This window comes from Furipterus horrens, unplaced genomic scaffold (genome assembly GCF_987537825.1).
Source record: "Furipterus horrens unplaced genomic scaffold, mFurHor1.1.pri manual_scaffold_1, whole genome shotgun sequence".
Taxonomy (NCBI): Eukaryota; Metazoa; Chordata; class Mammalia; order Chiroptera; family Furipteridae; genus Furipterus; species Furipterus horrens.
The window spans coordinates 196,077,001-196,363,657 of record NW_028327171.1 but is presented as its reverse complement, the minus strand read 5'-3'; the positions used below and the strand labels follow the sequence as shown (position 1 = coordinate 196,363,657).

General features: G+C 42.0%; 3 protein-coding genes and 1 pseudogene across 3 annotated transcripts in view; all 4 read left to right on the top strand.

The window, feature by feature from the left end:
* The first annotated feature begins 4,803 nt into the window (after positions 1–4,803).
* Positions 4,804–16,496, top strand: LOC150022584 (gamma-crystallin F-like). The gene is made up of 4 exons (XM_090288196.1): positions 4,804–4,863; positions 5,245–5,280; positions 5,840–6,157; positions 16,224–16,496. The coding sequence occupies exons 1-4, from the start codon at positions 4,804–4,806 to the stop codon at positions 16,494–16,496; spliced, it is 687 nt and encodes a 228-aa protein (XP_090144322.1).
* Positions 16,497–25,966: 9,470 nt separating this feature from the next.
* On the top strand, positions 25,967–58,181 carry LOC150022583 (uncharacterized; annotated as a pseudogene).
* A 5,918-nt stretch (positions 58,182–64,099) lies between these two features.
* On the top strand, positions 64,100–234,489 carry PLEKHM3 (pleckstrin homology domain containing M3). The gene is made up of 8 exons (XM_090282988.1): positions 64,100–64,388; positions 82,685–83,608; positions 98,797–99,732; positions 128,196–128,341; positions 138,292–138,485; positions 155,084–155,147; positions 208,087–208,244; positions 233,118–234,489. Exons 2-8 carry the CDS (start codon positions 83,002–83,004, stop codon positions 233,293–233,295), a joined length of 2,283 nt encoding a protein of 760 aa, XP_090139114.1. The 5' UTR covers positions 64,100–64,388; positions 82,685–83,001; the 3' UTR covers positions 233,296–234,489.
* A 49,891-nt stretch (positions 234,490–284,380) lies between these two features.
* FZD5 (frizzled class receptor 5) overlaps positions 284,381–286,657 on the top strand; it is a 7,258-nt gene continuing 4,981 nt past the window's right edge. Inside the window, exons 1-3 of the mRNA XM_090282980.1 lie at positions 284,381–284,490; positions 284,733–285,061; positions 285,335–286,657. The exon at positions 285,335–286,657 is cut by the window's right edge and continues 4,981 nt beyond it. Coding sequence (XP_090139106.1) covers positions 285,584–286,657 — 1,074 coding nt within the window. The 5' untranslated portion in view covers positions 284,381–284,490; positions 284,733–285,061; positions 285,335–285,583. The remainder of the gene's footprint in view (positions 284,491–284,732; positions 285,062–285,334) is intronic.

The window sequence follows — 286,657 nt, the reverse complement described above, 5'->3', positions numbered from 1 at the left end:
AATAAATTCCTCCCTCCTCCACATTCTTGTCCTATCCAGGCCCTCAACAGATTTGATGATGCTTTGGTAAGGGCAATGTTCTTGACTCAGTCTAAGGATCCACATGCTAATCCCTCCAGAAAACATCCTCACAGACACACCTCAAAATAATCTTTACCAGCTATCTGGGCATCCCTTAGCCAAGTCAAGCTGACACACATAATTAACCAACACACAATGCCAGTCATCTTCTGTCTTAATACTTTTTGTAATGGGAGTAAAATACACCCACATGTGTTTGTGCCGCTGTAACTGCATGGTTTAATATGTGTAGTTCAACACATGTTTCTAGATGATACAGAGTAGATGTGAATTTTTCTGGTGACTTTTTAGAACTTTATTCAGAGTCTCAAGGAAATTCCTAATGAAAAATGCCAAAAAAGAAAGAAAGAGAGAAAGAAGAAAGGGAAGGAGGAAATGGATGAAAAATGAATTAAGAAAGAAAGTCACTATGAAGTTATATGATGTTTAACATGTTTTAGACCTGGAGATCATCTAACCTAGATAACTCATTTTAGGTAAGGGAAAATTCTATGTAGAATTTTACATAAAATTCTAATTTCAAACAGTTAGTAATAGAAGCGGCATCAGAACGCAGAACTCACAACTCAAAGATCAGTAATTTTTCTGTTACGGAACCAGGAAGATTCTTGTCAGAGTAATGACAGCATTTGCTTGCAGATCCTTACTTTGAGATCATTGTAAACAACTATCCAGGAATTGAATTAAGAATATAAGATAATTCAAAGCTGCATTCTCTCTCTGTATATATGCACACATTCACACATTCATATAACTGTCTACATATACTATGCATGTGTGTTAGTATACCATATATATATACACATACGTATATATACAAAAGTTGACAATATATTCACTTACATTGGCCCCCTCCTCCTGCCTCTTGTTTGTCTTATTTGTGCTCCCATTGCTAGACTTCTAGAAAGGAAGAGTGGGGACAAAGTATGTGCTCAGAGATTGATCTGGTCATGTCATGTCCCTGATTAAACCTTTAGTGTTTCTCCACTGCTCATGGAAAAATATTCTACTTCCTTCAAGAACCAGGTCCCATCTTATCTACTTCATCTCCAATTACCTAATTTCAGTTGTCTGTACTCCCACCTCACTTGAGTCCTCCAACACACCAAGCACACATTACATACATGTGCCTTTGCCCACACTTTTTCCTCACCTGGGCTACTCTTCCCCACTTTCTCCCTGGTGAGCAGCTCATCCTCCAAAGCTTGACCAAAATTTATCCCAATCCTTCACTAAAAATGGGTCTCAATCAGTTACGACACATTGGACTGAGCATTGCAGAAAGACCCTATCAAATAGACAAACAGCATGGAAATCTATTAGCTCACATGACAGGAAGTCCTAGGATGCACAGGATTTAGGGATGGTTGATTCAGCAACTCAGCAACATCATTAGGGCCCCAGGTTTGGTCTGTCTCCCCCTTTATTTAGCATCTGCATTGTCCAGAGCTGATGTCCCTGGTAACCATCGGATAGCTTCTAGCTGCAACTAGAACAATATACAATTGTGCCCAAATCACAAGTTCCCAAGATTAAGGAGGACCTTGAAATATGAGGTTCTTGAGTGTAAGCTTTGGAGATATAAAGAAATTAGAATGACATAAATAAAGGGAGAAAGAGTGAGGAAGCCCACAAAAGAAAAGGTACTAATAGAAAAAAAAAAAAAAGAATTTAATGTTAATTGTTATTCTTTTAATCCTCATTCTAAAGTAAGAGGACTGTAAGAAATTTAAAACACTCTGTTTTAAATGACTTTTAATTTCTTAGTCCCTAGGATTCACCTCATTTTAACAGTTTCTTTCAAACACAGTATAATGATCAAAATCAAGAAATAATATTGATAAAATTAGTACTGATTTTTCTTGTTGCTCATGAAATATGTTTTAAGTTGTGGGAAAATATACAAAACATAAAATATACTGTTATAACTATTAGTAAGTGTACAATTTGGTGGCATAAAGAACATTGACATTGTTGGGTAGCCATTAACCCTATCCACCTCCAGAGTTTTTTCATAATCCCAAACTCTGTACTCATTAATTAATAACTCCCCATTCTCACTTCCCTCCATCTCCTGGTAACCACCACCCTACGTTTAGTTTTCATGAACCTGACTATTCTAAAGAACTCAAATAGATGGAATCGGACAATATTTGTTTTCCTGTGTCTGGCTTATGTCATTTAACATAATATTTTTAAGGGTTGTCTATATTGTGACATTTATCAGAATTTCCTTCCTTTTTAAGGCCAGATAATCTTCTATTCCATGCATATATCACATTTTGTTTATATATTTATCCTTCAATTAGTATTTGAGTTATTTCCACCTTTTGGCTATTATAAATAATGCTACCATAAACATTGGTGTACAAATATCTGTTCAAGTCCTTGCTTTCAATTCCCTTGAGCATATGCCTAGAATTCGAGTTGCTGGATCATATGGTAATTAGATATTTAATTTTTTGAAGAACTATCATACTGTCTTCCAAAGTGCTTGTACAAGTTTATATTCCCACCAGCAATGAGAAATTGAGAAAGGTTTCCAATTGTTTCACATCCTCACTAACATTTGTTATTTTCTGTTTTGTTTTTGTTTGTTTTTATAATAGCCATTCTAATGGTGTGAAGTAGTATCTCATAATAGTATTGATTGCATTTCCCTAATAACTAGTGATATTGAATATCTTTTCATGTGCTTACTGGCCATTTGAGAAATCCTCTATTCAAGTTATTTTTTAATTGTTTTAAATTTGTGTTCTGTTGTTAGTTGTAAGAGTTCTTTATATATTTGGAAATCAACCTCTTATCAGATATATGATTTGCAAATATTTTCTACCATTCCACGGGATGCCTTTTCACTCTGTTAATAGTCTCCTTTGATGCACAAAAGGTTTTATAGGATGGGGCTTAAAGTTGTTTGTATGGAAAATAATAACTAATAATACATGATTAAACTCTGTGTTTCTCATTCTCACAACTGTAAAGTAAGCATCCAATATTTCATTCTTTTGCATGTTGATAACCAGTTTCCTGAGTACCATTTCTTGAAAAAACTGTCCTTTCTCCATTGAATGGTCCTGGCAACCATCAAAAACCATTTGACCATATATGTGAGGGTTTGTTTCTGGGATCTCTATTCTATTCCATTGGTCAATATGTCTATCTTTATGCTAGTAACACACTGTTTTTATTACTGTAACATTGAAGTACATTTTGAAATTTAGAAGTGTAAATTCCCGAGCTTTATTCTTCTTTTTCAAGATTGTTTCAGATATTCAGGTTTCTTGAGATCTTATGTGAATTTTAGGATGGGTTTTATATTCTTTCATAAACATCATTGGATTTTGATAGGGATTGCATTGAATCTGCAGATCACCTTGGGTAGTATTCTTATCTGAGCAATATTAAGTCTTCTAACCCATGAAACCAGATGTATTTTCATTCATTTATATCTTCTTTCTTTCAGCAATGTTTTATAGTTTTCAGTATATAATATACTTGCTTAATATATATATATATACATATATATATATGTGTGTGTGTGTGTGTGTGTGTGTGTGTGTGTGTGTGTGTATGGTGCCCTGGCTGCTGTGGCTAAGTGCATTGAGCGTTGGCCTGCGAGCCAAGTGTCTCTGGTTCAATTCCCAGTCAGGGCACATGACTAGGTTGCACATCAGGTCCCCAGTTGGGGGCACGAGTGAGAGGCAACCATACAGTGATGTTTCTCTCCCTCTCTTTCTCCTTTCCCCTCTCTCTAAAAATAAAATAAATAAACAAACAAATAAATTATTTTTAAAAGAACCTTATTTAAAATATATATATATATATATATATATATATATATATATATATATATATATGGTGAGCATTTCCATATCCTTAATAAATTCTTGAGAACATAGTTTTGGGTAGCTACATAGCATCTCATCAAACAGATGTTCTATGTTTTATCTAGTTAATACTCTATTTAGGACCAATTATTTGTATCTAATTTTTTATTGTTATAAACAAGGTTCTGATAAAAATACCCCTAGACATAATGTTTGCATGTATGTTTAATTATTTCCTTTGGACAAATATTTAGAGATGAAAGTATTTGATCAAAGAAGTGAAAATTAAGAGAGGATAGGGAGGAGGATGTCTTTTATGTGGGAAAAACAAATAACATGAAATTTGCCATCGTAACCATTTTTAACCACATGGTACAATAGTGTTAACTATATATGCATTGTTGTGCAACACATCTCTAGAACTCTTTCTTTCTGAAGAACTAAAAGGTTTTTAAATACAGAATCAACAGTGCTTTTTAAATGCAGTACTATGGTTTTAATCTTTTCCTCCTTTCTCCTTCTCTATAGTTTCCAATTTTTCTCTTAAGTTAGAATTTTTAAAAGAAAGAATGTGAATAAGGCTTATTAAATTTGTGTGGGTCAAGTGAAATTAGTTCTTCATTAGATTTTGGTAGCAAGAATCTAAACTAAGGCATGAGACAGGGAGTATTGAGGTCTTATCTCGTTGAGGACTTGCTCCTTCTAAAGCAGTGATTTTCAACCAGAGTTGACTTTGCTCCCCTGGAGGGCATTTGGTAATGTCTGAAGACATCTTCAGTTGGCACAACCTTGGGAGTAATGCTATTAATATCTGGTGGGCTGAGACCAAGGATGCTGCTAAACATCCTAAAATGCACAGGACAAACTCCAGCAACAATTTTTCTCACCCAAAATGTCAAAACAGGATGAGATTGAGAAATCTTGCTCTCAAGAGAGTGGGGCACTAGGAGCCGTTAGAGGAAGGGGGGAGGAATTGGGGGAAGGAAGGAAGACTCCAGTCCCTGGAACCAGAACCTTAGCTAGAGAGCAATCAGGGCTGGGAAAGGCAGAGAAGGCAAACTTGTAGGATTTTAAATCTGTTGTGTTTGTATGTTATCTTGTAGTTGTCAGCAGCGAGAACTAAGCTTAGCACTTAGTTTGCAAAATTATTAGTTAACTAGATAGTTACAGTGTGACTAATAACCAGCAGGTCTGTGGGGTGGGAGGCACAGGCTGAGGCCGTGGAGAAGTGTCTGGAGATGTCCCTGGTCCTGCACAGTCTCCAGGGAGCAGAGCTGAGGCCAAGTGCCCAAAGAGGCCTGCTCAGGGTCTAACCCCTGTCATCTTTCCTCAGGTGTTAGTAATCGCTGCTACACCCACTCAGCAGCAGGTAAGATCATAGAGACTTTCTCTTGGAGGAAAACCCCATCCTACTTGAACCGTTCTGTGGGGAAGGCAAGTACATACCCACTTTCCACATTTTGTCACCAAGAAAATGTGCTCTAATCTAAACGCCTCACACTGTAGCCCGTTCTGACTTCGGACCTCGTCGCCATCCTACGTTGTTACTCAAAAAGAGATCAATTTGAAATGCAAAAAGGCAAAATATTTGATTATAGTAATAACTCGATTAAGCGCCTTTCCTCAGTTTCAATTTCCTGAATAGGTTCCATTTAAAAGCCCGAGGGGCACCCAAGTGACTTTTAACCCTGGTCATCATTTCGAAAGGTCTGGAGAGTCTAAGAGAAAACATACAATAAGCACCCTCAATCCCCCCCCACCCCCGTCGTTATACAGAAAAGAGAGGCAATCCCCTCCTCACCCCGGGCCCCTTTTGTGTTGTTCCTGCCGACGCAGCAGCCGGCCTGCTATATGGACCCGCCGCGCTGCCGGCCCAGCCACTGAACTCGCACCGTCCTGTCCACCAGCCATGGGCAAGGTGAGCCCAGAGTCCCGGCCGGCAGGGCTCCCGGCGGACGCGGGCGGGGCCCAGGCCTCTGAGCCTCTCGTTCCCCTCTTTGCAGATCACCTTCTACGAGGACCGCGGCTTCCAGGGCCGCCGCTACGAGTGCAGCAGCGACCACCCCAACCTGCAGCCCTACTTGAGCCGCTGCAACTCCATCCGCGTGGACAGCGGCTGCTGGATGCTCTACGAGCGCCCCAACTACCAGGGCCAGCAGTACTTCCTGCGGCGCGGCGACTACCCCGACTACCAGCAGTGGATGGGCCTCAGCGACGCGGTCCGCTCCTGCCGCCTCGTCCCCCACGTGAGTTCAAGCCCTCTGGTCCCTCTGTGCCTTCCAGTCGCACGGGTGGGTGCTCCTTCGTACTGTAGGACGGTAGTCTTTGTTTTTTTCCTGTCTCTAATTGTTCTCTTTTCCTCCCTTAGTGTCTTTAAGGTTTCTTCCACTGAGAAAGTGTATGCTGGAATGCGTTTAATTTGATATTTTATTTTACTTTGTTAAAATTAAACTCACCTCTGTTGGGAAAAAGTAGTGCATAATATTGTTCATAGTGTCAACGCCATGGTGATGACTATCCAGCTCTTATCAGGTTACTGGGACTGTTTCTGTCTTTACTCATCTGTAAAATGAATAAGCATAGTAAGAACAGCTAATTCCTAGAATTGTGATGAGGATGAAAGCAACTTACCTGGAACATGGCAAGCCATTTCTCCCCCAAATATAAATTATTATTTTAAACATCAAGGGTCTCTCAAGTCCTGCCTTTTGGTTAGGCAAAACAAGTAACCAACAACACAATTCCAATAGCTTCTGTAAAATTCACTCTTACCCAAGTGACATCCCAGCAGCCTGGAATGTCGCCATTAGGGATTCTCTGATTTGACTATGACAGTCCTGAGGAAGATGTACCACTTTTTGTGCAGTTTGAAACCCTCTCAGAGGGTTTAATGCCTTGATAAGACCCAGACTGGCATTAGGAGCCTGAAAATCTGGGCTTCCCCTTTCCAGTCCTTACTCTTCTAATTACGGATTGCAAGCTCTGTCCTTAGTGCCTCATAAAAAAGGGAAAGTCTGATAATAGTGCTATGCATGTGTCAGGCTCCACATGTGAAGGTCAAACTAGAAAACGTATGTGTGAGTCCTTTACAAATCATGGAAGACACATTATCAGCAGTCTTTTATGCCACAGAATGAATTTCTTATGAGAACCTTCCCTAAGAGGATTTAATGGTGGGAGAAGGAAGATATTGAATGGATACCTGCTGGGAAGGAACAAGCAGATGAAAGAACAAGTCCTCAAGGACAGACAGACAGGATTTGCCCAGAACTAACAGATTACCTTTCCATTTTCCTAAAGCTTTTATAATCTATTGATCTGTAAAGGCCTCTTTCATGATCTTGAGCTTCCATTATTATTAATTACCTAAAACTATTTAGCCCGAACATATAGTAGAGCTAAGAACTGAAAGCTTATCTTTACGATGGCACCTACTTTTCAAAATTTTGGAGTAATAGGACTTAGAGCAGAAAGAAAGATGTGGGGAACTAAAATGTTCCTCGGCTAAAGTCTTGCTGACCCGCATCCTAAAGTTCTGCTTGGCATGGCCTCATTATCCCATAACAGTTGTCTGCTCCTAATTAAGGGCAACTTCCCTCTTTCTTTTCTTGGGAGTTGCTGTCCTTCATCTTAACTCTTATCTGTTAGATAACGCCCCAGCTGCAGCTGCGCTCCTCCCTAGTGAAAAATTCCTCCTCTCCTGAGCTATAAGAATGCTGTTTTTACTAAGAATAAACGAGACTTGATCAGAGCACTGTCTTGTCTCCATTCTTTGTGCCTCTTGCCCCTTTCTCATCCTCACTCCCCCTCTAGGGTCCTCGTTGCTCGACCTGCGGGACGGGTCAAGTGGCGCCCAACGTGGGGCCCAAGAACGGGGGACTCAGTGAAGGACGCCGTTCGAGGAGCCAGCCAAGTAGAGAAGAGGAAAAGGCTACGCGGGAACCTGCCGCGCTGACCTCACCTTGGTAAGTGAATGGCGATCATGGGGCAAGAAATGAGCCGACATGAGCTTTTTGTTGAACAGCTCGGACAGGCATTAAAGGCATGAGGAGTAAAGGTTAAATTAAAACAGTTGCTGAAATATTTTGATTATATCAAAGACTTATGTCCCTGGTTTCCCACTGAAGGGAACATTGATCCACAATGGTGGAAAAGAGTAGGGGATGCCTTAAAAGACTTTTATGATACGTTTGGTCTGGAGAAGGTTCCTGTAACCGCCTTCTCTTATTGGAATCTAATAGATGAACTCTTATCTCAAAGACATAGTGATCTGGTAGTAGCTAATGTAGTAAAAAAGGGTCAAAATATCTTAAAGACAGATCATAAGGAGGAGAGTAGAAAAAATAAAGGAAATGACAGCCGAGAGGAGGATAATTTAATATCTCTTGAAAATGACGGTGAGGACGAAGTAGTTAAACCGAAAGAAAAATAGGACAGTCCGAAGTGTAAGCCGTCAGAGTTTCAGATTACAGAAGGGGGAGCTGCAGCACCTAAAGAAGTGTCGGTGAAATCAAAAAAGAAGTCATATCCAGACCTATCAGAATATACTGCAAATCATTCTGACGAGGGAGAGGTTAATTGGGATCGCTTGGCAGAAGAGGCAGCCAAATACCATAACCCTGAACGGCCGCCTCTGAAAACAAGGCCACCGCCCTATATCTCACCCTCCGCTCCCCCTTCTGCATACCCTGTTATTAATCCTCGAGAAGAACTGAGGAATAAAATTGAATATTTAAAAGAACAAATACAATTAGAAAAGGAGCATCAGGAATTAATAAGACAATTAGAGGAGCTAAAAATAGGAAAGCAAAGAAGAAAAGAACTTGAACCCTCTGTAGAGGGCCCCCAAAGCCAGAGACCCCCAGTCAGAGGAGCGGCCCCCAAACTTCCCCTTCAGTCAGGACTAATACCAGGCTTGGAGGAAATAGAGGCATTTCCAGTGTCGGAAACAGTAGATGCCCAGGGACAGGCCTGGCGACACCACACTGGATTTGATTTCAAAGTCATAAAGGAATTAAAAACTGCAGTAGCTCAATACAGAGCCACGGCTCCTTACACTATGGCCATTTTAGAATCGGTCACAGATCAGTGGCTCACTCCAAGTGATTGGCAAACATTGGCTCCAGCGACTCTAGCTGGAGGGGACTATCTCCTATGGAAATCAGAATATGTAGAAATCTGTAAGGATACTGCTAGACACAATATGCAGGCAAATAATGGGTGGAATTTTGATATGTTAATTGGAGAAGGCAACTATGGAATTAGTGACAATCAAATGCAATATGATCCAGGACTTTTTGCTCAAATTCAAGCAGCAGGTACAAGAGCATGGAGGAAGCTCCCCACTAAGGGTGATATGAGCTCCTCTCTCACCAACATTAAACAAGGACCAGATGAGCCTTTTGCAGATTTTGTCCATAGACTCATTACTGCAGCTGGTAGGATTTTTGGTAGCGCTGACGCTGGCACAGACTTTGTTAAACAATTAGCTTTCGAAAATGCGAATGCTGCCTGCCAGGCAGCTATTAGGCCATACAAAAAGAAAACTGATTTAAGCGGATATATACGCTTGTGCTCTGACATTGGAGCGGCCTACCAACAAGGCCTCGCCATGGCTGCAGCAATGCAGGGTTTTACTGTTAAGCAGTTTCTAGCTCAACAAGGGAAGAAAAAATGCTTTAGTTGTGGAGAAACTGGTCATTTTGCAAGAAATTGCAAAGGGAAAAAGGAATCTAATAATAAAACTCCAGCTCCAGGGTTATGTCCCAGATGCAAAAGGGGAAATCATTGGGCAAATGAATGCAAATCTAAAATGGATGCCCAGGGCAACAGTTTGCCACCTATACAGGGAAACGGGAAAAGGGGCCAGCCCCAGGCCCCCAAACCCAAACAAATCTATGGGGCAGTAAGCTTTGTTCCATCAACCAGCAATCCGTTTCAAGCCTCCTCAGAGCCACAGCAGGAAGCACAAGATTGGACCTCAGTTCCTCCACCCATACAGTATTAACCCCGGAAATGGGGGTTCAGGCTCTTCCCACGGGAATATTTGGCCCTCTTCCCGATAATACCTTTGGTTTAATAATAGGCCACAGTAGTTCGACCATGAACGGTCTGCAGGTCCTCCCAGGAGTCATAGATAATGATTTTGCCGGAGAAATCAAGGTCATGGTTTCCTCCCCTAAACATATTAACACCATTGCTTCAGGCCAAAGATTTGCACAATTACTGCTCCTGCCTTTACTCTCTACTGCCAATACTGCCATCTCGCAGTACAGAGGTGATCGTGGATTTGGGTCCTCTGACGTTTTTTGGACTAAAATTATTTCAGCACAAAAGCCCACTATGCTACTATGGCTAGATGGCAAGGAGTTCTCTGGCCTAATAGACACTGGGGCAGATGTTACAATTATAAAAAGAGAAGATTGGCCTGAAGCCTGGCCCTTAGACACAACCATGACTCATTTAAAGGGAATAGGACAAAGTCAGAACCCTGAGAGAAGCTCTAAATTATTAACTTGGAAAGATCAGGAGGGAAATCAAGGTACCATCCAACCATATGTTATAGCCGGTCTACCTATAAATCTTTGGGGAAGGGACCTCCTATCTCAAATAGGGCTAATAATAGGAAGTCCCAACACCACGGTCACCGCCCAAATGTTAAGAGCAGGATACATACCAGGTCAGGGACTAGGAAAGAATAGCACAGGTATAACGGCACCTATAAACACTCCTCCAAAAGATGACAGAGCAGGTTTAGGCCACTTTTCTTAGGGGCCATTGACACTCCTGTGGCCCATGCTGAAAAAATTACTTGGCTCTCCGATGAGCCGGTATGGGTCGATCAATGGCCTCTTACTAGTAAAAAATTGCTAGCCGCACAACAGTTGGTACAGGAGCAACTCGAGGCTGGCCATATTGTCCCCAGTAACTCTCCATGGAACACCCCTATTTTTTGTTATCAAAAAGAAATCAGGCAAGTGGCGATTACTACAAGATCTAAGAGTAGTGAATCGGACTATGGTACTCATGGGAGCCCTACAGCCAGGGCTTCCTTCACCCGTCGCCATACCATTAGGCTATTTCAAAATAGTCATAGATTTAAAAGACTGTTTTTTCACCATTCCCTTGCATCCGGAAGATCAAAAGCGCTTTGCGTTCAGCCTGCCAGAAACAAATTTTAGGGCACCCATGAAAAGATTTCAGTGGCGTGTCCTGCCCCAAGGGATGGCAAATAGTCCTACTTTGTGTCAATCTTTTGTAGCCACAGCTCTACAATCTATAAGAAACCGCTGGCCTGACATGTATATAATACATTATATGGATGATATATTAATTGCAGGCAAGGCAGGAACTGAAGTTTTAAAATGCTATGATGAAATGCGCATTGCTCTGCAAAACAATGGTTTAGAAATAGCTCCTGACAAGGTACAACTCACTGACCCGTACAATTATCTAGGTTTCCAATTAAGGGGGTCCCAAGTTTCTTCTCAAAAATTAGAATTAAGATTAGACAAATTTAAGACACTGAATGACTTCCAAAAACTTCTAGGTGACATCAATTGGCTAATGCCCTATTTGAAAATCAGCAAAGGGGAACTTAAGCCACTATATGATATCCTTCACGGGGACGCTAATCCCACATCCCCCCGTGAACTCTCCCCTGAAGGGAGACAGGCTATACACAAGGTTGAACATGCTATTCATTCCCAGGCTACTACTTTTATAAATTATGACAAACCTCTAAAATTTATTATATGTAAAACAACACTCTCCCCTACAGCTGTATTTTGGCAAACAGCACCTCTTATGTGGATCCATCTACCGGCCACTCCTAAAAAGGTCATTGAACCATATTATCAATCTGTAGCTGAGCTCATTATAAAAGGCCGTGATCAGGGTAAATGCTATTTTGGCAAGGAGCCAGACATAATAATCCAACCCTATAACCTTGATCAAATTAATTGGCTCATGCAATCTACTGATTCTTGGCCCATTTCCCTGGCTTCCTTTAAGGGGACGTTAGATAATCACTATCCTCCAGACAAACTCCTTAATTTTGCTAACAGGCATGAGTTTGTTTTTCCCCTACGCACAGCATCACAGCCGATAGCAAATGCCTTATTAGTATTCACTGATGGGTCGTCCACTGGCAAAGCAGCTTATACATATCTAGATAAAGAGGTATCATTTATGACCAAAAGCACCTCTGCTCAAATAACAGAGCTGCAAGCAGTACTGGCGGTTTTTTCTGCTTTCCCCGACCGTTCGCTTAACATATACACTGATAGTGCTTACATTGCACACTCTGTACCCTTACTAGAGACGGCTGGCCAAATAAAGAGCACCTCCAATGCTGGAGAACTGTTTAGACAATTACAAAGATTAATCATTCAAAGGTTACATTCATTTTACATTGGACACTTATGTGCTCATTCCGGATTACCGGGTCCCCTAGCTGAAGGGAACCAAAAAGCTGATCTTGCCACCCGAACTCCCCAGGTCTCTAATTATTTGTGGCCAATAACAGCATTCAGGACAAACTCGCTGCTGCACAAAATAGCCATCAACTACATCACCTTAATGCAAAAACATTACGTCTTATGCATCACATCACAAAAGAACAAGCTAGGCAAATAGTAAAGAATTGCCCATCATGTGCTATCCATTTACCAACCCCTCATCTAGGAGTAAATCCTAGAGGGCTAATTCCTAACGCTCTATGGCAAATGAATGTTACCCATTTTTCTGACTTTGGCAATCTTAAATACATACATGTTACTATAGATACCTATAGTGGATTCATTTTTGCTTCCCTTCAAACGGGCGAAGCCACCAAACATGTCATTAGCCATATGCTGGCCACCTTTGCAGTATTAGGATGTCCCCAACAACTAAAAACAGATAATGGGCCAGGATACATTAGCTCTAATTTCTCTCAGTTTTGCAAACGTCTCAACATCCAACACATTACAGGTATCCCTTATAATCCACAAGGGCAAGGAATAGTAGAAAGGGCAAATCAAACTCTTAAAATTACTTTAAATAAAATAAAAAAGGGGGAATGGTATCCCACGAGGGGGTCACCAAGAAACATCCTTTCCCATGCCCTCTTTATACTCAATTTTTTAAATTTAGATGCTAGTGGCCAGTCTGCAGCCACTCGCTTTTGGCAAACCGAAACTGAAAAGCAATTCGCTTCGGTCTTGTGGAAAGATCCACTAACTAATTCCTGGCATGGCCCAGACCCAGTACTTATCTGGGGCCGAGGATCAGTGTGCATCTACTCTAAAGAAATGAAGTCCGCCAGATGGCTACCGGAACGTCTGGTTAAACAAATAAATAGCAAGTCTGACACAATAAATAACCACAACTAAACCCAGGGATAAGGATTTACCCTGAGGAAAATTTTCTTATTTTCTATTTCAGGACATGTTCAAGAAGAACGTAATCCTGCTGCTCGGGGTACTACTGCATTTTTGCCCGGACATAGAAGGTGGCCTTGGGGGGCCGCAAAATGGAGATCCCTACCTTGCATTATTCGGGCCCCCCTGCAGCTGTGGGGGAGGTATTGCCACCAATTACGCCACACCCAGTCACTATACCAAAATTGTAGATTGTGGCACAAAAAAGGCCTATCTCATATATGACATGACCTTTGCAGGGGTCTCTGAACAGAGGTGGTATTGTGTAAATAAGCCTCCTGTCATACCCGCTACCAATGACAAACCAGGAGCATGTCCCAAGGAATGCACCACCATCTATAATCAGATGCATTCTACCTGTTATGAGTCAGTACAGGAATGTACCTCCTCTAATGTCATTTATTTTACTGCCATACTGCAAAAAGTGCAAAATGCTATTGACCAAGGAGATTGGGGGTCCAACCCTTCACCAATTGGGTCTACTAAGTATCTACAGGCCTCTTGCCAAGGCACTGTTGGAAAGCCAGTATGCTGGCATAAGAAGGCCCCTGTACATGTTTCTGATGGTGGTGGTCCTCAAGATAGAATAAGAGAAATTGAAGTGCAAAAACAAATAGAACACCTCATAACAAGCCTGCATCCAAAAATCAATTACCACCCTCTGGCGTTACCTAAACCAAGGGGTATAGATCTAGATACCCAGACCACTGACATCTTGACGGCCACCCACAGAGCCCTTATCATCTCCAACCCCCAACTAGCTGCAGACTGCTGGCTATGCATGACTTTAGGCACGCCTATGCCTCTAGCCATTCCTGCAGATATCATCACCTTTAATAAGTCTCATCAAAATTGTAGCCCCAGCTTGCCCTTTAGAGTACAGCCCATGTATTTTCCTGCTTCCCTCTGCCTCCAAGGTAAGTCTCAAAATAATAGCTTTGATATTCATGTTGGATTTGTTGAATTTGCTAACTGTAGTAGCATAGTGAACCATAGCAACTCCCTCTGCTCAGGCAAAGGGCAGGTGTTTGTTTGTGGAGGAAATTTAGCATTTTCATCCTTGCCCAACAATTGGACAGGAATATGTGTCCTAGCTACCTTATTACCAGACATAGATATAGTTTCCGGAGATGACCCTGTTCCCATTCCCAGTTTTGACTACATTGCAGGTCGCCACAAAAGAGCCGTATCTTTCATCCCCCTATTAGTAGGGTTAGGCGTTTCAGGGGCATTGGCCACAGGGACAATGGCAACGGGGTTAGGAATTGCAGTTCATTCCTACACAAAGCTCTCTAATCAGCTAATTGACGATGTTCAAGCTTTGTCCAGCACCATTAATGACATCCAAGATCAATTAGACTCCCTAGCTGAAGTAGTTCTCCAAAATAGGCGAGGACTAGACCTACTTACAGCAGAACAGGGAGGAATATGCTTGGCTTTGCAGGAACGTTGCTGCTTCTACGCCAACAAATCAGGCATCGTCCGAGACAAAATAAAGAAGCTACAGGAAGACCTAGTGAGAAGAAGAAAAGAACTCTTCGAAAATCCCCTGTGGAGCGGACTTAATGGAGTCCTTCCCTATCTCCTTCCACTGTTAGGACCTCTCATAGGGCTACTCCTGCTTCTATCCTTAGGACCTTTCCTTTTCAATAAGGTGATGGCCTTTATCAAGCAACAAATAGATGCCATAAAAATGCAGCCAATACAGGTCCATTATCACAAATTGGAACAGGCTGAGACTGCAACTTACTATGATGCTCATACACGTAACTAATGCCTTGGTGAGCTGGACTGGACAGTCAATGACGGGCAACCGGAGACCACACGCATTGCCAGCCGCCACCTAAGACAGGTATCTGGCCAAAAAATGAAGCTGCCCTAGATAACCAATAACGGGTAAGGCAAGGTTAGCTCCGTGTGGCGATCTCCCGACCTAAGACAGGCGCAGTCCCCGCAAGGCTCTCAGCTTAAATAAAATAAAAAAGGGGGACCTGTGGGGAACTAAAATGTTCCTCGGCTAAAGTCTTGCTGACCCGCATCCTAAAGTTCTGCTTGGCATGGCCTCATTATCCCATAACAGTTGTCTGCTCCTAATTAAGGGCAACTTCCCTCTTTCTCTTCTTGGGAGTTGCTGTCCTTCATCTTAACTCTTATCTGTTAGATAACGCCCCAGCTGCAGCTGCGCTCCTCCCTAGTGAAAAATTCCTCCTCTCCTGAGCTATAAGAATGCTGTTTTTTACTAAGAATAAACGAGACTTGATCAGAGCACTGTCTTGTCTCCATTCTTTGTGCCTCTTGCCCCTTTCTCATCCTCACTCCCCCTCTAGGGTCCTCGTTGCTCGACCTGCGGGACGGGTCAGAAAGATATTAAGGAGCTGCCTCTGCTTGGTTGCCACCAATCTGTGCCTTACTTCAGGAAAAGCAACTTGACTTTCTCCCTCACCTCTTTTAAAACTGTTGAGAGTCATAATAATGCCTTCTGGCAATGATATATTTGTCTTTTTATTTTCATATTGTATTATTTTATATCATCTAATATTGAGAGCCCCAGACTGCCGTAAGTCCATGAAGGAGAGAGCAAAACAAACATATAAAATTGTTACTTAAGAAAGGTAGTAAATAGAGCCAACATGGTTGATATAGGTTGGGACTCAAAAAACTCTAGGGGGCACCATTTATATCACGGTCTATATGCCTTCTTGAGTTTTACAGTGTACAACCTATTCACGTGTACACAGCAGCCCTGGTGTTGCAACTCTCTTTCTTTAACTTAGTCACGTTTGCTATAGAAAAGACAAAGAAATGTCCATCCCCCTTGGACTGTGTATGATTAGTTCCTAAAGGCTGGGTTTTCTGACTTTTCCTCATCTGCTGATGGCTGAATTCACAGACCAGCTCCCACAGGATCAGACTCTACGAGAGGGAAGATTACAGAGGCCAGACAGTGGAGGTCACTGAGGACTGCTCCTCGCTTTCCGACCGCTTCCACTTCAGTGCGATCCGCTCCTTCAATGTGCTGGAGGGCTACTGGGTCCTCTATGAGATGCCCGACTACCGGGGGTGGCAGTACCTACTGAGGCCAGGGAACTACAGGTACTGCCGTGACTGGGGGGCCACAGATGCCAGAGTGGGCTCATTGAGGAGGGCCGTGGACTTCTATTGAAATGTTTTTATTCTGCCCTTTTCTCCATCTGGGAGCTAATATTCCCTGTGTGTTTCATGCAGTCATGTTTTCCCTTCATGCTCCTTGGAAGGGTTCAGCAGGAATCAAGGTGGGAATAATGTACACTTTCTTACACGCATCAGTGGAAAGGCTGGCGTGGGGCGGGGCATGGGGTGGGGTGGGTGGGCACTGAAGAGCACAGCCACTGGAGCCTGAATGCTGGGTGCAGATCCACTTCCTAGCTATAGGTGGCGGGGCAGGTGACATAGCACTTCTGTGCCTCAGTTTCCTCATTTGTAAAATTTGAGGTAACAACACTCATCTCTTAAGGTTGTAATGAAGATCATTATTCATTGTTATTAGATGTTATTTTTAATTCTTTTACAATGATTTTAGGCACGAAGTAAATGCTATATAATAAGTATTTAAAACAAATATTCCTGGATTATTGAGTCTTTGGACCTCAGAAATCAGTGTTTTGTCAGGGTAGCAATAATGAGTTGAAGATTACCTGCATCAGAATCACCTGGGACACTTGTTAAAATGCAGATTCCTAAACCCCACCCCCAGGTGAGGTTTATGCAAATGACTTAACTTAGTTACTTTCTCCTAGGTCCTTCCAGTTTTTTTTTAAACATTTTTTAAAATTTATTTTTGAGAGAGAGGAAAAGGAGAAAGCGAGACCTTGCTTTGTTTTTCCACTTATTCATGCACTCATTGCTTGCTTCTTGTACATGCCCTGACCAGAGATCAAACCTGCAACCTTGGCATGTTGGGATGATGCTCTAATCAACTGAGTTACCCGGCAGGTCCTTCCAGCTTTCTTTAAAAAACAAAATATTTTCTTTAAAAACTAAATTGGAATATTGAATACACGATTTTGGTATTGGGTTGTTTTTGTTACTATTAACTGCTAATGTTATTTGAAGAAACTTTATAAGCCAAAAGAGAGAGGAAGAGGTGAGGAAGAAAACAGGGAGACACCAGCTATGAGGCCGCGGCAGGCACTCCGAGGAGGTTTTTCATGTGCCTCCAAATCTGAGCAGCCCTGGGCTAACGGGTGCCGGTATCCCCTAAATCCAGTGCAGTGTGATCACAGGTTCTCACGACTGGTTCGGCATTCAAAACATTCACGGAGCTTTTAAAAATGCTAATGCCTGGGCCACACTCTCAAAGCTTCTGGATTAATTACATAATTTTTTAATAATTTCTTTCTTCTGATTTAAAATGTATTGACCTACCTGTGCTGTTTTATTTTTTGGTCTAGATATTCAAATATCCTTAACATTTTAATAATGAAAAAGCTTGATTGATAAACAGGATTTGAATCCAGGGCCCAGATGGGACTTGGAATTTCTCTTCAAATCACACTAACCACCAGGCACGGGCAGAACAGCTAGGGATTTCAGGTGCCCCTTCCAAGGACAGGCCTACCCTGGTGGCAGAGTTAGGCACAGCAGGGAGTGTGCCGGAGGACCTGGGCAGACAGCCCCCACAGGGAAAGCCACAAAGAGACCCTGGGAGCAACGGCCTTTTCCAATTTGGATTTTTTGTTACCAGGCTAGCTGGGCCATCTGAAGGCCAAAGAGACATTTACCTTGCTTAAGAACAGGAGTTTTAAAAGATGAAGAAGGATTTAGACCCCAGCTATGCTTAAATTCACTATCAGCTGAATTTGTTACTAACAAGACAGCTTCCCATTCACCAATCCTCGCCTCTTCTCTTTGTATCCTGCTTCTCACATCTTTCTTTATTACTGATTTATGGTTGCTGTAATTCTTTTCTTACTCTTTTTTTTTAAGTGAAAAGTTGGATGACTTTTGTACCAGAGAGAGACTAAATGGATAAAAATTCCATAAATGCACTTCAAAGTAGCTTCCTTTTCTTCCTAGACACTTTTACTTAATCTAGATAAGAGCGCCACCTAGTGCTCACTAGACGGAAGGCAAGTATGGCTTAAAAGCCTCTCAAATGGTAAGAGATTATTTTGCACCTTTTAAATACACTCTTCTTTGCAATGAATTCAGAGTATACTTATAACTTAGCCAATTTGCTTATTAAGCAAGTGTAAATATTATTTTGAGAGCTTTGTGACACATCATAAGCATTTCATAAAAGAAGCTGAAGAAGGGCGTGGCAGTGGACCTGTGCTCAGCGGCAGTGTGGCCCTTCTGAGTGGGAAACCCAGCATTTGCACTGTGCCTTAAACACAGCCCCTTGTCTCCTTCCTCCGTCTCTCAGCACCTGACAGACCCACTTCTAACTTATGGACATTTGAGGTCATAATAAAGATCCCATTCTTGCACAAATATTTCCTCCACTTTGCTTTCAAGCTTGACTCCTGTTTATTTATGATTTCTCAACCCTTTTTTTTATAGCCTTTACATTTTTCCTTACCATTGCATGTATATGAAATGTTTTTTTACAGATGTCTTCATTAATATCCTGTAGAAAAAAAAAAGGGGATACCTAGTTCAAATCTCATTGGCTAACTTCCTGTGTTCTTCTCTCCCTCTCTCACTGTCTTCAGACATAAAAGTATATTCTCATCCCACTGGTCTTAAAATATCGCAAATCAATCTAAGTGTCTACAGAGATAATAAACAGTATGCAGTGTGGCTCCTCTGCCGCCCATGCTTGCATTCAAAAGCCACAACCTTGGTTCTTTAGAACAACACCCAAGCTGTGTGCCTTGAGGCTGCTTTGAATAGTATCCCCCAAATGATGTTTGCCTTTCTGCCTGAACTCTCCTACTCCCAGCTTACTCTGCTCTGAAAGGCAAGAACTGGGAACTGTTGCTGTAACTCACCAGTATAGTTCTCGTCATCATATCCTCGGGGCTTTGTCAAACATTGCAGAAAACTTCCACTGGGTGAACCACCTGGAAGGGGAAGGCTGCAAATCAGTGCAGATCCCAGAGCCCTACAAGGACCTACCAGACTCCAGCCTTGAAAGGTACTCTCTCCCTCTGACTTGGTAGCCACCTGCCTCACCCTCCCAGGGTCCTGTCTTAACCTCAACATCTTTTCTTTTTCTTTTTTTTTTTTTTACTTTATTTGTTTATTTTTCTTTATTTATTTTAGAGAAAGGGGAAAGGAGAAAGAGAGGGAGAGAAACATCACTGTGTGGTTGCCTCTCACTCGCGCCCCCAATTGGGGACCTGACGTGCAACCTAGTCATGTGCCCTGACTGGGAATCGAACCAGCGACACTTGGCTCGCAGGCCGACGCTCAATCCACTGAGCCACAGCAGCCAGGGAACATCTTTTCTTTACATGAAATCAAACTAGTCTGTTCTAAACTCTCTCACCAACAGACTCTCCATGGACCACCACTCCACTGCCCACATTTCAGATTCTTCATCGTGGTCTCTACGGCTCACATTCCCACCTACTTTGTAATCCCTTTTTCTTCACAATGCTTCCTCTGTAACATTAATTTAATCAGGCTTTATTTAAGATTTTTCTCTTCCTCCCCCAAGGAATAGAGGATCATTCAAGGATTCACAGAACACAATTTTGCTTGTTTGATTCCCCACCCCCCGGTTTATTGATATATAATTGACCTATAATACTGTGTAAGTCTAAGGTATATATACAATGGGATGATTTGATATATGAATATATTGCAAAATGCTGACCATAATTGGGTTAGTTAACACAGCCTTTACCTCACGTCATTAGCATGTTGTTATGCTGAGAACATTAAAGCTTTCCTCTCACGGCAATTTTCAAGTATACAATAACTCTAGTCACCATTTTGTGTACTAGACCCTTGCAACTTACCCTTCTTATAACAAACTCTGTGCTCTGAGCAGTACACAATTTTGCATTTAAGAAGCAGCGGCAACTTAATTAATTAAAACTGGAAGTAACAACGATAACAATCTCCCATAATCATCATAACTTTTAAAATACTTTGTTTGTCACAGTTACAGATTACCATAACTACTCAGCTAATTTTCTGTTGGAAACATTGCTCCTGAATTCTTAAGTGTTTAGAGAATAAAGGACCACATTTTTTGAGTTATACTTAGATACTAACTTTACCATGAACTAGTTGTGAGACATCAGGGAAGCTAGTTAACCCCTCTAGGCTGCAGTTGTTTTCGTCTGCCTAATGTGGATCAAGAGAACCCACCTGTGGAGTTTTGTGAGACATAATATATAATGTTGTAAAATGCCTAACATATAGTAACTCATTAAATGTTAGCTATTAACATTACATTTTATTTAACTTTTTCATTTTGTACCTGTGGATTTTTTTAAATTATCATGGAGCCCAAAGCTTAATGAAGTGTCCTGGGTATGAGGCAATTTGTCTAGAAATAATGTAATTAATGTAACTATAAGTGTATTTAACTATGGAGCTATAGCACCTAGAATTCAGGAAATAATAGATCTCCTGTTCTCTGAACTAGTCAAACAAATTGATCAATTTTAGGCAATACTTGGTAAAGGGATTATTACTATCATGCTGCATTTTCTAGAGAGGCCACCACAATTATAAAGGATCTAAAAACTACCTCCTATGAGTAAAGAAACTGGGACTATTGGGACGGGAGAAGAAAAAGTTTATATTTTCAGATAGTTAAAGACTCATATGTGAAAAAGAGCTTAGAATAATTCTCTGCGAGTCCAGTACAGAATTAATGCCAATAGGTGTAATTTATGGGGAGGCTGTTGTTGGTTCAACATAAAAAAAAAAAAAAAAAAAAAAAAAGGCTTTAAAATAGCTCGAAGTGTTGGGCAATGCAATAGACACCTTACACAGTAGTGGCCGTCCTGTTCAACAAGGTACCCAGGTAGTCACTGAATAACAGAGAGGGTTTCTGTACAGGTGGGAATTGAACTGAACTCGAAGGTTTCTTCTTACTCATGGGAGTTTGTTTTTCTGGTTCTAGGTGTGTTGGACACCTTTCGTGATCAGTGACAGATGCTTAACTGAAGAGAGTTTAAAGTGAAACATTAGAACCAGGTTATCACAGTTGCTGTTATGCGGAGCTGGAGTCCAGGATTCGAACAGTGCTCTGCATTCCTCCGTGTGGGCTTCATCCCTGCACAGGCTGTGCCCATGAGATGGTCCACAGACACTCCAGCGCCATCTGGATCAGGTCTCTTAAAAGACTCCTGTTGGTCTTGCAGGGCTGAGCTGCCATCCCTGAACCATGAGGACTTCCCAGAAGGTGGCATGCTCTAGTTGGCCAGCCTTGGTCATACACTCGCCACTGTGTTGGGGAGATGGGACCTTTGGAGGGCTAGCAGTTCCCAGAGAGAAGAAATGTTGAGCACACAAAAACGAACTACCCGCTACAAGAAGACTCCCGAATAGGCCGATAAAACCACTGTGCCTCCAAATTCGCTGCATGACCTCAAGAAAGACTTTCTATAAATTATTGTCCGTTGTGTACAGATGTAAAATATGGACAAACCTTATTTCCCCTTCCATAGACATTTTCCTTTATAGGTCTACATATTCTTTCTGTAAGAGGTGTATAAGGATAGATGAGTATAATTACCAAAGTAATCTAGATATGATTTCTTTCTGGGAATAATAATCATCAGAAAGTAGGAGCCAGTTGGGTTCAATCAGGTACAACTGGACCACAAATGGAAAGATTAATGTCTATGGGCTTAATTTGCAGAGGACCTAGATGTCTGCCACTCCCCCTATAGGGTATCTTGTGTCTTAAATAAAATAGCTTTCCAAGAATTTCAGAAATGCCTTTTAAATAGGAAGGTTTTGTGTCCAAAGAACACCACTTCACAGAAACACCTGCTTAAAGTATCAAAAGTACCTAAATTTGAATTCATTTGTGGGTATGCCGTCCCAAACCAAAATAAAAGCTTATGCCCTGCCTTCTACCTCTGTGGCATTAATCAACATTTACTAAGTACCCACAGCATCAGTGATGTTGATGTTAATAATATCAGCAGAGTAATGAAAAGTTTAAGGTTTGATAGTTTCAGGAAAACTGTTAACATCTTTAAATTCCCACAGTAGTCATTTTAAAATTAATATGTACAAATTGGCTATCACTTTCTGTGAAAGAAAATGGCTTGACAGCCATGGTCTGATTACCTACTGCTTTTAGCGAAGTCTTTTCTTTAAACCACTGCCTACAATCTTTAAACAAATAAATAAAAACTAAAACTACAGCCTCTTAAAAATCTCTTTATGAAAAATCCTTTTATAACGATAAACCTGTAACCTAGTAAATAAACTTTTTCTGACTGCTGCAAGCCTCTCTAGCATATTAATCAAACTCTAGGGGAGAGAGAGAATCGTAGGAACTTCTGACCTATAGGCAGTGGGTCAGTAGCACGAGGAAAAATCTGAACTTGTGATTGGGGTCTGAAGTGTGGGGGGAGGCAGTCTTGTAGAACTAAGCCCTTAACCTGTAGGATCTAACACCATCTCCAGGTGGATCGTGTCAGAATTGAATTAAATTGTAGGACGCCCAGCTGGTGACATAGAATTGCTTGAGCTGTAGAAAAACCTCCACGCGTTTGGTCTCCAGAATACAGAAGTGTTCGGATTATTGTGTGTAATGTCAAGGAAAACAATAATGAGTTTTTTCTTTACACCTAAGCACCGTTCTCCAATAAAAGAAACCAGGGCTCCTAAGGAGAAGTGGTTCATTCCAGGGCAGGAGCAGAGAAAACACAAATGAGTCTGGAACATTCTGCGGTACCAGAAAGTAAGAAAACGCCAAAAGAAAAAAGGGGGGTATAAAGCGGGGAGAGACACGGGAGCCAAGCTGATGGCGCTCCTAATGACAAAAGCTGGGACAATTTAAACTGCTCTCTCTCAGCTTGTCCCAGGGCTAATGAGGATTCAATGTAACTGCCACCCCACAGGGAGCTTTTTAAAATGGTGACACAGTGGGAAGGGACTGCTTTCCTGCCCCTTCCTCATTGGAGCGATCAATTTTAACATTTCTGTTGGCTCAGAGGCAAACAAAAAATTCCCCATGGGGTATAATACACATTATTATTATTTTAGAGATAAAACCTAATTGGCACTGTTGAGATGATTCTCCACTGAGGTTTTATTGCACGGGAAACTATTGCAATTCTTTAAGCATCTGAAAGATATTTTTCAGACAGGGAAAGCCGACTTGTTGGCACACTGCATCCTGTAACCCACACATCAGTCAGTGAGGACTGAGCATCTGCTAAACGCACAGCAGTTTCAGAAGGCTGGCCTGCTGCTTCCACAATGTTGCTTTCTGCCCCTGAAGCCAGTAATAATAATTGACACCATTTACAGTGTTTCCAGTGCCTTAGGCATGGTGCCAATCAATGCACATCCATTTACTTGTTCAGTCCTTTCGCAACAGCTGCATGAGGTAGGTCCTGGTAGTGTAGTATCTGCATTTAGCAAGGATGCAAATTCAGAACAGTGAAAGGAATACTCCAGGGCCACATACAGGTGGAAGAAGCTGAGCCCCAATTTAAAGCTGAATTTCTCTGACTTCAGAATCCTCACGTTTCACCATTAAGTTACATTACCTCTGTGTGAGATATGGACACACTTTGACACAGGAAGACAGGAGTGGGAGGACAGAAACGTGTATATTTCCTCGACGTGGCATTTCTAGCAGTAATTTACCCAAAGGAAAGGGGTGGAGGGAGAGGCAGAGAAAGTGCCCCACCTGGAGGACTGGAAATGGAAGGAAGGGGTCTTTGAAACAGGAAACAGAACTGTTTGCGGAGATTTTCAGGTCTGTAAGACTCAGAAATCAGACTGGATGTTGTTGTTTCTGTCCTTTTGGAGGAGATCATCAGTAAGATAACAAAAGGTGTGACTGGCCGGGTTCCCTGTAACACAGTTGCAGGCCTGGACTGGTAGCAATGAGCCCTCCCATGACAATCCAGCCTTCAGCTGGGGAGGAATGGGTTTCATAAACCGTCACTCACGTTTTCAGGGCAGGAGATCACAAGGCATTGGCTGGATCTTCTCACACAGATCACCTGTACCATTGAACAAGGAAAGAGAATGAAGAGGTGTTGCAATTTCCCAGTAAGTTGCTCTTCGTCAGGAAACATTAAGGATGCTTTTGAATGAACAGGAAACCTGTGTCTCTGCACTCTGATGAGAAAAGGACAGTTAGTGCAGGATGCAACCACAACCAACTGTCTTGTTAATAAGGAGGCAGCTGGGTCACTTTACCCCTTTAGAAGGAGGGACTAACTTGACTTTAAGAGAACAGGCTATAGACCCCTTCTAGGCCATTGACATTCAGAAATGGAGATGGTCTCCATGTTGAATTTTTTTTGTACATTTTTAAAAACTTTAATTTTTCAATTACATTTTACATTCTATATTATTTTGTGTTAGTTTCAGGTGCATAGCATAGTGGTTAGGCAATCACATACTTTACAGAGTGTTGCCCCTGATATTTCCAGTGCCCACCTGATACCTAAGGCTGTCTTGCCTCCAATGCCCCAGCTTGGTTGGAAACTCCCTGTGCAGCAGAGGTTTCAGGACCATGGAAGAACAAATTCATCCAGGACACTGTGTTTTGTCTGGGGGGATGGGTGGCGGCTAATCTCTCTAGTGGAGAAGAGCACAGAATTCCCGTGTCCCATGCCTTTTATTGAGGAGGGGATTCCGGAGATACAAGGTGAAGACTTATGAATCATCAATAAGCTTTTAGACACTGGGTTATAGTTGACAGTTACTGATTACAGATATCAATATAGAGAACACAGTGACCAGTCTGTGTTAGGGTCTATCAAACATCTTGACACCACACTGGCATTAGGTGTAAGGCTTTATGCATTTTTAGCTACACACTGTTTATAGTTAACTAAGAGATAAGAAAAGTGAACCAAGCTCTGAAGCATAATAAGCATTCTTTAAATCCAATTCCCATGGGAACCCTCTGAGTGGCCTTCAGTCCTGTCTGCCTCTTAGCCTTCTGGCTTTCCATTGAGACTTAAAAGCCTCCCGGCAGGGGGAAGGGGGCCTGGCTCACAGTTTAGGCTACAATTCCCAAAACCACAAGGAGCAGTCCCCTACAGACACCACACAGAGTTATTACAATATTGCTGACTGTGTTTCCTATGCGGTACTTTACATCCCTGTGACTATTCTGTAACACCAGTTTGTACTTCTCAGTCCCTTCCCCTTTTTCATACAGTCCCCCAACCAGCCTTCATCCCCTGCAGCCATCAGTTTGTTCTCATATCCCTGTTGATTTTCTTTTTTTTAAGAAAAAAAAAATTGTGTCAGCCAAGAGCTGAAAACCCACATGGGTATCACATGATTATTATTATCTTGACTTGAAAATATTAGGGACTTTTTTGTTTGTTTTTTTTTGTAAAAGGGCAAGTTTACATAGATAGCTACTGGGAGGACTAGGAAGCCTGAGATCTGTCTTTAGCAGACAAAACAAAGAGAAAACTTCAACTTGGAAGCAGAGGCTGGGAAGAGCCAGGAAGAAGTAAACGCTTTTCCGGAGATATGCCGGGGTTCCTGGCAGCAACCCGCAGCTTGGAGCTTGTAGTCGTGCCCGGAGCGGGAGTAGAGAAGGGCTCCCCACCTCCATTCCTAACCCCACCCCCCACCTCCGCTCCAGCAGATCATTTACCTTGTAAACCTCCCAGTTCCAGAGAAGCACACATGCTAGCTAGTTGAGTCCTCATCAGTATTCAAGACCAGGCCAGACGTGGTGGCGGAACTCGTGTAGCAGCGACCAATGCTGAGTCAATCAAAGGGATAACAGGAGCGGTGAGGACGATGTGGACGACCTGGCCCGGTTCCAGCAACCGACACCTGCTGGTCTAGAAGGGAACTCAGCCGAGAAGGGGAGGCCAGTCAAACGTCACTCCCACTAGATGGACGGGAGGTTGGTGGGTAGAAGGAGCTTGATGCCCAGCAAAAATCTGGGCGTTTGTTCACCTCCATTGCTTCTGAGTTGTAATCTATGTTGGTTCTTGAGGAGCCAAACTTCTTAATGTTCTTGGCAAATCGACTCCCTCATTGGCTTAATAATTAGAAGCGCAGAGCCTGCCGGCAACAAGTATTGCTGGCAGCTGGGACACCTGAGCAAGTAGGAACAGAGAAGAGTGCCGGGAAGGCCCAACTCAATGTGGGCTCAGACAACATTGAAGACCTGCTATGCCAGCCACACATTCATTCAATCAATAGGTCAACACATTTTAATTGAACACCTATTATGTCCCAGGTTCCAGTGCTGCTGAATTAAGCAGAGGGAGTTCAGAGATGGTGAGATACTCACTGCCTTAAGGGATGGGGGAAGGACTGACGTCCATCCAGCCCTTTGTCTGTGCCAATCACCATGGTAGATTCTGGAAATGTAAAGAGGAGTAAGACAGGGCCTTTCCCCTTCAGGAATTCAGAGTCCAACAGGAGAGGCAACCCCACAGTTAACTCGAGGTAAACTGTGGTTAACTGGGGAGGAGCTGAGGAGGAGCTGAGGATGTGAAGGGCTTCAGAAGCACAGAAGAAGAAACATGTGGATTCTTCCTGGGTAAGTAAGGAGAATCCCTTTTGGTGGCAGGGGAGGAGTTCTATTTCCCAAGGTACTGACGTTGGAGACGGATTTTAAAGTATGAGTAAGAACTCTGACTGCTGTGCCTCAGTGGTTTGGGCACCATCCCTCAAACCAAAATGTAACCAGTTTGATTCCCAGTCAGGCCACATGCCTGTATTGTGGGCCAGGTCCCCTGTTGGGGGTGTTGTGAGAGGCAACTGACTGATGTTTCTCTCCCTCTCTTCCTCTCTCCCTTCCTTCTCCTCTCTCTAAAAATAAATACATAAAATCTTTTTAAAAATAAAGTATGAGTAAGAATTTAATGATTGAGAAAGAGCAGAAGGATGCTGAGAGCATCAGAAGGGCATGGAAAAGGCATGAGTGCTGAGCTGTGCTCAGACATGATGCCACAGGCGGACAGTGAGGAGGCTAGCAGGGCTGGAGAGCAGGCTAGCAGGAGTGGGGCAGGCGAGAGGTGGGGTGGAGCAGGGCATGAGGTACTTTCAGGTAACGGGACCACAGAAGGCATTCAGCAGGCTTGATGCAGTTGGACCTGTGTTTCCTTAAAGACGAAGGACAGACAGATGGGAGGAGGGACACCTGCAGGGAACCCAGGGAACCATAAGAGCACTTGCAGAGAACTGGGCCAACTACATGTGGACCTGCCCCATCAAGTGGGGCAGCTGGACAAACCCCTGACTCCCTGGGGAAGGGAGGGACAGGGTGTCTTGATCTGCCAACTTTTTATGAAAATCTAGAACTGCACATTCTGACATTAACTATCCTTCCACCACTCTGACATTTAATACAGGCTAAAACTTTTAAAAATCATCACATAGGGCAAGCAAAACATCCTCAGTCAAATTTCTGTATACTTAGGAACAAAGGAGAGATTGAAATTCAGAGAGTATCATTTGGTAAGTAAGCTGTGAAAACAGACAGACCTGGGTTTGAATTCTGGTTTTTCCAGCTAAGCAACCAGGAGGCCAGGGGTAAGTTAGGTAGCCTCTCTGAGCCTCAAGATGATTGGCAGGATTGTTGTGAGGGATAAATTAAACAGTGCGCATTGAGCATTCAGCACAGGACCTGGCATATAATCAGTTTTACTCTATGTAAGCTTTGATTGTTGGTATAGCTATTGTAGTATCATTATTGGGCATTGTATCATATATTGTGTTATTGTGCAGTCGATGCATTATTTTCCTTTTCATAAGTTACAATTGAGGTTTTCCTTCCTTTCTTTTTTAAGATTTAAAGCACCACAAATAACACTACAACCTTCAACACAAGTACACACACACACACACACACACACACACAAAATAACCTCATCTTTCCCTAGTTTCGGTATCCATAGGAGTAAGAAAAGAAAATAATGTAACTGGCATTATTTACCCTTTTTTCTCCTCCTTCTGGAAAACAAATCAGAAAATACAAACCTGAAATTCATTGAGTCTTTCTCCCAAGAATATGTGCTGATTACATTGTTCAGTGAGCCTCATTCTTTTTCTCCTTTTTTTTTTCGAAATCTTTGCAAATGAGTTTTTAACTCAGAAGAAATTTTCCAGCTTACCTTTTCAACAATAATGGAGTTTGATAGACATTTCTAATAGCCTAACCTAATTTTAAAATTAAAGGCAAAATTGACTGCTTAAGGAACCCCAAGTGAACAGATATCTCACTTGCTAGAGCTACATGTTCAATGCTTTACATTTAATTCCTCAAATGTTTGGGGACTAACTTTGCTCAGAGAGCACTCAGTAGATTAGCAGTACTTACTAGGTTTGACCTGTACTGGGGTTTCATTTCTGTCTTCTAGCAAAATAGGAAAGGTAAGGTCAACCTACATGGGGGTCAGAATGCAGAAACTATAAACTGAGACCACTGTTATATTGTACTGGGCAGGACTCTTCCGATTGCAGGTGACTGGAAACTAACTCACACAAGTTTAAACAGAAGGAGAATGTATTGGTCCACGTAATCTAAAAGCTTCAGGCACACCTGAATGCAGGGTTCAAGTGAGACTATCAAGAGTCATTCCCTGGAGCCCTGGGTCCTCCTCAGCTCTGCTTATCGCTGTATTGGCTTTGCTGTCCAATAGCTCCAAGTGTACAGCGTCCTCTATCCCAGAATCCCAGTGGAGAGTTCTAATGAAGTCTTGGCATTGAGTCTCATTGGCCTCACTTAAGTTAATTTCCCTTTTCCCCAAGCCAGTCACTGTGGCCAGTGCAATAGGATAATCTAAAGGGCTATGATGAGGTTTGGGCTAAGCGTTGGAGTTGGCGGATAGAGTCAGTGAGACCTAAGCCACATGGAATGAGAATGAGGAAGAGGTGTGAACCTAAGGGTTACAAGGATGTAAGAAAATGGAGTAGATTCCAAGCAGGGAGAACAACTCACTGCCAACCACAAAATCCAAGGAAAACTGATCCTTGTTTTGTACATGTAGCATGTAGCAAACACCTCTGCTAATCAATAGGCAAATTAGCTCTCAGTTCCATCAGCACTAGAAACACAGAAGCCGAGAGTATGTGGTCTATGGATAGATAGCACCTTAATTTCTCAGGTCAGCACCCTTTCAACTTCAAAGCAGAACATGATTTCTTCTTCCTTGGAGTTAAAATGTTTTTTGTTTTTGTTTATAATTTATTTGTTTGTTTTTGTTTATTTTATTTTATTTTTAGAGAGAGGGGAAAGGAGAATGAGAGGGAGAGAAACATCACTGTGTGGTTGCCTCTCACTCATGCCCCTAAGTGGGCACCTGACATGCAACCTAGTAATGTGCCCTGACCGGGAATCGAACCAGCGACACTTGGCTCACAGGCCGACGCTCAATCCACTGAACCACAGCAACCAGTTTGTTTTGTTTTTTAAATCATGCTACTGGAAAGATTTAGGGTTTGGCAAAAAGTTCCCATTGATAAAAGTGAGTAAACCGTGGGATGAAATTACTGTGCAAAGTTGTGGGATTTTTCTACCATGAGCTGTCTAAAGAAATAGGGCCTGTCTCTGGTTCGATTCCCAGTCAGGGCACATGAATAGGTTGCACGTCAGGCCCCCAGTTGGGGGCGCGAGTGAGAGGCAATCACACAGTGATGTTTCTCTCCCTCTCTCCTTTCCCCTCTCTCTAAAAATAAAAATAAATAAACAAAAAAACAAGCAAAGTTATTTAAAAAAAAAAGAAATAGGGCCAATGAACTTGATGCTCTCTTCAAGGCAAGCCTCGGAGTGACCTACAAAATGATCTCATTTCTTTGAATGGCCAAATCTTCCTACAACCATATAACTAATTTGATCCTTTAATCTATTATCTATCTCATTTTGAAAACCAGACCTTTAACTTCCAACAAGTTCTGAAACCATTTGTAAAGCTCCCACTTATAACTCGCAACAGGATTTTGCAGCAAGAAGAGGTTTAGATTTGGGGTCACAAGCTTTGAAGTCAAGGCTCCAATGTCCTTCATTTTTATTTCTAATTTGTGCTTTTTATTTTTACTGATCTAGAATTGACATATAACATTGTTAGCTTCAAGTGTACAATATAATGATTCAATATTTGCATATATCAGAAATGATTGCCACGATAAATCTAGTTAACATTCATCATCACACAGTCACAATCTTTTAGCGACTTTTGAATATACCCTACAGTATTATTAACCACAGTCACCAGGCTGTACATTACATCCCTATCCAATGTGCTTCTTGTTAGTTCCATGGCTTTATGCAACTCTCTGAGCCCCACTTTCCTTTCCTCTCAAACACCAAATTCCTGCCTTATCTACCTCACTGGATTTTTGAAAGAAGCAAATTTAATAATATTCTGGAAGCCAGTATTTAAACTAGAAAATGTTCTACTTATTTGTAAGGTAGACACGTGAAGTTATTCTATAGGGAAATTGCTGTTCAGAGAGCCGCTCAGCTTCCAACACATTCCTAGACTCTTCCCCAAGTGGGCAGCTATTTATATCTGAATATTTAATAAATGTGAATAGAAATCCATTTAAAGCTTAGCCTTCTTTCTCTTTCTTTCTTCCTTCCTTTCTTTCTTTCTTTCTTTCTTTCTTTCTTTCTTTCTTTCTTTCTTTCTTTCTTTCTTTCTTTCATTGTTTATGCTATTATAGTTATCCCAGTATTCCTCCCTTTGCCCCCCTCCACCAAGCCCACCCCCCGACTTCCATAGTCAATCCCCACACCATTGCCCAGGTCCATGGGTCTTTCATATATGTTCTTTGACTAATCCCTTCACCTTCTTTCAACCAATTCCATCTTCCTCCTCCAGCCTGCCTTCCTTTTAGGGAAACTTTTTTTTTCTCATTTAATAAAGATAGTTACAAATTATTTAGTGTATTTTAATTCCTTTCTTTGTAATTAATCTATTTTTTTACCTTCAGAGTATAGAAGTGTTTCTGGTGACAGTGTTTTTTTCATCTGTGTGTTATTTCCCGCTGCAGTTTTCCATCTTGGATCCTTTCCCACTTCTTTCACTCATACATGACACACTCAACTTCACACTCCCTACCTCAATCCCCCACCCACCTTCAGGTAATAAAAAAAAGCGCGCGCGCGCACACACACACACACACACAGAAGCATACAGTTAAAAGACAAGAAGAAAATCAGAGAAAAGACAAAATTTCGGGGACCCAGAGAAGGGTGTGGAGAATTGGGTAGAATGCCAAGCATTTGGATAAAGATAGAAATTACCTAACAGTTTGGAATAAAGTGAACTGAGGGGAGGGTCGTGGAGGGGGTTGTGAGTCCTTCTCTAAGAAGCCTAGAGCTAGACTTTGCAGCTTGTTTCTTTGGCTGCCTGAGAGACTGTGCTCAGTTTAAGGGACACTGTTGAGTCATCACTTTGGATAACTTAAGCAGCCTTCCGTAGTTTTATGTAAATGTAGTTTTTGGCCTTTTGAATCAATTTCCAAAAATAGTAATGTACACAACAACATGGATGGAACTCATAAATGTAATATTTGCAAAAGATGCCAGATATAAAAGAGAACATGCTGTATTGATTCCATTTTATAAAATATAAAATCAGGCCAAGTGAATCTATGCTGTTAACAGTCAGGGTAGTGGTTACCTTGGGGTAGGGTAGGGGCACAGGTGGGTTTCTGGGTTTTTGGTTATGTTCTATTTCTTGATCTGGGGCCTGGTTATATATATATGATTGTGAAAAATCATTGAACTATACATTCACAGCATGTATATTTTTCTGTAATGTTACACTTTAGTTTAAAAAATTTAAGTAGCCTTCGTTTCTTTAAGCAAATTTTGAGTGCAGTTGCCTTGACATATTTTTTCCTACTTGCTGGAGTGAAGAAATATGACAAGTTGACATTCAAGCCCTTCATTGCTCAACCATTCATTCATTTAACACGTTTATTGAAGAATTGTGTCAGGGGTCCCTGCCCTCACAGAATACAATCAAGAGAAGTTAGAAATGGATGTCAATCAAATCATCACACAAATCAATATGTAAGAGATGGTGAGGAGTGAAGGGAATGCTGGGAAAGGCCTTTCAGAGACCTGAAGGACAGATGAGAATATTAGAACAGAGCGGTTGTCAGGTGATCTTTAAATGCGGTTCTTTTTTTTTTTTTTTATTGTTGTTCTATTACAGTTGTTCCAAATTTTCCCCCATTGCTCTCCACTTCCCCTGCTCACAGACAATCCCCACCCTGTTGTCCATGTCCATGGGTCATTTATACTAGTTCATGTAAATGCTATTCTTAACTAGTCCACTAGAGGGCGACCACAGATAGGCATTTGTGGCGATTCCTAAACCACTCAAGAAACTGGAGGCTGGAAGGTCCCTTAGCTTTGACTTCAACTCCTGTTGACAGTGTTAAAGGAGCACAAAATACCCAGGAGACACTAAAAATCAAGTGTAAATTTACATGTAAATGTTGCTTTATAGTCTTGCCCAATAGTATAATACAGATTCCCACATGTCTAATGACCTTAAAAAGAAAAAAGATAAAAAGTTGAAAAGGAGTGATTAAAAGAATCTTTCTTGGCTTTTACACATCCTGAAAGAGCTGACCACACATCACAGATACGCCATTACTATTTCTGATTTATTAATCCCCCCCCATTGCCCAAGTTCCTCATATCTGCTACACCTCATACCCCTACAGAAAGTGTTCCAATGTGGCTCTGCCACATGATATTATGTTTCTCACTGAAGCAGCTAATGAGAAAATATAATTTTACAAGTTGCTTACAGACAAACAAAAGCAGAACAATCAATAATTTATCACATCCTATTAAGTGATCAAGGATGAAATCAGGATAAAAACCAAGACATGTCCAGTGTATTCAAGAGTAGATTTCTTTAGCATCTACTCCAGCCAAGCAATAAAGGCATGGCATTCCCCTCTTTAAACCTAATTCCCAATGAATTAAATTTTTAAAATATTAAAGCAAAGCTTTCACAGTGACAGGTAAAAGCCTGTGTGATCTAACCATTACCAATCTCCAAACTCTTCCTTCTCCTCGTTCCTTCCTTCCCCACTACTTTTCAGTCTCATTGATCTTATTTCCATGAAACCACCAGACATTTTGCATTTTCCACGACGAAATTTTACATTTGCTGTTTCCCATGCCTGAAATAGTCTGCTCCATCACCTAACAAGAGTCCTCTTGTCATTCAACTTCCAAATTAATTGTCACTGCCAAGGAAAAGACTTCCTGAACCACCCATCCCATCTGCCCTTCAGAACAGGACACTGACCTTGAGCTGGACGCTTCGCTGCCCCTGTTTCCCAGCCTCGCTAGCAGCTGGATGGGACCGTGGTTTTGGTTAATGGGACGTAAGTGGAGGTGTTGAGCAGGACTGTGGAAAGCCTCTCCTGACAGGGAAGCATCTTGGACCCTGAAGTGGCTGTGAGGATGGGGCAAAGGGCAGATAGAAGCCCAGAGAGCTAATGACACCGTGAGATCGGGGCAGAGTATGCCATGCCAGCCTCCAGCTGTCTTCTATGTCGGTGTGAAATAAACAACTCATTTAAGCCACAGCCACTAGGAGCTTGACCACTACATGTCACCACAGCTCAGTAGTAACTAAGTACACCACAGCCTTCCCCGGGCACACCGCCCTACCTGAAATAGCTCCTTCATTTGTCTACGTAAAAGCAGGGAGCTGGTCTGTCTAGTTCACGGTGATATCCAACACCCCCACCCCCACCACCACACCCCCACCCCCACCACCGCTGCAACAGGGTAGTGTTCCCATAGGGGAATTCCCAGAATTTCTTGAAAAATTTTGACATTTTTCTGAATTCCATGAAGAATCAGTTGAGAAATCAGAAGTAAGTATTATAATTCTTCCTGCCAGAAATTCTTTTTAACGATCCTCAAGGAGATGGTACTGGCTGGAAAGAATCCACCGATGTCAGCGACTGGTGATGGCGCCGCAGTCCCGGAAGAATTTGGAAGGTTTTCAGCAGTTACGCTCCTTCACTTTGCTGGAACAAAGAAGTTTTACTCAAAAACTTAGAAAATAAAGCATCAAAAAACAGCTGGCAGGGGAGGCAAATACCATGCAGATTCTGCACACGAGAAAGGTAAGAGCAATGGCTTCAGACTCAGGTGATGAGGCTGGAACCCATCAGTATGATCCGCAAGATGATGTCGTTCTGGCAAGTGTTAGAATTAAAAGTTGTAAAGCTGTTTCAATTTTCTTCAGTGAGAAATTCTCTTTTGCAACAGGAATGGGGGCAGGGGGGAAACAACCCGTAGAAGTCACTTTGGACTTTAAAACACTCCAAAACACACTAGAAAAATGATCAGTTGTTTTTTTAAATCTCCTAAATCTGATAAAAATGAGTCTGTGCCCACTGAAGCTAGCACATTTATGGGAAGAGGAATGTTATGAAATTGTGTGAGAGAGATCACATTGCTTAAAACTGGTTACCATGATGCATATCTTCTAAGCAAAAACAGACTTCTGCTTTGAGCAGCATACTTTTATTCCTTACAAAAATATTTTTATTTATGTACTTTTAGAAAGAGGGAAAGGAGGGAGAAAGAAAAGGAGAGAAACGTCAATACGTCCTGACCGTGTCTGCAACCCAGACGGGAGATCAAAATGGTGATCTTTGCTTTGCGGGGATGACTCCCAATCAACTGTGCCACACCACTCAGGGTGAGCAATGTGCTTTTAAAAGAAGTAGCATCAAATGGCTTTTGCAGAAAAAAAAAATGAATATCCTACATTAAATATTTAAGCAATGTTAGTAGTTTTTATGAGCTAGAAAGATTTTTTGCTTTGACAAAAAAGAATGAAGTACCTCAATTAGCAATATTATTATTGGAAAGACTTTTGTGAAGGAAAACATGCTTCATCAGAAAAAATACAAGAGGAGTAAATGTTGCTATGGACTATTCATCATCAAGTCCAAAGTTTTGATCTAAAGTATGAATTAGCAAAAATAATATGGACTTCAAGGGCAAAATTAAAATCAGAGAAATAAGTCAATATTTTGATCATTAAAAAAAAGTAATAAGTTTATAACAAGCAATATGCACCTTAGTGACCAACCTGAAGATGCTTCTGTCGATGTAAGAAATGTCCAAACCTGTAGAAAATTTTTTTTTTAGTTTTTTTTTTTAATCAAACTGAAGTGGAGATTGAATTATATAGAGCAGTTAACAAGATAATGCACTTTCTTGAGGGTGCTTATTTCAAAGATGTGTTAACTTAGATGCACGCATACACATACACACACACACACACACACTCACGCTCACGCTCACACAAAATGGACAGGACTTGCTTGTGGCAAAGATAACCTTTTACTAAAGACACAGTACACCTGGGGTGTGACAGCCCACCGTAACCTGCCCAGTTAGGAATTTATGATCAGATCACCCTGTGAGGTCACGACTTGTCAGATTTATTATAGAGCCCCCTTTCTATTCACACTTCTAGACACACTCTCAACAATTCAACTAATGTCAGTGCAAAATGAAAAAACATTCTATATCTGGAATATTTGTCATAAAACAGAGATCAAGACTATAAGATAAGTCCATTGATGTTTTATGTGTTTTTAAATCTCATTTTAAGAATTGTAATTTTTAAAATTTAAATGTGGTATTATTATTTAATTAAAAAATCACTTCATTTGGTATTATTTTGTGTTACTATTTCTTTTAATATTTTCTATTATCAAATGTCTATGTTAGGTAGCAATCATTTTTACATGTCACTGAAATGTAGTATAATCTTGTACCAATAGATATGTTCATGATAATAATAAACCATGCATTTATTATTACCTTTTTCTTTTTCACAGTAAATTTCAGAAACTTCTAGTATAACTCTATTAGAGGAAAATGGTTCACTCTTTACTGTTATGGTCAGTCACTGTTTAAAAACATGTAAAGAAGGTATTACGGAAACATACAGAATAACTTACTTTTTTGTTCCAGAATCCTAAAGATTAACTTCTATCAGGAAATTGCAAGCACCAGTACAGTGTCTGGCAAAGAGCAGGTATGCAGCATAGATTTAAAATGAATGGATGTTACTTTGTTTAGTAGCCCCAGAAGTCCTGGGAAATGGGTGTGAATGTGCCCATTTTACACATTAGAAATTCTGAGCCTCCTTGGCCTATGAGGCATGCCCTTAAGATTCTTAGAAGTACTAGTAGGCCTTTTTAAAATTCTTCTGACAAAGCATCTCACAGCCACACCCTGGATCTGATCGTAGCCCTGAAGCTAATTCTTGTCTGGCAATCTTTTCCTGGGAGAGACTGGATGAGCAAGTTTTACTTTAGAACCTGGTAAATCCCAGTTCTTTCCAATTCTGCGAAAAACTCAAACAATTTCTTGTAAGATCATCTCTCCAGTCTCATATTTTATCATTGGCAACTAGAAAAAGCCAGTTGGTGCCTTCTGTCTTCTCCTGTTTGGACATCTCCACAGCCACCCCCACAGTTATGAAGTGGCCTTTCTATTTCCCACATTATTTACAGATGACAGTGTTGCCACACTTCCTGCCACTGCATAAAAAGGGTCCTGTTTTCCAGACTCCAGTAACATTTTTCTCATTGTCCTTCACACCCCCGCCAACAGTCTCCTCGTGGCCCTTTCTGCTTCTCCCTGCCACCCTGTCCCGAAGTCAATGTCACATGGTTTAGGTATTTGTTAGGGCAGCACCCGACTGCCAACTGCCAAATTCTGTTCAAGTTATCTATCACTGGGTAATAAACTTAGTGGCTTTGAACAACTTATTACTGCATTTGGACAGGGCACAGCATGGGACAGCTCGTCTATGCTGCAGAATGCCTGGGGCCTCACCTCCAATGAGTTGAATGCCTGGTAGGCCAGAGCAGTTGGAGTTACCTGAACATCTCTTTCTTTCTCTCTTTTGCCCCCCGCCCACCTCCATATGGTTTCTTCATGTGGCTGGCCTAGGTGTCCTTACGTGATGGCAACCTCTGGATAGTTTGCCTTCTAACATGGCAGCTCAAGGTTCCAGCCAGTGTTTAAAAAGACAGAAATGGAAGCTGCCAGTCTCTTAAGGCCAAACCTGGAAATTGCCATTTCCACCATATTCTGCTAATCAAAACAGAACCCACCCAGAAAGAATCAAGGGAAGGAAACCTAGGTCCCATTTCTCAATGAGAGTGGGGTCAAAAATCACTAGTTATCTTTCTTCTGCCACACTTTTGTAACTATCATTATAATAATATAGTAAAACTTCCTGATAACAGAAATTCAGGTATAACCCAACTCCTGCCCAGTCCACAGTCATAAAGTGGGGGGTGGGCTCAAGTTTTTACTGTTTACAGAGGGTCATCTTGTGATCATCTGAGAGTCTGTGTTTAAAATAACTAGGGTTTGGAATATTCCCGTTCATCTCTCCAGATAATATCTCTACCTTTTTCTACCTGCTCTATGCCCCAAGAGGCTTCTGAATGAGCCCCACCATGAAGCAGTAGTAAGTTGGAGGTTAATAGCTGGTGGGAGGTGGGTAATGGGTGGTAGTGAGTCAAGTCGCTGTGTTTATTTCTCCAGCTCCCTCCCAGTGGAGTCACTGGGGTTTGGCTCCCTGGCTCCCCAGGCAGGTTCTTCGTTCAGCACACCAGGGTGACAGTGGCTTCCTGGCTCCTGCTAGCTTTAGGGCACTGCACCACGCTTTGTTAGTTCCCTTAACCCTGACTCTTTATTAAATCCTCTTACCAGAATTGTCCATCAATGTATCATTCCCATTTTCCTATCGGGTTTTTGGTCCTTTGTCCTTCCATTTTTAAGAGATAATTACATAATAAAAGAATATTAGTCCTTTATCTGTGATGTAGCTTACAGACATTTTCTTCCAATTTGTTAGTTAAATGGGATTTGTAGCCACGACCAACATTTAAAAAAATTATTCAATGTCATCAAATACATAAATATATTGCTTTTAGATTTTGAGCCTTTCCCCATACCAAGATTTAAAAATTCACTCATGTTGTCTACTAGTCTTTGTGATAGGGGAACTCAGGAGTTAAAGATTTTGGCTGTAGTTATTGTTGATAGGCCTACGTGATTAATGCTTGTGGAAAGCTGTTATTCCAGGAACTAAAAGACAAGACCTACAGTAAGTAACTCCAGGAGGTTGACAAGAAATTCATCCTTTGTGCCCCAGGGGGTTTCCCAGCCCTCCCTCTAGTTGGTATCTGAGCCCTTGTGTTCCAGTGAAGCCAATGAATTGTTGATCAGCTGATAAAGAAATACTAGGAAAATCACTTCTGGACTGCAACTCTTATCTGATTAGCCCTTTTTTCCAAACCCCTTATGTACCCTTTTCTTCTCCTTATAAAAAGATTGGCTTGAGATGAGATGTTAAGACAGATTCTAGAGTATATAACCCCACCATCTTCTCACATCACCAGCATCTGAATTAAGCGCCCATAAAAATTCAATTCTTGTTTCTACCTGTTGGTTCTGGTAGTGACAGGCGGCACAAATGCTGACTTTTCTGGTTTCATATGCAGGATGTAGTTATTTCTCATTTAGGTCCCCGACTATTTTGAATTAATTCTTGACTAGGGTATGAAGTATGGAATTTTATCTTCTTCCTAATGTACCATTGGTCACATTATCATTTATTAAAAAATCCCATTTTTGCCCACTGGTTTGAGATGCCACTTTGTCGTAGATAAATTTCCATATGTTTGTGGCTCTATTTCTGGGCTTTTAATTTTATTCTATTAGTCTATTTGTTTAGCCATGGGCCTGTACCACACTGTGTTAGTTATAAAGATTTTAGATTATGTTTTAATATCTAATAGGGCTTATCCCTCTCTAAATTTAAAAAATTGTTTTCCTCACTATTCTTACATGTCTTTTCCATGTAAACTTTAGTTTTAAGTTGTCTGGCTCCACAAAAAAAAAAAGCTTGTTGTTCTTGTTATTAGGATCATGATCATTAATAAGTTGACTTCGGGACAACTGATATCTCTGAGGTTTAGTCATTCTATCCAAGAATAGACGTTTCAATCACAAAGGCTTTCTAGAATATTATAATATCTGGTAAGGGTAATCCCCACGCAAACTTTCTTTCTTTTTTCCCTGACTGTCCTGGCCTATTTATTTTGTTTCGCATAAGCTTAGTATCAAGTTGTTAGCTGCATAAAATACTCTGTTGGTATTTTTATTGGGATTGTCATAACTAATACATCGAATTAGGGAAAAATAACATGTTTCCCAAACCTGATCATTTCAAAAAAGGTAGTTTTGGTTTGAATACACACACACACACACACACACACACACACACACACACCCTGGAATCTAAAAATTCATGCCAGATGTGAAAAGAACCAGTTTCATTCAATTTGTCAAGTATTTACATGTTACCTACTACTTGCAAGTTATCATAAAATATAGGAGGTGGACAAGGCATGGTCTCTGTCCTCAGGAAGATAACTAACTAAAGAGGGCCATATGCACTTACATAAATGACTACAATGTGCCTTCCCTACCATTTAAAACAATCTATCTGTTGGGTTAGCATGTCTCTGATCCACAGAAACCTACAGCCCAAATATCCATGTAAAATGCTTACATATATCTATGGTGATCCATGGTGTTACTGAGCAAAGGGGGTACGTTGGTGTACCTCCTTTCTTAACAATTAGTGTTAAGAAAAACAGGTCTTTATTTACAATATCCCAACCTGAGGGTGGGAGGCTGGGAGCATTCCTGCTCAGAGCCCTGCTTTCCCCCCAAACCCAGTGCTTCCCTTGCTCCCCCAAAGGCTATAAGCCAACCCAAAACCCAATAATTCCCCATTCCTTATCTGTCAGCTCTCTCCTTCAGGATCTGGGGTATGATGTCATCAGCCCCCATATAATAGTCCAAGAAAGCATGTGCCATGTTACACTGGATCATGGGGAAGTCTAGGTAATGTGTAAGTCCTAAGAGAGTGTCTTCTCTGTATGTCCTGAGTTCCAAGAGTCCAGATAGAATCCAGGTTTGCAAGGTGGAGTCCTTGGTGGCGTCAGAGTCAGCTGGAGCAGGTAGGATCAAAGCAACAGCATGCCTGCTTTCTTATTAGCCCAGGTCGCATGGCTGAATCATCCCTTCGAACTGCCAGCTTTTTGCTGCTTCTTCCTTCTCACTGTGGACTGGTTTCACTACAAACTACATAGCTGCTACATCATGGCTCTCTCCCTACATAGTTTTCAGCTGGCTCAGGCTGATGGTGCATTGAGTACCTGGGGGCAGATGCCTTAAGAGGTGTAATCTCTGAATTGCAGTCTCTTAGTCATGGAACATTTTCTTGGCATTTGTCACATATAAGCCTGAAACTATCACCACGTGTGGTACTGGGCCACTGCTATTGTTAGTCTTGGACACTTCTTTGTTCCTGGAGGATTTCTCGTGATTTCCTAGATGCAATCGATCATTTGGGTTTTGTTTGTGGCACTCTAATAGATCTATAAGACCAAACACATACCTTAATGAGACCATAAATGGGTTAAGGCATGTGAAATACTTCTAGGTGTTCAGGTGTGAAAAGGATGAGGAAGTACCAATTAATATTATATTGATGTTAAAAACAATAAGCAAACTGTGTGTAAAAAAAAAAAAGCCGTGAAAGGATATTGTTTATAAAAATATAAAGTTCTGCAGCCAATTCTTTCCTGGGTGAGCATCCCCGGTATTCTGGGAATGATGAGAAGCCCAGTTAGTCCAGGCCCCAGGTTTGCATCTTAGTAGGGAGAATATCTACAGCTATTGTGAACCATAAGTTACTTTGCATTTTGTGGAAAAAGAACGGTGGGGATTGGTGGTAGCAGAAGAAGACTAGACTTTGGATGGTGAACACACAATATAGTATACAGATGATGTATTACAGAATTGTTCACTTGAAACCTATATGATATTATTAACTGATGTAACTGCAATAAATTTTTTAAAAAAAGAACAATGGGATTGAGCCAAGTATGAATGATTTACATCTTAAGCATCAAATGTATACATTTTTTTCTAAAAGTAAAAGCCTCTTTTTTTTCTTGTAAGAAGGGCAATACAGATTTAATATAGAAACTTAAAATACAGAAAATTATAAAATAGAAAACTGATGTTAACTATAATCACTACTCAGAGATTACCACCATTAATATGTTATTGATATACTACAAATATATTTATGTGTGTATATATAAAAATAATCTTTTAAGGATATTAATTTCTATGAGTATATTCTTTAGTAGAACATGATTGAAAACTGAAATATCAATTTCTAAAAGACTCCAAGTTACAGTGAAAAGTTGCATAGTGTAGATATAATGTTATGTGCACCTTATAGCAATCTGTGCATTAAACCTTTTAATACCACTAATAATAGCTATTACTAATGTCACTAGTAACAGTTAATATTATTAACAATTAATAATAATTGTTATTGAACTATTGGTAACAGAAGAAAGAATAGCTTGCTGGGAGATGTAAGTCCCAGCCCTAAGTTATGATCATCACAAGACAGTTAACTGTATTAAGCCTCAGTTTCCTCAAACATACAATTAAAATCTTGGGCTAGATCAAGTCTGAGGCATTTTTAGTTTTAAAATGCTGTCTAAGCCTTGTTTTGGAATATGGGCACTTACTGAGATGCAAAATTTTACTTTTGAATATTTTATTTAAAATACACCTGTTTTCAAGCAAAGAAAGATGGATCATATTTTTGAAGAATATTCGCATGCTTTGAAGATGGAGCCTATTTACAGAGACCAATTTGTTTCTTGGCATTATTTTAGCATGTGACTATTCCATTCCTGAAACTTCCTAAGTATCTGAGGCTTCGAAAGCGGGGGTGGAGGAAGCTTATTACCATGGAGATAGATGGGAGCAAATGGTCACATCATCAAAAGCAAACTAGAAATGTACAAAGCTTTTGTGATGCTGATCCTTTTTTTTTTTTTAAGTAAGAAGAAGAAGGAAAAAAGGCACAAATAAAAGGACAGATCTCTCTCATTAAATCCAACACTAATTTAGTAATCAGTGAAATAAAGGTACCCTTGAGAGCCTGCTGCTGGAAAAGACAGTACAACAAAGAGGCACAAAAGGTTGCTGGCTGCCAGGTGTAATTTCCAGGTACTCCAAGTGCATTTGGGCTCCCTGTTCTCTTAGCTTTTCTTTTGCTGATTGCCATCTTCATGGTACATTCGAACTATCCATTTAGTCACCCTAGCGTGTTATCCAAATATTTAGGAGGAGAAAAATTGCAGGAAAATAACCTTTAATTTTATGATTCTCCAAAGGAAACTGTTTAAAATTAAGAGGTATGGGGAGCTAAGAATGAGTGCTAACTTATTTTTCTGTTTGTTACCTATCATTTTGGATAATCTGGAAATAATTTTTGACAGTGGGATAAGAGTCAAAGTTGGGATAAGAGTCAAAATTTACATGAAGTAGCTGCTATCAAAATAAAGTCACCATCAATTAGATTGCTCGTGTTTATATAGCTTTTCTATTAACCCTGTTCATTATTTTATTTTACGCTGGCAGAGGCTGCCAAAGCCTAAAGGCAGAAAAGATTTAAATTCAGTTCTTCATAAATACTCAAAAGAAAGAAATCATTTAAGAATAAATATATAAAAGTTAAAAAGAAAAGAACCTGGCCAAGATTCTGCCTTGAGCTTTCAGTCTAAAATTAGAAACAGTAATGTTATTATCTTGGAATGTTTTAGAGATTGAGGTGATGTTTTATAAGTATTTTGTGCTATTCAGAGGGACAATGCAATTCACTTTAAAATGTGAATTATGGCCATGACCAGTATGGCTCATTGGTCAGGTGCCGTCCGACAAACCAAATGTGCCCGGCCAGGGCACATTCCTAGGTTGTGAGTTCAGTCCCTGGTTGGGCCACTTCCAAGAAGCAACTGATCAATGTTTCTCTCCCTCTATTACTCCCTCCCTTCCCCCCTCAAAAAAGTAAGTAGGTAAGTAAATAAATAAGTAAAATACATACATAACTATCTTTTAAAAATGTAAATTATGAAGAAAATTGTCCCCTTCCTTATCTTCCTCCTCCTTTTCTTCTTCTTTCTTTTCCACTTCAGATTTCTCCTCTTTTCTTACATCAGTAAGAGAAAACACTGTTCCCAATTTTAAAGACATTAATTTCCTTAATCTATAGATTCAATGTAGAACTAAATAAAGCAACAAAGAGATTTTTTTAACTTGACAAAATAGTACTAAAGTTCATCAGGAAACAGGAATAAGGAATTAGAAAAATTCTGAAAAAGAGTAATAGGGACATAATTAATAAATCATATATTAAAATATAGTATAAAGTTATTATAATCAAAATATTTTATTCTGGAGAGGAAATAGCTGAACACACTATAATAGAATAGAATGATCAGAAATAAACCCAAATACATATGTGAATTTAATATGTGAATAATGTAGATGGGTCAGATATACGGGAGGTGAAAAGGAGGGAGGATGTATTTACCAATAAATAGTGCTGGGTAAACTGATTAGTAATAAAAAATAGAATGGGTCCTATACCATAAAAATATATATATAATAATATTAGTAGTTCGAAACTTTGGTGAGTTTACTATTTGGTGAATAATTGTGGTGTACAAAAACCAAGATATACAATCCTAAGGTCTTAAAGGAAGAACAAAATATCTTCCCACCTTGGCCCATGTAGCTGTTGGTTGGAGTATTGTCCCATAGACCAGTGCGTGGGTTTGGTCCCTGGTCAGGGCATGTTCAAGGGGCAGCCAAAAGATGTTTTTCCCTCACATCCATGTTTCTCTCTCTCCCTCCTCTTCCCTTCCCTTCTCTCTAAAATTAATGAGCATGTCCTGAGGCAATGATAAAAAAAAAAATCTCTTCCCACTATTATCTCTCACAGCTTTACCCTCCACACTAGCATTAATTTTTTATGTACAAAATGTTTGCCTTATGCCTAGATCACCCAGCACCTTCCTGTCTGCCCACCTCTAGCACAGCCTTCAAGATCTGACTTCACCCCAATGTTTTCTCAAGAGCCTTCCCCGACCACCCCAGACCACTGCAATCATTATAATTACTTTCTCATAAGCTCATCCAACAATTCACGTGGTTGGGTTTATTCTGCAATGGAAGAGAGGCCAACATCTCCCACAGACTCTGGATTTCTACAGAAGTCTCTCTCTGCCTCTCTCCTGCTCTTTAAGCTCTCTCTGTACTGGCTGCTTCCCATCTCCACTTTAAGCTTTTCAAGAATGTCCAATTATAAATGACACAGAAAGTGTGGCACAGAGAAACTTCATGTCCACCTAACTTAACTGCTCAGAAAGGAACAGAGAGGGAAAATGCTGTAGCAGTGAATCCAGAGCTCATAGTTTTCTATGCTCTGCATTAAGCTGAAAGCTTCTGAAAAATCAAGCAGGGGACAGATGAGGTAGAGGAGCCCCAAACTGCAAGCAAGCCAAATGTCCGTCGAGATTAGAGTGAATAAATAAAATATGATTGTATTGTAATACACGTAAGTGTATTATGGTGTTTGTGGAATGGGATACAATGAGCGGTGAAAATGAATGACTGTAGCTACATGTAGTGACATGGATGAATCTCATCAGCATTTGAGCAAGAGAAAAGCAGCCCCTGGTGTTCAGGGACTGGCCTGTACTATCAGTCAGCCACTTGCAGGTCACCCTTGGTGTCCTGTTGAACATAAATAATTTCACGCAATATAACATCAGACAAGGCCACTCTGTGAACACAGCAGATCAAGACAAAAACAAGACTACTCTGTAATCACATCCAACCCCAGACAAAACATGAATATTATTGCCAAGCCACAAAAAAGACCAAATACCCCCTTACCTAACTAATATGAGTGACTGCTGCTTCTTTCCTTATCATGGCTTCAGCCTCAGTCCACCCTTCCTTTTGCGTAAGCTATAGTGTGATACCCAGTCACAGAAACAACCCTCACTTCCTGACCAGGGTATCCAAACCAGAGAAAAGCTCCACTTCTTTAAACTCTCCCCAAGTCACCTAACACCAGCCCGAATCCTGTAATAAATGTGAACACCCTCTTACTGAGACTTCCTCTGGCTCCCCAGATGCTCATTTTCATTCACAAAGCCAGCTTACTCAACTGTAGGATGTGCCTGTTTGACTTGGGGGGCACTGATACATCAAATTGAGTGAAAGAAGCAAGTCCCCCCAAAATATAAACTTCCATGTAAATGAAGATAACCGAAGTCAATACTAATGAAACAGCTTAGGGATGCATTACCACATGGGTGATAAAACTGTAGAACTAAGAGGAAGGAAATGATTATGACAGGTGCTGGTGTAGTGTTAGCTCTTAGGGGAAAGCAGAGATGGGAGGGGTTGAGCCATAACCACGGAGTGGGCACCAGTGACAGGTGCTGCTACAACAACAGCACAGGCTAAAATGAGCAGAAACATGGAAACCGATCTTCCAGCTGTGTGTGTGTGTGTGACCTCTTCTCCAGATGTGCCTGAAAGAGAAGAGGATTCAAGTATTATTCCACTTGACAGGGAATGGATTCAAGAGCATGTCTGGTGATAAAGCTTCAGTCCAGACATAGCTTACTTTATTCAAGGCTGAGTAAGAAAAAACACGGCAGCCTGCGAAAGAACTTTTGCAGAATAGGAGGAAAGAAACAGTCTCCAGGAGTCTCCCGGAGTCTCCAGGAAAGGGCTTGCTCCAGGCATTGATTTACTGTAGGATGCTGAAGAAAACATCAGGGAACCAATAGTCTCAACAGACCCAAGACTCTTTCAAAAGGGAGGTTATGGGCAATTGAAGGAAGGAAATAAAATGAGAAAACATTAGGATAAAATGAAAATGCAATCAATTTTTTTTTTAAAGAAAAAATAATATGATAAGGAAAGATGGGAAAGAAATTAAAACCGAATGCTGGAATTTTTTAAAACCTGCATTGGAGGTGCAGCAAAATTGATGCTGTACTGCTGTCGTCGTCGGCAGCCGTCCGTCTCAAGAGACGATGGTGTAGCTTCTTAAGAGTCTATCTGCACCTCCGAGAACGGCTGTGCAGTCCGACTCGGGAGTGACACGGTATCTGTCTCCTCCCGTGTTGAATCGACATCTTGCGATGACGCTGGAGTGTCCTCTCCAGTGAAGCTACAAAGCCTGGGCAGGGTGATATGGAGGATCTGCTGTTGCCCATGCAGCAGACCCCCCCTCTCTTCGCAGCTGAAGGGTCCAAGGGAAAGACGGAGTCAATACAGCTTGGCTTCAGGTGCGCCGCAGGAGTTGCCGGTGTTGACTACAACGTCAAACCGCCTTAGGGACTCCGGCTCCGGATTTTCTGTCGGGGTTTACTCCCTTAGCCTTTCCCCTGAAGAGGTATGCCGCAAGGCAGCGGAGGTTTTTTGGAGTCAGAGTTTTCCTTCTCTGATGTACCCTGACTGGAAGATCGAACCAGCGACACTTAGCTCGCAGGCCGACGCTCAATCCACTGAGCCAAACCAGCCAGGGGTTGTACTGCTGTAGAGGACAAGTTAAAGAACTCCCAAAACACAGAGAAAAGGACAAAGAGACAAAGAAGTTAACATGATGGAAATGAAGGCTGGAGAGCAAAGAAGAGCAGGTCAACCGTTCCTCAAGAAGAGCCCAGAACTAGTAAGAAGACACACTCACCAGAGATGTGATAGAAGAGTGACTCTCCACTGGAAGGTGAGAATGAGGATGTGTGAGGGTCCTTCTGGGTGCGGACCAAAACTGGCCAGGAAGGAGCGGTGTGCTTTCAATTGGGGTAACTTACTGGTCGGGCTGTATGGACCCTTCAGTTGTACCCCCCCCCAAAATAAGTAAGTCAGCACTGTGGTAGAATAGATCCCAGATAAGATAACAAATGAATCAATAGAAATGTTCAACCAGATAAAAAAATCCTAAACCTGCTAAACCATGTCTCATGTGAAATCAATTAAGAACAACCCACATTTAGACATATTTGGACAAAAATTTTAAACCATAGGATTAAAGGAGGAAAATGCCACCACATCCATTTTCTCCCCTTAAAGAAAAAAACAAACAAAACAAAACCTAAAACAAACAGATACAAAAATAGGACTTGTCACAAGTTTTTCTTTCTTGCCCCACAAAATTCCTAATGACAATGCAGCAATGCCTACAGAATGCTAAGGAACGAGGTTCAAATCTGATAGTACTTAGCTTTTTTTTTCCATGCAGAGAAAGGCAATACAAAGACATCTCCTGTTTGCAAGCACCCAGAAAGGAGTACATTGTGTCACTGACTGTTGACAATTGCTGGCATGTAGTGACAGTAAAGAGCAGACAACTAGTTGGTTTCATTACTGTTCTATTGCCCTGTCCTTGGTCTGCCACAGGTTTTCATAATTCTGACAAATTTATCTGTAAAACTGAATGCCAGACCTGAGGCCTCTCTTTTTCTAATTATCCTCCAAAGAAAGGATTGTGGTTTTAATCAGTTAGGATCAGGCTCTCACTGCCTGTAGCAGGAAAGGGAATATTTTTGTGTGTAACAGGCAGCGCAGGGCTGGTAGAGCATCTCCGTATTGCCATCAGGATGTGTGCTCCCTCTGGTTTTTTTGCATCACCATCCTTCATTTCTGTCTTTTGCCCTTCAGCTCACAAACTAGTTGCTGAAAATCAAGATCTTGTGTTGACATTATAAGCAAGGAGAAGCAGGAAAAGTGGATGCAAAATGCTCAAAGTCAAATCTCTCCTTTTCTATGAGGAAAACAATAGCTTTCCAAGAAGCCGTATCCACCAGATTTTAGCTTACATCACATTGGCCAGAATTTGGTATCTGTCCACTCCAAACTGCAAGTCTTTTTATTTTAGCAGGTGCACTGCCATCCCAAATAAAATGGGGGTTCTTCTGGTATAGAAAGGGATATTGTTTAGGTAAACAACCTGGAAATTACATGCTAGCTATTAAATTCTTTTGCTGCTGAGAAGTCCTATAATAAACAAACTTGGGGCATACTTGAATTTCTCGTAAGGAGAAACTTGTGGTTAAGAATCACTGTCATTTTAATAGTTCCAGTTCTATAGTATGACAAAGATTTGTCCTGAGGTCTGAATTTTTGTGTCCCTGCAAAGTCATATGTTGAAATCCTAACCCCAAAGATCATGATGAAGTGTCTGATCATACAGACATCCAAACTGCTAGGGAGGGGACAGGCTGAGGCTGAAAGTCTCTCCCACCAAGCTGAAGAAACTGCCTCTTGTTGGAGAAAAATTTGTGGAGTTTAGAATGGTCTCCCTTGCAGACTCATAGATACAGAAAACAGACTGACAGCTGTCAGAGAGGAGAGGATTTGGGGGGCTGGGATTAAGGAAAAAACAAACACAGACAACAGCATAGTGATTTCCAGAGGGAAAGGGGGCGGGGAGACGAGATGAAGGGAGACAAATGGTGATGAAAGGAGACTTGACTTTGGGTGGTGAACACACAATACATTATACAGATGATGTATTATGGAACTGTACTCCTGAAACCTGTACCATTTTATTAGCCAATGTCACCCCAGTAGATTCAATAAAATTTTTTTTTAAAAAGACACTTCTTGAAAAGTCTGAGTCAAGGTCTTTCATTTTGCTTTTTTTTTTTTTTTTTAAATATGTTTTATTGATTATGCTGTTACATTTGTCCCAATTTCTTTTCCCTTTGCTCCCCTCCCCCCAGGAACCCCCCTCCCTCCAGGTGCCCACCACCTTAGTCCATGCCCATTGGTTGTGCATATAGTTCTTCTCAAATTCTTCCTGTCTACTCCATTTCCTCCTACTATGTTTCTTAATTCCTGCATCATCTCCCTCCCTTTTCCCCCTTCCCCCTCTCCACTAACCTCCCCCCAATATGTTCCCCATACCTATAATTCTTTTCCCACTCTCGTTGCCTACTTAGTTTGCCTTTGTTTCGATTCCCTAGCTTCTGTTGTTGGCTGTTGTGATACAGTTTTCATTTTACTGTTCATAGTTTTGATCCTCCTTCTTCTAAACAAATCCCTTTAACATCTCATATAACAGTGGTTTGGATCTAATGAACTCCTTCAGTTTTAGTTTGTCCTGGAAGCACTTTCCCTGCCCTTCTATTCTGAATGACAGCTTCGCTGGATAGAGTAATCGTGGCTGTAGGTTTCTGATTTTCATTACTTTGAATATTTCTTGCCTGCAGAGTCTCCTTTGAAAATCAGCTGATAGTCTAATTGGGACCCCTTTGTACATAATTCTTTTCTTCTCTCTTGCTGCTTTTAAGATTCTCTCTTTATCTTTAATTTTTGACATTTTGATTATAATGTGTCTTGGTGTGGTTTTCCCTGTGTCCAGTTGTTTTGGAACTCTCTCTGCCTCCTGGACCTGTACGTCTATTTCCTTCCCCAAGTTAGGGAAGTTCTGCTTCATTATTTTTTCACATAATTTTTCAATTTCTAGTTCTTCTTCACCTTCTGGCAACCCTTTAATTCGGATGTTCATTTGCTTATAGCTGTCCCAGAGGTTTCTGAGCCTCTCCTCATTTTCCTCACTTTTTGTTTCCTCTTTCTGCACTGGTTGCCTGTTTGTTCCTTACCTATATTCCGATTTGTTGATTTGATCCCTGGTTTTCCTTCCCTCACCACTTGTCTCATATGTGTTGTCATTCATTTCAGCATGACTAGCCTTCATTCCTTCCCCATCTTGTTCAATAACTTTTGTTAATTCTGTAAGCTGCCTTATGACTATAGCTCTGAACTGAGCCTCAGAAAGATTATCTATTTGTTCATAGGTTAATTCACGTATTTGCTTTTTGGTCAGCTGCGTGATTGGTATTTCAATCATGATTCCTGTCATCCTGACCATTTTCGTTTATCTTTCCTTCTTGGTTGGGGCTGTCCCACCTCCTATGCTATCGGGGGCAGAGCCCTGTGCATTTGTCACTACTGGGCGACCCTTCTTGCCACATTGTGGCGCTTTGTGTGGGGGCGGGAGTCCAAGATGGATTCCTGCCGTTCACTCTCCGCTGAGGGACCAGGAGCCTCCTCCTCCATCCCCATGCTCTATGGGCCTCATAGTCTAAGGCAATGGGGGTCTGCCTTACTCGGCACTGGAATCACGAGCTGACGGGTGGACTGCAGCCGGGGGTGCTCCCCTGGCGCTTCTCACCTCCCTTTAAATATGGGTGTCTGTGCTTATTGCAGTCCCGCCGCCAATCACTGCAGTTGTCGCCGCCAGCACAACTTGATCTCTCTGCCCCAGTTTTGCCCTTCCTACCCATCTGGATGAGCACCACTTGTTTATAACTTCATACATTGGACTTTCGTGTAGCTTTATTTTCTGGAACTTCTGGTTATTTCTGGTTTTGCGGTAGTTGTAGTGCTTCTTAGTTGTGGAGGGAGACAGAAGGTGTCAGTCTCAGCCACCATCTTGGCTGGAAATCCAGAGCAGGACTTCTTGATGTGTAGGATTTATTGTAGTGTCATCAGTGAGTCTTGCTGTTGTTGCTGTTGTTGGGTGTCTCCAACAGGATCTATAATTGCTTCTTTTGCAGACAACGAGGTTATGAGGTTTCCAGAGAAACCTTCAGTTGCTGCCTGGGTGTCGGGCGAGTATAATAATAATGAAAAAGTTTGACAAATTGCCAGGAATTTCCAAAATGTGACACAGAGACTCAAAGTGAGCAAATTATGTTGGAAAAATGGCACCAATAGACTTGCTTGATGAAGGGTTGTCACAGACTTTCAATTTTTAAGAAATGTAGTATCTGCAATGTTAGAGAAGACTCCGGAGAACACTGGCCTGCCCGTCAAAGAGGTGATGTTGAAATAACTGAGAATGCCCGCACTCGTTACCCTGGCCCCAGGGAAGGGCCCTCGCGTCGGGACCCAGCCAGCTGATGCCTGCACCATAACATCCAGGGCGGCCGCCGCTGCGGCGCCCTCATGGCCGCCAGGGGGCGGGAGCGGTGCTGCCTCATTTTGCTTTTATGTGAGATTTCATGCTAGATTGATATAGGCATGGATCTAGATATACTTATATGTATAGACATACATATACAAACATATACATGTGAAGATAAAGGTAAAAATATACATGGATGTAAGTACACCTTCAGATATAGAGGACTAAGGTTACTACCAGCAAAAGAGCTGGCAGGCCACTTTGAAAACATCTTCTCAAAGTTTGAGCTCACCATATAATACAGCCATCTTCACAACTATATTCTAAGACACTTCTGTCATATTCTTCCCAGCATAAGAACCCACAGTGATACAGAATGGCACTCCATTATACAATGCCTCATTATGCAGTGAAGTGCTGTGGGGCCATTAAAAAGAAAAATAGGGTAGATCTTCAGGGCGAACAGGGAAAGACTGACACAGATGTAGAGAATGTGCTGTGAAGCAAACAAAGGAATTTTCAAAGCTGTACATAAAGGAGACTTCTAGTTGGTGTATTTTGGGGGAGGAGAGGTGATTAGACTATGGCTAGAAAAACATTCTAAGGGAATGCACTGGAAAATGTTACCTTTTTCTTCTTACAGAGGAGATCATGGGAAAAGAGTCTACATTTTTCTGCTATGTGCTTCTCTAATGTTTTGTTTTATACAAAAAAAAAAAATATATATATATACACACACACACACGCACTGCCTTTGAAATGAGAAATGACTAGATGTATGTATATGTGTGTGTGTATGTGTGTATAATATATATATATATATATATATATATTTTTTAATACTCTACGTGTAACGTGTTTCCCCAAACTTACTTTCTTACAAGGTCTGGCTTTGCCTTCATTCCACTCCCAGACTTTCAGCTTCAATCAGTTCCCTGCATGCTTTTACTCCTGTTACTCCTTCTGCCTGGAATCCCTTCCCCTGAGCTCCTCATGATCCTAAATTCTACCCTCCTGACCTTCAGGGACAGCCCAGACTACACTCAATGGTCTCCTTGAAACTCTTTCCCCAGCTCTCAGTTCATTTGGACTCCTACTTCCCTCAACTTTTATAGTAACAGTTTTCAAAGTTCAGTGTGCATCTGAATCCCCTAGAGAGGTTATTACTGCTCCTGTTACCCCACCCCGGGATTCTAATTCACTAGAATGAGCTGGGGCCCCAAAATCTGCATTTCTAACCATACTGCCTAGTGATGTTGATGCTGCAGGATGTGGATTACATTTTTAGAGACATTGATCTACAATTTAACAATGTAGGACTCGTTATATTTTGTTGCTTTATTTTATAAAACACGTATCTCTTTCATTAGATTGTCAGTTCCGTGTGTCTAGGTACCTTGTTTTACACTCTTCTGTGTCCTCTGCAGCTGGAGAGCCATGAGGTGTTCATAGGATACCTGTTAACTGAGGCTGAGAGGGTTGGAGGTTTCCCAGTAATTTAGACCGTGGTAAAGATGATGTAAGAGTTTGCAGCAGTCTCTTCCACTGGTGCCAGCTTCCAAAAACTTTCTGGCCCTGGGTCTGAAATTCAGTGCATCCAGAATCCATGCATGTGACCGTGTGACTTTATATAGGTTAAGGGACAACAAACATGCTGGCCTTGGGAGGATGATTCCTTCTGTTCTCAGATTATCTGAAAATATAACTTTATAATGACACTTATTTTCTTTAATTTCCGGGCTGTTCTCAAATTAGTGGAACCCTGAGGCTGGCTGATGCAACTTGGTTATAACACAGTGGTCTCAATTTACGTGGCCACAGCTAGGTGTAAAAATGCAAACATGCAATTGACTTCTAGCTTTATTTTTAAAAGGAAGGATGGGATATGTGGGCTTGGTCAGCCCACTGTACAAATGCCTCATTCCACTCAGTGCAAGTCAGTGTACACTCAGCTGGCCCCATATAGGCCAGCCAGGTGCCCAACGCTCCAGAACAGCCTAAGCAATAGAATACATACCCAGTCCATGTTGGTCCTCTGCACCTGCCGAGGCCCACCCTTCTTTCTCCAACCAGTAGAGAAAGTCACCAGTTTTCTTGGGAACCACAGACAAGTGGAAAAATCCTACCTACCCATCTCTTTGTCAGTATGTCTAGAGTGCTGAGAATCTCAATCCTTGATTTTTCTCCTCCTCTTGGGCCAAACATCCCATTCTCTTTCCCACCAGGTCTTGAGAAGACAGGCATCATTAGAGATTGTGTGTTTTTATTTGTGCCTTTGAATCTATGTTACTGCATAAAGGTCCACTTGGAGGGGCCCAGTAACTAGAAAATTAGTCTTTAATCCCATAGGAAAGGAGACCTGGCCCTCTAGTCTGATATGGAAAAATATGGGATATAGGTAGGTCCCAAAAATATCAATAGTAGTCATGGGAACCACCCAGGAACAAACTTTGGTTGAAATATTGAAAACAGGCATGAAGAAGCAGGGTACAGTACTTTGATTTACTACCTAAAGCATGACAAATATTTACTAAGGACTCAGGCACAGACATTGTCCTGGGTGCTGAGGATATAATGAAACACAAACACAGACATAGTTATTGCTTATGGAGCTTGTGATTATCCCCTCACTCATGAGAAGGTAATTCTTAATATTAAACCATTCAAACAAATATAAAAGCTTAATTGCAGTAGTGCCATGAAGGAGGTGTATATATATATATATATATGGTGCTATACATGCCTGAAGTAGAAGTTGTCAACCTGCAAAGACTGCAAGAAAAGCTTTCTTGAACATCTCACCACTGAGCTGAGAGCTGAAGGATGAGTAGGGGCTTCCAGTGCCAAGAATGTTCTAGGCAGAAAGATATGCAAAGGCCCTGTGGCAAGAATAAGCATGATGAGCTCATTCACTGAAAAAGGCCCCAGTGCCTGTGCAGACTGTTGGGCGGAGCACGTGCAAGATGTTGCTAAAGAGAAAGAAGGAGACTCACCAGGTAGGAGTGGGGGTGGAGCAATAGTGCTGCTGGGAGACCAGCCAGGGGACTACCACGGTCATCATCCGGAAAAGAGACGATGGAAGCTGATGTAGGTCTGGCGCAGGGAAAATGAGAAATGGACAGCTTAGACCACTTCCCAGGCAAAACTAATAACACGTGAGAGTGTCCCTTGTGAGATGCAAGCCTCCAGAAAAACTGGGTGTGTGGGGCCTTTGTTATAAAGCTGGCTGATAAATTTAAAAATATAGTAGTTTGAATTTAAGTGGCCATCCCAAGTTCAAATGTAAGCGTGGGATTGACTTCTAACTTCAAATTCTAAAAGGGATAATGGGACAGGTGGCTTTTCTAGAGAAACAGACCCCTCGGAAATGAGTAGAAGCAGCAAGCTAAAGGAGAAATTACCAGGGAGTGTCATTCTGGTTTGTTACCACTGAGTGATGCTGTTTTCAATGACAAGTTCCCCAAATACCAAGGGCCAAGGACCAGGAAGAGGAAGTGGGGGGAAATCACCTTGGAATAGAAGAGAGAAAAAGACAAAGGTGTTTCCTAATTTTGAATACCTGAATCCTAATCAGCAGGGGTCCCCACCAAGTTTTTGTGAAGGTCATTTTGCAGTATGGTAACTTCTGGCTTTACTGTCAGCATCTCTAAAGACAGTCCCCAGAAATAAAGGGGCAAGAAGGGGCTTTTTCAGAACCATTAGTGTGCTGCTCCCCCACGGTCCCATTAGTGAACCTTATTAAACCAACTCAGACAAAGAGCAAAGATGCCCTAGTTAATGGAGAGTCTCTGATAATTACTCTGCTCAGCTGCTTCTTTTAGGGTCTCAATGGCTTTTAAATAATGTTTCTCTTGCTGTGGTCGCAGACAATGACCTAGCAGTCTGCTTTAAGCGGTACCAATCCCATTAGCTGAAGAATAGCAAACTGTGTGTGTCTGTGTGCCAATGAGTGTGTGTGTGTTAGTGAGTGTGTATGTGTGTGTGTTGAGAGGCTCAGCTCATAGTAGAGACCACATTTAAATGTTGCTTTCCTTTTTTTTTCCATCCCTTCCTTTATAAACCTATTCCTCCCAGAAATCTGTGGGGGTTCAGAAGGAGCCACCCTAAGATGTGGCTCAGAGGTCTGTAGATTACTTTGAACTAAAGGCAATTTTAGCTTCCTGTTCAAGAGAAACTTCTGCACAACCCCCACCCCACCCCTTTAATTATCTAGAAGAATTTGAATCAGTGGCCTTGCCCATAATAAGAGATTATCAGAGATAACTTCTTTTGACCTAACTATAGGGCAGGACAGACTTCCATCTACTAACGGTCTGCTCTTCTTCTTCTTCATTTTTTGTTTGTTTGTTTGTTTTAAGGAATCGGCACAGGGCCTGGCACATAATAAGTGCTCCGCGCATTTTATTTTTTTATTTTTAAAAATATTTTATTTATTTATTTTTAGAGAGAGGGGAAGTGAGGGAGAAAGAGAGGGAGAGAAACATCAACGAGTGGTTGCCTCTTGTGTGCCCCCAACCAGGAACCTGGCCTGAAACGCAGGCATGTGCCCTGACTGGGAATCAAACCATTTTTGGTTCGCAGGCTGGCACTCAATCCCCTGAGCCACACCAGCCAGGGCAGCTCTGCTCTTCTTATCATCCTGCAATGACCCTTTGCAGCCCCCAAGGCACCTCACCTCATTCCTAGCTCAGGATGTCTTATGCACTTCATTCCCCCTTTTTATCTCTGATCCTCTCCTGCATGTGGGGTCTCTGACTCACTCATATATACGGGGTTCCCATACATATGCATGTATTACTTTTTTTTTTCTTGTTATTCTGTCTCATGTCTATATGATTATTAGACCAGCCAGAAAAACCTTGAGGGTAGAGAAAATTTGTTCCTCTCCCACAAATCAAAGGCATCACTGTGTTGATTGGGTCATCTGTTGGGTGAAAATCTCTTCCTGAAATGGCAGGGGACCCCTCAAATGCTTGTGGAAGATGCCTCGCATTCTCATTTACTAGTCATTTCTCAGCAGGATGTGATTTTAAACTTATGCCTGTCCACTAAGGACTTCAAATCCCAAACCACAATCATGCAAAGAATATAAAGTCACCCCAATGCATGTCTACTGGTCAGAGCTGGAAAAAAATGTGAAAAGCTTTATAAATGTGGGGGGAAAAAGAGTAGGGGACAAAGTAATCAGAGAAAACACAGAAATTCTTGGAATATTTTTCTCTGTGGCCGTCTCTCCTGATGGAACTCTTTTTTTTCTCTCTTTTTGATAATTAGGCTACAGAGTTATATTTAAATCTCATTATATCTTGGACAGAGAATGTAGGAAAAAACCAACCTTAATTTCGGAAGGATCAAATTCTGTAGTATGACAGTATGAAAGTAAGTTTGTAATAAAAATGTGTAAAATAATGTTCAGAAACACTGTAACAAATCAAATCTGGCTGTAACCTGCTCATCTTTGGAGGACTTTTTCAGGGGTCTCAGAATGGACTGATTCACCAGAGTTTGAACAAAAGCAGTGGGATAACAGGCCAGCATAAAGAAGGCGATGAACCCAGGTACAGAAATACATGAGAGAGAGTTGTACACACAGCTCAGTGGGTCTCACAAATCACCCCCAACACACACACACACACACACACACACACACACACACACACACACACACACACACTACACACAATTTGACAACTCTGGGAAGAATAATTATATTGCAGCCAACAGGATAAAGAGAGCCATTTTCTGGTTCTGGTTCTAGAAAGACACTATAGGCAAGGAAATATTCTACTTGGGTTAACTAAGACATGCTCCATTCAGTTCTCACTCCCTTTTTAACTTTGATCTGCTTTCATTTTAGCGACTGTGAACCACTTCTGCATAGGGCTCCTACTGTATGATTTAATTTAAATTTCTAACATTAGTTATTTTCAAAAGCATAAACTTACAATAAGTTACCTGAGACATGTTGGTTTCTTGTCTGTGCACCATTGACAATTTATCTGTAGAGTAACACTTTCATTTGTATAATAATTAGTTCAAATGAGTGAAATAAGGACTCCTCTGCAGGAACAGAAAAACTCAGTGTTTTGCTTATTGAACTCTTTTGTATCAGTGATTCCCATTTCGGAGAAAAAGACTAAATAGTGTGAAAGTTCATTTGGGTGTTTGGGGAGGTGACAGGGAACTTTTAGATTATGTAAGAAAGGAAAAGGGCATCCAGCTCTTAGGGACAGGTTTGGACCTTGGGTTAGATTTACAAAAAAACAAAAACAAAACCCAACATTTTTTAAAAATTACTCTTGAAAACCAACTTGAGTTCTGGAATCTCAGTAGTCTTCGACATTACAAATATGAAGTGTTCATTAGGTCTTACTATGGGCCATCATGATGCTTGGTGCTGTGAGGGGTAAGTCTAAGAAGTATAATTCCTGATCCTAGGCTTTGTGGCTAGGGTCCTAACTCAGACGCCCTGATCCCAACCCACAGCCTGTTCTAGTACAGCAAAGTCTCTCTTATGACATGATTACTTTATCATAATCCTATAAGAACGAAAGATGGAATATTGCATTACAAGAGTTGATCCCCAGTAGAACTTCCAAGTGCTCCCCTTAGATTTGGGCAATTGGGCTGCTGACCTCGGCTCTGTGCTTTAGATTCTCCTCTGGCTGCAGCTCTTACTCGCCGAGAAGGTGGCTACCTGGTGCCGCTTCCTTCTAGACCAGGCACCCCAGGCCTCAGAATTCCTTGCCCCCAAAGTCTATTCCCAGAGCTCCATGGGCTTTCCCCGCAAGGCTTGTCTTTCTGGGGGCTGATCCTGCTGCCACTCTGTCCTCATAGACCTGAGGGGTGACTTCAGCTGGGGAAGTGGTATATGAGGTTAGGACGAGGCAGCTGAGGTGTCTACATGTACATGTGTGTGGCCTTGGGTTCAGGCTGGGACTCAAGCAGGGTTCATTTGTTTTCTTTCCCTTGTAAATATCAAGATGTGCCTGCCCAATTCCAGTGAAATGAAACATTGCACATATATATATATATATATATACATATATATAAAATATGTAGATATATGTACATTTATACACATATACAAGTATGTGTATAGGAGTGATATATACTTATATATACTTATAATATATATATATCAATTTGATACATATACACACACATATATAGATAAGTATAGATAAACACACACACACAACTCTGCAATATAGTATCTTCACATTTAGCTCCTTGCAATAATATTCCAACAACACTTTGAGGTAGATAATATTATTATTATCATTATCACCACCCCCATTTTACTCAAGGAAAAACTGAGGCATAAAGAAGTACAGTCATTTACACATGGCCTGAGAGGTGCTAGAGTCAGGATTCTAACCACAAGGCAATGGAGATTCTATTCAAACTCTATTCAATCTCCTCTGTTTTCTGCCTCAGTTCTATTGTACTTATTCTTCAAGGCAGACTCAAACCCTTGCTTTTTTAATAGAGGCCTATCTGAGCAGCTCCATCTTCCCCCCAGTTTTCTCAACTTCTAGAGGTTTTTTTGCCTTATTACTCTGAATATTGACTGTTTAAGGCAGCTGGAAGTCTTTCCATATGTTTATATATTAGCTGTACCATCTAAAGTTGAAAGATGACTATACTCTTAACTGACAGTTCATTGAGTGGGCAGGTGACTGGTTTTCCAGAACAAGTATGGTGGATTCTGTGATGGGCTGCCCAGACGCCGCCCCCTGGCCCCACCCAAATAAAAAGACTTTGTTGCTGCAGCTACTGGGAGTGCTGTCAGAGGATTGCCTTCAGTGGTCAGCGCCTTTGGAGACTGTATCAAGGGCAGAGAGCTACCCCTAAAGGGAAGTGACTTGCTGCAGCCAATCTTCTTTTTGCTGGTTTAAGTTCCTTGTTCTTGATCCTTCTGCCTATAAAAGACTTTCATATTGTACAGTTCCTCAGAACTCCTGTCTGTCTGCCAGATGGGATGCTGCCCAATTCATGAATCGCTGACTACAGCCAATAAAATCTCTAAAATTTACTCAGGTGAACTTTGTTTCTTAACATAGTGTTGGTGGAGCCTCTTGTTGCTCCCTTTACCCAACTCTGTTCTCATTTTTTCTCACATATACATGCTGATCCCCAAATCTCTCCCTGCGTGCTGAACTCTCTCTAAAAGTCTGCTTCCGCAGGAACTCAGCCTGCAACAACTCTTAATGCTGTTAAAGTTTATCTAAACTTTGCAGATTGCTGAGGAATTTTATCAGGAATGCTAGGATTTTTCCCAGAAAGAAGTTGAGAATATAACATACAAAAAGTTCTCTCCCATATCAAGGATGAAACAATTTTCTTTGTATAAGGTTTTAACTTTCTGGACATTCCCTCAATAGGTATGCTCTTAATGGAGGCCCCTGATTAGTATTAACTGATATACAATCCATCAACCCCATACCTAGAGGACAATAAATTCCTGTAGTACATGCTTGTTGAATGACTAAAATGCACCACAGACAGATTTCCCAATTAAATAAGTTTTTCTACAAGATTCTATCATTTATTATTGATCTTTCTGATTAAGAAAGATACAATATGTAGTGGTAGGGAGGGAAATCATAGAATATTTTGCTTTGCTGAAGGCTTTTCATTCTGTGTAGGAGTGATAGTCAAAAGACTTAAAAGTATGTATGGTCTGACTATCAACTAATCACAAAGAATCCTGGTCCTAATGAAAGGGCAGGGTCCTGTAGGTACTATCCCAGCAAAATAGGGTCGGGTATTAATCCTTTGGGTGCTGCAGATTGGATGGGTGGGAATGGGGGCTCCTTTGGAAGAGAACTAAGACACTTAGGAAGCTTAGGTCAGAAGCTGGTTAGCAAACTGTAGTGAACTATTTTAATATTTTAACAATGGGTATAGCCTTGTGGGTGCCTACAAGCTGAATAGCAGGCCCATTTGTTATTTCAACAAGTGGATCCACTTATGACTTTAGCATTTTCCATCTTAAATGCTTTTAATTTACTCATAGAGACAAACAAATTATGTTATATTGCTCTCAATGGATAGCTGAATCATATTTTCTTGGGCATATTTGGGGAGATGAAGTGAGGCGTACTTGGATTGCAAATATTAAACTCTAAATAGCACCAAAATTCTTCTGATTAAGTTTAAAACATTTTTTGATGAGACTTCTATTTCTTGGAAGACAGCATTGCTTTATTGAATTCTGGCTTGACCATTACTTTAGTAAATGAAGGCTAAAAAAAATTTTGATGAAGGGATATAATAAAATCTCCTTACATGTCATTTGGTGTTTCATTTGGTTGTAATGCACATTTATTGAGATCATTTACCAGGAACCCTGTGGAAAGTACAAAGATGAGTAAGACAAGGGCCCTGCCCTCCTGGGGATGAAGAAAGAGAATAATGGGGGAGCCTAAAGCAGGATAATGAAAAAGGAAGGGTATCTAGGAGCAGTAAAAATTGAATCTGAAGTATAGCGAGGGAGGAAAGGAGTAGTCAGGATATAAGCCTGGAAAGGTGGAATGTTAGTCAAGATGCTTTCACTTGTAAGTGACAGAAAACAACTCAAATTACCTTCCGCAAACAGGGATTTAATTGGTAGTATCAACTGTGAGGTCTAAGAGGTGACAATAGATAGGTCTGTTAGGGATAAAGAAGCAAGCCAGCCAGCAACTCTCAAACCAGTAGGAGATAATTAACAGATGAATCATGGAAAAAGGGCCAGGAAATGACATTCTGAAGCTCCTGACACATATCTCTGGGATCAAAAGGAGGAAGATTGTTGTCACCAAACACAGAGAAATGAGAAGATGTAGCTAGATAACTTTGCAAATTGGTTGGAGTTAGACCTATAACTAGATTACCCTTACTTAATCACATCGTGAATTAAGTAGTTAATCATGTTAGATTGTGAACCCAGTTTAACCAGTAAGGGAGAAACCGGGGAGAAGGAGAGGGCAGGGGGAGCTATTCTGGTTAGTGAGGGGGAGCTAATCGCATTACTATAAAACTAGTTTTCTTTGTCTACTTTGCGCACATATTCTTCTGACTGGTGATGCGCCCGACTCTGCAGACTCGTGAATAAACGCCTCGCTTTGATGTTCAAGTCCTGTGTCCCAGTTTTTATTGTGAGTGTTTCTCATGGGTGGCCCCATGGATTTGGGGTAATAATGATGTGTCAGTGTAAGGTCATCAACTGTAACAAATATACCACCCTGGTGCAGAATGTTGATAATGGGGGAAGGTTGTACATGTATGGGGGCAGGGAGTAAATGGGAACTTGGTGCTTTCTGCTCAATTTTGCTGTGAACTGAAAACTGCTCTACAAAATAAGGTGTATTGAAAACAAACGGTAGGGCTGCTGTTAGTAGTCTTTTGAATGGAGACATGAACTTAAATATTTTAAATTTAGAGGAGCAAAAGGTCTCCTTCTGACCAAATGGAGCCCTGTGAGCCCACAGCTGCCCAGCTGAGACTGTTCTCAGGCTTTACTTTTTATATCTTTTCTGGTGATCCTCCCTTGATTCTGTGCTAGGGATCTGTATTAGGGATAGTGAGTAAATTCAGTCATTCTGCAAATGTGGCTTTTTAATGCATTTTATGTGCCATACCCTGTGCTTAATACAGGGTGTGGAAAAATGTCCAAGCATGAGTGAGCTCTACCCTCAGACTTCATAGACTGGTATAGTTCTTCCCAAAGAAAAGAATTCTGAGATAAGGTGGGAGGAAGAGACAAGGAAAGTTAATCACTTAATAGCCTGGGGCTGAAACTTACAAAACTCTACCTGCATTCCTGAATGTATATTGAAACTTTGAATTAACTTCCAGACAGCTATTTCAGCAATCACGTAGGAAAAATAGCCCACCACCCAATGCCACTTTATTCTGTTTATGCATAAACTTTCCGAAACGTTGCCCACCACCAATCCAGAAACGAAGTTCTTCTTCCTTATGGAGTGCAATTCAGCTATCTCAGAACTTCTCCTGCTTCACTATCTTCTGCCCTCCTGATGCATAGTTGCTATTACTTATTTCAAAACAACTTACATCTTTCTTCCCCAAACTCATTGCATAAAAGAGCCCTGTCAACCCCAGGACAGTGAACATGATTGTGTTCTCCATCTAGCCCTGCTGCTAATGGCTTAAACTACATGCCACAAGAATGGGCTAGCATATGGCTCAGTAAACCTTTTTTTATTTTTTTCAGTGCAAGTTGTGGTCTCAACATTTTTGGTTTAACACTACCTATATTGGAAGCACTTTAAGACATCTGATAAAATCACAGAATTCTATACCCTATCCATTGTAGACGTACAGAATAAAAAGCTGTGATGCGTATGATCCAGGAATTTGTATTTTTAATAAGCATCCAAGGGCCTTGGCATTCAACATATGGTATCACCTGTTTGTTCATTGGAGGTGCAGAAGGCCCATCACAGACCTCCTGAATTATAATCTGCATTTAACAGGAGCCCTATACATTAAAATTGGAGAAGCACTGTTCTAGAGATACTGCTACATACTGACATTTGAGCATCACTAGTCTAGGAAGACTGATGAGCATATAGATAAATTTGGTATAATGCAATGAATGCTTTTAAAGAGGAACAAGGGAGCTCCTCTGGACAAGCATCAAAGGAACAGGTTCCTCTGCAGAGGTTTCCAGGAGAGGTGTGATGTCATCACTTGTTTCTTAAAAAGAGACAAAAAGTTGGCCAGACTAAAGGGATGAAGAGGGAGTGAGAGCTCTCACCAGAGAAAGTCATATATACCAAAAAGGCCTGAGGCAAAAGAGGACACTATGTTTAGGGAACAGGAAATGCATCTCATATTGCAGTGTCAGTTTTTGTTTTAAATGTATTTAAACTCTGAACATTAACTAAAGAAGATGTTTTTTTCAAAAATTCAATGGTTAAAAATTTTCTTATTAATCTTTACGGGGAAGAGGAAATAGATTTTTCAGTTGCTATCACACTGCTCTCTGGCCTCCTTTGACAATTTTTTTGCATTCATTTCTTCACTCATTCATTCATTCATTCAGACATATAGATTGGGTATTGTGCTTTGCGCCTATTATGTGGTGGTGAGTGGAACCGAAATAGTTCCTGCCTTCAGGGAGTTTATAAATAAGGCTAGAGTGGAGGTGGAAAAACCAATAAAACAGATAAATAAATAAACGTATAATTATAAACTGAGACAATGGCTAAGAAGTGTGTTATATTGTTGAAAAAGGCAGGCAACTTCAAGTAACGACTTCCAGAACTATCACTATATCACTTTTGTAAGGTGGCCAAACTCACTATGGGTGGGGAACGGTGGAGTCCTCACTAGGGAGCACTCAGGTCACCCACCGCTGTTTCTGGTTAGCTGAGAATCCAAATGGGGGCTGAAGACCTCCCCTCGAAACCACCCCCTTTCAACCTGCTGGCTGCATGAACGGGTGGTAAAAATAGATTTTCATTGCAGCTCCAAACCTGAAAGGAGAAACAAGCTACAGATTCTAATAGGCCTATTTTTAGAAAACTTATTTGAGTAATTCCCTTAGACAAGGGAGGTGCTAAAAACGGGTCCGCGTCTTGCTATGTTCCAAATGAAATTTTGCAACTGCAAGCATTTGGGCGTTGGGCGGGGCAATAGAGGAGACTGGGCTGCACACGCCACTGTTTTCAAAACGTGTGCTGTGAAAACTGTGTAAGAAAACAAGGAGGTCGAAGGCCTGGCAAGTGCAGCTGGGGGCCCTGCCTGCCCTTCGGTCTTCCGGCAAGGAAGACTCGCCCTCGCCGCCTGGAACCTTGCGTGTGCGGGTCTCGCTTCCCCGCCTGCTGAGGGGACGCGTTTAAGAGTGGGACCGTGAGAAACGCTTGTAAACAGGGAGCCGGGCGGGGATGGTCGGCGGCCGGAGCGGCTGTCACCGCGAGGCGGGCGGGTTCTCGAAGCCCAGCCCCAGCCAGGAATAGATCGCAGGCCCAGCAGGTGAAGGGCAAGAAGCAGCCAGGGGCCAGGTGAGCATCTGCCTGCTTCTGCGCTGCCCGGCTGACCATTGGGGGAAGGGTGTGGGGATGACAGGATTGTAAATATCTGAGAAGCGCTCAGGGGGGGCGGTGATTTTGCTGTTTCTTCCACGCTCTTTTTATTTCATTCTGGAGACTGCAGTACCTTGCCGTGGATAATGGGTGAGGGGAAATGACACGAGGACATGTCTGCTGATTTTTATGAATTAGGCATATAAGTAGAAAGTAGTGTTCTTTCTGTGCGTCGTCCTTAGTGCCCCCAGCCCCCTTCTCGCTTCCTCCCCTGGGTCCAAGAAGCCAGACCTCCGCAGAGCTCTGAACTCACATCAATCTGGGGATCTCAGAAAAACAACTATTGTGCCTTCTGTTGGCTCCGCTCATTTTAAATGTATAGTAAATAACACTATGTAACCGCTGACAGGCATGATGTGGTCTTCTATCAGAGAATTACTAAGCTAAAAATTTCAGGATAAGGAAATCTCACACCCACTCCTCAAATGAAATAAGCTACTACTGAGATATACAAATGAATGACAAACTCAGACTGATCTAGATTTGTGACTTGTAAAGCAGGACATATTTGATTTTCCCATATTAAAGTGAGACTGAGCTTATGTGCTGTTGTAAACTTATGCGGAAGTTTTTTTCCCCCTCTTTTTTTCTCCTTGGAAAAGAGAAACACCTGGGTTTTATTCTGTAATATTTTAATTTCAGTCACAGTGAGTTGTGATTAGTATTCATTCATAAGCTATTTTATTATCAAATACCACATATAAGTTATAAGTGGAGTACCTAAAATAAATACAAGGCAGTTTTGTTTCATTAACTTCATGAAAATGCCTTAACCATAATTGGGCTAAAAGGTCTATAGACATGTGGCACTTTGGTCATGTAATCTTAATTTTAGTTAGTAGAAGAATATTAAGCTAAACTGCCCAAATGTTTTTAAATTGTGTACATTAAGGAAATACCATTAATGCTCGATGAGTTTGTCTTTACAACGAATATTTTCACAATGTAGTGGTTAATAGCAAGAGCTATAAGGCCAGACTGGGTTTGAATTCCTTCTTGGCCACTTCCTATTTTGTAACCTTGGACAGTTTACTTATTATGTTTCTTAATCTGTAGAATGAGGATCGTAACAGTACTGATTGCATAGGATTGTTATGAGGATTAAATGTGTTAATGTTTTTAAAGTGCTTAGACAGTGCATGTAGTAATTGCTGTATGCATGACTGTTAATAAATACATAAAGTAAAAATATACCAGTATTGAAAGTAAAATGGTCGTTGCTGGGAGCTGGGGGGAGGAGCAAAATGGAGAATTGTTAAATGACTATAGAGTTTCAGTTTTGCAGGATGAAGAGTTCTAGAGATTGGCTGCACAACAGTGTCAATGTACTCAAAGGCACTGAACTGTACACCTAAAAATGGTTAAGATGGCAAATTTTATGTAATGTGTATCATAAACTTTTCCCACAATTAAAAAAAAATTTAAAGTATAGTATTAGTAAAGTTATATATTCAGAATCTTTATTAGCACACAGCAGCCCCATCCACAGTTGCCTTTGCCATTGTAAAAATGCGACTCTGGCAATCATCCGTAAGATTCATTTATTTGGTAAATTCTTGCAATTAAGACATCAAAAAGAGCACAAACAAATTATTAAAAATAATACCTAAGAGTGTATGGCAGGCACAATTCTAAAAATGCTCCTTTATGGAGATAGCATGCCCTAATCCCTGGAACCTGTAATATGATGAAATATCCCTTGATTTATGTGTTATATGGCACAGTTAAATTTAGGAGGGGAAAGTTTTCTGGGTTAGCCTAATGTAATCACAGGCGCCCGTAGAAATGGGGAGTTTTCTCTGGATGGGGAAATGAGAAATTTGAAGCCTGAGAAGGACTGAACATGCTCTGGCTGTTTTAAAGATGGAGAGGACACCTGAGAAGGAACAGGGGCTACCTTGAGAAATGCGGGAAGTCTAGAGTTGCTGAGGGTAGCCCAGCGTGGAAACTGGAGCTTCAGGTAACTGGAGTCTGCCAACAAACTGAATGAGCTTAGAACTGGATTCTGTTGCGGAGCCTGTTATTAAGAGGCCCTCCTGGCCAACACCTGGATTTCAGCCTTGTGAAAGAGACCCTGAGTCCACCTAGACTCAGACCTCCAGAATTATGAAATACCAAATGGGTGTTGTTTTAAGTTATTAAGTTTGTGGAAATGTGTTATGTAGCAATAGAAAAATGGGCAAAAGACAGGAACAGACTATCCATGGAAGAGAAAATGAAATGACTAATGGACAAATGAAAATGCATTTCCTTACCATTAATCAAAGAAATGGAATTGAAGCAATAGTAAGGTATATTTTTCCAACTTTCAAATTTACAGAGATTTTTAAAAATTACAACTCTCCACCTGAGTCAGTATGCAGACATTCTCAGATGCTCTGAGAGCTGTGCAAATGTTATAACTTTTCTGAAAAACTTGTTGGCTAAATATATGAAAAACCTCACTAATTCTCCTACCTCTTGATCCAGTAATTTCACTTCTAGCAATTTATTGGAAGGACTTATGATAAATATTTAAAAAATCAACACATAGACTGTAACACTAGAAAAAAAATAGTTTTCCCTGGAGCCACAGTGTTTTATTATGAAAATAGAATAAAAACATTGAAAACAAAATATTTCTTTATGATTTGAGGAACCATCTGCAGGGCTTTATCCATGAGGCCACTCTTCACATAATATGTATGTTATAGCATGGTAGCGTGAGTGTACACCATGAGGCACCCAAGGTAAAGTGACATGTGAGTTGTGTACGCTTCACAAGGCTCCGGGCTTAAAACTAGGGTGAGTTAAATATAACTCACATGGCAGTTAATGTGTTAATGTGCACAAATGTTTTAAATGGTTTTGGTTAGAAAAGTCAGATATTGGCAATACTCTAAACTTTTCCCAACAAGAGGGGAACAGTTTAAAATAAATTATAGTATCATCCAAAGATATGGTGTTATATAAATATTTAAAAAGGATATTTATGAAGAGTTTTAACTATGGAAAAAGGTATTTATCGATTATTGTTTAAATGGGGGACAGATAGGGTAGGGAACTATATTTACAGTATGCTCTCCACTATCTGTTTAAAAAACACAGATCTACCTATGTAGGAAAGGGGCCAAAAGGGCCAAACGTGGCAGTGCTTTTTCCCGTTGAAGGGTGAATAGGCATTGTTTATTTTATCTTTTTTACTTTCTTGTATTTTCAAAGTGTTGAACAATGAACAAACATGTAGTAGTTGTTTATAATCACAATAGTCCATAAACATTATTTTGAAAGCTGCGAAGTCTCTGTGCTGTGGGGAATACAATGAATCTAAAACATTGTCCAGGCAAATATTGAGAAAATAAAAATTCATTAAGTAACTTAAATATGTGGCAAAAAAAGTGATATTTTTCTTTTTAAGGAAAAGTATGAGACCAGAAATGATACAAGGTCTGTCCAGAAGGTATCCAGCCATATAGTATGAAAAATAGAGACATTTATTGAAGAAGATACAAGAAACATTGTACATAGGACAACGATACCTCTGTCGCCTTCAAAGTAGGCACCTTGGAACCTCACACAATTCTCCCAGTCGCCATCAGTTTCCCCATCATATTTCCCTGAATCTCATTGATGGTTTGAAATCTCTTCCCTTTCAAAGGTGATTTTAGTTTTGGAAAAAGCTGGAAGTCACAGGGTGCCAAATCTGGGCTATAGGGGGACTAAGTCACCTGGGTGATTTGACGTTTCACAAAAAAACTCTTCGCAAGACATGCATGAGCAAGTATGTTGTCATGGTGAAGCGGCCAGGGACCAGTTGCCCAGAGCAGAAGCCTCTGAATCATCAGAATAGTTTCCGCAGAGGAATGTTCAAGCCTAATGCAAAGTTTGGTGCAGATTTGTTGCCCTGCTCACTCAGTCATTTTGAATGCAATGGCCACACAGTGCACATGCTCACTCAATGGCGTCTACCACCCCCACTGACTAGTGAAGTCGTCATTGTTGACACATGTGTAATCCAGTCCACTCTGCTTGGCTTCCAGGTTACATCAATGTCACACAAACCATTCTCGTTACATTAACAATGGCTGGACTTTTTCTCGACAGAGCTCGTAAATATTGTTGGAAAGGTTGAAAATAAAGTTGGATGACTTATTTCTCAACAGGAAAATCAATGAAAGCTTTATGGTAGGAAAAATATCACTGAATAGCATACTAAAATAATAGGAAAAGAAGGTGTATGGTTGAATTTTTATTAAAAGTCTTTTTTTGCATAGATTGATGGATTTTAGGTTTGGGGCTATGGACCTCGGTTACCTCTACAAGTGGAAAATAAAGAACTATGATGGATATGTAACCATTTGTAAAAAAAGAAAACAAAAACCCCTGCATGTTAAGACTAGGAAATCCTAGCTGGACCTAGACTAGTTAACATCTGCATTAAAAAACATTTTATCAGATGCTTGATACACTCTATTCCTGTTTAATCATGTGTGTAGCCTAATACTTGAAGTCAAACCATGTATTTACATATTGAGAATCAGGCAGGTAGATTGGTGCTATTTTAATTCCTAGCCTTAGGAGACCTGATTTTAACAGAAACCTTGGGCAGATTTTTTATGATACTCATCTCTAGACAGTTGCCAGGAGCACCAGGCCACAGCTACTCCTTCATTTTTTCTCATTGGCTCCCTTTCCTATTTTCACTTTACCCTAACCTCTCACACCTGTAGAGAAGTACAGAAAATGTGTTGCCCATTGGCTGCTAGCCAAACGCTGATTTTCTGCATAGGGAACATTAACTCTTTAGAAGAAACCACTTGGAAGGATATTTAGCAAGGAATTTCTTTTTTTCTTTTAGAGTGGATTTTATATTTGGTTCATAAGCTTGGAGCTAAATAATTCAGAGGACTGAGTGAAAATGTGATAAAAATGACCACTAGCAGTAAATTCCACGCAACATGTTTGCTCTATTTCATTAACTACTGTAGATATTACCAGACAGGCAATAAAAAGCCCACATAATTTACCTTCATACTGACAATAAGGTAAGAACTGTATTTGGTCCATGAGTGTAATTAATCTTGATGGCAACATGAGTAATGAGCAGAAACCGGAGTCAAAATATAGAGGCTATTGCATTGAGATGTCAGGCTTGCTATTTTCATTAACATTTTGTTTGTTTTTCAAATACTCATTAACTGTTAATTTGAGTTATGTGTTTCAAATTGGATTCCCTGGTTATATGCCACATTTATGAGTGTGGTAGAGATTTATTTGTTCAGTTATCTTGATTAGTGTGACCAATTTATAATTCAGTATAAACTAAAGCTGCCCTGTTCTGCCTTATCTAGTTTACTTTTGGACATTTATCTAACTCGGAATTTGCTAAATATCCACTTCACCTTGTGGTCTGTAGATGTGATTGTAAATATAGATTTTCAGTTACAGAACAGGAATATATATTATAGGTTAGGGAACATCAGAAATGTAACCAGCAGTTTTTGTGCTCCAGGAACTTAGCTAAATGATCTCCTCCCATGTGTCCTTGATCCATTTTTATCGGCACTTTAACTTTTCCAGAATGATTTCTCTTTCACCCTTAAGGATTCATTGATTTGCTGATTAAACAAGAAAGAATTGAGCACTTGTTTTGTGCTGTGGCACAGAGCTCTTGTACTTGGAGCTGGGAATACAATCTTGAACAAAATAGGCACACTCTTACCTTAATGAAGCTTATAGTCTAGTTGGGGAGACAGACAAGTAACCAGGCCATTTTACACAGAGTGCGAAGTATTATAATTGAGGAAATCAGGGTGCTACAGGAACACATAAGAGGGATGTCCAAAATAAAATGGATGTGGGAGGTCAGGGAAGAAATGATACCTCAGCAAAAACCTGAAGACTGAATTAAAATTAGCCCAGTTGTGTGCCTGTGTGTTGCAGGTCAAGGTGTGGAGAGGGAGATTAAGGAGATGAGCCCAGGAAAGTAAGTGGGCATGACCTCTCACAGGCGATGTTAAGGAGTGTATGGTTTTTAAGATAACAGGGCTTTAATTTTAGGAAGCCCACTCTGGCTGCAGTGTGGCAAGTTGATTAGTGGAGGACAGTCCTGGTGGGCAGAGGACTGGATGGTGGTGTCTGAACTAAGGAAGTAAAGAAGGAGAGAAAATGGATAGATTGGGCAGATCTTACAGAGAGAGAATGACTTGCTGACTTGGAGTGATTGTGGGTGAGGAAGCCAGAAGGGTCAAGGGTGATGTTCATCTTTCTAGAGTGGATGATGATATTCTTTACTATGTGGAGAGTGCCAGGGGAGGGGCAGGTTGAGGGTGAAATGAAGAGTTTGGTTTTGTGCATATTAGGAGTTAGGGGACTACCAATGGCATGTGTGAGTCTAGAGCTCAGGAGAACAGTCTGTTCCTCATCTACCACGTGGGTTGTAGCTGAAGCCACTGGAATGGAGAAGATCACAGGCAGAAGAGGAACTTCTCAAGAGGGTTATGGGAGAAATGGAGCAATTTCTTCACTTACGATGTGGGCAGAGGAAGGGGAGCTCATAGAGGGACTGAAAGGAACACCCAGAGATGAATAAGAAATACCAGAGTCTGTGTCAGCGAATTCATGAGAGCAATGCAAAGAGTGGGCATTCACTAGGTCAGATACTGCTGAGTGGTCAGTCAGGTGGGGAGTGGGAAGTCCCCTGGTTTAGCAACAAGGACATTGTTGGTGACCTCTGCCTGTGCAGTTGCAGTTGGGGCAGAACCAGGTTGCTTCTGGGGGAAATGAATGGGTGGTGAGAGATGGAGTCGGAAAGTACAAAGAACAGATTTCAAGAAACTGGGAAGAAAAAGGGAGGAGAGAGAAGTATCCTAGCTGTAGGGGAACTTGGGGGACAAGGGAGGGCTTTACTTATTTCTTGTTCTTTGATAAGAGACACTCCTTTTGAATCATCCTGCGTGTTACACTATGGAATCCCTTCACTCCGGGGCCACCAAAAAAGCTGGTGTATAGCAACTCACAATGCCCGGGATAGTGCAGGAGGAACCCTTCAGTAAATGAAAACCTCATCTCAGAGCTTCCTGAACTACTTGCTGTTACCACTCTCTTCACCAGTTTGGTTTATAACGGGAGGAGTTGAAAGAATGCGAAGACCCTTTCCCTGGTGCCATACAGACAACCCCTACTGCCTTCCTGTGCCCTGCTTTGGAGTTCACAAAGCACCACATGGTATCATTTGGTTTACACTCCAAACAACCTTTGAGGAAGGTAGGAGGGGTATCCTTATTTGACCTACATCTGAAATTCAGGTTCAAATGACTTGACCAGAATTCTACATCTGGTGGTAGTGTGTGGGAGGTTCCAACTCAGGTGTTCTAGTTCCAGATCTTCCACTGCAAAAGTAATTGCCCTTCACCGAAAGGTTAGATACAATATCTGTATTTTCATTGTAGTGCGGTCATATGAAACCTTGGGCATATTGTCCTTTAGTACCCTTAAGAAATAAGACTGAAAGTTGTGGGTCAACTCTTTCATTTTGTTAATGCATTAATATTTGTCCCCCTCATCACCCTCTCCCCCCCAAAAAGTCAAGTTGGTTTTAGAAGGAGGCAATTTATTTGGGTATGTCTTAATCATTAAAATGTGTCTGAATTATCTATAGTCACATCTAATTTGAAACTATTTCTTTTAATTCTTTTGACACAAACACTTATTCCCAGGTTTTTTTAAAGCAAACATTTTTACAAGTGTTTCTGTTTATTGGCTAAATGAAAAATGATGTCTTAGGGAAACATTAGTAAAAGGTTTGGGCAATTAGGACTATGTAAACATTTGCAAAAGCACTTGTTTGGCCTAAATGAAGTCACAGTTATACACTTGTAGGCATTCCAAGTATTGTGTCCAAGGTCACTAAGAGAATTGAGGTTAGCTATTTAGTTAGAGAACAGCCTTTTATTCTGTTTGTTTAGGGACCTCTCATCCATTATTCCCTTAGAGAACTTACAATGACACAGAAGTATTACAGAGGTGATTTTTTTTTGGGGGGGGGCGTAAATTATATAAGTATAAACTATTTCCCTAGACATGAAGATGATATTTAGCAATTAACTTTCTGATGTGGGATTATTAAACTTGCTGGTGTTTGGCACTAAAATTCAAAGCATCGTGTGTGTAAAATTTTAGCCATATTATCTGAACACAATGAATTTACTATGAATTTTCATAGAACTGACTGTATGTGCATTTTAGAGTTGTTTCTCCTCACTTACTGGTCATATTACCTTGGACAAGGTACTTTATTTCTTAAATGTCAATTTCCTTACTGTAAATTGGTAATAATAATAGCAGCTCTCTGATAGGGTTGTTGTGAGGATTTAGCAATATAATGCAGCTGAAGGGCTTAACATAATGGCTGCCCTTTAGTAAGTACTCAATAAATACTAACTTGGCTTAGGAATTATAAGAACTATCTATATCATGTAAAATATTTTATCAAATACATCGTCCCACATTTAACATGTGCCTGTCCACATTGAAAGAGTCCTCTGCAGGGCATTTTTAGAGTTTAGTACCATAGTAGTCTCTAATGCTGGGCAACTGTTTGAGTCCCAACTGTCATATGCCTGTCATTCTAATGTCATATCAAAACAAAGAAATACGGGCCAATCAGAGTTCCAGAACTCAAGTCTAGAATGCTTACATGCTGCAGGATTGTTTTGTAAAAATTCATCCCATGCTCATGATAGTCCACAATAAAAGCAATTTAGACTCAGATTTGGAGACAAAAATAGAGTTTCTACTGTTCTTCTCCTGCATACTTTGTAAACTTTTCCTTTGTCCTGTATAATGGGCAGAGATATTCTGGCCTTCATGTTCTACTCTGTAAAATAGCAAAGATTCATCCTGCTATTTTACTTTACTTTGTCCTTATCTTTGAGGGTCAAAGACAGTATTTTGTCTGCCTTTGCCAGAGTTGCTTGGTTTTGGACAGAATTGTTAAGAGGCTGCTATGTAGTCAACCTTATCGTCATAGATTAAGTCCAAAAGGGAGGGAGGGGCCATGGATGCAGCCCATCACCACTGTGTAGGTCTGTCCTTTCAAATAAGAAGTGAGCCACCTTTCGATCTTATCATGGATTGTTTCTCTCCAGGTTCCATTTAACAAAGGCCCAGATTCACTTGGTTTTTTTGTTTTTGTTTTTGTTTTTTTTAAAGCAGATTCAAGTGTAGAAGAGAAAGAAAAAAAAAAAAATCAGTTAATTACCTCTCATGTACATTCACCCTAAATACCCATAGGAACCAGTTTTATAAATATGTGCTAACCTATAAGCTGGTTATTGTTTTGAAGTTTAAGGGTGTAAGTAGTCTCCCTTCTGTTGATCAGCTGCAATGACCTAAGGAATTAAAGTCAACAGGAAGTGAGGCAATTAATTATTCCCTTCCCATAACATCCCAGCTACCCAGCAAAGGCCTTCTGTTGACCAGGTGTTTCTGTGGCTTGGAAAGACTTGGACAACTTGTGAAGAGGCCCTTTGCACTCCTGCCTTCCATCGGTGCAGCTGTTAGTTCACTTCAGGCTCACTCTTTGGTGGGACCTCTAACGCTGTTACTATATATCGTCAGCTTCATGACAGAAGTATCATTCTAGAGCAGGTATGGTTATTGTTTTTTTTGTATGTTTGTTTCCTTTGTCTTTGGTTTCTTTCAACTGAAGTCATCTTTGAATGTATAGATATAATTGTGTCATTTAATTGTGTTGTGTCACTTAAGACCCTTTATTGTCCCTTGATTAGTAACGATTCCTTATTTATGTTCCCATAACACCTTTTTCTGCTTCTGTTAAGGCACCATCTTACACTTGGTTTTGTAGTGTTTTCCCATTAGCTAACTAGCTCTGAGGACAGGAGCTGTGTTTTGTGTCCCTAACATCTAACATAGTGTTCGGGTACTTGGTCAATCCTCTCATAAATGCTTGTTGGGTATAAATGGTTGTGTGGTTAGGAATCAGCTAGCTCCTAATAGGAATAGTAATTGTTTTAGGTGTTTTACAAGTAACTTTTATGGCCATCATCCACATTTGTGCTTTACAACTCTCTAAGGTAGTGGGAGCAGACACTGGCAGGTAAGGAGAGCCCAGAAGCCCTGACTCAGCCTCACCTGCTGGAAGTCATTCAGCTTGGAAGGCAGTGCTAGGGTGTGAACCTTTTTCTGGTGTCAGAATTTGTGTTCTTCCCATTTCTACACCTCTGTCCCATTGAATAAACTCAAAACTGGGTAGCTCATGGGTTAGATTCGGTCTCACTCCTTGTTTATGGTCCTTCTAACATCAGGGCCCCCAAGTGATTAAAAGTGATTTAAAAGGTCATTGAACTTGGGTGGCTCACAGGACTCAGCAATTAGACAGGGGTTGCCAGGAACTTTTTTCCTCTTCCCCATGAGAACTTAAGCTGACAATAGATGAGTCATCTTGGTCTGTCTCTCATCATCTTCAAAATAGTTCTGCTACTTTATTCACCCCTCTCTGTTGAGATTACTGCGCATATCTATCAAGAAGCTTATCAAGCACTTAATAAGCTATACTCTGAGCTGTGCATGTGAGGATGATTATTCTCAGTAAATCCAAATGATATTTGCTCAAGTTAACTGACTTTGAAGAGTTTTGTGGGAAAATTGGATGGAATTTGTCCTGTATTGGGTTTGGAAACATAGCCGCCATTACTCAGGCTCAAGTGGAAGATTGTAAGTGGTTATATAAGCTGATGACATCTTTAAATTTAAAGCTACTTCCCTAGCTCTTTTTGGGTGTCTTGCATATCTGAGTCTCAATGCACCTCCTCTGGGGTGGCCATTACCTTAGTTGTTGCAGTCTGTCACACATTTTGCCCATGCCATCTGGCTTTGCTTGTTGGCACCTGCATGGACACTGGTCAGTTATTCCCTGTTGCCATTGGAGGCTGACTTTAGCAACAGTGGTTTTTATGATGGAAATTTTCATCTCCTTCGTCTCAGTCCTAGGATGAAGATAATTTGAATGGCTCTTTGGTTTGTTTTTACATCACTCTTTCCTGCCAAGGGCAGTGGAAAACATGGAGTCTGCATTTTTAGACACTTACACAGCTTAAGTTTGTGTCTGTCTTGTTTCTAAAAGCAGGACCTATTGGAACTCTGGTGGTTTTATGAAATGGGCTTCCCAATCAGAACCCTTGGCTTTTCAATCCCATGGCTGACGTAGGCATAATAACATTGCTGCCTTCAATAACAAAGCAATTTGAGATTTGAAGTGCCGTACTTAAACTTTAGTTTGGTTTCTGGGAAAACATCTTGGGACATCAAATGTCTCAATGATTTTGTAAGTGGCAAACAATAAACAAGCATGGAGGTGTGCTGGAAAATGCTTTAAATTGATTGCCGGTGGAGGGACAGTGTATTTCAAAGGAACATTTCCTTACTGGTATTAGAAAGAGCTTGAGCTTGAAGTCACTGGAGAATGAAGCCAGCTAAACTACTGACTTGGAGTTGTTCACAAAATAATCCCCAAGTGCTGCATAGGTGCTTTTGTTTCTATAAAAGGTCTGAGTGAGGTCATTTGCTACCTGACCTTTGCCATGTTATTTTTAAACCTGGTTTCAATAGCTTACAAGATTTCTCTACCAATAAAAAATTTTTAAAGCTCAAGTTAACATAATATTTTGGAAAGCATGTCAAATTTTACTTCAATGAGTTTGTAATGAATTCACATATACTTTTGCCAGAAAACCAGAGTGGTGTTTATATTTACAGGTGTCAGTGCTTTGCAAGCATACTCTTTATGCAGTTGTTCATTCGATAGTTATTTACCGAGCACTCACTGTGTACTAGCCACAGTTCTAGGCCCAATGAGGTTATACAAATGAACTAGGGTAGAATTGCTACTCTCAATTTGATGTAAGTCCAGTAGGGTAGGTGTGTGACTAGAGTCAAGTTATATATCTTTGAGCCTCAGTTTCCTCATCTGTAAGACAGGGATACCCACATGAGGGTATCTCAGAGATAACTGTAAACAAAGTCTTGAAGTTGGAAACGCATGACATTTGAGTAATAGCATTCCAATGTGAAGGAAAAGAGTGTATTTTGGGGAAGAAAAGTGGGAACAGGCCAGGACTGAGGAAGGCCTAGAGCATCGGATTAGAGTTGGATGTTGTGGTTAGTGGAAGCTTCATTGATAGATTTTATTTGCTACTCTCTCCCTAGTGCCTAGAACTGTATCCAGCCCATAGAGAGCACCCAGCAAATAACTGACTATGATTTTAGACAAGTTAAGCTTAATTTTGTCATGAGATTTGCCAGTTAGAAATGTCCTATAAGTAGTTGGGAACATAGGACCAGAGGTCAGGTTTGAGATTGAGACTGAAGATGGAACTTTGGGAGGTGTGAACATAGAAGTATTACTGAAGTCACAGGTATGGATCAATTGACTCAAGAAGCACATGTAGCTGTATTCAGAGAAGAGAGCTCAGGTAGTGCCCCCATTTGATGAGGAGACCTGTAAGGAAAGGAGGAAGATGGAAACTGAGAAGGAGAGGGAAACTAAGAGGGTGAGGTGCCCCTGATGCAGGGAGGAAATGTGTAAAGAGGGGCCGGTTAATGGCATCAGGGAAGGTCAGGACTTTGAAGGACACTGTGGGTGTGTAATGAGGAGATCTGGGGATGGCTGTAGAAGAGAAGTTCAGTTGAGTGGGGTCCTATGTCAGGTTGTAAGGTATAAGTGGCAGGGCACACTCTGGGAGATTTGTTTATGTTTTTCAAGGTTAGTATTCACTGGTATTTGCTTTTGGAGCATACATTTAAACAGTGTGACCAAACTATGTATATAATCTGATTCCAGTTAAATATTAGACAAGAGCACAATTATTGATTTATTTTTTCTGAGTTATAAGATTGTGACTGATTTTTCCCCCCATGTTTGTCACCTTTTTCCAGAGTTTCTATGAGTATTTATCACTTTTAGAACTGGAAAAAACACTATACAAATTATTATTTTTTTAATATTACACTTCTTATGTATTGCATGACAATAAACTTCTCATTTATTGAAACTTGTATACAGTGTAGCCATTTAATGTACCCTCCAGGCCTATGAAAATGGTGGGATTCCACCTGTGTTTCTAGCTGTCCTTCTCCTCTGAAAGACCCCTGAGCTCTGCTTATGAAGTCTGCATGGCACCGTTTCCTTATCTGCTGCTTGTGGCTTATCTGTACCTCCCCAACATCCAAAGCACCATGAAAATCCTAACCTCTTGTAACCTCATGGTCCAGAAATGTCATCTTACTAGGGTCAGATCCTCTGCTGGTGGATCCTTCACATTATGTGGGCCTTAAACAGTCCTCAGTGAGCTGCAGCCTTAACCAAAGTGAATGCTGACCATCCTTGGTATCACCCTTGGTTTGAAAAGGGTCGGCAGACAGTTTACCCGTGGTGTTCTCAGCACTGCATTTTTTCCATAGTCCAGCTGCTCTGAAGTTAGGTGGCCCCATACACCCTCTGAGCACTCATTAAATTCTGATCACAAGCCATTTGGACCAGTGGGAGGAAGTCAGCACTTTTACCAAACAGCTTGGGAGAACATGGCATCTCTGTGTGGGCCGGGCTGGTCTTACTGCTCATATCTGCTTCAGCCTCTGAGTGGGAAGACCCTCGGGTTCATCCTGTTAATTAGCCTTGCCCAATAAGCATGTAAAGGGCAGATTTCCTTGTTAGAAAGTAGCAATACACTAATTCTGCATCCTGTTACCTTTTGATGCATTCATGGGATTCTTGGAGTTGAGCTTTGATTATCACCCTAACATACAGATCTCCAGAACTTTATCTTGCAAATCTGAAACTCTATACCCATTCAACAACTGCTCTTTTTCCCTTCCCCCCAGCCCCTAGTAACTACCATTTTACTTGCTGTTTCTATCAACATCACTACTTTAGATACCTCATGTATATTGAATCATACAGTATTTGTTTGTTTGTAACTGACTTATTTTACTGAGCATGATGTCCTTAGGGTTCATTCATATTGTAGCATGTGATAGGATTTCCTTTCTTTTTAAGGCTGAATAATATTCTATTGAATGGATATACCATATTTTGTTTACCTGCCTCTTTTGTAAATGAAGTTTTATCAGAACACAGACATGACCATTCATTTCTGTGTTGTCTGTGCCTGCTTTTGCCACAACAACCATAGAGTTGAATAGTTGCAGAAGTGACTGCACAACCCACAAAGCCTAAGCTATTTATTATCTGGCTTTTTACAGAAAATGTTTGCTGACTCCTGTGGGCAACCGCTCCTCTTGGTTTAAGGAATTGTAGACCCGGTCTGAGCATGATGAGCCGCCAGCGTCCTGGCTGCGTTTGTCTCTAAGTCTCAACATAAGGCTGTGTGCAGAACATGACTGTCAACCACTCAGAGGGTTGCCATGGGAATTAGACCAAAGAGTGCTCGTTAAGCTCATTGTGCTTTAAAACTTGCTCTGCTTTCCTTATCAGCAATATAGTGTAAGATATCTTTAGCAGGGAGTACATGGAACCCTGCACCTGGTCCAAATGTTTTATAGACCTTGACTCTTATCAGTCAGTGTGATTCCTGAATTAGTGTATGTTATATGTTACTGTCAAATGCCTGAATACAATAGACAATTTATGAATTTTAGCCTTGTGTTTCTCGTATGTATCCTCCTCAATAAAAGATATGAGAGATGAAGGTTTGGCTGCTGGTCTCCACTAGAGAGGCAGTCACCTTCCTTCCCCCAGACGTAATAAAGTGTCCTGGGTAAAAGTATGTTCCCTCGTGGTCACGAAGCCTTTGCTGGACAGAGCAACTTCCAACTGAGCCTAGGGTGTATGTGGCACCTCTGCCATAGACTCCTGTTCTACCATGGGGGAGTCTGAAGGGTTCAGAGAAGTGATGTGGAGGCTGTGTTAGAGGAGGAAGACCTTGCTGGCTTTGTGCAGGGACACAGACATGGGTATGGACCTGTCCTTATAGTCTAACTGAGGTGGAAAAGACAGTTTACAAAGTTGACTTGTTCAGTGATGCTTTAGTCTTGCAGGGAAGGGAAAGACCCAAAGGGATTGATTTCTTAGGGAAGACTTCATAGAGGGCTGGAATTTGGGATGGGATGGATGGGATCAATACAGGCAGTGGAGGACTGCTTCAGCCTTCTCACCACCCATTAACAAATGCGTAGGACAGTGAAAGCAGTTAGAGCTGTGTCTGGCAGAGTAAGTGCTCCCCTGGAACATAAGCTCCATGAGGGCAGGACTTCTATCTGTTCACTGTTGTATCACCCATGTCTAGACCACAGTAGTAGCTGCCTCAAAAAATATTTATGGAATGAATAAACCACTGCTACTCTCAGTGACTCCTCTGAGCTATTTAATCTGTATTGTGCAAATACAGGCAAAGACTGGATTTCTCACACTGGTGTGTTAATTCATTTATTATACCGAGGAGTGGTTTTGGGGGCGGACTGCAGTTAAGGCAGCAGCCGTCTTTATTGTTTGTTGCTAGGGGTAATCATGATGTGGTAAGAGGGATGTAAGTTAGAAGTACTGACAACAAAGGAGAAAAGAGTAAAAGAAAAAAACGCCAAGTGATTTTAAAGATAGCCACTCAAAAAAAATCATTTATTCAACAAATATTTATTGAGCTACAGTTGTGTTCTGGGGTCCAAGGGTGAGCAAAATAGACCATTGCTGCCCGAGGGGACATTGAGGTTGAAACTGGTAATTACAGATGTGATGTATGTAACTTATAGAAGCATAGGTGCCATGGAAACCTAAACAAGGTCTTTTAACCTAGAGAGCGCTTCCCTAAGGAAGTGATGAGTCCTGATTATCGGTTGCTGTGTGACAGTCTACTGCCAAACTTTGTGTCGTCGAACAATTTGTTCTCTCTCATGGTTCTGGGTTAACTGGGCTCAGCTGGAAAAGTCTCACTTGGGATCTTGCATGGGCTGCAGTTAGATACGGATTGGGGCTGGAATCATTGGGAAACTCAGCTGGGCTCTCATCCAAGATGGGCTTCTTCACTCACATGTCTGGTGCCTTCTTTACTCACATGGTGCTCTACCCTGTGGACTGTTTCTAACACCTATTTGTGTCCTTTATCAAGGTAGTTTTTTGGACTTATTTTCTTGGTGCATCATGATAGACTGTGAACCTCTTTAGGGCGAGAGGTGTGTCTTATTCATCTTTCCATCTTTAGTGGCTTGATCATGATGTGACCCTATTAAATGATGAATGGATGAATAGATGAGTGATTTCCAGAATACCTTGTTAAGCAGCACTGAAATGGTTTTAAAGTTGAATTATTACTACTCTTTTATGACGATTAAATGAGGCAATGCATGTGAAAGTGTCCATGGGACCTCTTGACCTCTGTGGACCTCAGTGTCTCCCTCTGTGAAAAGTAGGGGTTGAAAGCATGAACTCAAAGGTCTATGGTTTTAGAACACGTGGGACAGAAGTGTTGCACAACCCAGGACTGCTGACCATCAGCGGTTCTTCTCACCAGGTTATGAAAACCCAAGCAGAGTGCACAGAGTATATTCCTAGATATTTTGATTTTTTTAAAAAAGGGAAGGAAGGAGGAAATGAAAGAATCACTTTCTTGACGCTCTAGTATGATTAAAGAGTGTCATACTGAATTTTAAGCACTGAGTAAGGAAAGGAATATTCGTAATATCATCTCAGATGAATAACTTAGTGTTCTACGTCTTGATGCCTCTTCTGTGAAATGGGAAACATTTTTTTTTATGTTTATTTGAAATTCTAGTAAAGAAAGAACTAAAAGCTATAAAATTCATTATGTATTTCTTTCTCTCTCTTTTTTTTTTTAGCCTCTCACAAGATAAAACTGGAAAAAACAAAACCCACCAAAGTTTCAATTAGAGTAGTGAACCCCTGTTGTATGATTCAGGAGGCTCAAGTCCTCTTGGAGACACAGAAAACAAAACCCTGTTTGCAGCTAGAAAAATATTATAACTAATTTTATCTCTAAAAATCCATCTGTGCCTTGTTTCATGAGTGCTTACATAATAAATATCAAAATATAAAAGTAGGCAATTCATGGCCATTATCACTTTACAAGGGGTTAACCACAGAGTTCTTGTGAACTCCAAACCTCCTTGATACATTTAAAATAAAGGGCTGCATCTACTAGTTTATTTACATACATTAAGCAATGTAGATTGGTGCTGTTGATTGAAATATAATGGTTTAATGACCTAAGTGCTAAAAGTGATTTTAATTAACCATGAAAATTGCGCGGTTTAAAAAAAAAAGAAAGCACATTCACATGCTTTTGTAGCTGCTTGCAAAGGTGTTCCTAATTGCCTTGTTTTACCTGTTTGTAAATAGTCCAGGAGAAATAAAGCCATTGCCTAGTTGTTGTTTTTGGCAAAAATACAAAGGTGTATGTGGTTGTTGAGTATGTGAAATGTGGCTAGTGTGACTGAGAACTTCATTTGATTTTAATAAACCTGAACAGCCATTTATGGCTCATGTCTACTGTACTGGACAGCCTCCCTGGCAAGGTCTGCTCTAGTGTGTCCTGGCCATAGACCTGCCGTTTCCCAGAGAGAGCGGGTTAGTGCTAGGACTCTCTCTGTTCCGCCCAGAGGCTGCTCCTGTACTCCCAGGCCAATCCGCAAAGCCCTTTTCCAGGACGATTGGAGGAATCCTGGAGCCCAGGCATCCCTAGGCATCATGTAACCTGAACCTGGGAAGCACAGGCACAGGTCCGTTCGGGTTTAGTGAAAGGACAGATTCTCCCGCTTTACAAATTATCAGTGCTTTCAAGGTTTGTGAAAGAACTCATGCATTTATGACTTTCAGACTGATTACCATAGAGGCCCCGCCACAGAATTCCTCGTCTCTTTTGCTTACTATTTTAGGTTAACATATCACAGAGATTTGCCAGGGTAGTCTTTTCACAATTGCTCTCAAAGGCTTCTCTGTGTGAGTAAAAGCTATTGACCTTAATTCCCCTTATCAAGAGTTCCACTCTGCTCTGTGTGAGTTCTAATACAAAGCAGGCAGTGATGTGTATGTACTCTTGGCAGTGGAACTTCTGTGCCGGCGTTGTCCTCCTGTGGGCGTGACTGCCATAGAAGAGATGGAAGGACAGGGCAGTAATTGGGCAGACTTGTGTACTACAGAATACAGCGAATGGTGTGTCAATGTTGTCTTCTTTATTTTCTTCCAGGAAATTAAGGATTGCTATGGCATTGCTTTGACAAGCACTTCCTGTTGTCTTTACGGAGATCTCACTGAAGAATAATCTCAAAGCAACATCTGCCTCCTGATACCCTTGTTAATGGCCATAACCAACAAGCAAATGCTTTTCCTGACTGGGAAAACATCAGGCACCCTTGTGCATGGCCTGCTCTGGGCAGCCGAATGAGGTTCCTTCCAGTTGTCCCCAGAACTCTATTGCCCAGAGCATCTCTCTTTGTTGGGTGTCTGCTCATGAGGCCGTTTCCTGGACCAGCTTAGGAGGCTTAGGCCTCCAGAGCCTGCAACATGGAAGCTTTGGAAGTGGACGATATCAGCCCGGCCTTGGAAGTTACTGAGGATTTCTTTAGTACTTTCGACAGTAAGCTAGACAAGGCTGTGCCGCAAGCAGAGGTGTATGGGGTTCAGGAAGTCCCTGAACTGGTGGGGCATGAGGTACTTAGTAACAGAACAGGCAATGGTGCTATCAGAAATGTTGCTTCCCTGGGCAAGGGGGGCATGATTTGGGATCCCTGTAAGACCAGGCTCTTAGAAACCAAAGCTCAAAATGTCTTCCCTGCCAAAGAACTGTTTATGGTACAGAAAGGGACAACCCCAGATAATCTTTCCTGGATGGAACAAAAGGAAGCATCAACATTTAATTTTTTCGACATGTGTCAGCGTCGGAGGAACAGACCCCGTTCTGTGAATGACTTATTGGATGAAACCTCTACTTTTAAGCCCGGGCATACTCGATCGAGGTCAGACGTCACCCAGGCGAACTGGAGGGTCACCCTCAAGACCGCACCTTCGCAGCAGCAGCCGCAACAACCACCTCTTCAGGGCCCTCACTTCACCAGGCCGTCTTTCCTGTTGCCCTCAGCAAATAAGATAGAAGATGCTCAAGGAAATACTGGTATGCTTTTTAATATCTGATGGCTGTCGAACAGTTGTTGATTTCCCTTTGTGTCTTACATTTGCCTCATGAGAGTCTTATTCTCTGGTGTCCATGTCTGGCTGTGCTGACTGAAGTCTTCTCTTTTATTTACTTCCATGCTTTGCCTTACCTCAAGTCTGCAGTCTTATTATCTTCATAGGTGGTACTGAGTGAAAACACAACTCTGGTTAACTCTTCCTTTCTAGTCTTGTATGTCAGAATCGGAATACTCTCGTAATTAATGTAGCATTTTCCCTCTGAACATTGTATGATAGTGCTTATTCACATCCGTAGGTGTGCATCAGATCACACGTCGGGCATAGATAACCTTGTGCTGTGAAGGGTGTAAAAGTGTGTGGAGGCACAATCCCTGCCCTAAAGAACTTCTCCTTTAGCCGAGGGACTGACACCTGCAAAGACTCCCTCTGGGAGGCACCCAGTAATGAGAGAAAGTAGGTGGCCGACTGAAATGTTTACAGGGGAGGGAACTTTTGTTTTACTCTCTCTTGTTGGAATTTTTTTTTTTTTTTTTTTTTTGATGAGGGAGTTGCAGTGACTGCAAGAGCATAGAGGAAGGAGGAGACGTCCTGGCTGGACTGGGCTTGTCAGAAAGGGCTTGTCAGAGGTCATGGGACTTGAGCTGGACCTTGAAGGACACTAAGAAGCAGAGAGAGTGTCAGCATAGGACACCTGGTCAGGCTTAGGGTGTGATCAAGGTGAAGAGAAGGGAGATGCAGAGAAGGGCAAGTCAGCCCTTGTGAGAGGAGCCAAGGAGCCCATGGTGGGTAGAGGGAGGAAAAGGTTGGAGAGGCTCATTAGGACCTCATGGTGTGGGACCTTGCTTTCTTTCCTCCTCGTGCTTGATACGCGTACCTGCACTCATATACCGCATACTATATAAATATGCTGACATACTCATACATGAACTTGCTCTTCTGTGAGGCATGACAAGCTGTCTCTCTGTTTCCCTTAGCATTTTTCTTCCATTTTTATTACTGATGATTCTTTAATGACCCTGCCCAACCCTTCATTTAGATGGCTTCTGCTCAATTAACTGGGGAGACTAATTTATGTACTTAAAGGCTATTTTAATGTTACTCCGGTCTCTACAATTGCTTGGTATACCATTGGCACATTTAATATTTTAATTAATAAAATTAGTTTATAAGTGTAACTTGAGGCAAGGTTGTAAGTTAGTATGTTTGTCAAGGAAAGGCAACGTTCCTTGTGAGGTGCTGCATTATTTTCATATCCAGTTCAAATCCAGCCTTTTCAAATACTTTTTCTCCACTCAAGTTTATGACTTGTGATTCCTTGTTTTTTTCTCCTAGACTTGCACTAGCCCTCTGTGACATCTAGCTAAGGACGGTGACCATGAGAGTAAAAGGACGTTATAAAGCACAGGACTTGGCAACTGATTAGATAATAGGGGACAAACAAGTTGCTGTGATCCCCAAGTCTGGCAGAAGGAGAGCTCCGCCTTGAGCCCAGACAGGTGTATTCCTTTGATTAGCAAGTAACCTCAGTTGTTGTTTTGGTTTCTTAGAGTTCGCACAGGTTTTTATCACTACACCTGTAAAACGATTCTAAATCCCTGGTACAGCCAAAGTTAAGGAAGTGTCAGAGTTCCAATTTTATTTTTCCTGTTTGTTCTGTAAATGCAAGAACCAGACCTTCTTTAGGTTCTCTCTTTAGCATATTATGATTGTGATTGTTGTATTTTAATTCTCTATTTTAAAAAATTTGAATGTTAAATGATGTTGAAATATAAGTACTGAATGGTGTTTTGAAAAACAAACTGTAACAAATGGTCTTTGCAGCTGTTGGTACAGTATAACATAACCTGGCCACCTTTTGGTCACCCATGAGATACCCATTTTAGCAGCAATTCGCGAAGGTGGGCAAATGGTATGTCAAGTTTCTGATGCTTTTTCTTTCTGGCACATTCTGGAGAGCAGGCAGGGAAAATCATGTTTTTGTTACTAACCAGGTGAAGGGCAAGGGCAAGCAGTGAGTGCCCACTGGCCATGCATTCTTGGGCCAAGGGCAGAGAGGAGTTCCAGATACATAGCTGGTCCCCCACTCCGCCAACTGTAGCCCTTACAGCCTTTGGGGTAGATGTGCCAGCACTCAGGTTCCTTTTAGTCAAACTCAGCCAAGATCTTTGAGTTAGGTTTACTTTAAAACCTTTGAATTTAGTGATCCAAACTGAAGAAAGGCTTACTGTTTCTCCTGAAGGAATATGCCAAAAGCAGAGGGAGGAGGTGTAGTATCCTGGCTAGAGCCAGAGAGTTGGGGTCCGGCCAGACCTCGTCCTTGAGCTCCAGACTTGCATATCCGGCTGCCTGTGGAACATGTCTGTTGGAATGTCTCACAGGCACTTTAAATTCAAAGTGACCCATCGTCCTCCCATCTCCCACCCCTGCTGTTCTAAAAATTAACAGGGGTTAATGAGAGGCTGGGGGGCTCCTCAGAAGAAATAAAATTTCGTCAAATAAGTTTCCTCGGGTGAGATTAACTTGATGTTGTGTTTAGCTCTGTCACTCTCTTACCTGTGGGTTTTATTCCTGCAAAGTTTTATGCTTTCTCCAGCTAATTTTTTTTCTTTTTTTTCTGGCTCCTTTTCTGAGCTCACCTTGAATAGCTTAGACGTACCAGAAGCCCTGACTGGTGTGGCTCAGTGGGTTGGGTGATGTCCCGCAAACCGAAAGGTCGCCTGTTGGATCCCCTGTCAGGGCACATGCCTGGGTTGCGGGCCAGGTCCGCGGTTGGGGGCTTGTGAGGGGCGGCCAATTGGTGTTTCTCTTACACATTGAGGCTTCGCTCCCTCTCTTTCTCCCTCCCTTCCCCTTTCTCTAAAAATAAATAAATAAAATATTTTTTAAAAAAGAAAGGAACAGTTCTTCTACTCGTCCTCCCCTAATCCCTCTTTTTTCTTTCATAACAACAAGCGCAAGGATCTTCTTCATTAGGTGGTACTGCTGCGTCTTCCGCCTCCCTTAGTGATGAGTAACTGGGCTTTTGAGCCTTACTGAGGATGCACGCTGCTACGGGTACACAGCAAACCAGGTTCTGGCATAATGAGGGCAGTGGGTAGCTGGGGTGTAATATCCGCTGTTTGTTCATGGGCACGCCTGTCTGAAGAGGCTTTCTGGTCAAAACAAGATAATGTATTGGTTAAAAACACTGACCCTAAACCTATACTGTTAGAGTCACAATCCCTGTTCCAGTACTTACTAGCTCTGTAACATAAGGCAGCTTTCTTAATCTCTTTGTCTTCATTATTATTAGTTTTTGGTCATGTGTGAAAAAGTGATGGTATTCCCCTCAGTTTCTTGTGAGCATTAAATAGGTTAAAATATCTCAAGTACTTATTAGAACCATGTTTGGCACCTAGTAAACACTTTCTGAATGTTTTAAATGTTTAACAATGTTATTTTTGTATTGTTAATTGAATTTGAAACTCATGAATGAGACTCAGGGTGGCATTACCAATCACTCCTAGCTTTCCCTGGCACAGCCTATTTCATAAAATGGCTTCACAAGAAATATTTCTTGAATTTACCTTTCTGCAGTGTTCTTTCTCACAGTTGGTAACTGTGTTTGTTAATGAGAAATAGACCCCCCCATTCCTTCTCTCATGCTGACTTGTGATCAGCCGTTTCCTGTCTTCCACACCAGAGTTTATGGTCACTGAGGAAGGGCTTGTTTCTTATTCATTGTTTTAGCCTCAGTGCCTAAAATAGTGCTCCGAAAATAGTATGTGTTCAAACATGCTTTCAGTGCCACGGCTGATAAACAGGGGCACCTCGATTCGAACCCAGGCAGTCTCCCTCCAGAGTCCATGCTCCTGACCACTAAGCTAGGCAGTATCCTCACTTTGGAAACTAGTAATCCATCCTCAGTCTCCAGAACCCTCCACTTTGAAAGCCTTATTGGCAGTCAATCTCTGTGGGGATAGAGGGTGGGAAGTAGTGTGGAAGAAACAGACCTGGATAATGTTCATCGAGCTAAAATTAATCTCTCAGGGGATCAACTGGTTAGGAAAAACTGAGACAGACCAACTTAGTCTAGCTAAAAGCAAGGATTGTTTTCTGCATTTAGCATATTTACTAAAATGCATGGACAGTGCAGAGCTGGTCACAGTTCTTCAGGAGACCAAGAAATCCACAAAAGGAAGACTGTAACTTTGCTTTTCAGATTCTCAGATGTTACCTATGCAGAGAGCTTAAGTTGAACCGACTCCCCTGGGTTTGTAACCACGGAGACATGGATTAGGGTTTTTCCCCATCTTTGGCTGTGTGTATGTGTGTGTGTGTGTGTGTGTGTGTGTGTTGTGTTGTTGTTTTTCTTAAGTCTTACTTAGAAGCATGCAAATACATTCTAGAGACTGCATTGCCTCAGGCAGATAGAGACCAAGGACAGACTTCTTAAGATGGAAGTTTGTCTGTGCTAATGGATAAAAGGTACTGCTGCTGCGTCCACTAGGGTGATGGTGTGTGGCTTGAATCCAACCTGGTTAACACTGTCTGCTCTACCTGGGGATTGGGTAGTCATGTCAAAAGGATTAGCTCATAGAGTGATAGGAAGGAATAGCTCTAAGGTAAGATGGCAACAGAGGCAGTGATTTCTAAAGAATCCTAGTAGCGGTAGCGACCAAAGCTTCCTGAGGGCTGGCTCCTACCCTTTCTGCCATCCCAGTGTCTGCCATGCCCCCAGCAGCTGGAGTGGGCAGACTACGCACTGGCCCTGAGGGAGGGACCTGATCCCATTGCAGGAATGGCTCCTGTCAAGTTTCAGCGCTCATCTTAGTTCTACACAAACATGGTCTTGACAAGTATATATACGTAGCCCTTTACTCCTGCATCACTGTCATCTTGTTCTTGTTCCCTTACTAATGGTTTAGCCGTACGCACCAGGGAATTTCCCAGAGGATGAAGAAAACAACGTGTTAACATCATAGAATTACAATCCCGGTATAAACTTATATGAAGGTAGGAACATAAAAAGTCATATGAACATGAGGGCATTAGATATGTTATCCTTATGAAGAAAAGGTTATATGCACCCACACAAACACATACTTACACCTCTAAGTGTGTATACACAGTAGAAGAAGATGAGGCTCCCTGGAAAGAACAGTCAGCTGGGACTCAGATGTATCGTGTAGGTTTTAAAAAATCGACTTCTTTGTTGCCTTTAGTTTATAAACCTAGTGAAGCAGGTTAAATTTTATCTACAGTGCTTCCCGACTCTAAAATTACATCATTCTGGGATGTACTTGAACTGACCCTGACTCTTGGTTGTGTGGGAGCTAATTACTATAGTCAGATCGGTGATGGAAATATAGGTATGCTTTCTGTGTGCCTTGTAACTCTACTGCTGGATGAACTGCTGTTGTACTTTAAAAATCAAACACTTTTTAAAGAAATGCTTTGCATTAGCTATGAAGCTCTGAAACTCAACAGACTGCCAGAATCTGACTTACTTTCCCTCCCTGACTGTGTTCACATTTTCATCTGCTTGCCAAGGGCAGTGGTCAACTGGGCTTTTGTTTCAGTTAGCTTCACTCTCTGGTGACCTGGTACCATTCCTATGCCTGTATTTTCTTGTTCTAAGTACTTTAGGAGAAGGTCTCAAGCAGAGATTTTCTTTAGGGCTAGAAAAACCATGGCAGTATGGTTTCTTTATCCTGAGTTTTATGTTACTCTGTTTTGATTCCCTTTCCCCCCATCTTTCGCTTGAAAAAAAAAAAAAAGAAGCCAAATTTGGAACTTATACTAAAATGACTGCTTTTTCAATTATAATGTCTCTCAAAGGCCTTGGAGCCAGTAGAGGTGGGAATATTCCTGCAGGCTTAGAACAAGTGAGGTCACCAGGACATGGTCTCTTGCTGAATTTATGATTCACCCTTTAGCAAGATTAGTCAGTGCAAAGAAGTTGCTAAAATAGGTCAAAGAAAGTTGATTTTTATATGGTTGTATAGTTTCCATTGGCTACATTATTGAATGTTGGCCGGTGGCAGCTATTTGAAAACCCAACGTGTCTCATCGACAGCCTGCATTCTGATTCCTAACATTTCTATATGGAAACTCTGAAAATGAAGCATATGACTTTTTTGTGGCTGCTCTGCTAATGTATTTTATCTTTCTTGGCCAGGAAGAACTATAGTTACTAATCTGACAAACTGCTAAAGTTACCTTCTTACAGTACAAATCTTTTCATGCTGCTCTCTTCTCAAAAATGAATCATGGTTCCCCATTTTTTACAAAATCAAGTATAAATTTTATAAAGCATCCAGATATATTTCTAACCTTATTGCCCACACCTTTCTTCAGCCCATCTATGTGCCATTTTTGAATGTGCCATGTGCTTTCAAGCTCCTGGCTTTTGCTCATGTTGTCTCTTCATACCAGAATACTTTCCCTGCCTCTCTCACTCTTCAAAATCCTCCATTATCTTTCTAGGATCAATTCAAATGCCACATCCTCCCTGAGACCTTTCCATATTTTCTTCAATTAAAATTCTTTTTACCCCCTTTCACCCTGTGTTTCTACAGCACATTTTATTCTGCTGTATGTGATAAGTAATTGCTTATACATCCATCTCCCACACTAGGTTGGAAGTTCTTTGATGATATGAACCATATTGTAGAAAACTTTGTATTGTACTAATATGAACATATACAAGGTGTTTGGTTGAATTTTATGTATTGGTGCTTGGAAAATCAGGGCAGGACAGTTTTTGGTTTGTTTATTTGTTTCCAAAATGAAAATTGCCTCTCTTTTCATTTTCCTTGTCTATAGTTTGAGTCAAGTTGAACGAAGTTTATTATTAATACTATCATTTAATGAGTTAACTATTCCCAATTCTGTGCTGAGATGTGTTCATTATTTATCTTATTTAATATGAATAATAGTTTAATATGATAGACGATACGGTTCTGATTTTACAAGTGAGGAAGCTGAGCCTTAGAGAAGTTGGCTTCACGCCAGGCCACGCAGCTAGTCCATGGTGGGCTAGCATCCCCACCCAGGCCGAACACTGGAGGCCACACATAACCACTCAACAACATTGTCCCTCAAGCCTGAGGAAGTCTAGGACTTATTTTCTCCACCACAAATAAAATAGACTTTGATCCAGATTGAAAGTCCGGATTTGGGAGTCGTAGTCTCAACTTGTACCCTTTGTGGTGTAACCTTGGCCAAGTCACTTTGCTTCTTGGAATCTCTTTCCAAATCTCTTAAATCAGAGAATGTTTTCAGAAGCAAGTAATATCATACTCAACTAAAAGTGGCAGAAATAGTATTATTATGTATTTTCATCTAACAGATGGCTATTGAACACTTAGTGAATGTGAAGTACTGTATGCAATAAGTACGTAAGAAGTTCATATGTACTTGGTCCCAAGGTCATCAAGGATCCAGACACTTTCTGTCTTTTTGCTCTGCTCTCCTCAATGTATTGGTGATATCTCTTTTCTCCCCTCATTGGTACAAGAAGGCTATAGCAGTCCAAGGGATAATTTTCTTATATATCAGCAGCCAAGGTCGGGAAGGGAGAGCGGGGCACCTCCTCTGGGCCTCTTTCCAGTAGCACCCTCTCAGTAGCCAGAACTGGGCCACATGCTCACCCCTAAAGCAGTCTCTGACAAAGGAAAATAGAATTACTGTGAATGGAGTAAGCAAATAGTAGTTCTTCCCAGAGGGTTTGGTAGAGGCCATCTCCTCTAAGCATTGCCACCATACCTGAACAAAATAGGGTTCTGTTGGTAAAGAAGATGGGGAGAGAACTAGCCAGTGGGTTCATAGGCCACTGCCAGGTTCTGCCTCTGATGGAGATGGGCTAAAAAACTTTCTATGTTTCTATGATTCTGTATGTTACCCAAGATATAGTAATAACATGCCATTTATATAAAAATTTGTTGGCTTAAGTATAGGAGTAATGACATGCCATTTATATAAAAATCTGTTGGCTTAAGTATAGGAGATTCTGTATACTTAATTTCTATAGATTAGAGAAAAAGAGTAGAAAGCTTAGTATGGCAAAGACTGAGCATCATTTGAAAGTTGATGTTTGGAACTTTCTGGGTCAAAAAGTCCTATTAAGATGAGAGATTACCCTTTTCACAGAAGGCATAACACCTCTTTTAAGAAGTTGGTTAAGGATGTGTGATTTCCTAATCAGGCTCATGCTTCAGAAGTAAAATTGTCTGGGACTGTATTGACTTATGCTCCATCATGGCTGCCCTTATCAAAGAACTTAGATGCAAAATATCCCTAAATTGATGTATCTAGCCAGTACGTAGCAGGTATACTATAGGTCAGTTCTACTGGAGCTCATGAAGATGCTATGTCTTTTTCCCTATGTTTATTATGAAGGAAGAACAAATGGGATATTTTCTTTTATCTATGAAATAAAGGTATCCAAAGTAGCGTACAGGAAAGATATTACTCGAGTCTAGTTCATTTCTGCCAGAATAAGTTTAACAAGTATCTGTGAGCACTACTGTGACCAGCACTTTACAATGGCCTGTGGACCATATTTAAGATGTATAAGACACAGCCCCTCTTTGGTTCCTGTAGCATCATTCTCTTCATGTTCCCTTGCTATGGACATTTATGGCAGTGTCATGTTTAATCAGACCCTGTTAATTTTACTTCTCTCACATGCCTCTGATGAGAAAACAAAGACCTAAAATTAGTTAAATTTTTTTTCTCTAGTTTCTGGCTTAAACATACTTCATTACTATAATATGATATAAATAGACTCAGAATACTGTGTTCTGTTAACCAGGAATGAAAGAAAAGAGAGATGATGGTGATGGAGAATGTCAGAGAAGTCTTCATCGAGGAAAGGATATTTCAGCTGAGCTTGGAGAGTGGAGCCCAAAGTCACGGTGGAGACGAACACAGCATGTGTGTGGGATGGCCAGGAGGCTAATCTGGAACACGTCTACTTTTGGGAGAGTGCAGTAGTAGTGGGCTGAGGTCATGGAGGACCTTCAAAGCCAGGCAATTAAACTTAATGTGATAGATTTGGCAAGAAGCACTTGGAAATTACTTGAAAGTCAAGATTAAAAGAGTTAATTACAAGAAGTCTGGAGGTTGGCAGGGTTGAGGGGTAGTGGGGGGTGGGGAGGATAGCAGGGAACCTTCTACCATAGCTTTTGTGTCCATGTAAAGGGACATCAATTAGACTAACACTCTTGGCTTCTTTCCCTCCTTCATACCCTTCACCCCTGGGGAGGCGTGACTTATGGCAGGTTTAAGAGAGGAACCAGGCACCTAGAACACAGCCTTTCTCACAGGAAACACTAATTTCTGGTCTCCTCCTCCAGACATGCTCCTTCATTCATCAGCCTGTCACAGTCAGTGCCCCAGGAGGGGCGGCCTGTGGAGGTCACTGCTGCTTGTGACTCAGAGGCAAGTCTGTAACATCCTGGGGTTCAGTGTGCTATCAGGACCCTGTGAGAAGTGTTTTAACTATTGATCACAGAATCTAGAGGAGGACGGAGTCCAGTGAAACAAGGAAGCGACAGTAAGGGGTGAGGTGGAAGGGTTCATGATTAAGGCCCTTATGAGGATGGAGTAGAAGGTAGACAAGGTGGAGGAGTCAGAAACATGCCTGGGTTAAAGAGGAAGGAGCACCCCATTGGAAACTGTAAGTACTCTATGATGAAGGGGTCCAAGAAGTCTAGGATATTACAGTTGTGGAAGAGAGAATTAGGTCTCCGGAGTCAAGGAGAGTAAAGAACCTCCTTGATACAGATTCTAAAATCAGATGGCAAATGCATACATACGGGGTGTCCCTAAAAAATGTATACACACTTTAAATAATTATAAAGTTGGTGTTTATTAAAATACCTTTCATTTTCAAAATGTAATAGAATCTACAGACATTATTTAATTGTTTTGTCAATACCTGTTTTCACACTGATGTCCGTTCTGGTCCAGGCACTGCTGACAACGCAAAGCAATGGAATCACAAACATCACGAAACAGCAAGGTGGGGCACCCCCACACTGCCATCACGATGTTAGATCCTACCTTGATGAGATCTTGCCAAACAGGTGGATTGGACGAAGGGGTTTTGTAGAATACCTTGTGCATTCACCAGACCTCACACCACTAGACTTTTTTTTATGGGGATACTTAAAAGACAAAGTCTACGCTCTGAAACCTGCAACAGTCGCTGAATTGAGAGCAGCCATTGAACGAGAATGCACGCAAATACCAAACAAAATGTTTCGTGATGTTTGCGATTCCATTGCTTCGCGTTGTCAGCAGTGCCTGGACCAGAACAGATGTCAGTTTGAAAACAGACATTGACAAAACAATTAAATAATGTCTGTAGATTCTATTACGTTTAGAAAATGAAATGTATTTTAATAAACACCAACTTTATAGTTATTTAAAGTGTGTATACATTTTTTGGGGACACGCTGTATATCTTTTCCCACCTCAGTGACATCACAGTGCATTTTCCTTGGAGTCTGGATGTGTCTCAGCATCTTTCTCAATACAGGGTTCCAGGCAGTAGCAGTCAATAAAAGTTGCATTGTGTTGCTGCTTCAAACAGTGCCAGAGGGGCTGTTACTCTAGGCTGAGGGTGGGTAGAACTGAGAGAAGGACATTCTGTAAGAGGCAAGGTCCAGGAGTCCCCCTGGAATAGGAGTTGAGGACCAGAGCTGAGTCCTGAAGCTTAGAGGTAATAACTAACCTCAAAGAAGTATGTAGCCTTGGAGTAGAAAGTGGGATTGGCAGGTGGATGGCCAGTTCTCAGAAAAAACTCTGCCTCTGGGGAAGTGTAATTACATTCTCTCAGGCTCTAGGTCAGCGGTTCTCAACCTGTGGGTTGCCTAGACAATTTTGATTTGGAATATTGACACCATAGGGCTTTAGAGTTCTTTGGAAACCTTAAAATGTTGCTCTTAGTCTTTCATTCTAACTATTGCCTGATCTTCAGAATCCTACCTAGTCTTGTGACTTCATTCATGTGCTGACTCAGGCTTTCAGATTGTCTTGGTAAACTAGATTACCTAAGTATTTTATTTATTGCATTCTGGGACATGGTGGTTTTTTAAAAGACAAAATTGTATAAAATAACCAAAATGAAATCACATAACAGTTCAATAATTATATATGCTAATATATGTGAACATACCTAATTATTATTTATATTATTACATAAATACATATATAGACATTAAATAAGATGTCTGAATGTTTCATATCAAATGGTACCCAGTCTGGGCAGGAGGATTGTGAGTTCTGGGGTATGGAAGAAGAAATTGGGGGGGGCAGTTTACCTTTCTGACTGATTTTTTTAAACAAATTTATTATAATTTAGTACATATTTGATGAATATGAAATAGAATCTGAAATATGAACTTTGAGATCTAAATCAGTTGACAGAAAACATGGGAAACAAAGGAACATTTAAACAATAGCATTTGGATACATTCTGGCAAATCCAGAATGTGAGAAACTAATGGACAAATGGACTAATTTCTTCAATAAACACATGTCATGGAAACAAGGAGGAAGAGGAAGCTGTTTTAAATTTAAAGATACTTAAAAGATATAGCAACCAAATCAGTGTGTGAACCTAATTTGAACAAACCATCTGTATTAAAGAAATTAGACATAGACATAGACTGATAAGGAATTATTCATGTTGTTGGGAGTGAAATAATATCTCGTATATACTTTAAAGTTCTTATTTGTTAGAGATATACCCTGCATGTTTATAATAGAAGTGATAAAATATCTGTAATTGACTTTCAGATATCCCAGCAAACAAAACAAAACAAACAACAAAAAACAAAACAATAAGAAGCCAGAGTTGGAGTGAGGTGGGAGAGATCAAACAAGAAACTTGATGATTTTTGAAGCTGAGGGATGATTCCATAGGGATACTCATTTTACTCTTCTACATGCTTTTGAGTATGTTTGAAATTTTCCATAATAAAATCTTATAAGGCCAAGCAAAGGAGTTTGGATTTTAATGTGCAGTGCCAGGAAACTTGTGAAAGGTTTTGATCTAACATGTGGCCCTAAAAGTTAAGCTGGTAACAACGTGTAGAATTGGCCAGGAAGAAGGAAGACTAGAGTGGGAGCCTGTTTAAGAGTTTAATTACAGGGGTGGCCATGAGAATGGAAACTTTTTTGAGAGTAGATAGAGGAATATTGGCAAAAATGGAACTCTTTGTGGGCAGTACAGAAGTGATTCAGGGGCATGATGGGGAAAATGCCCTTGTTCCTCTTTGGTTGGTAGCATTTATTGTCCTCAAACTACTACACTGGCTTCCATATGACAAGGAGGGGAAAAAGGGATCTTCACTGAGGAGGAACTGAACCAGGCCTTCCTGTGAGAAAGTGGAAGGCAATGAGGAAACAAAGACTTCTTTAAAAAAAATTTTTTTTAAATAAGGAATTACTGTCTGTGGTTGTAGTATGGAATTTATAGGCATAGCAATTCATTTTGATCATCTTTATTTTATTGAGGCAATATGATAATCTTTGTCAGTGGTCCCATCTGAATCATTTATTATATTAGTTAAGACATACTATTAATTTGTAAAATTGAGCACTTTACAGTAAAGTGTGTGGGTTAATTAAATGAATTGAAACTCTTTGGTCTGGGGGAACGAAAGTTGAACTCTAGTGAATTAATGAACGCTTAGATTTAAATATATAACTTCTGCTTTGTCAATAGAAGAATATTAAAAATAACTTAGGATCCAATAGAAAGTAGCAGTTGTTAGAGATTAAAGAGAAATGGTAGTTGTGCAATTCTTTACAATCAAATATAGTTAATACTTCACACTCAAAATATCAATAAGATCTGATATAAACAGGCATCTCAGAGAGAAATGCACACCCCAGAGATTAGTTTTCTGATCACATTTGCTTTCTTCTTGATTCTTCTTTTTCAAAAAATTATACTATGAACCCAGCCTTTAGTTATGGGTCATTTCCTATGATGATTACCCCCTCTTCTGTCTCCAGTTAACATACCTATTTAGAGAGAGCTGAGCCGAGGTGGGGAAAAAATACTGAAACACAGTAATGCACTTTTTTACTCTTCTGAATCAAGAAGGTGAGGGAACTTTTGAGACTCCCTAAGACGAGTTCTCATTCAGTCCACCCAAGGACTTCTCAACCACCATCCTAGCTGGTACAGCTAGAAAGAATCGAGCTTTCAGTCAGGTTTGCTGCTGGTTTGGGCCCAATTAAAGTAGACTTTCTAATTCATGGTAGCTGTTGTAAAAAGCTCTCAGGGAGCCAAGGAAAGGAGAGGAAAATTCCTAACTAAAAGCAAGAGGAGTGGTTTTTATTTTACCCAGGGCTGCATAGCTGAGCTGCTGGGTCACAGGAGGGATGGGGACGGAGCGGGGCTTGGTTAGGAGTCCTATTATGGAAAAGGTGGAACGAACATCAGCGCTTGAGGGAAATGAGAGGGGCCGAGGCGGCAGCAGTGCCTAACAGCACTGCCTCCCTTGTTGCATTATCAGAACAGAAAGAGAACCTGAGAATAGGCATCCATTATCTCTTTCTACAAAGGGATTGGTGTGGGTTGCAAGAAATTAATGGCTTTTGCATTAACAAAAATACTAATGAATGTCGGGACCAGAGATGTAAAGCAGGTAAAATAGGCTTTTCTCTGCCTTACTTCTTTCCTTTTCTCCTTTGGTTTGCTATTTTAAGATCTAGACCTGTGTTACTCTTTTTTTTTTTTCCCCTTCAGCCAAGATCAGAAATCATGCCCTTTGGGAGTGTGACTTGTCTTCTGTAGGGAATGACTCAATTAGCTTATGACTGTCTTCTATGTGTGTCAGCAAAGAGATAGAAACATCTCAGAAATAAAAATCTCTAGCAGAGAGGACTGCTTATTCTTGCATAGTTGTCATTTTCATGCCTGAGAAAAGTATCAAGAACTCTCCCAAGTGACATCTCTTTTTATTACAGTACTAAGCTTGTATATATTGCAGCCAGTCATTGATTAAAGATGGCATGACCAGATAAACTTTTGAAACAGAGCGGGAGGGAAGGAAATTATATCTACTATATGCAGGGCATTATGCTGGAAGCTTTACTTCTAATTCATTAAGTTCTTTTAAAGTACCTACTGTGCACCAGGCATTGCATTATGTGCTATGATATGAGGATGAAAAGACAGACATCACCCCTGCCCTCAGTGGGGAGGACAGATTTAAAAAAAAGCCACCTCAAAATGTCTTTTACTTGTTTTGATATTTAAATGAACAATTATAATACAGCTTGATAAGAGTCCATTGAAGAGGAATAATATAGTAGGGATACCTGATACTGACACAGGGGTGTGTGTGTGCAGGCCAGGGAGTGGGGGTAGGGGAGTCAGGACAAAACCCCTTTCTGGAAGAGGGGGGAGCTGAGTGGAGGCTAAGTGTGTGGTAGCTGGTGGAGGTGGGGGAAGGAGCATTGCAGGTGGAGGGGGTGCAGCATAAGCACAGTCAGGCTCAGAGGTGAGCAAGAACTGCTATCTAAGCTGAGACCTAAAAGGAGAGCCAGTTGAGTCAAGTGTGGAGAACTGGTTATAAGACTGAACGCTCAATAACTGGCCTTGAAGACTAATGGAGCCGTCTGAGAAATGGGAGTCTGTGAGCAGCATGCTTCCTGCTCTGTCCTTTCCATTGACCCTTCCTGGCTTCAGCACCCTAAAGAAAGATGAGGATTAGCAGAGAGTTAGGTCGGGTGGCAGGAGGAACATTCTGTCTCGTGTATTGACACTCTGTAGGATGGTACTCCGAAAACAAGAAAGCCTGGCCAAGTGTAATTGTTTCATGGGACTGCAAGGCATAGATAGTCACATTTTCCCCAGTATTTCTGTTTTCCACACAGACCTCTGCATGTCACGTTGACATTGCTCTTCTCCCCAGTACTTACTCTTGTATTTGTAATTCCACCCTAGTTTAGCTTTTAGACCTCAGATGTTCTCCAAATACATCTTGTCAGTTAGGTACTACTATGTGGGACGTTACTCCTTCTACTGAGTTTAGTTCGAACCGGAAAGGTGTTGACCCCTTATCTACTTGGTTTCTTGCACCTGCCTTTTCATCTCATTTGACTTGTTCTCATTGTTGAATTAATGCATTGCTTTTTTATTTTATTTTTTCCTTCTAGAACACAAGCAGGCATTCCCAAACATTCTGAAGAAGGGGTACCTGGAGATTAGGAAGGACCACGACAGCTACTGGCAAAGCTGTTACGCAGAACTCTCCCCTTACAACCTGTGCTTCTACAGCCTCGACAGCAGTGGGAATCAAAACCTCCACGCCACGTTCCAGCTGTCGCACTTCCAGAGCATCTCTGTTCTGGGCAGCCTCGAGGCCAGGCTGGTGGACACCGTTCTGTATGACAACACTCAGCTACAGCTGAAGGCAGAGTCACCGTGGGAGGCTTTGGACTGGGGGCAGAAGCTCTGGGAAGTTGTGCACGCCTCCGTGCCTGGTTGTGCGGGGCGGCAGGGTGAGCTGGCCAACTCGCCAGGGCTTGGCTGTCCTTTTGACTATACACAGAATCATTGTTTACAAAAGAAACCCAGTGAGCCGCTCATGCGGTCCCCTGTGTTGGACAGCCCCAAACAGTACCAAAACATCCTCAAGTCCGGGACGCTGTACAGGCTGACCATCCAGAACAACTGGAAGGCATTTACATTTGTGCTGAGCCGGGCCTGCCTTATGGCGTTTCAGCCCGGCAAGCTAGATGAGGATCCCCTGCTGAGCTACAACGTGGATGTGTGTCTGGCTGTCCAGATGGACAACCTGGATGATTGTGACTCTTGCTTTCAAGTCATTTTCCCCCAGGGTGTCCTCCGCCTTCGTGCTGAGACCCGGCAGAGGGCTCAGGAGTGGATGGAGGCTCTGAAAACAGCAGCCAATGTGGCGAGGAGTTCAGAGCAGAGCCTGCAGGTCACACTGAGGAACAAGCCCAAGGATCAGATGGGTGGGCCGGAGCTCAGGAAGAACAAACGTCAGTCCGTGACCACCAGCTTCCTCAGCATTCTGACGACTTTGTCTTTGGAACGAGGACTCACTGCTCAGAGTTTCAAATGTGCAGGTATGAAGCAGATTTTTAGCCTAAAGCTTATTAAACAATTCTGAATCTCACAACTGGAATTCAGTCACAGCTCCTTGTTTAAAAAGCTATATTAGAACATCTGTTTGTCTTCATATAATGCTGGTGAAGTAAGTATAGAAGCAGAGATGGTAGACCCCATTGCATCAAAATGGCTTTGCCGAAACATTACCAGACTAGACTGCAGGCTTCCTGAGTCTGCTGTGATTCTGCTTCCTCCACTCCCTTAAATAAAGGTCACTATGACTGTTGATGTCACAGATTGTCTCATAAGAGACATTCAGGCCTAAAGCTGACTGCTAACATCCTTAGGCAAGGAAAATGTCCCTGGTCAGTAACTGTCATCAGTCATGACCTTGTCAAATCCTGTTAAGGTAGAGTCTACAGAGTCAGCCTTGCCAGCAATGTGGATGTGAGTAAGAGAGCAAATGACCTCTGAGTCATGATGGGCCTGTGCCTCATCTTGGGGAAGCCCCAGCCTTTTGGAACTGCTATGGGAAGGTGAGACATGAAGTAGAGTTCAAGGCCAGTGATCTGTTATTTCTTAAAGTCCTGTTGCTGCGTCTCTCCCCTACTCCCCATTCCTCTCACCTTCCCCAAAGCAATAAACTGGAAAGAAAAAGACCTTCACTATAAACCAAATCTATATACCTACTATAAACAAAATCAAATGATTTCCCTTTTTGCTAAACCCCACTATTTGTGACAAGAAATTTACCTTGGAAGGAACTTTAATTGGGAAGATTTTAATTCAAGTATATCAGATTTAAGTATATTGTTTAAAAATGCACGAGAAGCTCACTGCACACCAAGACCAGATTTTAAAATCTGTGTTTGCTCCTCTATTGAAAAGTCATCAAATAGTGATAGCACACTGAAAACTCCTGTTTTGAATTTAGGTTAGTTATGATGGCAGCAAGGACGCCGTGAGAGGCAATGTGCATACATGCATATCTGCAGGCCTGTCTTAAGCCAGCCCTCTACTTTTGAAAATGGTTTTGAAATAAGGAGACACTGGTTGTAGTGCAGTTCTTTAGAAATTATTGGTATTTCGATATCTAATTATACTAGTAAATATCGGATATTTCAGACATTCAACAGTCGTTCACTGAGTGCTCGCTTCGTCGATATTCTGGAATTACAGTATACTTCTCTGGCTCTAGATTGTTGACAGGGTCAACAAATCTGTTTTGTTATTAGAATCAGGGAGGACAGCTCAGCTTAGTTCTCCAGTGGGGAAGAGGGTAGCTGAATTGGGAATTTTCCAGTAAAAAGGGAAGAAAAGCCTCAGGTGTAACATAAGGATTGTTACCTAGTTGTCACCTAATTCACCTCCCTCTCATAAGTTTGCTTCCTGCAGAAGCGCACACTGTTCTGTGCTGTGTTAGTAGCGTTTTTATACACAGAGGAAGGAGAAATGCAGGTAGAGGGTGCCATTCAGCAGGCCCACTGCATCTGGCAGTAGAGGAATGAAAACAGGAAAAAAGACAAAAAAGGTGAGTAGAAGAGGCAGGGTAAAGGAAAAAAATAGGAAAAGGTTTAGATAATGGGCAGGGATAGAGCTGCTTTGGGTTCCATATTTTAGGGTGCCTCCCTTTGCTGCGTTTGCTAAATTTGGCTGGCTGGAGCATAGGTTGGTAGTAGGGAATCCAGGAGACAGGGGTATTGTAGTCTAAGTCTCATTTGCTTCACTCAGCTTTTACCTTCATGTTTTGGTTTGGAGTTTTAATAGGGCATAGGTAGGTTTTTAATTTGGGGTAGGGGAAAATCGATCCTAATTTGTACAGTGCAGCCAATTCCTAAGTCAGACGTGTTAATTTCATTTCATTGCTCCCTGTTCCATCAGAAACTGCTACATTCAGTTGCTTTGTGGTACATGTGATTTTCCTGGGTTGCTTTTCATTTTCCTTAATTGCTGGCGCATGGAATAGTTGTTTCCTATCTCAGGTAGGAATATTTCGTCTCCTGTAGGGGGCAGAGTCTCAAAAGAAAAAGGCAGTAACTTGTTAAGCAAAGCTCTGAATGTTTTTTAAATTACTTGGGAGGCTGTTCATTATATCAAAGATTATTATAGCAGATGGAACTTTAAAAATTGATCTATGTTTCTCACAAACACAGTTAATCTAAACCAGCTGCTTCTTCGTGTAGTACTTGTGTTCCCTAACTTTGCATCCTCATAAAAACACTCATTCGGTGAAAACGCTGGTTACATGGCCATGTTTACCTTCCAGAAGGCCAAAAAGTCCAGTACTGTAAATTGTTTTTAGTTGAACCTTGGCTTTATCTATTATTTTAAGGAGAAGCGAATTCACAATATTTCATGGTTTTAGTGAGCCTTTTTAGACTGTAAGTTTTTATGTCCACTTACTCCCTCTCCCTTTAAATATTTTTGATGAATAAACCTTAAAAGTGGAAGATTGCACTGAGTAGCTTTTTATTAATGATGTCATTCAGTTGCTATTCAGGGGAGCCACAAATGTTGGCTTTTCACTCTACAAAATAGTGCAGTTGGCCTTATTGCACTGAATTCTTTCTGTAGGTGAAGAATTTTCTATATTCTTCCTTGAAACTGAAAGCGCCCCTGCAGAGAAAATGGACTGCAACCATCCAAAAATGTCTGAGGTTATGGTTTTGCAAATACATGCTTATGTATAACTGTATATTTCTTAACATGCGCTTGAACTTTTTATAGTTGTATTTGATTATGTGTGGTTTGTCCCAAGGCCTCTTCTTTAGCTCCACGGCTGCCCTGTGCTTGGGAAGCCCCAGCCGTGGGGTCTGCTGGCTGTTCTGGGACCCTCCTTGGTCATTCATGCCTCCGTGGCCTTTACACATGCTGTTCCCTCTTCCTGAACGTGCCTTTGAAAATTAATTTCCTCCATTCATTTTACCATTGATTGTGTGCCCAGTTTCTGACCACGTGTCCGAGACTTGGTGCACCTGGGCAAGTCAGTGCTGCTAGGAAGCTGGCCTGGTCCCTGCTCTTGTGGAGCTTGCAGTCCACTAGGGAAGATAGACATCCATCAAATAATCACATCATGAGTGCCAAATGGCCACTGTGACAAGAGCTCGAGAAGGCCCGCCCAGCCGCGGAATTAGAGGACTGTCGGGCAGTGCCGAGTGGAACTCTGTGAAATTGCAGGTATTTGGTCATTTCTGACCTATGAAAAAAGGGGCACTTTGGCAAGGTTGAACTTAACATTTCGCCCTGAAGCTACAGAAGGCTCCTGAGCAGAGGGGCACAGGATGATAGTGGTATTTAAGAATATTAATTTGGTGGTGCTTTAGTACGGCTTTTCAGAAACTCCTCTGTAGCAGAAAAAGAGGTGCACTTCTTTGGGGAAGCTTCTGATTGGGATTCTAAATGGTGTTTGGCAGTGGGGAATCTGTGGTATTAAAATATTAATGCTTAACCAAATGATTATGTGGCTTATTAAAATATTTGTAAAGTATGTACCTGTAAGTGGTTCTAAGTTAGGTTGTTCACAAAGAGCTGTATAAATTAGGTTATGAGGCAGCAGCCCTGTTTTCTTCAGGAATTAGACATGTGTACATACCTCTTTCCTCTCAATAGATAACATGGTTTTCTTGGCACTAGTACACACAGATATTTTTCCTGTAATTTCCCAGTAATCAAGAAACCTAGCAGTTGAGTACAGCACTATAATAAGAGGGCCCAAGGCCTTGTCTGTAGTTGCAACAGGCAGATGCAAAGCTTACCTTTTAAAGCGCCCTTTGGTTATTGCTTTGTAATCTGGTAGTGAAATCAGCCGGCCTGCTGTGGGACAGTGCTCCTGCTTCTGTACTGAAGTTGAAAATGTTAACGGAAGAGACAGCGAGGAAAAAATCAGGGAGCCCTGGGGATCCCCTCCACCATTTTCACACTGTCAGTTTCTGTGGTTTAACTCCTCTGGCTGCTGTTTAACCTTTTGGGACTGCTGTTGGTAATTATGTCTCTCTGGCTTTAAGAGCTTTTTTGCTTTCCTTTTTTTCCCCCCAGCCCTTGGGAGGGGTAAGCCCAAGGTTGGGGTGGGGGGTTTGCTGTGAATTCTTCAGCCATTTAGTGCAAATTCCTGTAATTACCGGCATTGTGTCCTCTCTGAATGGCACATAATACAGCAGAAGCCATTCCTAATTGAGACCTTACAGGAGGTACAAATCCTCTCTTTGTTCAGCCTGACAAATTAGTGCCAGAAAGTGGCAGGGTCCGAGTGGGAATCAAAGGCAAGAAACACAAAGATGGAACTTAAGGCTACAGTAATAACCCGCTCTTGTCCTGAAGGGGAAGAAAAGGAATGACCAATGAAAAATGAAGTTGTTTTTTTTTTTTTTGTTATAAATTCCCTTGACATGACAGCACCTTGGGGCTGCTCTATTTATTTAGCAAAAGTGATTAAATAGTAATACAACAGGGCTGCCCATTGTCTCCTGGGGTGCCCCCACCTCACAGACCCCTGCTGCCTCGGCTAATTGATTGACAATGAACCTCTGATAAAGAAGTATGTTGTTAGGACCTGAGCTGGGGGGAGCATTTTTTCCTTCTCTGTGTGTCTGAGTGTGTGTGTGTGTGTGTGTGTGATTTCACTTTTGTTTGAATTGCCCTCCAGTTTTTCTTTGCCCCCCACCTCCTTCCTCTCTCCCCCCCTTGCATTTTCCCCCCAAAACTTTCCAGCACTTGCTCCCAGCTGACATTCACAAACAGGTAAAGAGGAATTAGTATTGTAGTGCAGGCTTTTGACAAGTTTATCTTTGGAGCAAACTTCCTCCTTTCCCCCTGCTCCATTTAAGGCAAAACAGCAATGTGAGAAGAGAGGAGGAGGAAGGGGCTGATTATTGGTGCTTTAAGGTCAGAAAAGTGTTTTTTTAAGTTTCTCAACTGTGAGAACGGATGTCTGACTAGTCTTGAACTAAGATTTTCTCTTCAATTCCTTACTCAAGTTTTTAAAAATGTGTGTGCACTAATAGCATTTACGTGTTGTGGAGGGGGCGTTGGGCAGTAAGAAGTAGAAATTTGAATTATTTAGTCTCCCCTTAGTTCCTGAAAAGTGAGGCTTGATTATTTGTGGATAGAATCTGGCCGCTTGTGGTGTAACTCGGTACTCCAAGGATGCTGTAAATTGTGGGAAGATGACCAAAGCCCTCCAGGCAGATAATTAATAGCCTCTGTTTTTTTATATATGCTCAACTAACTAAACCAGAACTAAATCCCTAATTTAACTCTTGTTACAGCTGCAAAAACAAATCATTTCAAGCCCCTATGAAAGCAAAATATATTAAACAAACAGTATCGACCTTGTTAATACCACTTGGCATTTCATGTGATAAATGAGAGTGTCTTTCTGGCAAAGGCCTGTTTTATGACATTGTTTAGACATAAAGGATACCTTTACCCTGGTAATACAAGCATCCCCGATAGAAAGTATGAGGTGGTTAATTATTCATTAAGTAGCTGCCAGTCTGAAAGTAAGCAATATTTCTGAGTTGGGCCTACTTAGTTACTTATTGGCCTTGGAGTAAATCATGCAGAATAGCAATTCTTAGGAAAAAGAGAAATTAAATGTGGAAACTGATAATGCATGTGAGTCTAGGTAAAGGAAGATCTGTAGGTTTTTAAGTGTTAGGAAGGGAAGTTGTATATTATGCTCTTAAAAAACCAATGTTCTAATGTAGCCAAAATCTGTTTTGATTTCCACATGAAAAATTGGAATATACTCCAGCTGCAGAAGTGCCAGATTTCCTAAGGAAATGAGACAAAGAAAAAAAATGGACTTTCCTTGATACCTCCAATTCCTGTCTTTACTACTATTTCCAAATTTGTCTCCCACTTGCTAGGAATGGTAGTGAGGTGAAAATTGATTTCAGTTAAAGAATAGACAGGTAACCAATTGGATGAGAAAAAGACAATGAAGGAAAATTTATATATCCCCCGCCCCCGCCCAGTATCATATAAACAGCTTAGGTAAACGAGAATTGTTTAGTCCCTGCTGTCTTCTCACCTTGCATTGTCTAAGTCTTTTTGGTTTTTGCTGTATGGGATTGTTGCCTTCAGTGGAGAAATTTCCAGTGTGTGTGTGTGCTTATCCTGAAGGGCTAAGTCTTATTGACCCACGGAGGGGTTGCTGACAATAAAATCCTTACTGGAGTTCGGTGGAGGGTTCATTTCCACAAGCATTTATTAAACTCCTCATGGTACCACACACATGCTCTGCCAGGCACCTTGGGATATGCAAGTAAGGTGAGGGACAGGCAGTGCTTTTCAAAGACTTGTAGAATCCCCGTATGAAGGGCCTGAAAGGGGTGAGCAGGAGAGTGGGACTGGGAGATAAGGGGTTAAGCTCTTATGGCTGCTGGCTTGGCGATCAATACATCCTGTCTCTGCTTATGTCAGAGAATCCTGTGGCAGGGAATTTGAAAGCTGAGGAACTAAAGTGCTCTTTCCCCTCATTTCCCCATTTTAAATTTCATCCTTATACTTCCTACAGAATTAAACTCAGGGAGAGATCTTGGCTTTTACTACCTGTCAAGGATAAAACTTGAATTTCTGTTGTGTGCTCATGTAGTAGGTGCTCTGGGAGATATGAAAGAAGCATAGAAATGGGCTGGAACCCCGAGACTTCATAGTCTGCTTGAGGCTGCATGAAGGAAAATGAGGGATTATTAGACAGGTCAGGTTTATGCTATATATAGTAGCCATTTTGTTTGTTTTGTTTTGTTTTTTAAGACTTTACTTATTTTTAGAGAGAGGAAGGGAGGGAGCAAGAGAGGGAGAGAAACATCAAGGTGTGGTTGCCTCTCTCATGCCCCCAACTGGGGACCTGGCCCACATGCAGGCATGTGTCCTGACTGAGAATCGAACCAGCGACCCTTTGGTTCGCAGGTCAACACTCAGCCCACTGAGCCACACCAGCCAGAGCTGCAAGAAGTTTTAAAACATACAATACCTGACTGTTTTGTCAGGTGCACTGACCTCTTTTCCCTTAGATTGTCAAATTAAAAAATGACAACAGCCAACACAACAATAGCTATCTGATGTGAATGAATCAAAATTATACCCATTTTTTTCTCACATAGGGAAAAATAATTTTTTGGTGTGCCGCAGAATTTTAGTAATTAGTTTATGTGTGCCATGAGATGAAAAAGGTTGAAAATTGTTGCTGTGTAGCACTTAGTTTTCAGAAAAGCATTTGACAAAACCCTCAAGACAGAGAAACTTGGTTATCAGAAATTATAGTTACATAATTTTGTGAATGATTGGCAGCTTTCCCCAAGGATTGTTGACTAGTGGATCCCTGTCAGCCTAGGAGGCTGTCAGTAAAGGTACATGGTAATAATGAGAGGCAGCATAATTCAGTAATTAAGATCAAGAACTCTGGCATCAGACTGCCCGGGTTTCCAGATCTGCTGCTCACCAACTGTTTGACCCTGGATAAATTACTTAACCTCTCTGTATCTCTATTTTTAAATCTCAGATGTGAGAAAATAAATAATCACATCTACATTATAAGTTTGCAGGAGACTAAAATAAGTTAACAGGGCTTGGAACTGTGCCTGGCACATAAATATGAGGATTAGCTATTTTTATTACTTGCCCAGATAGGACAATAATTACCTTGATAAAGATATCATAGGCATACTTATCAGATTTGTTGTGCTCCCAAAACTAGGTCAGACAACTAATATGCTGAATGACAGAATCCAGATTCTGAAACACTAGATAAGGAATGGACCAAACAAAATATGATTTAGTAGGGATAAATAGATAGTCCCACACTTACATGCAGAAAATTAACTGCAGAGATAGAAGGTAGAGGACACCTGATCTAACAGAAGCACAGCAGGCATACCAATGAGGCAATAGGAAGTCAGAATCTGTGCTGCTGTGGTTACATCAAAAAAGCATGCACAACAGGTCTAATAAGAGAGATCATATTCTCATTGTGTTCTGCTGTGACCAGAACTGGACATTTCAGTTATAGATGCTGCTCTTGTAGAACAAACAGCCACATCTGTTGACCCATGAAAGGATAGTGAAGGTACTAAATACCATGCCAGGCAAATATGACCTGGGATAGGGAATACCCAAGAGTTGTCTCCACTTATTTGAAGACTGCCACTTAGCAAATAAGCTTTCTCTGTGTAATGCCATTGGACCAAGGTAACAGAAATGTCTAGAGTGGGATGGGTTTTCCTTATTGAAGATTTGATGGTCAAGGGTGAAAATGAGTAGAGTGGCAAGAGCCCTGGCTGGTGAGACTGGGAGACCTCAAATTTTGACCTCAAAGCAGATCACTTTACTTGTCCCAGCTATAGTTTTCTCATCTACAAATGAAAAGATTTCTTAATTCAGCCCTTCTGCAAATGTTTATTGAATCCCTACTATGTTCTAAGCACTGTGCTTGATGCACAGTGAACAAGAGAATCCCATTATGTCCTCACAGAAATTGGAAATCGGAAACCAGACAATTAAATAAGTAATTATAGCACACAGTTGAACTTGAAGGTTTTTGAGTTTCCTTCCAATACTTCCATCTCTCTGGGATATTTTAGAGGGAATGGCCTTGCACTATATGGTCCCTTTTATCTCTCATTCTGTGATTCTTTGAATGCCTATAGAAAATTAGAGAAAATTAGATTAATGTGGTCCTCCATATAAACCTCATTTAATAAGTAATACCTTTTTTCCTTTGGGGAAGAGATTTTAAACCTGCAAAAGTATCACTTGAGTAAGAAGACTGGAGACAGGAATCCTTTTCCTGGCTCTGATGTCTATCCTTGGATAAATTACTTTGCTTTTTACGACCCCCCCCCCCTTTTTTTTCAATCTTAAGTTACTAGGGCCATAAAATCATTTTAAATAAAAATAAATTATATTAAGACTACAAAAACACACTGAAATAATAATGTGACTCTTTGGGAGAAGAATATTACATAATTTGGGTTTTAAACTATTTCACATCCTAAAATTCAGAGAGATTTGATCACTTTATATAAGTAGGCCGTTTGATTTTATAGGATATAAATTTGCTTTTTTGATTTATTCCTGGTATTCTCATCATAGAAGTCACATGTTGGTCTTTGATATGTTTCAGAAGAATAAAATCATTTTGAATTTCAGAAGATATGGATCTTTTGATAGACCTTCCTGAACTTCATAGGCCATAGCTGTGCTATCATTTTTTTTTTAAAGCTGTTCATTTCTCCCAGTCTTTGTTGCTATACTTTGGTCTGGAAAGTTCTTGTCCCTTTTTGTAGCTTCCTTTATGGTTAACATTGTTCTCATCATGTGTTCATTTCCGGCTAAACTTCTAAAGGAAGTGTTAATGTACTATTGGACTGTACATTGAGTAAAAAGTTCCTATTTATTGACCTTTCATTAGGAGAGAAATTGATCTAGGTGTGCTTTTAGGATAGACTGGGGATATACTATCTGGGGGGTAGGTCAATATTCTCCTTAATTTCTAGCTAAATTCCTTGAGAAACTGAGTGTTCACGGCTCCTCTAAGAGTAAGAACTACTTGAGAGGTTTTCTAAAATCCATTATACTGCCTAAAAGCAGAAACATACTTAAGTAAAAACTTGCCATTTTGATCAATAAGTAGAGCTCTAAATAAGGAAATCTAACAATATAGTAATACCAATTTATTTCTTGCATTAATATTTTCATCCAATCATTCATTCATTCACCAAACACTGACCACATATAGTCCCAGAAATTCAGGTGTTGGCTAAACTAAGTTAATTTTAGCGGTAGGAAATATGACTATGCAGATCTTAATACTTTGAAATATGTGAACATAGAAAATGTTTTAATTAAATTCCATTAATAGAGAACAAAAATTGTGAAACTCCTTTACATGTTTCAGATAAAAAAAAGGCCTGCAAAGCACTTAGCCCTGAGATGAGGGGTGACAGGCAATGTTTTGGGTATAGTTTTCTCTTATACTTTGCTGAAGACTTTCGGGTGTGAAAAATTCTTCACATCCTTAAAGACTTCTTCCCAAGCCTTCCTTGACTGCTTTACCCTAGCCCCCACTCTAATCCCCCACGTAGAATTGAGCAATCCTCCTGCATGGCCCCACGGATCCGCTCTCCTGGACTTCGATCATTGGCCTGTGACTTGTGTCTGACATTTGAGGGCAGGACCCCAGCACCTCTCAAAGTGTGGTCAGAGCACCATTTGCTTCAGCATCATGAGGGGAATACGGGAAGCACTGGTTGGACTCTTCACTGTTGAAATCAGGATCTCTGGGATCGGGCCTAGAGATTTTAACAAACTTTCTAGTTTATTTGATTGCATACGAAGTTTGAGAAACCAGCGGCCTCTCCCTTAGAGCATTCTCAGTGAATGAGTCAAGCCATACTTCAGTTTTCTCTGGGTTATTAAGCACATTTTCTCCAACTGTTTCTTCTGCATATGTCCAACATGGAGGTATCAATCTGTTGATAATGTCCAGGTTTCCACACCTTCCGTACGTTCCGGAAACTGCAGCAATGTTCTAATAGGGTTCTACCCAGTGGTGAATACAAACAGAAGAGATTAGTTCAAGACCATACCCACATTCTAACTTCCTTTTTAATATAAAATAATATTATGCCTAGTTTTTACTTTATGCTCGATAAGCATATTCAGTCTTTGAATTTTGATAGCCTTTACCTCTTTCACTTTCTTTGCTACCAGTTGGGTAATCTTTCACCTACACAATGGCAATGGATTTTTAACCAGTCTTCCTGCTTCCATTTTAACCTTTCTCAAATCTCATCTTAACTGCAGGCCATGTGATCTTATTAAAATTCAGATTGACCCTGGTAGGCCTTCTTTACAGTCCTTCAGTGGTTCTCCATGTCTTTTGGCATGAAGACAAGCATCCTTATAGTGTCCCCGCATGATTTGACTCCCATCCCCTTATGGCCTTCAACTCTTGCTTTCTTGTCACTCTCTCTCTCACACTGAGTTCCAGCCACACAGACTTCACTCTGTTCCTCGAATGTACCACACCCTTCCCACCTGCCTCAGAGCCTTCCCATGTGCAGTTGCCTCTCCCTGGAATACTGCTGCCCTCCCCACCACCCGCAGCTCATTCTTCAGGTCACTACTTAAGTATCACCTTCTCAGGAACACCTTCTCCAACCAATTCCTCAGACTGGCTTCGGACCTACTTAGTTCCCTCCACTTTCATGCTGGTATAGTACCTCTTACTCTAGTACCTGTCATAATTGAGATTACATTGTCACTTGTGTAATTATTTATTTCATGTCTGTCTCCACGTTGGCAAGGGCTGCGTCATCTTGTTCACCTCTGCCTCCCTACCTATGCACCTGGCCCACCAAATGTTTCTCATCGGCACTGTTTGGAACCCTCCCTCCCCGCTCCCACCATTGGGTTTCCTGCTTTCACCTTCTTTTCTAGGAATCCTAGGTTGGAGTCATCTGCAGATAAAAAATGAACATGTTCTCTACTCCATCATTAGGTTGTTTAAAAATGTTAATAAATGATGGAGCCAAAACTTACCCTTTTGACATTCAAGTTACAATTGTGAAGGTTTTCAGGGACTTTATTTTGGTTAGGGAATTCTTACTTTTATTTTAATTATTTTAAAATGTGATAAATATACATAATACTTGTTTATAATTATGAATATTTATGCAATAAAACAGCACTAATAGTTTACCCCTACATTCTTTCTGATATAATTATTTTTTATTTTTTATTGAATTTATTGGGCTGACATTGGTTAATAAAATTATATAGGTTTCAGGTGTACAATTCTACAACACATCATCTGTATACTGTATTGTGTGACTTCACCACCTGAGGTCAAGTGTCCTTCCATTACCACTCATTCCTCCCATTACCCTCTCCTACCTCCCCCAGCCCCCTTTCCCTATGAGGTTCCCTTGTTGTTGTTAATCCCTTCACCTTTCTCACCCAGCCCCCCAACCCTCTCCCCTCTGACAACTGTCAGTCTGTTCTCTGTCTCTATGAGTCTGTTTCTATTTTGTTTGTTAGTTAATTTTCTTCATTAGATTCCACATAAGTGAAATCATATTCTATTTGTCTTTCTCTGACTGGCAAAAGGTAAGATTTCCTTCTTTTTTATGGCCGAGTAGTATTCCATTGAGTAAATGTACCACAGCGTTTCTATCCACTAATCTGTTGAGCATTTCTATCCACTCATCCATTGGTGGACACTTGGGCTGCTTCCAGATGTTGGCTGCAATGAATGTAGGGGTGAATGTATTCTTTTGAATGAGTGTTTTAGGCTTCTTTGGATATATTCCCAGAAGTGGAATTGCTGGATCATAAGGCAGTTCCATTTTTAATTTGTGGAGATATCTCCATACTGCTTTTCATAGTGGTTGCAACCAGTCTGCATTCCCACCAACAGTGCAAAAGGGTTCCCCTTTCTCCACATCCTTGGCAGCACTTGTTTGTTAATTTATTGATGATAGCGATTCTGAAAGGTGTGAGGTGATATCTCATTGTGGTTTTAGTTTTCATTTCTCTGATGATTAGTGATGTTGAGCATCTTTTCATATGTCTGTTGACCATCTGTATGTCCTCTTTGGAGCAGTGTCTATTTAAGTCCTTTGCCCATATTTTAATTGGATTTTTTTTTTTTTTTTTTGGTGTTGAGTTGTAAATAAGTTCTTTATAAATTCTAGATATTAACCCCTAATCAGATGTATCATTGATTAATGTGTTCTCCTATTCAGTGGATTGTCTTTTCATTTTGTTGATGGTTTCTTTTGCTGTGTAAAAACTTTTTAGTTTGATGTCACATTTGTTTACTTATTTTTGTTTCCTTTGCCTGAGGAGATACATCAGAAAAATATTGGTATGAGAACTGTCCAGAATTTTACTGCCTGTCTTTTCATCTAGGACTTTTATGGTTTTGAGTGTGACTTTATTTTTTTAATTTAAATTTTTGACTACATAACCTTGACTACTTTTAGAGCCTTTATTACTCTGGTATGAGGGATAAGTGTGAAACATTTCCAGACTTAACCTGACCCTGTCTCTGCAGGACTGGGATTCCTCAAACACAGGGTGCAGACCCCTGCTCTGCACGCAGGAGCATCAGAGTTTTTCTCACTTGCTCATACTCTGTTTCAACCCCTTTGGTCTACTGCCCTTCAGTTCTGGCACTGACCACCCACGGTTAGTGCAAACCCCATGAGTTAAGGGCTTAATCCTCCACAAGACTGCCCCCACTACAGTTGCCAGCCACAAATTCTGGGGGTCCCTAGGCCACCAGCACTCTGACTGACTAGCTACTAATTTTGGGGTTCCCACAACCCCCACAAGGTTGCTAATCGTCTGGCATGACACACAACTCCGGAAAGCGCTATACTCACAATTATAATTTTATTAGAAAGGATACAAATCGAGGACGCCCAAACGCAGAGACCCAGGAGGCAAAGCGTGGGAGGGCACGAAATGCAGAGCTCTGGGCCTCTCCCTGTGGAATCGGGGCATGCCACCCTCCCAGCACATTGATGCCTTCCTAACCAGGAAGCTCCACAGAGTGTCAGCCTCCAGAATTCTTATTGGGGTTTCATTATACAAGCATGCTTGATTGAGGTCAGGCTGGCTCAGAGTCCCAACCCCTAATCATGTGGTGGGTGTTTCTGGTGACCACCCATCCCCCTCCCGAAGCTATTTGGTGGCCCACCATGAGTCACCTCGTTTGCAGAAACTCAGTTGCGATCCAAGACGCTCGTGAATAATAAGGATATTTATATCACTCAGAACATTACAAGGGGTTTAGAAGCTCCCTGCCAGGAACCAGGGAGGAAGACCAGACCATTCTTTATTATATAACCACACAGGACATTGAGCAGGCCATTTCCACAGCAGAAAATGGAACCTGTAGTTGCTCCCAGAAAATGAGGACATCCCGGCCTGCTCATCCAGTTCCCGCATTTCCAGTCAGCTACTGTGTGCGCCTTCCTGGGGAGGGAAGGCTTCTGGTGCTGTCCTCTGGGGTCTTCCTGGGACCAAGCAGCTTCAGAAGCAGCCAAGAAACTGGTGGGCTCTGGGCTGCCAGGCTGCCTGCAGCCTCCAGGAGTCCCCACTTGGGGTGGGATGATGGACACATCTTGGTGACTCCTCCTCTCTAACCCTGATACCACCCTCAAATCTTGGCTTAAAATAGGGAGCATTTTATTTCTGAAAGGTGACCGACAACATGAGTTTTATGTATTAGCTTTACTGGAAATAATTTTGTGTGTGCTCTCTACCACTTCTAGACAGGAACTGGTATTCCAAAGCCAAAGACATGCAGGTTGGTATCCATTTTCAAAAGACTGAAAGTCACATTCTTTTATTTCCTCCCAGCCTTACTGAGTTGTAATTGACAACTAACATTGTGTAGCTTTAAGGCACACAATGTGATTTGATATGAGTATATAATGTGAAATGATTGCCATGTTCAAGTTAGCCAAAATGTCACCTCACCTAGTTAACATGGTTTTGTTTCTTGTGAGAACATTTAACATCTTATTCTATTCTCTGCTGCCAAATATACAATATTGTTAGCTAGAGTCACCATGCTGTACATTAGATCCCCCAAACTTAATTCATCCTTTTCCCCAGCTTTGTTGAGAAATAACTGATATAACATTGTGTATCTTTAAGGTGTAAGTGTGATGACTTGTTATACATACATACTGCAAAATAATTACCACAATAAGGTTAGTTAAAACATCCATCTCTTCACTTAGTTACCTTTGTGTGAGTGTGTGTGTGTGTGTGTGTGGTGAGAACTTTTAAGATCTACTCTCTTAGAAACTTTCAAGTAATACAATACTATACTGTTAGAATGCTGAAAATCACATTCTGGCCCCGTATGTACCACTATACCAAGGGTTGTGTCTTGCTCATTTTTTTTTTCAGTAAAGTAAGTCACCTGAGGGCTGAATCAAAAGCCTTGCTGAAAATCACTTCCCCTTCAAATCACCATGCCTGTACCTTTATCAGAGGCTAGACTTCGGTGGAAAGCCTTGGATCTCTTTCTCCACCTTTACCAATAAAGATGTTCTTTTCAGACTTCAGACCTTAAGAAACCAGACGGAATAATAGACACATGTGCCCTGGTGGCTAGGAAGCATCCAGACTCAGTGGGATAAGTAATAAATTAGGAGCACGAGAGGTTGGTCTTCTGTTTATAGCCCTGACTCTGTTTATTATGCAGCCTCCAGCCAGTCTTCTCACAGTCTTGCGAGTTAGCATCTTCAACCCTGTAACTTGAGGGAAGATTAAGCTGCCTTGACTATGTACAATTCAAATGTTACAAAAACATCGGCTGAGCCAAAAGTGTCAAATCTTAATTTAGTGATATTGTACATCACTGCATTTTTCCCCCAGAAAATATGAGAGAGGTTCCCCAAGTGATTTCTTAGATGAGCAGAAGTCTGCTTGTGGTCAAACCAATGGGAAACCTTCAGGAAAATGATGTTTCTCGTCCATGGTAGGATGAGGAATTTTAACTGAGAAGGCACGCCGTATGTAGAGGGTGTCCTGGCAACCCACTGATCCCAGCTTCCCTGTGCAGTCCTCATCTCAGTGCTCTGGTTGCCCGATTGCCTCCCCCTCTTCCCCACTTCCATTCCTGGATGCTGTCTGTCTGAGCCATCATTCTTAGAGAGGCTTTCCAGGGTTAGAATGCGTACCTCTGCATTCTGTCCCCTGGGGTCAGGAAGACGGCGATCACAGTGCCACATGCATTGCCTGTAGATCACATGTAGTATTACATAATGGACCCTTAAACTCAATAGACTTACTCACAGCTGGAGTCTAGGCCATGCTGTCCTGTCACGGCAGACAGAAAAATTGCTTCCTGCAGGCTAGGCTGAGCATGCCAGGGTCCTTCCAGACTCACCAGTCAGACACCTTCTTTTTCCATCTGTGCAGAAGGCTGGATAAGCGATGGAGGGAGAAGCTGGGAATATGATTAGTGTAGGAACTCCTTTTCAAGTGGCAATATGAGGACCAGGAAATAGGAATTGCCCACCCACCACTTATAAATATCCTGATACAAGCAGCCTATCTTCAGATACTGAACTTATTGAAAGATTAGCTTTGGAGGTAGTCACAAACCTGTTTTCAGAGAGACAGAAAAGCTTGGAAAGAAGGCCAAAGAAGGCATAGGGAAAAGAATAAAGGAATAAAGTGGACCAAGGCAGTCCCTAAGTTTTCCAGAGCTTGGAGAATTTAGTTTGGGGTGAAAATGAAGAAATTCAAGCATGGATTTAAAGGAAGCTGATGAAAATGGTTTTTTTTTTTTTTTTGCTTTGAGGCCATTTCAAGCACTACTCAGATCCACTCTCGTGACTTTAGCTTTATCAAATTCTTGTCATTACTAAAATAGCTCAAGTAGAAATTACTTTAAGAGATGCTGTCATGGTTTTTTAGGAGGTCTTAGAAAAGAGGAAAGGTTGGGTTTAAAAGATATTGTAAAGTTTAGAGAGATAAGACTCACAAAACAGAAGGAAAGAGAAATGAGCATCAAGTATGGGGAGTGCTGTGAAAGAGACGCAAGAGGGGACCCTGGTGGGACAGTGACAGCAACTACAGCCTGGTTGAGGCTGAGGAAGGAGAGGCTTCTGTATACCTCAAGCTGGAAGGAAATACGAATTCCAGAAACAGTGAGGATAGACAGGTTGCTTTTCAGAGAAACCAAAGAGATCACCTAAATTTCTAAGTCAATAAGAGGTTATTGAGCTTTTGAAGCAATCATGATAGAGATGTAACTGGGGAATCACAAAAAAAGTTAGCGGTGCTTTAATATAATGTTAAATGCCAGGGGAAGTCACTGTAGCAAGAACATAATTGGACTAGACAATGGATTCTCTGTGAGGAAAAGGGTTCAGAGCAGGGCTGAGCAAGGCAGTTCTTTGGGCACAAAATTTAAGGAATGCCAAAAACCCTTGGTAATCAAGATAAATAATATTTTAGTGTAATATTATTTAACAGTAAAAAATAATACCAAAGAGTCCATGAAGAACAAAATATAAAATTTTAAATAGAGATAGGACCAGACAGCACCAGAGATAGGACTGATTTTTCCTCTGGCCTCTGGCTCTGTTATGATTCAGAGTAACATTCCAGTATGACATTTCCCCCCAAAGCTTTCAATGTGTACGTTCCAGGTAGCCCACCCAGCATTTGCTTTGTTATAAGGTTGGTGAGGTTGACCTTTCCTTCCTGCCAAGGACTGCAGGGTACCACATGGGGAATCCTGGTACTCTCATGCTTAAGATAGAGCTGACAGAGAGCAGGAGGTAAGCTGTGGCAGAGGAGCATGATTCCCACCACTGGCAGCTTTTGTGTCTGAAATAATCAGCTTAGTTTGACCCCTTCTGTTTCTGCAGCTGTTTTACAAGTGAGAATTATTGGTAGACAAGTGTTTCACCAGAAGGATTAATTTGTGAAGGAAAGAGCCTCCAGCTTGGAGCAGGTGGTATTGGCAGGTAGTCTAGTAGACGCAGTGTGGACAAGGCCGCCCTTGATGGCACCTCTTTACTCTAACGTAGCAGCATGGCTCCTTTTCTTTAGATAAGAAAGTAGAGCTGGTGAAAGGGCTTTTTCTCCTCCACATAATAGATGGTATATCCCTCTCTTGTAGAGAAAAGTGATTAAGGTCAGTACGTGGATCTCTAATTGTGCTCACTCGTCTGTGTACTATCACAGGGTTTTTCAGTGGTGGCACTATTGACATTTTGGACCAGATAATTCTTTGTCATGGGAGGCTGTCCTGTGCATTGAGGGGTGTTCAGCAATATCTCTGGCCTCTATCCTTTGATGCCAGTAGCTACTCCAACTCACCATTTTGTGACAACCAATAATGTTTCTAGATGTTGCAAATGTCCCCTATTGGGACAGAAATCTCCCCTGATTGTGAACCACTGCATTATCAAGAAGCAAGACCTACTATGTCTTTGCTTTCTTGAACTGCTCTTTCTCACTTCTGTATAAAGTGTCTTCTACTGAAATACATGTTGATTATTTCAGACCATCTAATGGCTTATAATAAGAACTCAGCATCTTAATGGGTAGATTTAAGTAAAAGTAGTAGGTTATAGAAATAGAACCCTCACCAACCATCATTCAGTATAAATCTATGAGATGCTTTCAGTCACAAGTAACAGAAAATAGAATTCAAACTGATCTGTGCAGTAAAAGGGAATTATTCTCCACCAGTGGAGCTTTAGGCATCTGTTGATTTGCTAGCTCAAATTTTTTAACTGTTTTTTTCTTTTTTTAACTTAATGCTTCAAACAAATAGCCTTTTCTCCCCCAAAGGTGTCTCTTCTGACTCATCGATTTCTCATGTAATAGTCACAAGCTCAAAATGTCACCGGCATCTTTGAGGAGCCCCTTGCTGTGCTCTTTCCATTAGTCGTCTGTCAAACTGTTGGCATTTTATCTCCATAGTGTCTCCTTCCTTCCCCTGAATCTCTGCTCCCAAGCCCACTGCTTACTCAAGCTCAGGCCGGTGCAGTCATTTGCCAACTATTTCTCCCCCCGCTCCAGTGTCTTCTTGCCCGTTAACCTCAGATTGCTGTTCTGCTTCAGACAACCCTAGCTGTTCCTGTATCTTACTGATTAGTTAGGATTTCTTCCCATGAGCATCCCGACTCTTAGGTTCTAGTGTCAGTTTATAGTTCAAAGTTGTCCCAACATCCCTCTAAGCTACAGTGAGCTTCAGGCAACTGGAATAGTTAATGTTGTGCCAAATGTGCTCCCATTTTTCTGACTCGAACATTTCTTTGCCAAAATCCCTTTTCTTTAAGGTCCAGGTTAAATGCCCCTACACAGCCGTCATTGATCTCTATGATTAGAATGATTGCTTTACCTTTGCTTATCTCTTGTCTTCTGCTTTCTACCTTATAGATTTGTATTCTTGCCGCCCCCCACGTTCATATTCAGAGGTGATGCTCCTGCTTGTGAGGTCCTAGGCTGAATGCATTCATCAACGAAATCATATACTTTTGTATAGTTGATCCATATTTTCTGTGCTTTTCATATTATCATCCACAAGCAGACATTTTCATAGTATCTTCTAAAAGGAAATAGCTTTGTGGAAATTCACCTATATAGTTCATTGGTTTGCTCATAAAGTGGCACCTCAGCCACTTATTTTGGGCTCTGCCTTTTTTACTACATATACAACTATGGACAGAACTAGTGTATCACTCTCTGCGTCTGTTTCTTCACTTGTAAAAAGGGGATAATACCTCCCTCATAGAATTGATAAGAGAATTGAGTCTCTGTGTAAAGTGTGCATAACAGTGCCTGGCATATAATAAGCATTGTGTAGACATTTATTTATCCACTTGCCTATTTATTTATTATTTCCATTTTGAATTGCTTGCCATTTTTTGAAAGTCTTTGGGGCAAGAGCAGACAGGCACAGAAATTAATGAGGAAGTCCAAGAAGAAAACAAGTATGAAAAAATACTAAATTTAGATTGATTTAAATATACTAGATGCTGAATTTATCACATTTCATTATTAAAATTTTCTTATCTTACCCTACTATAAATAGTAGTATTGAAGCATCTTATCATAACAAAAATTAAAAATAACTCAACAACTCAAATCATTTTTTTGGCAGTGAAAATATGTGTCACAGATCATTATATTTATAACTCAAGGTAGCTCTTTAGTGATAGAAAAGCAGTCAGAATTTCTAGAATGGTGAACATATTTACTTACTTGCCTTAGCAAAAATCAAGATTTATTGCCTTTCAAGATAAATTTTGACTAAATATTGACTTTAGGCTCTCAATCATTGTTTACTTGAAAGACCAATAAATCTTGACACTTCTCAACTTGAGTTGGAGTCTACTTGGTATTTATTAATTTATTTAATAAGATTTATAATCTTAACAACATTCCATCAGCTTGAACAAACAAACATTATAGAGCTTAGCAAGAGTAGAAAGTCTTTAGTTTGTATTTTCTTTCCTTCTTCTTTTTCTTTTTTTCCTTTTTTGCTGCAAAAAGCTTTATTGTTTTCATTTAGTGCATGGCTTGGGAAAGGGCTCCAGGGTCGTTAAAAACTGCCGTGTGGCTGCAGGGGGCAGAAGCCCTGACACCAGGGGGTGCAGAGGGGCCCCTCAAAGTCCACTGGGCTCTGGAGGCTCCTGGTCCTGCTTGCGGGTGGGACTTTCCAAGAGATACTTGCCTAGCGCTGCCTGCGCAGGTTAGTCAGGTGGTCGCACACCTTCTTGATGGGTTTCACCTCCTCATAGGAAGTGGCTCTCTGGGAAGTCACAGAGATGGAGGTCTGTGTGGGCACAACCCAGGGCCTGCAGATCCCAAAGGACCAGGCTCAGGTTCTTCTGCAGGGCCGTGGCGGCTTCCACGGCACCCTGAGTTTTACCCCACTCATCATGGGATGGATTCAGCGGGTCCTGGAAGAGGGTGTGTTCGCCATTTGCATTTTTACAAGAAGCTGGGTGCTCCTGTGCTTCTCTTCACAAAAGAAGTCCCACCCTCTCCAGAGTTAATTGTCACAGTGGAAATAGAAGCCAGAGAGAGGTACATGTAGGAGTCCCATAGATGCAGGTTGACCAGGTGGTTGACGGTAGCCCCCACCTCGGTGGAATAATTCTGATGAATCTGGGAACTCATGGCTGGTCGACAATAAGGAGCTAACCACAAAAATGCGTGTTGGGTGGTCCTGGAGGCCAAGAAGGTGGTTTTGGAGGTGGTGACTGGAAAGGCCGTTGGAAGGTGGTTGGAGGCTGGAAGAAGGAGGACTCCCTAGGCCTGTTCCTTCCAAATACTGTTGAAGCAAGAGACAGATTCAGGGACCACTGACATGCTGCCTTTTATTTTTAGTCAGCAGTAATTACATAACATGTGATTTTCACTTCCTTGCTTACTTAAATATAGTACCTCTGCATTTAATATGCCATACAAATCAAAGCTAACTTACTTATTTCAATATTCATTGCAAAAAAAAACCTTCTTACCTGAGACTTGTAGAATACTTCTAAATTTTAAACCAATTAATATTCTCATTGGATTTTTAAAACTATCTTTGGTTGCCTTAGTCCTGCAAGTATAATCAAGTAACATGTGATTATATTTCGTATATGGCCTCTGTCTTGGATAGTTGATATCTGTTGGTTTCAACCTCAGTCTGTCTCTGTTTCTCTAGATATAATGTAGCTTGAACACTCATTGTGTCCCAGGGCAGAGCTAATGTATTACAAGCATAACATTCACCATATTGCTGTGTTGAAATGAAAATCCTTTAGTTAGGTGCATCCATTTTGTCCAATAGGAGTTACTAACTTCTCTTACATTCTTAAGGACATAGCTGTCCTAGCAACAGCTACAGTCCATTCTGTAAGTGCTAGCTTAAATTAGCCTACATGTGTGTCAGGCACCACAGGAAGTTTCCTTCCAAGTCTTACTTATTTATGCTTTTTTAATAATAATCATCACCCAAGAACATGTTTATTGATTTTAGAGAGAGAGGAAGTGGGGGGTGGGGAGAGAGAGAGAGAGAGAGAGAGAGAGAGAGAGAGAGAGAGAGAGAGAGAGAGAGAGAGAAACAGAGAAACATTAATCAGTTTCCTCCCATACGCTCCCCGGCCGGGGATCAAACCTGCAAACTTTCAGTGTATGGGATGATACTCCAGCCAGCTGAGCCCCAGACCCAGGACTTATTTATTCTTTTTAACATGTGTCAGCCCTTTGTGCAGCCCAACTTTCTGAATCAAAGTTTTGGCCAACAGTAAGTAACAATCTTTTTATAATCTCTCATCGTTATAAAGTTCATTTATAGACACACATAAAATGAAGCCCATCAGAAAAAAGAAATTTTTTCTGATGAAAAGAAATTAATTTCAGTATAGCTTTGGAAAAAACCGAAAAGTACATTTCAAGATTATGCTTTGCTTTATTGTACTTCACAAATGTTGCATTTTTTAAAAAATTGAAGGCAAGAGCTTTCACTAAAAGATTACTAGTCACTTCATTGCTATAGTCTATTTATTGCATTGGTCTGGGACCAAACCCACAATATATATGTGTATTGTGTATGCCTTTTTGTGTATTCCCTCCCAACCATGAATTTTTCATCCCCTAGGAAGAGAATTCACTATCAAAGACTTAAAGCCGTATGGAGAAAATAGTTGCAGTCTAAAATGAGCCCATAAAGTAAACAAAGGAACTACTAGCAGTAAGTGTGGGATAGTACAGGGATGGGCAAAAGTGTCCTTATAGTTATGAGTACATGAAATGTATTGTTACTTATTAATTACTGTGTTACTTTCACACTGACAACTGTCAACCTACTTTTGCACCCCTGTATTCACATTAGCATTCTAGGCGATACACAACGGATTTTTCTGGATTTCCCCTTTTGTTCCTTTAGTTTCATTTGAGATGCTTGTGCCTACTGTTTGCCTTCTAACAGGCAAAATGCATACTCAGAGGCATTTATTTTCATGTGCCTGATTCTCTATCCAAATATTTCATGTCTTGATTGATTTTATGACTGAGTAGGTGCCTCCTACTTTGTGGGTCACCACCTTGTCCCACGGACAGAATACCAGCTGTTTGAGATGGGAAGAGTTTTAGATTACTTACAGTAGCCCTCCCCGCCTTATCCACAGTTTTGCTTTTGGGGGTTTCAGTTATTCATGGTCACCCTTGGTCAGAAAATATTAAATGGAAAATGTCAGAAATAAACAATTCATTAGTTTTAATTTGCACACCATTCTTATTAGTGTAATGAAATTTCACGCCATCCTGCTCCATCCCGCCAGGGACATGAATCGTCCCTTTGTCCAGAGTATTCTTGCTGTGTACTCTGCCCCCACCTCATTAGTCACATAAGTAGCCATCTGGATGATCAGATCAACTGGTGCAGTATTGCAGTGCTTGTGTTCAAGTTACCTGTTTCTTACTGTTCTATTTTCTTATTAGGTATTGCCGTTATTCTCTTACTGTGCCTAATTTTATACATTAAATTTTATCATAGGTATGTGTGCATAGGAAAAACATAATGTGTGTATATTTGTGTGTATGTGTGTGTGTATGCGAGCATATATATGTATATACACACACACCACACACACATGTAGGGTTTGGTACTCTCTGAAGCTTCAGGCACCCACTGGGGGTCTTGAATCATATCCCTCACAGAGGAGGGGGGGACTGGTGTGCTTCTAAGTCGGTGTTTCTCAATGTCCCTCACCTTTGGCTCTTTTCCATTACCATTACGTAGAATTTCACCTCAGTGCCACCTGTGTTAACTTGAGAACACACATGTGAGTCAGTCTGATATCCCAGCTCTGTCCCCTCCGACAGTGAAGAATGGAAGTCGAACCCAGGTTTGCTTTGTCTCTACTTCCTTTAATGGATACCAAAACTACATTGCAAACAATTGCTTCTGCCTTCTGTCCAGTAGTCCTTTGCTTAGACACTGTGCCAGCTTTGTGCTAATGCCAGGCTCATTAAACAGAATCTTCAGTTGTATACCCAATGTGACATCTTATTTTAAAAAGTACATGTTCAACACTTAACTACGTAATGAGCCAACGGTTCCACTGTAAACTAGGAAAGCTAAGTTCTTTATGATTTTTTCCTCGACGTTTTGGAAAATAGCAAGTCACTGAACCCCTATTTGTTTTTCATTTTGGCAATTCTGGTCTCTAAAGCATATGATAAAGTCCAGGCCTGCAAGCCACGTTTTGCACAATGCTCACAGCTCACTGTCCCAGGCCAGAATGCTGGGCAGAACGGGGGAGGGAGGGACAGGGCAGTCCCCGTCCCTCTCGAATGGCCACCTCTCCCTACCCTGAGTGCATCCAGTAAAAGAGGGTATGAAACTTACCGGTTTTATTTTTCTATTTTAACAGAGCAAATGAAAATCTGTCCCCGCATTCTCTGTATCTCTTTTCCTACCTTTTATAGAGGTACCTTCTCCTTTTTCCTTTTATTTGCCCCTGTGCTCTTAGAGCTTTTTAACCTTCCCAATACAAAATACTGGGTTTACCTTACCAAACCGGGTAAAGCGGTAGCATGGCTGACCACCCTTAGAAAGCATTGTGTGTGGTGTTTTCTTAATGAAAGAGATTCACCTGGATCCAGCCACAACCCTTGTTACTTTTCTCTTATGCCCATTAATTTTCCAGTTGCTGCGCTGGGACTGGAGGGTGGAGTTGGTGGCCATGAAATAGAGAAAAGCTGGTTGGCTCCCCCTCGGCTGCAATAACACCATGTTGCAGCCAATTGAGCTAACTGGGTACACTTGTTAGAAGAAAGATTGGGCCTATGTGGACAATTATGCCAAAATTTCTGCTTCAACCCCCAGCAACAGATTCTTTGGTGTGTCTTAAAAGGCCATTTGGGAAATGGACTTACATGCAGCAAATAGAATTTTGGTTAAATGGTTACATTTGTTTCCCAAAGTCTATCAGAGGGAAGCTAAGCTCTTCAGAGCATGTGTTCATTAAAGATTTGAAGTGGGGTGGGAAGCAATAAAAAAAAAAAAAGGCCAGTGGGTTCTCTTCTGAGATAGTTTTTTGTTCCTATGAACTGAATACACTCTCTGAAAAGTTTCAAAAAGAGACAGGGAAGAATGTATTTGCTTTGATCCAACATGTGGAGTGTTCCCTACTACAAATGCCCTTTAATTTAAAAACATTGTTGAAAAGTCTATTTGAAGGTACATACAAATATAATATGTAAATAAGCTCTAATTAGTTATTTCAATTAATTATATTTTCTTTCTGCTCTGCAGTTCTATTTTTCTCCCCATAATGTTGCTTGTGAGAGTCCAGCTTTGGCACCCTCCAAAAAAAATGTGTTTTTTCTAACAATAATTACTAAGGAAACACATTTTTCCCTCTGTTGAAAACTTTATAATGATAGTGAAATCCCAGATTGTGTATCTTTATAAGGAATTATTTCAGACATTTTTGGTCTGTGATTTGCTAGTATAATATTAAAGAAGGAAATCTTGCAGTTAATTGAAAGAATGGGTGTTTCCTTCTTCAAATAAATGGTATGTGTTGTTTTCATAAAATGAATCTACATCAGGCCACAAACTAGCCTCTAATCTTCTTTCCTGACCATCCTATGTTCTTTTAATAAGAAATATATTGGATTCGAAGATTAAAAGTTTTAATTCTTTCTAAGCCAAGTAAGAGTCTTCTCAGTGGGGACAATGAATGCTCTGGAAAAACACTGGTAAAATGAACTCAGGTTGTTTCTACATAGTAAATTTTTGGAAATAGACTAAGAACCCAAAATGTTGATTTTGGAAGCCTAGAAAATGAGCTATGTGACAAATTATGAGCTTTTCACTGAGCTCATGATTTGTACACCATCTGCACTTCACCTGAATAGAATTAGAGTCGTAGAGCTTGGAGGGACTTTTGTAGTCACCTAGACACCAGGAAGCAATGCTCAGTTTTTACTCCCTCGGTTCCTGGTGGCCGTTGGGTAGAACTGCAAGTTCCTGGGCCCTACCCCAGACCTACAGAATCAAAATCTCTGGGGTGGGGTGTACATTTTCCACAAACATCTTTAGAAAATTCTCATGCTCACTGAATTTGGCAAACCACCTATTTAGGCTGGCCCATTAATTCTGTGGTGAGGAAAGCAGGCCTAGAGAGCCGATAGGTCAGACTTACGTAGTACGCTAGACGAGAGCAAGCTTCCCCACTCTAGGCTTGTGCTTCTCTATACACCTCATATCAAAGACAGTCCTGAGCATGCAGATAGGTTGAAACCTACTTCTGTTATTAGGGGCGACTTCAGCACCGGCAGTAGGAGAGCATGATTCTAAATAAGGTATAAAGTTAAAGACACCCAAGGACTAGAGTTTTTATGCTGGTGCTTCTGTCTATAAACTAAAACCTGAGTGAATCTGAGCCATGTTGTCTCGGTCTGTCCCTGTTTTATGAGTCTGTAGACCACTGCAAATAGGCAAGGATGCTTAACTCATCTGTTGGCTCATATAGTTGAACCCGCAGTATGTTAGGCTTTGGACCTGTGTACCTGGTTGATATGCACATGTTTAGGCTATATGCGTTCTTAAAATACACATTTGCGTATTTTAATATTGCCTGGGAAATTATAATAAAGTCATTAAAAAGTATAGACTGATAAATCCAGTAGTACCTACTGAAGCATAATATCCAGCAAATGCTCACTATGTTTATTATATCCAAAATTCAAATAACCAAAAAGCTAAAATAAGCTAAATTTATGTTTACGGTATTCTGCAGTTTGAATTTCAACTATAAGGATAATTTTGAATTTGTACAAGGACACGATCACTTTAAATCATTAAGAAAGATTGAATTCTATTCATTGTCATTTCAGCATTAAGTTAATTTGACTGCCTGTTAATTTTAGGAAACTACAATATCCCAGCATCTAGAATATGTCAAGATCACTCAACTCTTTTTCACACTCCACATATGAACACATGTGTAATGTATAAATATTAAAATAGGCAACATTTTCACAGGGAAATTAACAAAATAGGCTGTTTGAAGAGGCAGAGGACAAGGTTAGGAGAGTCAATTCTAGAACAGCTATGGGAAATGAAAATCTCTTTATATGCATGTGACTGCATGTGTGCTAAATAATATTCAGTTTATGATCCCTTCAACATAAACATTTATTGTTGGTCTGCTATATGCAAAGCTTTGTGTTAAGTGCTGAGGATAAAAAATAGATCTGAGAAGTTGATAGCGTGGTTCTGGCCATACAAGCACATAAAAAGGCATACTAATGTAAGGAGACACGTGCTAAATGCCAAATGGGCAGTGTGGGCAGTGAGTGAGCAGGCAGCGTTCCAGTGTTCAGAGCCCAGTGACTGTGACATTACCTCCTGCGCATCCAGCGGAAGCAACGTGTGTGTTTGGTTCTTCCTTATCTTTCACACACACCTCATTCCTCAGCCAATCTGAAAAACAGGAACTTGTTAGGATTTTGTTGCTACTCAATAGTAAAGAAATGGCTCTTTTAAGAAGGAAGAGTATTGAGCTCTTGAAGCATAACACCAAACATACTTACTTTCTGTCTTTCAACACCTCTCATATATAAAACCAGTAGGATCTCACTCTCTGTTTGGTGGATGCACTGTGAAACTGCTTGATTACTGATGCCGTTTTATTTCTAGTGAAATGAAAGTTCTGTGAGCTTTGTGATCCCTTCATTCATGCAGTCCATGTGAACCAGTTTCTTCGTAAGTTGGCGATTTGTTAAATACTGTAAATGTGTTTCAGCTCTTCCTAATGGAAATGGGGTGCAACACTGATTATTGCATCATCATTATAGTAGTAGTAATTTATTTTGTACCCATATCATGATATAGGCTTAATGTGAGATATCTTTGATTAGTATAGTTCTTAGCCCCTAGCCATGAAATGGGCCATATAGAGGGATTTCTACAATGAAAGTTGTAAATGTCAAGACAATGCTATTGTTTATATAATCATGATTACTGGTCTGGATGTTGTCCGTTAGATTGATTGTGACATAGCTCTATACTCATCAGTAGAAGATAGTTCCTCCCATCTAAAGAAAACTAGTGTCTTCTTTGTGGCAAAGCCAGAGCCATGATTGTTGCCAGTTTCCCTGACAGTACCAGGGTGGTGCTCACAGAACCATGGACTTCCTTAGACACAAAGAGGGCCTTAGCAATCACTTGCAGGCAACCAGCGGTCTTGAGTAATCAGCAGGATTTGGCAAAGTAGAGATCAGAGAAGAGGGCCTTGTGTAAGGAGAAGTAACATGTACCAAGACATGGAGGGTGGAGTGAGCACACTGTATTTATTTGGGAAACAGTGTGGAGAGTGCTCTGACTGGAACAAAGAGGTTGTGTTCCTGTTGCAGAGTAACAGGAGTAGGTACTTGGAAAGGTGAGATGGGGGCCAATGAAAGGACAAATTTCTTTCATTGACTTTGGAAGCAAAGGCTATATATCATCTTTTAGGATTATATTAGAGTCAGACAAGCTTAGAGCCAAATCCAACTCCACCTCTTATTGGCTGGGTGACCTCCAGACAAAATCGTTCACCTGGCTAAAACCTTAGTGTAAAACAGAGCTGATAACATCTCCCTCATAGAGATGTGTGGTTTATATAACATCATGTGTGAGAAGCCCCAGCAGACAGAGTGCCTTGTGGAAATAGTTTCTGAGAAGGGAAGCAAGGAGATACAAGTGGGCTTATAGGGAGACTGATCTGTGGCAGCTGTATGCTGAAGAGCGGGAATTGGGAGAAACCAGAAGTGGGCCCAGGGGAAGCTGTGGGGCTAGGAAGGAGGACACATATCTATACATGGGTTCTCTGCAATTTCTTTCCCGTTGTGGAATTTTGTTTAACTTGAGGGTTGTATAGCCTTGTCATGTGCTGTGAACAGTACAATAATCACAGACTTTTGCTTTTTCTTTGAACAGGATGCCAGCGATCCATAGGCCTTTCCAATGGGAAGGCCAAGGTGTGCAATTACAGCGGGTGGTATTACTGCAGCAGCTGCCATGTGGACGACAGCTTCCTCATCCCAGCACGCATAGTGCACAACTGGGACACTTCAAAATACAAGGTAGGCACAGAAGAGCAATCTGTTCACATGTTGGCACGTGCACTATAAAGACAATGACATAAGAATTTGAAGCAGCACTGACTAGGTAGTCTCATAAAAGCTACAAGGTCTTTTCCCACTTTCTATGGTTGATTGCCTCCTTCCCTTCTATGGTTGTGACTACCAGGAATCATGTGCTGATGATTTCCTCTTTTATTTCCAGCTTCAGTTTTGCTACTGAGAGTGACTTCTGTGGAATTAATTGCCTAATGGACATCTCAGCTTTAGTTTCCAGCCTAGCTGTCTCTGAGATATGTGAATTGGTTAGCTACACTGTACAGCATTCTCACTGTTGCATGAACCAGGTACCAGAAATTGGCAAGGCGAGGAATCTAATCCCACACTGGAGTGGCACTTGAGGCTCAGGATTCTTTTATGGTCCTGTGCCTGCCACAAAACAGAGAATTCTGTCATCTGATCTGACTAGAGCTGTTCTGATCCTTCTGTCTGAATGTTGTCCCATCTGTATTGAATGACCCTTCCATGCAGGTACTGTGCACAAAAACAAGCTGTATAATTGCTTTTCACCTCCTTACTAATAGATGTCTGAGCCTTGCTTTCATTGTAGCTGTATCACCTGGAAGAAAAGTGGGTGGAGAAATCTTTGAAGTCTAAAATGAACATGGGAATTGTGAGTGATCAGTTGGCTTACATCCCCGGGCAGCGCCGTCTCCTTTTCTCCTCAATAACCATCCACATCTTCACTGTCTCCAAGACGCCTCATTCTAATCTTCCTTAGTATATGACCTAGCCTCCTTCAAGGAGAAAATTGAAGCTACGAGGTATGAATATGAATATCTACAAGCCCCGTGGGTGCCTCAATCTCAGTATGCCCCAAATGGGCTTTATCACCCTCACCTAATGTCCCCCCAAGTACACGCAGCTCCACCAGTCAGCACTGCCAGTGATGGGAGACCCCCCGCTCTGCCTAATCCGTTAGCAGGAATCAGCCAAAGAAAGCTCATGAGGCCATGCTGCCTGCTGCACCCATGGCTCGACCACGCCAATGTAACCTCAGCACCACTCGTGGAGGAATTCAGTAGCTTCCTAACTGTGCTTCCTGCCTGCAAGTCTTGCCCAGCAATATTCCAGAAGAGCTCTAATTTGCACGAACAATATTTCAAAAAAGTTCTAATTTGCCCCCCATAAATGTGCTCATAGAGTCCTAATCTCCCCTTGGGTAAATTTCGTTCCCCCCTCAGTCTCAGTGTCTTCTCATTCAGAGTGAAGGTAATAATAACACCTACTTCATAAGGCTGCTCTTTTCTTAAATGAATGATTCACAGAAAGCACCCAGTGCAGCGCCTGGTATATAGTAAGTGCTCAGTTAATGCCAGCTTTTACCATGTTTGTACATGAGGTAAGCACAAATCTCTTAGCTTGGCATAAAGATCTTTATGGTCTTTAGTCCCTGCCTTGCTAGCCCCTTCATCTGCTACATCCCCGCCCCCATGAGTCTCTTCGGTAAGGTCACAATCCCTCCTAGTCCCCAGTCCTGCCGTGCTAGTTCACACCTTTCTTCCTCTTGCTCCTATTCAGCATGGCAAATCCTGAACCCCGCTGAAACCTCACTTCCTCTCCTGTTTCTTTCCTTCCCCTCTACCACAGTTATCATCCTCTCTTCTGCATCTTGTACTTGACACTCTGAATATAGGCTATAAATATATTTGCCATGTGTGTATTAGATAAAAACTTATTTAGAGGGAAAGAACACTAGCTGGATTTGGTTTAGACAGTTTGGATTAATCTGCTTGGTGCAGGGCTTTGACAGCCAAGAGGGGTGCGTAGTCAGAGTGTGCGTGAGGCAGTCCTAGCCCTGTAGTCCTGAGGCCTTAGGCTGGTGGCACCTGCCAGCAGCACATACGCCAATCCATGGAGCTAAAGCAGAAAAGGTGTCACTGACTGAGGAAAATGAAAAACTCGGGCATAGTTTATGAAGATGTGAAATGAAGGAAGACATCCAGGTCAGTCTGCAGTGAGCTCTAAAGGCCACCCAAACCATCAGCCATCAATCTAGCCGTCACTGACACTTGGAATCTTTCCATGTGGCAGGCCTTTTGCAGTTGTGGTCATTCAAATGACAAGGTTTGATTTTGAGAGGATAGTCACTAATTGAAGATATCAGGTACCCTCACTTCATCCACATTGCATGTGAGGAAAATCTCCTTTGTCAGGCTATTTCTTCTCAGGATGTCAGTGGACAAGAGTGGATTTTAAAGCAAGAACAGAGCTGGTCGGTTTTATCTGGATCATCTCTCACAGGCATTAAGTAACTACAGTATATTCCATTTAGTGCAGTGTCTGTCTGTCTTTGCTCAAATGCAGGATTTAACTTAATGTTCCTAATTGTGAGGATCAATTCAGACCTATCAGTTTCCAAAACCAGACATCTTTCTGTTAGATCTGCCTGCTCTCCCTAATAGCAAGTACGTGACTGGCTTGACTATCCATTTAAAAGAGTGAAAAAATGGTTTTGCAGAGCAGGATGAAATCTGTCATCTTAAGCGTTTCCTTGTCTGTCCTCTGGGGTAATAATAATCCTAATTATTTTTAAAGCAGGATTTCATCTATTTTCCGGTGTCCATCCTGCAAATTGAATTGAGCTGCAGGATTACCAGCAGCTAAATCTTATCCTTAAATTCTATAGCCATTTTCTAATGAAATTCTCTTTGACAATAAGATACCCCCTCCCACCCGCGCCCCACCACCATTCAGAAATACCAAGCATCACAAAGAGGTGGTAAGAAACTTGGACTTAGCCTTAACTCTTCCTAATAGTTCCCCTCCATTGTGCTCTTAAAAATATTTTTGTATCCTAGCCTGAATATTCACATTCCATTTAGCTAGGGGTTTTCCATGTTACATAAACCATTTCCTGTCTCTATTATCTTGAGAGGCATTCAAGCCAAGCTCTATTGCCGTTGCAAAGCTGGAGAGCAGTTTGCTGATGGGGAAAACCACTTGTTCAGAGTCACTTGGAGATTTTGAGAACAAATTGTAATTAAACTTAAGATCTCCTGATTCCTCCTCCATTAGCCCACAGCGCCTGTTTTAACAGGACCAAGAAGTATTATGGTTGGGATTGATTTCATTAAGGCTTTTGCCATGATTTTTCAGAGATGAGAAAAAATACTGGAAGAAAACCTTAGACCAAAGCCATAAGTGGTTATTTGACCATGGTAAGATTATAGGTGATCATATTTTTTCCTTTTTCAATTTTTATTCTCCAAATTTTCAATAATGTCATTATATTATTTTAATTTTTTAATAAATGTTAACTGTCACTTAGCTCCATATATTCTGGTTAAGAAAATTTGTATTAGAAATTAATGTTTTTTAATGCCTCAGAATTATGATTATGATTGTTCTGTCCTGTGATAGAAAACCTCAATGTGGATTAATGTGGTGTGAGAGGCTATTTTTCCGTAAAGGAATTGCCTTGCGCTGCTCTACTTATATTCTTTTTTTTTAATATACTTCCAGAAATCTCAAGATTCAGAAAGTACAAAGGGCATGTGTACATAGATAATCTCCCTCTGGCCTCTTTCTCCTGCCCACCCTGTTTTTCTTCCCTCAGGCAAGCAAATTACACAAACATGTGTATTTTACATAGAAATGGCAATAGGTGATACAGTATATGGGCTAGTCTTAGAGCACTTTCCATTTAGATCCTAAAACTCTTCCTTGGGCTTTAAGAAAATATATAGCCACTCTAAATTCCACCATGAATTTTATACACACCAATTTATTCAAGCTGACCTTTTTTTTTTTTTTTTTGATGGACATTTAAGGTTTTTCCAATCTTGCTGCTATAGATAGACAGTGATTCAGTGAATAGCTTTATACATCATTTTGAATTTCTGAATGGGACTACCTGCAGATAACTTTCTGGACATGGGCATATACACCTAGATAGATGGATGTTGCCAAATTGCCCTCATTCAGAATTGCATTATATACTTTTACCTATATCTTTTTGCAGGTGCCTTTCTTCCCTTAGTAACAGGACATCAGCTGTCACATCTGTTGTCTCTGTGCTGCCTCTAGTGTCCTTTCCCTTTTCTACTTTATTACCTCTAAGTAAGTTGTGAACTTAGAAACAAATAGCCAAGCTGGACAAGTGTGTTTAAAGTAAGGGTGTGTGGTTCAAAGTCACAGCCAGGAGTTGTAAAGTACTCGTCCATTTGTTCAGCGAGTGTTTACTGAACAGTGATTGCGCTCACCATGCTAGGCATTGGGACAGAGTCTGCCTCGTGAGTTTCTCCTGAGGGAGAAATACAATAAATGAAAGCACAAATAAGAGACTTCAAGACAAATGAAGTGTTACTGGATTTAAGTTTTTGTTTTCGAGTTCAAATCGAATGGGAGCCTGCATGCCAATGTATTGCCTAGTTATGTTATAGGCTAGTCTCTGTTTGTAGCCCGCTGGCTTGCTGTTTGTCTGGGAGGAGGCAAGGACAGGAATCACCGCTTTTAAAGAGTAATGAGCAGATAGTTTATGGTAGAGTTATTAAAAAATGAAAAGAACTGTTAATGTAAACAGTGCTAAAAAGCACACAGCAGAGTATCCGGAGACCTGAGTTTTGGTTCTAATTCTGCCACAAAGTGACCACAGCTCTCTGGACTCAATTTTCTCTTCTAGATTAGTTCAGCATTTCTCAAAGTGTGTTCCATGGCATATGAACAAGTTCTGTGCATGTTAATAGTAGTTACTCAAAGTTAGGCCACAGGGAGGTCAGCTTTATGGTCCTAACAGGGCCCTCCCAGAGAACACAGTCCTGGGAGCTCATAGCTTGGCAAGAGGATGAATCGAGTTAGAGGAAGATGCCCCCTCCTCCTCCCACTGCACCTCCACCACCACCCCCGCCCCCACAACCTGCACAACATTAAACAGCTGCCTTGTCTGTAGTCAGATAGGTTTGGGAAGTGACTGGGGTAAACATCTCTAATACAAGATGTCCCAGGGCTTTCATATACTAACTTCCTATACTTTGAATCATCAGGAGAAAAATGGTGACGTGTGACATATTTCTTGTAGATCTCAGAACATCTTTTCTTTCAGGACTAGTATTCCTTGGAACACAGGTTGAGAAAAACTGAACTAGATTATCTGTAGCAATCCTTACTTTTCTAAGATTGTATTCCCATCTGTTTTATTCTGATACATTTTCCTCCTTTAACAAAAACTGAAGTCCTCACTACCACTATCACCACATCATCTCCAGCTGGCTGTTGGCTCAACATTTCCTTTGCCCCATGGCTTTATCACCCAGGACTCTTTTTTTGTGGGGGAACATACTAGCACACTCTTCTACAGCCTCCCTCTCAGAATTAGGTAAACGTGAACAACATTCAAGAACTCTGTTTTTAAGAGGTAGCTGTCACCAGCCTAATAAATCTATGTACCAAGTCTGCTTAATGTTCAAATTAAATGGTGCATGCTTATTTATAAATACGTATGTGTATGCAGCAGATTTGGTCATTATTAATTTAGAGCTAAATATGGCCTCCCTGTGTGGCTTTCTGCAACGCCTCAGGAGTGTGAGGTGGGGAGGACTCCTGTTTTCCCCTGGACTTCCGCTTCCTGTGCTCTCTTGATTCATGGCTGGGAAGCAAGAACAAGTTCACCAGCTGCAGCACCGTCCCAGATTTGAGGCCTTATAGCTTAAACTCTTCTGTTATAAGGTAAAAGAGCTATGGAAAGAATGTCATTAACATTCAAAATAATCATCGTCGGCAGCCGTCCGTCTCGAGAGACGATGGTGTAGCTTCTTAAGAGTCTATCTGCACCGCCGAGAATGGTTGTGCAGTCCGACTCGGGAGTGACACGGTATCTGTCTCCTCCCGTGTTGAATCGACATCTTGCGATGACGTTGGAGTGTCCTCTCCAGTGAAGCTGAAGCTACAGAGCCTGGGCAGGGTGATATGGAGGGTCTGCTGTTGCCCATGCAGCAGACCCCCCCCCCCCTCTCTTCGCAGCTGAAGGGTCCAAGGGAAAGACGGAGTCAATACAGCTTGGCTTCAGGTGCACCGCAGGAGTTGCCGGTATTGACTACAGCGTCAAACCACCTTAGGGACTCCGGCTCCGGATTTTCTGTCGGGGTTTACTCCCTTAGCCTTTCCCCTGAAGAGGTATGCCGCAAGGCAGCGGAGGTTTTTTGGAGTCAGAGTTTTCCTTCTCTGATGTGCCCTGACTGGAAGATCGAACCAGCGACACTTAGCTCGCAGGCCGACGCTCAATCCACTGAGCCAAACCAGCCAGGGTTACAGCCTTCAAAATAATAAGCAGTAAATATTATCTAGTAAAATACTAATAGGTCAATAGGTAAACAAAGTATATTGACCCTGTAAAAATGTTTTAAAAAGAAAGAGTGATGGGCTCACCCATCTGCACCTGTAAAATGAGTTTTCATATACATCAGAAACAGTTTTCCATACATTTGGTTGGCAGGAAGTGGGACAGTAGCTCTTAGCTTTTAGTTGAAAAATAGTCGGAGTTCATGTGTAGTTTATGTAATATTCATATTAACTAGAAAGAAACATTTTGTCATATAAACTTTATCACCTAAGAATGTCATTGGCTTCCTTTCCTAAGTAACTGTGTGTGTGTGTGTGTGTGTGTGTGTATAAAAACATTTTCTTGTTTAAGAAGTCTTTATTTTTGCTTTTCAGAAATTTCTTTTTTTGTTATTTTTTCTTTATTGTATTTTTTTCCATTACCAATTAGTGAACTTATACCCCCTCCCTCTCAGCAATCACCACACTGTGCCCATGTCCATGAGTCCTTTCTACCTTTTGCTCAATCCCTCCACACCCTAACTGCCCCCTCCCCCACCAACTAGCTGCCATCTGCTCTCCATCTATGAGTTTGTCTCTGTCTTGCTTGTTAGATCAGTTTCTTCATTAGATTCCACACATGAGTGAAATCATACAGTATTTGTCTTTCTCTGACTGGCTTTTTTCACTTTGCATAATGTTCTCTAGGACCATCCATACTGTTGCAAAGGGTAAAATTTTCTTCTTCTTTACAACTGAGTAGTATTCCATTGTGTGAACGTCCCATAGTTGTTTTATCCACTCATCTATTGATGGACACCTGGGCTGCCTCCATATCTTGGCGATTGTAAATAATGCTGCAATGAACATAAGGAGGCTTATGTTCTTTTGAATTAGTGTTTTGAGTTCCTTTGGATACATTCCCAGAAGTGGAATAGCCAGGTCAAAAGGCAGTTCCATTTTTAATTTTTTGAGCTATCTCCATACTGCTTCCCACAGTGGCTGCACCTTTCTGCATTCCCACCAACAGTGCAAAACAAGCTTTTATATTATAGTTGATTTTGAAAATGAAATCCTCATACCAGCATGAAGGGCCATTTCGAATTCAGGGGGAAAAGTGCTCTATTTTGCAAAATTGGCATTTCATGCCAAATTTTGAGTTCTCTCAAAAATGTTCTCACAAGTGTAAATGACTCACTCTCAGAAACAAGCATGTGCTCAGCCTTGCTGCCCAGAATGGCTCAGCGTGGCAGGGATTTGTTCACATACTGGGGCAGCCGAGGTCACAATGCACTCTGTATTCTTAACCTAGTTAATAACCTCCTGAAGCAGTGCCTCAGACATTATTGAAACTAGCTCAGTTTTTGTTTTTAGTAATTTCAGTTTATGAATGCTGATGTCAGTAGCCGCTGTCCCATTTGTCTTACTGCTTTTACTGTCTCTGTGAAAGACTTTTTTTTTCTTTCCCTGTTCGGGCTTAAGTGCCACCTGAAGAGAGAAGCCTTTTAAGGCCTGGAAGACTGGCCAGTGCCCTTTGTCCTTCTGTTCACCTACTAAAAGGTAGCATTGTTAACCTAATTCAGCAGGGCCCTGACTCAGTATAAACACTGCTCAATAGAGCCAGAAAGACTAATTGAATTGTACAATACATCATTTTTCAGCAACAGTTTCAAGTGGATTGTACTTCATTTTCCAGAACACCGTTTGTTTTTCTCATTTAAGATATTTAAATATAGCAAATATTTAACCATGATAAATAAAATATATTTGAACCCAATTCTGTCTTTCCCCAATGAACTGTGAGCTACGTGAGGACAGGGCCATATCTGCTTTACTCTGCACTGAATGCCTAATGCTTACTGCAGTGTCTGGCTTGTACCTGCAACTCTGTGCCTCAAAGTGAGGCATTATTTAGTCCTGCCAACTGTTATTTCCAGTCTAGTAAAATAGTCAAAGGTTTTGGCTAATCCTAAGTGCTTGTTTGTGAGCTGGAGTTACAAAGACTATAAACTTCATTAATACTAACTCTGTAACGCTGCAGGCTCCCAGAGGGTTACACAACACGGCAGGTACCTCAAAATAATTGCATTTAAGGAAAAATGATACTTTTATTAGAAAAAAAAGTTGATGCATATTTTGCATCTGTAAGGAACATAAACTTCTATATGAGCTTTATAATAAAAGATAATATTGAATTTCTTAAACATGTTTTTAATCAGTATACAGTGGCCATACATTTACTTCTCTTGGGTTTTCATGACTGTGTCTGCTTATTGTGCTCTCCTCTGTCCCATCCTTACCCACCAAGTGAATTTCTATTTATCTTTCCAGACATGGAGCCAAGGTCACGGGCTTTGTGAGGCCTGCCCTAGCTCCTAGCTTCCTTCTCCCAGCACAGTTGATTTCTTCCTCCTTTAAGCTACCAATGGGCCTCATCCATATTTTTTAGGTGGTAGATGACAAGCTATGTGCTACCCATAAATTTTGTTTTAAATATTTATCTATTGTACTAAACAGTGAGTCCCTTGAAGGTAGGAACTCTGTCCTATTTGACTTCATTAATAAGCTTCTAGCCGAGAGTGTGAAACATAGTGCATTTTCCATTTTCTTTTTAACAAGCAAAGTTGTTTGTTTTGTTTTTATGATGAATTCCAGCTTTGGTCCCAGTACATGAGAGGTTTTGGTAGAAACTTGAAGGGGTTTTACCTCCCATAAATAGAAACTGAGCCAACTCTATATATCACAAGTGAATCCATGTCTCAGTATCAGTGAATTGGAATGTACAGATTCCCATAGATTACCCGTGTGTTATGCTTTATTTAAGCAACTCCTTCTTCTGTCTCTTGGATGCATTATGTTTCTACTATTTATTTTTACTAATGACAAAGACATTTTACAATCAACTTCTGTCATTTACTACCAGAGGTGGATCTAGAGCTGGATGAACATACTGGTCAGACGCAGCCCAAATTCAAAGTTGTTTTAATAAGAAAAACTCCTTTCTCCTCACTAATGTGTGTTTGAGCCTGTTTTCTATGCATTGAAATTAGTTTGCCTGTGGTATTTTTTATTTTTTGAAATATTCTTTCATTCCTTTTGAATTTTATAATATGTGCATGGTTTACCTATTTTTTTAAAGTGGCTACTTATAAAAAGCATGTATAGGACATATATATGTACATATATATGCATATACATATATGTATTTTTTAAATCAGAGAGTCTGACTCCTTTTATTTATTTATTTAATTTTTTTGTTTGAAATGATTATACAATTATAGAAGGTTGCCTAGATAATGCAGAATGGTCCTACATTCCTTTCACTTAGTTATCCCCATTGGTTACATCTTAAATAACTAAAGTATAAAATTTAAAAAAAAGCAAAACAGAAAATTGACATTAGTGTGCTAGGTCTGTTAGTTCTGTGTCATTTTATCACATGTGTAGATTCATACAATCATGCAATCAGGAAACAGAATTAATAAATTCCTTTCAGTGCCAAGGTTACTTTTACCAGTTGAGTTTCTGGAAGAGAGAAAGAGAAGCCCACATTTGTTTGGCTGTGGTTCCTGGTTTGAGGAGGTGTGGGGAGCTGGGCGACTCACCAGAACTGATGGAGGACGTCTGTTTTGTAGGTGTCTAAGCAGGCCAAAGAGTTTCTGGAGTACGTGTACGAAGAGCCCCTGATCGACGTCCAGCAGGAAAACCCCATGCTGTACCTGCACGCCGAGCCGCTGGCCGCTGTGGTGCGGCTGCGGCAGCGGCTGAAATCGCTGCGAGCCTATTTGTTCAGCTGCCGGGCAGCCGTGGCCGAGGATCTGCGCCGCAGGTAAGAGTCATAAATGTCAGATGGCTCCAGTTTGTTTTTCTTTCCTGCCCTGTGAGGGTGGTTAGATGATCTCCAAGGGCCTTTCCAACACAGACTGTCTCGAATTCTGTGGTTCTCCCTCTGGGCTCATCTTTGACATTTCCTCTGAGGTCCTCTATCAGGTTGAGCCAAGCAAAACGAAAATAATATCTCAGCCTAAGTGCAGGCTTTTAGCCCAAGAATCGAGTTCCCAAGACGGCGAAGCCTTCTCTTACCTAGAGGATAGCTTGAAATAATGATTGCGGCAGTGTCTTCATTGATCACATCTGCGGTGTCTTACACTTTTCCCAATTTCAATTCCTATTTATCATCAGTAAAACTAAGCCTGTTTGAAGTATTTCATAACCTAAAAACATTTTTCAGTGGGATATAAGTAGGTGGTTATTCAAGTCTTATTTTCCATGGAGAAAGAAGCTTATAAGTGATGCAGGCGGTAGAGTTGGGACTAAAATGCACAGGCCCCGGGTGCTTTTTTACAGCCTTGTTGTCTCAGAGGTCGTAGAACACACAAGTCCCTGCCAGGCTCAGGTCCTGAGAACCAAATTGAAGTGGAATGTGCCTGCTCTCATCAAATTCCTTCTTTTACAGTTAGATTTTATTGGCGTTTAAATTCTCACTCTTGGCATATATAGACTAGCTTATACTTGACATAATTGTTGATGGTGTTCATAAGTCTCTAAAGATACCTTTTTCTTTTTTCTTTTTTAATAGAAATTACCAAAAGCATACATTAGTCATGGGTTTTGGAGATACGCCTACGTGCATAAGAACCTTTGGGAAGTATTAAAAGTGATACAGTTTGCTATTTGAGATCCAATTAGATCCAAAGACACTGACATAACCTCAGGCACCTGAAGAAGACATTTGAAAAAGAACTAAGTGTAGATGGTGAAGAATACATAATATCTAGACAAGCTCTCATAAAAGAATAATGAAAAGGCAGCTGCCATAAAGCAAAATATTTCTCAGTGGTAGTCATTCTATTACCTAGTTTTTTTGGGTTTTTTTTTTTTAGAAAGCACTAGAAAGTGGTCCAGATTAGTTCTTATAAGGTAGAGGCAAATCTTAATTTAAAAATATCAGGGCTTTCCCTGAAGAGCAGTGGAATGATATGTCCCAAACTAATTTACCAACTAAACTATATACAAGATTTTTAACGTTCAAAGTATGTTTGTTCTATTATTTTCAGTACCTTTTGGCTTTCCTCAAAACTGGTTTTTCTTGTGCTTATATTTTTAGACAATATCAAAACTGCACATGGGAATTATGTTAGATACCTTTCTGATATAATGTTTTACTTTGGTGAAGTATGCCAAACAGGGCACACATTTAGAAATTAAATAGGAGATCCTCCCTTCATATGGATGACTAAGAATACCTATGCTGTTCCAGCAGTCTGGTGGTTTACCACCCGGCACTGAGCCTTATGGCCGGGCCACCAGGAAAGGAATGGAAGTTCTAGAAAGAAGGTACTCCCAAGGCTGGGAAAATGAAGACAGCATTTTTTTTCTTTCCCTTGATTTTTCTTCTCTGGACTTGTTCACCACCATTGTGCAGTGCAGTGCATGGCACAAGGTGGATGCTTAATAAGCATCGAATGGAGAGATGGAAGGAAGGCGGATGGATGAATGGCTATTATAGTGTCACTTTAGACCACTGAACAATGGCTAGTAACCCAGGTTTGAGGAAGGAGGCATCTTCAAACTCTTCTTTTTCTTACTTCCCTTTGTTACTTAGCACAGTGTATGCCTCATCTGACAACCTTAAAAATAGTTGTTGAATGAACAAATGAATTAAAGAATAAACCTAATCAGGCAAAAAAGATTTAGTTGGTGCTGTTTCTGGGATAAGTCCGAAATCTGTCCTTTCCTCCTCGTTTCCAACACAGCAGCCTGATACAGAGTCTCGGGATATCGCAACTTCTGTCTCATCTGTCTCACGGAGTTTCTTCACTCTGCAATCGATCCTTCGCATGAGCCAAATTACTGAAGTATGGAATTCACAACCTGCCCAAATCTAGTTCATTATATTGCTCTACCCTCTCAAATAGTTTACACTTCACACACAAATTATGAATACTGTTATTTTAGCTTCTCTGTACTTATATGCTTGAGGTTACCATGTCTTTCCAACCTGGCGTGGAGCAAAATATACCAGTAACAAGCCTTCTTTGTACAGCTTTTGGTGGAGGGCCTATCGGGGAAGGCTGGTCTTCTTGAGTTATTTAAACTCTTTTTGATTTATTTTGAAATATGACTACTTATGAAAGATGTCTAAAAGGTTTTTCTGGGATGTGTTCATACTTCTTACAGCTGGGCCATACTTAATATCAATTCAGTGTCTGCAAAAATAACCATAAATACAAAAGAAAAATCATTGCCCACCTAATCTGCTAATATCCTGTCCCTAGAAGTCATCTCTTACTTATCTTTCACTTCTACATGGAATCTGACTTTTTAAATCAAAATTAGTCAGCTGTGCCTTTAGACATGATAAGCTTACCCAAAACAATATCCCGGGTTCCCTTTGTTTCACTGGGGGGGGGGGGTGCAACAAAAATGGAGGGGTTTAAACAGGAGAAGAACCTGCTGGACACACCGATCTTCCATATCCTTGATAGAAATAAAAAAGAGAGAACTCGATAGGCAATAGGGGAACAGAAAAGAGTCAAGAGAACCTCCTTCTTATCTAGTCGTAAAAGGCATTCTCTCCTTGCCTGGTTTTTACCTCGGTGGAAGAGTAGCCATTAATCTCCAGCAAGTAGGCCCAACATGCTGAAGACTTGTCAGCACTGTATAAACAGAATAAAGCAAACTGTTAATATTGCTGTCGTGAGAAAACTGAAAACAGACTGATTAATTGTATTGGCGCTCGACCGCCAGGGAGCCAACTTTGGCCGTCGCCTTATTAGGGAAGTCACAGTTTGCTTTTAGGCCTTTCGCTATAATGGCCGTCCAGTTTTCATCCTCACTGTTTTTGTTATTGTTGTTAAATGAACGCCTTGTTCTTGAACTCCTGCGGCAAATCTTGACTGGCAGAGGTGATTAGTTTAGAAAAAGTCGGTGTCTTCCATGCAGCCTAAAATGTTTACAGCACTGACAGTTCACTGTTTCTGAGGACTCCCAGATGGCGACCCCGCTGGACTGGTTAGAGGCCTAGTTAACTTTTCACAAGAAGAATTATTTACAGTGTCCACACATGGAGGTTCATGAAGAGCTGTGTGGGAAACCTCAGCGCCGGCAGGACATGCGGATCAGCAGCCCTTAGGGAAGTCTGTGGGAAGGCCCCTGAGAAGAGCGGGCAGCGGCCTCTGCCGAAGGTATGCCACTGAACTCAGGAACAGCAGGATGTATGTGTAAATCAGAAGTCACAAACGAGCACCTCAGGGCCAGATCTGGCCCTCGGACATGTTTGGTTTGGCCTTTCAGAGATGGCTGCACCAGGTTTTAAAGTTGTTGAAATAGTTGCAAACATGAAATAATCAGGTATTTTCATGAACTTACAAAATGAAGCTAGCTGTCTGGTTTCTCTTAGGAAATCAGAAGCTCTGCTTATGCAGGGCGTCCCTCATTCCTGGGGAGCTGCCATCAGCTTTGGACACTGGACTCTACTCTGCCTTAGTTCCTGTGCTCCCCTTGTCTCCCCAGACACAGTGGCATTTGGTAAAAAATACATCGCTGCCCTGTTTTTCTTATCCCCGGCCTGTTTCATCTTTTGTGCTGGTACCTGTGCCCGTGTAAGATAATTATGATTTTATCAGTTAAGAGGTACTTTCCAGTAAATATGTTGTTTGTTCTGTACAACAGCCCTTATGGGTAGGACAGATGGTATTTAGCAAGACAAGAAAGAACCCTGTGACTCTGAGATGCTATGTGACTTGCCTGAGGTGACAAAGCTGGTAAGCAGTAGGGCCACAGGTTTTCTATGGCTCAGATCACTGCTGCTTTCCCAGGCGCATTTGCTATTGGTGATGGTGATGTCCAGAGGTCTCCAGACTCCTAAGAGGAACTGTGTTTCATTCTCCTGAAGCCCTGATGGAGGTCATCTAGGCGAATGTGAAGGAGGGCAGGGAGGTGGCACACAGCACTGTCCCGTAAGTGGGGAGGTGGGATGGTGATACAGGCACCCTTGAGCTCACGGCCAGCTCAGTCGGCTTTGGAGAGGAAAGCATGACAACTGTCTTTGCGTCACGAGTTCATTTTCTCTAGTCACTGTTCACCAGACTGTTGCATTTCACAGACCTACCTATAGGGTTGTCTTATATATATAAGGCAAAACAAACTTAAACATTACCACCTGTTTCTCACCATCATTTCATAAAAGAACATAGTAACACACACACACACACACATTTGCATATATATATATGTATATAGGCAAACAACTTCAGAAATCAAACAGTTTTATAAAAATCAAACAGATTTAAATTTATTCTACTATTCTTCTTTTTTCTCATTTTACCTTACACTGCTAAAAACATCACCAGACTGATACCAGCTGTTTGGACCAGCTTTTCAGAAATCCTGATTTAAGTCATATTTTCTCTTCTGAGTGAAATGAAGCCATCCAGTCCAGGGAAAGACATTGTAGAAATTAATGTGGGTGCTTGAGCATTTCTCATTCTCTGTCAAAGTGTGGTTTGGGGACAGGAGGTGCCTGGTGAATCCAAAGTTTCGATTATGATATGAATTTAAAACTGGTTTTTCTCCAGCACTAGTTGAGGCCAATTGGCAACATTAAGCCTATTCTGCCAGTTGCTTAAAGCAGAATTGTGTCAGTTTAGGTGATACATCGGTCCTACTTGGCTTAGACTGTTCTGAAGCAATTTAACAGCTTAATTGGGAGTCTCAAGAGAATATGAAAAGTGATTCTTCTACCTTCTAAACAACCTTTTCCTCTCTTTGGTTTCACATTTTATTTGAAATTATACTTATATCCAGCATTAGTTCTCAGTGACATAATCAGCTTTACTGAACAATGAGAAATATCTATCATAAAGATAGCCATTTTTATTAACATTATTTATCCTGGTGATTACCAGGAAAAAATGAGTGTACGTGTGTGTTGCAAGAATCTCATTGCTCCTTCTTCCTTCAAGGAAAATTCAGCAGCTTGCTAAGCTCTTAGAGGAGTCCCCATAAATGTCACCTGATTTACCAAGATTCTCTCCCCACTCCTTCTCTTGTTACCCCAGGAAGAGCTGTCTTTCTAGTTAATTCACCGGAGGGGAGCTAAGTTCAAAGCTTGAGGTGTCCTTGGGACTCCTATTAATTAATGTGTCCAAAACTGAGCTCCTGCTATCCCTGCCTCCCCTCCCATTACAAACGGTTCCTCCTGCAGACTGCCCCATCTGGCTTGACAACCCCTCCATCCATCCAGGTGTTCAGGCCGAACTCCCTTCTCTCACATTCCACATCCAGTCCATCAGCAACTCCTGTCAGCTCCCCCTTTCAAATATATCCATTCGTCACTGCTTCCACTGCTACCGCCCAGGGCCACGCCACTGTCTTTCCCCTGAATTGTGTCCCCTGAATCATTACAGTCTCCCCCTTCAGTCTGGTCTTAAGAGTGCAGCTAGAGTTGACGTGTAGATGGGATGACGTCACGCCTGATCCAAACCATCTAATAGCTTCCCCTCTTTCTCCCAGTAAAAGCCAAGGTCCTATGTGGTCTCGTCCCCCATTACCTCTCTGCCCTCTTCTCACTACTTTCCTTCTCATTTACTCTGTTCCAGTCACACTGGCCTTTCGCTGAGCACACCAAGCGGGCTCCTACGTGAGCTATATACTTGTTTCTTCTTGCCCCACATAACTGCATAACTTACTTTCTTACCTCCTTTATGTCTTTACTCAACTCACCTTAATGAAGCACCCTTGACCACTCTTATTTAAAGCTGCAACCAATGAACAGTCACAGGGATGTAAAGTACAGCATAGGAAATAGAGTCAATAATACTGTAATAACTATGTAAGTGGCAAATGGGTATAAGACTTATGGGGTGATCATTTTGTAAAGTATATAAATGCTTAATCGCTATGTTGTACACCTGAAACTAATATAATATTATCTGTCAACTGTAATTGAAAAATAAATTTAAAAGAAGAATAGTGACATTAATCTGAAAAAAGTTTGAATGAAAAACATTGCAACCGTTGTCACATACTTCCTGTGCTTATGTCTTTTCAGCTTATTACCATGCAACGTGGTACTTTATTTTGTCTGTGCTCTGCTCTGAGGCCATTATGTGCAGATACGGAGGCTGTGCTTTGCTCCACCTGTACAGTCATATGCCATGGCCCTGCTCTGCCCGCCGGATGTAAGCTACAAAGGGCATGGCTTTCTCTCTGTTTGGTTCACTGTGGCATCCCCAGGGCGTACACCATACCTGACATATATATAGTGGGAACTAATAAATACTTGTTGAACAAATTAATTAAATGAATATAGAGTACTAGCACCAAGATTCCACCCACTTAATCTGGTGGAATTACAAAAAATAAATACTGTTCATCATAGAAAACCAAAATATTTAAGAAAGCCCGCATTATTCTGCCACTTTGGTGCATATCCTTCCAGACTTTTTCCTCATACTGTATATACTACTTTTAACCCAATCACATCACTTAATATATTGTATCTTTTTATGCCAGTAACTTTGTCTAGAGCATCATGAATCACTGAGCGAAAATCGTGTTTTGCTGTGTGTGAGCAGACCTATGTATTATTGACCTTGGAAGAAGAAAATGAGCACGTTATTCAGTGTACCCAACAGAAGATTGCATGAGCTCATAATAAATTAGTTGGGAGAGATCATTTCAGAGCAACACCTTCTCTTGTCCCCTACCTCACCCCCCTCAAAAAGTCAGACATGTTAGCAGAGGGGTTTCTGTTACAGAGAGAAAAGATTGCACACTGTTCTGAAGTGAATACACTTCATCTAGAAGGCCAGCTTAGTAAGAGTATATCTCTTGGGGTAGCCTAGTTCTTAAAACACAGTCTACGCAAACTGGACTTGTTGTGCCTCTGAGCTGCATATGAGGAATACCTTATAACTGAAATCTGAGATATAAATGTGCAGTTATTAGCCAACAAAGTCTGGTTAACATTGAATTTTAGAAGGATAAGCCCATTTTAACAACAGTGTTATCACAAAACTAGTCTCATTAAGGACCAGTAATTATTAGCACTTCCAAGTGTACAGATAACCCTTTTATTAAGCTCAATAAATGAATACAACTCATATTCTCTGCAAGATTTACTATTAGCCTGCCTTTGTGGCTAGTTATCAAGTTAGCTAATTAAGGGTCATTAACTGCAGTTGAGGCTTCAGTCTCAACAGATTAGCTGTATGAACCTATCAAGACTCAGAAACTACTAAAACACAGAATGTCATTTTGATCGTTTTTGAAAGCAATCATTCTCATTCCACATCAAGAATGCCTTTTCCCTTGGATAACTTCCAGAACTCAGGTTGTGAAGTCGTCTAACCTCCTGATCTCCTAATAGCTCTTCCCCCTTCATTTTCTCTAGAGATCTCATTCCTCAAATTATAAAAATATCTATCCGCACTCTAGAAGGGATCTGTAGCCTCTCTAAAAAAAAGACAATGTTGTTCAGAACTTAACATAAATAAGCTTTAAAAAAAGAACTCTGGCAAGTTATATGTTAATTTACTATAATATACACATAGCTTTTTATTTACTGAGAAATCCTTCAGAAAGGTAGAAAGTGATTCTATCTTACTCTGAGATTAAATGAAATATACATAAATTAAAATCATTTTCTAAGAAACAACAAAAAATAAAACTTAGTGCAGCAAAAATGTTATATTCCTGGAACTGTTAAAAATTTACCATAAGAATTTGAGCTAGGATCCATAATAACTATGTTATAATCTGTCACTCTTATAATCAGACCCCAGAATAATCACAGCCAAAATTACTTCCCAAGTATTTCTACTCCAGGGAGATTGTTGCTAAGAAATTTAAGCACAATTTCTGAATGAGTGGGTAAAAGAGACCCTTATTTCCCATAATCATCTACCAAGATATAATATTTGATGCAATCTTGCCACTTTTTCATCCAATGAGATTAGCAAAATGAGTTATCTAGAAAAAATGATTGAAGTTTGTTTCTTCCACACGGGTTGCTATCAAAATATCTGCCTTTGATTTCAAATTGTTTTTCCATTAGCTGGGAGCATGGCTGGACATGTGAGTCCTATCCCCATCCAGCCTAATGTAACTATTTGAGGAAGAGTTTGCAGCTCATATCAAGGACACCAAATTATACCTCCCTGGGGATGCTTTGCAGTGCTTTTTGCTGATCCCAGTGCAGGTGCATGTGCCCGCCAAAAGAGACACTGAAGCTCGCAACTCAGTACAAATTACCTACCCCGGAGCACGTATTCTTGGAAAACACCATAATAATACATGAATAAATGGTTTTCCTTTCTATATTATTCCTGATGCACCTCTATCCATATTCTTCCTATAGGTCCTTTTAATTTAGAATCAAAATTGGAGGTTTTCTTTGGTGTTGTATTATCTTTTGACTTAGTGTGTGTGTGTTGGTGGGGGTGTCTCTTCTTTAAAGTCTATTACATGTGTTGTGATAGTCCCATTGCAAACTTTTTTTTTTCCATATTAATCATCGGGTTTTTTAATGCCAGTTGTGCAACTCTAAGAACTGAGCTTCAGGGAAATGGCAGTATTATTAAATCTATCAAAATCCTGCAAAAAGGGTCTGCCTACTTCAGAGCCTGACTTGGTTCCTTTTCTCTCATAGCATCAGGGCTTGGTGGCAGCTGAGTTGAAGTCCTCAGAAATTAGTAGGTTAAATGAGTCTTGATGTATTTGACTCAGTGTCCTGGTACAAAATGGAATGAGGACCCCCTACCTTTTTGGTAAAGACTCCTGCCTTTGATTTCTTAGGCAATTATCTCTGCATTTTTAACCTCAAGTACCAGCTGCATAATATAAGGGCTCTGAATCATGTATGATCTTTTCCCTTAATTTTCATCTTTTCTCACCTTTCTCATTAGAGCCATCTATAATGAAGCCTGAGTTACCTTCTCGGTGTGTCAGGCAATTCTAAAGATGAGAACATAGAAAACGCTGGTACGAGAAATGACCGTGTTACTTGGTTTTCATGACCCTTTAGCAGCTTTCTTCATTGTTCTTTGGTATCAGAGAACGTGATAGTGCCACCTGCCAGGGACCGGTGAGTGAAATGCAGAGTTGATTCTCCTCATGTTTGCCCTTTGGCTCCTGTGTCAGGTCCGACCAGATGAACTTGCACTGGCATGAGCAGGGCTGTCCTCGTGGTTGGCCTGCTGGAGAAGGGCTGTCAGACCTGATGATTAATTGGCTTGCAGTGCAGTGAGGTCACTTAATGGACAGAAAATCCAAAACACAGCAGCCTCATCAGAAAACAAAAGGCAGCGCCCCACTGCAGCAAAAATCCTGTTTACCAGACGATTGCTAAGTCAGGGCACCTTCAATTAGCTTGTAGCTTTTGGTTCCTAATATGTTGAAGTTTGGAGGGAACGTTGGAGAAATCGATGATTACCTTTTAACATTTTAGTAAAAATTTGAAGCATTTCCATTAAGAAAATGCAGTGTGTGTGTGTTTCAAAGAGCTGTGTGTGTGTGTGTGTGTGTTTCAAAGAGCTTCCAGCTGGTTCCCATCCCAATTCCTTGAGGTCTTTCTGGGGCCAGGCTCCCTCAGTTATCCCAACTTTTGTATCTGCAGCTTCTGTTCCTACACTGGCTTCTCCGTTTTATCATGTAAATATGCCCAAGTCTCTCCCACATTCAGGAAAAGAATCCTTTGTTAGCCCTACATCCTTTTTTAGTTATGGACTAGTTTCTCTTCTTTCCTTCAAAGTTAGCTTCTTACAAGACTCATCAGCCCTTCGCCCCTCTGCAGTCGGGTTTCCGTCTTTCTCCCTTGAACCCTCTGTCTGAGGTCACTCGTGGATTCCTGTTTGCCAAATCCAGCAGGCACTTTTCAGGCCTTGGGAGAGTCTTTCCCGTATCATCTGACCTCTCTGCTGCCTTTGCTGCCACTGACCCTCTTCTTCCTTGTTGAAATTCCCCCCTCCCCTGATTTCCCTGATGCTGGCTCTTCTGCTCTTTCTCCTCCCTGGCAAGCTCTTCCTTCCCAGTCTTCTTCCTGCAGCTACTCCGTGAACAGTACTGTTCTGCCAGGGCCCAGTCTTTTCTGTTGCTCTAATATGTGCTCTCCTGGGCTATGATTCATTCTCATGGCTTCACCCAACACCGGTAGGCTGGGGACACACACATTTCCTATGTGACTCTGGACAACTCCACTTGGCCATTTCACTGACATACCTAGCCCTCTGCCCTGACAACTGAGCTAACTTTCTCCCCAAACACAGCTCCTCTTCCTTGTCCCCAGTGTCAGTAAATGGGACTGCCATTTACTGACTGGACCTAGCTAGAAAACTGTGAGTCATCCCAAACTCCTTCCTGGCCAGGCACTTCCTGTTAGTCATCATGACCTGTGCATTTCTCGCGAACCGCAGGCAACCATTTAAATTCTGTTCAGGCCCCCATCATTTCTCATCTAGTTTACCAAAAACACTATCCATCCCTTCATTCTCCTCCCCCCATCCTGTCCTGCCGACATTGTTCTTTTAAAGGCACAAATCAAGCCTTGTCATTCTCCTGTTAGAGGCACTTTATGGCACCCCATCTATTTTAGGGCATTCAAGACCTCTCATGTCTGGCTGCATCCTGCCTTTCTGAGCTCACACCCTGCAGCTGCCCCACCCCAGCATGTACACATGGACAGCTCCTTCATCTGCACAGGCAGCTGGTTCTCTTGAGAGGCTTATACTCCCTCTGGCCTCTCTGCTCTTAGCCACCAGCATTCCCTCTACCTGGAATGCCCATCCTTCCGTTTGCCTAACTCAGACTTGTCAGTTCCCTGAGGCCTTTCCTGACTAGGTATTCTGCAGGCTTCCCTCACCCCCACACACATGCCTACAGATCTCAGCGATGCACCTTTTTTGAACTGGAACTGTTGCTTACATGTCTATTTACCCCCCTGGTCTGCATATTCCCTGATGTTAAAAAGCTTCACTTGGACTTCAAGTCTCCAGGGCCTAGCACAATGCCTTTCACATGTCAGGTTCCCAGCATCTGCTTATAGCAATGAAATATATGCTGATTTGGATCCTGATTCTAGGTTTTCACCATAGTGACAACTCACAGAGGTCATAAGGCTGGACTTTATTTGCATTAAGTTCATGGGAGATATGATCACACGTAGTGTTTTCTGACAAACAGTGCAAATAGTCATCCATTCTTTCTTGAATTCATTAATAGTAAAAATTAATGCCAACCTGACTTTCTTAAGGGGATGCCAAACTTTGCCTCCCAGACATAAAAGGCTCCCCAAGCAGTCCTTGAAGTGGCTGTAGATTTATCTCTGCATCTCCTGCAGAGCCTCTTCCTCTCCTAGTCAGATCTGCCTGAGGCAGCTTAATGCTACCTGAGCATGCCTTGGGCCTGCGGGTTCCCATAACCCCTTCCACTACTCAGAGTTTAAGGGGAACTGGGCCCTAGGAGTCCCTACTTGTTCCATCCCTTTCCTAAAAAGCTCCCATCCAGAGAGCCAACTCATACCTCTAAGGCGCAGCAGGGAAAAATCCCTTGGCGTCCCCCGATGGGAAGTTGCGGAGGCTTTTCTGGGTTTGGTTTTTAAGTAATTCTTTACCCTGTGGATGGTCTGCCTAAGGAAGATATTCAGAGAATGTCTTGTGAATTCACTGTATCTTGAAGACAAGGCAATGGGGAAGATGAAGAAATTGACAGCAGGCATAAGCCTTAAGTTACCTGACTCTGCCTTCAAAACCCCAACCTCCTCTAAGCAGAAGAGTGTGTCTCTACCTCTAAATAGCTGCAGAATATCTTTTTCTTCTTTTACATTAAAAAGCATCACTGTAAGAGACACATTTTAATATCTCTCAGTCTTCCCTCTCAGGAAATTTATTCTCATATTTGACTTCAATGCTTTTGTGCTATAATATCCATCTTCCAGAGAGAAAAAAAGGGGATTGGCATTATCTGGACTAAAAGTCTCTTTTTTTTATGGCCACCACTAAATCTGTACACAACATGTTCTCCAGACACAATAAGCTTAGTGCCTTTATCTTTTCTGTATATATTGCATTTTCCAGTTCTTTATGTCTGTTATGACTGACCTCATGTGAATTATAGTATTAGATATGAAAAGTGATCAAGAGGAGACAGTAGATAAGGTGCTGCCGGAGGGGCTTGGAAGCTCTTCTAAAGGGAGCGAGAAGACAAACCCTTGTGAAATGTATTTACACACATAAAAACACTAAGTAAATGCATAGCTAACTTTAGCTGTATGAATAATGTTGAAGAAATATTAGAGATGACTGTGCCCAAAGTTGGTTGGTTATTGTGAGAAGAATAAACTGTTTGGAAACAAGAAGGGCCCAGCCTAGTAAGAAAAAGCTCAGAAATAAGTACACACATCTATGACAAATTAATTTACAACCAAAGAGCCAAGAATATACAATGGTGAAAGGACAGTCTCTTGAATAAATGGTGTTGGGAAAACTGGACTGCCACATGCAAAAGAATGAAGCTGGACGATAAGCTTCTTGACATAGGTCTTGGCCATGATTTTTTTAATCTGACACCAGAAACAACAAAAGCAAAACTAAACAAGTAGGACTATATCATCAAACTAAAAAGCTTCTGCACAGCAAGCCATCAACAAAATGAAAAGACAACCTACTGAATGGGAGAAAGTAATTGCAAATCATATAGCTGATAAAGGGTTAATATCCAAAATATATAATATAAAGAACTCCTACAACTCAACTACAACTCCTACAACTCAATAGCAAAACACCAAACAATCTCATTAAACAGTAGGTAGAAGGTCTAAATAGTCATTTTTCCAAAGAAGCCAATAGGTATGTGAAAAAATGCTCCATATCACTAATCACCAGGGAAATGCAATCAAAACCACAATGAAATACTGCCTGACACCTGTCAGAATGGTCATTATCAAAAAAATTTTTTAAAGTATTGGTGAAGATGTGGAAAAAAGGGAACTCTTGTGTACTGTTGGTAGGAATGTAAATTGGTGCAGCTACTGTGAAAAACAGTATAGTGGTACTTTAAAAAAATGAAAAATAGAACTACTGTATATTCCAGCAATACTTCTAGGCATTTATCTGAAGAAATGAAAAGATATATGCACCCCAATGTTTATTGCTGCATCATTCATAATAGCCAGTTATGGAAACAATTAGAAAATGTGGTGTATATATACAATGGAATATTATTCAGCTGTAAAAAAGAATGAAGTTTGCCATTTACAACAACATAGATGAGTGGACCTTGAGGAACTTATGCTAAGTGAAATAAATCAGACTGAGAAAGACAAATACCATATAATCTCACTCATCTGTGGAATCTAAAAACAAAACAAAAAACAAAGAAACCAAGCTCATAGATACAGAGAACAGATCGGTGGTTAACAGGTGCATGGGGGGTGGGGGGGTAAAAAGCTATAAACTTCCAATAATAAAATAAGCCATGGATGCAGTTAATAATACTGTATTGCATAAGTGCTGAATGTTAAATAGACTTCCTGTGTTGATTATTTCACAATGTATACAAATATCAAATCATTATGTTATACACCTGTAACTAATATAGGATGGGGCAAAAGTAGGGCTACACTTGTGAGTATGCAAAACACAGAGTTCATTCTTGTATTATTTATTAATTATTGTATTATTTTCCATACAAATGTAAATCTACTTTTGCCCCACCCTGTATAATGTAATAATATATGCCAATTATATCTTAATATAGCTTATCTATTATATCTTAATAGAATTTTTTTTAAAAAACTGAATATTGTCTTTATTGCTCATCGAGTGTGTTCATTGACATATCTACCAGCAATTAGCACAACACCTGGCTTATTTTTGGCACTCAGTAAGGGTTTGTTCACTAGATAACTGACTGGCTGTAGTACTCTACAAAGGGAATACCAGTGTGATTCGGTTTGTAAACTTATAAATAATTCTTATATCCTCTATGCTCACAGTCACAGACTTTTTGGGTTTTGGAGCAGAGAGAACTTTTAAGTGACAAAACACAGATACATACCCTACATTTGTCCCTGCTGCAGTTCATCCTAGTTGCCGTTCCCCTTCTAACTTTCTCTAACTCACCTATGTTTGTACAAAGCAACAGAAGAGGCAGAAGCTAACTTTGAAATGATTTTCCATTCTATTCACTTGGTTCACTTGTTTATCAGCTTTGCTGCCACCTTGCTTTCATTTTACCCTATATAAGGGATTTCATTAATAAGCAATTACCTTTGGGAAAGATTGTGCCTCCCGTTCAGACATCCTCTGTCCCTGTTCTAGATTATCATACATTGCTCTTGTCATAGTCCCACTGAAAGACTGTGTCCTGTGATTCCTTTTTTGCACATATATTTGGGTCTCTAGTCTTCTTGCAACTAACTGCCTATACACACACACACACACGGTAGTCCCCCCTTAACCATAAGGGGTATATTCCAATGCCCTCAAATGGATTCCTGAAACTGTGGGTAGTACCAAACATTATAAACTGGTTTTTTTCCTATGCATATATATCTATGATAAAGTTTAATTTGTAAATTAGGCATAGTAAGAAATTAACAATAGTCAATAATAAAATAAAGCAATTATAATAGTAAAATAAGGATTATATGAGCACAAGCACTGAGATACTGCCACAGTTAATCTGATAACCAGGATAGCTACTGAGTGAGTGAAGGATGGTCAGCATCTACAGCATGGATACACGGGACAAAGGGATGACTTACATCCCAGGTGGGACACAGCAGGACAGTGTGAGATTTCACCACGCTACTTAGATCGATGTGCAGTTTAAAGCTTATGAATTATTCCTGGAATGTTCCATTTAATATTTTTGAACTGCAGGTAACTGAAACCATAGGAAGTGAAACCACAGATAAGAGAGGACTACTGTATTTTTGTTAAAACCTTTTTTAAATGCAATGTTGCACTCAGGATTGGATCCTTGAATAGAAAAAGGACATTAGTGAAATAATTGATGAAATCTGAATGAAGTCTATAATATACAAAATAGTTCATTTTTTAGTTTTGATCAATGTACCCTGGTTGTATAAAATGTTACTATTAGGGGGTGCTGGGTCAAGGGAGGAGGAGTGGCTTAATCTCTAGGATTTGTCAAGTAATGCATACTTAATTGAAAGACTAAATAGTAATTTCCTAGTGAACTGGATGGGTATTAGGTCTGTGGTTGTAAACTCTGGCTGTGCTAATTATTAGCAGAGTTTTTGTTCTGTTTAACACTGATTTCTGAATTCTACCCATGCATATGCCCTCTTATATTTTCTAAGAGCTCCCCAAGTCATTCTCATAGATAGTCAGGGTTGGGATCCACCATGTTAGACCATCCAGAAATAAATACCCCACTCATTACTCTCTTTCAATAATCACACGGTATAATTATTATCAGTTTATGTACTGTTCCCTCACTTGACTTTATGCTTCTTGAACTCAGATACTAGGATTGTCTTATTCATAATTGTCTTCCTAGTGCCTGGCACATAGTAGACAGTCATAAATGTTAATTTAATAAATTGGTGGTTTCTTTCTTTAGGATGCAAGAAAATTGCATAGTACCATATAAGACAAAAAGAGAAAATGCTAGAACCATGAATTTTGGGGTGTGTGTATATGTGTAGTGTTATTTTCTAACTCTGCATTTTGGTACCTGTCTCCTTATCTATAATCTATTGTGGTTTTTTTCTTTTTTAAGTTCACTCACTGTCATTTACCTAAATGCTATGAGTCGACAGCAGCAAAAGATATTGGACTTGGTCAGGGAGTCCCAGTTTGACCTATTTTGTTCCATTATTCCCATTTTTACCTAGGTTCTAAAACTTATCATCACTACATGTAAGAGGATAGCTCATTGATGTGATACTGAGCACGACTGTCCCTGCTAAGGAAACCCATAGGAGCCTCCCGACAAAAGGCACATACGGTGCCACCCCAATGATTATTCTCAACTCCAAAATCTATTAAATGAGACACAGAATAACGGAGCTGGAAAGATATTTAGAGAATGGAGTTCAATAGTGAAGAAGCTGAAGTGACTTGCCTGACATGACGCAGCTTGTTAGGGACACAGCTGGTACAAGAAACCTGGTGCTCCGGCTCTCAGGCTGGACCACTCCATGGCACTACAGCACCTCGGATTACATTAGAAATCAAAGATCAAATTTTTACTTCCTTCTTGCTTTCTGTATTAGGAAGAAAAGTATCTGAACAAAAGGGTCCTGTTACAGATTTCTCAAAGGGTAGAAGGAGGATTATAGGTGGAAAGGGGAGGGGGCAGACGAAAAGGATCTTGAATGAGGCTGAAACTCACAAGAAAAAAACATGTGTTTGTGGCAGCACCACCGTTCATTTGTGTTCCTGTCCTCGTTTTCAGAATTTTCCCCAGAGAATACCTCCTTCAACAGATCCACCTGTACTCCCTCGCCGATCTGCAGCAGGTGAGTACTCAGAGGGGCCATTTCATTTCTGTTCTCTCCCTGGGAAAGTGTCTCTGTTGGTTATGGTCTTGGCACCAAATTCAGCCACACTGGGGTAGTTTCCTTTCAAGCCCTGATAATTGAATAATTTCTCTTCAGAATGGAAAAAATAAACAGTATAAAAAGATATTCCAGGACAATAAAAAATATTGGCAAGGACATCAGGAAATTGGAGCTCTCACCCACTGCTGGTGGGAATGTAAAGTGGTACAGCCACTGTGGAAAAGTCTGGCGGTCCCTTGAAGAATTCAAGTTACCATACGACCCAGCAATTCTCCTCCTAGTTATATACCAACAGGATTGAAAACATATGTCCACTTTAACACTGATACATGCATATTCATAATAGCTAAAGAGTAGAAACAAGCCAAATATTGGTCAGCTGATAAATAGGTAAACAAAATGTTTTATATCCATGCAATGGATTATTATTTGGCCTTAAAAAGGAGTCCAGTACTGATATGTGTACAACATGAATGCACCTAGAAAACATCATGCTGAAAGAAACCAGACAGAAAAGAATATGTATTTTATGATCTGTTTAAATGAAATGTCCACAACAGGCAAACCCATGGAGATAGAAAATAGATGGGTGGTTGCCAGGGCCTGGGGAGGACCTGGAATGAGGAGTGGCTGCTGATAGTCCAGGGGGTCCTTTGGGGCTGATGAAGACTTCCTGGAGTTAGAGAGTGGTGCTGGTTGCACAACTTTGTGAGTATGCTAAAGACCACTGAATAGTATACTTTAAAAGAGTGAGTCTTATGGTATGGGAATTGTAGCTCAGTAAAAAAAATTGTACAGGGAAAAAAGATATAAAAGCAGTGAATATATTAAACTCTTTGTGCTCAAGCCAAACAGTTGGATGACTTTAAATTTTAATACAACATAATAAAGCATATAAGAGTCAAAATAATCTTTTTTATACTTTTATTAGGGTATGTCCTTTTAATGATTGACAGGTTAGCAGCCAGGAAGAAAACCGACATTTGTTTATTCAACCCCAAGTTCTGAGTATGGTAAGCTTTGGTTAATCATTTAAATCAGCAACTCCCTCCCGAAGAGGACACTAAATGAAGGCATATCTATTGATTGTTTCAAGAGTTAATTAAAAAATAATAATTGTGACAACTTTCAGAACATCTCCAACTACTGTGATTCTGTTCTTTTGTTCATTGTTTTCCTCTCTGATTGTTTTACCCAGAAAAAATGAGGTCAGCTAGAAAGCTGTACAGATTCTTCACTCATATTAAGACTTTTTAAAAAATCTTAAAAGTAGTATAAGCTTAAGACTTCTGTGTTCTCTTTGTCTCCCAGAGATAGGAAATTTATTTTAAATGGTAGAAATAGTATTAGAGCAGTTAGAGACGTCGGAGAGAATACTCGATGTTTAAGTTCCACTTGCACATTGATTTTATACCTGTTTGCACATATCAGCTCCCTCCACTCTTTCAGTCCTGCCTGCCCATCACTACATGATCAAGCCACAGTGATCTGCTGGCTGGGGGGAAAGGGATCTCTTTTTAATCATGATTGCCCGGTGGTGTTCAAGGGGAAGCATTGATGAAGATACCCGTTATGCATTTATCTGTTTTCTAGGACTACCTGATCATAGTATCTGAGGACCAGACTTACTTGAGAAGTATGTTTAAAGGCCCTGATATATTCCATAAAAGTGGTTGAAATAGAATGGGTGGGCTCCAAAGTGAGTCCTCTTTGAGGTAGCCTTTGAAAAATGAGTTTTGAAACCAGATTAAGGGAAAGAATCAGAGTAAGTCCATATTCTTTTTAGAGTGTCAAAGTAGTGTCCATTTGACATAATAAAACCTGCTCTTTAAAGCTTTCCCATACCCTGCTGTCTTTTCTTTTTCTTTTCTTCTCCATGTGATAGTCAAACCATACATGCCAAGTGGCTTACTTAAAACTTGGTGGACCAGACCATTAGCCCCCAGAGTCCCATAAGCTGCTTAATCAGTTTTCAGCCTCAGCAGTCAAGTGATAGAGGTAAAGCAGCAGCCCATCAAACTCCCTGTGGGCGGGGCAGCTGGAGCTCCCTGCATCCATTTACTCTAACCTGGTTCTTTGTGCCTGGCTTTAAAACCTGCAAACTTATCATATTTAGAAGAGGTTTAATTCAATTACTTTTCCTGCCTGGGGTGGGTTGAATTGGATTTAGCTTTTGATCTGTCTTCATCTAGGCTATCAGTACTGAAGGGCACCTCCACCCCATCTAACCTTGGCTTCTGAGTAAATTTAAGGCATGGTTTCTGGATCTGAACTATTCTTGCAAGTAAATAGCTAAAGGAAGGGAACACATGGAGGAAAAGAAATACTGTTGCTTTGTGATACAGCATCTTAATGGTAGCAGGTGACCCAACTTAACTGACCCCTCGGCCAGCCCCATATTGTCCTGTACCCTTCTGGCCTCCATCGGACTCCTTCGTCATCCTGTTCCATGTCAGCCTCAGGAGTTTCAGAGTAAGTTATTTCTCCCCACTTCATTTCTCTCCTCCCTCCTAAAATGAAGTTCTTTATAAAAGCAGATCTTTCGCTCATATAAAATAGCTATAGAAACATGCATTTCAGCTTATAAACTTTTCAAGGGAGGGGAAGATAAACTAAAAAGCAAGTAACTAAAGAGTTATAGGTCTCAGTAATAATATAAATATCTTTCCTAAAGGCAGATTCCTTTCTACAAATTTCTCAAGTGAATTTGATAATAATACCTTAAATAAAGATGCTGAAGGAATTCTGGTTCAAAAATATTTACAATCTTTTTATCTCTCTGTCTCCCTTCTGTCTTCATTTTTAAAAGTAACAACCCTAAAGTTTTAGCCAATAGACTCAGTTCAAAAATTTGGCTCAAGATTTCAAGCTACCTTAATGCTTCTGATGTTACATTCAAGACAGTTTTTCCCCTTCGCATTATTTGGATTAGCTGGCCTCTTTGCATGCATGCTCCCCTATGGTCCTGCACTTGGACCCCAGTCAACAACTTAGCACAGACTGACACTGCTGAACAAAGGGAACTCCCTTGAGTTGTTCTGGGAACTGTTGTCACCTGCCCACTGGCCAGTGAGTGCCAGTTATTGGCAAAATTTATAGCTTATGCTGGTACTGACTCCCTCATTGTCTATTTATTCCACCAGCAATTGAGTTGCTCACTGGATTTTACTGGCACACTGTGAGAGCAGTGGTGTGAGAGTCGCTACCTGACTCATCAGTGGCAGCGTTGTGACATGTAGCGTGTGAGATAAGAGCCAAGCACGTCTCCTGACCTAGAAGCAGGGCCAAGGAAGGGAGCAGAAGTTGGGGGCAGAGGCTTTCCAAATCCCAGGAGCTGGGGGCTCCACCAGCTTGAGTTACTCATTTCTTCAGTTTGGAATTTCAGATGAATATCTGTTCAGTAAAGTAGAAATTGCTAGCATACAAAATCCTATTAAATCTGCACTCTTTGAATATAAATTGACATAAAATAAAATCTTATAAACAGACACTTTTCTTTTAGGAGGTGAGAATGCATTGTGGTTTTTTGGAACTGGCAGGCAGTTCCTTATAAAGAATTTGGCAGGCAGTGACTACGCATATGTGAACAAATGGACAAGTATTGGTGCATGTTTTTTTAATCTATAAATCTCAAGATTTATTTTCCTTTAAAAACTTAATTTGTAATTTTCAATTACAGTTTACTTTCAATATTATTTTGTATTGGTTTCAGGTGTACAGCATAGTGGTTACTTTACAATGTGTTCCCCCAATATTTCCAGTGCTTATGGGTGCCTGTTTTGAATGGGGAAACTGAGGTACTGCTTTTTAAGAGCTTTCTCCTGGTTTGATACTTTGAGAAGGGGAAGCAGAATACAATCTGTGTTTGTTATTTTCAGTCTATCCATCATTATCACAACCCATGGACGAGCTTTAAGATGGGAACACGCTAAAAGAGACGCTCCCGTCAGCCAGCAAGAAGAGCGCCGCCTCTCCACGCAGGCTTCCCACTTTCCCTGTGAACCGTGGGACAGCCGGCTCCTTACTCACAGCCCCTGAGCTATTCTAACACCGATAAGAAAGTTCCACATTTTACCCGTAGAATACATTAGTATATGTAAGTTAATGTTCAAGAGATTGTAGGTGCTCGGAAGGAGCAAATCAGAACCCTGGTTTAATATGTCATTCCTCGTTCTGTGTAAGTGATAGGAGAATTCTTCTAAAGTTCCTGCTACTTGCTGAAAGGAAAGGTCAGATTTAACGTCTAAATTTTGGCTACCCATGCTCTTGTGACAAAAACCTAAAATGTATATTAATGACTAACGCTTCTGGTGTTACTCACCTTTGGGGCATATGTAAGTTAAGCACTGAATGATTCTGTTTGTACGTGATTCATGAGAAAGGGTACTGGATGATCCCAGGGGGGAGGTGGCCAGTTAGAGTAGCCCCTCCCCACCCATTCCCTCCACCGCCCACCCCTTCACCTCCTAACACACACACCCCTCTTGTGAGACAATCTGAAGAACTGACGTCCCTATTGTTCACCTTCTCTACATTTTCAAACTAGACTGTACCTTCAGGTTAAGACAATTTATATTCTAGCTAATATGAAATATATTACCTGAGAAGAAGAAATTATTATTTTGGCACAAATTCATTTGTCTTAGTAATAAATTGAAAGCATAGCATGACATTTGAGGGGCGAGAGATCTCAACAGATAAGATTTACTGATGAAAAAAAGATGGAAAAGTCTGGAATTTGGAGTACTTACTAAAGAGATGTGAAGTGGGAAGGATGCCAGAGAGGGGGACCCATAGCGCTCGAGAGCCGTGAAAAGAGAGAAGCGTAAATCGAATGCAAACTACCTTTCTGGAGTTGCCTAGAATGGTCTGAGCTATTTGTTTTATGCTAACACAAGAAACACTTATACTAAGCGACTGGGTATGTACTTTCCATGAATCGATGGATAGGTGGATGTATATACACACACGCTATCTTAAACTCACTAGCTTCTTCCCAAAAGAAAACCAAACTTATTATTTTAATGTTAGCCCCTAAACAAAATATTGGAACTGCTGATCTGTAAAATAATAATACACAGAATTCTAAAACCTCTGCTTTTCATATGTCAGAGTAATGACGAGTTGTTCAATGCTGCAAACTTCCTGCACACTCAGCATTCCTGAACAGCTGGCCGACTTCACAGTTAAATTTTTGCTAGTCCTCCGTACCCATAGACCTTAGGAATCATCATCTGTGTGACCCAAACATTTGTCAGAATTGGCCTCTGAAGAAATAAAACAAATAGTGGTCCTGCCTTGAAGATTTTCTAGTGTTTTCTAGCTAGTGAGTATGACCACCAAAAGGCAACGTTTTAAGGCATTTCAAGGCCAATTTTTAAAAACATACTTTACTGAATTCTTTCCCAAGGAAGTTATGCAAGTTATTTTGCATGACCCTGCCTCACCAGCAAACACAGACTCAGAGACTGTTGTCCCCTGTGGGCGCTATTCAGAGTCAGCAGACAGAGGCCGAGCCTGAGTGGGCACCCGGCTCAGCTGCCCTTTCACCGGAGAAGTAACAGGTGATGGTCTTTGCCCACACGGAGGGGTACACAACCAAGTCACCCGTCTCCAAGCCTCAGGAGCCCGAGAAACTTGTATTCATAGCCTCTCAGCACCCCTGGTCCCATGCCGTTGTCCACCCAGATGTTATCAGGCAGGATAACTAATTAGGGCCATTCGGATTTAACAAGCAGAAAAGCAAAGCATGACAGCTTGCCTGTGCTGTGCTGTGGCCAGCTCCCATGTCACTGCCGCCGTCACTGCCTTCAGAAACCCCTGAGCATAACCGGGGGTGAGACAGGATGAGGCCTCCAGTGAAACGCCTCTGAATCTCTGCCAACTGTTTTAGCCAGGATTGTTCCAACCAGTTAATGAATTAGGAAAGAGGACCGTTATTTGTGGAAAAGTCATGCCTTTTAAATAAGTGGATCTTTAACAAGTGATCTTTCAAGGGGGAAAGGAAGGGATTGAATGTTATTCTCTGAAGGGTGGGCAGGCTGGCAGCAGAGCAAATCGAAAGTCATTGTTTTCTTGGAGAGCAGGTGAACGCTGGGTACATGCCGAACAGTTCGTGCCTCGTGCTCAGCCTCCCAGGACGTTTTGGATCTTGGGTGGAGAGAGGAGTGACAGCTACTGCTAAGTGCCAGGGCGGGAGCCTGGGTCTTCCGACTGCTTCCCAGAGGCCTCAGCCTTTGGAGCTCTGCTGCTCATGACTACTGGGTTTTGGTGTTTTGGTCGTGGGACCAATTAGCTGAGTGAGTTAAAGTAGTTGATTAACAAGGTGCTGATACAGATTGTTCTTTATACCAGCTGGGTAGTCTTTGCCAGAGAAAACTTTGTGTACAGACCCAGGCAGCACACCCAACTGTGTCCACACACCTGGGCCACAAAGCAGTGAGGGCCTGGGGAAGGCAGGCGAAGGCTGTGGCAGACAATGTGGCTAGCTGAGGGCCGAGTTTCTGCTGGATTGGGGAAACCAGGTCAGAAAGATGACTGTGTTGTGAGTGTTGGATAGAGCCTTGTCCTCCAGGTAAGGAAGAGCTTGGTTGGGATCAGGATTCCAGAAGCCAACCCTGAGCCCTTCAGGTGTAAACAACATTGTAACAGATGAGGATACAGCCACAAGATTAAATAGTGTTGAGTCAATGCTGAAATCTCTTTTCTGGGGGTCCAGTTACCTGGCCCCCATTTCTACTTTGGCATCCAACTATCTGGATAAAACAAGTGGTGGAATTGGACTCTCCCCTGCCTGACCCCTTGGCCTGCACTTCACATATAAATTTGTTATTAGTCACTAGGAACACGCAGGAAAGGATTTGGATCAAAACCCATCACAGGGTCAGAAAAACACTATTGGTTGGTTAGTAGTAGTTTGGGTTGCCATATAACAAATTACCCCAAACTTAGTAGCTTAAAAGTCAACCTTCACTGTGTCCCACAGTTTCTGTGGGTCAGGAACTCAGGGTCAGTATAGCTGGGCAGTTGGGGGATGGAGTCTATTAGGAGGTTGCAGTCCAGATGTTGGTCAGGACTGCAGTCACCCGAAGAAGCCTTTGACTTCCAAGGTGGGCAACTCCCACAGCTGGCAAGTTGCTGCTGGCCATTCGTGGGGGGCCTCCACTCCTCCCACCTGGGCCTCACCACAGGCTGCTTTAGTGTCCTCGTGACACGATGGCTGGCTTGTGCGTGACCTGGAGCATGAAAGCCAGGTGAAGTTTCAGAAGTCAGAGAGCTTCACTTCTGCCACATTGTGCCCATTTGAAATAAATCACAAAGTTGGGCCCACGTTTAGGGTAAAGAGTATTAGACTCCACCTTCTAAAAGGAGACTTGTGGAAGACTGTTTTAGAACCAGAATATCCTGTAACAATTGCATTTTGTATTTGTATTTTGTTTGACCATTTAGAAAAGCATTATTCCCAATCAACTTTGTGAGAGAGGCAGGTCTGCCTTTTTAATACCCCCTTTAGAGGCAAGAAAACCAAGACTGAAAAATCAGCTGTCTGGCCGGAGCTACAGAGCTTCTGCTCAGTGACTACACCGAGACTGAAGCTGAGATTTTCAGACTGCTTGAGCGAGTGTCACAGCACGAAAACCAGGCAGGCTCTTGAGTGATCTCATACTTGCCATGCTTATGGCACAGAGATAGATACAAAGGGGAAAATACTTTTTAAAAGTTCAAGAAAAGAGAAATATGAGGTCAGTTATGATTCTTGTAGTTATTGCCTATATACAGCCTGAGAGGCATAAGGAAGCAAACGTTCCCTTTGCATATATGATACACTCACAGAAAACAGCCTCAGCCCCAGAAAGGCATTTAGGTCCTTCCTCCTCCCACTTACTGTATTTCCCTGGTCAGGCTTCCCTTATGCCAGCAACAGCCAACATGAGAGGGAGCCTGAAGAGCCCTCCTGGTTCTTCCTTTCTATTCTATTCAAGTCACCCAATAAGTATTGAATGCCTTCTGTGTGCCAGGCACTGTGCTAGGAACAGAGTTCACAGTCTAATGAGACAGACAGACAAGCATTTTTTAAGTCAGTAGATTTGAACACTTGTGAAACACATTTAAGCAAGCGTAACAGGTTCTATTCTGTGAAGATAGCCACAGCAGTATCTTTCATCCCATGTGCCCTTCTTACACTGTGACTTTGACATTCCTGTCATTAAGAGGTGGCGGCGAGGGGGCGGGGGCGATGTCTGTGTACCCCTTCCCTGTATTTGGATGGGCCTGTGAACATGGAGGTGATGCTATGTGACTTCCAAGACTAGGTCATAAGATGATACAACTTCAACCTGGTGCTCTAGGGAGACGCTCACTCTCGTTACCCAGCCACCATGTTAACTAGCCCACGAAGAGTCCTGGCTTATAGCCATTATCAACCACCAAGCATTTGAGTGAAAATACCTCCAATGATTCCCACCCCTAGCTTTCAAGGGGGGCTACAGATATCATGGAGCACAGACAAGCCATTTCCACTGTGTCCTGCCTGAACTCTGACCTACAGAATCTAAGCATAATAAAATGATTGTCTTACACCACTCAGTTTTGGGCTAATTTATTTTCAGCAATAGTAAGCAGAACCCTCATAACTCAGCTGTCAGAGAAGACTTCCTAGAAGCTGTGCTTCTAAATTGAGACATGAGCCAGGCAGAAGGGAGTGGGAAGAGGTCTTTCGGGCCGTGGTAACCTCAAACCCCTCAGTGACCTAATCCACACTGTTTCTGTCATGGAGACAAGCAGGAGAAGCTCTTCATTACTGACTGTGACATTTCTGAAGAACGTTTTGTCTGTTTGCTTCAGGATTAGTTTGATAAATTATCTCAACAGACATTCATGGAATGAGTATGATGGGATCGCTTCACTTGCTTCAGAAATGACAGTGTTATAGAGTCCTTGAAAGAGTCTCCAACCTAGAGCTGTAAAGAGTGTAGAGCTTGTAATCCTTCCATCCTCACCTGTGCACCTGAAACATGAACCCAATTTTCTATCACCAGACCCCTGGCCGGCAGTTTTCCCCCTGTTCATTTATTCATTTAGCAAACATTTATTAAGCACATCCTCTGTGCCCAGAGCCATGGTGATGTTGAAGTTGAGAGCTCGTTTTCTCAGGAAAAGACGGGTGATTCTTACTGACTGTGGTCAAACTCCAGTACTGCACCTGCGCACTGAGAACTTCCAGTGTGAGGCTGCCCGGGATTCTGCTCAAACTTGTGATGACCAGAGGATTGTTACCCTGGGATGCCTCCTGTCAGCCATCCTGCCTCTTTTACTGTTGGCCTGCAGGGGGCCAGAGGGGTCACAGGAAGGCTCTGTTCAGTTAGGTGATGAGGGCTTAGGATGTTCTAGCACTTTCACAGAGTCCATTCACTTGATGATGCTCCAGAAATGGAACCAGGAAGCATGGCAGCCTCGTGAGACAGTGTTAGCACGTCTCAGCCAAAACTGTTGGCTGCATGTGATAGTGGCCTGCAGTTCCATCTGCATTTGGAACTTGCTGCTTTTTAACAACATCACCCCATCTTTCTGAAGAAAAAATAGGAGGTAGCTCCTGCCATTATTGTTTTTTATTTTAATTTCTGGCTAAATCCTACTAGGCCATCAACCCATTTGCTCCTGGAATGTTAAGCAAGATACAAAATCATTCGTGACAGCAGGGAAGGTCTCGATAGCGCAGCAAATAAAGAAAAGAGAGAGGCAGCAGCCTGGGTCGTTCAGGAAGCTGCTGCAGCATTAATAAGCCTGGACTCCTGGAGCTGTTGAACAGGTTTCATGTCCCTCAAATTCACTTTCTTCCTGAGAGCTAGTCATTCATCTATTCACCCACAGAAAAAAAGGCGGTGATAAACACCTGTTATGTGCCACCTACAGTGTCAGGTGCTGGGGACAGGATAGGAAAGGGACAGCTGTGCTAGGGTGCCAGGGACATCGGGAGGGGCCACCCAACCAACGCAGTTTACATTTTAAAGGAGAGAAATAACGGCTTTAGAACAGGATTTAGTTGATCAGAAACCTGCAGAGGCCAGGCAAGTGGCATCTGTGCCCAAAGCAGGGCCAAGGTGAGGCTTCGAGCCGTGATGAGAAACCAGAGGGAGCATCCCCCTCTGAATGGGGCAGGACAGCTGTTACTCAGTAGCCACAGAGTTTCATCCCTTCCCGTTTTCCAAGAGGAGCCGGAAATCCGTATTTTTATGTGAAATTTCTCAATATTTAAACACTCTGCAGGCCAAACAAAACACAGCCACTGGTTTTGACCTCTGCTTTGTAATAGAGAATGCCTGCTTTTGTTCCGTCAAAATAATGAATGCTCAATTACGAGAAGGAATTTGGAGGTTAGGGCTAGATCGTGCTCCTCAAAGGCCTGCAGACCCCATCCCAAACTCTTGAGATCCTAATTGACAGACGTGCACAGGCTGACAGCTGGGCTCTGAAAGTGGACACACACAAGGAAACGGGCAGGCTATTCCAGGTCACTTTGCAAGGTCAGGGCAGCAATGCAAACATTAGGCATGCTGAACACAAAGGTCAGGTGGCGGCAAGGAAGCCCTCCGTTTCCCTGAACTGTTGATTAATAAATCATATTCAAACGGTAGCACCAGATTCTCACTCCTTGGTACTGCTTTGTGAGGAGGAAAATTAAATAAGAAATCAAAATTAAGATGGCCATCAGGAGACCAGCAAGCCAGCGTGAGGCCAACATGGGATGAATTTTCTGCCTGGAGCAAAGGTCACCAAAGAGGTAATGATTCCTGACCTTGGACATTGCAAAGGGGCTAGATGGCACAGTGATTAGGTGCTGGGGCCTTGGAGCCTGGCTGCCCACACTCAAATGCCAGCTCTCCGGATTCACTTAGGTGACTTGGCACAAATCACTTCTCTTTCCTACCTCAGGAAGCACTTCATCTCTGATGTGGGGAATAATAGTATCTTTCCCAAAAAGCTTCTATGAGGCTCAGAGGAGAGCCTCTTAGAATCTGTTTGGGCAGCTTATACCTGAGTCTTGACCTCTAACTTTCATTCCCAAACAACATGAATTTCAGCACCTGTTCCAGCTCCTCCACCAACCCTGGGCTCTGTGCAGCTTGCCAGCACTGCGGCCAGCATCTGAGCAGGCACCAGGGACTTGGGCTCCCCCACCTCCATGTCCCACTCCACCAGTGTCCGGGGTGACCGGTGGCCTGCAGGCCTGGCTGTGGGGAAAGCAGGGTATTTGGCAGGCACAGGGGGGTCCAGAGTGAGAAGGAGACTATGCAGTGCCTGAATGACTTCCTGGCCTCCTACCTCAAGAGGGTGAGGAGCCTGGAGGCTGATATCAGAGACTGGAGAGCAAAATCCAGGAACACCTGGAGAGGAAGGGACCCCAGGTCAGAGACTGGGGGCATTATTTCAAGACCACGAGGACCTGAGGGCTCAGATCTTTGCAAGCTCTGTGGACAATGCCCGTGTCCTTCTGCAGATTGACAGTGCCCGTCTTGCTGCCAATGACTTTGGAGTCAAGTATGAGATGAGCTGGCCATGCAATAGTCTGATGGAGAGTGACATCAGTGGGCTCTGAAAGGTCATTGATGACAACAATATCACTTGGCTGCAGCTGGAGACAGAGATCAAGGCTCTCGAGGAGCAGCTGCTCTCCATGAAGAAAAACCACGAGTAAGAAGTAAACTGTCTACAAAACCAGATTGCCAACTCTGGGTTGACTATGGCGTTAGCTGCCCCCAAACTCAGGAACTGAACAAGATCATAGTGCATATCCAGGCCCAGTGTGACAAGCTGGCTCGGAAGAACCGAGAGGAGCCAGACAAGTACTGGTCCCATCAGATTGAAGAGAGCACCACAGTGGTCACCTCACAGGCCACTGAGACAGGAGCTGCTGAGATGACACTCACGGAGCTGAGACGTACAGTCCAGTCCTTGGAGACTGACCTGGACTCAAGGAGAAATCTGCAGGCCATCTTGGAGAACAGCCTGAGAAGAGTGGAGCTGTGCCCTGCCAGGCGGAGGGAGCAGCAGCTCATGGGATCCTGCTGCACCTGGAGTCAGAGCTGGCCAAGCTCCGGGCAGAGGGGCAGCGCCAGGCCCAGGAGTATGAGGCCCTGCTGAACATCAAGGTCAAGCTGGAGACTGAGATCACCACCTCCCGCCACCTGCTGGAAGAAAAGGAGCACTTTGACCTTGGTGGCATCCTAGACAATAGCAACTCAATGCAATTCATCCAAAAGATGACTACCTGCAGGACTGTGGACAACAAAGTGGTGTCTAATGTCAACGGCACCAAAGTTCTGAGGCGTTAAGGCAGCAGAAGTCAGACATCCGTTGAGGGGCAAGAGGCAAATAAAAAGGTCAGAAATAACTGGGGAAAAAAGAAACAACTCTCTGTGACACCTAGGGCTGAGGAGATATGAGCTTTCCCAGTTGTATAAGGACTGGTATTAGTGTTGGTATGAGACATGGCACTTTCATAAGTGGCTCCCTGTAGCTTTCTTCTGTGTCACCCAAAACTCTGCATTTATGGACACTAGCCACCAACTATTACCACAGAAGTGTTTGCTACACCCCAGTTGTGGCCCTCAGATTTTGCAGGGGTGTCTAGGCTATGGGATTCTGCTGTAGCAGTAGCTATGCAATAACCAGGTGGACCCCACCTTGGTAGGGAAAGGTCCCCCAGGCCCAACCCCACCCCCGCCTCCTTGTGGCCCTAGACTACCCTTCCCGTGGTGGCCTCACGGAGGAATTGCACTTGGAGAGCCCACCCCAAGGCAATGAGATCTCCCTAAAATTGTGCTAGAGCAGTCAAGCATGGCCCTCTGAGCCTCATCGCCTTTCTTTGGTCTTGCTGAGAGGACTTCAGAGTTTGAACCCAAAGGCTGGTTTGGGCTTCCCCAAAATGGTAGACACCTTCAGCACCCGTCTCTTTGAAAAAATGCATGCCCTTGCAGTGGATTGTGCAAAGATATCTTTTCAATTCTGTAGACTCATGGAATATTTTTTGTGCTTCAAAAAATACTGAGTCTACCCTATTACTGCAGGCATAGAAGGGAGGAGCTCACTAGACTGAAATGTTGGCAGAAACAAAGAGAACCCATGTGTCTTCCCACCTGCAATTATCGTTTTACTAGCTTGTAAAGCACACATAGAATTTGCAGTACATTCTTCCCTTGCTGTGGGGGAGAGGCCCTGCTGTGAGTGTAATTGGCTTTCTCGCTTCCTTTAACGCTGAGGTGGGAGACAGCTTGGACTGAAGGGTCTTTACTCTTAGCATTAACTGATGTTGAATTGTGCTTAAATTCCACACAGCTCCCTGAATGTATGTGTTCCATTAAGTCTTAGGAGCAGAGACACAGCCTACCTCTGAAAATATCCCCGTCCCTGTCACTTCTTAGGGTTTTATAAAAGCTGAGATGCTTTTCTTTTCTAATGGATTTTAACTTAACCCTCATAGGGATTATTCTCAGTGCTGTTAACCAGTGTGTTAAAGATATATGGTATCTTTAAATTACATCCAAATTTGGACCACTTTTTTTTTTTTCAGGCTTTGGCTTTGTACTATATCTGTTCCCTAAAGGAGAATCACAGTCATATTTGGATAGATACCACCTTCCTCACTTTACCTCTTGAGACTTAAGTTTCCTCATTTGTGAGGTGAAATGTTGAATTGAGCAATTTTTACAGCCGCTTCCAGCTTTAGAACCTGGGTTCCATGACTTTTGATACTTGAAAAGCAATTATATTACTTATATCTACTTTCTGGGGTTTCCCAGCCAGTTTGCATAAAGCGGCCAGGCTGTGGGCACAGCAAGGACCTGAGAACTAGAGCCAGATCTCAGCCCCTTCAGTTCCAAGTGACGAATATCAGGACTTTCATTTGCCAGAGGTCAACTGATGATTTGCTTTTTTTGTCATTAAATAGCTGTTTCAAGCATGTTCACAAATATGATACGGACAGTTTATATAAACAAGTTAACTATTTTGATTTTACATATTCCTTAAAGACAGATACATTATCTTCTTAATACCTTATTATCCAGTGGCAGTTAGAATAATACCCAGCACACAAAAGTTATCCAGTAAAAATATGCAGAAGATAATATGCCATCTAGCAAGTTGGCTGCATCATTCAGGTTATCTGGTGAACCGCGATGTTGGTGTTTGCGTTGGGGTAACAGCAGAGAGCCCATTGCCAGTCAGGTGTGCATAAAGGACAATAGAAGGATGGGGCATTAGAAGGAAAGGTTTAGAGCTGAAGAAAAAAGGGAGTTGGGGAAGGGTATTGTGAATGGATTCTTGGCTGGAGCAGAGGTCAAGGGTACAGAGAGAAAGTAGTGTAGGCAATTGCAGGTAATAAAACTACCAGTTTGAGTTTCATCTTTTTCTCCTTTCTCTGCCTACTGCCTGTTGGGGGCAGGGACTGATTATCTGACAGACAGGCAGAAGGAGCTAGAAAGAGCCAGGGTTTTCCATCTGCTTTCTTCAGTCCCTGATTTAAGGCACAATCTAATCTCACTGAAGGCAAGGGGCTTGCTCAATTCACTGTCATTTCATATCCCTTAGTCATTTCATATCACTTAATCAAAGAGAAAGAGAGGGGCATTTATGAAACCCATGATCCAGGGTGACAACAATAGTTTATTATTTAGCAAGTCACATAATCTCCCTGGTGCTTAAAATCTTTGTAAAATGAAATATTTGCACTAAATGATTAGGTTAACAATATCTACTTGTCATGAGGTGCCTCCAAAATGTTAGTTACTTTTATTATTGCATGCTTAACTTTCATCCATACCCAGATGACCTTGTTTAATCCTTACAACAGTCCTCTGAGATAGATACTACAGTAGTCCCTCTCTATACAGCAGTCCCTCTCTGTGTCATGGTTCACTTGTCACGGCCTCACTATATCGCGGGATTTTAAAAAATATTATATTTAATTATTTATTGTGGATTTTTTGCTATATCGTGGGATTTTGCGGTACTGTATATGTATGTTGTTAAAGTTATGTAGGCCTAAGAGTGTAGAATATGTTTAAGAACATAAGTAGTGTTTATAAAAGTGTGGAAAAGGTCAATAAGGGAGTGGGAAAGGTTAATAAGGGACTCGGAATGGTTTATAAGTGAGTGGGAAGGGTTTATAAAGCCTTAAAATATATATAAATACTAAAATAAATGTAAGGTTCCTACTTGGTGGATTTTCACCTATCATGGGGGCACCTAGAACGTAATACCCGCAGTAAGTGAGGGAGTACTGTATTATTACCCACCTTTTACAAGTGAGATGAACTTGCCCAAAGTCACCTAGCTAACCGTGCAAGAGCTGGGATTTAAACCCAGCTGTCCTGTTCTAGCACACACCCTCCTTTGTTCTGTTTCCTCAATGTAGTATGAAATACTTCAGACTTAATCAAAACATAAAGAATAAGGAATAAGACCAGCTGCGCAGTCTGCCCAGCAGCTGAAGGATTCCCTTTTCCAGGGCATACACCCTGAACTGCTACATTGTGTGGGTTCCTTCCAGCGGCATCCTGCATTTCTAGAGGCAAGCTGGTACCAAGACCCCAGGGTCAGCAGGGCCAGGCCCTACTATTGCTGAAACCCCACCAAATACTTCCACTGGGTTGGGGGAGGAAAGAGCAGGATAAAGTGGGGAACAAAACCAGGTAAGTGCACACATCACTAGCCCCAGAGTGCCAGCACCACATGTGGCCAAAGTCCCAAGACACTCTGTAGATCTGACCAGGCCCACCTTCTCCCAAGTAGACCACAGCCCCTACGATTTTTACAGGTCCTTTTTAACCACTGCCATGGCAGTCTAATAGTTCCATTCTGTCCACCCCAGTGAGTGACCTGTAGTCGTCAACAACAGCAATATTCTAGGACAAACAACTAGATAACCCACGGACTATATTAATCTGTAGTCCAAAAGGAGAAGCAGGCTAATTACATGTGAGTTGTGATTCTATGCACTTGCTTTTTGTTTTGTTATTCAAAAGTTTAGAGTTAGCACATTCTATATTCATAGCTAGGGCTGACCTGTTCAGTGCATTTATGTATTTGTACCTAGTCAGATTCCAAAATGTACCTTTCTTTGCAGTAGAGCTTCACTTTACCCGTGCGCGCGCGTGTGTGTGTGCACGTGCCCATGTATACATGTGTACCTGTGTTCATAATTGGAACTATTTTTAATTCTCATCCCTTTCCATTGGCTCAAATCATTGGCACCTACACTTATCAAAGATGATTCCTTGCTACTCAGGATCCTCATGCCTGGAGCTCTGCTAATATCCCTTCCACAGAATGTGGTTAGAAAACCTAACTCTTCCAGAATCGCCTTCAGCCTAAAGGTTCCCTTCAGCTCCTGGAAGGATAGAAAGCAAAAATCTCTGATGTAGTTGACATTTTAGGTGTGTATATAATTTACCAAATTGTTGGCCACTCAGCTCTTAGTCAGTGGTCACAGAAAGAATTAGCAGTCTTCCCCTGCTACCCCCAAACCCGAAGGAGGAAGGGTGTTACTCAGCTTTGGCACAGAGGCCTGCTGGCACACAGTGTCAAACAGCAGCTCAGCGGTCCATTTTGGCCACAAAAGACTTTGGGTGGTAGAAAGGGCCAAAATAGTTGTGGCATAAGTTGGCCAAGATATTAAGCAGATCTGAGTTTAATTTAACATGGAGATAACAACTCTCTTTTTGTTTTCCAACTGGCTGCCGCTTTCTTCGTCTCCCTGAGCCCGGCATTTTCAGCCAGGAGTTAGTTCATAAGGACATTCAGGTCTTTCAAAGTGAGACGTAATGGTCTCTACATGGGCTTTCACATTTGGCGGGCAGGATGGAGTACGGGTAAAAAGGCATGTGGGATCTGGGGAAAGCTGAAAATGGATCTTGAGGCTTGAATTCCTTCTATGAGTTTGCTTAAGCCACATTGCCTGAGCTTAGAATAGAGAGGCAGGCAGTCTGTCTCCTCGGGATAAGGAAGGATTTGGAACTCAGCTACTGTGAGGTCTTGGCCCCTACTGTGTTTTTTGGTTTGTTTTGTTAGCAGGAGCAAGTTATTCTAGTTTCTTGCTTCTGGGGTTTTCTTCAGCACACTTATAAGCTAGGAGTCTCCACCCCACTGATGGCAGTGGGGTGGATGGAATGGGATAATGAAAGGGGTGGAGAGAGAAGTTGATTCAGCTGCTTGGGATGAGGGAGGCAAAGAAACTTTAGACCTCTGAGTAGCTTCTGAATTTATCAAGGATGGGGAGGGAAGGGGCACCACAAGGACTGAAGTCATCCCAGTCTAGGAGAGAAGCTGGTCTTTCTGAGATACTTACATGGCCAGTCATGCTAGTTGGGAAAACCAGCTTATTGTTTGAAACACAATTTTATTACCCATGAAGCGGTTAGAAGTAGAGAAGAAGCCATAGTATGTAGAAAAGTAATCAATGAAGTGGAACCAAAAGTGATTATGAGCTATACCTAAATATGGTGAAAATGGTAAATTTTATGTATATTTACCACAATAAAAAGAATACTATCATCTTAAAGATGATTATGAGCTCTGCAGGAAATCACCAGCACTCCTTGACTTATGGACTCCATTTTACAGCCTTTCAAGTATTTGTTAAGTGCTAGCTATTAGATACTGTGATGCTGTGAATTCAAAATATGTGTAAGACAAAACACACTCTAGGGGGTCAGTGTGCTGAGAATCCCTCCTAGTGGGGTGCTCAGTTCCCAGGCCCAGAGCAGAAAGGGGGCAATTTTATGGTTCTTGCCAAGACTGTTACCCATTCCCAAAATAAAACGTCACCTGTGTTACTTAGTTCTTCGGCCTGCTCCATAAGTGCACGATTCTAACCTGAATGCAAGTCTTTATCTTATTCATCCTGGTCCCCACTACTAAGAACAGAGCCTGGGCAAGAGGCAGTGCCCAGTAAGTATGACGTAGATGGATGTGTCACTTACAGGAAGAGGAAGGCAAGGATGAAAATGAACTCAAAAGAGGCTGTTCATTCAAGCTCTGTTACTGCATAAGTGAGCATTTGTGAACCAAAGACCTCGGCAACATTCATCCCTTGTTTTTCCTTAGGGTCGTTTGGTCCCAAGTTCAGACAACTGCCTTTTCCGGTAAACCTTTAATTAACCGCAATCTGTTGTTTAGCTACAGCAAGCCTCTGAAAGGCAGGTTAGCCCAATGGTTGAGGGCATAGAGTCTAAAGCCACACAGCCTGGGTTTGCATCTTGGACGGATCCCTTACGACCTTGAGCAAGTTAGTTAAACTTGTTGTGCCGCAGTTTCCTTATCTGTGAAATGGGGATGAAGTACATATACCCCAAGGTTATGAGGTTGTTACAAATATGTAACGTGTTTAGAATGCCTGGCATATAGTGAATGCTCTGTGAGCACTGCTGTGGAAAGTCCCTCATGGTCATAGTAACAAGGTGCAGCTAATTTATGACATTGTCTTATGGCTTTATCATATACCCTGTGAATGCAGGTGCTTTCTGTCTCTCTATGTATTTTTTCTGACCAGCAGTTAAAGCTATTTATGAATAACAAGAACACCTTAACTGGCATTAGAAACTTAGAAATGTTATAAAGGGGATTTCCTGCCTGGACAATTTAACATTCATTTCACATCCTATTTCTACCACTACTGCCGATCTTCTCTAGTTTAGATGGCCTCAACTTCTCCATCTCTGACATGGGTAATAATTTACCTTATATGACTGGTAAGGAAGTGAATAAAATATATGCTGATGCTTTATAGAAGTATGTTAGCAAATTATTAGAATGTATAATAAAAATGCTTTTTTGAATGGCCCAGCAATCACTGACACTGGCAATTAAAAAATACTTTGAAAACAGTTGACTTATTAGTAACCATACCCTTTAAAAGGCATATTATAAAGTTAAGTGACAATAACCCAATAGAAGAAGCAAAAGAGAAAATATATAGTCATCATGATATAGAGCTGAAACTCAAAAATCAGTCTGGTGGGGGTGATATTGCTAAGTAGCATTGCCTTTAAGAATGATGGTCTGTTCTATTATCAGGTCTTATAGCTTGTTCTTGCTAGTAAATTATATGTAAGTGTGCACAAACAAAGACAAACAATGCAAATATGTATTATATACAGTCATGTGTTTAAGGAAATGGTCTCCTTTCCATAATTTGAAAATTCCCGGTAGCTCCATCTTATTTTATTAAGCACACATTCTCACTTGATCTTAACTACCTGCTTCCTAGGACGCCCTATAATTTATACTGCTGGCACTACCTTGTGACAGGAATTCTATGACTACTACAGCCAGTTTGAGATTCTTACATAATGAATGAAAAACAAAGAAGAAAAAGTAATAACCTGTGAATGGGGGAGGCCTGGGGGGGGGGCAGGAGGAAGGGAGGAAGGCATTGGCCCAGGAGTGGCCTTGGAACTGGGGAGAAGAGAGGGAGCTGGCTGCCTCAAGATATGTTATTTTTACTGTGGCTTCTTGCTTTTCTCCACCCCCACCTTTTCCAGTCTGAGCTTGGAGTACAGTTGAATTTTCACCACAAAACTTGGCTAGGCCTCCTCGGGGACTTTCTCTTTCCCATCTTTCCATAAATTATAGGTTTGCACATGCGAGCAGCACAGATGATTCCCATTATCTTTTGGGTTGGGTTAGGATTTTTTTTTAAACCTCCCGCCCACTCTTAAATGTGTATCCTAGTTCAGGGAGGTGGAGCATTGGTTAGCATAGTGGCCCATCCACCAACAAATTGATCACCCTTTTCCTTAATAGGATGGTGTTAACCTGGTTTCCTTGACTGGTGTGACTGTGATCATTTTCCTTGGCCTTTAAATACTCTCAGAAGTCATTGCTCAAGGAGAGGGGGCCTCGTCCAAGTTGTTCACCCCTATCCCCAGCACCTGGAATAGTGCCACACATACTATGGACTCCCTGTGAATGTATGCGATTTTGCTCCTGACTTCGGTGGTAAGGTGACATTTCTAGGACACTATTATACCTTCACAGATGACCCCTTCAGGTCATTGTGAAGTAATCAGACAGATCCAGAAGAGTTAATTTACTCCAGGACATAGAGGCCATTTATAGGGAGACTGTAGAGCTCACTAAAAGCCAGAGCCACTGCTAGTAGTTAAGATCTATTGAACGCCAACCTTGGGCACTCTTTTTGATTAGATACCCAGACCAGATGCAAACTCGGTAAAGGAAGAGGAAAGGAGTTTTCATTGCATTGCCTCTGACCTTATTCAGCTCTTTTGGTCTCTTAAAGTATTCCAGTTGAGCCTTCTAAAAGAAGCAGATCCTGGGGAAAAGTGCAAAGGAAAATTAAAAGATGCGACCCAATTCCACTTTTAGGATCTGGAACATTCTGTTGGTTATAGACATTATAAGAGTAGAGTGAAGGAATTTTTTTATTTTTTAATGTCCTTGAGAACAGAGTGGGAAAAAGAAGAGAAGTAGGAAAGGATAGGTAACATTTTTAAGAAAGAATAGTTAATGTTTGATGCAGGATTCAATAGAAAAGTTGAGAGGCCGGCCTGAGAGAGCAAAGCAAACGAGGATGAGAACTTGGCCTAATCAGAAGAGAAGAAGCCTAGCAATGAACAGGTCTGCAGAGAAAAGGGTGGCAAGTTACAAATGGGGGATCTTGACAGCAAAAAGGAAAAGCTGAAGTGCTCAATCTGACACAGTGGAGGAAGAAACAACAAAAATGGAAAGGAAAGGAAGGCAATGAAGATGTTACCAAGAAGCATGTGTAGGGATGGAAGAAACTGTCCTACAGTAAATGGACAGGGATGGGAGCCAACCGGTATTTTTAAAACCCAGACCTTTGTGAGTCAGGCCACTGTCAAGGTAGACTCAATGTAAGGTCTAGAGATTGCTCTAAGTTTCCAGTGTGACCTTATCTTGTATTTTAATAAATTAAATATGTACTTGTCCACTATCTCTTGCCCTAACCTTGACCAAGACCTACTAAATTAATACCCTCTCTTTCTACTTGACTGCCCTGGCAGCACTGTTGTTCTCTCTGTACTAAATATAGTTCCAGGGACAAAAGGGATGAGACACATGAAAGGCAGCAGCTTAGGATATGTTAATATACGTCTTTCTTGTTCAAGACCAACTGATCCATCTCAGGAGCCCCTAGAACTACTGCTTTTTGATGTTAGCTTATTTGTTTGATGGTTTAGTGATAAGTCCTCCCGTACTGTATTTCATAATAAGAATTAAATCATAACATGTGTAGCCACTCTGCGGGTTAAACCTGACATTAATTGTGTTGTTTACTCTAAACAGAGGGGACATTGATTTCATAATTTAAAACCTAATGTATTTGGATGGCCTTGTTTATCTAAAGAGTGACTTGCGGTTAAGATTCTGAAAGCCGTTCTCTATGGTGTGACCTTTTTGCATCAAATGCATTGTGCACTGTGCCTTAAAAACAAAAAATATATCATTCAGATTTGCCCTTGACCAAGTAAATGGGGCCTGGAAGAAAACTTAAAAACAAATGAACAATAAATTGCATGTGGACCACCTTATTCATTTTAATTCAAATTAGCAAGGGAATTGTCATTCTTATCCCCTAGCTATATGTTCTTTCCAGAAATGTGTTCTGTATCACTATATGCCTGGTATAGTCTCACATAAGTCTAGACCTTTTGGTGTTCCTCAAAGTATGAGATAATAAGCATAACTAACATTTTTGAGCTCGTAATATGTCACTTACAATTCTAAGAGCTTTACATGTATCTATTCCTTTGATCCTCACAACCAACCTGTGAAGCAGATATTACTGTCATCCCCCTCTTACAGATGAAAACGTTAGGCAGAGAAGGTAAATAACTTGCCAAGAGTCACCAGCTGGTACATAGAGAAGTCTCAGAATTTGAAATCAAGGAGGCTGATTCAGCTGGCACTCTTAATTACTATTTGAAGACACCTCTGATTCCATCATGGCTACCAAAATGATATTAGTTTGTACAAGAGATACTTTTAGGCAGTACACGGTCATGGCATTAGATGATGTTTAATGGCATAATGAGAACGTTATTCCCTTCAGTCCACTTTCTGCCCTTCAGAAACAGAAAGTTTCATCCTGGCACTGCTATGACTTGAACCCCTGACACTTGCTAATCTTCCTTTTCGACAGAAAGGTGGCTGCAGGGTCAGGGCCTTCCAGCAGGTGTGCTATCCAGATAGTACAGCGAAAGATACTGGCTTTCCACTTAGGATACTCATAGAAGACTTTCATTTTTAAATAAACGTAGTTAAGTGAACAAATGTTTCAGTTGAAATTAAGTAAATAATAACACAGGTGAATGGCAGCTATGATGTTTGTGAAGGTGTTTTCACATGACTGAAGTCTGGGAAACACTGTCCTCATTCTTCTACTTTGAAATTCACTTGAAAGCAATGGTTTTGGTGAGAACAATAAGGTCCCTGTTCTCTTATCACAAACATTCCCAACTTCCCTCCATGGGCTGAGGGCTCATCTGGGATGGAGTTTTCACCAGGTCATACAGAAGGGAGAGAAATAATATAATGTGGTGAATTTTCAATAGCACTGCATATATTCAGTTTAAAATACTTTTTTTCCCCCTGAAAGCATATTCTTTCTACTTTTTAGGTTAAAACCTCCTCCCATTCTTTTGAAGTGATGAGGATAGATAATAGATTTTGTTTTTAGTGCCTTTATTTGGCAAAGTTAAATATTGTGAACTTTTTAAAAGTTGTACTGACCCAGAAAACATGAAATTTGGGTGCCTTTGCTTAGTCACTCTCTATTCATGGATGAGGCCTCTTGGTTGCCTAGCAGTCTTGAATACTTCAGGAAGAGTGATATGGAGTCATGCCAATCTTTCTTTCTAAAGTGCATTCAAGCATTTTCTTCAGGGAAATTATTAAAGAGTTCCTGCTTGTGAAATTCTCTTATGTCTGTTCTTCAAGTTTATAGCTTTCCTGTCAGGACTGCGCTGCTAATTATTAATGAAATAATTTTTGAAAAGCAAGGTCTCTGAAATAACTAATTATCACAACCAGTTCATTGGAATAGCTAACCTACACTTGCTAAGATATCTTTATTTCATTTTCACTTCCGGTATGAAAAGTTCAGAGCTCAATTTTAGAAACACTTAAATAGTTACCTTTATTTTTCTTCAATGTTGCTGCTGTTGTTCCTGGGACTCTGGAGAACAGAGAAGATAAAATCTTGGACATGTTTAAGATGATTGTAAAAGGTCACTTTTCTGTTCTTCATTGCTTTGACCAGCATTATTTTACATAACATTTAAGAGTTGGTCTGGGGAGAGGCCATATGGCAAGGCAGAAAGATTTATAAAAGGGAGAGCAAGAGGCCCCAGATGCCCACTGTCAAAGAGACTAGAGTTGGAAGGGTTAACTGTACAGCCAAAGCACAAACAAGAAGCAAAGTTCAAAGACTCCAGCAAGTTTTAAGGTGGTTTGTCAGGATATGTCTGAGTTAGCTACGGAAAACCTGGCAAGTTCAAGGTCAGTAAACCCAAAGTAACAATTTTATTGCCATAGTCACTGTTCTAGGAAGAAAGTAGAAACTGTTTAGAGAGCTCTCAGACCTAGACATTCCGGAGCACCTGGATCTCTACGCACACTCACTCGGTGGATATTACTGGCTTGTGTGGAGCTTTTATTTTACTAACTCCTAAGACACTTGACTAGCCTTGTCTCTCATATGGCTTTCCTTTGTGCCTTGAAAGTTCTCATTCTCATCTACCCAGTGGCCTCAGTTTCAATAGCAGATAGCAATGACTTGTTTCTAGTCTGACTCTAAGCCCCATGTCCACATGGAGTCTTTCATGATTCAATACAAGAGGACCTGGAATAGGCCTATCAGTCTAATGCCATTTGTGTTTTCTTGAGAGTGGCCATGACCCAGAGGACTTGCAGGAGACCAGGGCAGATGAGGTATATGGACACCAGGCAGGCTAACTGTTTGGCATCCCACTCACTGATACTCTTTAAACATATTTTCAATATGTACTCAAATAGTATGTAATGTATTTACTAGTTAGGGGAAGGGAATTAGCTATTAATTAAAATACACATATACCTCTTTATGTTGAACTTGAGGAATTTATGACATGCTTTGATACTACCTTTTAAGCTTATTTGGAATGGAATTTCTAATAGTGTTTTCATAACTCTGAACTGGATAGTGTTTGTCAGTCAGACTTTCCAAGCAATATGCAAGGATATAGTTACAAACTCTTGGTCAGAGATATATGTAAAAAAAAAAAATTCTGACTTTCATGTCAGCAAAATGTTTCCAGCTTTTCTGTATTCCAGATTTTGCCATCTGAGACCAGCAATGATTTTACTTCTTCCTTTCCAACCTGGAGTTTTTCCCTTTTTACTTTTTTTCCTAATTGACCTGGCTAGAACTTCCAGTACAATGTTGAATAGATATGGTCAGAACAGACATTGAGTCTGTTCCTGATGTTAGTGGGGAAAATATTTAGTCTTTCACCATTAAGTATGATGTTAGAGTTTTTCATAGATAGCCTGTATCAGGCTCAGGAAATTACCTTCTTGTCTTAGTTTATTGAGTATTTTTATCACAAAGTGTTAGATTTTGTGAAATGCTTTTTCTGAATCTACTGAGATAATCATGTGGTTTCTGTCCTTTATTCTATTAATGTAGTCTATTACATTGCTTGATTTTCATATGTTAAACTAACCTTGCATTCCTGGGATAAAATCCCAATTGGTCATAGTGTATAATTCTTTTTATTGGTTTCAGATTCAGTTTGCTAGTATTTTGTTAAGGATATTTGCATCTTTTCCCAGCATTTCTATAGTTCTTATTTTCTCCAGATTTTCTGTTTGCAATTTTTACCAAATCAGTTTACTTTAACCTTTATGTAATAAAATTAATCTCTTGCACCCACGTTAGTTGATCGCTAATTCAGATGACTTGTCAGCTACTTCATTCCAGAACTATATCCCTAGGCTATGGTTTTTCTATAAACCTTTCACATGCATACCACCAAAATGCTAGTACTCAGTATATAATTTTTTTTTTTTTAATTTCCTTGCCATCTACTTATCTGAAGTGGGACTAGTTAAGTACCAGTAATTTCAGGAGTGACTATAAAAACCTGAGTTCACTGGCACCTTATTTCCAATTTATTTGGTGATAATGTAATACAGTTTATTAGTTCATGCCTTGGGGCTGCTTGGGTTACACCTTAATCTAGCCCTGATGGTGGGGGGCTGAGAAGAACCACCTCATCATTGGACTCTGATGTTTGGGTTTATAATCCCTAAAAGAACAGAGCTAAGGCTAGAGAAAAAAAGCTGTCTGGGATTCTTGTCATTTTGTATTGTGTAAGCCGTGGTTTTGAAAAGCATAGTCACAAAACTACTCACATCTTATCTTCCCCTTTCAGTCACTCTCTTTGAGAGAAAGCACACAGAACAGCTAGTTAAGCACATGGTACTAAAGCCTTGCCAACTGGTAGTGAAGTCACATGTGTAGAGCCTCCCAGGTTCAATATAGCTGAGCTTGTTGAGCAGGTATGACAGGTACCAAGACACAGACTTGGATCTGCCTTTTAGCCCCAACGAACCACATCATCAGTGGAAAATGATTTTTGTTGTTTGATTAGCCAACTCTCATTGTCATAGCTCAGACCTTTTATAACTGTTTTCAGAGACAGAGAAAGAAAACAAGAGAGAACAGCTCTGACCATGGTCTAAAGCCAGGTTTCTGTCACTAAGCAATAAAGAAAAAAGCTCAAGTAGCCCTTGCATAAGTGGGAATTTGCGGTTTCTAAAGCTGCCCATTCCCCAAACGACTAAAATATGTTATTGGCATTTGGCACTGTTTCCTATGTTTTGCTCTCCTTAAATTTCTCTTTAAAAGAGTTTGAGTTTAAAGACAGAACCACTGAAAAATGCAATTTAATCATAGAACTGTGAAAGGCCAGCCCTGCGTTAACCCCAGGATGCCCTGTTTTGTTTTGTTAAACCAGAACCTTGAACCAGGCTTATTCCCAGTGGGTGCTAGAAAGCCTAAGGGTCTGCAGGAGGGAAGGAAAAGAGGGAGGCAGAGAAAGAAAAATGAGTAGGCCAGACTGGCCCTCAGCCCTCGGACGGCGCCGCCACGCACCAATGGCTTCCCCCCTTCACCAGGCCGAGTGGCTGCACGGTTTACATTAGAGCGCGGAGGAGAATGGGAAAGAGACCTGAAGAACCACCCACAGCCGAGGGAAAGAGTGAGAGCACCCTACCTTATACTGCTGATGAGAGGATTGAATCGGGACATTTCCTCGGCTGATGTTCTTTGCCGTCGTTACCAGCATTATCATTCACCACCACGGCAGTTAGCATTTACATACACACATTGGCTAGTTTTCTTCTGTGCATCTAGAAGTATATAAAACATAGCTCATTCTTCACAATATACATTTTATCTTGTTTTTTTAATGTATTAAATAATCTTCAGAAGCATTAGCTATTTAGAATTCCTATATGAGATCTCATCGCCTGTAAATATCTTCTCCTTTTTGTTGGACATTTAGAGATTTTCAATTTTGTATTATAAATACTATGATAATATACATCCTTGCACAAAACTTAGTTTCTGATTAAGATAAATTCAGAAGAGGAACTACTGTAGTCAGAGGATTTGAATTTTTTTTAAAGCTCTGGATACAGTTTATTATATTTATACCCACCAACAGTATAAGCAAATTCTCCCTCATATCACTGGACCATTAGCCATTGTCATTTAAAAAACACATAGTTCGAGTAATTTTAGAGGGAAAAAAAGATTTCTCATTATTGTTTGACTATTTTGTATTATTTGTGAGGCTAAACATTTTAAATATGTTTTACTACTACTATTTCATTAATGAGCTGTTTGATCACATCTTTTGCCCATGTGAGGGAAGTCTGTCTTTTCAGTTGGTTTATATATGTTCCTTATATATTCGGCTATCAAAACGTTATGTGTGTTATTTTCCCCAATTTTATTGCTTGCCTTGGTTTTTATATATAATGTTTTTTGATAAACAGAACTTTACAACTTTTATGTGCTCAGATCTGTTCACTTTTTTCTTGTCTGATTTTTTCCTGTGGCTTTAAAACCTGCAAAGCCTTTCCCCATGTTTAGTTCAGATAAATGGTATTTTGCACTTTCTTATCTTTTTTATAACAGTTTATTTTATACATTTAATAATAAATTTCTGGGATTTGTTTTACTTCATGGTATAAGGTGAGGATATAGTTTGATTCCCCCCCCCCCCAATGGTTAAGCAGTCATTTTGCTCCATTTTTCTTTTTAAATGGCTTAATTCACTCTATTTTTCTTGTATAAAATTATGTGGTGGCCACAGCTAGAGCCTGGGTCCTCTGTACAGACGCTCTGCAGTGGATCTGTATAAGATGGTCAGTGAATTCCTGCAGGGAGACTTGGTGCATACTCTGTCTTTCAGAGGCTGGGGGCGAGATTGCTGTAGGTCTTAAGAGGTGGCATCAAAGGTGCCCTTGGCGAAGTTGCCCAGGGTGGCAGTGCAGCCCCTGGCTGAGGTGTAGCAGTCATCGATACCAGCCATCAGCAGCAGCTTCTTGGGTACAGGGCTGAGATGATGCTAGTGCCCCTGGGGGCAGGGGTGAGGCATACCAGCACAGAGCCACAGCAGCTGGTCACCTTGTAAGGGACAGTGTAGGGCTTGCTGATCTTGTTCTCCCAGTAGCCTCGTGCACAGGGACAATAGAGAGCTTGGCCAGGGTGGATGGCCCCATGGATGGCAGTGGCTACTTCCTTTGAGCACTTAACACCCAGACCAACATGTCCACTGTAGTCCCTGATGACGACAAATGCCTTGAACCGGGTTCTCTGGCCAGCATGTCTGCTTTTGCACGGGCATAACCTTCAAAACGTTGTACTAGAGGGATGTTCCCAAGAACGAGTCAGTGATCTCAGATTCCCTGATCGGCGGGGAGAAGAGACAGATCTCCTCCAGGACTTGGATCTTCATGTCTTTGACCAGGCAGCCCAGGGACCCACTCCTTGTCCCCAGCCTTGCCTCCTTGAGCCCCGTGGCCTCAGCCCAGACCTTGACCATGGCTGTGACCTCCACCCCAGATGCTGCTGCCAACTCTTCCACGGAAGCCACTGTGGCCTCCCATTCCTGGGCCCCGGGGCCCCAGGGCCCTCCCGCAGCACCAGCATCACCCATCATTTGGTGTTGCTTCAGAAAAGAAGCCCTTCCGCTTTTTAATAATCCATTCTTTCTGTGCTGACCTTTGATTCCAAATATCATAATCCAACTACATGTGTGTCCTGCAGTCTGTTTTGAGTTATCACTTCTATTTCCTCAATCCCAATCCCAATTCCAGTTGTTTGAATTTCATGCTATAGTTGATGTCTGATAGCACAAATACATCTGCATGTTTTTGTTTTACAGAATTGTCTTACTTATGCCTGCTCTTTTATTCTTCCAGATCAACTTTAGAATCACCTTGTCAGCCCAATTATTTTAGTAATTGTGCTGTTCCAAGTTGGATATTTGTACTTTTTTCTCAGCAATGACACTTTTTAGCTTGGGACTTGAAACTACACATATGTAGTTTAAATATATGCAAAAATAATAAGCTAAAGGAGTAAGTAACTTATTTAAACCACCCTAAATACAAGCATGTTTGAATGATCACAACCAAATGCTGCCCAATCTTGTCAGGAGGTAGTTGCACAGGCAGTCACTTCCTGTCAAGTTGTGAGACTTTACAGATTGCACATTAATATTCACTTTTCAGTACAGAAGGAGCAGAACATGTAGCAAATGTTCAAATGCTTTGGTGCTTTTTTATTCTACATAATCGACAAGAATGTTAGCCATTCCAATAATAAAATGCTTTTCAAGATCAGTTTCAAAATTGCCCAGTATGGCCTTTCAGGCTGCCCACAGAAGTCGTCCTCTATTGTCCTCATGTTTGGAGAGCTGGCTAGCTCATCCTTTAGGAATTACACATGTCCCCAGAGCTCATGAATCACACATCCCCTAGAGGTTCTGCTCAAGTACATGTGGTGTTTAACTGGCAGCAGCTTCTCTGCCCTCTGTGTTCATGCCATTAGACCATAGCCCAATCTGATCAAAGATATGCCATTTTGCTTGGACAAAGTTGAAATTTAAATGTTTGGTTCTAGGGCTTGCAGTCGGAATATTCCAGAAATATTGAGTTTCAGCTTTTTTAATGCAAAGGTTTGAATGCACTTGGAAAGGCCTAGGATAGAAGTGGAACAAGAGCCACTATGTATCTTATACCTCAATTTATGGAAATATAATAAAAGAGATAGCCAATGAAAATTGTTCTCCCAGTTTTCATAAGCTACTCCATAACTGCTTGGAGTTTCAATTAGCTGAGCTGTCTCTGTCTACACACAAACACACAAAATGGATTGTGAGGAACTAATAAAGTCCTTTTCAGTTAACCATGCTCCTGTTGGAAAGTCTCCCCTTTGCTAGAGCTCCCAGCAGTAGTGAATTAATCTAGATGAGAGTCTCTCCTGGCCTGGTGGTACAGGGATGCTAGAATAGAGGAAGGCAGCTCATTGGGGTAGCATAGAGAAGGATGTTAAGATGCTGGACCAGATCACAGACGTTCCTCTTTCCTCAGCCTTCTGGAAAAGCTGACTGTTTACTGGATTTCCTTTCAAAGGGCACTTTTCCATTTAGATTTACCAAACCTCAGAACATGTCATACACAGGTGGGCATACTATTTAAAATGCTTTTCTCTTTGATTATATTTGAATGTCCTCCTGTTGTGAAACCACAATTTTCATTCTTTCTTAAGGCCAAGTCTCAGGCAGGTCAGTCAGTTCATTGACTTTTCTTTGGATTGACACCAAACTAAGTGGTTAAAAACATTCAGATTGGGTAACATACTTCCTCTGCACAGTGCCCTTGGGTGATGTGAAATTACTGTGACCTTTGATAGATGGGGAATGAATTCTTAAAAATCTGATACCAATACTGTTTCTCCTGTTGACTACAAAACAATCTAAAACCATTGGAATTTTCAGACTAACCAGGTGATGAAGATCAAATAATGTGCCTCTGGGGATGGAGCCAGTGAGGGTAGGTCACTTCTGACAGGGCAGGAAGGAAAAAGCCCTGGCCCAGCAGAGCTGTAAAGGGGCAGTTAAAACATTTTAAGTGAGATTCAGTAGAAAATGCAATGTGCCCTCTGATTGCTTACTTACTAACTCCCAGTTAGGTATTTAAAGAGATAAGATTAAATGTCTAGAATTCAGTGATAATTATGTAAACAAAACCACCTTAAATTTCCTGGCATTAGATATGGCTGTTGACACTCTGCATGTCTTATAAGTCATTCTAATTGGGGCAATTTTTCCTTCCAAAACCTAAAAAGCCCCTAAGTCAGGAAACATTCTGATTAGACGGACAGGTCTCCCTGGAAACAAGCACCGAGTCTGATGCAGTCACAACATGTTCGCTGATGAGCAAACTTTGAAGAACTTTTGTGAAAACAAACGAATGGGGACAAGTGAAAGCCCAAGTCATCTAGAACTAAAAATGGAAGGTTTTCCCACATTTTTATAATGCTTACATATATGTACATGCAGATTACACGTATATATTTCCAAAAGCCATCCTTTATAGAGCTGCCTTTGGATTTTTAAAAGAAGTTAAATATTTATTATAAAAGTGACAATTTGTGTTCATTATTTAAACATTCCAAGGTACAGAACTTCTAGAAGGTACAAAAAGGTTTAATGCTTACATAACTCAGGTCCCTGGGATGAGCAGAGCACTTTGAGCCGGTCCAGCAGGGTTGGAGTTGGGGCTCTGGGTGAGGATTCCCACAGGCGAGGATTCCACAGGAGACTGGGTGGTTTAAATCTCCTTGAGGTGCTAAAGGGGGAATACTTGGGCTTCCTATCAGCTTGCCCAGGCGTGAGGCTTCAAAGCTGTTTGCAGTCAAACATCAAAATAGAGTTAGCTGTTACAAACATTATCCACACAGTCACCTACATGCTCGTCCAATGCTACCACCCAATTTATTCTTCCCTTTCTGCTCTCACTACCCCTTTTTAGTTTTAAACAGTTATCATATGTGAATGACTTTTTAAATTGAGGTGTAATTGACGTATAACATGTTCGTTTCAGGTGTACAATGTAATAATGATTGAATATATTTTTTCATGTTTCTCACTGCCTTTGATCAGGTTTTTACTTCAAATTAGCTGTCCACAGTGATTTGACCTTTATGGAATAAACAAATTCAGTTTATGCTGTGGTAGGTTTCTTTTCTGTGGGCTTCTTCTCAGCTGCTGGTGTCTTGGTTTCTTCTGCGTTGTAACACCAACAGCCTTCTTTTCTTGCTTCCCAACCACAGGCTTCTTCCCTGGAGCCCCCTTTTCATGTGTGTTGGGTTCTAGTGCTGCTGCTGCTTTACCCACCTTGAGCTTGTGGTTCTGGCACCTGGCATTTGCATACAGGTCTAGCTTTGACATGGTTCTCAGGTTTTTCAGTGGATTCTCCTTCAGGACTCTGCAATGAATCTTCTTGTGTGACACTTAGTAGGGATCTTTGGATCTCTGGGCCTTTCAAGATTCTGTGAAGGTCTCTATTGAACATCTTGTGCATGGGAGGGTTGCAGTTACTCTTGAGGAAGGCAGCTTTACGCCAAATGCCATACAGATCACCTAACTTGCAGAGAGTACTTCCAGTCCAAATGCAGAAATGGCCCACATGCCCCCAGGGGCAAGTGTCAAAATGCTGGGTTGCTTACACAAAGCAGAGTAATTCCAGGGATGTTTCTGAAGGCTTTGATAGTACTGTTGTTCTCGTCATAGATGATGCAAGGTCCCTGTGCTAGATGCTATGACAGTTTCTCATCTTGCCCTTGCCAGCCCTCGTTAGCTGAGAGGCATGGATCTTTTTGATATCATTCCAGGCCTTAACTTTCTGAAAAAGCAAAATAGCCTCCTTGGTCTTCTTGTAAGCCTTCAACTTTATCTTCAGCCACCAAAAGAAGTTCAGGAACTTCCTCGATACGGTGGCCTTTAGACACGACCAGCACTGGAAAGGCTGGGGTGGCCAGGGCAGAGCTGCTGGCATATCCCTGCTATGTTGTGTTCACTCTTGTGATGCCAGTGGCACCAGATTCTGCTTGGTGTAAATATGTGTCCCCCAAGACACATGTGCCCAAAAGTGCCCTGGCCAGAACATGAGTCCCACCACCTTGAACCCCAGGGGTCCAAGCCACAGCTCTGCCAGCACCATAAGAGTCAGCAGCGGTTTGATGATCTGCCAATTTGCTGACAGCATGGGGCTGTCTGTTGTTTTTACACAAGTTGATGTGAACAAAGTTGACAATATCTGGTCAAATGGGAGCCTTGAACACAGCAGACAAAGTGACACTTTTGCCAGATTCCCCCTTTTCAGAGTATACTGACATCAGTGGACAAGCACATGCCGTGGCAAGGAGAGAAGGCCATGTTCCTCTCATCCTGGTGGCTCCCATAGAAACAGGTGATTGAATATTTATATATACTGCAAAGAGATCACCACAATGTCTAGTTAACACCCATTATCACACAGTTACACGAATATTTTTCTTATGAGGAGAACTTTTAAGATCGCTCTTAGCAACTTTTAAATATACAATATGAGGTCTGTCCAGCTAAAGTCCAGCCACTGTTACTATAACAAGAATAGTTTGTGTGACATTGGTGTAACATGGCAACCAAGGAGAGTGGACTAGAATGCATGTGAATGAACAATGACGACTTCACTGTACTAGTCAGTAGGGGCAGTAGACACCGCTGAGTGAACATGTTTACTGTGTGGTTGTCACATTCAAAATGACTGAGCAAGTAGAGCAATGAATATGCATCAAATTTTGCATTAAGCTTGAACAATCCTCTGCAGAAACTATTCAGATAATTCAGAAGGTTGCAGCTATGGGCAACTGGTGACTAGCAGCTTCATCATGACAACATGCATGCATGTTTTATCACGTCTCATGCAGAGTTTTTTGGTAAAACATCAAATCACCCAGGTGACACAGCCCTGCTAACAGCCCGAATTTGGCATCCTGTGACTTCTTTAGCTTTTCCCAAAACTAAAATCACCTTTGAAAGGGAAGAGATTTCAGACTGTTGATGAGATTCAGGAAAATACAATGGGGCAGCTGGTGGCAATTGGGAGAACTGTGGGAGGTCCCAAAGTGCCTACTTTGAAGAGGACTAAGGGGTCATTGTCCTATGTACAATGTTTCTTATATCTTGTATCTTCTTCAATAAATGTCTCTTTATTTTTCATTCTATATGGCTGGATACCTTCTGGACAGACCTCATACAGTTTTAACTATAGCCACAATGCTATATATTACCACCTGACACTACTCTCGCCTGAGGCAACTACCAATCTGTTCTATGTATCTATTAGCTTGGGGGGGGGGTATGTGTGCATGTGTGTGTATTTAAATTTCACAGTATTTTTCTTTCTCAATCTGATTTATTCCACCTAGCATCATGCCCTGATGATGGCATATATGTTGTCAAAAATGGCAAGATTTCCTTCTTTTAATGGCTGAATAATATTACACTTGCCTTATAAAAAGGTGGAACCAATTTATACTTCCATTTAGTGTCTAGAGAATGTCTGTGTTCTTACACCCACATTAACTTACCATATTAATGATATTTTCGATGCTAGCCAATCTGAAAAATAAAATATAATTTCACACAGTTACTTTAATTTGTATATTTTCCATTGTAAGTAAGGTCAAGCATCTTTTTTATATGTTATTGGCCATTTGTAGTTTTTGTGAATTGCCTATTAATTTCATTAACCTGTTTTGAAATTATATTGTTGGCCTTATTCTTATTAATTTGAAAGAGTTCTTTCTATATTAAGGAAATGGGCACTTTTTCATACAAATAGGAAATATTTTCCCCAGTTTTTTGACATATTACTCTGTAAATGATGTTTTGTACTTATTTTTAAATTTCGTATATTCAGATTTATCACTTTTATATGGTTTCTAGGACTGTAAAAATATTTATCCACATATAAATATTTTTCAATCATTTTTTTCTCTAATATGTTTTTATTGTTTTAAAATACTTTTCAAATAGTTATCTTTTTATATTTAAATCTTTGACTTATCCAGAATTACATTTTTTGAATCCTCCCTCAAGGGTATGTTTATTGATTTCAGAGAGAGAAAGGGGAAGGGAGAGAGAGAAAAATATTGATCTGTTGCCTCCTGCACATGCCCTGACCAAGGATCAAACCTGCAACCTAGTATGTGCCCTGACCAGGGATCGAACCTGCAACCTTCTGGTGTATGGGCCGACACTCCAACCAATTTAGCAACCTTGCCAGGGCACAAAATTACATTTTTTTTATGAAATGAGTTAGAGATTCAGCCTTATTTTTTTCTCTAATGGCAAACCAGCTGCCCCAACATCATTTATTAAATAACTATTTCCCCCACTTTTCTTGTATACTAAATTCCCATATGTATTTTAATCCATATCCTGGGTATACATATGCCCAGCACACAGACAGCACAAACACAGCAGATAATATTCTTGAAAAACAGGATATGTGAAATCATAATCGGTGCTGTGTATGAGTGGTGGTTTACTACTTGTTGGTACCTTGAGGCAAAGAATAAAAATTACCAACAATCTTAACACAATGGCATGCAAGCTAATAAAGAGCACCTATTTCAATTTATATGCAGGATTGGTTTTTCCTCACATCAGTGACCAACTCTTTATTAGATCACAGAGTTCTAGTCAGGAGTTTATTTTGGTTCCTCATTTAATCTTAGGCATTGCTAGTCTCGTAAAAGCTATTAACTAATAATAATGTTGAGTACTTATAGAGTACTTTTCCTCCCTAAGTGCTATCTAAACATTAACTAATCAAATGCATTGATGAAAGGAAGGGATTTTCATCCTTCTTCAGGAAAACTGATATCTGGTTGCACACCTGTTAGGGGATGATTCCTAAAAAGCATTAACCCCCCCTTTGAATGGCCCTCAGCGAGCAGAGGAATAAAAAACTGGTGACATTATTTCACTTCTTTTGAAAATTACCTTGGGTATCTTCTAATTAGTCTGGCTAAACTCACCTTTTATCTGTTTCCCCAGATATTCCCTTCCTACATCCCTGGGGATATTCAGCAGCTGCTCTTGATGTGTTTCCCTGTTCATTAATCACAAAATCACAGAATCTTCCAACTGAGAGGAATGCTTACTGATCATCTAGTTTTGAATGACTTAGTACAAGCACTTTATTTTGTAGATGAGGAAACTGAGGCCCAGAGAAGTTAACTGGCTTACAAAAAAGGTCTTGCCGCTTACAGGGGACATAACCAGGAATAGAAACCTCGACTTCTAACTACCATTTCAGACCTCAATCAGCTTCATCCTGCTGGTACCGTACCTCTTCGTGAGTTTCTCTTATCTTTCTTAACCTTTTTTTTTTCCTTTTTCTTTTTTGCTTCCATCTTGTCCCTACTTCTTCCCATCTCTGTTTTCTGCGTTTTTATGTCTCTCCTAGCTCCTGATTGGTCATCTGACATGATTAGGTAATATTGCTTTTATTTCTCCTCTATTTCTCTATCCCTTTAAACATGGGGTCTTTGTTATTTTTCTGTGAGGGTGTCTTTGATTTCTTCCACATACATGTGTACAGGGAGTTCTTTGTTTTGCTTTGTTGTTTTTTTCCAGTTGTAGTTGCTTCTCCCTTTAATAAAGTCATTTCTCTAGTTTTGGTGAATAGAAGAGGGTTTATGTTGATGTTAAGTCCATTTTTGTCACAGAATTTTGTGTTACTTTATAAATTTCCCAGTAGTTTGACCAAATAGGATGCTAGTCAAAATCATACTCCACATTCAGAAATGTACACAAGATGGGACCATTTAAGAGAATTTCTGTACAAGAAGTAAATAGGTTAGACAATAGGCCTTCCTATAAGCCAAAGGTAGATCCAGTTCAGATAAAAACTATGGGTGCATCTTGCTTCCATGCAGGGACCAAGTCAGTTTTAGAAATCTTCCATTTGTACATGCTGGGTCAGTAGGGACCCAGTGACCCCAGAATTCTCAGGCTGAACCAAATCCTAAGGTGCCTCTGACCCCAGATGCCCTCCAAAAGTTCTTTTCCTAGAGTAGTGAAGAGTGTTTAAGAGGGAGTTAGGGTCTGTCACTAATCAGCTGGGTGATCTTAGGCAGCTCACATTACCTCTCTGGGCCTCAGATTTCTGGTATATGTATTAAGTAAGGAAGCTGTGTTTAAAAGACCACTTAGGGCCTTTCCTTGTTTACTATTTAATGAGTCAATAATGCTATAACTAGGAGAAAAATAAATAGTAAAGACCTAAATCAGATTTATTTCAGGCATATAACTAACTCAACAGAGAAGTAAAATTCTGCTGGGAATTGTTTGGGACTGTGTCAATTTAAAATATTTTAATCATTTTCTCTCATAAATAATGCATATGTACTTATATCACACTCTGTGGCCATTTGGGGGCCCAGATTATGTGGACCACATGACCGTACTTGACCCTTTGCAAATGCCTCCACTGAAGTTCCATGAGGCTGTGTCTGGACAAGGCCACACCCCTGGAGGCACTTTCTGTGGTACAGAAATTATGCACAGAAGCCCCCATCCCGTAGGTTTTTCTGAATAAGAAATTGTGTTCATAGCTTCATCTTTGCCATTCAACAACTAAAAAAGTATGAAATTGAAATTCCTTTATCACTTATTCCCTAAGACTCAGTTTCCAGTAGGAAGCAAAATGTAATTTTGATAGGAACGATGATGACCACTCACAAATCTACTCAATTACATCCACCCAGATTCAATTATCACATAATTTCCTAAGTCTGAGTAGAAATTGTCACCTTTGGGAAAGGATCAGATAAGAACTATTTGGTGACATCATAATCCATCCTCCGTGAAGTGCTTGATTAGCCAAAAGCTCAGTGGTGTTAGAGCGGCCCCATCATGGGTAAAGAGGGGTGGGGAGCAGCTAATTAGAGAAGATGCAGTTTTCTGTTTATATATAAATATCCCAGCATTGAGCCATGATAAGGAGCTCAAAGGTTAATTGTGGGAAAATGGGGTTCAGCAAACTTTTTGAAATGTGAAAATCCCCTATGCTTTTTATTTTCCAATTTTTAAGGACTTACACTTAAGAGGAGAAAATTAGAACTGAATGAGCAAAATCCACAAGCTGTTTTTTTCTAACTCTCCACGAACTCATAATGCCTAGATCCCTAGACTTCACTGTACCCACCCATTAATGCTGAGAAATGGCACTCAGAGAAAACAGTGAATGCCACCTTTCATGGGCCTCTGGCCAAGCAAATGCAAACTAAATTATATTGGAAATCATTTTACAGTGTGTGACAATTTTGATTCTTCCATTTCAGCAAGCTAGCTTGTTACTAGTAAGTGGCAGGTGGCTTTGTTTACTGTGAATGGGGTCTTTGGTTAGACTTTTAGAGGAGAGGCCATTTGTCAAGTGCAGCAACCCTCTTCATCAAAATATTCTAGCAGTTGGCCAGACTCTAAATGCTGCACAATGGTTGAGGAATGCTTATGTTCAAATGGAAGGTAACTTGACAAATCAGGGGGAAGGAATTAGCTGATGCATATGGAAATTCAATGAGAGCGAGCTTTTTCTTTCATTTTTCTTGTCCAGCTTACTAGTGCTTTGTCCCTCTTCCCCCTGTAGAGTTTGAATTTTGTGCTGGTGCCAAGGGAGTGAAGGTAACGGACATAAAAGAATCATTTGTGCCCATTTCCCAATCCCACAGCTCGCTATTGGCTGCCGACCTTGAACATGACACTGCAATTTCCTGGTGCCACACATGAGTAATAAGCAGCTGCTTCTGAAACTGTGGTTTGGAGAAGACAGCACTAGGTTATTTTTTAACTTAATTGTAATTTTTGATTGGTCTGCAAGAAAGTAAATCAAATAAAGTCTGTTGTCTTAGTCTGCAAGAAAGCCATAGGCCTCAAATTCCAATGCTGACCATCTTGACCAGAATAGAAGAGGGGGAAAATGTGTGTATCCTTGGACTGGAAGTTGGACCAGGCAGCTTTCGTGGGTAAGCATATTCGGTATATCTGTCAGCTAGCTGCCTCATGGAAAGCAATGTTTGATAGCTCCTTGAGTGCTAGAAGTACCTGAAACAATGGAACTAAAGAATTTATAGAGAGACTACAAAGGTGAAAAACAGCAAAATCAGGAAGAATATATCAGCCTGAAGCTGCAAATTGCCCTTATCCTACCTTGCAATAAGAGGACGTGTCATTTTAAGTTACAAATGGAAGTGTGTGTTCTTTGAATACCCAGTCAGAAAATACCTCTGAAATAGTCATATAGTATATGCACACTCTCCAAATAAATATCAGACTAGTACCTTTTTTAGTACAAGAAATTAAGTTGAATGGAAAACAGAAACAAACTCTTTCACCCTATTTCACATCTGCCCTTTCTCAAGGAGCTAGGGCAACTTGCTATGGAGAAGGTGCAGGAGGTTGAGTGCCGGGGAGTGAGGAGATGGGGAAGTGCTACATATACTTTCTGCTAATTACGTTGTCATGATTTTGCCACATAGGCACTTCGGGGAAAAAAATAGAGAGACAACTAAACCTCATCTCAGAGGCCTATTTTGCCATCTCTCTGACATAGCAAAATGACCAGCTGGTTAATGGCCTTGTGACCTCTTTTTTTCCTGATTTTACTTATTTTTATTTTTTGCCATTTAATCATTTTTCATTTTTCTATTACAGTTGACATACAATACAATACTAGTTTCAGGTGTACACTGCAGTGACCAGATGCCACATAACCCACCTAGTGATCATTTCAATAAACCCTTCACCCATCTAAAACCACACGTAGCTGCCAGAATATCACTGACTGGATTCCCTGTACTGCACTCCACAGCCCCATGACCATGAGGTAAAAATCAATTTGTACTTCTCAATCCCTTCATCCCCTTCACCCATCCCCCCGACCCCACTCCCACTTGAAAACCATCATAATGTTCTCATACGTATGAGTCTGTTTCTGTTCTGCTTGTTTGTTTATTTTGACTTTTAGATTCAATTGTTGGTAGGTTTGTATTTATTGCCATTTTATTATTCATATTTTTTATCTTTTTTTCCTTCTAATTCTTAAAGACCCTTTCGTCGTCGTCGTCGGCAGCCGTCCGTCTCGAGAGACGATGGTGTAGCTTCTTAAGAGTCTATCTGCACCGCCGAGAATGGCTGTGCAGTCCAACTCGGGAGTGACACGGTATCTGTCTCCTCCCGTGTTGAATCGACATCTTGCGATGACACTGGAGTGTCCTCTCCAGTGAAGCTGAAGCTACAGAGCCTGGGCAGGGTGATATGGAGGGTCTGCTGTTGCCCATGCAGCAGACCCCCCCTCTCTTCGCAGCTGAAGGGTCCAAGGGAAAGACAGAGTCCATACAGCTTGGCTTCAGGTGCGCCGCAGGAGTTGCCGGTGTTGACTACAACGTCAAACCGCCTTAGGGACTCCGGCTCCGGATTTTCTGTCGGGGTTTACTCCCTTAGCCTTTCCCCTGAAGAGGTATGCCGCAAGGCAGCGGAGGTTTTTTGGAGTCAGAGTTTTCCTTCTCTGATGTGCCCTGACTGGAAGATCGAACCAGCGACACTTAGCTCGCAGGCCGACGCTCAATCCACTGAGCCAAACCAGCCAGGGCTAGAATCAAAATATTAAGTCTGTTATTTTGAGCTTCTAATTCCTGCCACTTGGTGATGCCCCGAAGTGAAGACAGCTGCTTTCTTTTCTGATGAGATAGACTATGTGCTTCTGCTGATGACATCCAGAACATAAGTGACGTTACACTAGTTAGAAACCTGGAAACCAGAAATTTTCAAATTTTCACCTACACACACACAGGTTCTTCCACTCCCTCACTAGGGCAGTTTCTTTCTAGATCACTTTCCGACAAAGGGGCCTTTCTCCAGGCCACTGAAAGAGCATGCCTTCCACCAGGGCTCTGCGTAACTCACGTATCTGCAGGTGACCAACCTGCTGTCTGGTAGGTGACTTAGGAACCAGAGAGGACAAAGCCTTTTGTGACGTTTTTATATGGAGGCAACAATCCCTTGGCCAGCTCACAAAAGTTAACATTTTAGTTGAGTTTTATATTAATGTTGTGTTAGCTTTTATTTCATGGATAGTAACTTGTCTGGATATATTTTAATGATATTTGGAGCTAGTCTTAGCATTATCCACATTAAGACCACCAATGTAATTAATAGTGTGAAGTTATTTTTTTAAAAAATCTACAGATCATTTAATTATTTTTGTTAATTTGGGTAATTATGAAATTATATTTCTGAGATTGGGGTAGTCACGTTAATAGAATATTAATGAGTGAAATATAAGTAGACAATCCTTTTTTTGCTTTACTTTGGGCTTTGGGCTTTAGAACAGGTTTTTTGGTTATTTGCATGTTATCTTTTGAGTAGTTCTTATGCAAAGATCTATTGATGGTTAATGTGTGGGTTAAAAATATATAAAATCTTTTCAATAAAATTGTTTAAACTTGTCAGAAATAAGCATTTCTTTGTTTAAAGATTGAACCCCTTCAGTTAAGAAAATATCTATCAGTAAATGAATATATCTTTTGATTTCACACATCTTTAGAATTAATTCATAGTAGGGACTGAGGCTCAAATAACCTTTCCTGTGTCTAGACTTATAATCAAGACAGCAAGGAGCCTTTTTACGCTGAAGAGTGATTATCTTTCCCAGTAGAGCTAGATACAAAACCTTGACTTGTGAGTTTGCTATTTATTCTTCCCCAGTGTGGACATAGCTGTATTTTGGTCTTTAACAGGTATATACGGTTTGAGTTTCACTTTCTGTATGTCCCAACTGTTGCTAAAATGAGACTAGCTGTAAGAAACAAAAAAATAATCTTGCATTCAAATGCCAGTCACTTATTTATAATGACTCCAAAAAATATAAACAACTTTTTTTGACCCTTTAACATTTCATATAATACTGGTTTGGTGGTAATGAACTCCTTTAGCTTTTTCTTGCCTGGGAAGCTCTTTATCTCTCCTTCAATTCTAAATGATAGCTTTTCTAAGTAGAGTAGTCTCAATTGTAGTCCCTTGCTTTTCATCACTTTGAATGTTTCTTGCCACTCCCTTCTAGTCTGCTAAGCTTCTGTTGAGAAATCACTGACAGTCTTATGGGAGCTCCCTTGTAGGTAACTAACTGCTTTTCTCTTGCTGCTTTTAAGATTCTCTCTCTGTCTTTAACCTTGTAAATTTTAATTCTGATATGTCTTGGTGTGGGCCCCTTTTAGATTCATCTTGTTTGGGTCTCTCTCGCACTTCCTGGACTTATATATCTATTTCCAACACCAAGTTAAGTAATTTTTTTTGTCATTATCTTTTCAAATAACTTTTCAATTTCTTGTTCTTCCTCTTCTCCTCTTCTGGCACCCCTATGATGGGAATGTTGGTACACCTAAAGTTGTCCCAGAGGCTCCCTACACTATCCTTATTTTCTTGGATTTTTTTTTCTTTTTGCTGTTCTGATTGGCTGTTTTACTTCCTTATGTTCCAAATCACTGGTTTGATTCTCAGCTTTATCTGCTCTACTGTTGACTCCTTGTAAATTATTCTTCATTTCAGTTAGTGTGTTCTTTTTTTCTGACTGGTCCTTTTTTATATAGTTGAAGACTTCACTAAGTTTATTGAGCATCCTTATAAGCAATGTTTTGAACTTTGCATATAGTAGATTGCTTGTCTCCAATTTGTTTAGTTCTTTTTCTGGAGTTTTCTTCTGTTCTTTCATTTGGGCCATGTTTCTTTGTCTCCTCATTTTGGCAGCCTCCCTGTGTTTGTTTCTATGTATTAGGTAGAGCTGCTGCATCTCCCAGGCTTGATGATAGAGTAGCCTAATGTAGTAGGTGTTCTGTAGGATCCAGTGGCACAGTCTCCTTAATCACCCAAGCTAGGTGCCTGAGGTGCATCCACCCCCATGGGGGCCGTGTGCACTGTCCTTTTGTAGTTGAGCCTTGATTACTGTTGGCATATCAATGGCTGATCAGGTGAAAGGACTGGCTGTGACCACTGACCTCCAACCACTGTGGAGGATCAGCTGTGCAGGGGCCCACCTTGCAAAGCAGGACTTACTTCAGTGGGGTTCTGGTGCCTGCTGAGTCCATCCCTTAACTGTGTCACTTGTGGAGGTGGTTGAGTGGTGGTGCTTCAACGTGATCTGAAGCTGTCTACTGGGTGTGCTGCCCTTGGGGCCTCCCAGGAGGTGCAGGTCAAGGTCAGCCACCACCTGTGTTCTGCCCAGGGCCACCCAGCATAAGGCACAAAGCAATCTGCAGACGGCTGCTACTTGTGCTGGGCTTGGAGCTGCCCAGGTGAAGCCAAGCTGCAAACCAAGGCTGTCTGCTGCTAGGGCTGCTTAGCAAATGGTACGGGGCTTGCTGAGGCCAGATGCTGCTTATTTGAGAGATCTTAGGAAAATCTGAAACATGAGCCAAAATTGGGCATATGTATGGAAAAGCCACTGGAAACAGCATGGGTGGGCCTGAAAGTTGGGTGGGGTGTGGCAGACGGTGTGAGCCAGGATAATGGATTCTCAGATATGGTGCCTGCCTGCTGGCTTATCAAAGGAACAGTGGCGTCTGCCAGCACTTCTGTCTGAGAGAAAGCTGCCCCACCACCAGCATTCATCCTAACGCCAGAAAACTCATATCCTCCCCATATGTCTCTGGTGCCTTTTGAGCTGCTGTCCCAGAGCTCAGGGGGAGTGAGTCCAAGTGAGTTCATGTGTGGGCTCTTTAGGAGGAACTGCCTGGGACTCTAGAAGTCCTCCGTCTCCCTCAGCCTCAATCTTTGTTAGTTTTTAGAACCAGAGTTATGGAGACTTCTCTTCCTGGCACTGGAATCCTGGGCTGGGGGGCTGGGGTAAGACTGGGACCCCTTGCTTCTCAGGCAGGACCTCTGCAACTGAGATATTCCTCCCAATTTTTATTTGCTGCACATGTGTGTGGGAGCAACCTGTTCCGTGTCTCTGCCCTTCTACCATTCTCTATGTAGCTTCTTCTCTAATTCCCCAGTTGTAGGACTTCCATTCAGCCAGATTTCAGGTGGTTCTGAATGATGGTTGTTCTGTAGTTTAGTTATAATTTTGATATAGTTGTGGGAGAAGGCAAGTGCCATATTTATCTACACTGCCAAAACTCTCTAATGCAAGCCTCTCTGGAAGACTCCCTAATAAATCTAACTGCTATGCACCAAAAAATACACCTAAGTTGTCAAGAAGCAACAACTGTACTGTGGTTAGAGTCTTTTCTTAATAAGCTTTAGCCAGTATTATGAAGAAGACACTTTTTTGGCTCACTTTGTCCTAGTCAGTCCTGGCTTGCTCTGAGTGATGTTAGAATCTCCTGGATCCACTCTGGATACATAGCTTGTAGGACTTTCCCCCCCTGCTGTGCCCCGTTGAGAACTATTGTCACTCGAGGGAGGCACTTCAGTTTCGTGCTGACATAGCAGAGTTCTCAAACCTGCCTTCCCTCAGGCTGTGCACTTGTTCACTGGTTGGCCATTTGGCTTTGTCCAACCCATAGTCATTGCCAGGTCCCTTGGCACTCCAGTAGTTCTTTTCTGCTCTTCGTTCTCATTTGGAACCTAACAGTAGGGGGATCCTTGGGCTTTGGTCTTTAAGGCTGTCATCTTCCTGGTGTTTGCGGAATATGGCCCTAACCTTCAGCCCCCACTAAAATGGCTAGGAAGTAGAAATGGAAGTTGTAAGACTCTTAGTGACAGGAGGAGATAGTGGGAAGCAAGACACTTGATTTATTCTTAAGCAATTATCCAAAGTAAAGATATATGTGATTTTTAAAAAGAACCCTAGGAGATGTCACACATGGAACGTACTTCTTTGTAGTGATGAAACCTCTAGACCAGAAGCCAGAATAGTTGGACCCTGTTGCTAGTGTTGCTAGCAGTTGTATTCAAAGGTAAGATTTAACCTCCTAAATATATCTTTATCCCTGGAAAATTATAAGAATAAAGTTTTCCTTTTGAAATATTAAAGAAATGTTTGTAAATTCTAAAATATACTTTTAAGCTATTATCTCACTTTTCTGGAGGGAAAACTTTCAGCAGCTTTAGTCCTTTGAAACATGGTCATGAACCTAAGCTGACAAATAGGGAGAGCAATTAATCAAGTGAAAAGAAGCAAAAAGAGTACCTGAGTAGCAGAGCTGCCACCAGGTCCATGCACTCTTTATGTTCCTCCCTAAATCACACAACAGAATGATTGAAAAGGTTAGTGACAGAAAGACAGCCCTAAGATATGACTGCTGCAGCCAAGGAAAAAAGACAAGAAAGCATCTGTAGCCAGTCAACAAGAGCTTAGGTGCCTGGCAGAGAGGGGATATTGAAGACAAGTATGAGACTCAGTCTTGTAAATTGCCTCCAAGCAATTTATATTCTCTTAGGTTGCTCCATAAAAAATGGACATTTTTTAAAGTAAAATCACCATTTTATAGTTAGTATTACCATTTCAATATGTTCAATCAACAGTTGGATAAGCAAAACAGTCACATTTTAAACAATAGCAAAGAGTACAGAACAGCATCAAGTTCTGTATTAAATTACGTGATATAAAAGTAATTTATGGAAGCACAAGACATCCAAACAGCTGAAGTTGCCAAAGATGGCTTTCCAGATCATGCCAGAATAGATCTGAGCCATGAAGCCTAGGTGAAATTTAAATAAGTGTTAAGAAAAGAAGCAAAACTTTATATAGAGGAAATGGCATGGGTGAAGGCACAAGAGCCAGAGCAAGCATATTCTGCATGAGGAAAAGTTTGCTCACAACAGAAGATATGTAGTAAGAAATGGAAAATGCGTTTGGGTAGACAGCATGGAGTCAGCTTATGGAAACACCTGCATACCAGGAAAATGTAAGATCCAGTTTTGCCCAGTTCACTCTTGTATCAAGTATATGGGACATAGGAATTCAATAGAATTCTATGAAACGAATGAGTGAAGAGTTTTTATTAATGATAAAATAAGAATTCACCAAGGCTTGAGAAAAAGAAAAGATACATGGTGAAAGTGGTATCTAAAACTGATTAGTAAACATGCTGTTTGGATCGAATGAAAAAGACTGGCATCTGGAAATAAAACTAGAGATTGAGAGTAGTGGTAAGAGTGCTGGGCAAGATGGGAAAAAGAGACTTACACTAGAGACATTTAAAAGAGAATCAACATGAACCCTGAAAATGTTAAGCTAAGTGAAAGAAGCAAGTCACAAAAGACCATGTATTATATGATTCCATTTATATGAAATGTCCAAAATAGGTAAATATCGTCGTCGTCGGCAGCCGTCCGTCTCGAGAGACGATGGTGTAGCTTCTTAAGAGTCTATCTGGAGAGAGAAACAAGATGGCGGAGGAGTAAGTGGAAGCTACACTAACTTCCTCCTAGAACTAGTCTGGATTTACAATGTAATTTTGGAGAAATCATCTGGAATAACGAACCGAACACCAGCTGGAGAGAAGTCTTATAACCACGGAGAGACAGAAAAGGCCGCTACATCACAACGTGACCGGTAGGGAGTGCGGAGACGTGGAAGGGCTGGCTGGGCTCCCACGGGTGGCAGCTGAAGGGGCTGAGAAACAGCTCAGCAGCCGGGGATTCCCCCTGAGAAGGGCAGGGTCTAAACCCCCAGCTGGGCTTCCCAGCCTACAGCGACAGAGTGGAAAGTAAAATAGTATCAGCTGTGAAAAGCGAAAAGCCACAGGGTTTCTTGCTAGCCGGAGAGAAACAGCAGGAGAAAAAGAGCTCTTAAGTGGATCACATACGAAAATATTTTGGCCACCACTTACCCTGGGCTCAAGCAGAGGGAAGGCAGAGAGGACTGGAGACACTTGGGGAGAATTTGGCACGGTGGCTTTGAGGGGAGAACTGGAGGAGCAGCTGACTGGGTCCCAGTGCTGACTCATCCCCAGTACTGCGGGTAGACCATTCCCCTCCAAGTGGCGTCAGCCTGAGGGGAAGCAAAAGCCCTGCCTACAGGAATTAAGCTGCCACACCCACAGTCCTTAAGCCTGACAGCTAATCACAGATTGAATAGATTAACAATCAAAGAAGACAGACAACAGCAGTAGATCCCTGGAAGTCTCCAACAGGCTGCCTAGGGCCAGACTGGTACATGATCTGACGCCACCAGAGGCAGATCCAGGAAGTGCAGATCATTCCAAGAAGCACCAACAAACAATAGGAGTCAAAAAAATGGGGAGACAGAGAAACAACCTCCCATCAAAAGGAAAGGTAGAATCCCCAGAAAGAGTGCTAAATGAAATAGAGGGGAGCGAACTATCAGATATGGAATTCAAAACATGGATTATGGAGAAGCTGAATGAGCTCAGCGGAAACTTCAAAGAACTCCAGAAAAACTACAAGGAACTCACAGAAAATTACGTGAGCATGAAAAAGGACATAGAAGCTATCAATAAGAGCCAGGAGGAAATGAAAAATACGATCTCTGAATTGAAGAACACAGTAGAAGGAATTAAAAGCAGGCTAGAGGAAGCAGAAGATCGGATCAGCGAGCTGGAGGACAACCTACACCAAAACTCCCAGACAATGCAACAAAATGAAAAAAGACTGAACAAGACTGAAGAGGTTCTAAGACAGCTGCAGGACAACATGAAACGTAATAATATCCGTATCATAGGAATTCCAGAAGGAGAAGAAGAAGAGCAAGGGATAGAAAACCTCTTTGAAAAACTAATGACAGAAAACTTTCCTAACATGACGAGAGAAAGAGTCACGCAAGTCCAGGAAGCACAGAGGGTCCCAATGAAGATGAACCCCAACAGGCCCACTTCAAGACACATCATAATTAAAATGCCAACATTCAAAGACAAAGAGAGAATCCTAAAAGCAGCAAGAGAGAAACAACTAATAACATACAAGGGAGCTCCAATAAGGCTATCATCAGATTTCTCAGCAGAAACACTACAAGCCAGAAGGGAATGGCAAAAAATATTCCAAGCAATGAAAAACAAAGGCCTACAACCAAGAATACTCTACCCAGCAAGGCTTTCATTCAAAATGGAAGGTGAAATAAGGAGTTTCCAAGACAAAAGAAGGCTAAAAGAATACATCTCCACCAAACCAGCATTGCAAGAGATGCTAAAGGGTCTGCTTTAAGAAGATGAAGAAACAGAGAGACAGAGAGGAACACGAGTACAAAGGGGGAAAATGACAATGAATAAGTACTGAAAGAAAGAAGGAACTTCTACCATTTGCAACAACATGATTGGAACTAGAGAGAATTATGCTTAGCGAAATAAGCCAGGCAACAAAAGAAAATTACCTTATGCTGTCACCTGTTACAGGAAACTAATGAACAACACAAACAAATGAGCAAAATTGAACCAGAGGTATGTAAACAAGGAATAAACTAACAGTAACAAAGGGGGAGATGGGAGGGAGAGAAGGGGTAAGAAGGGGAAGGGTCTAGTCAAAGAACATGTATGAATGACCCATGGACATGGACAACTGGGTGGGGACTGACTGTGGGGGGGGGCAGGGTGCAGGGAAGCAAGAGGGGGAAAAAAAGTGAGACAACTGTAGTGGAAAAACAAACAAACAGAAAATTTTTTAGTGGGGGGGGAATAAAAATATAAAGAATAGAAATGCAAGTTCAGTGAATATTAGAAGGACAAGGATTTTCCTTCCGATAAGACAGTCCTACAGATTTAGAGACTTGTATGTGGGTTATGTTACATAAATTAACATGTGTTTTCTGTTTTCAAAGGGCATAAGCCTACAATCTCATTACCTGAGTGATTATCTGTATGCATAGGCCTCACTTAATCCTGTCTGCATTGCTGCCTCCTGAGACTCAATGGTTTGGCTGAACTAAGTGGCTGGGTTGGTGAAGAACGGGGTGGTCTGTGGGCTTCACTTTAAAACTGGTTTCTCTTTTCTATCCTAATGGGTTGGACAGAAAAAGCCCAGAGGCCTGAGATGGGGGAAACCTAAAATATTTCCCTCAGTCCAAAATAAGTATAATGGGCAAAAGGGTTTTGGACAGGTGAGATGTACCTGGCACACCTTCCTCCAAAGAAGCCCTTCTTTTCCCTAATGTGGGACATTGAAAAATTAATACCTGTCTTTTGTCATCTAGTGGTTACGGATTAAATGATGTCCTTTAACCCTGTTGCCCCCAGAATACAACAAGGATGCCAGCCTGTCAAACCAAGCATGCCGTTGTCCAGAGACAGCCAACCAACCTGGAGTCTGCACGATCCTTCCCCTTGTGGGATGGCCACCCTCCCCTCCACATCCCCACTCTTATTAGGGATTTCTTGACCCACGGGTAGGTAGGACGACGACCATGTCCAGCTTGAAGCAGCTAGAGGAGCCCGAGACCTTCATCCATTGTCCTTTATAAGATTGTAAAGGGTCTTAAGTCTGAGAGGGAGGAATTGTTATTTTTTATTGTTAAAATATTTAACTAATTAATTAATTTTAAAAAAAGAAGAAGAAGAATATATGAAAGGGTGAGGCGGGAGAGCTTGTATGTACGACCCATGGGCATGGACTTGGAGAGGGGATTGTTGGGGAAGGGGGGTGCTGGGCGGAGGGGAGCAAAGGGGAAAAAAAAATTGGAACTATTGTAACAATATAATCAATAAAATATACTTAAAAAAAAAAATTAAATGAGCAAAAAAAAAAAAAAAAAAAAAAAAGAGTCTATCTGCACCTCCGAGAATGGCTGTGCAGTCCAACTCGGGAGTGACACGGTATCTGTCTCCTCCCGTGTTGAATCGACATCTTGCGATGACGCTGGAGTGTCCTCTCCAGTGAAGCTGAAGCTACAAAGCCTGGGCGGGGTGATATGGAGGGTCTGCTGTTGCCCATGCAGCAGACCCCCCCCCCCTCTTCGCAGCTGAAGGGTCCAAGGGAAAGACGGAGTCAATACAGCTTGGCTTCAGGGGCGCCGCAGGAGTTGCCGGTGTTGACTACAACGTCAAACCGCCTTAGGGACTCCGGCTCCGGATTTTCTGTCGGGGTTTACTCCCCTAGCCTTTCCCCTGAAGAGGTATGCCGCAAGGCAGCGGAGGTTTTTTGGAGTCAGAGTTTTCCTTCTCTGATGTGCCCTGACTGGAAGATCAAACCAGCGACACTTAGCTCGCAGGCCGACGCTCAATCCACTGAGCCAAACCAGCCAGGGATTAGGTAAATATACAGAGACAGAAATTAGATTATTGGTTGTTTAGGGCTTGGGAGCAGTTTAGGGGGAAAGGGGAGTACTTGCTAACAGGTACAAAGTTTTTGGAAGAGTTAAAGAAACATTCAAAAATTGACAGTGGTCATGGTACACAACTTTGTGAATAAACTAAAAGCCATTTAATTGTAGACTTTAAGTAGGTGAATTACATGGTATGTGAATTATATCTCAGTAAAGCTGTAATTTGAAAAAAGAGGGAATCAATAAAATGTGGTGAATGGCAACACGCATATATGTTTCTGATGGAGAAAATGAGCCACCCACTAGACTCCGTAATTTCCAGTTTGAGTCTCTTTGACATACCTAGAATGTCCACAAACACCATCATTCCTCAGTATTGTTTTAGGAGTGCTGGGTGATGCAATAAGACAGGAAACATAAACAAGAGGTATAATATTAGAAAGGAGGGAACCAGGTTATTACTTTCAGAAAGCCCACAAGAATCACCTAAAAATGATTTGCATTCCTAAAATACAGTAAGATAAAGTCATATATTAGATATACACAGAAGTCAATATATTCTAACATAACAGCAATAGCTAATAAGGAAAAAAATATCACTTTGAAATAACCTAAATATAATGTGAGGGGCTTCTCCAAGGAAAGAAAACAAATTTTTGTTAAGCAATAATAAATGAAGATTTAATAAAATGGAGATTTAAGAAAAAGAAGATCAAAACTATGAACAATAAAATGGCAATAAATACATATCTATCAACAATTGAATCTAGCCCTGACTGGTGTGGCTCAGTGCATTGAGTGCTGGCCTACAAACTGAAGGGTCTCCGGTTCGATTCCTGGTCAGAGCACATGCCTGCTTTGTGGGCCAGGTCCCCAGCTAGGGGCATGCAAGAAGCAACCAATCTATGTTTCTCTCCCTGTCTTTTTCCCTCCCTTCCCCTTTTTCTTCAAAAATTTTAATTAATTTAAAAAAATTGAATCTATAAAAACAAACTAAGCAAACAAGAACAGAGACAGAATCGTGGACACAGAAAGTGTTTTAATGGTTGCCATATGGGAGAGGGGTGTTGGGGAATGGGTGAAGAGGTGAGGGGACTAAAAAGTACAGAAAGGTAGTTAGAGAATAGCTATGGGGAAGTAAAGTACAGTATATGGAATGGAATAGCCATTATATGCATGACCCATGGACATGAACAATGGTGGGGGGATTGCCCGAGGGGAGTGGGGGTGCTGAGTGTGGAGGTCAAAGGGGGAAAAACTGGGACAACTGTAATAGCATAATCAATAAAATATAATTTAAAAATAAAATAAAATGGAGATACAGACCAGGTTTTTTGATAGGAAGACTAAATATTGTAAAGATATCAGCCCCCAAATTAACTTTTTAAAGCTTATTAAAATCCCTAGATAGGAAATATACATTGTTGGCAGTGCTAAATATGGTGAAATATTTCAAAAGCTTTCAAAATGTTCATACCCTTTGTCTCAAGGAAATCACTTAGAAGGGCAAAGCTTGATTCTCAAGATGCCCAATCTGCTCCTTTAAATCCTAGATGATAACTCTCAGGTCTCCCTCAAGGTCTTCTCATCCTCGGTTCCTTCACACAACCTTCACTCTCCTGGCTTCCAGAACTCTTCTGTATCCAGATGTTATCCCCTGAATGGACTATAGTTTATGCCTTTCTTTAAATGTGTCACTAACCTTGGTTGTTTAGGAAAGAGTAATGTGAGCAAAACCAAGTAGAACTGAACAGTTGTTACCACAATTTAGAAATAAGCCTATGACACACTGGAAATTGTTGACTGGTGGCTGGGTGTAGGATTTGGTAGTGGTTGTTTCTTAGAAAGTGTATCATGTGTTGGTATTAGGAGTATGCTTTACTGGGGTTTATCGAAGTTAATGGTCCTTGAGAAAGTAAAAATAAAAAGAGCTCTCTCCATGGCTTTCTGAAGGTAATAGAGAGGGAAATAAGTTAAGGAATGGTGGGAAGTGGACTTGCTTGATTCAAAGAACAGCCAGCTTAATTCCTACCATCTCTATTAAGAAAAATAAAAATCCACTCTTAAAAGCAGTAAACCTGATTTTTCTGTTCACTTTCTGCTTCTTGATACAAAAATAATATACATTTAAATTGCAAAAAAGACAACTATATACAAAGTGAAAGACTTGCTTTTCCAATGTGTTCCCTCCCTCAAGTGAATTATCATTATATTCCTCTTTAAACCATCATGAGATTATGCTATGATCTTTAAAACCACTTTAGTTTTTATCTCCAGTATTATGCATAGCTTTGTGTGTGTGTGTGTGCATGTGCAAAATACAATATTACATTGCGTTAGTCTTTTATTTTTTGTAATATCAGTTACTACTAATTTATTCTCCTTGGCATTGTAATTTCTCTTTAGGTATAATATACATTGTCCTCAGATGTTATTTTTATGTAAAATTTTCATGTAAACTATGTATTCACTTGAAAGTATCCATCTCTCTTCAATTATTTTCAGCTATTTACAAATTAAATTTCATTTTTTTCCTGTATCAAAATCGGCATGTGTATACATTTGCACTAATAGAGAGAAATAAAGGCAGATTTTATCTTGTTAATGTATGAACAGCTGGACTCTTTGAAGCCCACACGGTATTGGTTAAGTGAGGAGGGATCTGCATAACCATTGGTTCCACACTCCTGGATGGAGTTTGAGGGCCAACAGGTGAGGTAACTGTGGGAGGCAGGCAGATGCGAGACACCAGGCCAAATGGGGACAACTGTCCACAGGAGAGCACATGCCCCAGTGGGAGCATGCTGTCCCTATCACAGCCAATATCATCACATATTAGAGTTCATGTCTCGTTCTGCTAGGGGTAAGGATTTTTCAAAAAGAAGCCCCCAAATCTGGATTTTTATGTGAAATTTCCCAATTATTAAATCGGCTCATTTTTTAAAAAACACTTAAGAATTTTTAAAAAATCTTCAGGCTAAATATGACCCTCAGACTGCCAAATCTGCAACCCCTTTATATTGGTATACTTGTCAGCAGCAAAAGAAACCTAATTTTCCAGATTTGTGATGTGTTCATGGGGGAGATAGTGAAAAACTATGCTATTCACTCATCAGAGAAAGGGTACTATTGAATTTACAACACAAAGTTCTACATTCATGTTTACCCTGTGGGCTTTCCGTCTACTTTGAGAACTCCACCGCATTCCTCTTATACCACACCGTAACTGTGAAGTTGGTCTTTGGAAGTAGGGCTCCCCATATGTTGGTCTTCAAGCCCCTACACCACACTACAAAGGAATAAGAATACAAAAGAAGTTTCAACATCTTCATTTTCCAGCCTCCAGTGGTTTAAACCAAAGGGTTCTTTTGGAGCAAAAATACTATGTCTTTTCTTTCTCAGAGTTGCTGAGAAATTATAATTAGAGGTTTTCCTGTTGTGTAAAGGAAAGGAATTCCAGTTCTCCTCATCTGCAAGATTTCTGTTCTCAATGACTTGCTTTCCTGTCCCATTTCTCTTTCTGCAGGTAATAGAGGGAAAGCTGGCTCCATTCCTGGGCAAGGTCATTAAATTTGCCACCTCACACGTGTACAGCTGCAGTCTTTGCAGCCAGAAGGGGTTCATCTGTGAAATCTGCAACAATGGAGAGATCCTCTACCCTTTTGAGGATATTTCAACAAGCAGGTACAAAATCTCTTGTCTTATAAACCTATACCTGAATGTGGCACATACAGTTTTATTTGGCCAGATCAGGCCAATATTTGTGAAGGTATGTATCTCTGTCTCTTACCCTGTATCAGATTTCCCTTATTGTTAGAGAATAATTTTTACCCTTTGGTTTTTTATATCTATTCCCAACTCACTTCACTACCTTTATCCAGAATGAGATAACAGAGTTGCAAGGAAACATCACCTAGGTCTGCCTTATTAGGTAACGAAGCATGTTCAGATTCATTTTTAGAATGAAGATTGGGGAGGAAGAATCCTCATAGCCATTTCAGGGCCAAGTGATAGAAGGCGGGAAATCCCAGCCTCAGAGGAAGGCCAAAACTGGGGTGGATTACTAGGAATAAAACTAGAGGGCTCTGGTGAACAGCTGTCTGGCTCACCACACGCTTTTGTCCACAGATGCCCTGCTGTGCAGTGATGAAAGTTTTAGGACCAAAGGAGAGAAAAGTGGGAGTTTATGTGGGATTATTTTTCTGACCAAAGTAACATTTGGGCATCATCACATCCATTGATTGATGGATGATTTTTCCCCCTACTAACTTGAGAGCAGAATTTTTACCATTGCTTTTCTTGAGTCTCAAAATGATACATATCACTTTTCCTTTAATCCAAAAAGCATAATAGAAATATACACTCTGTGTGTGTGTGTGTCTTTCTGTGTCTCTGTGTGTGTGTGTACACTGGCTTCTTTGGGCATGAATGTTATGATCCATTTCCCACCCTGCAGGGCTCACTTACACTGTGGTTCAGACAGAAGGTGAAGCATGAAGCCAGGGAGAGTTGAAGCATGTAGGGTAGAGTTAAGATATTAAGAGTTGACTCAGCCCTTCTGGCCTCGTCTTAAACCAAAGAATCTTTGCAAACATCAAGGAACTTTGGTCATTCCCACACACAGAAAGACAAACATATAAAAACACGGACAAAAACACACACTTGCCAGCCTCCAGTTTCTTGAGTGAACAGGTACTTAGCTCATAGACTAGAGATGATATACTGCTTTAAAATGTACACCACACAAAAAATTATACACAAATGTTCATAACAGTAGTATTCACCATAGCCCCAAAGTGGAAACAACATAAATGTCTATCAATTGATGAGGGGATAAATAAAATGTGGTATGTCCACATAATGGAATATTATTCAGCCTAAAAAAGAATGAGTACCAGTATGTTCTGCCATGTGGAGGAACCTTGAAAACATTATGCTAAGTGTAACAAGTCAGACATATATTTTATATTCTAATTATATGACTTGTTCCAAGTAAGCAAATCCATAGAGACAAAGTAGATCATTGGTTGCCTGGGGCTTGGGGGAAGGGAAATAGGGATGACCAATGTATGCAGATATTTTAGGGAGGCAATGGAAACGTTTTGCAATTAGATTATGGTGATAGTTCCATGGTCTTGTGAATACAGTAAAAATCAGTGAATTGTATACTTTAAAAGAGTGAATTTTACATCATGTGAATTATATCACAATAAAAAAGTTGAATAAAAAATACAAATTAAATTTAAAAATGCTTTAAACTGAGCCCTGGCTGGTGTGGCTCACTTGGTTGGACTGTCATCCCATAGCCAAAAGGTTGCAGGTTTGATTCCTAGTCAGGACACATACTTAGGTTGCAGGCTTAATCCCCGGTCTGGGCATGTACAGTCCCTGGTCCAGGCGCATGCAAGAGGCAACCAATTGATATTTCTCTCTCACACCCGTGTTTCTCTCTCTCTTTCTCTTTCTTCCTCTTTCTATAAAAGCAATGAAAAATGTCATCAGGTAAGGATAAAAAATTTTTTTAATGCTTAAACTGAATAAACCATTGCTGGACCACAAAACAAGTCTCAATAGATTTTAAAAATTGAAACTATACTAAGTATGTTCTCTGACACATAGAATTAAGATTCTCCAGTAAAAAAGAATCTGAGAAACCCCAAATTATTTGGAAATAAAACAATACATTCTAAAAACTCATGTGTCAAAGAAAATATCAATCACAGAAGACATTTTATAATATTTTTAAATGAATGAAAATGAAATACAAAATTTCAAACTATTTGGAGTACAGCTAAAATAATGCTTAGAGTGAAATTTGTAGCTATAAACAGCTATATCAACTCAGTAGGGAGGGGCCTTTGTTGCTCAGACATCTACAGAAATCTTGTCCATTGGAAACTTTCTTTTTAAAAAAATTAAGGATTTGATCTTTTTATAAAGTCTACCACTCAAATTTTTATTCATCTTCATCCTCACTTTGTTTTCTTAAATCATGAACTGAATAGCTCAACCTTAATTTTAACATAGGCCTCATTTTTATGTACAGAGAGAGATTATGTGCAAAACCATACCTAGTTTTCACAGAATTACACAAATAGATGCATTCTATGAGTTGCGTTACACGCAGCCCTTTTCTTAAATAAATTAATTAATTAAATAACCCTATATCAGAAAAGAGGAAAGAAGGGCTCAAATCAATAGCCTGAAATTCCTCCTTAAGAAACTAGATAATAACAAGTAAACTAAATCCAAAGCAAGAGAGGAAGGAAAAAGTAAAGATTAGAGCAAATATCAGTGAAATAAAAACCAGAAAAACAATATATCAGTGAAACCACAAGTTGGCTCTTTGAAAAGATCAACGAAATTGATCGCCCTTTAGGTAGACTGACCAAGAAATTAGGAGAGAAAGCACAAAACCAGGAATGAAAGAGCTATAGCAATTAAAAGAATTGTAAGGAAGTCTGTATAAACAACTCCATACAACTTAGATGAAATAGGTAAATTTCTAAGATGACAGATTACCAAAAGTGACTCAAGAAGAAATAGAACTATGAATAGACCTGTAACAAGTAAAGAAATTGAATTAGTAATTTTTAAATCTTTCCATGAAGAAGACAAATGGTTTTACCGGTGAATTTTGTTTAATATTTAAAGAAAGAATACAAATCCTTCACACAAGAGGGACATTTCATAGTGATAAATGGGTCAGTTATCCAAGCGATTGTTATAATCCTTAATGTACATGAACAGAGAATCAAAATTCATGAAGCAAAAACTGAGAACTGCAATGAGATATATATATCTCATATATCAATATCAATGTGTCTGTGTGTATGTGTGTGTGTGTGTGTGTGTGTGCATGCATACATATATATATATATAAGAAAGTTTCATTTCACAGGAACTGGACAGGCACATCCTGATATTTACAAAGACCAGGGAGAAAAAAAACAAATGGACGCCTTTAGCTTCCCAGCCTGAACCCGGTCCTGAGTTCCAAGGCCACACACATGTACATGTAGACACCTCAACTGCCTCGTCCTAACCTCATATACCACTTCCCCAGCTGAAGTCACCCCTCAGGTCTATGAGGACAGAGTGGCACCAGGATCAGCCCCCAGAAAGACAAGCCCTGAGGGGAAAGCTCATGCAGCTCTGGGAATAGACTTTGGGGGCAAGGAATTCTGAGGCCTGGGGTGCCTGGTCTAGAAGGAAGGGGCGCCAGGTAGCCACCTTCTCAGCGAGTAAGAGCTGCAGCCAGAGGAGAACCTAAAGCACAGAGCCGAGGTCAGCAGCCCATTTGCCCAAATCTAAGGGGAGCACTTGGAAGTTCTACTGGGGATCAACTCTTGTAATGCAATATTCCATCTTTCGTTCTTATAGGATTATGATAAAGTAATCATGTCATAAGAGAGGCTTTGCTGTACTAGAACAGGCTGTGGGTTGGGATCAGGGCGTCTGAGTTAAGACCCTAGCCACAAAGCCTAGGATCAGGAATTATACTTCTTAGACTTACTCCTCACAGCACCAAGCATCATGATGGCCCATAGTAAGACCTAATGAACACTTCATATTTGTAATGTCGAAGACTATTGAGATTCCAAACTGAAGTTGGTTTTCAAGTTGGTTTTTTTGTAAATCTAACTCAAGGTCCAAACCTGTCCCTAAGAGCTGGATGCCCCTTTTCTTTCTTACATGATCTAAAAGTCCCCAGTGTCTAAAAGTAGACATGTACTGTGGTAACTATATTCTTTGCATGATTGTGGTTTCGGATTTGAAATTCTTAGAGGGCAGGCATAAGTTTAAAATTACATCCTGCAGATAAATGACTAGTAAATAAAAATGCAAGGCATCTTCTGCAAGCATTTGAGGGGTCCCCTGCCATTTTCAGGAAGATTTTCACTCAACAGATGACCCATTCGACACAGTGATGCCTTTGATTTCTGGGGGAGGAACAAACTTTTCCCTACCATTAGGGCTTTTCTGGATAGTCTAATAATTAAATAGACATGAAACAGAATAGTAAGAAAAAATAACCAAATTTAATGCATATATATGTATGGGAACCCCATATACATGACCGAGTAAGAGACCCCACATGCAGGAGAGGATCAGAGGTAGAAAGCAGGGATGAAGTGCATAAGACGTCCTGAGCTAGGGATGAGGTAAGGTGCCTTGGGGGCTGCAAAGGGTCATTGCAGGATGATAAGAAGAGCAGAGCTTTAGTAAATAGAAGTTTGTCCTGCCGTATATATGTATATATATAAAATCTCCACTATTATAGCTAGAGACTTTAACACCTCTCTATCAGTAACTGGCAGGACCGGCAGGCAGAAAATTAGTAAGCATATAGCTAAACCGCAAAGCATTATCAATTACCTGGATCCAGTTGATATCTTTGTCAATCATGTGGTTCATCCAATAACAACAGAATAAATATTCTTATGAAGCTCACATGAAACATTTACCAAGAGAAATCCATTCTGGGCCATAAAACATAATCTGAACTTAAAAGCCTAGAAATTATGCAAAGTATGCTCTCAGACCACAATGAAATTAAACTAGTAATCAATAATAGAAAGATACCTGGAAAACGCCAAAACATTTGACAAGTAAACAATATGCTTCTAAGTAACACGAATGGATAACTTATGTCCACACAAAAATCTGCACACGGATATTTATAGCAGCTTTAACATAACCACCCCACACTGGAATCAACCAGGTGGATGGGTAAGTAAAATGTGGTACAGCTGCCCCTTAAACAGCACAGGGGCTAAGGGCCCTGACCGTGCATATAAGTGCCATCGGTCCTCTGCATATGTGGGTTCCCAGCCTCGGAGTTGACCCTTGAACAACACGTTTGAACTGACTGATGCCGGATGTTGACTATATATTCATACAAAGGAATATTAATCAGCAATAAAAGAAATGAGCACTCAAGCCTCAAAGAGACACAGAGGAACTTGAAATGCATATTACTAAGTGAAAGAAGCCAATCTGAAAAGGCTACATACTGTATGATTCCAACTATACGATATTCTGGGAAAGGCAAAACTGTGGAGAGAGTTAAAAATGAGTGATTACCAGGGGCTTGGGACAGGTTAGGGACGGATGAATGGGTGAAGCACAAGAGACTTTTAGGGCAGTGAAATTATTCTCTATGCTTCTGTAATAGTGCATAGGTGACATTAGGCATTTGTCAAAAGTCATAGAACTATGCAACACGGAATGAACATTAAACTGTGGGCTTTAGTTAATAATAATGTATCAATATCAGTTTATTAACTGTGACAAATATACCACACTAATGTAAAATGTGGATAACAAGGAAAACTGGGGGTGGGGGGGCGAGTAATATGGGAACTCTGTAATATGTGCTCAATTTTTCTATAAATCAGAACTGTCCCAAAAAGTAAAGTCTGCTGAAATAAAACAGTTTATCCAATTAACAGTTGCAAAGTTCAGAGCTGAATGACTTTAATAATTTTATTAAAACAATTTTAAATTTACAGAAAAATCACAAAGGTAGTACAGATTTCCCATATACTCCCCACCCAGTTTCCGCTATTAACATCTTACATTAGTGGGATACATTTGTTACAATTAATGAACCAATATTGATATGTTATTATTAGCTAAAGTTCATAGCTGTTTCCAGTTTTCTTACTTTTTACCTAATATCCCTTTTCTGTCCCAGCACCCAGAGTACATTTAGTCACATCTTCCTAGGCTCCTCTTGACTTTAGGCTAAAGTTTCTCAGACTTTGTTTTTTTACCTCTGTGACAGTTTTGAGAATCCCTCTATTGGGATATATGTGGTGTTCCTCTTATGGTTAGACTGGGTTTTACAGTTTGGGGAGGAAAACCACTTAGTTAGTCTTCTTCGACCCACATCTCCCCGCTTCCCATACTGTTCTCTTTGGAGGAAGTCACTTTGTGCAGCCCACACTTAGGGACTGGGGAGTTATGTTCAACCCTGCTTGAGAGTGGAGCATATACAAAATTATTTGAATTTTTTTTTTTTTTTTTTTTTTTTTTTTTGCTATTTAAAATTTTTTTCATTAACTGTATTGGGGTGACAGCGCTTAATAAAATTATATAGGTCCCAAGCGTACATTTCTGTGGTACATAATCTTATATTACATTGTGTGCTCATCACCCAAAGTCAAATCTCCTCTGCCACCATGTATTTGACCCTCTTTACCATTCTGCTTAAGGGATTTGTCTTTTCTTTTTCTTCCCCATTTATTTATATTTTCAATTATTTGTTCATATCAGTATGGACTTGTGCAGATTTAGTTTATACTTTGGGTTATAATCCAATACTACTTTGTTTTGTTGCTAAAACTTCCAGCTTTGGCCATTCAGCTCTTTCATTTGTCTCCCGTGTCCTATTGACATACCCAGTGATGGTGGGGTTTTGTGTTTGAACATTTCCTTACTTCCTGGCACTACCAGATGTTCCAGGCTCCAATTCTTTCTGCTGTAACCCTAGAAGCAGCTATTTCTTCAACGAGCCCCATTCCCCTTATTGGAGAGCAATAGAAACCAAGATCACCCTTTTAAAGCGCTTGCTCAGTTCCAGGACTCGTCCCTTGACCGGGGCAGAGGTCGTCCCCTTGGTCTGCATATCACAAGCTCCTGTGAGACCCTCAGAGGCTCCCCAGGTAACTCTGCATCACAGCATAAGAACGATATTCCCCAAAGAGAGCCGAGAGCCTTGGTCCTAGTTGGGGCTGCTGGCTTCTCTCAGCCAAAACTACACATTAGCACGTCTGTGGGCTCCTGAGGGCCTTTACCCAGGAGGAAAGAAGTCTTAGCTAATTAGGGTCCTCTGTTTCTCACTTGCTTAGACTCAGTCCTCTAAGCTTGCACAGTCATCTCAGTCCAAAGGAGCCCTGATCAGTCTTTCTGGACTTCCAGGATGATAGTGCTTTTCACAAACCTGTTGAGCTATTCCTTGATGTTTAGTTTCCAGTTAAACACTAGCAGTGGTTTATACAAGTCTATAGGAAAGGACAAAAAGAAACCCTAATAAAAGGCTTAGTAAAAGAATCTTTAATCAGAAATAGAGTAATAGATGTAAAACATGTCCATAAAGATGTGCTGTGTAAATAAAAATAAACTTGAAATTTATATGTAACTGAAATCTTCATGGATGGGGTCATATGATATTTGGGATTTGCTTCATAATAATCTGATAGAGGGAGAGAGGGGACAGATATATATGAAAGATTTATCATTGTTGAAGCTAGGTGATAAGTACACAAAGGTTTATTATACTATTCTCTCTATGTTGACATTTTCCATAATAAAACATGTTTAAAAATCTATATGTAAAAATCTTAGAACTGAAGTATTTAGTGAATTTGGTACCACATATCTGTGACCAGCTTGCTAAATTCAGCACCTCCATGTCCTCAGAAATATACTTAATATCCTTTGAGATCCAAATATTATTGAATAGTATAATTTAGTTTTTAAAAATCCACAAGTATTCCAACTATTTGATTCTTTCAATAAATGATTTATTTAGTGTACTATGTTTGTGTATTGGGCTAGGTTCTAGAGACACAGAGTGAATATGGCATACTCCTTACTCACAAATAGCTGAGTCTCTGGTAAGGAAGATGCTCACTGAGCCATTAAAAGGTTGTATTCAAGTGTGGAAAAAGCCACAGTAAAAGGTGTGAACCTGAAGCTCCAGCAAAAGGTATCATCCACCGCAGTGACGTACATTATAGATGGAAAAGAAGTTCCACAATTTCTAAAAATGTTAGAGAGCTTTATATTGGACTCTAAAGCACTGCTTTAGGTAATTTAGTATTAGAATATACTTGGTTTTAACATGCTTATTTGACTAAGACCATATAGCAAACAGTCAACTCCTCAGACTTTCTTTTCCTTATTAAATTAATTGTTATACTGGAGAAAACTTCACAAATGTGTAACTTTAAAATAATAGCCTCAGTATTAATTTTTAGAACACCATCTCTGGCAAACAAAGAGAATGTTCTGTGTTTGTACGGGAATAGTACTAATAATATTTACTAGTACTAATGCTAGTAATTTACACATCTCATCATTTAAGTCATAGGCCAGTGGTCTGAAGGAATATTGTTACCTTCGTTTTAATCACAAGGAAACATAGGTTCAGAGAAGGCAATTACCATGGCCTAAAAGATAAGGCCAAAACTTGAACCCAAACATATCTAACTCCCAAATCCAGGCTTTTTTCATTATATATCACTGTTCCTTCTGTACCTGTAGTCTTCAAACCATTTTTGCAGCATGAGCCATAAAGAAATTGGAAAAAAAATTGTGTAACTCTATCATTAAAGAAGCCTCTCCCAAAACTGTTATTTTGAATTTTGCTTTGATTTGCCACCTGGACGTTGTTACATTTAGAGCCATGACCCTGAGTTAGATTGGGGGAGGGGCTGCTGTTAGGGGAGTTGGGAAGGGGATCCTAGCTGAGCGAGCCCCTGTGAGCCTCAGGGCCGCTGGACAGGCCTATCTGTTGCCCCATACACCCTCCCCTCCATCCTGAAGCTAATGTGGGCAGTTTTACCTTGAGATATCCCTTCCTCTCAAACATCAATTAACTACATATCTCTCTCAAATTGAAATAGGAAAGCATTAGAAGCCAAATCACAAGGTTTTAACTATAACAGGAAGAGCCATCTCAAGACTGCTTTACTTAAGACTAATGCAGCATTTACCCTCCCAGAGGACTAAAGCCGAAGAAGCCCAGCTTGAGGAGAAAGAAACATTCTGTGAACACAATGGTCAAATTCCACATCCCAAAGAAACAGAAATGACAACACAGGCCCTCTAACTTTTCAGAATTCCAAATCAGAAGATTGGACTGATACTGTTCTAAGACTTAAGGGAAAACAATGACAAGCAAAAAACTTGCATAAATCCACAAAATAACCCAGAATATAGTTGTTGTTTTTTTAATCCTTAAATTGCCTCCCATCCAGCAGCTTAATTCTGCCATCTCCACAGATCACCAATCTTCTCTTGCTTTTAAGGACAGAATGCTGCTTCACACATTTCTGTGAAGATGCCATTCCTGAATCTGGAAATGCTTTTAGATCCCAAGTACATAAATCCTTCATCTTAAAAACACTCATCATGCAGTTAACATGGGACTTAGAAAATATACCAGCTACCATGAATCAGTGCCGTCCTTTCTATCTGACCCATTTGGCTTTGTTGAGCTTTTCATGCAACATACAAATCACCCCCCCAGGTTTCCCAATGTGGAAAATGCTGCACTTCTAGACTTCATGAGCCCCATGCCATTGTTGGTGGTATTAGGATGTGGGTGTACTTCACACTGAATTCAGTGTGTTTATACAGTAAACTTTCCATAAATATTTACTGTTTGGTTCAGCTCTCCCAGGTATGTTATGAGCATTCATTAAGAACACTGACAGCCCTGACTGGTGTGGCTCAGTTGGTTGGGCTTCATGCTGCTAAGTGGAAGGCCACCGGTTTGATTCTTGGTCAGGGCACATGCCTGGGTTGCAGGTTTGATCCCCAGTCATGGCATGTATGTGAGGTAACTGATCGATGTTTCTCTCTCTCCCTTTCTCGCGCCCTTTCCATCTCTCTAAAAATAAATAAGTAAAATCTTAAAAAAAAAAATACAAAAAATTTTAAAGAAACTGATTAGTTAAGAAAATTTAAAATACTTGCCCTAAATGAAGTCAGATAAAGACAGATACTATATGATCTCATTTACATGTGAGATCTAAAATGAAAAAGAAAAACTCATATACAGAAAAAAGATTGGTGGTTGCCAGAGACAGGGTGGAGGGGTGAACAGAATGGGCATAGCTGGTCAAAAGGTACAAACTTTCAGATTTCAGATAAGTTCTGGGGTTGTAATGTATAGCATGGTGACTGAAGATAACAATATTTTACCATATATTTGAAAGTTGCTTAGAATGTAGATTTTAAAAGTTCTCATCATAAGAAAAAAGTTTTGTAACGGTGAGGTGATGGATGCTAACAGACTTAACTGTGGTAATCATTTCACTATATATATAATCAAATCATCATGTTGTATACCTGAAACTACTACAATGTTATATGTCAATTTTATCTCAATACAACTTGGGGGAAAATTCTTGCAAAGATAGAGGAGCATAGTGAAAGTCCAAAGTAACACTACAGCTTTGCATATAAGGTTGAAGCAACAGATCTACCATTGAAAGTATTTCTCTGGCAGGAGCATCAGCTTGCCCAGGCCAATAGCATTCACTTGCTCTAGAGAAGGCATCCTAGGAGGTGTCATCCTGTGTGAGGGACATCTGCAGCTCAGTGGTTACTCTTCTAAAAGGGCTGTGTGTTTTCTCAAGCGGTGGGCTTTAAAGCAGATTGAGCATTCCTTGCCAGTTTTTCTTTGTGTGCAGTATTTGACCACTCCCTCCCTGCCTCCAAGAAATCAACGATTGCACACAGGACCTTGAACTTATCAACACCAAACTCTTACCAGTTGAGTTAACATACTCTGACACTCCATCAGATCACACATTTCAAGAACATTTCCTACACCTCTCTAGTGAGAACAAACACTGGCCTTATGGAAAAGTCCATAGCAAGTGAGTTTCTTACAGGGCTTATTCTCGTTTCCATTTTTTAAACCTGTTTTGTAAAAGTTAGCTTACAGAAAAAGAAGGTCTCTCAAAGAACTTGCTGTCATCCATCTGGCCAACTCTAGAAACGTCCCACTTGTCCTGAAGAACGTGAGGACTCCTCTCAACACACTTGACCTTTTCAGTTGGTCTTTGTCATTTTGCATTTCATTGTAATCCCTACCAAACTGGCCCTGAGGACCTCAACTTGTTGGGACATGCACTTTGTTCCTGGCTGTGGTGCTTTCTACCCTTCTTCAAGCTTCATGTACACATGAAGCTTCCGATAGCTAAGTGTAGTCAAACCTTATAAAGGTTTATTTAAAAAGAGAAATCGACTGCTTTAATACAAAGTATAGAGTTACATCTTCCCCTAGAAGATGCGGAGAGGCACAGTTTTTCTCAGCACAACACGCACAGCCCATAAAGACTTGTGTTTTCTGTCACCCCGCTTCTCTTTGATGTGTCCTTGGAACAGAAATGTGGACATGGCTTTGTCACTTATTTATGTGCCTAGGAAAATCATCAAATCCCAGATTTGCCAGCAGCCTTACAAAGGTTCTTCCATGTTTCTGGGGAGCCAGTTCTAGTTTGTTACTTTTCGAAAGAGAGTTTCATGTTCGGGCAGGAATTTTTTTGGCGGGGGTGAGGGGAGTAAAACAAAACTCCGGAGGAGCGGAGAGAATCATTGCCCGGAGCTGGTCTTTCCTCGCGGCTTCCTATTTGCTCAGCCTTTGCTGCTGCAAGTCCTTGCACAAGCTGACTGAATACCTGGATTATGCCCTCATCGGGACTAGAATACACTCACATTACATACCTTTTTCTAGCTAATCAGCCTGACACATTCCTTTGTGGGGAAACGGTTCCAAAACAAACACTGTCAGTGCATCTAATTAGCAGGTCTGTGGGCAGTGCTTGGCAGCCCTGTTACATCCTGTTCAACAATAGAGAACAACAGTCTTGGCTGGGTCCGGCTTAAGGGAGGGAACAGCTTCCCTTAAGCATATACACTTTCTTAATGATATTTCCTTTCTGTGGCTTTTCTTGGGAAGCAGCCACTCAGTGAGTATTGTAATGAGGTGTGGGATCCTCAAAACAGCTACAGGAAATTTGGACCCGTCTTCATAGGTACCTTTGTGGAGGAACCATAAATTTCTATCTCCTTGTTCCTTCCTCTCTCTGGTATTGAAGAGGAGCATATTGAGGAATTTTCTCCATGGTGATCTAACACTGATGGTAGAAGACAAGACTCCAGCCTGTGTTCTAGAATCATAAGCCGGAAGGGACTGTGGAGAGCACGTAGACATTTGGGGGACAGAAAAACTGAAGCCCAGAGATCTCCCGGGTTTCATGAGAGGCAGAAGCAGGCTAGTGACTTACCAAGATGGAATTCTTCTGTTCTTAGGCTATATGGCTGCCCGCTTGTAAGTGTATTTGTGTTGGTGAAGGTTTTCTTTTATTAAAAACTCTAGCACGGTGCCTTTTTTTTTTTTTTTTGGCTTTTTAAAACTTTGGTCAAAGAGTAACTTGGTAAATAACATTTCACCTTGGCCTGGTGACTCCTATAGTCACATGTCAAAATGTCTCAGAATGTCTGACACAGACAAGACTTTTGTGAAACCCGCAGGACTGACCTGACCCTTCATGCCATTAAGCCACTTGATAAATACGGTGAATTTATAAACACAGTCTTAGCTGGTGAGGCCAGCATTGTTTTTTGGAGCCATTTGGTCACTTGAATAGATGGCTATCATCTCCACCTAGGCACATTGCTTACCAAGCTTCTAGTGAGGTGTCTGGTTAATATTGTGTTAATTATCTTATCTCTAAACATATTAGGCAACATAATTTTTTTATTTTGAGGGAGAACGTTCATCACTGTTTAACCCATATTTTAACTTTCTAACCAAAATTAATTGATGTTTATTAAAGAAAATTTGAAAAGTACACAAAAATATAAAGAAAATGTCTCCAACATATGTGTATACATATATTTATGATAAACTTGAGATCACATTGAAAACATAATTGTATATCTAGCTTTTTTGTCATATCCAATCCAGGAAAATAATAACATTTAATTTATAAACTTTTACTGATGGGTGCTTTAACAGGACACAGTTTAATTGGATCTAAAATCATTAAGATCCATTTAGTAAATAGAGGCAGGCTGGTCCACAGAAAGGTCACTGGCCTAAGAATAAGGAAGTCTACATGTCGTTCCTAGCTCTGCCACTGCTTTGCTGTGTGACCTTTGACAGACCCCCTGCCCAATCATATACCAGGTATATGGCACTGATTTAAGTATTGACCAAAGAAGTGAGAGCTTTACTTCAGCTTTATTGCTTAGCATTTTGTATTAGTCTATTGGATAGTCTGTCATGATGTTTTCAGTAAAGTTGACTGATTTTGCCAGAATTTACCTGTAGAGATTAAGATGGAAATTCACACTGTCCACCATTTTGAAATAATGTAAGCTTCATGAGGAAACAGGCGTTTTCTCTTTTGCTTTCTGCCCCATCCTCTTCATCTAGCACACCACATAGTAAATGCTCAATAAATAATACATGAATAAATGAAGAATTTGCTTTATTTTAGTTTTTCTAGTATATACTTAACATATTTTATATTATTTTAAGTAGCTTTTAAACTAATTCCTAGGAAATTGTCTACTTCAATGTAGACATTACCAAGATATGTGACTTTATTGAGTCACATATGTTAGGGACAGATGTGTTTTACTGGCCCAATGAAAACTTTAATGTCAAAAATATGAGCTGTGCTAAGCTACTCAGATCATTTAATTTTCAGAATATCTTTTAGGTCATTTTTTAATGTGTGCTTTTTCCTTCCCTATAGGACTGTAAATAAGTAACCTGAATACACAATAGGGAAGAGAAGGAGTATTTACCTTTCCATACAAAAAATGTTGACTTTTCAGACTGAGCAGTATGTTCTGAAATGAATTGTTTTATGCTTTAGAATTACAAAAGGTACACTAGTATCTTGGTTTTGTCAGCATATGTCTGTAACATTTCAAGACTTTTTCATTCAACTAAGCACGAGAGGAGAGATAGTAGTACCTTGTTAAAGTTGTTTTTAAAAAATCCTATTTTGTTTTATTTCAGTGTCTGATGTATGGTGTCATAATTTTATGAAACTTCTTTAGTATTCTGAATATTAAACCACTCAGTGTTGCATAAAAAAGCATCTACGTATACTATGTATAGTTACCATTAATAATCATATGCTATCTAGCTGCCATTAATAATTATCTGTTCAGTTCAGGATGCCTTCAAAATGCTTAAAATAGAGATAAAGGCCCAGTCCATAGATGTTCACACTGTGTACAAAAGTTGCCATTTGGACTGGATTTATCTAAGCACATAGAACCTTTGTAGAGTCAGAGGGAACTTAACAATCATTCCCTCATCACTCTCATCCGCTGTAACACCCACCCCTCCCCCAGCCCCACATCCCCCTGACCCCCATCAAAATCAGCATCTGCCCCCAAACCGCAGCCATAACTAGAGGAAGATTCAGGCTGTTGAATCCAGTGCAGTACCCTTTCTGCCAGCCCTGGCTGGTTTAGCTCAGTGGATTGAGCGTCGGCCTGCGAGCTAAGTGTCGCTGGTTCGATCTTCCAGTCAGGGCACATCAGAGAAGGAAAACTCTGACTCCAAAAAACCTCCGCTGCCTTGCGGCATACCTCTTCAGGGGAAAGGCTAAGGGAGTAAACCCCGACAGAAAATCCGGAGCCGGAGTCCCTAAGGCGGTTTGACGTTGTAGTCAACACCGGCAACTCCTGCGGCGCACCTGAAGCCAAGCTGTATGGACTCTGTCTTTCCCTTGGACCCTTCAGCTGCGAAGAGAGGGGGGGTCTGCTGCATGGGCAACAGCTGGCCCTCCATATCACCCTGCCCAGGCTCTGTAGCTTCAGCGTCATCGCAAGATGTCGATTCAACACGGGAGGAGACAGATACCATGTCACTCCCGAGTCGGACTGCACAGCCATTCTCGGCCGTGCAGATAGACTCTTAAGAAGCTAAACCATCGTCTCTCGAGACGGACGGCTGCCGACGACCCTTTCTGCCTCAGTCTTTTGGTCAGGACACTAGCCTGAATTTGAGGGACCCACACACCATCTTAGGAGGGCAAAAAAAACCCATTACCAACCCTTAACAAGTCTCGGTTACTTCTGGTGATGGTTTCCAAAGACTACATTGGAAACACTGGAAGCCACTAACTTGAACCGATTTCACTTAAACTGAAAGATCTAGTTTGTTTGGCCTTGACAGGAGGTTGGAGGACCTTAAAGCCTTTCTTTAAGAGGGGTGTTAACACTTTTTTGCCAGAAAGAGAATCCTTGATGGTGGAGGGAAAAGAAATTTAAATTAAACAACGTAGCCAGAAAGCTGCATACATCAATAATTTTAAAGGAAAAAAAAAAATCAACATTGAGAATGAACAGAGAAGCAAAATTTCATCGGCACGAGGGAAGACGAGTCGGGGAGAAGGGCAGGTTGGAATGGTGGGGAGTGAGGCCTGAGGTAACCCGTGGGGACAGGGGGAATTGGGGTTCATGCAATGCCTAAAAGAGGCACCGACCCAGGATTTAGGGACAGAAATGATGTGAATGTCAAAGCAGCAAGCAAGAAAGATGACTTTTTTCTTCGTCTGGCTTCCCTGAGAGCATACTTAAGGTATATTGTTTAAAAGAGAGAGACCTAATCAGAGAAAGTTTAATATTTACTTTGAAAGTACCTTCAAGCAGTACTTAACCCTTCTTCTCCACACTAACTCCACCTGAAAGTTTCGTGCCTAAGTTTTTCTTACCAGAAGGTCTAGAGGGTTTGCCCAGGCCGCCTCCCAGAGACACTGAAAGAGGAAAGGCTCAGTTATCAGTTAGCACAGCCATTGCTAACCAGACGCAACCCACGCAATGCTCTCTCTCCCGCACCAATGCTTCTCTCCCTAAAAGAAATGAAAAAATGTTGTTTGGGGAGGATAAAAAAAAAAGTCAATATAAAACAGGCAAGGGGCATAAACTAATTTACTGAAAAAAATATGCAAATGACCAATAGATTCAGAAACCTCTACATATTATTTGTAATTAAATGAGATTTACCTATGAGGTTTGAGAAAATACAATAATAGATATGAAATGTAAAACCCTCTATAAAAAAATTAGTTAATACTGACTTCCGTATTTCATTTTGCAAAGTCCATATTTTTGTTTTAAATATTTAGAACATCTCTAATATTAGCCAGCTGTCTTTGGAAATGATTGGCCTAGAACAGTGGTTTTTAGACTCTTATGTTCGTAAAATTCTCTAGAGGGCTTGTTAAAACACAGATTGCTGGGCCCCACCCTGGAGTTTATGATTCAGTAAGTCTGGATTGGGACCCAATAATTTGCATTTCTAACAAATTCCCTGGTGATGCTGGTTTGGCTGGTGCAGGGACCACACTTTGAAAGTCACTGACTTAGAACACATTGAGTATTAGAAAATGTTGTAATACCATCTTGTTAAGAGAATTGTGTTGGTGAGCGGAGACAAATTGGGGATTAGTCTGGCGTTATGAGGAAACACTTTAGGTCATTTCTTTGAAAGCATTTCTCCTTCTAAATTTACATCACTAACTTATTCCTAAGCAGCTAATCATGTTGCTCATGAAAGTAGATTTGGTTTACCTTCTGAACTGTCTTGCATTTTTCTAATGTATCCATGCTTGAAATTTTTCTTTAATTTTGGCTCCATTAAGTGTCTTAGTACTTTGAGGAACTGAAAGGGAATATGTTAAATAGAAGTAAATCCTATTCAGAGTCTTAGATACCCATCATCCTCATATATTATTATTTCTTTTAAAGAGACTTCAAAACTTGACAGTTAAATTTTTCATTTTTTCATAAAAAAAAGGTTGCCTGCTAAATCAAAGGAATCCATATAAGCCAAGATTTTTTTTTCAATCTGTGTTAGCCTAATAATACTCTCATATTCACTTCCTTTGTCTTAGATGTAGCAAGACATTTCTAAACATCTCTTGGGTTCTTAGAAATCCTTACAGAAAGACATTGCTCTTGTTTATGGTTCTCTGTGGTTACAATTATAATATATCCTAGCTCTTTCTTTTTCCAGAAATTGTAGAAAAATGTTAAATCCTCCTACAGTTCCTTTACTTTTCTAATATTAAATAAGATTTTTTCTAAAGTAATCCCCAAAAGACATGGACGTTTGTTTGTTGAGAATTATTATTTTTTTTAAACTTAGAAGTGTTAGAAATATCAGTTTTTCCCTATCCCCAAAAAACTATTTGGGGCCAATCTATTATGGTTTTATGCAGCTACATAGGCTATTGCTAAGAAGTTCTGTCACCACCCACAAATCGTCAAGAAGCATTTATTAAGCTTTTGAATTAAAGGTAACAGTGAGTTACTGTCCCCAGTAGGGTAGCAAAATTAACAAATGAATTAATTAACCCTTGTTTACAAAGCCAAGATTTTAAGTAAAGCTTTTGCCAAAGGTTATTAGCTGAGCTTGGTTTACAAACTAAAAGTGCAAGACCTGTGAAAGCAGAATGCTTTGTGGGGTGTAGCCAGAGGAAAAGCCCTCCTTAATTAACTCTGGGGATTAAGAGGTAAATAAAAAGATCATTGCAGGACATGCCAATTGTTCTTCCCAGATTGGAGTCTTAGTAGGTATTAAGAGATGTTTTGAATAACTTAAAGGAGCATGTGGCCAGTAACAGGGGGAAAGGGCCAGATTTCAAGTCAGAAGACTGCCATCAAGTCCACAGTCGATAACTCACTCACTAGTTCTGGGGCCAGAAGAGCCACCAGTTATTTTATTCTTTCATTTCATTTTATCTATTTACTTACTGACTTATTAAAAACAGGAAAGTAAAGAGTACCTCGCTTAGAGAGCTAATGTAAGGATAATTTATGTAAAAACAAGGGCAAACGGCCATACAGATGCTGCCTAATTTAAATGTCTCATTTTGATCTTGCTGTATTTGCATTTACCATTCAGAATTATTGCAATAGCTTTACAAGCTAGCACACATACGCCTTAATCTGCCAGACATTTGGCCAAAGGAGCTGGAGCTTTTCCAGTCTCTTACAATTCTAGTCAAACCATATGGATACCTTTTCAGCCCCCATATCCCTGTGCTCAGCCAAAAAAAAAAAAAAAAAAAAAAATCACAATGAACACTCCTCAATGTGATACGCCCAAATGGAGTCCATTTCTCACTCTGCAAGGAGCTACAATAGTTCTGGAATCCAATGTTTCCAGACTCATTGCTCTTTTTCCCCTTCGCCTGCTTCTGCAGCAGAAAAAGGGGCCTCTGGAAAGCAGGGACGTGGATGGAGCGAATCCTGGCGATCGCGGCACAAGGCTTGACTGGAGGCGGTGCTCCAGGAGGTAGCTGTGAAACCTGGACTCTTCTCAGCCATCAGCACCAACCCTAATCAGTTTCTTACTGAAATTGTGTGTTAACCTTTCTTTATTTTAACCCCGCTATTTCCCCCAATAGAATGAATGTATTACATCATATCATTTGTTTAAATCGTATCGAATTCATTTTATCTTAGAATATTTAGTAACAGTAACATGTCTGTGTCTTCTTCTAAACAGCATAAGTACATATATAGCACATACATAGCCATGCAGGCATACACCGTACAAATATTTGGCTGATACCCTGTTCAGGCAAACTGTAAGTTATTTGCTTATGTTCATTTGCTTATACAATAACAGAAGAAAACACCAAACCAAAACGTTGTAATAACCAGGGCCCAATAACTACCCACCCCCCCGCCTTAGCTAAGAGATTTAAATAATCATCTTGGTTTCTTGGAAAAACCAATAATAGCTAGTGGTCCTATGGGGCACCTTACATAGTAGCTATCTACCAAACCACACTTGCCTGCCTAATCATGTGCGCTTACTTCTGCACCCCACCCTATGCGCTGTGGGTTCTGACATATGGAAATCAGCCAAAGCTCTACCCTGCTCTGCAAGCCTGTCCTTTCGTTTGTCAGAGATCCAGCCAAACTCAAGCCTGCATTTGAATCCTAGTGAAATATCTGAGGTCACTGCCTGAGCCAAAAATAAAAATGCAGCAAGAGTAGGACCCAACATCAACAGAGCAGAGGCATTTCAGTGACCTCGGCTTGGGGCAGGGGCCTTTTGCAGCTTCCTGTGGCCTCCCTGTGTGCAGAGAGAATCTGGAAGGGCGCAGACAAAGCCATCAAGCCTGTCTCTAATTGGTCTCACATCATCAGCATTCCAGAACAGGAAACTGTCTGCAGCCCAGAATTCTTGCTTCTTTGCCATAATATCTGAGAAGCAAACCTTTCTCCCCTGCATACATCTAGTTCTGTTAGTTTGTAGCAGGTCGATGTTCTTGGCTTTGACAGCTGTAGTAGGAATGTGTCTGTCCCATGTCTTGGCAACTGACTTAGATTTCTAGGTTATGAACTTCTCCCTCACTTGCCATAGGTCAGTTTGTAAGCTAATTTTTTAGGTCAATGACTGTTGATAAAATGTAGAGTCTCATTCTGTGGTGCCTTTACCAAGACGCAAAGTGAGATTTGTGTTGCCCCAAAATGGTAGAGATGTTCTCAAGCCCTTACCCCAAGAAAGGGGACCAGTGTGCCAGGGCACACATGGATAAGGGATGCCACTGTCCCACAGAGCTTCCACCCAAGCAGACTTCAGGTCCATCCTTTCTCATGCCACATCCTATGGGCGCCCAGTGCCGAGAGGCACCTGGTTCACGCCAGGGTGGCTGTCCCACTGGTTAAAACACAGAACTCCTTCCAGACAGGGCAGTAAATGACTGCTGCCTCAAGCCAGCTCCCACCTTCACCCTCAGGTGAAATCCCTTTTTTTTTTTTTTTTTTTCTTGGAGAGATTTGGTGCTGATGAGGGTGGGAGAAGGCTTGGAAAGAAATTCTTAATATTTAATTTAAAGTTTTTAAGATAGGAGCAGAGCCAGCTCATTTTGGCCAAATTCCTGATAGCCAGAGCTGCATGTACTAATCCATATAAACTATTTCATAGCTTTTGCTTGATCAATGCAAATAAATAAAACTTAAAGTACTGTTTTTCACTTTGAGGCTCATCTCCAGTCCCAGCTTGTTAGTTTGGTCCCTTTTCCCAGGAGGGCCCAGCAAGGGTATGTTCCCGTCCTTCATCCACAGACTTTGGGGCAAGGAAATTTGGAAAGAGGAGGGCAAAACCCACGGTAGCCTTTTTCCCTCCTGCACAAAACCTACAGGTTGAAAGGAACCTTGGATACTGTCTAATCCCACCTTCTTTTTCACTCTTGTGGGGAGTGAGGTTCAGAGATAAGTGACTTACCTGGGAGCCCAGTGACTCTGGGGCCAACCTGGGCTGAGAACGCTGGGTTTCCCACTCTGTCAAGCTTGCCCGCTGCGGTAAGTGGCCTCACTGATATTCCCTAGTCTCCTCTTCACTATAGTAGTTGCTGAAACCTAACTTTTCAGTTCCATAGAAGCAAATTATGTTAGAAGCAAATACAGAAGTCTTTGGTTCTGATTTGCTAGCTGGCCCAGACAGGGCATGAAGGAGTGAAGGATGCCCCTGAGAAACTGCCCAAGGTTCTGGGCCAAAGAGCAAATAAATGTGACTGAGGGCCAGCCACCAAGACAGCTTTTGGGGAGGACTGAAAAATCAGAGTGAGTTGATAGAAAGTTAAGGGTTACTGAGCAATGCAGAGAATTGTGTCTGAAGCGATATTCTAAATTATTTTTAAGAAATCACAGGATTAAGCTAGTGAATTTCAGCTATTTTAATCAAATTCTGTATTAAAAATATCTACTTGTGAACGTGTTATGAATAAGTATACTACACTGGACCTTATTGATCAGTACAAGCCTGGGGAGAGCACTGTTTTGCCTGTGGGGTACTTGTCTGCGAGGCCCTCCCCAGATAGATTAGGTCAATGGTTCTCAACTGGGATGACCCCCACCACAGGGACCATTTGGCAGTGTCTGCAGACATTGCTGGTTGTCACAAATGCAGGGAATGCAGGAGAAGTGGTACTAGCACCCAGTGGGTAGAAACTAGGGACGCCGCTAAACATCCCACAATGCACAGGGAGCCTCCCACAACAAAGAACTACCCAGCCCAAAGTGCTGAGGCTGAGACGCCTGGATTAGGTGAAGCCATGGATGTTTTCAGGAAAAACCCACTGGACGGCTGTGGCCCATAGCCAGTGTGCGTCCCTGTAGCGGCATTCTCTGTGACACCGGAAAGGGAGGACAGAGGTCTTTGTTCTCTGTGGTGCACAGCCACAAGCGAAAGCAAGGCAACAGCTGATGGCTGGAACTGAATGACTCAGAAACGGAGGTGCTGGCTTTCCTTTGATTTATCACCCAGGAACACTGAAGGGACCTTTCTCTTTCATTATCTGCGGCAATCTTCTGCACAGATGATTACACTGGTAGATTTGCCTTATATAAAAGACATGCTTCTGAAAGTTGGCATTTGTTAAATCATATTTTAACTACAGTCAGGACATTCAGTAAATACTAAGGAGCCAGTGACGTTTTAACGCGAAAGGTCCTTTTTAATAAAGTCTTATTCTCAAAGAAGAGTATACCTATTTATTGTATTTTTAATGTAAATACTTTCTTTTCCCTGTACATTAATTTTTATGACAGAGCTCCATGAAATTTATGTAAGAGAACAGTTTCTCTTCCTTCTTCCTTTTCCTCCCTTATTCTTTTCCTTTAGAGAAAAAATCAGGGGGAAAATTAACAAGAGTCTCTGCATTTAGGAAGGTCATTGATCAGTCTATCCATTATACAGTTCAAAAGATGCCTGCTGGGTTACAAATTGTTAGAAAATAGGACTTGGTTCTATTTTGAAATCATTAATTTTTTATCTCACTTTTTGTTTCAGTTACTGACCTTTGGTTAGAAAGAGCAGGTGCGCTTGGTCCCTCCATCACCCGTGGGTGTTTGCTGCTCTAGAAATATTCGATAAGACTCAACCTCTACCACAGGGTGGGGGTGGGGGGCTTGGTATCAGCAGAGATAAGGGAGTGGCATTGAAGGAACCCAGTGGTTTTCTCCTTATCAATCACCGCCCTAGGGCAACACCCCTATGTGTATAAATCACTGACTAACTCAGCAGGGCAAAGGGGGCAGGAAGGAGGAAATTTATTTGATAAAGCTACCATTAGTGTCACTTCACTGATAGGAGGTTGCACAGAGGTATGACCCAGTGGGGACAAAGCCACTGCCACTGGGGAGGAGCTGGCCCAGACAACAGAGGCTCTAGGCAGACCTCGGCCTGACCTTCATCCCCACTGGAAGGAAGGAGGGGCAGGGTGCAGAGAGATGCTACAGGTGACCCAGCTTGTCACCTGCCCTGGCTGGTATAGCACCAGTGTCAATAAGGCTGGAGTCACCATGAGAGGTGGTGTCACAATCAGCTTCTCCTTAGAGTCCTTGCCATTTGAACCATCCTTCCTCACACATTCTCCCATTTTAGTCTCACGGACCCCAGTGAGTAGGAAGGAGGCCACTGTAAGCAGCCTTTTTTACTAATGAGGGAGCCAGAGCACCATGGAGGTAAATCACTTGCTCAGATCACTCAAAGAAAGATTCCTGGTTTGAACACAGCATTCTGACTCAAAGCCCTGCATGTCCCTCCCCGACAGTGCATGCTCTCGCTCCAGTGGCCAGGCCTCAGTGAGGGTCCTGGCTGAGCCGCCAGGAGCCCTGGGTCCTAGTCTTAGCTCTCTTCTATTGTGTCCTCTTAGAATCTTAGTTTTCTTATCTATAAAGTCAGGGGGTCGATCAAGATGTCCGCAGGTCACCATGGTGGCATAAGTGAAGCCAGGTTGAAATGAGACTCGCAGAAGGGCAGCAGGCAGCAGCTTACACAGAAGGAGCGGTCTTGGCCTCTGAAGCGCTTACTGTCTGCCAGGAGCTATGCGGATGCTTGCTGCGTCGTCTCATTGGGGCCTCGCAGCCCCTCTGCAGGCATATGGTCACGGAAACTCTGCCTAGCAGATAAGGGCAGTGAACGAAGCCCAGAGAGGTGAAGTAACTTGCTCGAGGTCCTTGTCTTTGCCTGCTCAGGCTGTCATACACAATACCACAGACCGGGTGGCCTCCCAAAGGGATTTATTTCTCTCAGTCCTGGCATCCGGGAGTCCCAGATCAAGGTGCAGCAGGGCTTGGACTCGGGTAGCCCTGTCTTCCTGCCTTATAGAGGGCCACCTGTTGCAGCCCTCCCACCGCCTTTCCTCTGAGCTTCCTGTTGTCCTTTCTCCTAAGGACACCACTGCTATCAGGTCAGGGCCCACCCTTATGACTCGCTTAACTTTAATTGCTTCCTAAAGGCCCTGCCTCCAGTTATAGTGACATTGAAGGGCAGGGCTTCAACATAGGAATGGGGCGGGGACACAACACAGCCAGAAAGTGACGCAGAGGTGGGGTTCGAAGGCAGCCATCTTGCTCTTTGCCTGCTTTCCTAACCGATGTGGCTCATTGGGCCAGGAGGGCTGAGCTAGGGGTAGAGACTGCTGGGTATTGTGCAGCTTCTCTCTCTCCCTAACTCTAACCCTAAACCCTAAACCCCAATCCTAACCCTCCCCAGAGCCTCTCCCTCCAAGTCACTGCCTTCTCCCCAGGGTACATGGGTGGCTAGGAAGATCCTCCTTTGACAAAAATTTCTGAATCCTGATTGGTGCCCGGGGTAAGTCAGTGGCAGGCTAGGGAATGGTGGTCCAAAGACCATCCTGAGCCCAGGAACAAAACTCAGGATACTACAGGAAAAGCAAAGGAAGCATAAGGCTGAGCCGAGGCCTGGTTCCTTTGTAGCCATAACTGGCTTTGTACCTGGTCCAGGGCTTGGCCCCTCCCTGATGTTGCTGGTTGAACAAAATCACGTGGGCCCAATTCCCTGGGCTCCAGGGGCAAGGTAATAGTCGCTTGTCGCTCATGTGTGGAAGAATGAGAAATTAATCCACATTGGCAAGCCACCCACTGAAGCAGCTATAGTTGTGCCTGTCAGTTCCTCATTATTAAAGACTTTGCAGTAAAAACAAGCCATTTAGACTCCTCTACAGGCTTCCACGACCAAGCCAAACAACAAACTAGTCATCCACCTGGAATGTCTCCTCTTACAGATTACAATATCTATGTGTTGGTTTAAAAAACTATATTCTCTTCCTCACTCCCTCATGCTTTACCCTGTCCACTTGTTTTATAAAGGTAGACTTAAAAGGGTGTGTGGGTTTTCCTAATTTAAAAAAAAAAAAAAAACACCTCAGAAGAACAACAGACCACAGGATAGCATTCAAAAAATGAAAATGTGTCATTTGCCTTCCCATTCTATCAAATAAAGGCAGGGAGTTCACAGAGAACCGCTTAGCTCATGCTAACTGCATTGGGAAGCTGTGTTTTCATAGCTGGAACACTGGGGTTGTCACTGGGGTTGGGAGCGCTCTCAGTTGGGGAGGCCCTTCACTCTCATTTTCTGTCACTTCACCCTAGAGATACTAACACCCTCCTTTCTCTGTGGAGAGGAAACTGACACAGAGTTTCTAGAGCTCTGTCTGTCGACACTAGGATCACAGAGTTATTCGTTGGCTGCTGGCCCCAGTCCACCAGTAAGCGAAAAGCCTCTTCCCCAGCTACTTCTAATCACAAAAAAAAAAAAAAAAAGGTTTTCAAGTGCAATTCAACCTTGAACACTTGGGAAAAAAGGGAAGTGCTCATTTCTATGAGTCATTTCTCTTCCCAGCGGCAGGGCTATGCAGAATAAAATGTGTCCTGAGCTGCACAGGGGCCACGGGACTGCAGGTGTTGTGTCTTGCTCATTTCAGCCTTGCTCATCGTATCCCTCATTCGCTTTTACAGGTGTGAGAGTTGTGGAGCTGTTTTCCATTCCGAGTGCAAAGAAAAGTCTGTTCCTTGTCCGAGGTGCGTCCGCCGGGAGCTGCAGAAGAAGCAGAAGTCTTTCTGGCAGAGGCTGAACATGGATGGGAGCCTGGAGGAGGCTTGTAACATGTTTGAGCTGTCCTACCAGAACACCTGACTGGGCAGGAGCCCAACACCAGGGATTGGCTTCTTAAGTGCTCCATCAGCCCCAGTGGCTTCCTCGTTAGCCAGTTAGACCCCTTTGGATGAAGAGTATGTCTCATCTTCAGCTAGATATAGATATATATTTATACACATATATGTACACACACATACCTATATGTATGTTCTGTGTAAGTCGATGTCTAGAAGGTACATGGAGCCTCTGTGGCTCAAAAAACTACCAATAACTGACTACACTTAGCCATGAATTTCAGCTGCTTGCTCCCAAGCAAAATGTGGTTTACACACAATGCTTTATGGTTCGGACCTTTGCCCTTTTTTTTTTTTGGCTCTCAGGGCCATTTTATTATTACCCAGGAGGAAGCATTTCCAACAGAACATCGGCGCTTTGGGTTGTTTTTGTGTTATTTATTTTTAGCCTTCCTTGCCCGATGAGGTAACTGAGGCAAGCACCCATCACCATCTGTTTCCTAAGAAAATCTTCAAAACACAGGAATGACTTTGGGATCCTTCCAGGATCCCGTGTCCCTGGCTCTCTTATCACAGCTTCTTCCACAGGGATTGCCTGAGCTGAGCCGAAGGGACTGGAAATCAGGAGCGCGAGCTCCCTGGACAGAAAGCATGCACCCCGAATTTATCAGGAGAGCTAGTTCTGGTTTGGGAGTCCATCTCAGAAAAGGCTTTTTCTTCAAAAAAGAAGAGACCGCTGCAACCAATGACTGCATGTTGTTGCTCTGTTTGCTGGTACAGATCTCAGCTCAGCCAGGGAGGAGACGCTCTGCCATCTCCCAAGTTGTGATGGAGGCTCCATATGAGGAGCATCCCAGGGGCTGCACGGGTTGTATTTTTGATACTTGAATGGTGCTGGCCTGAGGAAATTTCCAGGGATTGTCGCTAAATGCATCCGTGTGTGAACTGGTAAATACCTAGCACATGCATTCCGAGAGATGGTCTTCAGTGTCTTTTCCCAGCATCCCGTGTAGGCAGTTCCTGCCTGTTCATTGTAAATGCTTTATTTCTCGTTGTTCTTCACTGCACTTTCATTTTGGCCTTTGTCAGTTTAACCACCTCTACTTTGATATTATTTAATTGTTTAAAAAAACAATCAGAGTAGCCTGTAACTTCAAAACACCAACATTAGACTATTAAGAAAATGCCAAGCTTACAAATATAATTAATGAATTAAATCTAATGTTTAAATAAATATACATACACATATATCATTGCCACCTTAAAGTAAAACAAAAAGTGCTAAAGTAATATTGTAGGAAGAAGAAATATAACAGTGCTTGGTCGTCTGGGGGGGCGAGTGTTCTCCCACCACAGTGCCCCCATAGGAGCCAGCCTCACGGCGGGTGTGGCGGGGACCAGGGACCAGTGACCGTGGCCACGCTGGAGACCCCGGCACCTACTCCCCACCTTAACTCTTTCCAGACAGAAAAAGAAGCTTCTATTGAAACAATGGTACGTGGAGCCCCGCTGCTCCTCTCCTTTTCCTCACGCCTTGCTCCCTCTGGGTCCCAACTCATCCCACTTCTATCCACTCAGACAGACTGGTGCAGACCGCTCGCTGTAAGCGTCGCGCCTCTCCAGGCGTGCCAGTTCCTCTGGCCCCAGACCGCACATTTGCACTTAATAGCTGAGCACCACGCATGCATTTGTGTTCTGATTATACAGGAGCTGTATCCAAGGCATGAAGACTTGTTAAAAGGCAAGGGCCCCATTCCCGAGATGCCTTCCGGTGCCTTTTACTTTGGAAAAACAGGTTGACTTACCCCCAACCCCACCCCCACTCTAGTTGTAGAGAATGTTGCACACAAAAGTAAAAGGGTGGAAAACCTCACCTGGCAAAGAAGCAAACTAATTTGATCATTCCCCCCTCCACCACCATCACCACCCCCGTGAAATACAGCACTTATATTTTTCAGCCTCAAAAAAGATAGCAGAACAGGATCTTTCACTAGAGAATTACGGGCCTGCTTATTATAAAACAGATGTGCTCCGATGGCACAGTGCCTTTCCCCTCACACCCGCTCCCTGTCACCGAAGCTGACTTCTGCCTCCGCGACCATTAATGCTTCTGTGACTCCGACTGTCAGCAAGGCCGTGCCCAGGGCCGTGCACTTGGGGACCCAAGAGCACGGCCGTCGCCTCCCCGTGTGGCATGTGTGCTCTGTGGACAGAATTTCCTGTCCCACCTCGCAGGTCCCTGGGGGCAGACCCGCCGTGAGTCAGGGCGACAGCCTGGATCCCTGGTCTCGAGGCCTTTGTCGTCCCCCGGTCCGTTTGGCGGGCCCTGCTAAATATCGGCAGCCCCTGTGACCCGAACAGAGCTTTCCAGTCGCATCGTTCCCTGCTTATTTTCAAAAGGGAAAAGGATGTGCCATCGCCAGCAGCTCCCAGAACGGGAGCCAGAGCCCAGCGGCGTCTGTGTTCCCTCCTGTCTGCGCGTTTCTGGATGCCTGGCCGGTGTCCGCCGCAGGCCCGCGCGCTCGCAGCCGCCGCCGCCGCCACCCAAAACCGACAGGACAGCTTGGCCGGTGCCCGGGCTGGGCCTGCCGTGAACGCTCAGAATGGCTGTTTGCAGCCCAGAATGCCTGAGAGCTCAGGAACGCCCTTGCTGTTTTCAGCTCGAACCAATTACTCGGTGTACGGTTAGGTAATTGTTGCACTGCTTAGGAACTGTCGAAACAAAAGCAGATCTGTGGATTACCACCTCTGTAAGGCCAAGCTAATACCTGCTTCCCCTCACGTCCTGTTTTTCAACCCATATTAAATATCTTGCGCCTAAAGCACAGGAGAAAATGGCCAATTAATCTCCCAGAGCTGGCAGCCGACCCAGGAGAACCTCTTTTCACTTGAAAGGGCCATTCCCCAGGTATCACTTGAGGAACTCTCTCCTCTCAGCGCCAGAAGCTCCTGTGGGAGACAGTCCGGCCCTGGCGAAATGCTGGCACCTCACCCTGCAGTAAAGAAGCCAGTTCCTAAAATAGACCTCAGTTTGCACCGCTGCAGGAAGGCCACAAAGTACTTAAAAAGCAGTCAAGTGGAATGCGACTTGTGTTCTCTCCAGGGCTGCTTTTTCCCAATTTTGAAAGCCTCTTTATATGAAAACCATGTAAACGCCAGCCTTCCCCTTTCTGCTTCACTAAGCCTTTTCAGAGGCCTGTATTACAGTTGTTTTCATGTGCGCAGTGCTCAAGGTAATCTTTTTAGGAGCTGTAATATTTGATTAGCTGAGAAGGTAATACTCTTTGATTGTTCTAGACCAGGCCTTCACCAAGAAGGGAATACTGCTAGCACCTGGGTTGTGTGGCTTCCGACCTGCTCCGTGGTGTCCTTTACAGACTTCTCCTGCAAAGGGGGACTGTTGTGAGTCCTCGGCCACCCTGGGAACCGAGGTGTTTGTATCACTAGTTGTTGTAAGCCGCCTTTGCTGAGCTGGAGGGAGTCACCCTCAGATGGGGCAGGGCCTCTGTTTTTGTCTCTGCACACAGACACTGGAGGGTGTCTTCCCATACCTCCGTCAAAAGGCTTGGCTTCCAGACCTGTGGGTTGGTGCTCTACCCACTGGGAAGAACAGGCCTTGGGTGAAATACTGCGTCAGGGTGGACACCGTGTGACACCACACCGCACACTTTCTGCAGAGAGCATTATCTGAGGAAGCCTCGGTACATTCCGCTCCTAGTTTAGGGTAAAGCTGATGCTGCCGTTCATGTGTCTGGGCAGAATTATTCACCCCCGCTTAGCTGCCATATTTTATTGAAATAACTAGGTTCAACTCCTGATTCTAATACTGCCCGGAGTCCACACAAAGGCTATTTTATATTTTGACTTCTCCCAGTAAAGAGAGATGCATGCAGTTTTCTCCTTTACTTTCTGCCTCATTATTTTTCTTACTCTAAGACAATGTGAAAAAGTAGAGAATTTGGGGCAAGACTGAAAGAAACGAACACCTGCCCCCATGGCATGAACTGAGTCATTAGAAGTCCTCCGTTTCTCTCTCCTTGGTACTTGGTAACAGCTGGGCAGTTGAAGCTCCGTGTGTTGGGCACCTTGTATCATTCTTCTCCCCCCAGGCAAGCGGAACCAACCGCTTCAGGCTAAACCCAGACATGGGTGAACAGGCTGGCGCACTTGATCCAAACAGACAATGGCTGATTCCTACCATGTGGGACAGTGTCTGGACGGTTTGGTCCAACACCCAGCAGCCTTATTGGTAACAATTCTAATTTCATTGTATTCAAAAAATCTCTAACTTGAGAGGTTTTCCTTAGTGTGTTTTAGTGCGGCTTAGTGTTTTAGTGAGTTTTTACCTTTGAAGGTAAAATCCATGTCCTTGTTGAACTCTTAAGTAAAAGTCAAAAGAAATGTGTGGAATACCATGCTGGGCACACCTGTAGTTGTCAGATTTTATGTAAAATGGGCTCCAGATGATCACGTCACGTGGCACTTGGCTCACAGAGCGGCCTCCAGTGTAATGGGTGGCATTGTTAAATGCCTGCTAAACTCCAGTGAAGAGACAATTGCCATCCTGCTTTGGTTCCTCTCTGTGGAAAGAGAGGCCATCTCGTTTGAAAGGTCTGGAGCGCAGCCAGTTGTTGCAGGTAGAAGATTCAGGCGCCCACAGCAGCTCAGCCCAGGGAAGCTTCCCTCCTACGGGCCGTGAAGCTGCAGACCAGCCTCCCTTCCTCCCCTTCCCTGGACCTGCCTCACCCTCCGTCCTGAGCCCTGGCCCAGATTCGGGCCTCGTAGCTAGCACCCCGGCTAGTGGACAGCCGGAGCCCGTGGCTCCTTCTCCACGCTGGCCATGCCATCATTTCTTTTCCCCATAGGAGTGCCTTATAGTGCTGCTTAGTGCTTCTGGTCTCATCTATCCGGCCCACTTGAAGCCTCCAGGCCTCTCCGCCTAGACATGGATCACTCTTTCTTGTTCCTGCCAGCTACTCTTTACACAGATCCCTCAGAGGCTGCATATTCCATATGCATGTCAGACCTTTCACCTTTGTGCAACCTGGTGCCTTAAGCTCATGAGTGAAAGGGATTCCTGTGGCAAACACATGTCGAAGGAGAATGGCAGAAACACCGGCTTCCTAGCTCCATGGACAATTTTACCAGGAAATACAAAAGATACAGAACACATCATATTTTCCCTTTGTTTTATGCTGCTTTTTAAATCCCTCTGCTTGCTCGCTCGCTTGTTCTCATTAACCAAACTCAGGGGAACGCCATGATGTCACTAAGGCCAATGGGTAGAGAAATTAAACCTGTTATCCAAACTTGAATCTGTAAAGTCAGTGAACTTAGGTTTGGCCTTTTTCAAGTTAAGAAATTACGTAAACATAAAAGGATTTTTTTTTCTTTACATAAAGGTTTCTTTTTATTTTTCCAACCTGTTTTCCAAGTGGGAAGCCTCTTGGAAAAGTTGTGATAAAATGTTTCTGTGTGGTGTATGTAGGCAGTGCATTGAGCTATTATTAAATTAGGCTTTTGCTGCGGGAGGCCTGGTTTCGGTCATCTATCAGAGTCTTAGTGTGACTAGCCAGTGGCCTACTGCGGAAAATTCAAGGGGGAAAAATATCTGTCTTTGAGGAATGGCAAGAAGAGGGAAAACGCTGAGATTGCAAATGAAGAGCATTGAACACGGCAAAGCAGAAAACTTCTGCACAACTGGTTCTTGCACTCCTGGGTCAGAACAGGGCCATTTCCCTGCTTGTGCTCATGCGCTGCAGAGCCGGCTACAATTTGGGGTTTGGGTCATTATGTCCCGATCTGTTGAGCAGTTTGTAATAGCTAACGTGCTAACTTACGGATGTGCTGTTTCTGTTTTCTGGATTTTATTGCCTTTTGTTTTGTCATCACTCATCCATAGTTTTGTTTACATCATTTTTTAAATATCAGTAACTGTAATATTATGAAATGAAGCTGTACTGTTGACGAGACCCCTAGTTTTTATGGCGATCTGTTAAGTGCACCAGTTCCTAATGTATAAAGTTATCTCGCTCTCAATAAACAATGCAGAAAGTACTTTCTCTTATAACAACTTCATTAAATTATTCTTTATTGTGGGGTTGCTGAAAGTCCAAGATGAGCCCTGGATGTTAATTCAAAGGCAAGATTTGAGCTTTATTGAAAGTGAGCTACTGGGACTTTCAAATACTCTTGATATTAATCTTACAGATAGATTGTGCTTTTTTCTAAAGTCATCAACCTGTAATATTCCCACCAGCCCTTCCTGTGTTTATGAAACAGCATAACCTTTTTTTTATGCAGATGTTGTGTTATGGGCCTTATTTGCCAGATCAGGACATGATTTTTTTTCAGTTCTGAGACAAACCTCCCCAAGCTCATGCATGAAATATCTTCCCACTAAAGCTCATCACCCGCAAGCTCTCTTGCCCTGGTTTCATCTCGCCTCTGCACTCTCTAAATTAAACCGACAAGTGCCAGGCAGGAGGCCGCTAGGCAAGATCCCTAGTCTTTCCTGAAGACCCTATTTTGGGAGCAAAGAGTGAAAAGTAAAGAGTAGGTGTTTATGTGAGAGACAGCAGCCCTCTGGGAGGTGAGAAGTGATTGGAAATATCCACACTACCTTGCCTGGGCTGGCCCTCGACCTTCTACCAAAAGGGCACAGGGTGCCACAGCTGTCCACGTGGAGCCCTGCAAAAGCACCAATGAGACTCACTTTCTCAAAGGCAGACATTGAAGAGACTAGAAAAGGTGCTTCTGGTTAACCATTTACCAAAGGTGAACCCTGTGCGCAGCTCCCCGAGACACACCTACCCAAACAAGTTCATGCCCAGCCTCCACCCTCCGGAAACCAATGGGGGCTCACACCCAGGCCTTCCAAGGAGCAGCTGGACTTCATCCTCACAAGAAACCTGACACAATCCACGATAAAAAGAAATGAGTTAATGTTTCACTGACCCAAACTACATGCTCGACATAGTCCAAGAGGCTGAACTCATCCGATTCCCAGGACAAGTTAGCTTTACCCCAGTTGTAGTAAACAAGGGGCTGGATCACTCCAACAACTTTGGGCATCATCAAAGAGGAGCAAGGCAGAGATGTCTTCAGGAGGGTGGGGAGAGACGCCATCTTGCTCATCTCTCCCCACCCTCAGGAGATGTGATGTGAATCTCCCTTAATTGTCCCCCACCACCACCACCTGTCCTTTTGATGCTGGCTCAAGGTAGTGGATTTAATCGGTGGTTCCCTCATTAGAAACACAAGAGAAAAAGCAAAATGTGAGGACCCCATCATAGACCATTGAATCGAATCTCTCTGGATGGGACCTGAGTATTGCATTGCCCCTGAGAGTTAAGAACCACTAGGATAAATGAAATGAGTTGCCCTGAAATGAACATTTCCTTGGCACACTGGTGGTCCACAGTGGGAAGGATGTCAAAGGGATGCAGAGGGACCGAAATGGCTCTCGTAGCCCTCCATCTAACAGCTGCTGCTTCCCTTCCTCCCAGCAGAACAGTACTTTGGACTTGCTACTCAAGGACTGCAATCATTTTCATAAAACCTTACTTTTTTTTCAAAAAAGGATTTTATTCATTTATTTTTCAGAAAGAAGGGGAGGGAGGGAAAAAGAGAGGGAGAAACATCGATGTATGAGAAAAACAATCAGTTGCCTCTTGCACACCCCAACTGGGGACCTGGCCCACAATCCAGGCATGTGCCCTGACCAGGAATCAAACTGGCAACATTTCGGCTCACAGGCTGGCACTCAATCCACTGAGCCACACCAGCCAGAGCAAACCTCACCTTTGTTTTCTTCCAGGGTATGGTTAGCTTTCATATACCCGGCATATACTATCGCCAGACAGCCTGGTAAATAGAAGTGGCTAGGTCATGGCCACAGGTGACTAAGCTGGCTTATGAAGGGAGTCGTGTGCGCCCCCTTTCATTTTTGTATTCCTCCTGGTTATGTGTAATTGCCCTCAAATGCACGTATACGAGAGTCTAGTTTAGGCCCAGCCAACGCACGTGAACCTCATCACTCTGGAGAGTGGTATTTCACATGGAAAATCACTAGGTGCTTCCTGCCCAGAAAGGCCTGGGAAATTCAGGAAATCTTGAGCTGTGTCCAACTTTGCCTGGGTTCAGAAGAATGCCTTGGAAATGAACCAGAGTCATTCCAAGTGCAGGCACCTATCGAACTGATGATTTTCAACCTCCGCTGCCAGTTACAGGTGAGCGGAAACATAGAAAGACAGTTCTCACCCTCAGCTCCCTTTATGAAATCAGTAGCTATAAGGATGACAACATTCCTCACTGATGGAACACTTTCCCAAAGGGCTCAGAGTCTTAGAAAAGATGTGATCTCCTTGTGCCCACAGTGCTCACCGCCAGGGAACACCCACGGCAGCAAGGAATTTATTTAAAATTATAGTAGGAAGCTAGTAGTGCTCAAGGGCAGGAAAGCGCTAGAAATGAATTGGGGTCTACCAGGGCCTTACCTGGAACTCATTTTAAAGCAGCATCATTAGAAACTACATTTCTGATTAGGAAAAAAAAAAAGTTTTACATTTATTTCTATTATTACACTGGATTCTGATTGCCGTAGAGTATCTCTCCCCCAGGAGAACAAAGGCCCCTGGTGCGGATACCCAGGGAGCCTGAGGCAACCACACCCAGCAGAAAGATGTCGTTCCTTCTCCCCTGTTTGCATCCATTTCTTCATGGCCTGGGCAAGGAAGTCTAGCAGTAAGAACACGTTGGTTCCATAGCTGAGCATACAGAAATTCTGATTTATGTGCCCTGACTTCCAATTTACCTGGACAATAGGGAAAGTCACTACTCCTCCACCTTGATTTCACAACCCTCCATTAAGGGCTATTGGTTTTAAGCAAATCAGCTAGAGTTCACAAGTTCATGCAATATTTCAGATGCTGCCATACAGCCTGAAGCAGCAGTTGGTCTGGGGAAAATTCCTCCAGCTCTTGTCCAGACGCTCCCAGACAGATATGAGAATCACTTTCCGTGACTCCCCTGTTCTCCCACTATGGCCTATTGTTCTGAAGCTGAAAAGCTGCTATTAGCACAGTCATTTTTTCAAATGAATATGGAGCTAAATTATCTCAAACATATAAAGGACCATCTCTCACTGTGTTATGGAAAATTGCCTTCCAAATTACAAGACTATACAAAGTACATATTAATTTGGGGCCCAAGGACATCCACCTTGCCTTGGCTTCCATGCTGGATCGTGAGGACATGCTCTGAATAATGTCAGGTTCCGAGGATACCACAAGGTACACGCTGTTATGAAAATAAACCAGACGCTTTCCCTGTGAAGATCACCACACGCATGCTCAAGCCCAGCCAGAGGTACTTTGCTCTGAGATTCCAGCCTTTTGCAGAGGAAATAAATTCCAATTGCACAGGCATGGAAGTGAATCTGAATTCTAAACTGGGTCAACCTCTCCAAAGGGCTTTCTCACTGCTGCCCAGGAGGGAGGCCACTGAGGAAGCAGCCACCAGTCCCTCCAGGGCCCAGGGGAGACTCCTGACAACTGTATCTGGAAGTGATTCCCACTCGTGCGTGTGCGGTTCCACAGCAGGTGAAATAGCGAAAGCAGAGGGCAGGCACCAGCCGATAGGCCTTGCCATGTGCCGGTGCTGGTAGTGAGCATGTGTCAACATGTGGTCTGACAGTTGGCCCTGCCCAAATCGCCCCAAACCAGCCCCCCGGCACCCAGGCAGCTCAGACAGCCAACCACAGGGTGTTTCTAATGAGGATTATTAGATTTGGTCTGGTTTATTTCAACTACTTTTGTTTTTCATTTTTTTACTTTGAAGAAATATCACAAAGCAAATCCCAGACATAATGACATTTTATGCCCACATGCTTCAGTATGCATCTAAAAAATGTTTATTTTTTTGTACATAGGCACCATGCCATTCTGCACCTAACACAATTAACAGTAATTCCTTGTTATCAGCTGCTGCTCGGTTCCAAACTAAATTTATCTTTTTGTCTTAAAAACTTATTTTTGTTTGTTTCTTCACACAACAAGGTTTTTACCAGATAAATATAAGAACATGAATGCTGCCAGCTAGGCTTGATAAATTGTAGAGGACTAGGGTACCTCCCCAGCTTCCCTTCCTCATCTTTAATGTACAGGTGTCCCCCTTTTCCTTCAGAGGACACTGCCCTCCATACCAGGTGGCCCTGGGGGGCTGTTAATCAAAGTCCCCTCTCTTTGTGGACCCACAGCCCAAGCTCGGTCAGCAGGAATTTGAATCTTGATGGGAGCACATATGATGGATATCGGTGTCTGAAGGGGCTGTCTGTTCGTTCCTGCTCCCTTGAAACTGCCCTGAACCCTGTTCTTCCCAAGACCTGGGGTTTTTACTGCTTAAATTCTATGAACTATGCAACACATGGTTCCTGTCTTCCGTTAAGAGCTGCTCTCTGACACAATGCCCTTCCCATGCAATTTCTCACAGCAACTTCCCCCACGTCTGCATTTGTGATCTCATCCTCGCTATGCACCCCACAGACACCATGGCAGGAACATACAGGGGCGAGCCTGGCTGGGGCCACACTCCTGGCCTCCACATTCAGAGACCTGTACCACAGCCAGGAGGAACGTTTTCTTTAGCTGAGAAGAGGAACTCCTTTGACAGCCTGTGACAACCCCAACACAATGACAGTGACTTCGCAAAGGGTGCTGGGTACTGAGCTAACTGCAACAGCTTGCTCAAGAAGCAGGTTCGGTTCCTATAGGACTAAGTGGAGAGAACCATTCATTTGCAGAGATGGCAGGTGCCCCAGGGTGCAGAGGGTCCCATCCCGTCTTCCCTGGTGGTCCCTATTCCTGAGCCAGCAGCACCCTGAGCCTGGTGGGCAGATTCCTCAATTCCTCACTGATCCCCCAAGATGCCCTCACCAAAGACATTAGAATTCAAGTGCCCTTTAGTCAGTTCTTTCGTTGGATGAGTATTTCACTTTAAAGTCTAAGCTAGTCATGAAATAAAATTAAAAGGCACAAAAATCTGAGAGAGAGAAGGTCTCTTCATAACAGTCCCCCCAAATAAAAGCCTGTCTAGATACTGCCTAGAAAATGCCATTGTATGAGGTGTGGTCAGTTGAGCACATGGCTGATCATCTTGTTTAATCAGATATAAATGACTGCTTAAGATTGTTATTTAATGCAGGCAGGAGCCTAATTATCTATCATTACAGTCAACACTTCTCAACTTGAACTTCTCCGTAATAGAACTTCTGATCTTGGGCCACAACAAGACAGGGATAATGGAAGGAATGAGGTTCTCTACTGCCCTGTGAACAAGAAGCTAGAGCAGCAGTTCTGAACTGGGGGCCCCAACCTGCACAAGTGACAGCAGCCAGGAAAGTGTTAGGAGGGACGTTCTTGGGTCCACCTAGACCAGTGGTTCTCAACCTGTGAGTCACGACCCCTTTGAAGGTCAAACAACCCTTTCACGGGGGTTACCTAAGACCATCGGAAAACACATATTTAATTACATATTGTTTTGTGATTAATCAATATGCTTTAATTATGTTCAATTTGTAACAATGAAAATACATCCTGCATATCAGATATTTACATTACAATTTATAACAGTAGCAAAATTACAGTTATGAAGTAGCAACGAAAATAATTTTATGGTTGGGGGTCACCACAACAGGAGAAACTGTATTAAAGGGTCATGGCATTAGGAAGGTTGAGAACCACTGGCCTAGACCCTGGGGAGGGGCCCAGGGTCCTCCCTCCTCCCACCCCAGAGGATCCAAATGCCCGCTGAAGTCTGGGACCCACGGGGCTGAATTGTTATTCAGCCCCGCCTGCCTTACCCTCTGGCCAGCAAATGTTTTTGGAGGCCTCCTGGGCGTGAAGCACTCTGTTAGGGGCTGGGGAGGCTGAGATGACAGACACAGACCCTCCAGATATGCAGAAAGAGGACAGGCAGAGGAAAGCAAGACAACCGATAGGGCCATGTTAACCAGTGCTGTGGCAACTGCTAGATTCCAGCTCCCTTCATGCTGGGTGACCTTGGGTAAGTCACTTAACCTCTCAGAGGCCTCAGTTTCCCTGTTGGCTTTCTCAGGTGGGATAACGACAGTTGCCAGGTTATAGGACTCTTGTGAGATATCAGTGGCATAATGCATACAAGGTCCGGCCCACAGGAAGGAGATGTCAAGTCCTGTTATTTTCAGGGTTCGGAGGGCAGGCATGAAGAAGGGTGTGACACTCTCCCCTGGCCAGGAAAGGCTCCTGGGCTCATTGGGGTTGGTCTGAGAAGGTGGGTCATTCTGTGTAGGATGGGGTATTGGTTGGACCCAGGTGGCTCTGAGCTCCCTGCTGTTTCCAGGTGACATTCTGGGGCTTCCCCAGCATTCTCCAGTGGCCCTGAGAGCCCCAGCAGCATAATTTGGCTACCATGTTGTTCTTGTCCCCCATCCTGCCCCAGTCCCCTTTAAAGCCATTTGAAAGGTCACAATCACTGTCTGCCACTCTCGGACTTTCTGAGAGTCTGATACACCACCCCAAAAGGGATAAGCCTTCTCCGTCTCTGGCTTCCTTGCCTCTCATTGAGAAATGTGGTTGAAATGGGGACATACCAGCCTCAGCACCCACTTTCCAACCACCCTCTCCTTTTCTCACCAGCCTCTCCCACTTGGCCACGGTTTACAGAAACACAGAACTCTGGATGGGGACGTTGTCATCCTTAGGTTTCCCTGCCCACCCTCACGGACCCTGATGTTGTCTGCAGCAAAGCCTATACATTTCCCCCCAAATAATTTTCTCCTTTGTTTTGATTATTCATTTAGAAAGCCCAGCACACACCGCAGTGCTGCGCCCCCTCTGTGGGTCTAGCCCCCTCTCTCCATCAGGAACCTGGGCCTCCCATCCACCTCCTCCTCCTCCTCCTCTTTTATTTCAGCGGCCCACGATTGGAAAAGAGCGGCCCCCCTCTTCCTCCCAACTCCACAATTGTCACCGCCAATTAGCGCATTGTTAGGACTCACAATGGCGTTACTGTAGCCAGTGGAATGGGCGGCCTTTGTGCTTCTCCAGCCGGCCGTGGGGCAGTCAAGTTTCATTTAGAGACTTAAAACACAACGCCAGGAGGAAAATGCTATCAGGAAAGCAAAAAGAAAAAAGAGAGGGAGAGGGGGAGAAAAGCACAAAAAAGAAAAGAAAAAGAAGAAAAGGAGAAGGTGACAAGGAAGACGAAGGGAAAGAAAGGCAGGCGGCAAATGTTGAAAAGGAGAAGAGAAAAAACAAATCTGCTATTCAGGAGTCAGCCCGACCTCAGGAACGGCCCTGAGTGGTAGCTGCACCCTGAAGCCCCCCTCACAACACAAAAGCGCTGGAGCTTAACAGTAATTAGTGGTCTGATTGTGCTTGGAACACTGTGCGTCTTTAGAGGATTTTTCCAACTTATCTATTTTTTTTTCAGTCTTAACAAATAAAGGGGGTAGAAGGAGAAAGGTCGGGGCCAGGGGAGGCAGGGGGCCTATGAGCCACCCCCCCACACACACACCAGCCCCAGCAGTCAGTGTTGGGGGGGGGCACGTTCAGCCTTGTTCTTTGACAGGTAAATTGGATTTTATTCTCTAAAGCATATAACTAATTACAGAGCGCATTTTTCTGTAAGAACGTGACATATGGGTGCGTTTTAGAGTCACTGCTGTATGTGTTTCAAGTACTTTTCGAGCCGCCTGGCCCTTTTTGCAGCCCTGAAGATGCCCCAGAGGCCCAGCCCTTTCATCCAGAACCTATGGGTTGTGGATTTTTTTCTGTCAGCAAAACTTTTATGTCCAGGAGAGCTTTTTTCTGCCCGTAAAATTAGTATTCCAGTTTAAACACACAGCAGACCTCAAAAAGCAGCCTTCGCGTGGAAGCTGGTACCCGCTTGCTCAGAGCATCCGTCAGGTAGCTCTGGAGCTGGGGTTTCCTCCCTCCCCCCTCACTGTTCCCTGACATGGTCGGGTCTGTCCCCCCCAGCTTGTCCACACTCTCTGCACAGGAGAGGGCTCTGGGCAAAGACGCCGCCCTAAACGTAGGCTTGTGCCCTTCTCCCACCTGCCCCACCACACCCTCCAATTTCTACAAAGTGCCAAGACTCACCAAGTCAGTCTTGCCACCAAACAAGGAGATTCTTGTGTTTTTTTTTTTTTGTTTTTTTTGTTTTTTTTTTTGACGCAGCCAGTTCATAACTCATACCTACTTGGTTACTAGTAGTTTTTATTTCCCTTCAAATGCATTAAATATGCCTCCCCTTTCCCTCTCCCTGGGTCAGACCGGATCCTAATTTTTTTTTAACCACTAAATGGAGACATCATTCTATGCATGGTTTAAATAAAATTACCCCCATTTTAGAAACAAGATAGAATTTACCCAAGACTGTCTCACTGTGAAGTGTAAGGAAAGGGAACTGGGGGCTGTTTCCAGGCCTTTGCCTAAGACCGGAGGCAGTGTGGGTGGAGCACCCCAAAATGTGGAGACGGGGTTTCTAATCTACATCCCACCAGCAGTGAGGGGCCGGTGTTTGTGTGTAAGTGGGGGGTCAGTGTGCTGCCCCCAGGTACTGCAATGAGGATTACAAGAGATGTCCTGTGAACAGGAAGGGCCCTGGTGCAGCGCAGCGCTGGCACTGAGTACATGCTGGCTTCTTCCCCGCCATCTGCTGGTCAGGAGGGCTCCAGGAGGGCCCCCTCCCGCCCCACCCTGTGGTGGCTGCTCCTGTTCTATTCCCTCCCTGCTGTGCCGTAGGATCCTCTATGTTCTCGGTGGAGGCCTCCTCTGCACGCTGGCTCCCTCAGCCCAACACGCCACCCCCCACCCCCAGAAGAAGGACACGTCCTGGTTCAGTCCGGAAATGAAAAGTGAAACCCTCTGAACATGGCCCGTGGAATGTCACAAATATCCAAGTCATGAAATGCAGATCGGGGAGGCGACTGAAACCCTGTGGCTGACGTCCTCTGCAGGCAGTGTTTCTAGGACTGGAGGAGAGAGGGGGACTGATTCTGCTCCAGATCTGGGTTAGGGAGCCTGTCAGGTAGGTCCTGCACGGGTCCTTGGCGAGAGGCCAGCGGTGCAACGTCAGCACCGCCCACTGGCCCGCTACCCGCAGCAGCCTTTGGCTCTGGGCTGAACCTGTGACGGACACCCTGCCTGGGCCACAGCAAGGAGACTGCAAGTCTGAAGATAGTGAGTCCGGGAGCTCATGTCCCCAAGTCCCACCCCTCCCCACCCCCACACACCATCCAATCAGCGTCCTGTCATCAACTGCACCGCCTACCATCTTTCAGAGTCCTGCCCTCCTGTCCCATTGTCACTTCTCCTGCCCTTGACCTCTCTCCAGGCCATTTCAATGGCTTCTTTTAACATTTTTTCTTTATTTACTTATTTTATTTCTAGAGCAACGGGAAAGGAGGGAGAGAGAAAGGGAGAGAAACATGGATGTGACAGAGAAACATTGATAGGCTGCTTCTTGAAAGTGCCACTACCCAGAATGAAACCACAACCCAGGCACCTGCCGTGACCAGGAATCAAACTGGCGACCTTCTGTGTTGTAGGATGAGGCCCAACCAGCTGCACCACGCTGGTCAGGCTCAATGGCTTCTCAACCAACCCTCCCTCCCACCAGGCTCTTCGGCCCCAACATGGTCTTTGGCAAATGCAAGCCTGACCTTGACTCACCCCAGCTTAAAAATCTCACCTGTTTCAATGTCACCTCCAGGACACAGTCCAAGCTCCAAAGCATGACCAGAAAGCCCCTGATAACACGGTCCTACCTTTCTTTCCTGCCACCAGGACGGCCTCGTGGTCGCGAGACCTGTGCATGGCACAGGTGCCCACGCCCCTCCTGCCGCCTCACGTTGCGCTAACAGCAGACTCCTCACAGCCCACCACAGCTTTTGGTAGTCCCTTCTATTTTGAACATTCTCCCTATCTGCTGAGCTTCTCATCACCCATCAAACCTTAGCTTACCCTACTCTGAGACTCGTCCTAGTTCCCCTGTCCAGATAATTCATCACCCTTTGCAAATGTTCACTTTTGAGTTTGTCACAGCTTATTATTATTTATCCCCTGCCTTGACTTATAGGTTAGGAACTTCAGCACAGCAGAAATTGTGTTTTGCACAGTACCAGGATTGCTTTATTTTTTTTACATTGCTTTAAATTAAAAAAAATATATTTTTCAACTATAGTTTACATTCAACATTATTTTGTATTAGGTTCAGGTGTACAGCATAGTGGTTAGACAGGTGCCAGAATTTCCCATGCTTGCCTGAGTGCACCAAAGCGGGTGCTGTATTTAAGAAATAGCTGCTTATTGACATTTTCATTAAGTTTTCACTCCAATGACCATACCCGTGCTGCGTATGCAAATTGATTGCAACTCTGTACATCTTCTCTCTAGCCTCACCTGGGTCCCTCAGGGCCACAGTGCAGGTTGCTGCTGTCTGGTACCAGCCAGGTGATCTCTGCTAAGTGGTAAGTCTTAAAGTAATGCAGGCCAAGAGGACTTTCTGCAATTACAGAAGTGTCCTGTATAGCTGCACTGCCCAGTACAGAAGCCACCAACCACATGTGCTATTGAGCACTAGAAGCGTAGCTCATGCACCTGAGAAACTGGATCTTTAATTTTATTTCATTTTAATTAATGTATATTTACACAGCCACATGCGGCCAGAAGCTCCCACAGCACACTGCACAGCCTTCCATGATATTATGGGTCTTTGCCATGAGCCAGGGAACAACTCTGCTCACCAACCTTGTTGCTGCAGAAAGACTTCTGTGCAAATCACAAGTCTTGAAGCACCTCCTGGGGAGAAAGGCTTTCAATCAAAGAGAAAACATTCTTTTCTGTCTTCCTTGATTGGGACCAACAGCCTCTCTCTACATACATTCTGCTGACAACAACAGTTGGGGGCTCCCTGGCATAGACACACTTGGTCTTACCTGTGAAATGATGGGGGGCTGGGGGGTGGAGCCTTCTCCACCTTAGAGTGAAATACTTGTTAGAGTCAAGTGTTTCTGTTAGGTTACCGAGGGCAATAAGACTAGCCTACATTCCTTTCCTCCCGTGTGGTCACAGACCTCCTGCTATGTTAACCAGCTCTCTACAGGCCTGCCAGGCCAGGACCACGATTCTGGGCAGGACACTGTGAGAGTCAGCCGGGCGCTGGGTTGTTCAAGGCATTGAGTGAAGCCAAGAGAGAGGGTGAGGATCCCATTTTCAAGGTGCATTGTTCCTTTCAGTGAGGACTTCTGTAACTGATACAGGTAACAGCAGATCACCTGGGGACAGATTCAAAGACAAGAGCAGCTGGGTGAGGAGAAATCACAGCACATCTAGGTGGCTGAGAATCAGGACAGCGCATACAAATCACAGAAGAATGAGCCCTCGGCCCCTTCATAGTTAAAATGATCCACACGCTTGCAGAAAAGGGAAAACCCCTATAGGATTTGAATTATAATTTCAAATGCTATTTTAAATTATTATCATCAAAAGGACAGCTGAATTTTCAGGCCCCTAAGGAAAATGTGGGTCCTTCCCCTCAGCTTTGCTGTGACTGCTCACGCCCCCATGGCCTCTGGATTCCCAGGGGTGCTCCCTGTTTTCACAAGCCCTGGAGCAGGAAATTCTAGAAAAGTAGCTACGTCTAAACCAGGAGAGTTCGGATGAGAGTGAGGGAAATGATCATTGAAACTGGGGGGGTGGGGGGTAGGTGTGGTGTGAGTTCCCTTTAAGTCCTGATTGCCTTTTAAAAAGAAGTATACCACATTCCTTCCAGAATTACAAAATTAAATTTGAGGGGTCCTTCCTATTCTTTATTATTCTCTCCGAGAACAGCTGTTCATACTAATTCTTCTCAGCTGACAGTAAGTTTACAGAGACTCTGAAATGGTTGTCCACTAAAAATACACTTTATCAGTCAATATTTGGGTCCAGTGCTGTTTTTAAGAAGAGTTGTGTACAAAAAAAAAAAAAAAAAAAATGTAACCCAGGCCTTTGGCCCCAGAGGCGTCACTCTTTGTCTGGGGTGACAAGGAACAAAGTTTACAAAGCAATGCAAGAGCTGACAGAACTCTGTCTTCGGTTAGGAGTTGCCACCTCCCTGCATGGTCATCTGGGAAGGCACAGACCTCTGTGGATGGGAGGCAGGAGGTGGTGTCACTGAGGAGCTAAGCAGAGCTACTCCTGAGGGAGGACAAGCCGGAGCCACCACAGTGGCTGTGAGGCTCATCCAGCCAGTCCCAGGAACCGGCAGCACCTTAGGGAAGCAATCCCAGGAGCAGGAGAGACTCTGCCGGTGAAACTGTGGACCTCTGAGGGTCAAGGACACACCATCACTCTCATGGGTGTGCTCACACCCAAATCTGACACAGATGAAAATCAGAGATGTCCATCCTGTTCCCCTCCCACTACAGACACCAGCAAAGTCGCTCACTCCTGCCTGGCCTTGGTTCCTGTTAGTAACCCTGACTCAGTGTTGGGGGACCAGGGACACGGAATAGGACAATCATCAAGAAGATGTCAATGACTGCCACCAAAGGGACAGAGATGGATTCCCAGCTCTCCTGTTTACCACATGCTGTGTGACCTTCAGCAAGTGACTTAGCCTTCCAGGGCCTTCCACATCTGCCAAATGAGGATAACAGTTCCCTTGCAGGATGATTATGAAGATTAATTAAATTGAATAACAAATGTACAGCATCCAGCAAATTATTTGGTACATAGCAAGCCTATAATAAGTGGTAGCTATTACTACTAACATTGTCTTTCCTGGAGGAGAGGTGGAGAGACCGAGTTGAGAATCCCTGTCCCTTTTCTACTCTTTTCTAATCTATGGGTTATTTGAGCACTAACCATTCTCATTGCAAGTAAACTTGCATTCAGTACAAGTTCATTACAGTGCTTTCCAAATACCAGAAACTTGATTATCTACTATTATCATAGCCATTTGGCTTAATATTTTTTCTCGGAGACTGGTAGAACAGGTTAAACTTAGGGAAAATTTTGCTAAGTGGTATCATGAAGAGTTTAATTAGTTTCCGGATTTGACCCATCCCGATAAATTCTACAAAGGAAAACACTATTGAAACACGTGCTGTCCAAAAGTAGCCTAGTCATGAGCGTTTCTGAAGCCCCTACGATGCAGCAGGTCCTGTGCAGCATGCAGACAGCTGCCCGACTGTGTGCTCTCTTTTCATACTAAAAATTCTCATCAATAAATATCCCTTAGATAATCAAAAAGATCGTGACAAGCACTTAGGTCTGGAATGATGTAGAAACTTATTTTTAAATGTGTATAATTTGCCATGTATACTTACAGATAAAAGAGAATACCCAGAGTATATAAAGATTGTCTGAAATCCCAGTTAGAATCATACCAGTGAATGGGCAATTCACAGAAAAGAGAACTTAAATTTGCCAGTAAACACATGCGAGCTACAATGGAATATTATGCAACAGTCAAAAAGAATGAGTAGAATTACTATATGGTCCAGCACTTCTACTTCTGGGTATATGCCCAAAAGAATGGAAAGCAGGACTCAAACACATTTGCACACTCATGTTCACAGCAGCACTATTCACAATAACCAGAAGGTGAAACAACCTGAGTACCTATCAGCAGATGACTGGATAAACGAAACATGATATGTACACATCATGAACTATTATCCAACCTTAAAAAGGAAAGAAATTCTGACACATGCTATAAATGGACGAGCCCTGAAGACATTATGCTCAGTGCGAAAAGCTAGGCACAGAGGACAAATACTGTATAATTCCATGTATATGAGGTGTCTAGAGTAGTGAACTTCACAGAGACAGAAAGTAAAATAGTGGTTGCCAGAGGCTGGGGGGAGGGAGGAATAGGGAGTTGGTGTCTCAAGTGCACAGAGTTCAATTGGGGAAAATGGGTCGTACAACGATGTTAATGTACTTAATGTCATTGAACTATATACTTAAAAATGGCTGAAATAATCAACTTTATGGTATGGCTATTTTACCACAATAAAAAAAATATATTTCCAAACTTGAGCTCCAAAATAACTATCAAACTTTTGTTCTTTTTTCACTTTTAATTACACTTAAGAAATAGTCTTCCTTCCCCTCTCATCACTAAAAATTTTCGCTGTGGGTTTATTATTTAACAATACAAGGGGTGGGGGGAGGTAGACACAGAAAGAGGTCTAAGATAAATCATTATTTGAAAAGCTTGATTAATACACTAGTTTTTCATTTATGTTAAGGAAAAAAATAAAACATCGTATGTGTAAAAGCATAGAGAAATATCTCCAAGAAAACACTCCAAACTGGTCACAAAAATTGCTTCTGAGGAGGAGAATGAGGGGTAAACAGGAACTTCTGATTTATCTTTATTGCTAAGTTACAAATAGATCCATCAATCCCCACTACCAGGGGAGGAAGCCTGGGGTTTCCTACCCAGTGGGATTTTGCCCAGCAAGGCCTAGGAATACCATATCTGACTCTGAAAACACCCTAAAAGTAACAAACAGGCTAATACAGACCCAGGGGATAGGAAGACCATTCAGAGTGCAAATATTATGACCCACTGTCTGTCAAAATAAAACCATCCTTGTGAGATCATGAGTTCAGTTTTCGGTGTGGACAATACAGCCACCACAGTCCCACCCTGAAAGACTCACAGGTGACAGCTCAGTCTCGAGCCAGAAACACTGAAGTAAAAATATCATGAGACCACATGTTATGGGCATGATGTAGGCACACTGTTTAACCTCTCCCAGCCTCAGCTTCCTCATCTATAAAATGGGCATACTAAGAATACAGCTTTGGGTGGGTGTGGGGAGGTTGTAAGGATAATAAAACGTCTGGCATACACCAAACACCCAATAAATACCATTGACATCAAATGAAGTCATTTCCTTAAAAGGGGACCTGGAAGTTAGGCCTTTCCAAAACCGAAGCCGAGGCTACTCCTCTCCCTCGCGCAGTCCCTGGCATGGAGCAGGCATGTTACATAGCACCCTGGGCCTCACTCCTCCGTGGTTCTCCAGCTCCAGGGGTCACCCACACAATCTGAGGGACCTGCTTCAAGTACAGATCCCCAGGGTCTGGCCCTAGAAATCGTGATTCATTTGGGTTGGAGTGTGGCCCCCAAATCCGCATTTTACCTCCAGCTCCGTGTGGAGTACACTTAAGAAATTTTGTTCTAGGAGTGACATTTGTAAAAGGTGAGGCAGAATTCAAATACGCCCCCTCCCCCAGAAAATGTTCTTTTCCCTCCTCTGCTTTCCCTTCCTTCTCCAGAAGAAAATGAGCGCTCCTTTTCTCCTCCTTCCTCCAGAGTTTTGGGAAGTACAGTTTCTAGAAAGGATGCTCTTGCTATTTCTGGACCAAGTCTCAACAGGACTGTTTTTAAGAGAGAAGGGAGGGGACGGAGAAAGGAAAAGACGGCTGGGCTGCTCGGAGCGAGTGGGAGGGCGCTCAGAAGGCAGAGGGGCTTTGAAGCCTTCTGGCGTTTCAGCTAAAAGAACTACAAATCCTTAAGAGTCCCGTGTGATGGGCAGACAGACCTTTTCCATCCACCGGGACAAAATCCAAGGAGTTTTCCAGTTGGGAGAAAGAGCGGAAATGAGAGCAAGAGGAAAAAATGGGCTGGAGAAAAGGAGGGTGGGGAGCCTGGAGGGAGGCCAGTGGACGGCCGCACAACGGAACCACGGAACTTGGACGTGAGTTCAGGCCAGGACAAAGGGTCCCTTTTTCACTACCTTTTACACAAATAAATAAATAAATAAAAATAAAAACGTACCTAATGCTCTCTTTGGATTCCTGCCTCTCTGCAAACATCAACTAATGAGTTCATCTGCCCAGGGCAGCCCCTCCAGAGGGAGGTAAACAGTTGCAGGCTCTTAGTCGTATCTGCTAAGTAAACCAGAACCACAATGGGCTAGAACTTCAGCAGCTTGTGCGACGGAGGCTACGTCCAGTTAATTAATTGCGCCACGTCTGTAGCTGATAAGGCAGGTCTAGTGAGCGGCTGTGTTTAAAGTCTCACAGCTTTGGCTGGAAGTTGAAAATTAAAATAGTTGCTTCTCCGGCAGATCTGAGGTTCCAGGATTGAACTTTTGCTAGGGCCTCAAAGGAAGTTGGGGATTTTGGGTTGGCCAGAAGGGGTAGGAACTGCCTGTTAGTGTCTGCTGCTAATGCAGCCATTAGCCTGGACTTCTAATTCCAAAGACAGTGAAGACACAGGCACCAGCCAGCACAGTGCTTGGGAATGACATTCAAGAGAATGCATTTGTCCACCTCTAGATCCAGAGGCCATCCTGCTAGGATCCCTCCCCCATCATACCTGCACTCCCCTCCTCCAATGGGCTTCATTATTCTTTTAACTATTACAGAAAATTTCAAACATACCTATGAACCACAGGTACTTATTACTCAACCTCAGCAATCAACTCCCGGTGAATCTTGTTTCATCTACACCCTGTGGTTCTCAAACTGGAAGATGCATCAGAGTCATGTGGGGGGCTTGTTAAACACATTGATGGGCCTTCTCTCAGAGTTTCTGATTCAGTAGGTCTGAGGTGGGAACTGGGAATCTGCATTTTCAAGTTCACTTAGTGATGCTGATGCTGATGCTGCTGATCAGGCAGCCACACCCTGAGAATCACTGATCTGTACACTCACTCTGCTTTTCTTTCCATCATCATCATCATTATTATTATTATTATCATTTTATTAGTATTATAGATGTCCCCCATTTTTCCCCCTTTGGCCCCCTCCACTCAGCCCTCACCCCAGCCTTCACCACATTGTCTTCTGGTATTATTATTAAATCTAATCCCAGCCATCATATATTCCATCTGAAATAAAATACCATTATTATATCTAAAAGTAATAATTCATTAATATCATCATATATATAATAAGTGCCCACATTTCCAAATGCCTCACAGGAGTTATATTTTATAGCTTATTTTAATCAGAATCTAAATAATATGTATGTATTTTGTTTGCATATCTTTCAAATCTCTTTTCCTCTGTATCCCTCCTTCAACACTTTTATTTCCTTGCAATGAACTTGTTGCAGAACCTTTGTTTTTCTTCAGGGGTAGGATATTGTAGTGGCGAGAGCTCTGGAGTCCAGCTGCACGCTTGGCTCCCCCACCAGCCCTGTGACCTTGTTAAGTGCATTAACCTCTCTCGGTGCAGTGAGACTGGTAAATGTTTAACAACCAGCTCTCTGGGGGAAACAAACACAAGCCCTGATTTGTACATTTGTTGATTTCTGTGACATAAAAACTGCCACCATGGTGCCACGAAAGGGAGAGCTGGGAAGACAAGTGTGGAAGCATACTCGAACCCCTGATTTCCGCCATACGGACATGATACACATCAATAGCCCCTGAAGCAAAACACATTGAAATGTAGCCAGTCATTAGGAAGAGATGAATTTTGAGTATTTATTACCTTTGTTTTTAATATAATTTGTTTGGTTATAAGTTTATGTAATTTAATATTTAATAATGGTCGTGTTTAACCCCTAGCTTGCCAATCAGCACTGGCTAGGGCACACAGCTGTGTCTGAGTCTCACCTTTCTCACCTGGGAAATGAGGGACACCCTAGCAGTAACACTTCATGGTGAGGATGAAAGAAGGCCGTGAGTTGGGGCACACAATTGCGATTCGGTGAATGTACTTGGTCATGTGGACATCAATTGCAGAGCTATTCGCTCCCTCTGGCTGGGCAGGGGTTAGATTTCTACATACAGGGGAAGCCGGTTTCAGAACTCCAGGGGAAGAAACAACCAGAAGGGTGTGAGCTCAGCACCCCTGGGCCCAGGAATTGGCTCTTGGGCCTGGCTTGATTACCACACAAATTCCAACTGCCCAGAAGAAATGCTATTTCAGGAGCTGACTCAGTCCTGCTCCACCCTCCACTTTACACACAGGCCACTTAAACTGTTTGCTAAAATCAAGACCCTTCTTTGAGGTAGATCAGGTTACTGGGCAAGGTGATTATTGTGTCTAATGGTCTGCAAACAGGTTCTCAACTGTTAATCCCTCCAGCCTCTGGGACACGTGGACAAGCCCAACTGAACAGAGCCAAACTCAAGCACCAGGAGCTCAGGGGTTTGAGAGATGCTATAAGCATCTCCTGTGCTAGGGAACAAATTGAAGCTCAACTCTAGGCTGAGCGCTCAGCACCTACACCCATTCCCCCAATAGCCCAGGACTCCCTCCCGGTGGTCTCAGATTCCAAGGAGGCCCTGAGGTTAAGCCAGGGGCTGGAGAGTTCATAAGCATGCCAAACACTGTCCACATATGAGTAAATAAAAGAGGCAGAATCAGGTGGCATTAAATCCTTCAAGCCTGTTAGACTTTGAATTCTCAGGCCACCACTTCCCACCTATGTGAGCTTGGGTGAATTATTTAACCTCTCTGAGCCTCAGTTTCCTCATCTATACAATGGGGATGATAAAGGTTTCCACCCCGTAGGGTTGTAGGAGAATTATGGATAATGCGTGCAGAGCACTTAGCAAAATCCCTGGCATGTAATAAATACAGGATAATAGTAGTTATTAATGTTTTCATAATACTTCAATGCATGTAGATACTGTCAGAATTAATAAAATGCAATTCCAATTAAAGACATTGTGTTGCATTAATAGTAGCTTTCCATGTATGTTCTCATCCATAGATATTACAAGTGTCAGAGGGAGTATCTTTGGGGTGTTTAGACTTTAAGAAGTGGTCCTCATTCTTGGGAGCCTCTGAGAGATCAGCACTTTCTCCATATACCTCACAAAGGCTCAAGCCCATGAAAGTATTCTGCACAGTTAAAATGGAAAAGGGCACACTGGGGATTAAACAGTGTCACCTCAGATGTCCAGAGGGAGAAGGTCAGGGATGAGGAGAAGAAACCTGGGCTGAGGCGGCTGGGAGGATATGGCTCCCTTAAAAGAAAAACCATTTAGAAAAATATGTTGTCACCAGAACATTCTTTTGCCTCTTAGCGACATCCATGAAAATCTTCTGAGTGGAGTAACATGGAAGAACAATATTTAACATGAAAATAGGAAATCGTTGACACTCAGAAGTAGCCATTTCAGTCTGGTTGCTTATCTCATGCAGAGCCCTTCCTTAGCTCTGTGTGTTAACCTGGAGCAGGTTACAGCCCAGGGGAGAGCGTGAGCCCATTTATGTGGCAGTATATGCCTAGAGTCTCTGGGGGGTTATTTCATGAAATAATAAACAGCAGTTAGCACAGAGATGCGAAATTTGGGTGTGGGAAAATAACTTTCACTTACTTCATTACTTCTATATATAGTGTTGCAACTGTCACATTCTACATCTTTTTTTCTACTTTAAAATTTTAGATATAACTTACTATTCTTAAGTATACAGATTGATCAGTTCTAACAAATGCATACACCCTGTAATCCCACCCCCGTCAAGATATGGAACATTTTCATCACCCAAAATGCTTCATCATGCCCCTTCCCAGTGACTCCTCTCCTTCCCCGAGACCCCATCCATCCCCTCATCCTCGTAGCTCCTGCAAGTCCCTGATTTCTAGGTTTGCCTGTTCTAGAACTTCATATAAGTAAAGCCATACAGTATATATTCTTGCGTCTGTCTTCTTTCACTCAGCATAATGCCCATGAGACTCATCCATGTTGTCACATGTATCAGTAATTTGTTCCTTTTTATTGATGAGTAGTATTCCATTGTATGGACTTACCACAGTTTGTTTAGTCATCTGTCAACAGACACCTGGGCTGTTTTCAGTGTTTATTATAAATAAAGATGGAAAAAAAATTCATGGCAAGGCCTTTTTTTGAGGGCAAATGTTTTCTTCAAGGTAAATATCTAGAAGTAAAATTGTTGGATTGAAATTAATCATTTTCTGCATTCTTACCCAGGGCTTGATGATCCACTGGAAGGATGAAACAGAGGCAGAGAGAACTGGGGGGAAATTAAAGCTGGATCTGGGGGAGGCAGCATTTCTGAGCAGAAGATGCCATGAAGTGGCTCTTTGCCTGTGTTTAAGTCAACCCCTCAGGGTCCCAGCCTCCTCACCTGGAAAAGAGGAGCAGTACAGCCATGGCTCGCTTCATTACGCTTCACACAAATAATGTGTTTTACAAACTGAAGGTCTGTGGCAACCCTGCATCAGGCAAGTCTATCAGTGCCATTTTCCCAATAGATCAGGTGATGGTTAGCATTTTTTTAGCAATAAAGTATTTTTTAATTGAGTTATGTCCATTGGTTTTTAGACATGCTATTGCACACTTAATAGACTACTGTATAGTGTGAACATAATTTTTCATGCACTGGGAAACCAAAAACTTTATGTGACTCGCTCTGTTGTGATAATTTGCTTCGTTGTGATGGTCTGGCACTAAACCCGCACTGTCTCAGAGGTGGGACTTGTTGACAGACAGAGAAGGTGGGACTGGGTGTTTCCAGGTAGACACACCAAGAATATGGATGGCTCCCTGCAAGACCTCTTGCTCTGACTTTGAGGTGGGAAAACATGGTCAGCAACCCCGTCAGTGAGCATCAGGGAGGAAAAGATGCTCGTCGTGCCTTGCTGGATGAGGCTAAGGAAGAATGAACAAGTGACTAGTCTAGATCCAGAAAGTTCTCCCCGTATTGTCTCCAGCTCACAGTTTACCAGGGCCAATTTCCTGTCTTCTGTACCTATCCCCCCTTCCTCCACCATCCAACAGGGCAGGGGGTCCAGGTCCGGATTTCACACAAAGATAATATCCAACTTCTCCAGGGGTCCCCGGGATGGAAAGCACAGCACAGAGAATATAGATAATGACATTCTGCTAACTCTGTATGGTGCCTGGGGGTACGGGAAATATCAGGAGGAGCACTCGTAAAGTATGTGATTGTCGAACCACTATGCTATACACCTGAACACAAAATAACCTGAATGTAAACTGTACTTAAAAATATTATTTTAGAAGGAACTCCTACCATTTGCGATAACATGGATGGAACTAGAGAGAATTATGCTTAGCGACATAAGCCACGCAACGAAAGACAAATATCATATGATCTCACCTAATACAGGAGACTAATGAACAACACAAACAAGGGAGCAAAATTGAACCAGAGGCATAGAAACAAGGAGCAGAGTAACAGTTACCAGGAGGGAGGGGGGAGGGAGAGACCGGGGTAAGAAGGGGAAGGGTTTAGCCAAGGAACTAGCATAAATGACCCATGGATATGTACAATGGGGTGGGGATTGACAGTGGGAGAGGCAGTGGGCAGAATTGGGGGGGGGCAATGGGGGAAAAAGTGGGACAACTGTAATAGAAAAACAAATAAAGTAAAAATATTTTTTTTAACTTCTCTGGTGGGGTGAACTAGGCTGTGGGTGGGAGGGCAGTGAGCCAGGTGAAAGGTCACAGAAGGCATAGGGAGGCCCTTGAGCATTTGCAGAGGGGAGCTTTGCCGGTGAGGCTCCAACCCTGGGCCCAGAGGGTCTCTGGGGGTCACCGATCACACCCACGTGGCCCGTGAGCTACTCCTGCACGGGTGTTATTCCTGCGGCACTGTCATCTAGAAGAGAGTGTGCTTTCCCTTTGTATCTCCTCAAATTCCCTGTAAATAGTAAGGACCCGTTGAATATTGAATAAATGAGTGAACCACCCGTCCTGTGGCTTCAAGTTGGGAAGAAAAGAGGCTGAGGCAAGGGTTTGAAGTCTGTGCAGGATGGCTGCATCGCCCAAGTGACCTCATGCTGGGTCATTATTTCCAGAGCGTTACATTTTCCTGCTGCCAATTGCAATATAAGTCTCAAAATTCTAAGTCCCTTCCATGAAACTTTTCCTTGTTTAGAGGCAGGAATATTTTCCCTCTGTGTTCTTGCCTCTGGCAAGGTTTTAAACATCGTCAGGGCAGAAAAGTCCACCGCTCAAAGAGGGAAGAAAAAGAGAGGAGAATGTGAGCATTATTATTGCCCAGAATTTTCCCCTCTGGGCCAGTAGAGTGACTGTGGTTCTGATTAGAGTCATTTTGCCTGGATCTATTAGTTCTTTTTTAATCAAAACGACTTACTCTTGTTTTTCTTTCCTTGCTCCCGAAGGTATGGCCTTGGGAGGGAGACGGTTTTGGCAGCTGGGAGAAGCGTAGGAGCAGGAGGAAGTGGAGACTCTGGACTTGAATTTAAGGCAAAGCCTGAATAGTGAAGCTGTTGCTGCTTTTTTATGAATGCTGCAGAATGTCCTCGAATTATAGCACCCAAGGAGCAATAACACCACTGACTTATATTTTATTTCAAAATATAAAAATCAACGTAACTTGGAAAGGAAGCCTAGGTTCTTCAGATTCTAGTCCTGGCTCACCACAAACCACAGGAGCCTGGACAAGCCACTTCTGGGCACCGCAGGGAGCTTCCACTCAGAAACATGTGTAAAGAGTGAGATATTTAGAAGTTACAATGAGAAGTACTGAGGACTAAGGTTTAGGGATATAGAGAAAAACAATTCAAGAAATTCTGCAATCAGCTACTTCTGGTCTTTTCCATTCTTCTCTCTACCATTCTAATTCTTTGTTCTCTAGACAAATGGAACAGCCTCTCGGACACACACACACACACACACACACAAACACAAACACACAGTCACACTTTTCCCACCTGGGCTCCAGGTATATGTCTGATCTAGAATGTTCTTCCTTTAGTCCTAAAAGGTCAAATGCTTTCTTGCCAGGACATCAGAGCTCCGGGATGAACAGGTTGTGGGTGCTGAGTGAGGCCGGCCTGGGCTGGGATCCTGGCCCCACTCACCCCTGGGCATATGTGGATTTGGTGGGGTGAACTAGGCTGTTAGATTTTGTCAGAAAAGGATCTGAGGTCAAGAGCTCCATGAACTTAGGGCCCCTGTCTCTCTTGTTTACCTGACACAGTGCCTGGTATCTAATTGGTGCTGATCGATGCTTGTCTAGTAAGTTAGTTCCTATAGAAGTTTAGAGGACAAGCTTAAAAAGTCTGGTGATTATTTTGTCCTATTACTCAACTAACATCTATAAATGCAAACTATATGCCAGGCACTACAGCAGCCTCTGGGGGATGAAGAAGCCAGGCACTGCCTTCTAGAGGGCTATGGAAAAGCCAGTTTTTAGGACTGGGTTAGCAGGAGGGTTGGATGAGCTGGAGGAGAATGAGGGAGGGAGTGTTGGGCAGGGCTGGGAGTGTGGCCAGAGCCACTGGTTTGAGAGACAAGTCAGGGAATAATTCCCAGCAAGTAGGGGGACAGGAAAGAACTCAAGATAAATTCAAGTTTTGATAGTCAGATTCTCTATCGGTGTGCTTGGCCACCGGGGAGTGAAAACTTCTTTACCACAGTGGTGACAGGTTGCAGGACCCAGGGGAGGACGCGTCCTCTCATTCCAAAAGGACAGTGGGTTTCATATCAGAGGCACCCCACAGATGGGACTCCAGAACCCTGGAGCTTCTCTGACCTCTGAAGAGCAGGGGCTTCCCCAGCGCAACACATAATGCCACAGCTGAGACCAAGGCCTGGGGACCTGCTGAGAAGGGGAGGAACTGGAGTTGGGATGAGCTCAGAGGAGCTTACCTGAATATTAAATGAACACTTTTCCCTATACCAACCCAGGGTGTTTCAGTCTGTGTCTTTCTAGTATGCAGCTAACTGTCCCCACTTTATTCCATATGATTTTTCTCTCTCTCTCTCTCTCTCTCCCTCCCACTCTCTCATAAAGGTGGGAGATTTTTATCTATCCATTAATTTAAAAATTATCCACTGAGAGCAAACATGATGGAGATACCAAGACAAACAAAATAGAATTCCAGCTCTCTAGCTTGGCTATAGTTATTAAAAAGTTAAATGTCATCACAGCCTTTGACTCAGCAATTCAACTCCCAAGAATTTATTCTAAATATATACTCCCACAGGTGCTAAGACTTAAATGTAGAAGGACAATCCCTGAACTATTTTAAATAACAATTCAAAATTAGGAACAATACAAATGCTCACCAATAGGAAACTGATAACATAGATTATGATGAATTTAGACAGTAGAATACTATAATTGTCCAGAAAATGGTTGCTCTTTATGAGAAGATAGGAAAAAATCCCCAGGAAAGATTATGCAGTAAAAAAGCATGTATATTATATTACTTTTGTTTTTAAAAATGTATGTAATTATACGCATACAAAGAGTATCTAGCTTCTACCGATAGGCTGTCTATGTGTGGCTACTGAACACTTGAAACGTGCGTAGTCCGAATTGAGAGGTGCTGTCAGTATAAAATCCACAGCAGATTGCAAAGACTTAGTATGAAAGCAATAATTATTTATTTTGATTACATGTTGAAGTAAATTTTAGGATATATCGAGTTAAATAAAACATATCATTGAAAATTGATTTTACTTTTTTAAAAACTTTTTTAAAGTATGGCTACAAGAAAATATAAAATTACAGATGTGGTTCACATTATATTTTTATTAAACAGCAAGTACTGTTCTAGAATAGGAGCCAGCCAAATGGGCCTATTTTTGTAAATAAATGTTATTGGCCCACCGCCATGCCATTCATGTATGTATTATGGATGGCTACTTCCCTGCCATGAGGACAAAGTGGAGTAGCTGCGACAGATGTCATGTGGCTACAAAGCCAAAAATATACACTATCCTGCCCTTCACTACTCCTATTCTATAGAAACCACAGCCTACAAAGATTATCTTTAGGGGTTGAGCTGAAGGCAGATTTTTTTACTTTCCTTTTAGGGAATGTATTATTTTTGTCAGCAAGGAAGAAAAATAATTTAAAAAACTTATAAACCTGCCTTTAAGGGTTGCACATTCTAGTAGGGGATCAAGCCAGTCAATAATTAAAGGGCCAAAAAAAAAGTACAAAGTCACTCTTAGGTGTTTGGAAATGTCAGGTAGACAATGATAATAACAGCCGGTAATTACTGAAGGCCTACTAGGTGCTGGCCACCATGTGCAAAGTCATGCTTTCTATACCTTACTTCATTTTACCACAGCATCCTCAGGCAACAGTTTAGGAATTGAAGCCGAAGAGACATAAGTAACCTGCCCAACGGGACAAGTCCATGCTCCTGACCACACTAGATTCTACCGGGGAGCTCGCCTGGAGAAGCAGTCTGTGGAGTCAAGGAAGACTCTTACTGGCCTTCCTGCCTCTATTTCCCTCTCGCTCCCAAACCAGCATTTTTGTCTTATTTTCCTATAATAGGCTTGAGCCTGAGGGAGGCACTGTGTGGGCTGTTCTTTTCTGGAATACACTAAATGCCTTTACAAATTTCTTCATGACAAGCACTAACCTGCTTGTAAAATACTACAATTCTGAAGCAACAAGTGACTTTCCTATTCTGCACCCTCCTTCCCCACATTCCCTGTGCCCAGCTGGAGGGTGGCTTCCCCGACTTTGTACCTAAAACATATGTATTGCTTTTGGCAGAAGCAGTGCATGATGGTATTGTCAGGAGACTTGCTTTTATCGCTAAACAATAGAGCGTAGGACTCTTTACGTAACAGCACTCACAGTCTACGTAATTTTTAAACGAGTTTTAAATAACCCACATGTTATTATTTTAGTAACCTGCTTTTTAAAATGAAAACACCCATTGAAGTAAGGATCAATACTAGAAACATAACTTTTAAGAACCACTTTGACGCTTCAGCTTTTGCTTTCAGGAATTAAATGTGTGTTTATGATTTCTCTGTGGACCTGAATGTGCTAGAAGCATGTTTCACACCCATTTTCCGTCTGTAACAGTCTGCAGACAAACAGCCAGAGACACACTAAATAAGGTTGTCTGTGGCCCTCATGCACGTGCACGAACGGCAACGTTATACACCTGTAAAACCCAAGATAATTATGACTTGTCTGGAGAATGTCAAAGTCATGTCCAGGCAGGGTAGGCTGAGGAATGAAGCCTTAGTGTCTGTCTCTCTTTTTCCACTTTTCCAGCCACTGACCTAGCTTGGGACTCTTCCCCCCATCTCTGGACCTCCGCTGAGGTCTCCAGGAGTCTCCTAACCTCCGACCTCCTCTGCTACTAACCGCTGGCATAGGGTGGCCAGATTACACTTCCCAAATTATTGTTTTGTGCATGTTGCCCCTAGTTTAAATACCTGAACGAAATTCCAGATCTTTATCTTGGCGTCCCAGGTCCTCCTCGCTATTTCTCCAATCTACCATTCTGCTCTTATCATTGAGATGCTCTTTAAGCTTGTCTCCTGTCTCCAGCCAAAGTGGTCCTCTTTGTCCCCAAGTTATCCTGCTTGTTCTAAACTCCATCTCTGCCAAGACAGCCCCTGCCTGGCTCCCACAATCCTTTTGTTCTATCTAAGTTCTTCTCTCACTCAAGTGAAATTCTTCTGAAGACTTCTGATTCCCTCAAGCTCAAACTTTTTCCTTATTTCAACATCAGGTAGATTCCACATTCATTCTCTGGTCAGGTGATGGTTTTGATTGTTCTCTGTATGTGTAAAGATTAGGTACAACCTCGGCTGGACTGTGGCAGGCAAGAGGGACTTTCTCTCATATCATTTTATATATTCTATAAACCGTACCCGAGCACCTTCCATATAATACATTGTCAATAAGTGTTGGCACAGATTAAGAGGAAACTCACTGCCTCTGATCTAGTAAGTCATGATGCTCTCTTACTGGAATCCTAGAGACTCCACCTGCCCTTTTCCTATGGGCATTATTATACCATCTTCATTTAACAGGACATCTGGAAATGCTCTATGTGAAAACATAAAGAGGCTCTTCCTCCTCTTCCTCCCCCACCCCTCCTCTTCTTACTTTTTCTCTTCCTTCCTTCCTTTTCCTTCTTCATAGTTGCATGCTATTTTATCCTAAGGAGGTATCATAATTTATTTAACTGTTCCTTATTGAAGGTCATTTAGATTATTTCCAGTACCTTGTCGGGAAGAAAAATACTGCTCTGAATAATTTTGTATGTCTGTGAATATTTCTGCAGGATAAGTTCCTCAAGCTAAAATTGTTAGAACGAAAAGCATGGTCATTTATAATTTTGAAATACATTTTCAAATTACACTCTCACCTGTAAAGTTTGATAGTCATTATATTTAATGTTTTTAAAGTATTCCATTGAGCAGAAGAATGTGATTAAAACATTCCCTTATTATTGTGCATTTATGCTCAATCTCTACCCAATAAAGAAATCTACTTCCGAAGTCCTAGAAATTGAGAACTTGATCCTTTATCTTATAAATTACACAGCTTCTCCATGGAGCAACGAAAACTCAAGCACCTAACTCCACTTTATGTATAGGAATGTGCTCCAAAAAAGTGTAAAAATAACATTTTTATAAGTAAAATGAAACAGCTAACAAGAGGATACAGGAGAAACAAGACAGATTTCAGGGCCAACATGTATAATTTTTCACCTTTCTCTTATAAGCTGTGTGACTTTGGACAAGCTATTCACACTCCCTGAGGTATAATTTTCCCCTCTATAAAAGAATTTAGTAGTATATGTTTTGACATGAATGACAACATGTGAAAAATCCATCTACCTGAGTTGGTAGCCAGCTCAGGAACCAGGTGTGAGTAGTGTTTCACCCCCAGTGTCCAGATAGTTCCTGGACTGTAGTATGTCACCAATACGTAATGAATAAATGAGCCGTATTTCATCCACTGTCCACAGGATCGGTGACTTGTCCAAGGTCAGGCTATACACAACCAAGCGAAGTTGAAGTTGGCTAAGAGAGAGCTCAGACACATGTACTGAAATGCCAGTCTGGACTATTACGTCTCCATCTGATCAAAGACTTCATAACTGTCTCCAGCTTTGCTTTATTCCATGTGAAGAGATGTCCAGCTTTGCTTCATTCAAGTGAAGAGATGTCAGGAAGGTGCCTTCTGTAAGCCATTTTTGAGGTTTTTTTCCTCCCTTACTTATTCATGTATTCTACACTTTCAGATTCTGAAGAAATGAGACTTTCTATCTGGCCTCCAAGTATACCTCTTAGCCTTAGATCAAACACCTTCTTCAAAATCATTCAGTTCCCCACTCCATGTATCTGTCCCTTTTATGGGTATCACATTTTACTTATACCCGAATAAAATATCCTCTTACCTCTCAACCACCTCCGCCATCTCTTTCTTAACTCTCTACCAGTAAAGTTCTAGGGCCCATATTAATTTTCCAACATTCTTGCAAGCTTTCATGGTTTTCAGTTTGTAAGCCAGCTCTGTAATGTTCTGGTAAGACCCAGAAGTTTTAAATTATCTGTCCAAGTTTAGAGAGTAGTTGGGGGCATAAGTAGATCTGAACTCAGGGCTTCAGGTTCCGGGTCCCGGTTCAATAGTCCATGCCCTTAAGCTCACTCCCTACAATTTGACCTTTGCAAAGTGCTTTTCTTTCTAGTTGCTCATCTAATCATCATAATAGTCTCAGAGGGCACAACCTCATCACAATTGCTGGGGAACAAACCACCTCAAGATTCAGGGGCTTAAAACAACAACCACTTCCTACTTCAGCTCCTGCATCTGCAGATCAAGTGAAGCTTGGCTAGGTAGACTCGCCGATCTTGGCTGGGTTTGTTCATGCATCTCTGGGTCAGCTGGATGGTTCTGTTCCAGGCTGGGCTGGGTTGGGCTGGGCTGGGCCGGGGAAGCTTCCCTGGAGCAGCTCTGCCCACATATCTGATTCCTATCCTGGGACCATGGGCCAGCCGAGGCATGCTCTTCTCATGAAAATGGTAAAAACACTAGAGAAGAAGTCCATGATGCAAGCATGCTTCCAGGTCTCTGCTTGTATCGCATCTGCTAACCTCCAAAGCAGACGTCACAGTCAGAATCAGTGGATCATCTCTTGATAGGAAGAACTGCAGAATCACATGGCAGAGGATAGTGACACAGAGAGGGATGAAGACAGGGGCACTTATGCAATCGACCCAGTGTTCAAATATCATGCCATTTTCGATAAAGCTAAGTTTTCTTCTTGCCTCCAAACACAGGCCAGTGCTTAAAGCATCGGTACCCTGAGCACATGGTAAAGTGGGACTGGGCACGTGAGGTCCCCCGGTGCTGGTGGCTTCGGCACAGGCTGCCCTTAGGCTGCCGCAGCAGGGCAAACCAAACGGGGGTGACAAGCCGGCACTGGCTCAAACCTCCTGGCTCTGTCCCCGCTGCCCCCACCCCAACAGCCTCTTAAAATGTGATTCACTGCTCTGGGGAGAGAAAAGTAATTGAGGGTGTAATTTATATTGGGAAAATTGCTCTAAAAAAATGTAGAGAGCAAGAGCCCAACACTCTGGCTCAAAGGGAATTTCATACCAAAAGAGCAGGGAAACTGAACAAAGAACGTAAAAAGACGTGGGGACCTGGAAGAGCAGAGAGACACCAGCAGTGGTGAGAGGTGGGGAAGAGATCTAGAAATGGGGGAAAATGAATGAAACCAAGAAAGTCCAGCATAACCTTAGAGGAGAAACATGGAAGAGCCACAAGCCTCACATTTTCTCAGACTTGTTTTGCTCTCTGAAAGGGCTCAAGAAATAAGACTGACACATGTAACACCAAGTTTTCAATGAAAGTTTCTCCAAGAGGTTTCTCTCACACCCCACCCCTTCCATTGCCAGAATAAATATGCTAGGAGGCTGGTCACAAACAACTGAGCAGACTCAGGGAAGCCTGAGAGGATCCTGTTTCCAGTTCAGGTAACTTTGTGATCATCTGCTCTCTTTCCGGTTTAGATTGGAAGTTCACTGGACTTGAAGAGACTTTTATAATCACACAAAACAATATTCACATGTGAATATGCTAAGAAGGTTAAATTCAATAATAATAGTAACATCACTGGCCACAAGTAGTACCAACAAAGGCCACAAACTTGTGCTTCTGAGGTTTAGAGGACATAGATCAAAGCCCAGTGAAGACCTTACCTAGCCTTTCTTCCCCCTGGGGTATGGACTTTCTCTCATTTTTTTCACTTAGCTTATTAAGGCATCCAAATATTTCTTTCTTGGTGTGTTTTCTCCTCTCTGAAAGAAGGAAGTAAAACTATACAACCATCCAAGTCCATTCCAGCACACATAGGTAATTCTGTGATTTTTCTCTATAACCTTCCCAGCTTATTCCACTGAGGAATGAAGGAAATCAGTGGGGCATAAATCTTTGTCCAGGTATTTAATGGCAGAGGTGGGCTGGCATTGATATTTAAAATACAAAGCAAAGTGGAGATACAGCAAAAGGAATTTCTCTGCAAGTGAAGCTTTGCCAGATATAAACCGTGTGCCCTTGGGCAAGTTACTTCATCTCTTTATGCCGAGGTATCCTCACCTGTAAAATGGGGCAATAAGAGAACCTGCTCCTATTGGGCATTATGAGGACTCAATGAGCTAATGAGTGAAGAAGTATTTAGAAAGTGACTTGGTACATAGAAAGCATTCCATAAATTTATTTATTATTATCTGCAAATGTGATTTTGGCATTTCTGATGGCAGGTTTTCTTTCATGAAGAGGTGAGTGCTGAGCAAAGATGTTTATAAATGAAAGCTATTGTTTAAAAAAAATGCAGACCTTTGTTTTAGCCTGTTGACTAGCTAATGTGAAAGTTGAGCTTCCGTGTCTTCTTATTTGCTTTTATATTGGTTTACCTGAGTCTATGCATTTGGTTTAGTTCTCCACACCTTCAACCAGTAAGACAATTGTTATCCATGGTAGCTGCACATTAGAGTCATTTGGGAGCTTTAAAAATCTCTGTGCCCAAACCATCCATGCTGCCAGAAGTGCAATAGTGGTTGGGCAGTGGGGTGAGGTTGGGGTGGGGGTGGGGGGGAGACCAGATGGGAACCTAATGCTGGCTTCCAGGGTACTTGTGACGTTCTGATTCTTGAGCTGGGTGGTGGTTACACGGGTACCTTCAGTTTGTAAAAATTCATTTCAATGTATCCTTACAGCATGAGCACGTTTCTACATGCATCATATACTTCAATAAAAAAGTTAAACACAAAGCTCTGTGCTCAAGTTGCACTGAAAACCAATTAAATCAAAATCTCTAGGGAGAGGACCCTGGCGTTAAAAGTTTTTGAAAAGCTTCCCAGGTGATTTCAATGTGCCGCCAAGGTTGAGAGCAGCTGCAGAGGTTCTTTTGACCATAGTGGACCCAGGTGTTAGAACTGGCTTTCAAGCCAATCGTAGAAAGTCCCTTGGAGCAGCCAGGAGTCAGTGAGATTGACTAGGATTTGTTTAGGCAGGTACCGAGTCTAAAAGTCATCAGGCAAGATAGTGGGGGCAAGAGCTCTGGACCTGGACAAAAATCTGGGATCAGTGTCTGGGTCTCTCCTCACTTGTTGAGAGACTTGGCTAGGCATGTAGAGAACCTCACAGAACTGCTACTTCCTCATCTGTTGACTGGCGCTCATGCTGGCTCTTCCTTACCTCATTGGATCCCCAATAATTTTTCCTACATATCAAGGGCTCCGTAAATGAGCTATTATTGTAAGATGTTGCAAATTTTCAAGCCTCCCCCCACCCCCTAAAGACTTTTGTCCTTGCCTCTGATTTCCAGAGGAGCGGCTAGGCAGTATTTTGACATTTCCACTGCTATTGCTCCTACTCTTTTGCACTGAACCAATAAGGAAGGAAGAGGCACTGATCTGAGATTCTCTTGCAATCAATGACTTGCCTGTTGCACATTAATTCGACCCATGGGCACATGGATGGAAAATTGGGCACCATGTGGTTACTCAGTTTTCAGCATCTGGGTGTTCCCTTTGGTGGGGTTTAATTAAGTCAACCTAGCTTTACATCCTTTATGAGAAAACCATAGTTTCTTTCGTCCCCGCCTTCTGCTTACCTCCTCCAAGATTCCAAGAATCCTACAGTCAAAAAAATTCTTCCTTCCATGCTTCCTGAATCTTTATTTTATTTCTACAGTTGTATCTATATTTCCTTCTTCTCTTAGTCTTTGGGGAAATGAAGAACAATCCTGCTCAACATACAGTTGAACATCATTAATATGCTCTTTCTTTTTTCCTCCTTTGTCCTATATTTCAGCATTTTGGATGGTTTTCCCTGAACCTTCTTCATTTCCCTGTATTCTTTTTATAAATCTGGCTCCTCAAACATATAGTTTGAGCACTCAGTAGGTATTATTGGATAAATATTTAATGAATGAACTCAACAGCACTTATTGAGGCTTGCTACATAGAAGATCCTGGGCTGGTAGTGAAAACCATTGATTGCTGCTTTAAATTAGCCCATATTGAAGAAGATTTAAAAATAACATTAGCACAAGATGGGCTGGCAGACATTCGGTGATATAGTCACAAACAAGCCAGCCATGGGAGTATGAGGTCAAGAAGGTAAATCCTGCAAGTGACAATTATCAAAGCTGTTTGATGTAATAGACCTGGTTCTATAGTTGAACACATGTACCTGGGAAATTGTGATCATCTATACATCCACAAATAATTACAGCTTGTTTTTCTTTCATTCTTCCTTAAAAATGTCATTGTCAATTTGAAATTTCTTATGTTAGAGTCAAAGGACTTTTTAAAATATATACAATTTACCATCTTTAAAAAATAAAACATGATTGCTTTTCTCTGTTTTTGTGTCAGAAAGAATAAATTGGTTAAGTTTGTTAGAAAGACTTCAATACTTTACTAGCCTTGGAAATGTCACTTATTTAATAAATCATCAAGGATTAAGGAGCAACGATATATTCAAAAACTAAATCAAAATCTTTCTTTCTTACAAAGGTTAAACCAGTGGAGTCTACGCTGGGAGGTGTAAGTAATCACGTGATTAAAGACACTGATGGAGAGGTGGAAAAGCCCCACATATACTCCGCGCTTAAGGCTGGGGCTGGCGCAGAGCCAGCAGTCACCTTCAGATGCTAAAATTACCACTCAAGACATCTCCCCAGGATTTTTCAAGCTTCTTTATGGAGTCCAATGATCTCTTCAAGTTTTGTTTCCCAGACATTTAAACACCCTTTTAGATGCAACACCAACAGCATGATGCATGAAAGAAAAATTGGTAAGTTGGACTTCACTAAAATTAAAAATGTCAGCTCTGTGAAAGACAATATTAGAGAATAAGACAAGACACAGACTTGGAGAGAATGTTCATAAAACATATCTGCTAAAAGACTTACATCCAAAAATACAAAGAACTCTTACAGCTTAGCAATAAAGAAACAAACAACTCAATTTAAAAATGGTGAAAAGATCTAAACAGCTCTTGCCAGGTAGCTCAGTTCCGTAGAGCATCATCCTGATACACCAAGGTGGTGCATTTGATTCCCCATCAGGAAACATACAAGAAAAAAAAAAGACAAAAACACCTAGCATTAAAAAAAGAAAGAAAAAATCTGGACACCTCAAATAAGCCAATGAAAATATGCAGTTTGTCATACATCATTAGGGAAATGCAAATTAACACAACAATGAGATACCATTTCAGGCCTATCAGGCCTATTAGAATGACCAAAATTTAAAACCCCAACAAAACCAAATGTTGGGGAGGATGTGGAGCAACAGCAGCTCTCATTCACTGCTGGTGGGGATGCAAAATGGGACAGCCTCTTTGGAAGGCAGTCTGGTAGTTTCTTACAAAGCTAAACATACTCTTACCCTACAATCTAACAATCACACTCCTCGGTATTTACCCAAAGGAGTTGGAAACTTAAGTCCACGCAAAAACCTGTACACAGATGTTTATAGCAGTTTTAATTGCCAAAAACTCAAAAGCAACCAAGATGTCCTTCAGTACATAAATGGATAAATAAACTATACCGCGTCCAGACAATGGAGTGTCATTCAAGGCTAAACACAAATGAGCTATGAAGCCATGAAAAGACCTGGAGGAACCATAAAATGTGTATTACTAAGTGAGAGATGCCAATCTGAAAAGTCTACCTACTGTGTGGGTCCAACTATACAACTCTCTGGAAAAAGGCAGAGCTATGGAAACAGTAAAAAGATCAGAGTTCCTAGGGGCTGGGGGAAGGAGAGATAAATAGGTGGAGCACAGAGGATTTTTAGGGCAGTGAAAGTATTCTCTATGATACTATAATGATGGATACATGTCCTTATATATTTATCAAAACCCATAGAATATACAATACCAAGAGTAAACACTAATGTAAACCACAGTCTTTGAGTGATAATTGATATGTCAATATAGGTTCATTTATTGTAACAAACGTACCACTTTTGTGTGGGGTATTGATAATAGGGAATGCTGTGCAAATGGGGGAGAGCACAAGGGAACTCTGTACTTCCTGCTCATTTTTGCTATAAACCTCACATTGTAATAAAAATAAATTATATTAAAAAGAAAAAAATGTGGTATCGAGTCACAAAACGACATGAAGGAACCTAAATTCCATGTTGCTAAGTGAAAGAAGCCAGTCTGAAAGGCTACATAGTTGTATGATTCCAACTATACAACATTCTGAAAAAGACACAATTATAGACTAAAAGATCATCGATTGCCAGAGGTTGGGGTAGGGGGTGGAAAAGGGATGATTAGTGAAGCACGGGAGGTTTTTAGGGCAGTGTAGCTATTCTGTATTATATGGTAATGGCAGACACACGGCAGTATTTGTCAAAACCTAAAGAACCGTGCAACACAAAGAGTGAATCCTAATGTAAACTACGGACTTTTGTTAATAACAACATACTTATATCAGTTCATCCATTACAACAATCATACCACACTAATGTAAGATATTAATAATAGGAGAAACTGTGAGTGCTCAATTTTCTGAAAATCTAAAATTGTTCTAAAAAACAAAGTCTATGAATTTTTTTTTTAAAAGTGCAACCCATTGCTTGTCTGGTTCATGATGCACTTAAACAGTAAACCATCTTTGCAGGGTGCCTTTGGGCAACAAGCAATGAGCAGCATAGCCAATGTGGGCAGGAGGGCTGTGAAGCCAAGGAAGTCACACCCTAGCTACAGTGTGAGTCGTCGTCGTCGGCAGCCGTCCGTCTCGAGAGACGATGGTATAGCTTCTTAAGAGTCTATCTGCACCGCCGAGAATGGCTGTGCAGTCCGACTCGGGAGTGACACGGTATCTGTCTCCTCCCGTGTTGAATTGACATCTTGTGATGACGCTGGAGTGTCCTCTCCAGTGAAGCTGAAGCTACAGAGCCTGGGCAGGGTGATATGGAGGGTCTGCTGTTGCCCATGCAGCAGACCCCCCCTCTCTTCGCAGCTGAAGGGTCCAAGGGAAAGACGGAGTCAATACAGCTTGGCTTCAGGTGCGCCGCAGGAGTTGCCGGTGTTGACTACAACGTCAAACCGCCTTAGGGACTCCGGCTCCGGATTTTCTGTCGGGGTTTACTCCCTTAGCCTTTCCCCTGAAGAGGTATGCCGCAAGGCAGCGGAGGTTTTTTGGAGTCAGAGTTTTCCTTCTCTGATGTACCCTGACTGGAAGATCGAACCAGCGACACTTAGCTCGCAGGCCGACGCTCAATCCACTGAGCCAAACCAGCCAGGGGGTAACAGTGTGAGTAGGAATGACGGAAGGGGAACGGACGTGGTGTTTGCTATATTGGGTTCCCCTCTGTAGCAACAACCAAGGGGTCATTGAGTACATGAAGGCACCACTCCGAGAAACAAACCGCACTTGTGACTTGTTTTAACCAAATAGCCTAAATAAACAAACAATAACCAAATAATTTGTCCTATGTGACCTTCAGTTTCCCATGGGTGCAGCTGAGGGTATTGTTTGTTATTAATATTGCTGTGATGTTTTCAAGGCTTCACTGAAAGCCTTTAACGAAGACATCAACATGGCCTTGTTTATTATGATGAAGAGGAGGAAGTAGATGTGTGTGCTCCTATAGGGCACTCTATGTTATCAAGGAAGGTGGGGGAGGAGTTTTCTTTAGAATACTTATTTTCAAAAGCTCTTCGAGGCACTAGATATACTATTTTATTAATTTCACTGCTGCTATTCTTCTACTCATTATCTGAAATTTTGTCTAAGATTTTATATGCTCCATGACGTACATGAACCTCAAGGGTTTTTTTTTAACCTTACACATAAGTTCTGTTGAACAGGGCCTTACCATGCTACTTGTTGCTGTCAAAAGTTTGTCCATCCACCAGTGAAGAGCAATATGTCCTCCCGATACACAGTATCCTTTCAACAGTGGTGATTCTGTAATGAATTTTAAAATCAGACACAAGAGGCATTTATCCCACTTGGGACTGGAAAGTGAAAATTCACCAAGAGAAAATAGGATGAAGAGCTGAAGAAATGAGTCTGAGTCCGTGAAGCTGGAGAAATATGGACAGACCAGAAAGTAAACGAAATGAGCCCAGGCTGAGGGAGACCGAATGCTTTTCCTAAGCCCCAAACAGTGACTGCTTTTTTGTTCTTCCTGGAGAAGAAGGGTTGGCAAGACACTTCAGATTGAGATTCACCTGAGTAGTTCCTACTGCATTACTCACTGGGACAATATTATTTTTCCTCCCCAAGGTGACCCTGCAGCGGAAGCTGTGACCCCACCCATTCATTCTCATCTCTTGGCATGGAACTGTCTCAGCACTGATGTTTAGCAATGTAGCCGTGAGAACCGATAGAAAGCAGGGGAGCTCTAGGAATGCACCCCTAGACAAAAAGGACTCGGGCTGCAAGAACTGTCACTTAAGAGTTACAGCAGAAATATATCTTTGGTCATTAAAGCCTAATGTGGATACTATTTTTGAAAAAAAGATACCATTTGTTTTCTAAAAACTGGAGGATATTTTTTTAGGGGGGAGAGTTTTCTCTCCAGTCCCACTTTAGAGCTAAAGGCACTCTGTAGAGTATAAACTATATACTTATACTTCTTTCCATGAATTCATGCAGTAGATGTTTCAAAGTAACTGGCAAATACACAGAAGTCATAGAATATTAGAGGCAAAAGGGTACCACGGGACACTGGTTGAATCTCCTCATTCTATATAATTGAGGAAGATGAAGTCCAGAGAGGTTAATGTTGTGCCCAAGGGCACACAGCTCCTCTCAAGCTGAGACCTGAATCCAGATTGCCCATGAACTAGCCCGTGCTCTTTCCCCTGTACTGTGCTCCATTTATCAGCACCACAGGAAGATACTCGTTGCCTCTTGCGGAATGTAGAGACTATTTTTTATAAGCTTGGAACTAAACTTGTGACTAATTAGAATACTGTGCTCCATCACCCTTCAGTCACCAGCTAAAATCCACTGCTCCATGTCCCAGCACGCCCAAGGCCTTCTGGGTGACCAGCTCAAAGAAAGATTATTGTCTCAACTCAGTTCTCTGCGCCTAGGTAGCCACAAAATGAAAATTGCTTTACATGGGGAAGAACAAGAGGACAAGATGAGATGAAAAGGAACCATGTTTAAAATGGATAAAAGGGTGTACTTTTTTCCCAACTACACACAATTGACCTGGGGAACTCACTGCAGCAGGATATTAAGATCAATGGTGAAGATTTGTGTTTTAAAAGATTAGATATTTCACATGCATATCATCAACAGCAAGACGCAACAGGATGAAAGTAAGATGGATGAAAGTTCTCAAGCTTTAGTGCCTAAGTTGATCACCAACTGGGTCAGGTAAAAGTAACAAAATTTTCTATTCGGTCATCTAAGATTTCCCGGGAAGGCAGATTTGGGGGTATTCCAGTCATTGCTACCTTGTAACAAACAAGGCATTTTGTGATGCTCATGGTGTGATTCACCAGGCATTTTATTGTGCTCATGGACGCTGTTTGAAGGGGGCACAGCAAGGATGGCTTGTCTCTGCTTTCCGATATCTAGGGCCTCAGCTGGGAAGACTTGAATACCTGGGGGTGACTTGAGGCCACGGACTGGAGTCATTAGGAAGCTTTTTTACTTATATGTCAGACACCTGGCCTGGGATGACCTGAAGGCTCACTCAGCTGGGACTATCAACCAGCATACCTACGTGTTGCAAGAGAACCAGATGGCAGTTGCATTGTCTTTGTGACCTTTCCATGGAAATTCCATTGCATAACTTCCAACATTTTATCAGTCAAAAGCATCACAAGGGGAGTGGACTTAGGATCTCCTACCTTCTCTCCCCCATGGGGGATGGCAAGGTCGTGTTGCAGAATACATGGAATAGGAGAACCTTTTACAGTCGTCTTGGGAAAATACAATCTCCCAGGGAAGGGATGGGGAATGTGAGATTGTATGAACACACCATCTAGTGGGAAAAAAACCTGATATATAAACAGAAAATCGCAGAACAATAAAATAAATTTCAAGGTAGCTATTTCTCCCTCTTTTAAATGTTTCCATAAGAATTCTTTTTTCCCTTTGATAAATCACATTTAAATTTTTTCATCTATTTTCTGTCTTCCCACTAGATTGGAATCTCCATGTATCTAGTTCCCTGTGCCTAAAATATTACTCAATAAATATTTGTTGAAAAAGTGGATGAGTAAAATGCTGTGACAGAGGAATGGCAAGAGGGCCGTCAGAGTACAGGCAGTAGCAAATAACTCAGCTTGACAGAAGTGACATTTAACTGGGTCTCGAATGACTTTGAAGGATAAATAACAGTTTTTCTGGTGGAAAAGGGGGAATGCATTTTTGTCCTTAAATTTCCCCCAGAGACTTTCATTAGCTAAGTCCAAGTGGGTGTATCCTCGCCCTAAGTATACAGACTACATATAGTAGTTATGATGTTTCTGGTACAAGTGACAGGAAACACTGACTGAGTTGGCTTGGGCATTGTATCACATAACAAGAAGTCTGGATACAGGCAGATCAGGCAGCCTCACTGTCATCCTTCCCCAGTGTCAGTTTAGTCTTTTATGGTTGCACGATGGCATGTGGTAGGCATCACATGCGGACAAAACAATACCCAACAGGGAAGAACACTGTTTTTCTTTTTGAGTAAAATCTTTCCCATAAGCCCCTGACACACTTACCTCACATTGGCCCACTCCCTTACTGGCCAGAACTGTGTCACATGCACACACATAACCTATATACTGTTAAGAAGGGGAGCAACATGATCATGGGGAACAGTCATGTGTTACTTCTTGGGTCTTTGATGGGAGCTCCTGACTCCCCTGACGCACGTGGCTGTGTAGAAAATGGTAGCCTCCCAAACAAAACACACACACAAACAAAAAATTGGGTTCTGGGAGAAAGGGGTGATGATTCTTGGGTGGGTAATCAACAGCATTCATAACATTAAGCTTGGAGAAGGTTAAGGTTCTGTTTTCTTTGTGGATGATATCACTGAGCCTGTTCTCTTTTGTGTTTTTTTTTGCTCATTTCCTTTCTCTGTCTGCATTAGCAGATTTATTAGTTGAATAAGTCCAGTACTGTATCAATGAAAAAGTGTAATGTGTTGAGTGTATGTTTGAATCTAGTTAACTAAAAAATATACATTGATTATACAGAGTGTACTTTTCAGGTAAAAACCTTGATTCATTGCTTCTATTACTCACTGATAGTCTAGTCATGCCCAGCTGTTCATCACTTGTACTGTACTCTTCCATGACCTTATGTCATTTACTTGTGCTGATTCCCCTATCTAGGAAGTCCTCTCCCCCCCACCCCCCACATGTTGTGGATACTGAGGATTGCCTCTCCAGGCCTCAGTTCTATCCTTCTAGTAATTTAGTTGAAGAGATTGGAAATCTCAAAACTTTATTTCTCAGACTCCCTTGCAGCTATGGTCTGGATCTGAAATATATTCAGTCAACCAGATGCACTCCTATAAGATCTGGCAGGCAGATACAAGGAGAGGTATCATTCTGCTGCTATTGCTGCTGGCAAGCCAGGTTTGAGACATAATATTAATAGGCATTTAATGCTGTTAGACTCAATGTCCTGTCTCAGTGTGTAATCACCAGTTTCACAGTTGCAGCAGCAGCACGATCCTGGCTTCTGGAACATAGCTCCTGTGGTGGGCCCTTAAACTTAATAGTCCAGAGGCAGGTCCTTGTCTTCTGCCTCTCCAGCCCTTTCCACAATTTTGTAAGATCACCTGGGTCTTCCCTGAGTCAACAGGTTGGGCTAGTGCCTCCTCTGCACCCCCACCATGCCCTGCCTGATAAGTCCATGCCTTATCATGTTTGCTCCCCTGGCATCAGTGGCTCACAGCATGTACAGCATCAATATTTCCTGAACTAAAACTTCCTCTGCCAAGATACCAGGAAGGTTCTGAAATCTAGTCTAAAGAGCATCCTAACTCATGCCTGGTGTGCAAAGCCCAAAGAACAAATTGACTCTAGACTTTTACTGGATTCTAGATGAATCCAAAGTCCTCAGCTTTTCCACACTGTAGCTCCCCCAAACACTAGAACAGAATATTTGACCTGTTCCCCAGGAGAGGCATGCTAAGGAACAAGGGAAGTTATTTATCTCAAGATTTACTACCTGGACCCACTACTGCTAGGATTACAACGAGGCCTTCAATCAATGAAGCATAGGTTTTGGAGTCAGAAAAACCTAAGTTGGAAGGTGTATAACCTTGGGTAACAAGTTATTTAACTTGTCTGAACCTCGGGGTAAAAGAGATTATACATATAACATGCTTAGCACTGTATGTGCACATTGGAAATGCTCCACTCCCAACAGTTGCTGTGATTACGGTCATCATTGTCAACTGTACCATCACTGTACCATAATTTCATTGCTACATAATTTTTCCTTCAGCCCAGACTCCCATGCAATTAGACTAGAATGCACTTTTCTAATACCTTCTTCTGAGGTATTCCATATGGCCTACTGACATGATTAACCCTTTTAACAGAAGATCCAGCCAGGCCCAAGTTTGGGGCTGTACTGAGGAAATAACAAAACCATCTATGTCTGTGGTTCTCAACACTAGCTGAAAATCAGAATCATCTGGAGAGTTCAAAACAAAACAGCCCCCACAAACAAAAAGACTAACAAATGAAACCGAAACACAACGTCTGGGGCCCTGAACTATAGATTTTGATTTAAATGATCCCAAGACCAGTGTTTCTTAAAGTTCCCCGGGTGACTGTAATGTACAGCTGAGAGCTACTGCTCAATGTGGGAAAGATCAGTACTTGCATTACCTCTAGGGGAAAAGAAAAAAAGCCTTTACCTTCTATAATCTCCACCACATGGGGGCCGGGAAAAGACTGAAGATTATAGTTGGATTATTCCATTCTCATTATGAACCTGGGCAAATGACTCATCATGTTAATCCTCTGGTTAGTGTCTTGGTTTTTCTTGTCTAGAGGTGTCTGATTTGATGAGTACTAATCATAAATGCTCTAGGACATGTAAGGAGCTAGTCTGAAAATACCTGTGAGGCATTCATGTTGGCTCACGGGTGTGTATCCTGTGCCAGCACTGTGCACGCTATCTGCTGGCTGCTGATGTCAGGTGTAGGCACTTTGATCAAGGACAAGTGAAGTGATCCTTGCTTTGGCATCAAATTTAGCTGCTATCTAAATGCTAGAGATAGCTAGTGACAGCTGGGAGTGTGCTCAGGCACAAAGTACATCTAAAAAATTTAACTATTTTTTTCATTATTAAAGTAATATACAAGACTGGGAAAACAAAAATATAGAACAAACCATGCATTAATAATAATAATAATTAAGACTTATATCGACTTACCAGGTGCTACATATGGCTCTAAGCCCTTTACCATATAAATTCCTTTACCTCTCAGTACAACTCTATGAGGTAGATAACTATTTGTAACTCCACTTTACAGATGAGGAAAGAGGACCTGGAGCTATTAGGTGACTTGTCCAAGGTGGCACCGCTAATAAAGGCAGAGCCAAGGTTTGGACTCATGCTGCATTTAACAGGGTATAGTCAACTTCAGATATAGCTCATAAGGTAAGCTGTAGTCAAGGATTCAATGCCAGTTGCTAAAGTTTAAAAAGTTATCCTCAGCTGGCCATTCATTCGCCCATTTATTACACAACTTTATTGAAAGTATCTGATCAATACATACTGTTCCAGGCTTGATTATCAAGATATTGAAGTGTATACAAAGACTACTGTCTAGCCCTGACCAATGTGGCTCAGTCGGGGGAGATATGGAAGTCAGCATGATGAAATCGACGCCTCTCTCTCTCTCTCTCTTTCTCTTTCTCTCTCTCTCTCTCATCAGTTTATCCTCAGGTGAGGATTAAAAATAAATAAATAAAGGAAGAAAATAAAGACTTCCTATTCCTTCCTATATCAACACATGTCTAATAAGATTAAAAATGCAGTACCTATTCCCTGATGACAAACTCCAAAAGTAATATTTCAAATGTCAGACACTTACTAGCTGGGATAGTTAGTTAGCACCATTGTCTACTTTCATCAATTAATAAGCATGCCTTTGACAATAATTTAAGTTGAATTTCATAAATTTGGCTTTGTAGAAACATGTTTAATACAGCAGTAGTGTCTTCAACTCAGAAATTGGTGTTTACTGTATTGGATGGATAGATGAATGGATGGCTGAGAGGCTGAGTAAATTAATAGACTAAAATGTTTGCAATGTTCCGGGTGCTTAAAAATGCATCTTAAAAATAATTTAGCCCTGGCCAAGTGGCTCGGTTGGTTGAAGCATCGTCCTGTACACAAAAAGGTTGTGAGTTAAAATCCCAGTCAGGGCACATACCTAGGTTGCATGTTGGATCCCCAGCCGGGGAGCCTACACGAGCCAACTGATGGATGTATCTTTCTCACAGTGATGTTCCTTTCTCTCTCTCTCTCACCTCCCTCTCACTTCTCTCCCTTTCTCTCTCTCTAAAATCAATAAACATATCCTTGGGTGAGGATTAAAAAATAATACTTTAGTTTCTAGTTTGTTGAGTAATAAATTATGACAGGAGAATATTTTGATTTCTATCCTTGCCAATGACTAAATAAATAACCTCAAGCAAGTCATTATGGTGCCAGTTTTATTTGGTTGTTGTGAAGATTAAATGAGCTAATATAAACAAATTATTTAGCATCCTGCCTAATACTTACATTGTACACAGTCATCATACTTTAAACTGTCTTTAAATTGAAACATGTTTTTTCTTAAAAAGCAAAAATTCAAATGATACAAAAACTATGCAATGCAAAAATAAGTCTCTTTTAGCAAAGTTTCTTCTTTTTTACTACTATTATTAGAGATCTCCAAGCAAAGATAACATTTCACTATTGATTGAGCAGAGAGAGTTTACAAACCAGTAAGATAACATCCTTTGAGTTAGAACTATGTGAAATAACACAAGTATTCTGGCTAAATTCCAGGGGGAGTGATTAACATTCTCCAACTTCAAATAATTTTTATTATTAGCCAACACTTGTCTATCCCCAATAATACACACGTTGCATAAAGGGCACAGAATGAGATGGTCCTCCCCTGGCACGTTCAGTCTGCACATATTTTCCACTGAGGGTTTCCCTTCCTTTTTGACTGCTATTCCCTGGCTTTTCAACTCCCACAACTTTCAACCCTGGGAAGTTTGCCGACTCAGAGTGCCAAGTATTTCCAAAAAACAAAAGAGATAAATATAAACACCTGTAGAGTTCCAGGGAATTAAAGATGTAATGTACATGTAAAACATAGTTATTAATAGTTTTGATGTTTGCGAAGCTATTGATATTTATTCCTTTTAGCTCTGAGGCTGGGATTAATACACCTATTCCTTATTCCTGCAGAGCCTGGTTGATGAGTGGGATGGAGAGAGTTATTCTGCCATTTAGTCTCTCCATCTGTACAAAATGGAATCCAGGACACGAGAACAATAACCGCGGCCTATCTCTCCCCTTTCGTCCAGTCCTGAGTCCTTCAAGTTCCCTGGCCCTCCAGTCTTTTTTCACCTCCTTCCCAGAAGGAAGAAGTGGGGGAGTGGGAAACAATTCAGACCCTTTGTAAGCGTGTGAATGAATTTCAAGTATGCTAAACACCTCGGTCTTCCAACCTAATTAGAACATGTAGAAAAAGAGGCATTTTTAGGACATTTAAAACTTGCAGCATAAAAATCCATTTGGAGAGCGCCACAGTGTGTCCCCGCAGTCGGGGCGCTCAGCACGTCTTTCCGCGGGCGGCGGCAGCTCCGTGCGCCCCCCCGCCTTCGGCGGCTAGCGTGTGCGCAGCTAAGCAGCCTGCGGTCCCCAGGGGGCCCAGCGCCCAGTCCATTACAGAGCCCGGAGCCAGCGTTGCTTCTCTCTGCGGGGAACTGCCTGGGATTTTAAGGGATTAACATCTCTCGAGTCTTGCAAAGACAGAAAAAATCACTTTCTTGTCACAAGCCTGAGATTGTGTTACAAAACGCAAAAGTAAAGGCTGAAGCCTTGGAGACAACTATTGTACATCGGGGGAATGGGTTAAATTGTGGATGCCACGGCCCAACTACCTGGGTTCCAATCCCAGGTTTGCCATCTGAGCGCCTACTAGGTGCCAAGTCCTCGGAATACCGCAAGGAACAAGATGACCTAGCTTGCGGTTTTCTTGGGGAAACTATCATTATCTCTTATACCTTGGTTAAGTTTCTGAATGTCTGTTTCTTCACCTGTAAGGAGCACCTGCCTCATAAAACTGTTGCAAGGATCTGAGATCTTGTATTAAGATGTAAACGATTAATGCACTGTCAGGCACACAGTAGGGGCTCAGTAGGCATTCGTTCTTCTCTCGACGTGAGCTCACCTGGTATGAAGACAGTACGGAGTGGGGACAGGTGCCACGGTTAAGAAAGATTCTTTGAGCAGTTCTTTTAAACAAGCGCAGAGAGGAGACCTGGTATGGGCCCTGGGAAAAAAAGGTTCAGAAGCTAGAACAGTACAGGAAAGTGAGCCCCGCACCGGTGGGCGCCAGCAGAGAACTCCTTGGGACTTGCAGCAAGGGTTTCCCGCCCCGGGTCTCAAGAAGGCGTGATTAGCATTCGCCCCGCCCCCCCGCGTCCCGGCCCGCGATTGGCCTGCGTTGCTCCGCTGCCCGCTTAGGGCGGGGCCGGAGGGCGCCCCGAGGAGAGGCCTAGCTCGCGGGGCAATGGGCGGGGACGAGCGGAGAGCATGGCGGAGCAGCCCACCAACCGAGCCCTAGCTTGAGGGGGCGGAGCGGGGGCGGGGCCTCCCGGCGGGCATTAGAAGCAGGTGACCAGGCGGAGCGGGAGAGGCTAGTCAGCCTGCGGCCGTGACTCTTCCGCCGCCGCCGCCGTCGCCGTCGCCGTCGCCGCCGTTCGCTGTTCAGTGCCAGCCGGAGGTGGGAGAAGGGGAGCGAGTGCGCGGGGGAGGAGCCGCGCCGGGCGCGTCCCAGGAGCGCCGCCACCGCCCTCAGGAGTCGGCTGGAGCGAGGAGCCCCCTGCAGGGGAGGAGGCGAGCGGCGGTCGGGACGCGGCGGCTGGCGCGCACCAAGCAGTCCCGGCGGGGCCAGCGCAGACTGCTCGCGGTGCTGTGAGGCTGCAGGGTCCCCCAGCCGCCGCATACCGCCTCCCTCTCGCCTAGGTGCTACAGGCGCGTTCGCCTATCGGGAGGCTTCGGGACCCCGGCGGAACGCACGGCCTGCCCCTGCCCTGCCCCGCCCGGATCATGCGGGGGGCCCCGGAGGAGGAGAGGGCGAGTGACCGGCCTGCGGCGATCGCGTTCAGGGGGCGACCCCCTCTCTGAGACGCCCCCACCTGCTGCTGCCATGTGCCGCCTCCTCGGATACCCAGCCTATCACCAAACTTTCCAGGTGCCAGCTTGGCTCTGAGTCGCGTTTTTGAGCGGAGTGTCCCAGGGACCGAGGACCCAGTCTGGCTGCGGAATATCTATTTCTCTCCGGATCCACGAAGGTGAGACCCCGCGCCTTCCCATTTTCCCCGTTCCCCCTGGCCTTCTGCCCTTTTCTGGAAGGGAGCTGATTGCTCCGACTTTGGGGTCCAACCTGGAGGGCCCAGTGGGAAGGGAGGCGGGGTAGGGCGGGGAGCCAGCAGTTAGGTTTCAGGAGGTGGAGGGAAGAGAAGGGAGAGTTTAATCTAGAGATTTGGCGACCTCTCTTAGGGACCTAGCCGTTGACTCCCCTCTAATTGGGAGTGGTTACATTTTTTTTTTTTCTTTTTTTAAAGAATACTTTCCCTGGAATCGGAGCCCTAACTGCCCCTCCCCACCCAATTCCAGCGAAGAACTAAGCGCGGAGGGAGGCAGTGCCTTCCCAAAACAGTTTATCTTGGGGCGGATTTCTTGAAGAGAAAGAGCCAACAGGTTGCCAGCCCCGGCGCCACAAACAAGTCGGCGGAGAGGGAAGCTCCGGCCCGGTTTCCCCTGCCTGCGTTGGCCCCTCGCGGGCTGTGCAAGGCAAGGGGAGGGAGGGGGCTATGGCTCGGCCTGACCCGTCTGTGCCGCCCTCGCTGCTGCTGCTGCTCCTGGCCCAGCTGGCAGGTCGGGCGGTGGCCGCCTCCAAAACGCCGGTGTGCCAGGAAATCACGGTACCCATGTGCCGCGGCATAGGCTACAACCTGACGCACATGCCCAACCAGTTCAACCACGACACGCAGGACGAGGCGGGCCTGGAGGTGCACCAGTTCTGGCCCCTGGTAGAGATCCAGTGTTCTCCGGACCTGCTCTTCTTCCTGTGCTCCATGTACACGCCCATCTGCCTGCCGGACTATCACAAGCCCCTGCCACCCTGCCGCTCCGTGTGCGAGCGTGCCAAGGCCGGCTGCTCGCCACTCATGCGCCAGTACGGCTTCGCCTGGCCGGAGCGCATGAGCTGCGACCGCCTACCGGTGCTGGGGCGCGACGCCGAGGTCCTATGCATGGATTACAACCGCAGCGAGGCCACCACGGTGCCCCCTAGGCTCTTCCCAGCCAAGCCCACCCTCCCAGGCCCGCCAGGGGCGCCATTCTCTGGAGGTGAGTGCGCCGCTGGGGGCCCATCAGTGTGCAAGTGCCGTGAGCCCTTCGTGCCAATCCTGAAGGAGTCGCACCCGCTCTACAACAAGGTGAGGACGGGCCAGGTGCCCAACTGCGCGGTTCCCTGCTACCAGCCCTCCTTCAGCCCAGACGAGCGCACGTTCGCCACCTTCTGGATCGGCCTGTGGTCTGTGCTCTGCTTTATCTCTACCTCCACCACGGTGGCCACCTTCCTGATAGACATGGAACGCTTCCGCTACCCTGAGCGCCCCATCATCTTCCTGTCGGCTTGCTACTTGTGCGTGTCTTTGGGCTTCCTGGTGCGCCTGGTCGTGGGCCATGCCAGTGTCGCCTGCAGCCGTGAGCACAGCCACATTCACTACGAGACAACAGGCCCTGCACTGTGCACCGTGGTCTTCCTGCTGGTCTACTTCTTTGGCATGGCCAGCTCCATCTGGTGGGTCATCTTGTCACTCACCTGGTTCTTGGCGGCTGGCATGAAGTGGGGCAATGAGGCCATTGCGGGCTATGCGCAG

Excerpts from the sequence above, each read along its gene's own strand:
- PLEKHM3 (XM_090282988.1), top strand. The coding sequence starts at position 83,002 with ATGGAAGCTTTGGAAGTGGACGATATCAGCCCGGCCTTGGAAGTTACT. Across the intron at positions 83,609-98,796 it reads AGATGCTCAAGGAAATACTG|AACACAAGCAGGCATTCCCA; the intron begins GTATGCTTTTTA and ends TTTTCCTTCTAG. Across the intron at positions 138,486-155,083 it reads GCCGAGGATCTGCGCCGCAG|AATTTTCCCCAGAGAATACC; the intron begins GTAAGAGTCATA and ends CCTCGTTTTCAG.
- LOC150022584 (XM_090288196.1), top strand. The coding sequence starts at position 4,804 with ATGTCAAAACAGGATGAGATTGAGAAATCTTGCTCTCAAGAGAGTGGG. Across the intron at positions 4,864-5,244 it reads AGAGTGGGGCACTAGGAGCC|GTGTTAGTAATCGCTGCTAC; the intron begins GTTAGAGGAAGG and ends ATCTTTCCTCAG. Across the intron at positions 6,158-16,223 it reads CCTGCCGCCTCGTCCCCCAC|ACCAGCTCCCACAGGATCAG; the intron begins GTGAGTTCAAGC and ends CTGAATTCACAG.